General features: G+C 32.1%; 3 protein-coding genes across 10 annotated transcripts; 2 read left to right on the top strand and 1 right to left on the bottom strand.

The window, feature by feature from the left end:
• Positions 1 to 32,594: 32,594 nt before the first annotated feature.
• Positions 32,595 to 108,938, top strand: LOC134707080 (uncharacterized). 2 transcript variants are annotated; one of them, XM_063566577.1, is made up of 35 exons: positions 32,595 to 33,063; positions 48,544 to 48,609; positions 49,780 to 50,007; positions 50,336 to 50,450; positions 51,012 to 51,159; positions 51,798 to 51,903; positions 55,407 to 55,527; positions 56,476 to 56,547; positions 60,230 to 60,365; positions 60,789 to 61,014; positions 61,449 to 61,613; positions 63,614 to 63,756; positions 67,035 to 67,160; positions 69,129 to 69,201; positions 70,210 to 70,265; positions 70,999 to 71,148; positions 73,911 to 74,034; positions 74,485 to 74,715; positions 75,255 to 75,667; positions 75,945 to 76,179; positions 80,293 to 80,439; positions 81,641 to 82,599; positions 82,966 to 83,082; positions 84,754 to 84,891; positions 85,116 to 85,228; positions 86,036 to 86,138; positions 87,489 to 87,642; positions 88,816 to 88,995; positions 92,618 to 92,753; positions 93,724 to 93,924; positions 94,097 to 94,324; positions 95,076 to 96,021; positions 99,756 to 99,927; positions 104,943 to 105,922; positions 107,558 to 108,938. In XM_063566577.1, exons 1-34 carry the CDS (start codon positions 32,956 to 32,958, stop codon positions 105,894 to 105,896), a joined length of 7,590 nt encoding a protein of 2,529 aa, XP_063422647.1. In that variant the 5' UTR covers positions 32,595 to 32,955; the 3' UTR covers positions 105,897 to 105,922; positions 107,558 to 108,938. The 2 variants fall into 2 exon arrangements, with proteins under 2 accessions (XP_063422647.1, XP_063422648.1); XM_063566578.1 differs by lacking the exon at positions 32,595 to 33,063 and adding an exon at positions 41,807 to 42,029.
• Positions 108,939 to 110,343: 1,405 nt separating this feature from the next.
• Positions 110,344 to 179,999, bottom strand: LOC134707079 (unconventional myosin-Ia-like). 7 transcript variants are annotated; one of them, XM_063566570.1, is made up of 31 exons: positions 179,878 to 179,999; positions 163,294 to 163,449; positions 160,528 to 160,643; positions 160,024 to 160,118; positions 158,447 to 158,551; positions 158,129 to 158,175; positions 157,028 to 157,091; positions 155,828 to 155,841; positions 155,128 to 155,212; positions 154,585 to 154,691; positions 143,164 to 143,311; positions 142,195 to 142,313; positions 141,147 to 141,233; positions 139,739 to 139,804; positions 138,744 to 138,848; positions 137,967 to 138,029; positions 137,555 to 137,581; positions 133,282 to 133,476; positions 132,816 to 132,986; positions 131,803 to 131,868; positions 131,335 to 131,402; positions 129,565 to 129,781; positions 127,049 to 127,198; positions 125,300 to 125,368; positions 124,415 to 124,576; positions 122,317 to 122,448; positions 120,694 to 120,800; positions 119,137 to 119,272; positions 117,142 to 117,294; positions 116,056 to 116,192; positions 110,344 to 115,473 (listed from the first exon to the last, which is right to left on the bottom strand). In XM_063566570.1, exons 2-31 carry the CDS (start codon positions 163,426 to 163,428, stop codon positions 115,350 to 115,352), a joined length of 3,270 nt encoding a protein of 1,089 aa, XP_063422640.1. In that variant the 5' UTR covers positions 163,429 to 163,449; positions 179,878 to 179,999; the 3' UTR covers positions 110,344 to 115,349. The 7 variants fall into 7 exon arrangements, with proteins under 7 accessions (XP_063422640.1, XP_063422639.1, XP_063422645.1 ...); XM_063566569.1 differs by lacking the exon at positions 179,878 to 179,999 and adding an exon at positions 169,347 to 169,534; XM_063566575.1 differs by lacking the exons at positions 137,555 to 137,581; positions 179,878 to 179,999 and adding exons at positions 137,167 to 137,187; positions 169,347 to 169,534.
• An 11,400-nt stretch (positions 180,000 to 191,399) lies between these two features.
• On the top strand, positions 191,400 to 205,939 carry LOC134707077 (uncharacterized). Its single transcript, XM_063566568.1, has 10 exons — positions 191,400 to 191,501; positions 192,305 to 192,511; positions 193,371 to 193,513; positions 196,475 to 196,607; positions 198,100 to 198,240; positions 198,629 to 198,844; positions 199,541 to 199,684; positions 200,441 to 200,641; positions 201,453 to 201,531; positions 205,253 to 205,939. Exons 1-10 carry the CDS (start codon positions 191,468 to 191,470, stop codon positions 205,875 to 205,877), a joined length of 1,923 nt encoding a protein of 640 aa, XP_063422638.1. The 5' UTR covers positions 191,400 to 191,467; the 3' UTR covers positions 205,878 to 205,939.
• The last annotated feature ends 51,660 nt before the right edge of the window (positions 205,940 to 257,599 follow it).

Raw genomic sequence — 257,599 nt, 5'->3', positions numbered from 1 at the left:
AGTTGCATCCATTTGTAACTTTGCATACAAAGTCATTATGATTGGGAATTTCTAAAAACTACTACAAATTTAGGTTTTGGTCCACATTTCAGGGTTCATTGAACATGAAAATGAGATTGTGTGAAACAGCTCTTTCTCAGGTTAAAGTTTTTGGTCGGGGTATTTTTTCATGAAGTTATAGTTGCATCCATTTGTAACTTTGCATATATAGTCATTATGATTGGGAATTTCTAAAAACTACTACAAATTTAGGTTTTGGTCCACATTTCATGGTTCATTGAACATGAAAATGAGATTGTGTTAAACATTAGTGGGTCAATTTTTGACCATTTTTACACAAACAATGTAATAGTGAAGCATATGAAAGTTATTAAGACATATTACAGTGGTCACAGCAGTATTTGTGTTTCTATACGGCATCAGCAGTGAAGATGTCTTGAAGCTCTTTCCAATACTTTGGTAAATTATCATAGAATAAAGTATTATAAGTATTATTCAATTATGATTATCAGAGTTTTTAATGACAGTAGTTCAGTTTGAGCTGTAGTCATCAACTTGAAACTTAATACACAGGTTACATTTATTATCTCCAACTAAAATGCATTACAAATAAGAATGTTGCCCTCAATTTCATTTGACAAAGCGGGGCATGGTGTCTTTTGGACACATACTCTTGTTAATTATCAGTTGATCGAATTTTGACTAATAAAATGAAAGAACTTATTAAAGATAATATATGAAATAAAATATGATACTGAATAGAACAGAATAGGTGTATGTTTTTTTTTTAATTTAGGCTGGTGTGTAAAGGTTCTTTACATTAAGGTGAAATAGAATCCGGTGGACGCCGGTGTACATGTATAGCTTTAGTGTTCTCAACTCTAAATGATATCCCAAAGTCAGTTCAGGAAGTCGATAATATACTCCATTAAGGAACCACAACATACCAAAGTCTTGCTCGCGATGATAATGTATACTTTATCATAACAGAATTTCAAGACAAAGTCAGTATTGAAAATGAAATTTTCGATCTTTCAGTTGGAAATCCAATTAGAGGTATGATATTGCAAGAAATTGACCATTTAGATTCATTGACATTCAAACTTGATTCTGCTTTAGAACAATGCTTTGGTATCGCACCTACATGTTTCCTAACCACAGGAAATAATACGGGATATTCGATAGGGATAAAAAAAATATATTGATTAACACTACTATGTTATGGATTCTCATAGTAGGGATGATAAGGGACTATCTTCACCGTTGGGTAAAGCTGTAGTGTAACAATTTAACTCTGTTGAACAATTGGTGAAATATACAAAAGACATGTGTCATTCTTTATTAAATATCGACATGCAATATGAATTTGACTCCATAAATTATCAGGAAGACTAGTGTATTCACATCCTCGACCCTCCGATAATACAAACGAAATCAATCAAAATAATCCAAGTCCTCAATGTTTCGAACCCATGGATACTGAACATGTCGCAAACGGTATTCCATTGCAAGATTCTGATATATCGGTAGATGGAGGTCGAACGGACTTCAACGTACAGAAAACTTTGATGTTATAGATGTTGAAAATTCAGACCTACTTCAATTAACAGATGATCAAAAACACATGCTTATATGTAATAGGATGCCAGAATCTACCTTCAAATTTCCATCAAAGTTGTACAAGGATAGTCGGTGTAAATCCGGTAGTTTCAAAAGATCTTGTTGTCGAGAATGAATTACGAAGTTTGAATTTATTTCTTACTCAAAGGATAAAGATGGTATGCATGTATATTGTATGTAAGTTCTTCCAGACACCTCTGGTCGCAAACCACGAAAGCTAGTTTCGGAGCCATATCAAAACTAGAAAGACGTTATAACTGATTTAAAGCGACATGCATCATCCGAAACACATTTAAACTCTATAATAAGACTATCTGGGTTCCAAGAAACGTATATGAGACCAGAGTCTAGAATTTATATTGACACAAATGCAAGAAGTGACAGATTAATTGCGAAAAATCGACAGATTTTGAAATCACTCATCAAATGTCTCGAGTTTTGTGGAAGGCGCGGATTGTCTCTTCCAAGATAAAACACAAATTTATAATCTAGGCAACTATTAGAAACTAGTAAAGTTTCGCACAGAGGCAGGTGACTAGTCTTGGATTACCATTTGAAACAATGTGCTAAAAATGCATCATATACTTCAAAAACTTCTCAAAATGAACTGTTGGCATGCATCAAGAGGTTTATCCAACAGACAATCGTTGATGAAGTAAAGGATCAACCGTTTGGTCCACATTTCGGATATCAATGCGATGAGGTGTCGGATGCTAGTAACTGGGAACAACTCGGGATTTTTATACGATATCTTAGGGACAGTTGTCCAGTAGAAAAAATGCTTGAATTTGTCCAAGCAGAAGAGACAACAGGCTCGGCACTTTGTGGTTTGATAGGAAATTTGGAGGAAATCAGCTCTAACGTTGGACGCATCTGGGACAAGAAAGATGTCATTGACGCTAAATGGCTACTTACAAAAATAACTGATTCTACTTTTATAGTTAGTTTTCAAACCGTCCACAACTTTGGGGTTGCCAATATTGGTGTTTCAAGGCTCTAAGACGATGTGGGCGCCAGACCCAGCGCAGTAATGTCCCTGCCGACAATGATCAAGTTTATTACCGACGTGCAGTTTTTCTTCCATTTTTAGACTCTATGATTCAACAGTTCGACATTCGGTTTGGTGAACGTGCTGTTTCGATACAATACGCATCTACAACATGTGCAGACGAAGTTAGCAAAATGCTGAATATTTGCTAAAAACTTCTTAGTTGCTGCATCACACGATGCTGAATATGATTTTCTTAATGTAATTTTTCTATTACGATCTTTCTTTTTATCTGTTGATTTTGTAACATCATCTTTCTTCTGTCTCCAAGTTGACAGAGTTTGTCTAAATTTTGTTTTAAAGTTCTGTTGATCTTAAACAGTCAGAGTGGATTTCTGGTCTTGTTTGCGTTTTCTATCTTTTAACTTATCTTTTGCTTTTGTAACATGATCTTTCTTCTGTTTCAAAGTTGACATAGTTTGTCTATTTTTTGCTGTAAAGTTTTGATGTTCTTCAACAATCAGAGTGGATTTCTGGTCTTGTTTGGGTTTTCTATCTTTTAACTTATCTTTTAATTTTGGAACATGATCTTTCTTTTGGCGAAGTGATGACATGATGTCTGTATTCTTTTTCCTGATCACTAGCAATTCTTGTAGACCAAGTCTTTCCTTCTTTTCTAGCTGACTTTTTTTTTGTCTTTTGATCTTTCAGCTAATTTCAATATATCATCTTTATTTTCTCTGACTGAATACTGACATTGAGTAATTTTATGAACTAACTGCAGTTTCTCATTTGGAGAACGTTTGTTAATCATAATGGTTTTTCTGAGTCTGTCTTTCTCCTTTTGAAGTGCTTTTCGATAACTCCAACCCTATCGATATGTGGTCCATGTGTTGATACCTTTTGATTTCATTGGAAGAAGAAGAACTAGAATATGAAGGTTCACGATTCATAACATTTTGTTCTGCAGTTATTTTCAAACATTTTTGCTGTACTTGTAAGAAAAAATCCACCTGCCTTCTTTTCAGAAACTGTCTTCGCTGACACACTTGTGTATCTAATGGTTTTGAAAATACATCAGAAGCCTGAATTGCTGAAGATACAGTGTCTATTTTATCTTGTTTTGTATCATTTGTCTGTGTTATTGAGCGTTCACCTGGCAATAATTTTGAAACTGTACTCGGTTCTTTCTTTAAGAATTGTCCATAAATATTCACTTGATTTACTTGCTGCTGAAAGCTATTTTAACCATTTTATCTTTCAGTTACAGTAACCTAGATATTCAGTCTAAATTTTGACTTACCATGCAATAGTGTTGAAGCAATTCTATTCCATAAAGCTTCCTTTTTCAGTTTTGTTTAAAAAAAATTATTTTAAAATCAAAAAATTATTACAATTTACAAGGTACAGAAGACATAACATACATAATAAGGAACATATAATCAATCACCATGAAAAATGTTTATGTTATAATTAATCAGTAATGTTCAGTCACTCCTTTCGTGTCTATACGATACACAAATGTAAATCTTAAAAAAAAGTTATTCTTAAGGTTTGTGTCTATTGATAATATTCACATCTAATCCCTAGATCTTCCAGGAGTATTATCAGATGTTTCAGGAGTATTATCAGATGTTCCAGTAGTATTATCAGATGTTCCAGGAGTATTATCAGATGTTTCAGGAGTATTATCAGATGTTTCAGGAGTATTATCAGATGTTCCAGTAGTATTATCAGATGTTCCAGGAGTATTATCAGATGTTCCAGTAGTATTATCAGATGTTCCAGTAGTATTATCAGATGTTCCAGGAGTATTATCAGATGTTCCAGGAGTATAATCAGATGTTCCAGGAGTATTATCAATTGTTCTAGGAGTATTATCAGATGTTCCAGGAGTATTATCAGATGTTCCAGTAGTATTATCAGATGTTTCAGGAGTATTATCAGATGTTCCAGGAGTTTTATCAGATGTTCCAGGAGTATTATCACTTGTTCCAGGAGTATTATCAGATGTTCCAGGAGTAATATCAGATGTTCCAGGAGTATTATCAATTGTTCTAGGAGTATTATCAGATGTTCCAGGAGTATTATCAGATGTTCCAGGAGTATTATCACTTGTTCCAGGAGTATTATCAGATGTTCCAGGAGTAATATCAGATGTTCCAGGAGTATTATCAATTGTTCCAGGAGTATTATCAGATGTTCCAGGAGTATTATCAATTGTAAGAATCTCTTGCTCAACTTTCGGAATTTCGTCATGGAAACAGCCTCTTGTGAAAAAATACAAAAGAGTCATCAGTAAAATGTGCCTCTGATTCATATGCATCTAGTCTTCTTTTTTAATGTGATTTTTTTCTCACGTATGCCATCTGTTTGTGGGTTTCTATGATTTTAATTTTTGTATTTTTCAATTTAAACTAAATTTCTCCTGTTTTGCTGTCAGTTTTTGTGATCTCTTGCAAACACTGCTGCAATAAAATCTTCATCTGTAAAGTTGTTCCGATTACCTCAACCACAGTTTTGTTAACAAGTACAGCTTGTGCTGTGGCCATTTTTGTGTCAAAGTGGACAGTGCACCTTTTAATTGACATGATTTTGCCATCAGCTCTTCTCTCATTGAATCCAATTTAGTCAGGTGTTGTTGCATTTTTACCTGCAAATAAAATCTGCATTAAAAATATCCCACACCACAAAGATAACCATAGTTGCCCACTGTGTACTATGCTGTATCAATGCTTCGAATGAAGGCCACATTTCAAAAGAAAAAATCAAGTTTGATATCAATACTTTTAGTGAAATGTTAGAAAAGTAACTTTTAACTGAACATTTGAAACAAGTGTTGATTGCTCTAAAAAATTTACCAATTATGTAATGTATCAATTACATGTATGTTACTATGTTCTTCTTCTTATGTGGCATAAATACAACCTGAACAGTTAAATGTTTTTCTAACAGAGGTGCTATATATTTAGTTTTGTAAAAGGATCAATTCAAATATTGGTAACTTTTACTAAATGTGAATGTAGACAGAATTCAAACTGACAGCTATAATATATCAGCGGGTAGCTAAAATCCCTTCTTTTTGTTTTAACGCCAGTTTTAAGCACCATATTTCGGCTATTTCGTGGCGGTCAGTTTTTATTGGTGGAGGAAGCCAGAGTGCCTGGAGAAAACCACTGACCTTCAGGAAAAAAAGTAGCTATAATATATCATCTGCTTTGATGAAAAACCTTTTAATCAATCAATCCATCTCTTATATGACATACATTGTGTAGTAATAATTGTCTTTAAGTAAGTGTGACAGAGTAAAAAAATAAGTTGAAGGAATGAATGTTATGAACCATTACAGATTTCACCAAATAGGTTTACCAGTACATAACTTTTTAAGCAAACTTACTACGTTACTGACATGAACACAAAGACAACAAATAAGTGCATGGTAATTAAACCATCTTCTCACATGCTGCAAGCTCTAATGGCAGAAAGAAGGAAGGCAGCATAATGCTTTACAGAGTCAATATATATATCCTTGTTTAATTGGATTATAACAATCACTTTTTTAAAATCTTTTTTACATTTTGTAATATCACAAAAAAATGAAAAAAGAATGTGTAAATTCTGAGTTTTAACTGCTAAAATTACTAAATGTTAAGATCTGTCAAATGAATAAATACCATAGGCGGATCCAAGGAGGGGGTGGATTGGGGGTCCGTCCCCTTTTTCGTGGGAAAAGTTTGTTTGATATAGGGAATCAATAAAGCACGACTGGAACGGGCCCCCTCTTAAGGAACGTTTTGACTTGCCACTGTACATTTATACGTGTAATGTTAGAAAAAGATTAATAAATGACTATATAAAGAATAAATCACAAAATATGCATAAATTCAAGATTTCACTTTTTGCCTAAAATTATGTTCGGCAATAGGATGAATAAGCATCATCAGATTTCAGGAAATAAGCTTAATGCCTAGGATTTGATAGTAGACACTGCGAGTAAATGTTACTGCCACCACCACTATGGAGGATCTCCTTATGGAGTGAACATATTTCTTTATAAAAAGACATAACCATGCAATGTGACACTTGGCAATAATGAAACAAAGTAGAGGTGAATGAATATTAGCTCTAAAGAATTAACATTTTGGTCTTCATTTTGCTACATAAAAAACAATTAAATTATCTAATTTTCTATCATTTAGACTTGGGCTTTTTGATTTACCAAGTATAACATGAAGAAAAATTTGAAGCTACTTTAGACAGGGACAAAATGGATGTTTTGCTTATTACATCAATTTATTATTACTGAATACTGAATTCCAAGTTACACATATCCTCAAACTTTACTTGGTGGCATATACATTGAAAACATACGTCACATAAACATGACATGCGTAACACAAGCACATATACATGCGTCACACAAACAGAAAGTGCATACAAAATAATTAACGTATGTAACTGCTTATGTGGCAAATAATAAGCCAACAGCAGAGTAGGGGAAAATGTGATTGGATCTTCACTCATCATGGAGAACTCACATACCTTAAACCAGTCCAATATCAGAAGCAGCTTTGAAAAAAAAGTGCGTATAATGGTTTGTTGCGGAATTTTTCAGTCTTAAGCCTGTAATAGTGGCAAAAATCAGCGGAGCTGAACGAAACGTAAACTTGACCTGTAACTCATCATGGATAACTTAAATTCCATCAGGCCAATATCTGAAGCGGTTAAGAAAAAAAAACTGCGTATAATGGTTTGTTGCGGAATGACGGAATTACGGAATTTCGAACAAGGGTAAAACTATGTCTCCGACCTCCTAGTGGAATAAGACTTGTAAACAGTGCAGGTAAACAAAATAAAAATTAGAAACAGACAGTAGAAAAGCCTACTGGACATATTTAGATGGATTACACAACACAAAAAGTCGAAATACTAAATAAACAACATCACTCTATTTAAACAGGTTATTCCTGATTGTCCCACTTTTTTTTTTTTTTTATAAATTTTCCAGTTCTGATTGTCCCACATTATTTTATGATGTGAAATGTTCTTAAATAAGCAATTATAGATTTGGTGTTTGTTTTGTTAAAATAACAAGAATTAATTATTGCCTGTTCAAAGTATTATTTTAGAATTTATAATTTATATCAATTTTATTTATGTATAAAATATGATATTTTTTTAACATCCTGACAATAATGCACTTTTTAATGGATAAAAATATAACATTTCTGAGCAATAAAATTATCAGATTACTGTACTTTTCATTAAATAATATAAAATTTCTTATTTTTAAAATGTATCTAAAATGTTACTATAAATATTTATAAAACAAATATAAATACCATCATATTTGATATAATTTTTTTTTAAATTCTTATAAAATATTTAAAAAAATACATACATTTAAAAAAAAATTAAATAAATTGATAATCTATTTAAAGTTAGTAATTATTTTTTTGTATGAGCAGAGGATGCTCTGAGAACATTATTAATGTGGCACTGTCCAACTAGATAAATGTGATAACTATAGGATGCTGAATATGCACTTCTCATCAGTGCTTTATAATGTGGGAATGTTGAGCTTTCTGCGCATCTATTTTTAAACGCAAAAATCAGATTTTATACGATATTCATTAAATTTTGACATCTCTAAAAAAAAAAAGGTGGCTCAGAAATTATAGTTGAAGTGATTCCGAGTCATGTCTGAATAAATGGTAACGGAACTGCAGATTTACAAGCCCAAAAAGCACAAATTTAGATAACTGCATAGATTTTATACCTCTCTTTAAAGAAACTGTCTGTAAAAAAGTCTGAAAAATTCATGACAAAAACTGGAAATCGAACAAGGATCGAGCATTATCTAAAATTATTGGTAAAGTTAATTTTCATATTAATATTCCAAAATTAACAAGGGAGAAAGAACTATTACTCTTCAATCTATGAACAACAGAATATAACGGACTTAATAACCACCTAAAAATAAAAATTGGAGTAGTGACCTCAAATCTCTGTATAAACTGCAATTAGATTGAAAATATAGAGCATTAATATGTTAAATTGTAAATTATTCAATTTAGAAAGGGACATTTTATTTGAAAAACTAAGAAAGTTTTAAATGTTACTGATTTTAACACTTAAAAAAATAAAGGATATAATTTTGTTCCTATTGATGAATATGTATTTAGTACTAAAAGGCTACATGTACATTATGCCTACAATACGTAACGATACTGTAAAAAAAACCCAACTAAGTACTGTTCAATCTTTACATTTTATTATTTATTTCTTAAAAGAACTAAATGATAACTGCTGTATTTATTTTATTTTACCTTTTATATATACTAGAAAACACCCGCGAAATCGCGGGCATATGCAGCTTGTGAACTGTTGTAGGATGATTTTTTGTCAAATATATTATGTATTGAAAATTACAAAAAAGGTATCTCCCTTTTTCCAAAGTCCGATATTTGTTTCCTTTCTGTTAAATTCAATTATATTCGTGTTTCTGGTTTACGACCACAATTATTCTTCTCCTTTGCTACATGATTCTTTTGGTAAAAGTCAAATCATATAAAAAAAATTGCACCGTTTCCCGTTTCAAACATGAAATAAATGTAACTGCTTATATATAGACCATTATTAGTCTAAAAAATATGCTTCTATGACAATCCATCAGTGCTTTTTTTAGAGCCTTATTAATATGCCAATGGTAGGATTTGAATCATGTATAAATGATTCATACCGACTAAGGCTAATTTGAGGGTTGTCGATTGGAGGGGTCCTGATCCCGAAATCCCGGGCTTAAAACCATGAAATCCCGAGATGCAGAATTTAGAGGAATTCATATCCAGAAATCGAAAAATATAATCCCGAGCTTAAAACACCAGATCCTGACGCCCCGAAAAAGGTCCTGCCTCCTCTATTAATCTCTACCTTACTTTAATTTTTGCCAAATCACTATTTCCCCTTTTAACAATAATTTATATGTAGAAATATATAGAGTCTCTATATATTAAAGTAGTATAATCGTGAACGCGAAAATATTTGTCCTCTCTAAAGAATATAATAGTTGTGATTTTTGCGATCTAAACACCGTGACATGGAGAACGCTCTACGATTGGTTGTACTTGTGTCACATGTTTTACTTATTCTAATATAAATGCAACTGGTATGACCCCTGAATAGTAAACATTTAAAAAAAAATAGTAGACAGAATACAGAGATTCTTTATATATATATTAAAGAAGTATAATCGTAGTTTACATGTAGATAAACGCGAACAATAATTGTCCTCTCTAAGGAGGTATAATAGTTGTGGTTCTCGCAATACATGTATAAACACCATTAAATGGAGAACGCTCTGATTGGCTTATCTATTTTTCTGTTTTGTTATCTATCATACGATTAGTTGTATTTGTGCATGTTTCAAACAGGAAGTCTTATCTATGACTAAAAGTCAGTCTGATGACGGAATCATTTCCGGACTTCTTTTTTGTCGTTTTTCTCCCAAAATAACTCAATCTGAATAATCAGAAGAATGGATGACAAATGGGACTATGCATGTTACCTATAGGACACAGAGGCCTGACGATTGATTTATTGTGGAAGGAAGAGAAGCGACACCAAAAATGAGGTCTTCTCGTTTAATAGTATAGATATAAATGTTATATTTGTTAATGATTACTTTTAATTGTTAAAGACTTAATCAGGCTATATCATTCTACAAAAAACGGCACAGAACGTTTGCGCTTTTTTACCTGTAAAACGATAGGACATTTGCGCTTTTAATTTTGATAAACCTGTATTAAATTGACCGGACATTTGCGCTTTTTACCTATAGTCGACTACCTGTAATCTTAATGACTTATATTTGTCATTAGTTAGTTCACATTTACACAGTCTTGAACCCATATGGATTTTAAAGTTGTAGAGACTAGAAAAGAAAAAAATGTATATGTCTTGATGGATTTTTATATCGTTTCGACCAAACCCTAAAAATTGGAGACCTTTCATGGAGATGTACCGTTAAAAATTGTTATGCAAGAATTAAAAAACGGACAATGGGACTTCTAATATTTTGAGTCAGAAAAGTAATCATAATCATCAACAATGCGACTAAAGAAAAATTGAGCGCCATCAGCTAAGGGTGTATGCAAAACGAAAGGCTGCTGACGACCGCACACAGAGACCATCAAAAATCATTCGTGCTGGATTGAAAGATGCTGGGTGAGGATTCTTTACATCCTAAGGGTCTGAAGTCTGTTTCAAAAGCAATGTATAGAGAGAAGAAAATCCCAACCGAATTTGCCTAAGAAATTTTTATGGACGGAACATTTAGATTTTGCGCTAATTTTTTAAGCAGCTCTATACCATTTATGGATTTAAAATGGAAACTATATTCCCCTTGTATTTATTCTGTTAACTGGGAAGTCTGAAGAAATAAATCATCATTGTTTTACCAAGCTAGTTGAAGTTTGTGATGATAGAAATTTTACTTTGAAACCCAAGACGGTCCCAAGCCCGGATAAAAGAGTAGGGAAGTCATAAATTTAAAAAAAAAGAAAGCGCAAACGTCCTATGTAAAAAGCGCAAATGTCCTATGTTTCGAAGCGCAAGTGTCCACAAAAAAAAAGCGCAAACGTCCCGTGCCTATTAAAACACCAGGGTAGCTACCATCACAACATAGTTTAAAGCGTTAAGGTTAACAGACGCAATGATAGTATAGTGGAGATGTGCCACTAGAACCTGCCGTTCAACTATTCGTACATTAAACAACACACCCATTAGATTCAACTATCAAACGCAGCTTAACTACAGATGACAAAAGTATTGCAACACATAATGAAAATATTTAGAGCAGAGACTACACCGGTACCATCAATTTATTAATAGGAAATAGATAAGCTTTGTACACTAGAATGGAAAGACGATATTCGACGGATGTTGAACAGCTCCCAACTTTGAAGTCCAGTCTTTGTCGTCAGCGAGAGGACCTAATACCACATCTACCAACATATTTACTGAACAGTGACCTCCAGGATGAGTGAACTCAAACTAAAGCTGATGAAAGATTACTGCTAATCAATGATGGTACCTTCAGACATTCAGACAGTGGGGATGTCAATCGTCCCCAACATTCAAGTATTGGGATATGTTTTTACGCGCTGTTGAAATCATGATTCAGAATGTTAGGGCGGAACGAGAAGGTTCGTGGGATATGCATTTGACCTCCATACGATAAGATACTTGACTTGAATTCGCTATTGACAGCAGCCTACAACACCTGACAAACAATACAATCTATGATGATGGTACCTTCTACACATATCGATCAATCTTTAAACAGCTGTACACTCTACAAGTAGTGATTGATGGAGGGATGTTCCCACTGGATTTTGCACTTTCACCTGGGAAGTCAGAGGACATCTTTACCAGATTCTTCTCACTACTGAATACTGATTGCACCTAACGCCAAAATAAACTGAACCCGCCAACTATCTTCACAGATTAACAAGTTGTACATAATTCTGCCAGGTAATCTTTTCCATGAATTGCTATCAAAGGTCATTTTTTATACTTTACACAGTGTACCGATATTTGACGTAAATTGCAATCAACAGGGCTCGTCACCAACTACATAAAAAAACGGTACTAGAAGAGTTGGAAAAATCAGACTCAACTGCAAATACTACCAAATTTACTGACTACGTCATAACATACTAGGTTGAATAAAACAGACAGCGATGGAATCATTACCAAACCGAAGGATCAAGGACAACAAACCACTGAGAAAGATGATCCAAGTGCAACACCCAAACATCTATAAGCTTCTGAACTACCTCAAAGAAGAAAAAGCCGCAAACGAATTAACTATTTTCTAGTAACATGCCGGGAGAGTTTGACCAACAATTAGAAGGAAATATACCCAACTCAACCAAACCACCGGGTAGAAGGCCACATGCAGGGTGTCGGCCTTGTTTGACACGGGGTGGCACTTTAGAAGCGAAGAACAATTATCAAAGTAGGTTCAAGTATCAAAATTTCTTTTTTAAAATCGTAGTACCACATAATGTATTGCCCGGAAGAAACTACAATACAATATATTTCCTGCAAGCAGAAGCAGTCGATTTCAGTGTTCTGTTTTCTCAAACACCTCTCCCTAGTTTTCCGAGTTGCAGATTTTGAGGCTTCATATGCAAATTGGCGGGGTGTCGGCTATGTTTGACAAGGGGTGTTAATTTAGTAGCAAAGAAAAACTATCCAAGTAAATTCAAGTATCAAACATTTTTGTTTTAGAATTCTTAGTACCAAATAATGTATTGCACGGAATTCGAAGGAACTACAACATAATATATAGCAGAAGCAGACGATTTCAGTGTTCTGTTTTCTCAAACACCTCTCCCTAGTGTTCCATGTTACAGATTTTGAGGCTTCATATGCAAATTTCTGCATTAAAAACTACTTTTGACGAACCCCCCCCCCCCCATTTCATTTATATTGAATTTAATTCATATCATGAAATTTAACCAAATACCAGCTTTTTACTTAAAATCAATCGGTTTAAAAACTAGTTTTTCATCAAAATATAAAATGTCGCTTGGGGTGTCAGATTTTGCATCTCAAGGGGTAGAGGCTTTTGATAATTAGATTAGATTTGCATATGAATCGGTCTTCATCTGAAACACATCAACTGTATTATGAAATAACATTAAAAACTGAAGGTACTTCTCTTTGCCTGTTTTTAAGTCTAATAAGACATGTGCTTTTGATTTCAAAAGTAGTCAGAAATGACTCAAAATATTTTGTTCTTAAAGCGGGAAAAGAATTTCTTTTCCATATAATGATCAGATCCAAAGTCACGAATGTGGCTCAATGCACCGAAATATGGCGACAAATCATAGAGTAGACAGACCTCTATATAAAAAAATGAAAAAAACACTTTTATAATGTTTTGCGTTCGAAGCGCTTTTTTGGATTTACCTTCATCAGGGACGCTCAAAGACAAGCATTTGAAATCCGACGATTTATAAGTACCGAAACCATTGAAGAGCTTTACGTCAAAACCACCTAAAATAAATAGCCAAATTCATTTAAAGCCAACTTTGCCTGAGGGAGTTGAAACCTTAGTTTCTTTATAATTTCAAAATTTTAAAACGGACAGTTTTAGTAAAATTTGTTATATCATGTCTTACCGAAATACTGACTACTGAGCTGATGATACCCTCGGGGACTGATAGTGCACCAGCAGAGGTATCGACTCAGTGATGTAAAAAATTAAAAACAACACTTTTATAAGATTTGTCCGAAGCCACCAAATGTCAAACTCCAGCATTGGCATCAAAGATATTCACCAGGTTCCCCTCAAAAGCACTTGTGCACGCCGCGAAAGCACTCACTCCATTACTCTCTGCAATGAAACACTCACCGGCATCTTTATCATCAAATGACAATACAGTTTTAAGGGGACGTGAAGACGACGACACTACTATTCTTAAAAATTTAAAGACAGCGAAAAAAGTTATGAATCTGCCTACTGATTTTCTATCTTTTATCCAAATGGTAAACAAAGAAATCCTTTAGACAATATTTCTAATCTTCTTTTCCTAGAGACGGTAAGATGTTTGTCAAGGAGAATAAGATAGGAAATGTGGTATCGTGTACAACAAAGATGTTTTGGAAAACTGGCTACATACTTTTCCAAGGTAGTTTTTTTCATATTTATGGGTGGACCAAAATGTATTGGACACATTACAGAAAACATGTGTGAACGCGAAATGGCCGATCCCTAAGATGCAGAAATTAATTTTGCAGTTCCAAGCCAAAAGATACTATCAGAATTCATCCTCATGGACCTTGATATCACAAAGTCAATTCTTCAGGCATTCTTTATCCTGTATTGAATATGTTACGTAAACAACAAAATTATGAGTTTATGTTATGTGCTGACGGGAAAAAGCAGGGGTAGATGGCAATGAAGGAGATTTAGATATGTTCGGTTTTGAAGATGGATAACATTTAAGGAAAAAAAAACACTACTAGAAGACCAAATAAGTATTTAGAATGAAATTACTAAATTTTTACTAGGCCATTATTTATTGGGTACGGACAAGTTTTTTTAAAACTTTTTCTTTGTAAAAGCGTACATGAGGAGCTTAAATTGATATGACGATTGAAAGACCGTAAAGAGCTCTCCATACGCCAGAAATTGCGTGTATAAAAGTTAGAAGGAATGGCAGGTGACAATTGGCGTTAATCGAGATTTGTGTTTGTGATCAGTGGATTACAGGCGTCATTGCTTCAGCTAAAAGAATTTGTGGGAAATGGCATTTTTTGTACCAACTCGGTTCTTTCTAGTGAAAGTGACGTATTTGGAACACAATCACATTATGTTAATGAAAACACATTAGACATCTCGTATACAGGAAACCATGTCAGCATCATGGAACATGATGAAATGTTTCAACGTTAGAACCAAGATATCTAAAGTAGAGTTTAAAACTTTGGGATATCAAGGTCCATGGGGATGAAGTCTTATATCATTTTTTTTAGTTGGAACTTCAAAATTAATTCCTGAGTCTTAGGGATAGAGCATTCCGCGCACACACAAGTTTTCGGTAATATGTCTAATACTTTTTGGTCCACCAATAAATTATAAAAATTTATCGAGAAAAAGTCTGTACCCAGTTTTTCTAAACCTCTTTGTTGATTCCCGATACCACATTTCCGATTTTATTCTATTGTCTAGAGGAAATTTATTGTCTTAACTCATAAATCGAAAATGAACTTACAACGCCATGGCTAAAAATTAAAAAGACGAACAGACTAGTAATAGTACACAGAAACAACATATACAGAAAACTGAAGACTGAGCAACACGAACCCGACCAAAATCTAATGGTGATCTCAGGTGCTCTGGAAGTGTAGGCAGATCCTGCTCCACAAGTGGCACCCGTCGTGTTGCTCATGTTATTACAAACTCGGTAAATAGTCTAATTCGGTTGGTCACATTCATAAATAGGGAAGGGGATTGTAGTTATGACGTGAGAAACATATCTGATATCATCTGTGAAACGGTTATACCATAACGGCCAACCAACTCCGAACAAAGTAGCATATATGTTGTCAATCAAGCATCTTGCTAATGTCAGTTTCAGAGAATATTTTAAAGCCGTAGTGTCATTTGATAATAAAGATGCCGGTGAGTGTTTCATTAGAGAGAGTAATCAAATACGTGTGAAGAGAGTGCTTTTGAGAGGATTCCTGGTGATGCCAATGATGGAATTTGAAAGTTGTTGGCTTCGGCCAAGTCTTTTATAGTGGTCTGCTCTATGGTATACCTCGATGATTCGGTGCATTGAGCTACAGCCGCGACTTTTTTCTGACCATGATAGTGACAGAAGCGAAAAGGAATCCTTTTCGAGCTTTTGAAACAATGAAATCAAAAGCACATGTCTTATAAAACTAAAAAAAAAAAACAGGCAAAAAGAAATAGTTTAAGTTTGTAATGTGTAAACATAATATAGAAGTTGGGTGTGAGTTAAAAAGAATCAGATGAAGACCAATTTATATGAGTTCGTATAAAGTTTTTTTTCTATCCAGACTGAATTTGCATATGAAGAATCTGAAATCTGATATCGACTGCTTGAGCCTTCTACTTGTATAAAATAGATTGTGTTGCAGTTCCTTCCATGCAATACATTATATGGCACTAAGAATTCTAAAAAAAAAAGAAATTTTGATACTTGAACTTACTTCAAAATTGCCACCCCGTGTCAAACATAGCCGAGACCAAAATGACATAGCCATTAACAACTAAAGGTCACTGTACGGCCTTCAACAATGAGCAAAGCCCATACCATACAATAGTCAGCTATGAATGGCCCCGATAAGACAATGTAAACCAATTACGCGACATATGTTGTCCTAGATTGGAAGGTATCAAGTTAAACGTCTGTGGTCAGTGGGTTGCCTCAGGGCTCAGTCTTTAGTCCTCTTGTTTTCCTAATTTTCAAAAATTATCTTCCTGCAACAGTTACATCAAAAACCCGCTTATATGCAGATTACTATTTTTTATACAGAATATAAGAAAATCAGGAACATTGTAACATCATACAAAATGGCATAGACTGCCTATAGCTAAACGGCAATTTGAAAATTGCAGATTTACCAGAAAAATGTAACTCCTATCTTGCAACAAAGCCACCACACAAACCTCACTTTAGGTATATATAATATGTATCTCTTCTAACAGTTCTTATGAATGTTAATAATCATTAGTATGTATATGTGCCCTATATTGGACACCGTCAAGTAATTAAAACAGAGCCTGCGTGTTTACACATTCCAAATAAATGGCATTTTGATAACGGTTAAAAAAAATAATAATTATAACTTTTACTAAGGTTAATTAATTGAACGTGAATGCGTACTTATACATCCCTCTCAAACGAATAGATGCCTGTAATTTAAACTGGTATCATTTAAATATGTTTTAGAGTTGACAAAGGTAATTAAATAGCAACAGGAAATGTGCAGTAACATGTAATCTGCCTTATTTATACCTTTACGCTGGTAAAATTTTACCATATGGAATTTGGGTTGAGAAAAAAAATCATTAAAACTGTAAGAGTCCAGTATGGAAGCCCAAATTACCGGAAACAAGTAGGCTAAATGATCTATTACAGTACAAACAGAATGGGCTTTAACTTTTCACGTTCGATCCGTGCCAATTGACAAATTATTGCCAAGCATCCGAATTTATTCAAAATCTTTCCAAAACCTCCTGTCATAGTTTTTAGCCGAGACCAACAAGTCGGAAAGACTTATTTGAGCGAGCTGACGTCTCTACTAATAAAAGCTATTCAACTGCGTGGTGGTGCAAGTCGTGTGGTAACAAACGATGTCTGACTTGCCACAATTTTATTTAGAACTTCCGATTGCTGTGCATAAGGTCGACTATCAATAGAGCTTCTCGTAGCTCTCGTAAAGAACGAGAAGCTTTATTGATAGTCGACCTTATTATTTAAAGAATTTATTGATAGGACTTCCGATTCATGTGCAAATACTGAATATTCTCTGTGTTCGGTTTTAATTATTTAATTGTATAAATTTCAAGATTTCATCACAATAGATTGATATCATGCATTTTACGTCATAATAATACAGACAATATTTAACATTGTTTTTATTTATTTGTTTGGTGATGATGTACCCTTGTAGATTATACCGAAATTCAAAAAACATACTTGAATACAAAGAAAAGACGACCCAGACAAAAAAGAACCCGTTTGTTGTTAGCTTTCAACCTGACAAATCTTTCATCCATTGTCCACAAACACTGGCGTCTTATTTAAAATTATCATTCCTTAAAAGAGATTTTTCCATCACCTACCGTTATGGCTTACCGCAGACCTCAAAGATATTCTAGTAACATCCAAAGCATCTAAAAGAGGAGATATTAACAATCGGAGGTTATAAACCATGCGGAAGGGGCAATTGTAAGTGCTGCAAAGTCGCCAACATCGAAACCCAATTCTTCAGCAGTCACAAAGAAAAAAAAAACCAACATATTTATAACATCAAAACGCAACATTTCATTTACGTATGTGTTCTAACGTGTTGAACTTGCAAATAACAATATGTTGGTGAAACAGAAACACCATTTTACATCCAACTAAATAACCATCGGTCACTTTATACAAAAGAAAGAAACTGATCCACGCTTAAATAGATTGAATGTTGATTCTATTTTTAGACATTATATATATCACACTAAATTATAAATGTTCTTGGGTGTTTTTTTTTAAATCCTCATCTCTTGTCGTTTTACTTAAATCGTCGTCTGTATGAAAAATTCCAATATGTGTAGCTTTCTTAGAAGTTGGTAGAACTGTGTTGCCTATTGCCTAGTTAGTCCAAAACTTTTCATAACTTTCTCGTGGTGTCGAGATTAACACTGAACAACACTTCTTGCTGGTTGAAGTAACTAATGAGGTCAAATGTCATATTTATTTATAAAATCTGCTGCATACGAGCAGTTGCTGCATATGACGAAGTCGTGTGGGCAAGTTAGAGTAAAACAGGAAGTTGATCCATTTTTCCTTCCATTCATATTTTGAATCCGTGAAAATGTCTATATGCATTTTAGTTTTCTATGTTGTGTCATGTGTACTATTGTTTTTCTGTTTGTCTTTTCATTTTTAGCCATGGCGTTGTCAGTTTGTTTTAGATTTACGAGTTTGACTGTCCCTTTGGTATCTTTCGTCCCTCTTTTAAATAGATTTTTTCACAAGAGGCAAACCTTGTCTTACGCCTTTTTCTATTGTTGCACATTGAACAGCATTTTGTTTTATAAGTTATCCAGTTGATACATTCTTCTGTTTCGCCATGGATGTTTTACTGCATCAAATGCAGACTTTGCGTCAATCCTAGTAATTATTGTTTGATAAAATTCACTCAACAACACTCTTTATAAATTATGAACATTTTCTATTAATGAGTTTTTAATATTGCAATTGATTTTGGCCTCAAATTTCAGGTTCATCTGACAACAGATTTTGACTGATTTAGTCAACTAAAACGATCCAATTCAAGATCAAGTATGAAAAATCAACCAAATATGCCGAAAAACGTCACTTTTCGGATGGTTTTTGTCAAAAATGATAGTGGCCGCATCCGTGTTCATCCTCAATCTTTATATATGTTATGTATTATCACAAAATACAACTTTCATTTCAATATTAAGGATGACCACGAATGCGGCCACTTTCGTTTAACACGAAAACAGTCTAAAATTTAACTAAAATGCTAGAATTTTGAAGAATTAAGTAATTTAGCATGACTTTAAGGTGCCAGTACCCGATATATAATCATTGTATAGGCAAAAATAGCCCATATTTACGCAGCAGAAGCACTCTACTATTCAATAAATAACTAGAAGTTTACATTTTATCAATTTCGTAAAACTGCTATATTTTGAGGCCAAAAAGGGATCTTACTGAACCTTCAGATAACCTATACAATTATAAAATTCTATTGTTTTAGATAGAGAACTTTGACCAATGCTTTTCTATTTCGTACTAAATTTAGCCTCTTTATCATTTTTAGCTCGCCTGGCCTAAAAGGCCAAGTGAGCTTTTCTTATCACTTGGCGTCCGTCGTCGTTATCTTTTACAAAAATCTTCTCTTAAACTACTGGGCCAAATTGAACCATACTTGGCCACAATCATCATTGGGGTATCTAGTTTAAAAATGTGTGGCGTGATCCGACCAACCAACCAAGATGGCCGCAATGGCTAACTAGAGGCTCTAGAGAGCCTGTGTCGCTCACCTTGGTATATGTGAATTAAACAAAGGAAGCAGACAGTTCATTGTGTTTAGGTGATTGAGATGTGTTTGTACATCTTACTTTACTGAACATTCTTGCTGCTTACAATTATCTCTATCTATAATGAACTTGTCCGTGAAGTTTCAGTGGAAAATATTAGTAAAAATTTACAAATTTTATGAAAATTGTTAAAAATTTATTATATAGGACAATAACTTCTTAGGCGGTCAATTGACCATTTAGGTCATTTTGACTTATTTTTGAGTCTTAAATTGCTGTACATTATTGCTGTGTACAGTTTGTCTCTATCTATAATAATATTCAAGATAGTAACCCAAAACAGCAAAATTTCCTTAAAATTACCAATTTAGGGGCAGCAACCTAACAACAAGTTGTCCGATTCATCTAAAAATTTCAGAGCAGATAGATCTTAACCAGATGAAAAATTTAACCCCCTTGTCAGATTTGCTCTAAATGCTTTGGTTTTTGAGTTATAAGCCAAAAACTGCATTTTACCCCTATGTTCTATTTTTAGCCGTAGCGGCCATCTTGGTTGGTTTGCCAGGTCACAGAGGTAGTTTCAGAGGAGAAGATTTTTGTAAAAGTTAACTAAGATTTTTGAAAAATGGTTAAAAATTGACTATAAAGGGCAATAACTCCTAAAGGGGTCAACTGACCATTTTGATCATGTTGACTTTTTTTTTTTTTTTTTTTTTTTTTTATATATGTTGTGATGTTATGCTATTGTTTCGGAAAAAGGGAGAAGGTTTGGGCCCATTAAAACGTTTAATCCCGCTGCAAATGTTTGCACCTGTCCTAAGTCAGGAATCTGATGTACAGTAGTTGTCGTTTGTTTATGTAATATATACGTGTTTCTCGTTTCTCGTTTTGTTTATATAGATTAGACCGTTGGTTTTCCCGTTTGAATGGTTTTACACTAGTAATTTTGGGGCCCTTTATAGCTTGTTGTTCGGTGTGAGCCAAGGCTCCGTGTTGAAGGCCGTACTTTAACCTATAATGGTTTAATTTTTAAATTGTTATTTGGATGGAGAGTTGTCTCATTGGCACTCACACCACATCTTCCTACATCTATTATTTGTAAATCTTACTTTGCTGAACATTATTGCTGTTTACAGTTTATCTCCATCTATAATAATATTCAAGATAATAACCAAAAACAGAAAAAAATCCTTAAAATTACAGGGCAGATAGATCTTGACCTGATAAACAATTTTACACCCTTGTCAGATTTGCTGTAAATGCTTTAGTTTTGAATTGCATTTTATCCCTATGTTCTATTTTTAGCCATGGCGGCCATCTTGGTTGGTTGGCCGGGTAAAAAAACACAAATTTTAAACAAGATACATCAATGATGATTGTGGCCAAGTTTGGTTTAATTTTGCCCAGTAGTTTCAGAGGAGAAGATTTTTGTAAAAGTTAACGCCGGACGACGGACGACGGACGACGGACACCAAGTGATGAGAAAAGCTCACTTGGCCCTTCGGGCTGAACTTAAAATAGAACATACGGGTAAAATGCAGTTTTTGGCCCATAACTCAAAAACCATAGCATTTAGAGCAAATCTGATATATGTTTAATTGTTTATAAGGTCAAGATCTATCTGCCCTGAAATTTTCAGATGAATCGGACAACCCGTTGTTGGGTTGCTGCCCCTGAATTGGTAATTTTAGGGAAATTTTGCTGTTTTTTGTTATTATCTTGAATATTAGTATAGAAAGAGATAAACTGTAGACAGCAATAATGTTCAGCAAAGTAAGACCTAAAAATAAGTCAAAATGACCTAAATTGTCAATTGACCACCTAAGGAGTTATTGTCCTTTATAATCAATTTTGAACAATTTTCATAAATTTGTAAATTTTTACTAATATTTTCCACTGAAACAACTTGGCCAAGTTCATTATAGATAGAAATAATTGTAAGCAGCAAGAATGTTCAGTAAAGTAAGATGAACAAACACATCACCATCACCAAAACACAATTTTGTCATGAATCCATCTGCATCCTTTGTTTAATATTCACATAGACCAAGGTGAGCGACACAGACTCTTTGGAGCCTCTAGTTTGATTTGAGCGTCACTGATGAATTTTTTGAAGACGGATAGCGCGTCTGGCGTAAATATTTAATTTCAATCCTGGTATATATGATGAGTTTATTTACGTTTACGTGGTAAATAAACTGAAACAAACAGTTCCCAAAACGTCAACACCTCAAATTATGTTGTTTCTTATATCAAATAGATTTAAGATTGTGTACATATTTCTCTTTAATATTCCTGTTCCTCCATAACCACGAGGTAAAATGGTGGGACAAATTGGGTGCTTATCATCAACAGCTTTTTTTAATTCAACAAATATTTTGATGCAGTTGAATAAGTACAACTGTGTACAGTAAATGTAGTTGGAAATTAAACAACTATTAAATGGTCTTGGATAAAAAGTAAGTAACTTTAAAATCAAAAGGTTCGTCAAAAGACCACACGTTTGTACATTTTTACACTGAAAAGTTAATATATTAACTTAATTTTTTCATCATTCCCTCTACTTTCGTTATATATATTCAATTCTTTGAGTTGGTTGCTTTACACTGAGGCTTACTGTCAATAAAAACTATTTTCATTTTCAGTCACTAATTAGAAATGTTGCTTAATGTACATCTATCGGATTTGAATTACTAACGTTTGGAATATTGTCCTGAGTATAATTTGTTTAATCTTTTGTTTTATCATTTAATTCACCGAGATTGTACGCTACTTTATCTTGTTCAATTTCGATCTAGCCTACGATAAATTTTGTAAATTACTAGTACTGCATCACTATTATCACTAAGATGGTCGTTGTTAAATTATTGTTCGTTTCTGTGTGTGTTGCATTTTAATGTTGTGTCGTTTGTTTTCTCTTTATTTTTGAGATATTAAGATAAGACGTGTCACGGTACTTGTTTATCCCAAATTCATGTATTTGGTTTAAATGTTATATTTGTTATTCTCGTGGGATTTTGTCTGATGCTTGGTCCATTTCTGTGTGTGTTGCGTTTCGGTGCTGTGTCGTTGTTCTCTTATATTAATTGCGTTTCCCTCGGTTTTAGATTTTGTTTTTTGGTTTTTTGTCCATGGATTTATGAGTATTAAAAAGCGGTATACTACTGTTGCCTTTATTTGATATAACAGGTTTCGAGTTTATCTAATATAATATTGTTTCTTTTCATTGTGGGTTCTTACTCCGTACTTCTTTCTTGTGTTTCAAGTTGATGAAGATATTCAATAATAGTTGTGTTCTCTCTTAACTTTTAATTTACAGACAACTCTCCTAGTTTCGACTTTTTTCTCCGTTTCGAAAGTGTTAGTTCTAGTTGACGTATTTTTTTTGGTTTTAACATATTATATCAATTCTTTTTATGTTTATTAGGAATGTTTTTGTTAAAACAAGCTTGGAAGTAATGTTACTTTTCATCGCTTAAGTTTGATTGTTTAAATTATCAGTTATTTGAATGTGGTTTGCTTTGTAGCCTTAACACATGTTATTGTTTTTTTTCTCATATATAGTTGATTGGATTGATAACAAGTTTCACATATTTGTTCATTTCTACTTACAGAGTCCTAAACATCTAGTGCAGGTCCTTAGAGATTTGTCCTTTAAGATAGATTGCACCAAGGTTGTTTCTTGTTCAATAGTACACGCTGGAGGTATCATTTAAACTATGCCGCAGTTTTTATCATGTTTGAGTAAATGATTTATAATTTGTTTAACTGATGTTTCTGTTTCTTTTTCATGTCCTTTGACAAAAGTTTCATTCATTATTAATTTCAATTATTTGATTGATGTTTCAGCCTTTTGTTTATTGACTACAGGCGAACAGTCACTTATAAATGCATAATTATGCAAATCTGACATAAAGTAATATTGTTTATCAGGTCATGGTCTATCTGCCCTGATGTTTTCTGATGTATCGGACAACCCGTTGTTAGGTTGCTGCCCCTTAATTGGTAATTTTAAGGACATTTTGCTGTTTTGGGTGATTATCTTAAATATTTTTATAGATTGAGATAAACTGTAAACAGCAATAATGTTCAGCAAAGTAAGATTTACAACTAAGTCATGGTCAGTTGACCTTCTTAAAAGTTATTGCCCTTTATAGTGAATGTTTAACCATTTTTCGTAAATCTTAGTCGTCTTCTACAAAAAATCTTCTCCTCTGAAACTACTGGGTCAAATTGAACCAAACTTATCTACAATCATCATTGGGGTATCTAGTTTATGAGATGTGTCCGGTGACCCAGCAAACCAACCAAGATGTCTGCCATGTCTAAAAATAGAACATAGGAGTAAAATGCAGTTTTTGGCTTATCTAAAAAAACAAAAAACATATAGAGCAAACCCGACAAGAATTAATATTGTTTATCAGGTCAAGATCTATCTGCCCTGAAATTTTCAGATGAATCGGACAACCCGTTGTTAGGTTGCTGACTCTGAATTGGTAATTTTATGGAAATTTTGCCATTTTGGGTTATTATCTTGAATATTATTATAGATAGGGATAAACTGTAAACAGCAATAAGGTACAGCAAAGTAAGACTTAAAAATAAGTTAACATGACCAAAATGGTAAATTGACCCCCAAGGAGTTTTTGCTAATTATAGACAATTTTTTACAATTTTCATAAAAATTGTAAATTTTTACAAACTTTTTCCACTGTAACTACTTGGCCAAGTTTATTATTGATAGAGAACATTGTAAGCAGCAAAGTATGATCTACAAACACAAAAACACAATTTTGTCATGAATCCATCTGTGTCCTTTGTTTATTATTAAAATAGACCAAGGTGAGCGACACAGGCTCTTTAGAGCCTCTACTTGTGTTTTGCCAATTATCTTCAATACTTGAAAAATAACAAGATTAGATTTTGCAGGTAAAGGCAACAGCAATTATTAACAGATATGATATACAACAATGTATATACTAATACATGAAATGCAATATGTGATCATGAAAAAAATCCAATGATAAGAATGCATACGTGTCTTTGGAAATTTTATATGATGATCACCGAATATGTTTGAGGTGGCAGACCATATCTGAAAAGGGAAAGATCAAGATAAGCTATTTACCCATATGTTACGTAAGCGCAGCAAAATCTACCATAAGTCAAGCGACTAACCCTAGATATCAGAAGTTAGCGCTACCAACGATAAATACAAAACTGCAACAAATTATACATGTTTGTATACTCTCGAATCCATTATTATATCACTTCCAAGTTATCCATTCAATTTCTATTTATGTCCACTCCTTGTCCAGGTTTCATCTATTTTTCCTTGAATCATGAAAGACAGTCTTGGCATTTGAACTTTTGTACAGATTGCATAGAAATTGAATTCTAAACGTATGTGGGTTTGTTATTGCCCGTGTCACACTGTCCCGATTTTAATATACGATGGACACCCGAATGCAAAAAATGTAAGTTCGTACGAAGTTGGTCCCGATCTCGTTAAAATACCAAAAAGTGACCGAAGCAAGTACGATGAATAACGAAGTCTATACGATGGTGCCGAAATCATATACGATAGCAAAAGATGGACATACGAAGGTTAACTGAAGACGGTTATTTAACACGATGGATCACGAAGGCTACACGATGGATTACGAAGGCTACACGATTGATTACGATGATGGCGCGATGGCCATACGATGTATAAAAGACGTCGTGTACAGCTTACGATAAGTATACAAACGATCTAAAAATGTGTTCTACCTGTTTTGAACTTTTTTATGATACGAACAGAATTTCGACAACATATCGTTTCTGTACAAGTCTGCCATGCATGGCGGGAAATCGATCTTTTTGTCTTATTCTTGTAAAACTTAGTTTAACATACCCTCGCCTACTACATGTAAGTTGCGTAAAGATATAATTGTTATCGACACTCTAGAACCAAAATTTTTAAAACTTGGTATGGTATTACTCGTTAAAGTTGAAAGGTCAAGGTCACAGTGGCAGTCGTAATACAAGGCAATACCACCCTTGTTGACACTCTCAAACCAATATGCTTCAAAAGATTTTAACCACATTTGGTATATAGTTCCTCCTTGTAATGATCTGACATTTTTTACGTTCAAGGCCAAAGGTCAAGGTCATGCAGATGGACTTGTTTTTTTTTCTCCTTGAAATAGCATAATACACAGGAAATTGGTTGCTCAATTTTTTACCTGCTTATTCTAAAGACAATATTAAAGGTATTTCCAGTTACTGAATCTTTTGTTTGATTTTCAAAAGAATAGTTTATATATCAAAGATGCATATTCAATTTACCATTTTCTGTATGTGTCATATGCAAATATAGTGTTCATATTTGTCCCCAATATGTTACATACGAGGGGATACCACCGCTCGGCATTGCCTTGTTTGAACTGTTAAATGAGTGCACTAGTCTGAATAATCACCCATAATTATGCCCATGTTTACTGATCTATCTTAAATGTAAGGTAATGGGTTCGTTGATCCCTTTTATTCAAAAAGAGTTCTTTCCAGGAGAATATCATAACAATATATACAAAAGGAAGGATGTGGGGAAAGCATCAAATGAGGCAAAATATGACATATAGAAAACAAAATGGTTATGGAGTAAACGTTCGTGTGTCAACAACTCAGACGATACATAAAAAATCAGAATAATGAAGAAAAATAAAATTGAGAAAGGAAATGGTGTCTTGCTCGGACACACACTCCATAATCTTGTTGGTTTCCCTATATACGTGAATATGCAGTGTTGGTGTATGAGGCGCGTTTATGATTTTCATTATGTTACTTGATATGAAAAATTGACAAAAAATAATATTTTGATTGTAAAAGTAAATCCTGAGCCTAAAATAGCTGCTCTTCTTGTTCTATTTGAATTAATAGAAACAACGCTGTCGCTTTTCTTGTTCTGATAGAATCATATATACACCTGGATAAAAGTATTGCAACACCAAATTCAAATTCCAATTAAAAAAACACTTTTTATTTTTTTGTGATATAATTTGGTAAAATAGAATAAGTTAAACATTAGTTAAGTATCACCTGAGTTTAATAAAAAAATATCGACTCGATAAGTTTTTATCTGCACATGCAGCTACTGTGCCCGTTAACAGCAAAACAGGTGTTTTAATCCTCATTGTTTTCAACACTTTAAATAAGCCAGTTTTTAAAATTATGTTATTGACACCTTGTAATGGGTCCTCGACAACTCTTAACTGCAGCAAGATGGCATATTATCAGTATGAGCGAAGCAGGGATGTCGCTGAAACAACTGCATGTATTGTTGGTCATCACCATTCCACTATAAGTCGTTTTGAGAATAAAAATCAGGCAATAAACGTTGTTAAAGACCTTCCGAGATAAAGAAGACCCCCTATACCATTTGCTAGGGAAAATTAGGCATAATGAAGGTTGGTCAGAAAGAAACCCATTGCATACAATACAATCCTAAATAGAGAGTGGTGTGTATACAGGAGCCTTTTAACAAGAACTGTTCGAGATCGACTCATCGCTACTGGTTATCGTGCGATAAGACCATTTCGGATACCTTTGCTTACGAGCAGACACACAGTTTTCCGTATCCAATGTAGTGCAGAGCTCGCCAAAGTTGAAAATTAGCATCGTGGAGGAAGATTCATTGTTCCTATAGAATTCGGTTCATCTTCCTTGGTCCGATCGTAGCCCGGATTTGAACCATATCGAGCATATATGGGACACTATTGGGCGTAAAGTGCGCGAAAGGACACCACAGTTCAAACACATCATGAATTAAACAATCCCTTTCATCAAAATGGTTGCTCCTACCTTAGAAACAAATTAGTCGATTTATGGCAGGAATCAGAAGACGTTTTGATGCGGTTATCTGTTTGAATGGAGGCTGCGCACAAAGTACTAATTCTTTGGCGTATAACGATCACTTATGATGTGAACAGTCATCGGAAGATTAATTTTAAAATGTCTGACATTGTAATGTACGACTACAGTAATAGTTGTAAAATGCATTTTTTTTTGTACGAAAAACACTTCATTTTGTTATCAAAATTGTGGTTATAAAATATTTTTTTTTTTAAACATTTTTTGTTCGTTTAAATGCCAATGTTATCATAAACTATGTTTCAATAATATTATACAAATATTTTACTATATTTACTCCAAAAAAAGAGGTTGATTTTTCAAGTTTTAAAAAATCAAGGTGTTGCAATACTTTTTTCCATGTGTATATATGATATGAGCTCCTTGTTTTGTGAACGTCTTTCTTAACTGTCGTATTAGACTGACCAGTGCATATCGCGAATGGCACTTTAAATTATTTTAGCGCGAAAATTAACTTACATTTAGCTGAATTTATTGCCGTCGTAGTTCCATCTTGTCGCCTTCGTACTTTAATCGATGGCAACACGACGGGATTACGAGGTCTACACGAAGTCGTGTTTCCATCGTAAGACCTTCTGGTAGCTTTGTGATTCATTCGTGTAGACATCGTAATGTCAAAATGCCCGATGGAAACGATGGAAACACGAATGCAATACGATGTTCAAAGATGCATTCCCGGTGACATTACGATGGTGAGGATGGTGATACGAACTCAATACGAACCCTCAACATCGGACGCACCACATGTTAAAAAATTTAGAACCCTTCCCGAAGTTGTACCCGAAGTCTAGAAAAAGTTGCCAATGGTTCTACGATGATTAAAGATTGCATTACGAATAGCCCGATCTGGATACGATCAGTCCCGATTTTGAAAATTTCCCTAATTGTGATGACATCGGCGTAAAAATCGGGACAGTGTGACGCGGGCATTAAGATATTGTCTATGGCTTAAAAATCATTTTCCAAATGTCGACGTCAAAAGGTAGATTTTGGGTAAATCAATCGCATTTCGAAGATCCATAATCCAAATAAAAACTAAATATTTTAATTGAAGTACCTGCAACGGTGGTATGATCACAGCCGATAATTGATTTAAAATAATCCTATCATGTTGAAAGCTATAAAGAATAGAAATTAAACATGTAAATATCGAAAAGTTCATTGCCCTTGAACGAAAAATGTGTGGATTGTTTTTTTGTTTTTTTTAAAACAATAAAATGTGAAGATGATAAGTAAATAAGAAAAAATAGCATTATTACTACAGCAAACGAAATTTATACCAACAGATTATTTTCTTATCCCAGGCATAGATTACCTTAGCCGTATTTGGCCAAACTTTTTGGAATTTTGGATCCTCATTGCTCTTCAACTTTGTACGTGTTTGGCTTTATAAATATTTTGATATATGTAGATTATGTAGATTAGGGATCTCAGTTGTGAGCTTCTAGTTTAATTTATCAATCAGCCCAAATATATCCGTAATAACAATATAAAATTGTACAAGCTAGAAGCCGCATCAATAAATTGTATTTACAGACTAAACTAAGAGTACTCAATAAAATTAAGTCTCCAACAATACTATATACATGTAATTACAGCTCCAACAGAAATACACGTTTAGGAGAGCTCAAATCTCTTCATCTTTTAAATAAAAATATTTTCTTCTTTCACTATAATTTACGTTCTTATATATCTTGTATTATATGTAATCTCGTCAATTATCTTGCGAGTGTTTAACGGTTTGTATCAAATTACTTTTTCGTTGCGTGACTTTGCAAAAAATAAAACAAAACTAAATGCATCAAACCTTAAGGATTGGTTCCTATTCTTAGCCCGTTGTATCCAAACCCTAAGGATTGGTTTCTATTCTTAGTCCGTTCTTTCCAAAATGATTCGTCACGCAAATAAAATTAATGTTGTGAAACGTAGAAAAATTTATGGATTAAAACCGATATACAAATATTACCATTTGGCTCTTCGATGGATATTTAAAAATGAAAAAAAATCATAAAAACTTGTAATATGTAACGGTTTTCAAGCATGAACGCAAAAGAATCTATAGCTTATAATACATTCTAAAATAAATATACAAGATCGGCAGGTGAGCTGAAATTTAATGAATCGACAGTCTAATTTGTGGAATTCAATAAAAACAAAAAAACAACAACAAAAAAAACAAACACCAAATATGATTTTGAATTATACATAAGTGGAGGGTGTGGAATTTTGATTAATAAGTGTTTCAATAAGTTGGGAGACCTTACTTCTGAAACAGACTTCTTCCTGGTTTTAAACGTGATATATATTTACATACATCGATCATAATTATGAATACTTAAAGAATTAAATTCAATGATTTTTAATGATTTATAAAATACTTCAGACATTTAAAAGGTTCTGTGCACTTCCCTGTTCTGGGTCAGTAGTCCCTTTGTAAATTCACCACACAGTCTATAATAGATCTATATAATAAGGAATGTTATTTCTAAATACTCGCATACAATAATGACTGGGGTTTTTCTCCTACGAAAAAGGATTATATAGGGAAAGTTATACGATTACGTTAGACAGAAATCTGAAAACAAAACGTAGAAAGGTCTATGACTTGCATTTGCAATCCCCCCAGAAAGACACCCATTAGGATTTTAAAAAAGGGGCAATGCAAAAATGCCTTTAGGTTTACAAAATACTGTGAATTTATCATTTTTTTAATCCTGTCAATATTTCTAGAAGTTGTAATTAGAAGAAGCCTGTCTCCATTTTTACCAATATAGATAAACACTGCAAAGATGCAACCAGTAAATCAATCAATTAAAAAAAAAATTAAAACAGCACTTTATAAAAATGCATGCGATGGCTTTTAAGCGCTTGTCTGAGTTTACCTTCATCAGGAAAGTTAAAAGCCAAATATTTGATCGCCATTTATAAATGTATAATAACCACAGGCGACTCAACGAAACACAAAGTACATAAAAGCTACGTGGCTTCCAGTATCTGATATAAAAATAACAAAAGGAAATGCAACCAAACTACGCACCACACCACAGAAAAGATAACCAAGCCGAATCAAAACCAAGACAGTATCTGATACTCACTGTACAGTGGCAAATATTTCAAACAAGTTTAGAACGAAGCTTATAATACAGTAGTAGTGGTGGCAGATAATAACACACCCTTTTATGCTCTAGGTTTATGTTGCTAATGATGCTCATTTTTCTGGGGTAAATTTACTAGGGTGATCAAACTACTTTTATTATAATAACTAAGATAAAAAGAATCATTTCGATAGTATTACTTATTCAATTGGAAAACTAACATAAACTGCAGTAATTTAGATACAAGTATTTGAATATTGTATTTACGGTAATAACATTGAGTTTGTTCTTATAACATTTGTGATTACTATACAGATATGAACACTTAAAGACCTAAATCCTGTCAATACTTACATTTTGTCATCGCCAAGGTCATGCTATTTTGTAAGACTGTTGAAGACGTTTGATCACATGAATGTTATATAACCTCCTTGACTGATTTGTATCTTAGTCTTTGAAAACATGTTTTATCAGTTGCTATTGGCATAAAACTAGTTTTCAGTAACTGCGAGTATTCTTATACTGGTAATTTCTTTTGACTATTTGGTTGTGCTGTTATCCGAATTTGCCATAAAAAGGAGGGCTGAGTGTGTTTTTATGTGTCCGTCCTAAGTTAGCCTAAAGTTTTTTATTGTTTTTTTTTAATAAATTTCTAATTTGAATTGTTCACATTGTGTCATGTAGAAGCTTTTTTTTTTAGCAAACTAATTTATCTTAAAAAAAAAAATCTGTATGCATTTTGAAGTGTTTTCACCTTTTCACTACTTATATATAATTGCTTGACTCCATAAATTTTGATTTGAATCTTATTTTTTAAACCTATATAAAAAAGAACATGCTGCAAAACATTTGTTTTTTAAATAATGCATAGAAAAAAAACATTAATAGCGCGGGCTTAGAGATTAATAAATAGACTCCCTTTCCATGATTATCCTCGCTCATCCCCGATACTTTAAGCGTTACTGCAAATCTATTACAGCAAAGAAAGAATGGAAGACTATGAACTTCGAGTTCAATATAACCATAATTTTATAAAAAGTGATATTGTTTTGCTGACCTTGTTCTTGAATGTACACAAGGACAAAGACGACATGAACGACACACTTATACAATTCATAATGCGATCGTTTACATACATAACAATGTATAAGTTAAATTCAAAAAGAAAATTCTTTCATTACTATATCATTTTGAGTCAGGTTACTTCCCCTCAATTTGAACTTTGGTGGGTAATTGTCTCATTGGCATTCACACCGCATCTTTTTAATGTGTATTAAACTTCTGGTACCATTTTTTTTTTCAATTAGAGTTCTGCTTTATCATCGATTGTGTATCGGATGTGTTATTCTAACATTGATTTGAGATGTGTGTTGGTGAAAAGGGGGACCACTTTTCAGTAAGTAAATATAAGTAACAGACAAGTTTGGAAGTGCTTAACCATAATTCTGTTTATTCTAGGGCCAATATTAGCTCTGTATATTTAAAATCTGCCAAAGACTATACGGTTTGAGGTATTAAGAGATCATGTAAACATGGCTTCCTTGTATAACTTGTTTAACAATATATCTCATGCATTCAATAAGCAAACAATTATTAAATGTCGGGTATTATTATGCAAATGATCACACGGTACACTGACAATATAATAGTTGGCATATCGGATTTCTGAAACTATCTATGTACCGATACTGAACACTATCAACATTTTTAGGTGTAAATTTGACTTTTGTGAGAAATTATTTTTAATGAACATCGTGCTGATTTGAATGATATTAACCAAAAGGTTACTATTTTTTAATATTATTAATCCTTTCTACGAAGGTGTCAAATTTAGTGTTCATTGAAAATCTGAATGCGGAAGTTCTATAACGACTAATAGAATGGAATAGATTTCAACAAAGACATAAAACATTTAAATGGTTGTTCTCATACGTGTAGTTCAGACTTCATTGACGTTATAGCATGGGCTGATGAGACCGGGAGTAAATACAAATTAGTGTGTTCAACCGGGTAACATGGCTACAATTTCAAAAGGAGTTGAAGATTTGTCACAACTTGAGAGACTTGATGAAGACAGCATTCAAAATGTTCTAAGAGACAGATATGCTAAAGATGACATATATGTAAGTAAAATATTAAGTAACTTGAGCACACGAATTGTATTGTATTGCCGATCTTTACTGATTTTACTAGTCGCCATCGTTAGTACATCGTTATGTATGTCGAATGGTTTTTTTTCTCCAAAATATAGAAAAAAACAGGGGTACTAGTAATTATAAACGAGGGACAGTCAAACTCATAAATCGAATATAAACTGACCGATTGTAAAAGGGTGACGAGATAGAACCTACAACATATACTTCGAATGATCATACTACATGCATACTACAATTTGCCCTTCTGGAGATACTGTGGAATTTGAAAAACAAGGGTTGTTCACGTTGGTCACTATTTAAAAAATGTAAATAGGTAATGATTGATCTCGATATATTTAATAAATTAATTTGTTGGCAAACCATTGAAATAGTTTTACTCTAGCATAATGACCGACTACAATTGGCATCAATAACGTCACAGTACCCTAAGGCCACCGATTCACCAAAAATAGCGTATGGAATCTTACACGTTTTCTTTTAGACTAAACAATTTGTATTTTCATGATTTAACGTTATACACGTCCATCTTTCAAAATAGGTAAATTTATTTAAAAATATACACCATACGTTCACAGTTTATATCCACAGATGAAGCATTCACTGGAAAATGTAAATCATTTTTAAAAGATGACTTTATAAGAACGCATAACGACGTTTCAAAATATTTACTTGTGGCAAATTGTTCTAAATATTGGACATGCTTTCAAGATGCTAAAAGTGTCAACTTGTGAACGATGTCTGCATTCAATTTTAAGAAGGAAGAAACAAAACTACGATAAAGAGACCGGTCTGTTTTAGTTTGGTCCGTCTACATTTATATCAAGACATTAGAATACCTTCTTAGAATATCCTTTCAGATGGAATCGAAAACACCAAAAAAAATCAAATGTTGAATTCAAGAGAAAACTGATATTGATTCATTATATACATATAACGATATGTATCTGTCACCCATGTTATATTTTATTTTTGTGATCGGGATTAGGAATCTGTTTAAAAAAAAACAGTGGTGTCGGCCTTCACATTAAATGTTTTTTTTTTTTTGTGTTGGATTCATGGTTGTTTGAGCAAGTTATATACACCTCAATGTTGTAAAAAATGCTGTGCCTATAATTATATACACAGTATACAAACACTAAGTTAGGGTCTTTTAAACTGACGAAATTGCTTATATATGTGCAAAATGTTATTAATTATGTGTCACACGTAACTTTTGTGAATGTTTAAACCTCCTTACAAATATACCAATGGTTTTGTACTCAAGTCTATGGATCGATCATTCTTGCAATTCACTGACATTAAATTTGGTTTTTTAAATTGCATAATCTTTGTATATTTTTCTTGATAGGCCTAATTGTACAAGTGTATTTCAATATTTAGGAAGCCATCTTACTTGTTTTATTCAGTTTTGAGAGTTGCTACGAATATGACATATTTCGAAAGGCTTATTTATGTAGCAGTTTAGCTCAATATGATCGGAATAGAAAAGACATCCAAATCCCACATCAAAATTCCAATGCATTCAAAGATCTATCTATTGCCTTCCTGATAGAAATTAATTTATAAATTTAGTTTTGGGATTTTCAATACTCCTTTAGAAATAGCATTCTGCTGTCAATGTTTTGTAAATGGTCAGCTATAGGTCAAAATAAACAATATAAGCCTAGATTTAAAAATACACTTCTTAGTAATATTTCTTTATTTCCACGAAACATGGTGCAATTAATTGGTTTATAAGTCCATATTAAACATGTTAAAACGCTGGCGTAGTCCTTTTAAAGTTAAAATTAATTTTATAGGCATACAAATTTCGGCGTTTTGCATTTGCGCCGATCTGCACTTCATTTGCGCCGATTTTTTCTTTCATTTGCGCCGATTTTTATTTTCATTTGCGCCGATTTTTTTACAGGTAAATACAGGTAAAATACAGGTAAACTACAGAAAATATATAAGAATATGTCAATGAGACAACTCTTTTTTTTTTATTTTTCATTAAAGACCTCTTCCGTTAGCCAGTTGTACACATTTTATGTATTGTCAATCATAACATGTATACAACTGTTGTCCCCTGCTTACCACGGGGAGGTGGAAATAGGATTTCGAGCAGGATAAGTCAATAAAATAGCACTATATTCACATACTTTAAAATGAAGAAGTAAAATTACTCTGTTATCTTAAAATCACGAATTAAAATCCATAAAAACGGAAAACATTAAAATTATAAGTCTGTTCTTGCAGAGTATTTGTAGGCAACACATCATTTCTGTATTTGGCATACTTGTCGATAACAAAGTCCATCTTTTCTTTGTCTGGCTTGCGTACAGATGCTGGCATGTCTAGAGTTCGCATTTTTACATATGTTACGGCCTGGACATCAGAATCCGTGGTGACTCTGGCTTTACATGATTTGATGGTACATCGGTAAGATATGTTGCCGTTTTTCAGGATACTGACCTTCCGATATGTATGGCTATCAATAATTAACGAATTTACTCCTCGGCTCGTTTCGGTGTGCAATATGTCCATCGTGTTACAACGATGTCCCAGAACAATATGAAATAAAACTAACTTAAAACAAGAAGTGAACAACGTTTATAACCAGATTTTACCAATATACCTTCAAGTAAAAGTAGATGTAAAAGTATAAACTTACCTGTAAATTACCTGTAAATCCAATTAGTAGAAAATATAAAATCGGCGCAAATGTCAAAATGAAATCGGCGCAAATGAAAGAATGCAAATTTTCAAAATCGGCGCAAATGTCATACGCCCACAAATTTTGACCGTATAAACACCGAGTTTATTGACCAATAACAACAACAAGCATGTCACGGAGACTCAGATCTCAAGTAAAATTCGTAACAATTAAGGTTACACCCATAACACTTATGAAACTACGTGATATATAGGATATAGTACTTTTAGAAATATCTCTATTTGATTACATTTTTTCTGCATTTTGATTTATTCAGTTAATACATATTTTTTAAACTCTTTCATACTTTATATAGTTGAGCTATATTCTTGTTATTAATTGTTCTATCATCCGCTATAAACAGTGTTACCCTGCAGGAAGAACTTGGGAAGAGTTATTTTGATACACTTCCACAACTGACTATCATGTCCGACCATCTTCTGTTTTACTTACTCGAACAATACATTTCAATGAGAGCAGTAATATACATGTAAGTCTCAGTGAAAGTAAAAAGACAATTAAGTGTTATACTGTTAAGCTTGTCTGCTTGTAGGACCATGTGAGGTGAAAAGGGGCCGGATGTTTGTGGTTGTTGTGCTTGTCTGACTTTAGGACCATTTGATATAAACTATACTGAGCATGCAAACAAGCACACTGTAGTATAAGCTTTGAACGACCCAGCGATATCAAAATATAGAAACTCCCTGATTTTATTTCTTATATTAGAAGAAAACTTCTAACAAAAGAAGTATCGGTTTAAATTGAACGTTTGGTTCTATCACGTTTGGTGTCCATTGAAATTAGTATTGCATCTTGAATCCGGTTCATGTCTTATTTTAGAACATTCCTGACACGGAAATGAAATCAAAACATTTGTAAATTCCTTTATACAATAATGCGAGTTTTCAAACCCTTTTATAATTAATGCGTATTTTGAATAGTCTCCTTTCAAATCGGGGTTTGAATTTCACTTTTGGCAACCGAAAATCACTTATCAGATTTTGCACAATCCAATTAAAATTGAATCTCCGCACTTGCTCATTTTTTATGCTTGGTCGCTGCGGAGATTTAATTTAAATTAAATTGAATTTTGTAAAACTCCTTTAATTTGTGATTTGTTTTGTTTGAATGCTATAAAATTTCGCACATTTTATTACTCGTTATGATTTAAAAGAAGTCTTATATTTTTGAATATTAATCTATAATGTTTTATTTCACATTGCAATAACTTTACAATTTGTTTGTTGTTAAATCTATCAGTTTATCATTTTTATAGTGCCAATTCGTTCTTAATTTGTTAATCAGTCACGACTAACATTAGGTACAAACAGTGCAAGCTACAACACATTTATATCCAGACTACTTTTAAAAAGAAATCGGTTAAAAAAACCAACTGTGCTCAGTGCATTTAAGTTATTTTTTATTTTTATTGACTTGATACAAAAATATACCCCTTTCATTACTTCATTCAAAGACTTTTAATACAATATGTTTGTCTTTGCCTGATTGGAGTCGTGTTAGCTTTCTGGTAGGGCAATTCAGTTACATTAAAAGGTTACACTTATATGAACGTAACTAGTTATTGTAGAATACAATGCTGGTTACGGTCTTAAAATACAATGCAATTGATTGTTTGGTTTTTTTTCCCACTTTTAATCATTTACATTTCTTGGTAATATTGAAAACGGATTTTCCCCGCAAAAATGAATGTAAGGATGTTGAACTTTAAAAGTGTAAAAGAAAGGGTTGACCTGGTTTACGGACATGTCTGGATTTGTCAGTTTTGCACTACTTTTGTGATTTGTCATGTTAGCAATTGTTCAATTTGTTTTCCAAGTTGTTTTGATCTGAGCACCACGGACGAGTTTTATAAAGACGAAACAAACGTCTTGTTAAGGCCTGGTATCTTTGATTAGTTTTTTTCAACTATATTGAGAAATCGAAACAATAATGTTCAAATGAATATAAACAATCGTAGTATTCCATGTGAAGTGTCTTGGTCGTAACTTGAAATATCTGACTCTCGGGAGTTAATCTAAAAAAAAACGATTTACCATATTACGCTTAAGCTTGTTAGATTGATTGTTAAACTTGGTTTCTTGTTATCCAGTAGCAAATATTCTATTCTAGGTGACGAGAACAAATAAACAATAATCTTATAAAAAGGGTCGAGCCCAAGCTCATATTTTAACAGCGACTGGAAAAGCAAACTGCAAGTAAACTTTGTGAAACGTCCCCATAGAAAGTTTGCCTGAAAACAGGCCCCTCGTCACCCTCCCTAACGGCATGACTAGTTTGTTGCAAGGCCAGTTCTATAAAGTGTAGAGGGGTTTGTCACTGCATCTACACGAGACATCACCAACGCCCTCAGTCCATCTGGGCGTGGCAGCGTATTTGTACATCCCACACAACCATGACTTAAGTAACTGCGCGAATGGATAACCGTATTTCTTTGGAACTGATACTTACATGTATATTTGGAACCATATTCACTCTATTCTCCCGTTTTTTACTGTTTTTTTCTAGTTTATCCCGACTTTTTTAAAAAGATAAATCAGTTGTCATCCTGCCTTTTTTTCTAAGTTGCTCATTCTGCTTTTTTTTTTATCAAAACTCCTGTCCTGCCTTTTTTCAAATTTCACTGATCCTAGCTTGTGAAAGAGGACCGAAAGATACCAAAGGGACAGTCAAACTCGTATAAATCGAAACCAAATGACAACGCCATGGCTAAATGTAAATAAATAGACAAACAGAAAAATAATACTAGTACACAAAACACGACATAGAAAACTAAAGAGTAAGCAACACGAACTCGAGAACACGAAACCCACCAAAAAGCGGGGGGGGGGGGGGGGGGGGGGGGAATCTAAGGTGCCCCATAACGGTTAGAAGATCCTGCTCCACATGTGGCACCCGTTCAATGATTGATTTCAAACTCGGTAAATAGTCTTAATTCGCCGTAGATCACAATCGTGAAAAGGGAACGGGATTTTACATTGGGACATTACGGACACATATCCGATACAATCTGTGAAACGGATATATCCGAAATGATAGCTGTAAGTTCGTATTGGTGTGAACTGAGACTACAGTCTGAGGTGTGAATTATAGTCCAGCCCTGGCCTCAGGGACTCATTTTTGTTTATGTTGTCACTAATTCAGCACATTCACAGGAAGTTTTTGGGAATTATAATTGTTAGTAAATGTTAAATAGAAAGTTTTTTGTAATGTTGGGGGACGTCGAAGTTTAATTTATACCTGAGTCAATGATGGGCCAAAGCACAGTGGGCCAAAGAACCTAGTTCGAGTGATTTCCTAGATAGGAGGGGTCCTGATCCTTAAATCCCGGACTTAAACTTGAAAAACGAAATCCCGAGGTCCCGAAATCCAAAAAAAGGATTCCCGGATCCCGAAATGTCAATCCCGAAAACCCGAGCTTAAAAACACTCGATCCTAGAGTCCCGATAGAGACCCTAATAATTCCCCCTCATAGATGATCATAGATTTGTAGATGTGATCAGATCACGTGGATAACTTAGATGAAGTCTAAGTAGGGTTACACTAAAGACCTGAAAGTGGACCTGAAAAGACCTGAAAAGACCTGAAAATATACGACTGAAATTATTCAAATTGCAATAACTTTTTTATTGTTGGATGGAATCTCTTCAAGTTGGAATTTTATTAATTGCAAATATAAATATTTCATTAAAATTTAAATATTTTAAATCAAAAACAAGTTTTTGAAGCAAAAAATTGGACCTGAACGGAGAAATGAAAAGACCTGAAGGGACCTGAAAATCTATGTCGGACTAATTCTAACTTCAATAGATATAGGAAGATGTGGTGTGAGTGCCAATGAGACAACTCTCCATCCAAACAACAATTTAAAAAGTAAACCATTATAGGTTAAAGTACAGCCTTCAACACGGAGCTTTGGCTCACACCGAACAACAAGCTATAAAGGGCCCCAAAATTACTAGTGTAAAACCATTCAAACGGGAAAACCAACGGGCTAATCTATATAAACAAAACGAGAAACGAGAAAAACGTATATATTACATAAACAAACGACAACTACTGTACATCAGATTCCTGACTTAGGACAGGTGCAAACATTTGCAGCGGGATTAAACGTTTTAATGGATCCAAACCTTCTCCCTTTTTCTGAAACAATAGCATAACATCACAACATAGAACAACATACGATAAAATATCAATTGGCAGACTTAAATCAATCAAAAAACGTATGATTACACAATGAACGAATAAATTTGATCTGCGATATCTGAATACAAATACACAGTTAATTAAATATAAGAGACAAACATTCATGACCAAAAAGCTAACAAACAAATTCAAACACACTGAGAAATATTTAACCAATCAATGTTCACTTTAGAAAAAAAACGTTTTTTTTTATAATCTTGACATTCATGTAAAAATACACCAGAGAAAGATTGAATGTGTTTGCTTATGTGGGAAGCCCGATCTATACGAAAATATGATAGGGTGCGAAGCTAAAAGAGGAAGAGTTACATGTAGCAAGTGGAGTCACCAAACTTGTGCAGGGATGAGCAGTGATTGGTTTTGTGATGTACATTGACAGTGTATTTAACTTCACGAATATTAGAGTAAGATTCAAGTAATTTGTGATTAAAATAGACTGTGAATAATATTGCATTTTAATGTTTTATAGTTTTGTATACTTTTACAGTATGTAAACACATTTTTCTGACGGCAGATTTTTTTATTCAATATTTTAATTAAGTATTTTTTAATACGCAATTATCTTAAAATATTAACACTTTTACAGTATGTCACTAAGTTTTCTTTTTAATGAACAAAATATATTTTTTTTAGTATTTTTACGAGGAATATTAATCTTGTTGAAATTAAAGGATTAAACTTTTTTTAGATTTGTATGATCATTTTGTTTTTATAAGCGTAATTGCATAACAATTGATAAACTTGTTCTATAATATTTGTTTCAATTAGTGTTTTCATTGTTATTTATAATGTGATTTAATTGTGTATAATCATGTAATTATGTATAACTGATAAAACTCATTTTAAGCTAATCGTTATTATTAAATATTTTTTATCAGAAGTTGCTGTTGACTCTTCTTGAATGAAAATGCAAATGTAAAAGCTATGTTGGATTAACAATATATATCCAGGTTCATTCATGACTTCATTTTTCATTCAGCAGGTCCGACGTTTGTAACAAAGTGCCGGTTCCTGACTTAGGACACCATACACATTTTGACGGGGTTATCGTGGTTTAAAAACACCAAACTTTTTTTTTTTAATTATTTATTTCTATGGAATATTATGTCTCTTTGACTTGTACGTTTTGACATCTGAGTTTTGGTTATTCTTTGGTTTCTTCTGTCTTTTTTTACTTGTTTTGCGTATCATAATACCGTCCGTCAATAAAAACTAGAAAGATATCTACAAGAGACCAAATGACATCAAAAAATAAAAGTTATCAACCACATCTTTCGTCTATGTTTATTATTTTCGTTTTAAAAAAAAATGTGAAATTTTAGGCTTATTCAGATTTTTAATTTTCCGTTCAGGTCCGAGTTTTGACAACCCAACAATATTTTTCACATATTTTTTTTTTTATATTATCATTATAACTAGCTTTTGGTTTCACAAAATCAAAATTTGAAAGATATCCATTGTATATAAAAAAAGTTATTGAAGTTAGAATTAGTCCGACATAGATTTTCAGGTCCCTTCAGGTCTTTTCTTTCTCCGTTCAGGTCCAATTTTTTGCTTCAAAAACTTGTTTTTGATTTAAAATATCTAAATTTTAATGAAATATTAATATTTGCAATTAATAAAATTCCAACTTGAAGAGATTCCATCCAACAATAAAAAAGTTACTGCAATTTGAATAATTTCAGTCGTATATTTTCAGGTCTTTTCAGGTCTTTTCAGGTCCACTTTCAGGTCTTTAGTGTAACCCGTCTAAGTAAGTCTCGTTGCTTTCCCCTCTTCACAATGTCCCCAAATACTATTTTAAGTTTGTCAACGTTTTGGACAATAGACTAAGTACAAATCCAACAAACGGAGAAACATACATCACATTCGTGAAGGAATCACGCTTTAAAACACATGACCTCCATTTCATACAGGGAATTACTGAAGCATGACTGTATCCCCCCTTTTTATAAAATGCTCTGGATCTGCCACTGAATCAGAATGAAATAGATATGTCTGGACCTTAAAGGTATTTGCATTGTATCATGCAAGAGGGTGTGGACAGAGGGTATTCAATTCCTGCTTCCCTCAAAAAGGGGTGGGGGGGGGGGGGGGGGGGGGGGGGGGGTGACTGATATTTTTTTGGTAGGGGTGTGCCATTTTTGCTGCAAAAACGTACCCATTTTAATATTATATCACTGAAGTTCAGTACCTATAGTTAAATAAAAGAATGACCTATATTTATATATTTACGGGGTTCATTTGGGAACTTATTTGTAAGGTGAACTTTCAAATGAATTTATTTAATTTAATATAATAATTGACCATAGATAATGTAAGATTCGCAACAGTATATTTATACATGATATGTAGATCATACCCCAAATCAATATACAGTTATCAAACGTAAATGCATTTTTATTTAGGATGTCATTAAAAAGGAGGGTCATTTTTACCTAAAATCTCACAAAATTATGACCCATGATATTCTGACATTTTTGGCACATCTCCATATACCCAATAATATGAAGTTACCTCCAGGCTCATCATGAAGTTCTATTAAGCAACCTACTTAATTTTATGTCAGATATGTCAGAGGTGTTGCGATCACAAGGTGCATCCTCGATAGGTCAACCTTTTAGGTTCAAATGTCCATAACTACACATCTTATTTATACTGAGATTTGCATGTCATGCCCTCATGGCCTGGTCAGCAGAAAAATATAAAGCAAGAGCCATTATTAACCACAATAAACAAGGTAACATCCCCTCTTTACCTTAATAACTTTCTTGTTCATTTGACATATTTTTTAAGCAATAAGATCAAACACTGGTACAAATCTTAATATGATAAGACTTAGAGTATACATGCATATGGAGCATATATTAAAGTATTAAAGTCTATAAGGCATATACATGTAGGTATTTTTCTTTAAAATTCCAACATCCTTAATAGAACATACAGCTTGTTCTCTGAACTTTAATCTGCATAAGGTATACTTACTGAAATCCTTTTATCTTTGAGATATTGTTTCGGAATCTAGATGAATCTTTTTTCTTACCTTGGATAGAGATAATTTTTCTAGGCATTTAACCTGTTGACTCTTGTTTTTAACTGAAACCACAGGCACTTTATGTGTTTTGTCCTCATGATAAGATTAGCTTCTTATTTCTTCTATTTTATGCATACATGTGATACATGTGCTCTTGTCCCTATTCATACGATCTTACAATATCTGTAGTCTATAATAAATGTGCTGCCCCTCTTTTTTAATCTTATGTGGACTAATAGGGACTAAAACTCAAACAATTGCCATACAGCATGAGTTTTGCTCACTATTGATAGCTGTTTGGCTCTCCCTTGACACTACTTGGGAGTATGGTATTGAGAAACAATGATTGTCTGTGGTAAGGGGTTGATAAATGGCTGACCTGAGTGTCAGAGAGAGCACCCTTGTAGATTTTGAAAAAGAGTAGTGTAATGCCGCTTCAAGGCAAGGGAGCACTCGCATCCACAAAGTGGAGAGTCAGAGAGGGACTGATATAAGCTGTAATAACTTGTTTTCCAATCCACTATAAACAAATAATTGTGTTTAAACTAAACTAACCTATAGTTGCTATTATTCTATTTAATATGGACTTCTGGAAGACAGTTGTCTCATTGGCAATTTTTGCGTCTGTCCCAAGTCAGGAGCCTCTGGCCTTTGGTAGTCTTGTATGATTTTTGATTTTAGTTTCTTCTGTATAACTCAAGTTTAGTATGACGTCCATTTTCACTGTACATATACATGTTTGTTTAGGGGTCAGCTGATGGACACCTCCAGGTGCTGGAGTTTCTTGCTCCCTTCGGCTCAGGCTGATGTCTGCTCTAAGGTTGGGTTGTTGTCTCTTTGACACATTCACCATTTCCATTTTCAATTTAAGCATACCATCTTCTTATTTTTACATTCAATAATAAAATAAACATAATTTAAAATATTTAAGATATTTTGATTTACAGTACACACTTAAAATAGATTTTAGCATTAAAAGAAAAAAATAAAGGATTCAATGTCCAAATTGTCACTTGACCTCTTGTTAAACAGTTCATTTAGAAATTATCTTGATGTCATTTTCAAATTGTGTTTTGCAATAAAAAGTTTATAATGACCACAAAAAAAAATGTGTTTTTATATGATTTCAACTTGTGAGTAAAGTCACTTTATTTTTAGAATGCTATGTCATGTATCAAAACACAAGGTTATTTACTGGTAGTTAAAAGCTGAGATTCTTTCTTGTATATGAAATCATATAAAGTGTTGCAATCAAATCCTGTATCTAGAAAGTAAGAGGCTTGACAAGATCATAAATTTCTGATTAAAGATATCTATTGTGAAACACCGCTTTGACTATAAAAACAATCTGGAAAATGAGAAAGCTAATATTATGATACAACACATAAAATCTTTTCCCAAATGTAAGAAATGCAGTGTATTGACCACATAATATATTTCGTGCTTAAAGATCCTCCATCTCAATTGTAAAACAGGATGCATTTGGCCTTTTTGTATGTTTGAGGATTTAAATAACGGAAATATGATATGCTATGTTTAGAAAAAGTGTGAATGTGAGAAACTTTATCCAAAGCTCCCAGTTTTGATCATGCTGTCAGTGAAATTTTTATGAGCAAAACATATTTTTCAGATGAGAATTCTTGATTACAATAACTTTATTATATCATCAGTTGAATGAGTACCCAGGTTTCGAAGAACTTAATCACTATTGAATTAGAAGGTTTTGTTGAGAAATTTAAATTGCTTCTTTATGGAAACAGAAAAAACCCACAAATAGTGTTTTGTCTTGCAAGTCAAAGGGTCAGTTAAATTATATCATTACATAATTCTAAATATATTTTAAATCACCTTAGTAATTTTATTAGAATTAGTTTTCATTTGTCATTTTGGGGCCTTTTAAAAGATACTTAGTATGCAGTATGGGTTTTACTCGTTGTGTTGTTGAAGACCGTACAGTGACCTACAGATGTTAGTTCTTCTGTTGTTTGGTCACTTGCGCAGAGAAGTCTCATTGGCAATCGTACAGGAATTTGACTTGACACATGCACACAATTTAGGGATTTTTTCCTAAATAGGGTTTTAAAGTCTTCAGATTTAAAACTAAGTGTTGGTACATTGGTGTATAAAGATCATGATTATTTACAAATTGATTTTTTGTTTCAATTCAGTTTCCCACACAAATTGAGCCCTAGAAAATTTTATGATTTTTTTTTCAAATTAGATTTTGCAACATTAGATGAAAATTGTACAAATTAATCAGATATTCAATGATCTCTGATTTTTTTTCTCACTTGACAGAATTGCAACTAAAAATAAGGTCTTAATTTATTTTTATTTTTCAATTTTACAAAATGGGAAAAATTATTTGATCATATTCAGACTTAGAAAAAAGAAAAAAAACCACAACATAATTTAATTCTCGGTTTCTTGTATATATATTGTAAAGCCACATTATGATAATAAACTTGTGTTGCCAATGCATACCCCTGGTATACCTCAACTTTCATGTAAATTTAAAGATTGTTAAAACATTTTAAAACAATTACTGTTGCACTCCTGTAGTGCTGACATATTTAGTTAATCTTCCTTATTTTGCAATTATATGCACATAATGACATATATAATTTATTGTTATAACTTTTAACAGAATAATAGAAGTCATACATGCATACATGTAGGAACTAGTATTGATTGTGCACAATAGATTACTGATACAATCATTACATTGAGGGGATTGTTGTTAAAAAGAACGACAAAATCCCTTTCTGTAGAGCTTGCAATGTTTTGTCCTGGAAGCAAGATATAACAATTCTACATTTTGTGTTGTTGGAGGACACTGTCTACACACAAATCTGTGGTTTAAGTTAATATCGACATTTTGAATATTTATGAATTGTTTTAAGAAAAAAAGACAGTTTTGGCAATAAACATTTAGACAGTTTGAAGATTTTAAGACTTCTAGGGGCATTATGTCTTTCGAACTGTTCCTCTGTCCCATTCAGATTTCAGTTTTTGGTCAAGGTAGTTTTTAAAGAAGTTAAAGTTAAATCAACTTAAAACTTAGTTCACATGTTTTTCTAGAATATGATCTGTATAATTTAAATGCCAAATTAGTTTTTACCCCAATTTCAAAGTCCACTGAACATAGATGAATGTGCCTGTTTTAGGTTAAATTTTTGTCAAGATAGTTTTTGATGAAGTTCAAGTCCAATCAACTTGAAACTTAGTACACATGTTCCCTATGCTCTCATACTTCTTATTTAAATGCCAAATTTGAGTTTTTAATTCCAATTTTTTACATTCCACTGAACATAGAAAATAAAAGTTCTTCAAAAATAGACCTAAAGAATAATTCTTCGATGATTAATGCACCTTTTTTTACAGTCAAATATTCACTTTTACACTGTCAGCAAGTGTTAGCAATTGTTGGAAAGGCAAATGATTTTGTGGAAACCCTTGGACCATTTTATTATTTGAGAGTTAATTTTTCAATATTTTCAAAATAAGGATTCACATCTACTTTAATATGGACATTATAAAGCTACAAATAATTTCTGATTGTTCAATTTCATCTCAAATTTTACATTTATGTCGAGTCTGCAACTTTTGTCGCAAAAGCAAGACATAGATCTTACATTCCATCATTGGTGTTGTCTTGGCAGTGGCCTCCACTAATATTCACTCTGTGGTAAAAGATGTTTTGAAATTTTAATAACTTTCTTAAAATATTTTGGAATTCTACCAAGTTTTGGACATAAGCTAGTTTATGATCATGTGAGAGTATCCAGAAGTAAATTTTGTAAAAAAAAAAATCCTGTTTATCTGTATTTTACATACTTAGTGTTTTCTGCAAATTAACATTACATTCACTCAGTGGTTAAAGTTTTGAAAACTTAATAACTTTCTTAAACTAGCCTGGATTTCTATCAAACTTGGACAGAAGCTTGTAACTTGTTTATGATCATCATGATTATGTGATATGATCATGTGATAGAATCCCCGGAAGACAATTTTGTAAAAAAAAGCTGTTTTATCCATATTTTATTTATAAACAGACTTTGTTTTACTGCCAGTTAACATTTTATTCACTCTGTGGTAAAAGTTAAACTATTTTTTATAACTTTCTTAAACTATCCTGGATTTGTACTAAACTTGGACAAAAGTTTGTTTATGATCAAAAGCTAGTATCAGTAGAAGGAAATTTTGTAAAAAATTATTTCCTGTTTTTCTATATCTTACTTATAAATGAACTTAGTTTTTCTTCCAGTTAACAAATATATAATAACATACAGTCTGCTGTAAAAGCTTTTAAAACCTTTATTATATTCATAAACCATTTCATTAACCTACTATGTTCACACAATGATTCCCCTATTCACACTGAAAACACAGCCAACAGAAAAAGTAGGCAAAACACTTGGATTCCTTATAATATTTTACATTTTGTATAGGTACCACACCACCTTTCTTCATCAAAATCGAAGGATATTGTTTACTTTTAAGTTGAAAGATATTGAGCAATAGACTTCTTTTATTCCTTTAAGATATCTTAAAATTTGAGTACTCACTGTACACCACAGTTGCTGGTTTAATTTTTGTACAAGATATGTATTAGAGAAGTGAGACTTGCATACCATTGGATTAAATGTCTGACAGAACATGGTTTTATTGTTCAAATAATGGGATGTTTTTATCAGTGCAAAAATATTACAGGATGGATATCATAATTAGCATATTGAAATGTTATATTATCTTGCAATATAATGTGCAGGAATCCCATTTCTGAATAATTAGTCTTTGTATTGCTGTCTGGCATCAGAGTCTAACAAATATGCAATTGATAGTAGCATTTATGGTAATAGCTGTAACAAAGAATTAATAAAAGATAAAAAAAAAAAAAATATCACATTACAAATAAAACCCCCCAAAATACCTCATCTTTTACACATAAACACAAATAATTATGTCATTTACTGATGAAAGTCAGAGATAAACAGTTTTTATTTGCTTACATTTTGTCTAAAATAATTGAAAAAAGAGGCACCTATAGCAAAACCCTACTAAACACCCCGGTCTTTATGTCTTAATGTCTCTTTTTCTTTCTTCATAGGAACATACTGTAACAAAAGGATGTCTCATCTATCAGTCAATTATAAAAACCTACATAAAGGAAATTGTATTATTAGGTTAAATAGATATTTTTTGTGCCACCCCTGTAGGTGAGGTGCATTAAATTTTACCCTTGTCAGTCTAAATGTCCGTCCGTATATCCCAAAATTGGTTAAACACTTTAGTTTAACAAGAATCATATGACACTTATTCCCAATGCTTATTACCACAAAACACAGTTCAGGTACAAATTTGGATAGTCTTGCTTTTACCTTTCTTGAGTAATGTCCCTTTATAATGTTATTGCTAACGGGGGCATTGTCTGTGCCCCAAGGGGACACATTTCCCATTTATTTCTTCAGATTTTTCTTTATGTTTTCAGACAAACTGTGGAGAAATATTGATAGCTGTCAATCCATACAAGAAATTAGCAATATTTGATGAAAACGTAAGTATATACATGTATTTTTATAAATATTAAGTTTGATTGATGATACTGTGCATTATAGTTTTGTAAACTAATTATTATAATTAAATCAATGACAGAGAAACAGTTTTACTGGCCACAGTTTGTTATCAATTCTGGAAGTTTTATGAGATTTTTCATTGTGATAAGAATAAATAAGATGATATGATAGACTGACTTTCGGTTTTCCCCCAAATAGTCTATTATTTACAAGTGTGCATCTTAAAAGGTTCATTTATTGTGTATAACAATAATATGACAGATTACAAAAAAGTAAACTGAGAAAGATTTAAAGTGAAGTTGTGTTTTTGGCGACCTTTATTTCATTGTAGGATCCTGGGCCTGAGTCAAGGTAGCAATGTGAGTTGACTGAGAAGATAAAGAAATCAAATGGGAAAAAATAGAATTTTTAAACCTTATTCATTGTGTTTTAATTTTTTTGAAATATGCATTACCAGTAATTATATGCTAATAGATAAATAATCTATATCCAAGGCATTTGCCATTACAATTCTTTTTTATGAATTAAAATACAAAATTAATGTTCTATTAAGCATGACCTGGATGCATGCTATTTCAGAAAACGATAACTAATGAAGGAGATAACATCTTGTCATCTACAAATCTCAAATTTCTACAACAAGGGGAATTTGATATGTTTGTTTTTTAAAATATGGGTTTATTCTGATGACATATTTAATTTGGGCATACATTTTAAAAAAGAATGATCCACATAAGTTAGTAGTCAGTACTTGTCTCCCTTTGGTATCAGTAATCCATGTAGGAAGAATATTGATTATTGTGTATTCCTTTAAAAATGTACCCTCCAAATGAGTAATTTCCAGGTTACCTCTGTCTTTCTTATAATAAGACATTTCTACCAAATTTTTCACTTCAACTTTAAGCTTTTTATATATAGGATCAAGCTTTATCAGGGTTTATTGAATTAAGAGCCCTGTTTATACCATACCAAAAGGGGAGATAATTTACTGATGTTGCTTAATAATTTTGATATATGTTTTCTTTCAGTACAAATTACTAGTTTATGAAAGAGAAAAAAAGATTCACTATTTGAAACATATGAAACAGATTAAAACAAATTATCAGCTATGAAATAACATTTACTCATTGGAATAGCAATATTACTTTTAGAAACATGATCAGTATGATTGGAAAAAGTTTGAAGCTAGTGCACCACCTCACATATTCAATGTGGCTGCCAGGGCCTACCAAAGGATGCGTGAAACAGAGACTAATCAGGTCATATTGGTTAGTGGTGAGTCAGGAGCTGGTAAAACAGAAAGTACCAAACTTATGGTCAAACATTTTGTTCATATGTGTCCACATGGAAATGAAGATCTACATGACAAAGTTGTTAAGGTAACAAATTATGATTTAGATATATGATAATTTATTTCTGCAAATTGTTGTTTCAACTTTGTTCAACATATTACCTGTTGTCATCTTTTATAATTGCCTTGCTCCGTAGATTCACCCCAAAGGGCTAGTAATTGAATTCAAATGATACAAAACTTTGATAATTTTAAGTACGAAAGTGTGTAAAACTTTTCAAATTTTGAAGAAAAAAATTGGATAAATGTTGGAACTTTTTAATCAATTATTTTGAGATTTTGCTGTGTAAGTCTGCTGCATAGCAGTTATAACAAGTACAATGAATTGGTAGTTATTACAATCATGAATATTTCAGGTAAATCCCCTGCTTGAAGCTTTTGGAAATGCACAGACAATTATGAATGAAAATTCCAGTAGATTTGCGAAGTTCTTAGAGCTAAGTTTTGAGGAAAATGGACAAGTGCTTGGAGGTAAAATATTAAATTTAACATAATAGCAATTAATTTGTTGGCTTTAGATTATTGAAGATCTCTCTGATTTATGATTTTTCAAATAGATATACTATTAGGAAGATGTGGTGTGAGTGCCAATGAGACAACTCTCACATATAATAAGCACCACTGGCTGTAAGCGTATATATCATGGAAATCTTTGGACTATAATCTCATGAATGTGAAAATTTCTTATTAAAAAAAAAAATAATTACAAGTCACTCTTTATTCTCTTGGGGAACAATTAAATTCAAAACAGATTATTATAGATAAATTACTTTTAGACATTCAAGTGGATAAAATTACAACCTGAAAAAAAAAGCACATGTTAACCTGTAAGAAATGAAAACAAAACTTTCTAAAAATTTCATGTGTCTAAAGTGCAAAATTTCTTTATTTTCTTAAGCAGGAATGCCCAAAGCCAAATATTTGAAGATAAGGATGTATAAGATCAATAAAAATCGAAGAGTTGAAATATTTTTTGTACAAATATATATTCCTTATATTACTTTAATGCAAACTGCACATATCTTTTTTCAGCTGTTGTTCGTGACTACATGTTAGAGAAATCAAGAGTTGTAAATTATAGTTTTGATGAAGGAAACTTCCATATTTTCTATTCCTTGTTTGCTGGTGCCGGTCAACCGAAATTGGATGAACTAAGTCTGAAAGAAGCCAAAGATTACAAGTAAGTATCTATCTCCCACAGAAAGAAAGATAGTGTTTGCATCTGTTTTATTTTTAAGTATTTGCTTGCTTTCTTTGAACTCATTCAAATTCATTGTATAAAAAGTTTTCATAGATTTGATTGGTACAGGGAAACCATTAATTTAAGTGTTTGGCTTGTTACAAATTTTCCATAGGATTGTATTCAGACTTGAGCAAAATCAAACAATGACAATTACGCAAGTTTTCTTCAATCCATAAACTCAGTACCCTTGAATTATAGGAAATAACCATATATTGTACCTTTGGTATCTAGTTGAGAATGCTTTTAATGGTGTAGATCTCCAAATATTGCAGTAATTGTGAAACATCATTTCCTTTTATTATCAGGTTTTCTCTTGGTTATTTCCTTTGATAGTTTGGAGGGACTAGCTGCTCATTACTGTTTCCATGCAATAACTTGAGTGCTTTTCAAATATCATTCTGTTGTTTCCCTAACATGATATAATGGTCAAGTTGAATATTAAATGGGGACTAGTTCATTTCTGATGCAGTTTCTTGATAGAGGGTTTTGAACATGACTTTCTCGGATAAACTAAAATAACATTATGGTGATAGAATGTCTTGAAACTACAATTAATTTTGACATATATATTATAGAATATTGAAGAATGGAAGTCAGGACTTATTGAACAAAACAGCAGAGTACAGTCAGATGTACACAGACCAGATGAATGTATTACAACAAATTGGCTTTGATGGGGAAGTACGAAGGATGATTATTCTATTGTTGACATAACACCCTTTTCTGATATCACACACAAAAACACTAACATACATATATGCATAAAATTAAAATTGAGAATGGAAATGGGGAATGTGTCAAAGAGACAACAACCCGACCAAATAAAAAAAAAACAGCAGAAGGTCACCAACAGGTCTTCAATGTAGCGAGAAATTCCCGCACCCAGAGGCGTCCTTCAGCTGGCCCCTAAACAAATATATACTAGTTCAGTGATAATGAACGCCATACTAATTTCAAAATTGTACACAAGAAACTAAAATTAAAATAATACAAGACTAACAAAGGCCAGAGGCTCCTGACTTGGGACAGGCGCAAAAATGCGGCGGGGTTAAACATGTTTGTGAGATCTCAACCCTCCCCCTATACCTCTAACCAATGTAGAAAAGTAAACGCATAGCAATACGCACATTAAAATTCAGTTCAAGAGAAGTCCGAGTCTGATGTCAGAAGATGTAACCAAAAAAAAAATAAACAAAATGACAATAATACATAAATAACAACAGACTACTAGCAGTTAACTGACATGCCAGCTCCAGACTTCATACATATATGCATACATACATGATAGAGCAAATAGAAAGCGGAATATGCAACATTTACTGAATAAATGCTGAATGATAAGTAATGCACTTCAGTCAGATAAGGGTATTCAAAACTTTCAGATTTTTACTAAGAAGCAGTAGAAATGTTTTAAGAAAGTAATGTTAACACTATAAATGATGACTGTAAAATGTTAAGGTCAAGGAACAGTAAAATTACTATGTCACAGATTTTGGTAAAATTTGGCATACAATTTTTCATTAAAAAAAATAAGAAGATGTGGTATGATTGCCAATGAGGCAAATATCCACTAAAATTCAAATAAAGTAGATGGCAACAATTACAGCCAACTTTTCAGCCTTCAACTGAAAATCATTCATTTATCTCTTTTATTAAAATATGTGAACATTTTTATAAATAGCACTTACAATTGGTGTAAAACCTGTGATATGATCTGTTAAATTCTCCCTCGCCCTGCTCGTCCGAATTTAAAGAATTTAATCTCTAATTCAATAGGCTATAAACAAGACAAACACAGATATAGGATTAGTTGCTCGCAGTAACATCTTATTTTCTCTTGCGATACAATATTTTATTTTTCTGAATTGTACATATTTCTTCAATCAAAACATTAAATAAACACATGACATATAACATTGTTCCTCTTTCACATCGTTTCTTTTCCCCCGGTGTCATATGGTTTTTTGAACCCCCTAAAAATTGAACCCGGGGTCAAAATACCATGCCGTAAAATGACCCCGGGGTCATTATACCGCATGGTATTTTGACCCCGGGGTCATTTTTCTCATATGGTATTTTGAACCCCGCTGCAGTATATTGAACCCCCCCTGTTTTTGAGAAATAGTATTGCAGATAAACTTATTTACAATTTATTGGCTATTATTTTTTTTTAATTAGAGGTTATGAGTAGGGGGTTCAATATACCGCAGGGGGGTCAAAATACCATGGCTATATAAAATTTTGCAAAGTATCTTTTCCAGTATGCTGAATACATACCAACTACTTATTGGAGTATTATAACTTTGTTAAGGAATAAGAATAGCTTGGATTTTTGAAATTCAAGGTCTATAGAAGGGGGTTCAATATACCGCAGGGGGGTCAAATTACCATGGCTAAGTAAAATTTTCAAAATATCTTTTCCAGTATGTTAAATACATGTAAACAAACTACTTGTAGGAGTATTATAACTATGTTAAGGAGTTTGAATAGATAGAATTTTTGAAATTTAAGGTCTATAGTAGGGGTTCAATATACCGCAGAGGGGTCAAAATACCATGGAAATTATTTGTTTTCAAAATATTTTTTCCAGGATGTTAAATGCATACAAACTACTTATTGAAGTATTATTACTAAGTTAAGGAGTTAGAATAGCTAGAATTTTTTAAATTAAAGGTCTATGGTAGGGGGTTCAATATACCGCAGGAAGGGTAAAAATACCATGGAAATTATATTTTTTTTACATCTTTTCCAGCATTTTAAATACATACTAACTACTTATTGGAGTATTATTACTATGTTAAGGAGTAAGAATTGCAAGAATTTTTGAAATTTAAGGTCTATGGTAGGGGGTTCAATATACCGCAGGGGGTCAAAATACCATGGCTACATAAAATTTTCAAAATATCTTTGCCAGTTTGTTAAATACATACAAACTATTTATTGAAGTATTATAACTATGTTAAGGAGTTAGAATAGCTTGAATTTTTGAAAATCAAGGTCTATAGAAGGGGGTTCAATATACCATGGTAGGGGGGGGTCAAAATACCATGAAAATATTTTTTCTTCAAAATATCTTTTCCAGCATATTCCATTGTATTTTGATCCCCTCCCCCTACCATGGTATATTGAACCCCCTCCTATAGACCTTGAATTTTAAAAATCCAAGTTTTTCTAACTCCTTAACATAGTTTTAATACTCCAATTAGTAGTTTGTTTGTATTTAACATGCTGGAAAAGATATTTTGAAAATTTTACTTAGCCATGTTATTGTACCATGGTATATTGACCCCCCTACTATACATCTAAAGACCTTTCATGTTAAAATATCTTGCTACTGTAACTCCTTAACATATTTATTATACTCCAATTAGTAGTTTGTTTTTATTTTATTAGTTTGAAAAGATGTTTTGAAAATTTTACTTTTTAAAATCAAGTGAGCCATGGTAATTTGACCCCCTCCCCCTTTTTTACCATGGAAAATTAAAACTTAAAAGTCTACCATTCTATATAAATATTTTAATTATAGTGTCCAAGCTACATGGTCTAGTTTTAATGCTTTAAGAAGTTTTTTGAATGAAATTTTGTTGGTTAAGACTTCAAAGCACTTATACCAAGCAAATATTTTTTTTTTAACCAATAATTGAAAATTGACCTCCCCTTGTTGTATAAATGATTTTTAATATTTGATTAGCTTTTACATAATGTTAAATATTTTATTAATCATCTAGAATGAAAAAAACATGGGGGTTCAATTTACCATGGGGGGGGTTTCAATTTACCATAGCGGTATTTTGACCCCGGGGTCATTTTACCATGGGGTTCAAAATACCATATGACACCGGCTAATGCCTCCAACGCCTGTACGTACAATAAACATAGCAGCAACTGCACATATACCTATGTGACCAACTTCAATCCGACGTAACTGCGAGCACCTTCGATACTAATACATTTAAATCCCAAACTTTATATAGTACCTTTAAACCCCACCCATAAAAACCGCCAAAACTTTCCTCGTGCCTCCTGCACCTAACATCAAACTTATAAATAGTACATACTGTTACAAAACCAGTATCCTAACTAGTTATACTAGTTCCCATCTGTAAATATTAACTACAAATAGCAAACGGGAAAAAACCCTATTTCAAACGAAATAAAATACATTACTTCTTTACTTTTTTTAGGACATGAGTATTCTACATTGCATGCTGGGTGCTATTATTCATATTACTGAGGTGAAGTTTAGAGAGGCAGAGAGACAGAACGAAGCTTTAGAAATTGTTAACCTTGAACATGTCAATACAGGTAATACTATTGGTTTTATCAAATTTAAATTTCATTTAAACAGAATCTGTTATTAACATTCATCATAATTGATGACAAATAAAACGTGCAGAAATTTTTGAAAAAATTCAAACTTCAATTTCAGTAACGCATCCATTGAAACAGGATTGTTTTTTTTAATCTGCATTGCTGATGTCCAAGGAAGGACTCAGGTAACCTCTTGAAATTGTCCAACTGTCTGTCCGTCATTCAAAAACGCCTTGGGTTAAAAACTCTAATCAAAGTTTTCTTGGCTTCTATTCAAGAAAAACATGCAAACTGGAACAATTATATGCATCAACCTAGATCCAGACCCAAGTTTTTGTCTTGTTTTTTTTAATTATATCACCGATGTGGGATAGTTTGCAGAGTTAAAAAGGAAAGTTGAAAAGAAAGAAAATTGATGTTGATGAAATGTTTATGGATAGAATTAAACAATAGCAAAATAAAACTATATTCTAATTTTTAGATGATGAAATAAATGTACAAAAAAATTAGCTTTGATAACATTAATTAATTTGTCAAAGGTTAAAAAATTGTTTAATTAGTCTAGATTATTGCTTTGGTATTTCATGGCTTGCTGTTTCAATGAGTTAAAAAAGTTTAATCAGCGTATCAAACTATTATCAAGTATTTTATATGAAGTGACAATGGCTGTAAGATGTCATTAACCTCTGAGATTTATCACTGATATATAATAATGGTTAACAAACTCCTATTGATGATCAAAACAAATTACTTAACTAGTTAACCTTATTCTTTAATTAAATCTTTACCAATATGGGATTCACATGTCTGGATGTATGATTTGTAAGGTTTTATATAGGTTTCAATGTTACTGTTCTTGTCAAAACCAATGCCTTTCATTTAATTTTCTCACAAGTGAGATCAAAAGAATCTTAAGAGCCTCTAGTTTTGTTTATTTTTCAGCTGCCAAGTTGTTGAATGTGAATCCATTGGACCTTGGTGTAGCTCTAATAAAGACAAAGACTGATTATGGAGGTAACATCTAGGACTATTTTCTACCATTGTCTGGCTCATTTATATATTACTCAGATTCAAATTAATTTAGAATGTATATAGGTTAAATTGCCACAGTCATTCTCCATCCTGGGTTTACAAAAGAGGTTCGATTATTCTACATTTTCAATATATGGATTTTATATTACAAAAATGTATCAATTTTTGAGATTTCTGTGTGCTTTTAATATCTTAATGATATCTAGAGTGGAGAGATATTGCAGCCTACTTGCAACAGAAGGAGAATCCACATGTTCAAGTGGTAGCCTTTGGTTGTCCAGTGTTATAAAATCAAGTAGCCTAGTTCAAATTTTAGGGGCAATGGGGTATAGGGCATCTTTTATTTTACATCCCTGTGTTTAAAGGTTCAAATGAACACATGTTGCTGCCTATAAGGTTTATTATAAGGGAATATTTTTGTAGTAGTGAGATTTTCTGTACTCTTATGTATTCTATATTTATTAATTTGTACTCTTTTATATGCTGTTCTTGTATTCAAATGCAGACTACAAAGATTGTTTGCTTCTTAATTATATCTTCTATATGTATATCAGGGCTTCCAAAATTTTTCTGAGCCAGCCGGACATTTTATATCTGATCCGAATTTTAATCCCCAAGACTAAGTCACAAAAGGCAATTATGGTAATCAGATGGCCATCCCAATGAATGACATAAATTTAGATTAAAAACGATATTGAAATTTACTTTGATATGAATTTGATGTTCTGACATAAACTGTTAAAATTGGCATTGCATCATTCAAAGTGTGCACATCAGTGGGTTCATATCTGCATTAGACTCTTTATTTGTGCCAATTGACGTTGTCTAGAACTTTATTTTCGTTTTTAAAGTCACATTTTTCAAAACCGGATGTTGACTTGACAATGGTAAAACATGGACCATAAACGGATACGTAAAATCCGTGTACGTTTATTACATAGCACGACTGAGCGAAGAAGCTCTTTCCACGTTATTTCTTCAACAAAATACTTAAAATGAACGTTAGGTACAGGTATCAATGATAGTTTTTGAATTTTGAATAAATGTAGGATGCATAATTGAATTTCCCACCTGTGCACATGCGCACACGTGTTCTTGTTCATACAACGTAGTTCTGACGATTTTTTCATGTAAAACCTTTTTAAATGTTTCATTAAATCAAGTTTATAAATGTATTCATTATAAATTTGATCTGTTGGACTAAATCAATTAGATACAAACCGCTGAAATGTACGAAAGTAATTGTGAATGGACCGATTAATTTATATACGATGTCCGGTACTGAAATTGGTTTACCTGTCACCTGAACAGGTATAGTTTTCAGCTGTCCAATAACTAATTAGCCTTGATTAAAATTAGAAAGTATTGAAGTAAGGGTTGTTTTGATAGTAATTAATCAACATGTCACTTTTATGACCGGAAATGTATGGCTGTTAAAGGCAAAATGTTGGGTCAAAAAGATCGTGAATTATATTAAAATGACCGAAAAAGCCTTGCAAACTAAAAAGTATATGACCGTTTCATGCTTTTCCCAGCCGGTCATTTACCGGACATTATACAAATGACCGGAATATATGACCGTTTTGGAAGCCCTGATGTATATAGGCATGTTTTTGTGTGTGAAGTATTCATTCAAAAATCATGTTAAACTAATGTAGTATATAGATTGAAAATAATGAAATAATTTATAAAGTATATGGTAAAAAAAGAATTTTAGAAGGTTGGATGTTGAAGAATGCTAGAACTATACTTGCATTTTTTCCTCAGGTTATGGAGGTAAGAACATATGTAGAATTTCTAGAAGTGTTTTTTTCTTCTTCATTAGATTGATTTATTTCACTGTGCATGTGTATTCAGTTCATTCACAATCAGATCATCTTCTTTTCTATTGATTACCCTTCATGCAACATTTAGTTTAGACCAACTCAAATATTTAGTTTGAATCTAAATAGTGTGCTAATAAATAAGTTGACATTGAGATTTTAGCTATTTAAGATATTATTGCAGTGATTATATCTTTTTTATTTTAATATCGATCAATAAACATGCAAACTGACATTTAAACTGCTGATTATTTGTTCATAATTATATAATAACACAGAAATTCAGAGGTGACAATTTAGTACAAGGTTTTAAAATTTACTCATAATATTCTGTTTTAATCTTTTACTTATATGTTTTTTTTATGGAATAAGATTTATCATAGTCAGAATCAGCTTTTACTGATATTCACTGTATTGATTAACAATAGTCATCATATCAGACACAGTAAGTTGGGAGAGCACCAAGCCCACCTAAACAAAAGTAATTAACTGGTTGAATGACAGCTGATTTTTTATTAAAATACTTTCCTTTAAGTCCAAATTCCTAGGAGCACCCCTAATATCATATCATGAATCCTAGCCTGTATATTAAATGGGATTGACACTTATATGTGACACACCTTAAAAAAATGAAAGAAGTTGATTTTGATGTTTGATATTTAGTTTTTTTTTTATAGCATCTTTCAAGTGTTCTTTTGATTTAATGTATTAATTGCTTAACAATTTGGATTTGGTATTTGATAGTAACAAGTTAATTAAAAACTATTTTTCCTTTTTCTCTACATTTTTCTTTAGTATATTTAACAAAGATGTAGGTAGTCTAAAGTAGAGCAAAAAATTCAAAATAACTGAAGGATTAAAAGTGCTATGAAAAAAGATTACAAATCTTAGTCATAAAGCTTTAAAAACTATCATTCTTAATCATAAAGCTTAAAAAATTGTCATTTTTAAATATTTAAATGATTATCAACTTTGCTATGGATATATAGTAGCTGAAAATAGTTGTTTTATTTAACAGGTTTTCCCATTGATTATTTCTTTATGTAGTTTGGAAGACTAACTGCTCATTATCTATGCAATAAATTGAGAATACTTTTCAAATTTCATTCTGTTGTTCCTCTGACATGTCAAACTGGTCAAATTCAATATTTTCACGTTTGCCATTCAGGAGTTTTAGTCCTTTATTATTTTAGAAAATGCTATTTTATGTCATTTCAATGCAAAAGCTTTACCCCTAGCTGCTAAACTAATCTTTTTAGAATTAGATATTTTATTTCGTGTGTAGAAATGGACGTCAATTTTTTGTATTGCTGATTTTCATTTTTGTCAATCAGGAGTTATAGTCCTTAAATTATTTGACACACTTGAGTGATTCTTGCTTTATTTTGACATATTCAAGCAAAAAAGACATGTTTCAGTGAAGCAGACACATTTTGAGTTGGGGGATAGACACATATAAAATCGTTATAAAAAACTGTTTGATGTCATTGTTACAGCTTTTCATTGTTTATGGTCAGGTTAAGAGATGGTATGGGAACAACAAGGGCTATAGGATATAAGCCAATGAGACAGCAACTAAACAAGATTACAATGCACCAAAGTCATTTACCTTCCCACATATGGTAATTAGCAAAAGACCAATGACTAAAACATATGGCAATCTTTTGAAATGCAGTTATACACATTATGAATGACTGTAATAAATAACTCAAGTATGATATATTTTTTGAATTTCAGTATTTTACCAACTAAATTGGTTTTGTGCACTTGATTAAAGTATTTTTTTAAGTCTATAATTGATTAGACTTGAAGGGTATAAAATACCAACATTAATGTTTAAGGTGAAGAAATCCATGTTTTAAAAAGTTTGAGCCAGGCAAATGATGGACGGGATGCACTTGCAAAAGCTATTTATGAAAGGCTGTTTGGCTGGGTCATCAGAACAATCAATGAAGACCTCAATCCTTCCAAGCAAAGGTTAGAAATTTAATTTACAAAAAAAAAAATAAAAAAATACACCATTGCCACTCACTTGAACAGCAAAGTCTACAGAATTTCATGCTCATGATTTTCCATTTATCCTAAATTGTGAATGTTGGCAAGACTATTTTGTAATTTGACTATGTTGATCATAATGTTAAGACTTCACAACAATGCATGATATACATTTAAATTACTGTATAACTGGTTATTTTCTTGGGAGTTCACATTTTTGCTTATTTTCACGGATAGAACAAAATTGCCCGAATAAATTCTGCCAATTTAAAAGTGTACATGCAATGGCATAGTATGATAGTTTTGAATCCACCCAAACTATTTTGTTTACCTTGTTAATTGAAAATTGTGAAATTTTGAACTACTTAATGGTATTTAATTGTTTCTTTCTCTATATTTTAACAGTACTAAAGTTGCTGCAAGTATTGGAGTTTTGGACATAGCAGGTTTTGAAAATCTGCATAACAATAGTTTTGAACAATTGTGTATCAACTTTGTTAACGAAAGATTGCAGAACTTTATGAATGAGAGTGTATTTAAGACTGAGAAGGCTATTTATGATGAAGATGGAATTCCATGCCAAGATGTAGATTTCAAGAATAACATTGACATTATTGAAGTTTTTACAAAGGTAAAGTAATAATGATTGCTTAGCAGCACAACATTTGTGGATGTACATATCAAAGTCAGAAGATTTGATGTGATTACCAAGGAGAAAACTTTCCAACAGAGACCAAATGATGTAAAAGTTTAGCAAATTTAAGTCCCTCTATGGCCTGCAACAACCAACAAATCTCACACTGCATAGGAAGCAATAAAAGGCCCTAAAATGACAAAATGAATCCATAGAAGTTCTGTCATTGTATTATAATTGAATAATATCAATATAGGGAGATTCAAATCACATTATCTATGCACCAATTAAATTCATTTGAGAAGCTTCTAATTGCTAGATTTACTTACTGGAAAACTATTGATAATATTCATATAGTAAAATACTGATAGAAAAAAAATAGTTAGAACTAACAAAATCCAAACAGGTGTAATTAAATGTATTTATTTTAGAAATCAGTAGGCATCCTGTCACTTTTGGACGAAGAAACCAAACTACAGCAAGGTACAGATGAAAAGTTTGTACAAAAAGTTACCAGTAATCACTCTGATTCAGGTATCATTATGAAGAGCACTACCAGTGATCCTGTGTTTGGTATTCATCATTTTGCTGGACAGGTTAGTGTGAAAATTGAGGCTTTCCAAATACATTGTTGGAGGAATCAGGGTTTGGAGGGTCATCTTGAATTGGTTGTAATTGTTGGAGATTTGTTTTAAGATAAAAGTTTACAGAAAGCTTTTTTTTCAAAAGCATGTGTTTTTGATGGAAATTCACATGTATGTTCTTCTTTGTAAAGATATTTTATCATTATTCAGAAATGGTTGCTTTCATTTAAAGGCAAAACAAGTATGTTATATTTATAACTATGTTTACTTTTCAATTAAGAGGGGGGTGCTCATTTTCGCCATATCTTTCCATGTTTTCTTCAGTTTAGGTTCAGGTCTTTATGTTTTTGAAGTATACTGATATTTCTATATTAAGATAACTTCAAATGCAAAATATTCTTAGCTTGAAAACGTGTTTGTTTTGAGTAAAATTATCTGAAAAGTTGGATTAAAGGGTGTTTGAAATTTCCTTATTTTTTGTCAATGGGAGACACATTTTCGCCGTTTTTACATATCTATTTAAAACCAAATAACTGCAGCTTTAAACAATATTTATCAAATAAATTTCATTATAGACGAATAGTAGACATTTGAAAGGTGTAAAAAAATGAAATTTAGGGCAATCAGTCAAAGAATTATTAAGGAATGCTTCTTTGAAATCGTTTTTGTCATTCAGAAAATTGACTGAAAATTGTTATCCATTATCAAATTTTAACCAGATTTTTGTGACAAAAATGTCGGTTATTGATTTGGGGATGCTCGGCGGGCGGGCGGTCGGGCTGGCGGCAATCAAATGTTGTCCGTGCATTAACTCATGAACCTTCCAACCAAAGCTTTTAAAATTTTAATATGTTGTTACTGACAACTAAATGAAGGTCAAGTTCAATAATGGCGATTTTGACTTTTACAGTTCAGGAGTTATGGTTCTTGAAAGATTGAAAAATGGCGTTTCCAGTCAGGTCCGTGCATTTACGCATGAACTGTTCTACCAAAGCTTCCCAAATTTTAGTATGTTGTTACTGATGACTAAATGGAGGTCAAGTTAAATAATGACGATTTTAACTTTTACCGTTAAGTAGTTATGGTTCTTGAAAGATTGTAAAATGGTGTTTCCAGTGGTTTCCGTGCATTTACGCATGAACTGTTCTACCAAAGCTTGCCAAGTTTTAATATGTTGTTACTGATGACTAAATGGAGGTCAAGTTAAATAATGACGATTTTAACTTTTACCGTTAAGTAGTTATGGTTCTTGAAAGATTGTAAAATGGTGTTTCCAGTGGTTTCCGTGCATTTACGCATGAACTGTTCTACCAAAGCTTGCCAAGTTTTAATATGTTGTTACTGATGACTAAATGGAGGTCAAGTTAAATAATGACGATTTTAACTTTTACCGTTAAGTAGTTATGGTTCTTGAAAGATCGTAAAATGGTGTTTCCAGTGGTTTCCGTGCATTTACGCATGAACTGTTCTACCAAAGCTTCCCAAGTTTTAATATGTTGTTACTGATGACTAAATGGAGGTCAAGTTCAATAATGACAATTTTGACTTTTACCGTTCAGGAGTTATGGTTCTTGAAAGATTGAAAAATGGTGTTTCCAGTGACGTTGTTGCATTTACTCACGAACCATTCAATCTAAGCTTTTCAAATTTTAATATGTTGATACTGATGACAAATAAGAGGTCAAATTTGATATTGACGATTTTCACTTTCACCAATCATCAGTAATGGTTCTTGTGATATTGCCAGGACACAAATAAATGCTAATGAATCCGGTTTGCTGTCGTTGTGACAGCCTCTTGTCTATACCATCCTTTGAAGTTTTTACACCTCAAAATCATAAACAGCGAAATTGTGTCCAAAGCGAATATGAGTGCCCCACTCTAAATATTTCTGGAAAAAAAGACAACAAAATGAAGTTGTGCAGAGAGGTTCACACCAGTTTATAAATATTTACTGTTGTTTTGTACAATTTTGTCTTATTCTTATTTCATCACTTTTATTTTGTCCTAAGGTTTTATACAGATGTGATGGTTTCTTAGAGAAAAACAAAGATACACTGAATGATGATTTATTTGATTGTATGAAGGGAAGTGAAAATCCATTTATAAATGACTTGTTTACAGTTGCAAAAGGACCAACAGGAACTATTTCTGAGTAAGTAAATCTAATGCTCCATTCCAATTTACTAGCTTGAAAAGTTATAGATAAACATTTTATTTAAGATGGAGTCAATCACTGTAGTTCTAAATGTAGCATTCCTGCACTTTGTCTTATAAATTTCAAAACTAGTCTTTTATGGTGTAATTTAGGCCTTCCTGTATTATGTAAGATGCAGAACAGGATTTTACAACTAAAATTTTGAAAATATGAAAAAAAGTTCAAGTTATTTTGAAGGCAATATGAAGAAAAATGTCTTGAGCTCAAACCTTGAGTATCTCAACTGAGGATCCTTCAATTAGGGGAAAAATTGTTAATGAAAGGGAAAAAAGAAATAACTTAAAAGATGTTAAAAATAACACTGGTTATATAACATCCCTAATGCGCCTCGAAATGAGGAACTCAAAAGTCACGGGTAAAGAAAAAATCTCTGTGTAGTGATAATGGACATGTTTCTACTTTTTACAAATGACTGAGTCTAACCATTTGTGGTGATTAGGAAAGTAGAGGAACATAGAATAAATGTGTAAAAACTATGGAGCTATTAAATGTGTTCAAAGTATTAAATTTTTAAAGAACTTATTGTGTTGAAAAGAGGATATTTTACCACAAGGAGCAGCATCACGCAGGATCTTCAGGGTATGCTAATTTACGGAAAAATTTATCTCACTTCATACCTTGAAAATTTAACCACATATGTGAAAATGTCACAGCTTCGAAACGACCTATCATACATATCCAAGTTTACGATATGGACTGAGCTACAGGAAAAAATAATACATTATCGCCTATGTAAAAACAATTAAAGATATTGACCCATATAGCAGTTTGACAAGCACCAATTTTGATCATTAAGAAGCTTGATTTTCCTTTTACAACACAACGTAATTAAAATGTTTAGCAGCTGACTTCACAGAGTCTCCCTGTAGTGTTTAGTACCACCTTAAATGAAAAAGAAAATAACTTTAACCACTTATCTGTTGAATGAAATTTTGTCATTGTGTTTGATAAAAGGTTATATATTGCTGGTTAATGTGACAGTCCTACGACCTTGGTTTATTGTTTGTAATAGAATCCATAGATTCTTAATATTTTCAAGGTTAAATCAGAATAAATATGGTAAATGTTGTTCAATTTTTTGTATTAATAAATTATTCAAATTTCAAAATATACTTGGCCACTAAAGTAAAGCAACATGTTTTTAAAATAAATTGTATAGTAAATTTTGTGCTGGAAAATTGCACCTTATGATTTATTTTCTTTGTAACAATAATGTAATTTATAATGTTTATATTTAGAAGTATAATTTATTTTTGAAATATGATTTAAATATTGTTGTTGCTTAACTTTTTTACTCAGTAAAGTTGATGTATTCTTCTCTCCTCTCTTTTCTTGTGTCTACTTTTCTCATGCCCCTGTCCTTGTGGAGCGGGCCCGTCTGTATGTACTTCCCACAGTTGGTTTCTGTTCTCTAACTTTAAGTTGCCTCAACCAAATCATATGAAACTTATACATAATGCTTATTACCACATAATACTGATCAAATTAGAAATTTAATGGCTTTACTTATACTGTTCCTGAGTTATATAAAAAAGAAGATGTGGTATGATTGCCAATTAGACAACTATCCACAAAAGACCAAAATGACACAGACATTAGCAAGTAAAGGTCTATGCCCCTTTCTAAACATGAAAATTGGTATTTTTTTGGTTTCCTTTCACTAACTCTAGTTTGCCTTAAAGGGGCACTAGCTATGAGATATATTTAAAATCTAATATACTATTTGTTGTTGCTCAATCATTAATGAAATGCAAACAGGGAAATAATCATTAGCGTTTAGCAGCTAGTGTGGTTTAATTTTCTCAAAATAAGCTAAAAAATATTGATTATGATTTATTCACTTGCAAGTGAATAATTCGACCTCATTGAATCTGTGTGCATGTGAACTACAATTTAACCCCTTTGCTTGAGATGGATAACATGTGAATTGTATGTGTAAAGTTATTTAAAGGAAAATAATGTCAATATTGAAAGTGAATGAAGGTAAATCATTTGATTGACTGATTTGATCCACTACAAATCATTCTTTCTACAGGTAAAAGCAATGATAAACATTTTTTTCTATGCCCCACCTACAATAGTAGAGGGGCATTATGTTTTCTGGTCTGTCTAGAGTCCGTCCGTCCGTCCATTTGTCCATCCATCTGTGCGTCTGTCTGTTCGTCAAATTTTTGGTCAAGGTAGTTTTTGATGAAGTAGAAGTCTAATCAACTTCAAACTTAGTATACATGTTCTCTATGATATGATCTTTCTTATTTAAATGCCAAACAAGATTTTTGACCCCAATTTCATGTTCCACTGAACATAGAAAATGAAAGTGCAAGTTTCAGGTTAAAGTTTTTGGTCAAGGTATTTTTTAAGGAAGTTGAAGTCTAATCAACTTGAAACTTATTACACATGTTTCTTATGATATGATCTTTCTAATTTTAATGCCAAATTAGATTTTTATCCCACTTTCACGGTCCACTCAACATAGAAAATGATAGCGCGAGTGGAGCATCCTTGTACTGTGGACACATTCTTGTTCATATATAATATGAAATTAAATAGACCTAGAAAAATCCAACAGCATGAGTTTGCATAATCTATTTATGTTTACATCGCTTATATGGTCATCGGATGACTTTAGAGGTCAACTTGATTGTTAATTAAATGACATCTAGAATCAAATACACATGAAAAGAAGCTACATATTTTTATGCATGTGCCCTGTTTATTGCTTATTTTAGACTTTTAATAGTTTGGATGAATGTTTTAAATAATGTTTTAAATCAAATTGGAGAATTAAAATCAGTGAACATGAATTTGACAGCTAGTGCTCCTTTAACCAAACATTATGAAACTTATACACAATGTTTAAGTTATTACCACAGATATAGTTTGAAATTTGGTGGTATCACTTTTACCATTCTAGAGTTATGCCCCTTTACAAATGGCAAAATTGCTGATATTTTCGTGGTGTTCTCTAACTTAAGTTTGTCTCAAATAAATATTATGATACTTATACACAATACTCATTGTACCACAAAACTCAGATCAAGTTTGAATTTGGGTAGTGTCATTTTTAAATGTCTAGAATTATGTCCCTTTATAGCGTTATATGCAAGCAGGGGCATCATCTGTGTCCCATGGACACATTTCCCATTTATTTTTTATATTAGTCAGTTTTAATAATTAGATATTCCTGAATAATGTTATACTTTATATATTTCCAGAACCCAGTTCCATTTAAGACAGTCTAGAAGAACAACTATGGCTTCCCATAAATCAAAAAAAGCTGCTACACCTCGATCTGATGATGTTAAAAAACTGAGTAGAGAACTTGGAAGATCTATGAAGAGGTAATGTTTTAACATAGATATGGGGATCTTGTAGTATTAGTATGATCACTAATTCATCAATATTGAAGTTAGCTCACTTGGTTCAGGGCTATGGCTAGTTATTGTTATTAACTGACATCAAATTCTCTAAAATGATTTGACAAATTTTAAGCAAGCTTTGCCACCATGTTATAATACAAAACTGATGGCAATAACTGTACAAGCTTTGCCACAATGTTATAATACACAACTGATGGCATATAACTGTACAAGCTTTGCCACAATGTAATAATACACAACTGATGGCAATAAATGTACAAGCTTAATGCCACAATGTTATAATACACAACTGATGGCATATAACTGTACAAGCTTTGCCACAATGTTATAATACGCAACTGATGGCAATAACTGTACAAGCTTAATGCCACAATGTTATAATACACAACTGATGGCATATAACTGTACAAGCTTTGCCACAATGTTATAATACACAACTGATGGCATATAACTGTACAAGCTTTGCCACAATGTTATAATACACAACTGATGGCAATAACTGTACAAGCTTTGCCACAATGTTATAATACACAACTGATGGCAATAACTGTACAAGCTTTGCCACAATGTTATAATACACAACTGATGGCAATAACTGTACAAGCTTTGCCACAATGTTATAATACACAACTGATGGCAATAACTGTACAAGCTTTGCCACAATGTTGTGCATCCCCAGTTGATGCCATTAACTCTACAAACAATGTAATACATCTCCAACTGATGGTAATAAATCTACAATCCTGGCCACAATGTTTTACACCCCAACTGATGGCAATAACTGTACAAATACAGTACTTTCACACTTTTTTTTTTACAAAAGAAATAATTCTTTTCTGAAAAAAGAGTACACAATCATATTTTAGAACTGGTAATTTCCAAACCAGGAAGAGCCTTCAATAAGATACTAGTTAATTGATTTCTATTTCTTGAAACTGATTTTACCAAACAAGGTAGATAATATATATATAGCAATAAATAAGAGTTGTTTATTCATAATTAGAATTGAAATATTATGATTTAGTTTTATAGATGTAATGTAATGTAATAATGATAACCAGAGAGTAACTCTGGATTTCTTTTAAAAAAAATTAAAGGGACCCTTCACTAGAATACTGGACTAGTGAAGATTATTGTTAACAGCATGCAATATTTTGTTGAATAAAAAAATAAAATCATAAGTTGTAGAATTGTGCCCACATGTATTCAATATGCAAATTTTAATATGTTGTTACTGATAACAAAATGAAGGTCAAATTTGATATTGACAATTTTTCGCTTTTACCGTTCAGGAGTTATGGTTCTTGAAAGATTGAAAAATGATGTTTTCAGTCATGTCCTTGCTTTATCTCATGAACCGTTCAACTAAAGCTTTTCAAATTTTAATATGTTGTTACTGTAGCTGATAACAAAATGGAGGTCAAGTTTGATATTGACAATTTTCACTTTCACTGTTCAGGACTTGTGGTTCTTGTGTTATTGAAAAATGCCAGGACACAAATAAATGTTAATTAACCGGGTTTGGTGTCGCTCTGAAAGCCACTTGTTCAAATCTTGATATGTGTGTTTACATGGAGTTTGCAATATCTATCCATGTGAGTGTGGTATTTTAAAGTTGTTATCAGTATAGTTTAATATAATCATGGTAGTTATTTAAATCCAAAAACAGCTGTACTTATTATTTTCAATAAGAATAGCTAGCTGAGCTGTATAAGACACTAAGGTCTTGATTGTCTGTCTGTTATATTTTGGGCCCAACGCTAAATCTGCGTTCCGACATGAAATAATCAAACTTTCTCAAATATACTGATTAAAGTGCTGGTGTATCTTATTATGAGTATAAGTTAGAACATAGAACAAAACTAATAAACAGATGATTAAAAATTTATTTCATCAATATTTTTATTAATTATTTATTGATTTGAGCAGATATGGTCAAACAAGAGGAGCGATGCCAAGTTATAGTAACAAGAAACACACCACTGTTATATCATATTTTAGGGTAAGATAAGTGTTGGATAATATAATGTATTTTTAGGGTATTTTAATGCTGATAATCTTGAAATGAACAAAATACTACATTATAACATTGCTTGCAAGGATATACTGTAATTTCCCAGTGAAATGAATAATTTCACTTGCGCCAACTTTTATCCAATCCTCTTGACATCATACAACAAAATGAGTTGTTGAGATGTTTTTGTCAAATCTCAAAAAGGTTATTTTTCCTCAGTCCTACAGACCTGAAGGAAAATAACCTTTCCTAAATGTAAATAATTTTGGATATTCACTTTTCATGAAGGCAATAATTGAAAATAATTAACTAATGTGCTCCATGCCCTCGTGAATCAATGTGCTGTTTGGCTACTTGGCGAAATTTCTCAATTTGAACTTTTCTATTAGTTGTTCTGTAAATAACAGTGTAAGAACAACATTTTCATTGTAAGAAAGGGGATTCAGTTGTACATGTACAATAGATATACTGTAAATTCAGAAATTATTGCAAGGTTTTTATTATTGCAAAAATTGCGACAGAGTTCTTAACGCAATAATTTAAACTCGCATTTTGAAATATTTTAAATGAACTAAACAGGATTTTTCTCAACATCGTAAAAATTAAAATCACATTCAAGCCTAAAATGACAAAATCGCAATAATAAATGCACGAAATAATTTCTGAATTTACAGTAATATTTTTTTTATCTTTATTCAAAATAAATGCTAATAAATTGGAATATAATAGATTAATTAAAGTGATTTAATCATTTTCTTTTCAATAAAGAGGCTTTTTGATTCCAAGGAAATATGATAAGCACAAAGCTTTTTTATCAATTTAAAAATCACTCAATGAAGATTACCTTAAAGACCCTTATCCTTATTTCCATGATTCCGTGAGGTTTTGAAAATTTGACTTATTACAAATTAAAAAATTCCATGAAGTATTCTTATTTAAATTGAGGAAATCGATAAGACTTAATATTTAATCAAATGATGACTTCTACTCTTATAGGCTTCTATGGACAAACTATTAGAAAAAATGAAACAAGCAGAAGCCCATTTTGTTAGGTTTGTATATATACTTTTAGGTAAAATCAGAAATGCTAAAATTTGAATGAATAATTTGAAATTTATTTTGCTCCATTTGAAGTATGATTGCCAATGAGACAACTCTCCACCAGAGACAAAATGATGTCAAAGTTTATAAGATGTATAAGTAGTTGTATAGCCTTCAATAATAAACAAAACCCATATCACATAGCTATAAAAGGCTTTTGATATGGCAAATGCAAAACAATTCAAACAAGAAAACTAACATCCTGATATATATACAAAACAATAAACGAAAAACAAGATGATAAAACAACATCAAATGATAACAGCAGAATTAGAGGAATTAGACTTTGAAAAGCACATACAGAATATGGCGTGTTTTAACATGTTTGCAGAAACACAAACCCTTTAATAATCTAGGATATGGATGTAATTTGTTCTGTAAGTCTCAATTGTAAAAATGAGTTAAAAAAGACTTATCATAGGATGATATATAGTCAAGAAAATACTGTAAAATGTCTATCAGAATAATAATTACAGATCAATATAGTGAACATAAGGATTTAAAAAGTTTGTGTAAGTTGTTGTACTGCTGCTGTGCCGAAAAGGGTTGAAATTATTCAAAGACAATGTAAAAAGTGTCAAAATACCTTCATCTATTTTCTTTATTATTTGTACTTAAATTCTTCAAATAAATGTATTGGTTAATTATTTAAAGAGAGTATACTAAATCTTTATATTTGAACAGATGTATAAAGCCAAACAACAAGAAAATGAAAGAGAATTTTGATGCCTCTCGAGTTAAGGAACAGCTGTTGTATAATGGGATAACTGAGGTAGCTAAGATCAGGAAGCAAGGTTATCCAGTCAGGAAGTCGCACAGTGATTTCTACAAGCGGTACTTATTGTTTTTAAACCAACTACTTTCATTTTAATTATAGCCTCATTTGTATTGAAGCATGAAAAAACATGTATTAACCCTTTGGCTGATGGGTCCTGGTTTACAGCGATTCTTGCTTTAGACAGCTGACGATGAATCCCGTTTTACCGGGATCGGAATACCTCTATTGTATTCCCGCTCAAAACAGTGCAAACATGAGTTATCTTTCTTTGATGAATACCCGGATGAAAGTGTAAACAGGGCGCTTCCGTTTGTTGAAAACCGTGTCAAAATCAGAAGAAATTTACGAGATTTGAAAGCCAAAGTAGTATACTTTTTTGACATAAAATGTCGTTTTATGTACAAAATTGGATGGGACATCTTTCAGTGTGAGAAATTTGTACAGCCTCATAAAAATTTTCAAAATTTTGCCGTTTTGGGTTAAAAAAATTACGATTTGGAGTCAAAGAGCAGAATTTTGAGAATTTCATCTATATAATGCTAAAAATTTAAAAATTTGAATATCTTATGAAGAAAAATTATCAAAACATGAACAAAAATGTAAACATGGTGTTAGTAAATGAAATAAATACACAAATGAATACAAACAAGTTTTTATTAACATTTATTATGAAGATCTCCCACTTGAGTAATAGTAGCCAAGGAAGCCATCGTCTCAGAGTAGTTTCTGTCTGGGCAGCAATCGGTGAAGGGTTAAGGTGGTATGGGAGTCTAAAATAAAAATGATAGAATTTGTTCATACTTTGCCAAAACCTAGTAACTATTGATATATGTTAAAAAATATAATAAAAATGATAGGTCACCATGCATTTTCTCAAGCTACAGGACATGAAAACATTTTGTATGGATTATACAGGAAAAAAACCATTTTGTGGTTAGAAACTAAACAAAATAATAGAATTGTTAAATAATTAAGGAAAAGATAGATTTCAGACAATGCTTTGAGAATATCAAAAGAAAAGATAGGGTCACCGTATGTTTTTTTTTGGCAAATTTACAAATTAGGAAAATTCCATGTAGAATCCTTCCAAAAATGCACTGTTTTAGAGTTACCTCCCCTTAAAATGCCAATTTAAAAATATCTTAAAACAACCAAAAATAATCAACACTTGTAGAAATATTAATATTTATAAGTTATATTCTTACAAATTGGTTCTTTTAAATGAATATTCGTATTAAACATCTGCATTCCTGCATCAAATTTTACTAACTTGATAAAATCTGGACCTTGGGTTCTCTGTTTTTTACAATCCAAGATGGCGGTAGACACCCATACCACCTTAAAAAGATTTTCAGTGGTATATTTAAATGTTCTCCTTAGATAGATGAGGAAAGAACATGCTGTTTTCAAGTGTGTTTTTATGTCTTTGAGACCACCTGTCAGATCCAAATAAGGTTATGAAGGTGATCTATGTGAACAATTTGATACATGTGCCAAATATTGGTTTTGACCTAGATTTTCTAATTCACTGACACTTGATAATGAGAGTGGGGCATAGTGTCTTTTTATAATAAAGGGAATAATTTCTGAGTGTGATGGGAGGCATTGATTCATATACTTCTCTCCTTTATTTTTGTGAAATTATTAATAACAACATATCATTTCATTCATAAAACTCTGAACTTTTTAAAGTCTGACGTATAAAGGGTAAATGCATGTATTCACATCTATATATATATTATACTGTAGTATGACCAGAGAAAAACAATTGTACTCCGAAAAATTTGCAGTTTGAATTTGAAAATTTTATATTATATGTGCACATGGCTAAGGGGGTTTAGTTAGTTCATACTGAAATGATATTGAAAGTATAATTAACCTTAGTCATGTGGGCATGGCTAACCCTATTTAGGTGGGTTAGTTTTCATCATACATTTTTAATAAATTTTTCAGAATTCAAAATTATTCCAGATTCAAATAATTCCTTGTTTATATATAATATCTATTATTAAGAGTGAAGATATTATTGCAACTACGATTTGGTTTCTCTTATTGTATATAATATCTTCACCAATACCAGTATCTACATTCTTTTTAAAAAGGCCTGTTTGTCATCACATTGTGCATTAGACATGCTTGGTATTTTTTTTTAATGCTGTAATGGTGTCAAAAAAATGAAATGCCATTATTGAACTTAAACCAGTGAACCCTAACAAAGCAAAGCAAACTTAAGTAACTTTTTATTATATCGCATATATGGCAGGTTTTAATAAAATAGAGAATGGAAATGGGGAATATGTCAAAGAGGCAAGAACATGACCAAAGAGCAGACAACAGCAGAAAGCCACCAATGGGTCTTCAAAGCTAAGGGAAAATCCCTACCCAATGTGAGTCCTCAGTTGGCCCCTTAATAAAATCATGTTCATGTTCAGTGAATAAGGACATCACAATAAACTCAAAAACATATAAACGAACTAAAATTTTTAAAATTTTATACTTTGAATAGTGTTGGTCTCTTGTGGAGAGTTGTCTCATTGGCAATCATACCATATCTTCTTTTTTATATTTACTGTACTGGTTTATCACAAATGTGTATGAAGTCAATACAAATTTAAATAACACAGTTGAAGAATCTTGAAGTATAGACAGTTGATTTTAATTTTTTCCTTTCTAAAGTTCTGCTCTTTGATGGTATTTTGAATTGTTCCATAATTTTTTTTAACTGGATTTATGATTTTTGTCCTCCTTATATCTTATATGGATGATACATATCTGACAAAACATGATTAAATATGTATATGTATTTCTCTTTTTACAGGTATTGTGCTCTTGACCGAGATATTCCCAGGAAGACCGCAGACTATGGTCAAGGTTCAAAGTCTCTGATGGAAAAGATTTTACCTGATAGATTCAAAACAGAATACAGAATCGGAAAACGTAGGGTATGTCATAATATACCATTTCACAAATAGATTTAAGAAAATGTGGTATAAGTGCCAATGAGGAGAACTCTCCATCCAAGTCACAGTTTATAAAAGTAAACCCATTATAGGTCAAAGTACAGTGTTCAACACAGAGCCTTGGCTCACAAGAAACAGCAAGCTTTAAAGGGCCCCAAAAATGACAAGTGAGAACCATTCAAACAGGAAATCTAACAGTCTAATCTATATAAAAAAACAAGAAATTAAAACTGGTTTATAAAAAAAATATTGTAAATTCTTAAATAATCACCATTCTGCTTAAATAATTTAGATAGTAACGCTTTAAATTATGTGGAAGATGAAATGCTGTGTATATGTTAATCAGTGTAAAATTTTGTAAATTATGTAGTCACTGTTTTAGAATACAGGGAAATAAAAACATGAAAGTTTAATGCCAATACTGTATTACAGGTATTTATGAAAGAACCACCCTATATGTTTTTGGAGAAATTTCTCTACATCAGGGAACAATCAGCCAGGAGATCCATGTCAACTGGTATCTATAAATTGTGGTTAAAGAAGAAAGCTGCTGAGGAATTAAAGGTCCAACAGCGTCATGAAAAATTAGCACAACTACAAAGTGATATGGAAAAAGAAGCCGCAGAAAAGGAAATACAAGACAGACGGCAAGCTGAAACAAAAGTTTGTTTAGTAATTGTATATATAGGGTGAACTTTATGACACACATTCAATTTACTGGTTGACGAGATAATGTGTATGAGATTGAAATTAAGACAAATCAATTGACTTTTTACTACAACACCACCTATCACCTTTAAAATGGAAAGCTCCAGAAACAAAAAATGGAAATGTTATATTTTGAAAATAAGTTATTGTTTCTATTTTATGGGTATGAATTTCTCATTCATATTCTTCCAGAATAAATGAAAACATCATTTGGATTTTGTGTGTATATACTATAAATTAATAAAACTGTAAGTTGACATCTTCATCAGTATTTACAGTATACTTTATGGATCAAAGGCCCACACCCCATTCTTCCGGAAAAGCTTCATACACATACCTGTATCAGATAACAGAATAAAAGTTTTATTATTGCGATAGCCATACTTTAAGTAGTAACCTTAATGAAAACCTTGCAATAATTTCTGAATTTACAGTACCAGTACTTGAAAAGAGAATAACAGAAACTTGTCTTATATGAATACTGATTATTTCAGAGGAACATTTCTGCTTCAATTGGTTCAACAACAAGTACTAGACTTGGAGAATCAATGAGTTCTACACAAAATTCTTCGAGCTCAGATTCTTCATCATCCGGACATGTTGCATTTGCTAGTTTGTCTCGTACGAGAAAACCTGGTGGAGGAACAAAGACAATTCCAAGTCCATCAGATTATAGTGACTCCCATCCGACTGAATTTGATATCAATGATCAAACTGATACCAAAGAACCTTGGGTTAATACATCTCAGTATGAAAATGGTAGACCAGGACAGTCTGAAAAGAGAAATCAAGGACAGTCTGAAAAGAGCAGACCAGGATCATCAACTAAAGGAAAGGCCCCACCTCTACCAACAAGGAGTCCACCGAAACATCCCCCAGAAACAGAAAAGAAAAAGGAGTCAAAAGCGTAAATTATCTATTTCACTATTTATTGTAATTCAGTTGTAAGCACAAAAGTGATGAGTTAGATAGATTTTCCCGTAATTTTACTATTGATCTAAACAATTCATTAATCATGCATAAATATATATTATTCAGTCGTTACATAAAATTATTTTTAAGAAATTTGGTCTACCACGAAAAACTTTTTTTACAAAAACATCCCAAAGAAAATCTCAATCTGATTGTATTTATGAATATATCCATCCATTGGTTAATATCTGAACCTGTCATTTCTTTTATAGGTTTTGGGATATATTTGCTAACATTCCCAGAGAGAAGAAGTCAAAAGATGTCCATGAGAGAGGGAGTTTACGTTTCATCAAAGTGATCACATATGGTTTACTGTTTCTTGTGATGTTTGCATCCCTTGTATTTCAGAAAATTAGTCTTATGTTACTTGTTAAAAACCAGAATAGGGAATTGGTTGTAAATGTAGGAGAGGAAATCAGTCTTGTTGAGGAAAGAAAATCAAAGTTTGTAAGTAGTTTCTTAAAGTCTAATATTTAAGCTACTGATTTTTTATATGGGATGTATTATGGTATACCACTGTCCCTCTGTCTATCTGTCTGTCTATCGTCTATCATCTATCGTCAACATGATCGACATTAATTCAATAAAGGTTTAACCAGTTTGCATATGAAACTTTGGTGAATTGTTTGTTATATCTATTGATGTGAGCTCCCTTTTTATTTATTTAGAAATTACATTTCCAAGTTATGGGTTTTTATTCATTAAAAAAGGGGGATTTTCCAGTTTTCAGACTTTAACTCAAAAATGCTTTCAGCAGTTTTCATGGATCTTTGATGAATTGTTTATATCTATTGATGTGAGCTACCTTTGGCATTTTTAAAATTTTCAATTTTAAGTTTCCAAGTTTATTCATAAAAAAGTGGTGATTTTCCAGTTTTTGGACAATATCTTTAAAGTGCTTTGTACAGTTTTTATCAAACTTTGTGGTGACTGGTGTATATCTTTTCAGAGAACCTCCCATTAGATTTTCACAAATTTCTGATATAACATTGAAAAGTTATGGAACATAATTCATGACAGGTGTATTATGTGCTCATGGTGCAGCTGTATATTGTTATCTTCTAGTAAAATTTTCTTCTTGAGATACTTTCAGCAATAAATATAAAAGTTTATGACCTACATGTTATACCCTTCATTCAACCTATGCCAACATTTTGAAATTTAGGTATAAAATTGTATGAAAAAATGTTGGCATAGGTTGAATAATTTGTTACAGATTAAGTGTTATAAAAACAAAAATTAATTAGGGGCTAATCAATTTACAACCAGTATGAAGGGCGTATGACATTTGTGCCAATTTTGAAAATATTCATTCTTTCATTTTTGCTGATTTCATTTTTTTATTTGCGCCAATTTTATATTTGCTCCTAATTAGATTTACAGGTAAGTTAATACTGATACATGTACTGTACTATATCATTGGTAAAATCTGGTTATACATGTTGTTCATTTATGTTAATTTTGATTCATATTGTTCTGGAACTTCGTTGTAACATGATGGACATATGTACACTTAAACGTGCCGAGTAGTCAATTCTTTAATAAAAAAATTAAAGAAAAAATCGGTATATATATTCTATTCCTTAGTGGGTTTCACAATGTGTTCCTAAATTTGGACTTTTTAAAAAAGTTGGTTACAAAGTAAGGACTACACAAGAGGTTTCTTATGATGGTATAAGGATAGTCACAAGTTGTTTATATAAATTACACTTATTTTTATATTAATTTTGCAAATTTCCTTATTATTATCTAATTATCTATTCGGATATAATGGAGTTCCAAGTGAGAGACCCAAAATGTAACCATAAATCTGTAAACAAGAGACCAAAATGACACAGACATTAACAACTATAGGTCACTGTACGGCCTTCAACAATGAGCAAAGCCCATACCGCATAGTCAGCTATAAAAGACCCCGATAAGGCAATGTAAAACAATTCAAACGAGAAAACTAATGGCCTTATTTATATAAAAGAATGAACGAAAAACAAATATGTCACACAAACGACAACCACTGGATTACAGGCTCCTGACTTGGGACAGGCACATACATAAATAATGTGGTGGGGTTAAACATGTTAGCAGGATCCCAACCCTCCCCCTAACCTGGGACAGTGGTATAACAATACAACATAAGAACTAACTATAAAAATCAGTTGAAAAAGGCTTAACTCATCAGATGGACAAAATACAAGTGGACGTGGTCGGGTACTTATACATCCCAACAACAAAAAGACACTAGGAACATATCTGAGAGTACTCGCAGATATCTGACAGCTAGTTCAAAGCCACTAACAACTAATAAAAAAATCATGCATTTAAGACTTAACAATCAATCCGTACACATCCAACATCCAATGGATATAGTGTAAAGACATCATAAACAGTCAAAGAAAAACATGACCTTGTACAATGCCAAGTTACAGGTATCAACAGATTGTAGATCCATGAATGTGTATATGTATATAACAAACTAGTAATATTTAGTTAACTTTTAATTTACTGATAACAAAATCAATAATTATACCAATAAAAACAATATTCAAATATCTTATTACAGTGTTGAATTGCTAACCCTTTAGAATAAGTTTATTTAAAGGAGCGATAAGTTTACAAGGATCATTTCTAAATTTCCGGGCACGGTTAACAACATTTCCGTAAAAATGAGGGTGTGCTATCCTGTTAGAAATAAGTTTTCTACAGGTACTACCAAACTTCAAAACCAAATCTTTATATCTATGGAAAAATTTAGTAAAGGTTTTAAGTAATGGTATCAATAAGCTACAATGAACAAAGTGTCAATATGAAGCACCTGAAGCCCAATGTGGGTAATAATAAAAGTAATTAGAAAAAAATACCAATAAGAAGAAAAAAATAAAAATTACATCCACTACATATAAATGAAAGGTTTTGTCCTTATCCTCGCGATTGTCGTTATCATTTGAAAGAAGAAGTAGAATCAGAACCATCCGAAGAGGACAAAGATTGATTAATCAGCTGCCGAGTAAGCTCTTTAGCCTGTTTTCCAACTTTGTCTTTATCCCATAACTCATTCAGCGTTGGAAGCTGTAATGTTTTAACTCTTTTACCATTGTCCTTCGTTTTGGTTCTTGAAGATTCACCACCGGATGTTTTCTTGTCTACAAGGAGCTCCTGTTGTTTCGCCAACAAATCACGTTCCAAAATTTTGTTTTGTATTGTCAATTCTTGAATTGTTTTGTCAAGTTTACTCACAATGTTCGTAGATGAAGGTAATTTTGGACGTGTGAACCACGTTTTCAGAATTAATTATATCTCCAGCTTCTGTAACTGAATCAAAATCCTTCTGCATTTCAAAAGACGAAAGAATAAAGTCCTTTAAATACGCTGGAAGTTTTCTTGTTTTATTGTTTTCCATTCAAAAGAGAAAAAAAAATTACATCCGCTACATATAATGAAAGGTGGTTGGAACATGCTCTCTTCCTTAAAACCACATGAGAGTTGCCTACCATTGTACGCATTTAAGTGTTTTAATTTTAGAAATTTAATCTATTTTTTTTTAGTATCAATTTAATATTTATTAAAACACAATTTTGCTAGTATCAAGGGTTCTATTTTACAGTTCTTGTCTTTTTAGATTTTTTTTAATAATTCTATTTTTACTACAAAACAGTTTTCATGGTTTGGCAAATACTTTATTTTTGTTTCTGAATTTTAAAAGAGTAATAATTAATGCTTAAATATACTGACTGTATTTTACCTTTTATTAATTAATAATTGTTACAACAACACCTATTGTATTTTGTTTGTAGGCATAGGTTGAATATATTTTTATCAAATGTTGGCATAGGTTGAAGATAACTGCCAAGTTTTCAAAATGCCCATGGAGGTTTTGCGTGCAAGATGGCTGCCATACTCCTAAAAAACCTTCAAGGGGGCCTTCAAATACAGTGTAATGTTGTTTTATGGCTTCTTCGTACTTTTATAAGCCTCAATTCATTGTAAAATTAATTGTTTTGTTAAAATTGTGGACTAATTGCTCTTTAAAAAATTCAATTTGGGAGCCTCCATTGGGGAAATGCCCCGCAAATAATGACAGTTGGCAGGTATGGTAATAGTATTTGATTGTGTGCATGGTTGTCATGCTATTTGAAAACACCTATAAGATGATAGAAATTTTCTATATTACTTTTCACTATCAACCTATCTTTTGCATTGAGTGAATCTTTTAATTGTTGATAAGTTGGAAGAAATCAAACATTGACTTAAAAAATAGTTTTATTTTGATTGGTTTAATGAAAGGACAAAACCTCTTATATTTATATAAACACATAGATAAAATGTACAAAATTTTGAAATCTAAATATTTCAGAAATATGAAGTATTAAATTAATGTTGTGCTTGTAAACCACACTGACTAACAAGCCAATGTTACCCTGTGGAATTTTCAGTCCACCAAAAGTTGTTGAAGTTGTAGAAAAACAAAATTATAAAATAACAAAGGAGTATAGGGCCATGATCATTCACCATGATGGACAGAAGACAGAGAAGTTTAATATTTACAGTAAATTTTCTTTGCAGAAAGAAAGTGAAGATGTATATAACAATGCCAGATATTTGTTGCTGCTGTTAGCTATATGTATACCATATGTACTGACATTGGTATTCAGTGTCTTGAAGACATTGTTTGGAAATCTTGCTGTCCCAAGCAAGGGTACTATCATTATGGTAAGCTGTTAATGCTTTAAGGGACATTTGTCTTAAAAGTATTGCCTAACTTCTATTAATGCAGTTCTAATTATACTTATAAGAAAGATATTTGGCTATCTCAGTTTTAGAGAAATTTATTGTCTGTGGGTATTCTCTCAAAATTATAAAAAACTTAGATAAAATCTGCAAATATCAAATTGGATTATTTATTCATGATCTAAAACTATCCAATATGACAGGAAACACCAGTTAACTCTGTATAGGGGTTATTATACCATCAGTTATGAAGTTAGCTATATTTCAATCATTTTGTCTCTTCGTTTAAGTCAAATAAACATTTCTGTCACACAACAGAATAAAATTACTTCTTATTTGGTCAGCAACTTGTTGGTAATGTGTTGTAACATGACAGCACTTTACAGATCTTTTTGACACTCACTTCCTGTTTTTTTTCTGTTTTGAAAGTTTCAATATAATAATATAAAAAAAAACATTTTCAGCTCATTTTCTTTAGATCTAGTGAAGCAGCTGGACAGTTATAAGTTAACATATTTGTGTGCATGGAAACCTACTTCTTGTTTGCTCATACTTTGCTGAAGGACGCCTACGGATGCGGGAGTTTCTCGCTACATTGAAGACCCCTTGGTGGCCTTCGGCTGTTGTCTTCTCTATGGTCGGGTTGTTGTCGCTTTGACACATTCCCCATTTCCTTTCTCAATTTTATTTGAATACTGTAAATTCATAAATTATTGCGATGTTTTTATTTTTGCGGAAAATGCAACAGGGTTATCATTGCAATAATTAAAACTCGCATTTTGAAATTTTTACTTTGAATCAAACAGTTTTTTTTGAATATCACAAACATTAGAATAGTCTTAAATGACAAAATTTTAATAATAAATGCACGCAATTATTTCTGAATTTACAGTAACTATATGGGTTATGCCTACTGATCAACATATGCAACTTATTTTTGCCCTCTAATGACAGTCATTAATAAATTTCAGAGTTTTTATCAGTCATCTTGAAAAATTATAGAACAGTAACTACAAACAGGAAGCAATATTAGAAATACAAAATCTACAAATATACCAAAATGTTAAAATTTGCATATAGCTTTACATGAAAGAATTATCTATATGTATATATATATATATATATTTACATCTTTGAGATATTGATGTAGTTTTGTTGTTCATGTCTGAAGTTGATATTTTAGGTAACATTCATGGAATGTGCTCACTCTGTGGGATTGAGTTACCTGGTCTTTAAATATTTAGGAGAAATGCATTCAGCACGTGGGATCATGGTTATGAGTGCAACATGCATTTTGCCAAGCATTCTAAAACCATTTTTTGCCAAAGATGATTCTACCAAAAGAGGAGGTTGTAGTGCAAATTTCAAGAGAATCCTTGGATTTGCAGCAGATTTGATGGCAATTATAGCCCAGATATCTGTTATACCTGTCATCATCAACAATGGATTTCTCTTAGAAATAGATGAACCATCCAAAGATTGGGAGACTGTACTTCAAGTTGTTTTTTGTTTGATTCTTTGTTCATTTTCATGGTGGGAAAATTTTATGGATGATCGAGCATTTGGTTCCAGTCGTAGTCTCCTACAGCAATTTGTGCTGAAGATAAAATTTGATTTACAAGAAAGTCGACCAATTGTTACAGCTGTAACATCATTATTCAAAATAGGTGTTACCATGGCAATGGCTTATGTTTTACGTGATGGAAGAAGTATGGATGTATCTGCAGCAATGTCCACCCTCACTGATGACAGATATGAGAATGTTTTACCTGAAAAAATGTATGGTCATTACAACTACATTAAAGATTACACATCTATAATATGTTTAACAATTGGATCATATCTGGCATACTACATTTCTTACACAATATGTAGACTTAAGATGCAAGTTGTGTCATTTTCAATAGCAGCCTTATTGTCCACTCCAGTTGCTGTAGGACTCGTAGTTCTTGACTGTGAATATCAAATCTTAGATCCCTTCACAAAGGAACAGTTATATTGTCAGCCTCTAAATGCTACACAGTCATATGGGGAACAACACTGGTACCATTTCCTGCTAGGGTTGCTTTGGTTGATGTCAGCCTACTGGATAGCAAAATATATCTGGTTCCCTAAACAAGAAAGATTGGCAAAGATTGATAGGTATGCTTATTTTTTATTGATATTTTTGTGTGTTATCTGTAAATATATTGAGCGATGAATTGTATCCATAGGATAAATGTTTAAATCGTTCTGACAAAATGTTCCTTGAATTAAGGTAAAATGTATTTTAAAAATGTGTTTTACTCTCTTTTAAAAACTTTAATACTATTAGATTTTTTCAATAGTGTGCTGAAAAATAATTAAGTATTATTAGCATATCAATAATTGTAAAAAGACATTCAATATATATGATATGTTTATAAAAGAGACTTTTTCAACAGATTATAAGTAGATTTTCATGATACTGTTATTCAAATTATTTTTAACAAATAACACACTTGTGTAATTATTTATAATATTTTACAGATTATTTGTAAACCCATTGTACTGCAGTATCTTGTTAGAACAACATCTAATTATGAACAGAAGAAGACACAACAAAAGAATTAGAAGAGAGTTTGAAGGTGAAAAGGAATCTTACAGGTAAATACATTAACTTTCTTTAAAACTGTAGAAAATTTTCTATTGAGCGCATTTGTGACTTTAAATCATAAAATTTAATCATTATTAAAAAGAAGATGTGGTTTGATTGCCAATGAGACAACTCTCCACAAGAGACCAAATGGCACAAAAATGTACAACTATAGGTCACTGTAAAAGTTCTATTTTTTCAATTACAGGGGTAAAATAATGGCTCTGATCATGAATTTTGATTCTTTATTTATGTTTTTTTGTGTGTCTCCCAATGGTATAAGCTGTTTTATTTATTAGGGCCCCGACTTTAGTCGGGTCGCCCTATAGTGATCAGTCTGTCCGTCCGTCCGTCCGTCCGTAACACTTTAACTTTGTGTCTGCTCCATATCTAGAAAACCATTATGATTTCATACTTAATACTTTACATGTTTATTAACCACCACCAAAGGGCTTGTCATGATGTATGTACAACTTTCTAGGTCAAAGGTCAAGGTAAAAAAAACTTTGGTTTCAGTTGACAACCCTGTGTCCTGTGGTGATGATCGTGTCCGCTCTATATCTTGAGAACCCTTATGATTTCAAAGTTTATACTTGACATCCATTTAAACCAACACCAGATGGTGTGTCATGATGTATGTACAACTTCCTAGGTCAAAGGTCAAGGTCAAAAACTTTGGTTTCAGTTGACAACCCAGTGTCCTGTGATGAAGATCGTGTCCGCTACATATCTAGATAACCGTTATGATTTTATACTTAATACTTAACAAGTTTAGTAACCAACACCAGAGGGTGTGTCATGATGTATGTACAACTGTCTAGGTCAAAGGTCAAGGTAAAAAAAACTTTGGTTTCAGTTGACAACCCTGTGTCCTGTGGTGATGATCGTGTCCGCTCTATATCTTGAGAACCCTTATGATTTCAAAGTTTATACTTGACATCCATTTAAACCAACACCAGATGGTGTGTCATGATGTATGTACAACTTCCTAGGTCAAAGGTCAAGGTCAAAAACTTTGGTTTCAGTTGACAACCCAGTGTCCTGTGATGAAGATCGTGTCCGCTACATATCTAGATAACCGTTATGATTTTATACTTAATACTTAACAAGTTTAGTAACCAACACCAGAGGGTGTGTCATGATGCATGTACAACTGTCTAGGTCAAAGGTCAAGGTCAAAAACTTTGGTTTCAGTTGACAACCCTGTGTCCTGTGGTGAAAATCATGTCCGCTCCATATCTGGATAACCTTTATGATTTCAAAGTTTATACTTGACATCCATTTTAACCACCATCAGAGGGCATGTCATGATGTATGTACAACTTCCTAGGTCAAAGGTCAAGGTAAAAAAAACTTTGGTTTTAGTTGATAACCCTGTGTCCTGAGTTGAAGATTATGTCCGCTCTATATCTTGGGAACCGTTATGATTTCAAATATTATACTTGACATCCATTTTAACCAACACCAGAGGGTGTGTCATGATGTATGTACAACTTCCTAGGTCAAAGGTCTGTCTGTCTGTTGGTCTGTCCATCGCTTACAATTTTGATTCACACTATATTTATTTACCCAAAGTTATTGACAGCGGAGCCCACAGAGATGGCTTCCATCTCAATGATATCTAGTTAATAGGTCAAACAATGATGTTTCTTAATGGTTTATGCTGTTTTGTTTATTAATAGGTTAAGCAACGATGATTCAAAACATACAGGCACTGATAGATCAAAAATGAAGAAGATACCTCCAATGATATATGCTTGTGCCACAATGTGGCATGAAAACAGATTAGAAATGGTGCAGATATTAAAGTCTCTATATAGGTATGTTATTAAGAAATATATGATACTGCCTTGGTTGTATTAAATAATATCATATATAAGATATTTTACAGTCTTAAAATTATTTTTCTAATCAAAATAAAGGCACACTAATGTAGTTTGTCATGTATGTTGATTTCCTTAAATGAGTGAGTGAAAAAATTATAGAAAAAAATAATTGTTTATATGTTATACATTATATATTCTATGTTATATTGTATGTTCAGAGTTGATATGGACCAGTTTATAAGAAAACAGGCTGTTGATTTGTTCAGAGAACAACACCCAGAAGAAGCAGATGATCTAGATCCAGAGGACTTTGAATATTATGAATTTCAAGGTTTGATTTTTAAACATCATATAATTAAATTTGAATTTCCAAGTTTACATTAAATTTCTTCACAGATGTTTAATGTGGGATCTTATATTTGATATTTCATTGTAAAAATTATGAAAAATTTGTTTTTTACTTTACCGGTACTAAGAAAATTGTTTTTGTGATAATATCCAAACATGAGGATTGTCGCCAAGTATGAAACATTAAGAAAAATAGATAAAAAAGACACAAACATCAATATTACATGTGGCCAATTTACCTTTAAAACTTACATATATACAATTATAAGAAGATATACAAAATGTTATATGATAGCCAATAATAAAACTATCTACCAGAGACCCTATGATGTAAATGGTTAGCAACTTAATGTCACTGTACAACCTTAAACAATGAGCATAAGCCATACTGTATACTATCAAACTTAAAATGCCCCAAAATTACAAATGTAGATCATTTAAAATGAGAAGATTTATAATACAAAACAATAAAAGGAAAACAAACATGATTTACAGCAATAACATATACCCACTGAATAACAGGTTCCTCACTTGGGACAGGCACATACAATGTCGTAACAGCACAACATATTAAAGAACAAACTACAAAAAATAAGTCTACATTAAATTGTTTTTCTCCTTTCTTGCTTTTGTCTGAATTTCGTGATATATTTATTGGGGTTAGCTTTAAATAATTTAGTTGCGAATATTATATCTATTATGTTTTTAAATGTATTTTTTAATGGAATGGACTTGAGCACACTCACATTTTTGATTCAAATTAATTTCCTATCTCAATCCTCACTTTCAGCACATATTCTATTTGATGATGCGTTTGAATTTGATGACGAGGAAGATAGAGTGCCTAATGCCTTTGTGAAACTGTTTATGGAGGTGATGCAAGAAGCTGCAAAGTAAGTTCACAGTTTGACTTGAAAAATGAATCAAATTTCTACCTTGAATTTTGTCGAGCGTGCAACTTTTGTTGCAGAAAGCTAGACATAGGGATAGTGATCCAGCGGCGGTGGTGTTAGCTATCTTCTTAAAAGCTTTATATTTTAGAAGGTGGAAAACCTGGATGCTTCATACTTTGTATATAGATGCCTCATGTTACGAACTTTCCGTCAGTCACATGTCCTTGACCTCATTTTCAGGGTTCAGTGACTACTTGAAAAAAAAGGTAAGATTTTTTGTAATGTTAAATTCTCTCTTATTATAAGTACTGTATTTGGTATGTTCATACCTTGCAAGGTCCTCATGCCTGTCAGACAGTTTTCACTTGACCTCGACCTCATTTCATGGATCAGTGAACAAGATTAAGTTTTGGTGCTCAAGTCCATATCTCAGATACTATAAGCAATAGGTCTAGTATATTTGGTGTATGGAAGGTGTACATGTCCAACTGGCAGGTGTCATCTGACCTTGACCTCATTTTCATGGTTCTGTGGTTATATTTAAGTTTTTGTGTTTTGGTCTGTTTTTCTTATACTATATGCAATAGGTCTACTATATTTGGTGTATGGATTGATTGTAAGGTGTACATGTTTAGCTGACGGGTGTCATCTGACCTTGACCTCATTTTCATGGTTCAGTGGTCAAAGTAAAATTTTGAGTTTTGGTCTATTTTTTCTAATACTATATGCAATAGGTCAACTATATTTGGTGTAAAGAAATATTTTATGATCTATATGTCACTCACAGGTTTTATTTGAAGTTGACCTCATTTTCACGGTTCATTGTTAAGTGTTTTAAAAGTATTTGTGTTTTGGTTTGTTTTTCTTAATTTATAAGCTATAGATCAACTATATTTGTTGTATGGAATAATTGTTAGCTGTACATGTCTGCCTCACATGGTTCATCTGACCTTGACCTCATTTTCATGGTTCATTGATCAATGTTTAGTTTTCTTGGTTAATGTTGAGTTTATGTGACAGTTGTAATAGAAGCTTTATATTTAGGACTATCAACATATCAATGATAAGTAAAGAAGGCGAGACATTTCAGCGTGTGCACTCTTGTGTTTAATTGTTTTACTTTATAAAATAAATGCATTTCAGATACCATATGTATCAGCAAAGCCTAAACAATTGTTATTTAGGAGTAAAAAGTGTTAAAACAACTGCATTTCTAAATTTTGAAGGGATGACAAGGTGGTGCGTATTATACATGGCTAAATACAATAAAATTATTGGAAGACAGTTGCTTTTCTTTTCAAACTTAATTATTTTATTAATTTTTAAGTATCATTTTATCAAATTTTATAGTGCTATCCATCATAAGCAGATCAAACTGGCTACTCCTATGAAGATCCCCTCCCCATATGGTGCACAACTTGTTTTTGATCTTCCTGGGGAAAACATGATGTATGTCCATCTCAAAGATAAGAACAAAATAAGACACAGGAAAAGATGGTCACAGGTATGTAAAATAAAGATATTTACAGATTATATTTATGTTTTTATGCCTCGCAACTGAAAGTTGGGGGCATATTGTTTTACCCCTGTCCGTCCACCCTTCCATCCGTCCGTCCCATTATGTGTATATAGTTATTCGCCATATCTTTTCTGACAGTTTGAATCCTAGGAAGTTTTCTTTTTGCTTTCTGTTTGCACATATATTGGAGAAGTTCATGTGGTCAGGGATTTGATTTTTGATAATTGTTGCTCTTTTGGGAGATAGTTGAACTTTGTCCTTTTTTCACCCTTTACTTTTATAAGAGGTCTGCTCCCATGCTCAACTTTGTGTATTTTAAAATAAAACCTTGCATCTGCGGGGGCATTATTTGTGTCTCCCAGACAGAATAATATCTGGAAGAAAGTCTTAACATTGACTTTGTTATAATACAGTAACTTCTGAGTGGAGTTTTGGGGCATCACTTCAAATTGTCTAGTTGGTAAATAAAATTAAGCACATAAGATGCTACTCCATCCTTTTAAGGTAGATGGGATGTCTAAATTATAATCCGTAGATTTTTTGATAATTTGCCAAATGTAGTTTATATCCTGCTTGTTTAAAAACATTAATAAAAAAAATGGGTCACAGGACTTATTTTCACACTACAGGTTGTGCAAAATTGTCATTAAACAAGAACTACACCATAAAACATGAGAACATAGCTCCAATATTATGCTTTCAGATAAGAAAAAGAAAAACGCGGTAACCGGACTCGTTTTCTTGCTACATTATAAATTGGGTAAATTCCTAACACATTCTATTGAAAAAGTAGCACCATCTGAATTATCTGCCCTTGTATTTGAGTTGCCTCCCCTTATTTGGGAAAGTTGGAAAAAGTTGAATCAAATAAAAAGAAATCATGTTTTTGTAAAATACAACTATAAAAATGATAAAACAGACATTTTCTATATTATAATGAAAATTCTTACACATGAATTACCTACTACTCTCAAAAATTGCTCATTTTATCAAAGGTCTAGACCTTGGTTTCTGGTATTTCAAAATCCAAGATGGAGGAAGACACCCTATCTACCTTAATAAGCTTTGTATTTTCAAATATTTTGGCCTCCAGCATCACTGAAGAGACTGATATATTGTATTATTAAAGATAAGATATAAAGTTTCTTGTTATTGTAGGTGATGTATATGTACTATTTGCTGGGATATCGTATTATTAAAGAGTGTCAAGAAAGGGTACTTGGTGCCTTAGCAGATAATAAAATCAGTGAATTAGCCACATGGGATTACAATAATGCACCTGGCAGAGTTGGCAAGAGTCAGATCTTCAATATACTAGACGATGAAGTGTTGTATAGGGTAAGGATATAATTGTTTTAACCATACAGTCGACTCTCGTTATCTCGAAGTCAGCCGGACCGGAGAAATATTTCGAGATACACATAGTTCGACTCAAACGAAAACCGGAAGTTTGACTGAACAAGGGACACAACTCTTGCCTAGCATGGTAAAGCTAAAATAAATCAGGGTGAATATGGGAAGGGGATCGATATTCTGTCATCAGATCGATGTATTTGTATGTCATGGTCTTTCGTTATTATAAAAACATTGTTTTACTTATTCAATTGTTTCAGTTACAATTGTTTCCTATGGCTTTTATCCGAGAGAGTAATTTCCAATCGATAGTTTCGTTATTCAGGTCGTTTAAAGTTGACAAAATTGTTTATTCTCGGATACAAAAGACTTTAAAAAATTTAAATTCCTCTTCATTTTGTTTTATCTCACTCTTTCTTTTAATAAAAGAAAATACAACAAGATTAAAGACGCCGATTGAGTAATTTTTAGGTGATCATCAACGGAAGTCATAATCCTTACTTTATACACACCCAAGCTCATTAGTGTTAATCACAATTAATTGTTTTGTAAACATTTTAAATACTTTTTCATGAACATAAACAATATATCACTCATTATTTTTAAAAATTCTATATAAGATAATTTTGGGTAAACACTCGTGGAAACAGCATGTCATAAATCAATACAGTGGTCAGTGACTGGAAATTTAATTACACGTGTATTGTCAGATTAACTCTTCAATCCATTTAAATGCCGGAGGTCATGTTTTGACATATGTGTATTAGTTCGAGATAAATAATGAATTTTGAATGGTTTTGTTAACCTTGGGATCGTAAATTTAGTTCGACTCAACCGAAATTTCGACACATCCAATTTCGACTCATCAGGAGTCGAATTACATACATTTATATGGAACAAAGTTCGGGACCACGTGAAAACTTCGACTCATCCGAAATTTCGAGTCAACCGAGTTCGAGACAACGAGAGTTAACTGTATTTAAAATGACTGAAAAATTTGATAAATATTATCTATTCCAGTTAATTATATGAGTACAAGCTTATGTCCTTAAAAAGTTATATAGTAATATTCCATGAATATAAATCTGAAATTGAATTTGGGAGGTCCTGAATTGAAGGCAATTCTATTTTTTAGCTCACCTGGCCTAAAAGGCCATGTGAGCTTTTCTCATCACTTGGCGTCCGTCGTCGTCGTCGTTGTCGTCGTCTGTCGTCGTTAACAATTTTTCAAACATCTTCTACTCTGAAACTACTGAATGGATTTGAATGAAACTTAACATGATTGTTCCTTAGTATATCCTGCACAAAATGTGCGCTTCGATTTTTGATCCGTCAAAAAACATGGCCGCCGTTACTTAAAATAGAACATAGGGGTCAAATGCAGTTTTTGGCTTATATCTCAAAAACGAAAGCATTTAGAGCAAATCTGACATGGAGTAAAAATGTTCATTAGGTCATGATCTATCAGCCCTGAAATTTTCAGATGAATCAAACAAACCATTGTTGGGTTGCTGCCACTTAATTGGTAATTTTAAGGAAATTTTGCAGTTTTTGGTCATTATCTTGAATATTATTATAGATAAAGATAAACTGTAAACAGCAAAAAAGATCAGCAAAGTAAGATCTACAAATAAGTTAATATGACCAAAATTGTCAATTGACCCCTTAAGGGGTTATTGTCCTTTAATGACAATTTTTCACAATTTGTTCATCATATTTGCTAACTTTAAAAAATCTTCTCCTCTGAAACTACAGAATGGATTTGGTTAAAACTTAGCATGATTGTTCCTTAGAGTATCCTGCACAAAGTGTGTGCTTTGATTTTTGATCCGTCAAAAAACATGGCCGCCGTTACTTAAAATAGAACATAGGGGTCAAATGCAGTTTTTGGCTTATATCTCAAAAACGAAAGCATTTAGAGCAAATCTGACATGAGTAAAAATGTTCATTATGTCAAGATCTATCAGCCCTGACATTTTCAGATGAATCAAACAAACCATTGGTGGGTTGCTGCCACTTAATTGGTAATTTTAAGGAAATTTTGCAGTTTTTGGTCATTATCTTGAATATTATTATAGATAAAGATAAACTGTAAACAGCAAAAAAGATCAGCAAAGTAAGATCTACAAATAAGTTAATATGACCAAAATTGTCAATTGACCCCTTAAGGGGTTATTGTCCTTTAATGACAATTTTTCACAATTTGTTCATCATATTTGCTAACTTGAAAAAAATCTTCTCCTCTGAAACTACTGAATGGATTTGGTTAAAACTTAGCATGGTTGTTCCTTAGATTATCCTGCACAAAGTGTGTGCTTTGATTTTTGATATGTCAAAAAACATGGCCGCCGTTACTTAAAATAGAACATAGGGGTCAAATGCAGTTTTTGGCTTATATCTCAAAAACGAAAGCATTAAGAGCAAATCTGACAAGGAGTAAAAATGTTCATTAGGTCAATATCTATGAGCCCTGAAATTTTCAGATGAATCAAACATCCAATTGTTGGGTTGCTGCCACTTAATTGGTAATTTTAAGGAAATTTTGCAGTTTTTGGTCATTATCTTGAATATTATTATAGATAAAGATAAACTGTAAACAGCAAAAATGATCAGCAAAGTAAGATCTACTAATAAGTCAATTTGACCAAAATTGTCAATTGACCTCTTAAGGAGTTATTGCCCTTTAAAGACTTTTTTCACAATTTGTTCATCATGTTGACTTACTTTAAAAAATCTTCTCTTTTGAAACTGCTGTATCAATTTCAGCCAAACTTAGGCTAAATGAGTTTCAGAGTTTCAGAGTATCTAGTATAAATTTTATATTTCATTTCCTTGTATGTCAAGAAACATAGCTCCTATGGCTAAAATAGAACATAGGAGAACATGTTTTTTTTTTGCTTTTGAAGAAAATAGGACGATTCAAAGAACATTTAAATAAATTGAAAAGCCAAAATAATCATTGATGAGAGATTAAACCAAAAAAATTCAGGTGAGCGATTCAGGCTCTTGAGAGCCTCTTGTTTCTTTCTAGAGGTCCTTAAAGATTTTTGGAGGATCTTTATTATACTCTACCTAAAAGAAAGCAGAGGGAGTGTTTATAAAGTGATGCATTTGTCTGCCCATAAGTCAATCTGTCACAACTTTGGTTTTCAGATGGCAATGAAAGTATCACTTAATGACCAAATTAAATCTTTTGAAATTTAAAAAAAAATGTAATGGTCCATGAAACATAATGTTATAACATCTTAATGATTGTGAAGGTAAAAGGTCTACCATGTAGTAAAGATGGAAAATAAAGAAACTGAAGAAGGCCATTGACAGAAACGTCTTAAAGAATGATTCAGTACTATTTGAAACAAGAATTTATTGGATTTTGACATTAGCAGAATGTGACTTGTTGAAAATTCGTTTTTTATTAGGTGCTGACTCATCAGTATAGTTGTATGGGATTTAGTGTAATGTTTAGACCAATGGGAAGCTCAGAAGTAATGTTATATTGAATGCGATACAAGTTTTACTATGAGTCATCAGTTTTATCCTGTCAAATTGTTATATTAATCAAATTGATGATGAAAGTTTGTGTAATAAATATGAACCTTCCATTCAGGCAGAGAATACCTTTATCCTTGCCCTAGATGGAGATGTGGATTTTACACCTAAAGCTGTCAGACTACTGGTGGATAGAATGCAGAAAAATGAAGAACTGGGTGCTGCATGTGGACGTATTCATCCTATAGGAAAAGGTTACTAGTCAACAATAATTTAACTTTGTGTGGTGACTGCTGTATTAAGATTTTCACCATATTGGATACCTCCATATTATTTACTCAGGTTTATAAATTTAAGTGACATAGATAATTTTCTGGACTACTTACATCAGTCTTTTGGATGAAAAGCACATAACCAATATAAATCATGAGAATCAATAACAACATCATATAGATGTGTGACTCATTTCATACAAAATCTAACAAGAAAAAATTGTTATTACAGTAGTCATGAAAAATTCATTGTAACATATGTTGAATTATATTCTTTCTAAGATTTTTTCTGTGAAAATGGCCCCTGCTTGTTATTTTAGCAAAACCTGATGCCAAATATTGTGAACTAGTTCACATTTGTGTTTAGGGCTAGCAGATCCTGCCTCTGGGTTTGGGATTTTTCAGTGTGTTGATGACCCATTGGTCCATTTTCACCCTTTGATTGGGTTTTGTTGTTGACACATTCCCTATTCTCAATTTTGATTAATAAACAACCATACAATCTGGCAACTAATACAAGGTTATTGCTGCATGCCCTTGAAAGTATGTAGTATGTTTCCTTATGAAAATATGAGAGTTATAGTACAACAGACCTGCATTCGTTTTTATGCTCAAGATGCGGCAGAGGGAGCATTAAGTGTTACCCTTGTCTACCTCTTTAAATCTGTACATATGTATGTCCAAAAATTAGTTTCCTTTCTCTTCCAGTCTCATTGGCTTTAGTTTGCCTCAACCAAATGTCATAAAACTTATATATATATAATGCTTAATACCATTACACATAAATCAAGTTGGTGTTTAGGTGGTGTCACTTGTACAGTTCTATAGTTATGTCCCTTTATAACTCTATATGCAAGCAGGTGCGTCACATGGACACATTCTCCATTTATTTAGAATTTAGGCTGTTGGGTAAAGTACCATTATTTTATTATTGAATACATTTTTTCTTCAGGCCCCATGGTATGGTACCAAAAGTTTGAGTATGCTGTTGCTCATTGGTTACAGAAATCAACAGAGCATGTCCTAGGCTGTGTGCTGTGTAGTCCTGGATGCTTTAGTTTGTTCAGAGGTTCTGCACTTATGGATGACAATATCATGAGAAAGTATACCATCAAACCAACAGAGGCTTCACATCATCTTATGTATGATCAAGGTATGGAACTTCATATCTGTTAAAACACACATCAGCCTGGATAATCTCTTTACCATTACAACTGAAAAGAGCTGAGTAATCTATCTATGAAAATATGTTGGTTTACGGTATTCGATTTCTTAATTTGTAAATTGTTTATGAAAACTTACTTTTTTTTATCTTTTTAATTAAGGTGAAGACAGATGGCTTTGTACTTTACTGTTACAACAGGGATATAGAGTGGATTATGCTGCTGCTTCAGATGCCTTTACTTATGCACCCGAAGGATTTGGTGAATTCTTTAACCAACGTAGACGGTGGATGCCTTCAACCATTGCTAATATTATGGACTTGCTGGCTGATGCAAGTAATACAGTGTCTATAAACAACAACATCAGTTGGCTATACATGTTTTATCAAGGTTTGTATGTTTAATAAAGGCAACAGTAGTATACTCCTGTTCAATAGTCATAAATGGATTAAGTAAAAAACAAATCTGGGTTACAAACCAAAACTGAGGGAAACACATTAACTATAAGAGGAAAACAATGAAACAACATAAAACACTGAACTGCTATTATGCCAACATACATAGAAACAGACTTAGATAACACCTGCCATATTCCTGACTTGGTACAGGACATTTAAAAAAAAATGGTGTGTTGAACCTGATTTTATGGCTAGCTTAAACTACCACTTATATGGCATTGTTAAAAATACATAAAACAAGATACTGTCAATTGACAATTTTTTTCTTATATATATAAGTATTTGATTTTTTCAATAATTTCACAATTAAGTTAGAAGTTAAAAAGAAAACTAAAGGATAGAATTAAACCAGTAAGATTATATATGAGACAAGGCATGTAATGTATAAACACATGTTCATTATCATATGAACTTTTTAAGATTATACCTTAAACTATGATTTTGACTGAGTTAGTCAACTTAGTGTGAAACCAGTACAATTTCTACAGTAATAGATTTTAGTCAATGTAATTAAATTAAGGTATCATTAGCTTATCCACATGGTTCCTCAAATTGACAAAAAATATCATAAGGAATAAAAGAGCTACAGTTCCAACACTTTGTTCTACAAGTACATTTATTTGTTCAAGGTGTTTAGGAGGTGTATAATAATGACAGTAATTGTATAATGTATTATCTTTCAGCTGCATTAATGGTGTCAACTTTAATTGGACCTTCCACTGTTATAATGATGATTGCTGGGTCCTATTTAACTGTGTTTAAATTGGACCTTCTGACATCCTATGCCATAGCCCTTACACCAGCATTTGTTTACACCATACTTTGCTTCACAGTGAAAACCAAATACCAGATCATGGTAGCAGAAATCTTAAGTGCCGTATATTCCTTTATAATGATGGTGGTATTTGTTGGTTGTATAATTACAGCTGTCAGGGAAAGTCCGTTTCATCCTAGTGTCATCTTTTTATGCGCAATGGTTTTCATTTTCTTGTTTGCTGCTGTCTTACATCCCTGGGAATTCAGCTGTATCATATACGGAGCTCTCTACTTCCTGTGTGTGCCCAGTGGGTTTTTACTTCTTGTCATTTACTCTCTGGTTAACATGAACATAGTTTCTTGGGGAACCAGAGAAGTTCCCAAAAAGAAAACAAAGGCTGAGAAAGAGGAAGAAGAGAAAAAAAGGATAGAAAAAGAAGAAAAGAAGAAACAGGGTTGGTTTAGTAGATTCATGCCAAAGTTTCAGTTACAAGATCTAAAAGGATTGATGGACATGACCAGAAAGGAAGACAAAAGTGTTGTTCTTTTAGAACAGATGAACAAAAATATGGAAATGTTTATGAAGTTACAAGGTAAAAGTGGAGCTGTACTAGAAGAAGTTAAAGTGGATGAAATAAAGCCTCCAAAACAAAGAAAATCAGTCACATTTGCCGGAGGTAGGTCAGATTCCGACTCAGATGAAGAAGAGAAAGAAAAACGAACAAAAGAAGATGAATATATTTATCAAAAAGAGAAGAAATTGAGAAATGATCTCAAAAATCCCAAATGGTTAGAGCTTAAAGAATTTCAAGTTGGAGACACAATGCAGATGAATAAAGAGGAATTAGATTTCTGGCATAGTTTTATCGAAAAGTAAGTTTTTTGGGGGGTAGTGTTTTTTTACTGAGTCACATTTTTTTTCTCACTGGCCCAGGTTAGGGGAGAGTTGGGATACCACTAACATGTTGAACCCCACCGCATTCTGTATACATGTGTCTATCCCAAGTCAGGAGCCTGTAATTCAGTGTTTGTCATTTGTTTATGTGTTACATATTTGTTTATCATAATTAACTCATAACTACTCAATCAGTGTTAATTTGATTGGGTATTTTCTCTTGTACAGGCTGAAGAAAAACATCGAAATAAATGAAAATTAAAAAGAAATTTATATTTTCTAAAATCTCTTGTTTTCAAGAATGATCAACTTTATCAACCTAAAATCCCAATAAGAATTAAGATCGATTGGAAATTTTTCTCAGCTAAAAACTAAATGAAAATAGAAATGACTCTTTCTGCTAAAAACTCGGCTCGAAACAGGTTTATATAGCTCGCTAAAAGCTCACATACACCTTGTTTTATAGCCTTGTAGAAATACAGCTGATATTTAAAGACACTAAAACAGTATTGTTAATGAATATTATACTGAACGACTTTAGAAACGCAACACTCATTTTTTTTTTTTTTACCAAATCTTTTTTGATTCTCTTACAACTACTTTTCATGCTTATCATGCTTCTTTCTCTTTACAAAAAATCAAAATCTGACTTACCTGTGGTTATTGAACATACCAAAATTTTGGAGTCTCAAGAATTTCTTAAAGCGAAATTTTGGTCCCATGAAAGATTGTTTCAGTTTTTTGCTTTGTGAAACAGTTCTTTCAATCCTTTGCCTTACTTATTTTTTTTAAATGTTGCATCCACAGACACTTGGTCTCAAAAAAAAATTTCCTATATACCTTGTTATATTAAGGTATTAAGGTATATAGGGAAAAAAAAATTTGAGACAAGTGCCTGTGGTTGCATCTCCATTTTGCCAAGTCTGAGAAATAAAAAAAACAAAGAACTGAATTAGCCCTTAAGAATACTGCAAACATAAAAACATAAATGTGCTGCAACCATACCGTATGACTTCAGAAACTTGTTCTACTGTCCTTCCGACAACGATACAAGTAGTCAAGATTTGTTGCTAGCCATTAATGAACAGATCAACGTGTAGTGACAATGAAACATCAACAGAATTTGATTATGCAACGTCATTTGCCAATCATGTTTACGGCCACAACATCAACTGCTAACCAAATTGCAGAGTGCCATTGAGTACAGATTCATGCCATAAATGTTTCCCATGAACTGCATTGCCAAATAATTGACTGAAGGAAAACCTGTAAAGCCCTCAAGTTCCAACCGCATAATTGCCAAAACCAATTAATGGGTTGAACAAATGCAAAATCAGAAGGTGTAAAACAGAACCCCAAAAATGTCAGACAGAATTTGTTGACCTTTCTGTCAATCATTTTGGCATTAGTAACAGGCAGTCATCGCTTTTGACGTTGACACATTCGCTCAAAATAACACAAAAATAATCTAGTGTTGTGTTTCTAAAATCGTTCAGTATATTGTAGATACAGATAAACTGTAAACAGCAAAAATGTTTAGCAAAGTAAGATCTACAAATAAGTTCATGATTAAAATTGTCAATTGAACCCTTAAGGAGTAATGGCATATTAAAGACATTTTTTCACAAATTGTGCATCTAGTTTGTTTACTTTAAAAGATATTCTCATTTGAAACTGTAAAATCAATTCCAGGCAAACTTGGGCTGAATTATCTGAGTTAACAGAGTATCTAGTAAACATTTTGTATTTCATTTCCTTGAATATATCAAGAAACATGGCCACTATGACTAAAATGGGAAATGCATTTTTTTATATGACCGCTTTCAATTTTTCGTCGTATATTGCTATCACGTTGGCCTTGTTGTCGTCGTCAGCGGCAGCCAAATACTTTTAGTTTTCGCACTCTAACTTTAGTAAAAGTGAATAGAAATCTATGAAATTTTAACACAAGGTTTATGACCACAAAAGAAAGGTTGGGATTGATTTTGGTAGTTTTGATCCCAACATTTTAGGAATTAGGGGCCAAAAAGGGCCCAAATTAGCATTTTCTTGGTTTTCGCACAACAACTTTAGTTTAAGTAAATAGAACTCTATGAAATTTTGACACAAGGTTTATGACCACAACAGGAAGGTTGGGATTGATTTTGGGAGTTTTGGTTCTTTCAGTTTAAGAATTAGGGGCCAAAAAAAAGGCCCAAATAAGCATTATTCTTGGTTATTGCACAATAACTTTAGTAAAAGTGAATAGAAATCTATGAAATTTTAACACAAGGTTTATGACCACAAAAGTTGGTTGGTATAGATTTTGGGAGATGAGGTCCCAACAGTTTAGGAATTAGGGGCCAAAAAGTGGCCCAAATTAGTATTTTTCTTGGTTTTTGCACCATAACTTTAGTATAAGTAAATAGAAATCTATGAAATTTAAACACAAGGTTTATGACTTTAAAAGAAGGTTGGTATTGGTTTTAGGAGTTTTGGTCCCAACAGTTTAGGAATAAGGGGCCCAAAGGGTCCAAATTTAAACTTTGTTGGATTTCATAAAAAATTGAATAATTGGGGTTCTATGATTTGCCGAATCTAACTCTTAATTTTTGGTCCCGTTTTCAAATTGGTCTACATTAAGGTCCAAAGGGTCTAAAATCAAACTTAGTTTGATTTTGACAAAAATTGAATCCTTGGGGTTCTTTGATATGCCGAATCTAAAAATGTATTTTGATTTTTTATTATGGGGCCAGTTTTCAAGTTGGTCCAAATCAGGATCCAAAATTATTATATTAAGTATTGTGCAATTGCAAGAAATTTTCAATTGCACAGTACTCAGCAATAACAAGAAATCTTCAATTGCAAAGTATTGTGCAATAGCAAGAAATTTTCAATTGCACAGTATTGCGCAATAGCAAGAAATCTTCCATTGCACAGTATTGTGCAATAGCAAGTATTTTCAATTGCACAGTATTGCACAATAGCAAGAAATATCTAGCAAGAAATTTCAATTGGAGTTATCTTTCTTTGTCCAGAATAGAAGTTGAATCAACTTAAATCCTTGTTTTATACAATATGTATACAATGTATATTTACTTTTACTACCAAATGATAAATTAAAACAATCTTTACCATTCAGTGATAACAAGCACTTTTTTTACATTTTAATATTTTATGATGTATTTAAATGAGTAATTTTTGTTGCAAACTCCATTAGAATTTTGAATTGAGATTGGTTTTGGAATAAAGGAAAGGGGGATGTGAAAAAAAAATTTGGGGTTCAATTTTTCTCATTTGAAATTTCATAAATACAAAGAAAATTTCTTCAAACATTTTTTTGAGAGGATTAATATTCAACAGCATAGTGAATTGCTCAAAGGCAAAACAAAAAAATTAAAGTCATAAGACCACATTCATTCTGTGTCTGAAACCTATGCTGTGTCAACTATTTAATCAAAATCCAAATTTAGAGCTGAATCCAGCTTGAATGTTGTGTCCATACTTGCCCCAACCGTTCGGGGTTCAACCTCTGCGGTCATATGAAGCTGCGCCCTGCAGAGCATCTGGTTTGCTTTTAAAGTCAATATGAAGGATATAAAGAACAGTTAAATGCCATTTTTAACCCACTCATTAATATATATTGAAAAGCAAAAATAATAATTGATGAAAGATTTAAGCAAAAAAATAAAGGTGAGCGATTCAGAGCCTCTTGTTTTTTTTTTACTTTTAGATATCTGGAGCCATTGGAAGCTGACAAAGATGAACAGAAGAAAGTTGCCAAGGAACTTGCTGAACTACGGAACAATGTTGCAGCAGGGTTTGCCTTTATTAACCTAATCTGGGTAGCAATCAACTTCATGTTCCAGTTGAGGAAGCCAGCAGTTATAACATTTCCTTCTGCTGTATGTATAGTTGCCATTGTTAATCAGACATTTAATCTTTGAAAATACAATGGGTCTGTTAAAGTTCAAAGGTATAAGTTTTCAAAAGTTTGTTTTTACCTTATCCATGCTCTTTAAATTGAAAGACAAACTTCTATTCTAAAGTTTGAAACCATAATTTTCATTGGACGTTGACAAATATTTTGAGGGGTTAGATTCCACGTTCTACCAGTCTGTAACTAAGACAGCCACCATTTTGAAATCTGATTTTTTTATACGATCGGAAAAATTAAAAATTTTTGGTCGTATATTGATATTACGTTGGTGGCATCGTCGTCTGCGTCGTCGTCCTCCGAATACTTTTGGTTTTCACACTATAACTTTAGTTTGAGTGAATAGAAATCTATGAAATTTAAACACAAGGTTTATGACCAAAAAAGGAAGGTTGGGTTTGATTTTGGGAGTTCTGGTTCTAACTGTTTATGAATTAGGGGCCAAAAAAGGGCCCAAATAAGCATTATTCTTTGCACAATAACTTTAGTATAAGTGATTAGAAATCAATGAAATTTAAACACAAGGTTTATGAAAATAAAAGGAAGGTTGGGATTGATTTTGGGAGTTGAGATCCCAACAGTTTAGGAATAAGGGGCCAAAAAGGGCCCAAATAAGCATTTTCTTGGTTTTCGCATTATAACTTTAGTTTAAGTAAATAGAAATCTATGAAATTTTGACACAAGGTTTATGACCACAAAAGGCAGGTTGGGTTTGATTTTGGGAGTTTTGGTTCTAACTGTTTAGGAATTAGGGGCCAAAACAGGCTAATATTTGAACTTGGAATTATTTTTAATTATGGAATTTGCTTGATTACTTGTGTTTAAAATTTATAATAAATTTCATGTTTATGGGAGTTGAGATACCAACAGTTTAGGAATTAGGGGCCAAAAAGGGCCCAAATAAGCATTTTTCTTGGTTTTCGCACCATAACTTTAGTATAAGTAAATAGAAATCTATGAAATTTAAACACAAGGTTTATGACCATAAAAGGAAGGTTGGGATTGATTTTAGGAGTTTTGGTCCCAACAGTTTGGGAATAAGGGGCACAAAGGGTCCAAAACTAAACTTTTTTTTTGTTTGATTTCATCAAAAATTGAATAATTGGGGTTCTTTGATATGCCGAATCTAAAAATGTACTTAGATTTTTTATTATTGACCCAGTTTTCAAGTTGGTCCAAATCAGGGTCCAAAATTAAACTTTGTTTTTGATTTCATCAAAAATTGAATAATTGAGGTTCTTTGATATGCCAAATCTAACTGTGTATGTAGATTCTTAATTTTTTGTCCTGTTTTCAAATTGGTCTACATTAAGGTCCAAAGGGTCCAAAATTAAACTAAGTTTGATTTTAACAAAAATTAAATTCTTGGGCTTCCTTGATATGCTGAATGTTAACACATTTATTCTAAAAACAGTTGTTGGCATGACACAGGTTATGTTCTTCTCATATATGTTATGACGGTATGATACTAAACCCCTAACGGGAAGGATTGTGCCTGATGTTCAAATGATGAAATCATAATCTTTCAGTCAGTTTAATTGATGTCTGGAGCTAGCATGTCAGTTAACTGCTAGTAGTCTGTTGTTATTTATGTATTATTGTCATTTTGTTTATTTTCTTTGGTTACATCTTCTGACATCAGACTCGGACTTCTCTTGAACTGAATTTTAATGTGCGTATTGTTATGCATTTACTTTTCTACATTGGCTAGAGGTATAGGGGGAGGGTTGATATCTCACAAACATGTTTAACCCCGCCGTATTTTTGCGCCTGTCCCAAGTCAGGAGCCTCTGGCCTTTGTTAGTCTTGTATTATTTTAATTTTAGTTTCTTGTGTACAATTCGGAAATTAGTATGGCGTTTATTATCACTGAACTAGTATATATTTGTTCAGGGGCCAGCTGAAGGATTCCTCCAGGTACGGGAATTTTTCGCTACATTGAAGACCTGTTGGTGACCTTCTGCTGTTGTTTTTTTATTTGGTCTGGTTGTTGTCTCTTTGACACATTCCCTATTTCCATTCTCAATTTTACTTAGATTTTTTATTATTGGCCCAGTTTTCAAGTTGGTCCAAATCAGGATTCACAATTATTATATTAAGTATTGTGCAATAGCAAGAAATTTTCAATTGCACAGTATTCAGCAATAGCAAGCAATCTTCAATTGTACAGTATTGTGTAATAGCAAGAAATTTTCAATTGCACAGTATTGTTCAATAGCAAGAAATCTTCAATTGCACAGTATTGTGCAATAGCAAGAAATTTTCAATTGGAGTTATCTTTCTTTGTCCAGAATAGTAGTTGAATCAACTTAAATCATTGTTTTATACAATATACAATGTATTTTCACTTTTACTACCAACTGATAAATTAAAACAATCTTTACCATCCAGTGATAACAAGCACTTTTTTTACATTTTAATATTTTATGATGTATTTAAATGAGCAGTTATTGCTGCAAACTCCATTAGAAATTTGAATTGAGATCAGGTTTGGTATAAGGGAAAGGGGGGTGTGAAAAAAAATGGGGGGGGGGGTCAATTTTTCTCATTTCAGATTTCATAGATAAAAAGAAAATTTCTTCAAACATTTTTTTGAGAGGGTTAATATTCAACAGTATAGTGGATTGCTCAAAGGCAAACAAATTTTTTTAAGTTCATTAGACCACATTCATTCTGTGTCAGAAACCTATGCTGTGTCAACTATTTAATCACAATCCAAATTTAGAGCTGAATCCAGCTTGAATGTTGTGTCCATACTTGCCCCAACCGTTCAGGGTTCAACCTCTGCAGTCGTATAAAGCTGCGCCCTGTGGAGCATCTGGTTGGGTTATGTAATTTCTCAAAAAAAAACCAAGATAGTGACATTTTGAGCCTCAAAATGTTCTTTTTGTCTATATTGAAACCATTCTGAACATACGAAAAGTAAAACTACGAGTTGCTCACTTTTTCATTGATGCCATTTTAAGCCAAAATATTTATCAAACAAATGACATTTATTTTAATATGTGGCATAAGCATTGTATTTTTAGCTTGGACTCCATAAATCTTGATTTTACTGCGGCAAATATCCCTTTACCTATCTCCACTCTGTGTCGCTAGGTAAACTCAATTTGCGACAGTAAAATCTATGTTTCACGAAGGACAAGCTTAAAATACAATACAGTTATCTCTTAAATTTGATTTCATTATTATTCAATTCATAAAATATATATAAATTCTAAGAGCTGTTGTTTGTCTGGTTTTTTTTCTTCTTTTGACTTACGCTAACAGTTCTTCATTTCAACCTTAGTATTGATCCCTCTTTTTTGTCACCAAATATCATAATATTGATTAATTGACATACTAATTTATCTTAACAGACTATTCTATATAACTGCAAAAAAACTTTAAATCAGCTTTGGTTTAGGTACCATAGATATAGGAAGATGTGGTGTGAGTGCCAATGAGACAACTCTCCATCCAAACAACAATTCAAAAATTAAACCATTATAGGTTAAAGTATGGCCTTCAACACGGAGCCTTGGCTCACACCGAACAACAAGCTATAAAGGGCCCCAAAATAACTAGTGTAAAACCATTCAAACGGGAAAACCAACGGTCTAATCTATATAAACAAAATGTCCATTTCAGCCATTTTGTTTATCGCTCTTCTGCTTGGATGCAAAAAAACAACATTTCTAGTGTGTACCAAATTTATAAGAAAAATGTATAGAATGTTATATTGGTTAGAAAGCAGACACTTTAATTAACAATGATTCACTCTTAAGATATATCTATATAAAAGGTAATAAAATCCATTTTTAGACAGTTGAGTGCTAATTTAGCCTTCAAAGATGGTTTATAAGAACATCAAGACTATTTTTTACATGTTTTACGGGCTATTTTCTGTTTGACTCTACATATATTCATAGTTAGACTGGCCATCGGTCCAGAAATTAGTGTAATGTTTACAAACACTTATTTTCTACATGAAGTTTTTGACACAATTTTATCAAAAAATGAGATGAATGACGACTTACTAAAAGACATATGCAAACAGTTTTAGAAAAGGTTTTACTGTAAGCAATTGAAATAATTCTTCTTTAAGCCAAATTTTTGGGAAATATGTGACATCTTTTCTCCCCTTTTTGCAATATTTTATATGGAGTAGGATCTGCAGACCCTTCCGGAGCACCTGAGATCACCCCAAGTTTTAGGTGGGGTTCCTGTTGCTTAGTCTTTAGTTTTTTATGTTGTGTCTACTGTACTATAATTTGTCTGTTTGTCTTTTTATTTTTAGCCATGGTGTTGTTAGTTTATTTTCTATCTAAGAGTTTGACTCTCCCTTCGAGTATTTTTCGTCCCTCTTTTATAGCAAAAAGATGTAGATTGGTGCCATGGAAATAACACCCAAAAGGAATTATATTTTACCATTTTATATATACTGGATATTATTTTATATACTGGATATTAAATCTATGGAAGATTCTTATTACATACATATGCACATGTATGACCCAAAACAGTAGCTAATAATTGCAAGAAAGCAATTCAAAGGGGATGGAAAAATTGATGGGGGCAAATTTTAGTATTTTTCCTAACAGGTTGTAATGCCCTTTAACGTAAGGCAACAGTTGTTAGTGTCAAATTGGTTAAGACTTTACCGTGATTCGTCAAAATATCCTTATCTTGATTCGTCAGAGTTCTCAAATAATTATCATTACCCCCATTTTTGGAAAAAAAAATACTGTGATTTGTCAAAATCAGTCGATGTTTTTATTGTCTAAAAATAAAGTGAACATGTTATCATCATACACCAAAAATTACGTTAACGTTATTTGGCTAGAATTTTTACCGTTATTCATCATAAAGGTACCCCCATTACGACCCTCTTTATTGCTACCTTAGAACTGAAAATGGAATCAAGCTGGAATCAAACTATTTTTATTTGAACTGTTGTATCATTGACACTATATGTATACCTGTATATTGTTTTTATTACAGACAGGTGCAACCGATGTTGATGAAGACAACATAAAGATTGACGCTCTTGGATTAATGTTTGTTGTATTCTTTGTTGTAATACTTGTGATCCAGTTTATTGGAATGATAGTGCATAGATGGGGCACATTCATGCATCTTATTGCCATTACAGAAATTCCAAATCCATTTAAGAAAGATATGAGTGAACAGGTTCATGACAGTAAAAATAAACAAAGAAATGCAAGAGATATGATTCGTCTTTGTGAAGAAATCGTTGGTGAGCCAATGCCTGACTATCCGAGTGATGAGGAAGATGAAAATTCTCGTGACAAAGAAAGAGCAGATGTGTTGAGAATGAAAATAGAAAATAATGCAACACAAGGTGTTTCAGAGAATCTTAGAGAAAGTATTAGAAATCCTGGTATTGGAAAGTCTTTGAGAAACACTAGAGTAGGAAATATAGGTAGCACCAGAACACGTCTCGGAGAAACTGTTAGGGATGGTAACTTCAAAAGAGTGGCTAAGACAATATTAGCTCGCACACAAAGAGAAGTTCTTAATAGTGAAGAATCTGGTGTTAAACTTAATAATTTACGCCAAAGGGGCAGAGGTAATCAAGATCACAACAGGATAAATAGTGAACCTGTAAGGAAATTTGGTCACAATACACCAGTATTTTCAGACTTCATGGAAAAAATAAATGATCGTAATCTTAACTCCCATGTTGAGGGGGCTGAACGGAGTGCTGGAAATATAGGATTACGTGGCACATACAATCCAAGAAATGCTGCAGATGATGAAGAGTCAATATATGATGAAATTCCAGGAGCTGGTACACTAGGTCGTGCTTTCAACAAGAAAATACAAAAAATGGCAAAAACTGGTGTAAGACCTTCTGATAGAAATGGTCCTTTGCAGTATTCTAATAACATAGAAATGCATCATAGAGACATAGAAAGAGGAAATAGGTTATAATGAGACAACAAACTAATTGAAAAAAGGTTGGTGTTTATGTAGTTTTGATGATTTTAAAGTTCATATGACTTTTGGCTTAGGTTTACTGGAAGTCACACATCTGTTAGTCAGCATATTTTTTTTTAATTCATCTTTGGAATCCCTCAGCCATTGCCCAACCAAATTTAGCCATCAATATCTTTTGGGTGTGAATGTGTTTCAATTTTTTTTAAAGATTACCCTTTGGTATATTCCTAAAGTTTTTTATGCCCCACCTACAATAGTAGAGGGGCATTATGTTTTCTGGTCTGTGCCTCGGTTTGTTCGTTCGTTCGTCCGTCTGTGCGTCCGTTCGCTTCAGGTTAAAGTTTTTGGTCAAGGTAGTTTTTGAAGAAGTTGAAGTCCAATCAAATTGAAACTTAGTACACATGTTCCCCATGATATGATCTTTCTAATTTTACTGCCAAATTATAGTTTTGACCCCAATTTCATGGTCCACTGAACATAGAAAATGATAGTGCGAAGTTCAGGTTAAAGTTTTTGGTCAAGGTAGTTTTTGATGAAGTTAAAGTTACATCAACTTGAAACTTAGTACACATGTTCCCTATGATATGATCTTTCTAATTTTAATTCCAAATTAAAGATTTGACCCCAATTTCACGGTCCAATGAACATAGAAAATAATTGTGTGAGTGGGGCATTCATGTACTATGGACACATTCTTGTTTGCATATGTTTTGCTTTCGTTATATTTTTTTTATGTACATTGCACTGTAAGACAAAAACACGAACTTGGCATTAATTAAAGATCTAGATATGTGAGTTGTTGGCCCTAAAGATTCTATTTTATCCTTGAGCCTGTTTATCCTACAATATCCAATGGTTTTTAACTAAGTTATATTACATGATATGTTCTTTCACATTTTTGAGACTGTTAAGTCTTTTTAGAATTATTTGACTTTAATATTAAAAAATTTGAAAACAATTTTTGTTTTGCTCTAGTTTTCCTAAAGTATGTTTTTGGAATAAAATGAATGTTTCCCCCTGTTATTTGGAGGTATGGAAATCCTTAAATGCCACTGTCTAGGACTCCTCCTCTATTTAGTCTAGTTAGTTTATCTAATTGTCTGTCCTGTATCAGGTTGTGGTCTTCATTTCAGGTAGTTAACAATGACATTGGGGTCACATTAACTTGAAACTTAGTAAAAATGTTCATTATGATATGAACTTAAAAATTGTATGCTAAATTATGGTTAAATTCCAGGAATAGAACTAAATATAACGCATAAATATCACTCTTAATGACACCTACTCCTCAGAGTCTCTTACTACTGTAGATTTATTTATTTTTGTGGGTATCAATTTTCCTAGACTGTATTTTCATGTATATTAAATTTCGGGGTTTTGCCAAAATATGCATTTAAGTTAAAAGCAAATTTGTACTTTATTGAAAATTTGAATTCGTGTTTCCCCATAAACCACAAAATCCATGAAAATTGGTATCCCACGAATAATAATGAATCCACAGCTAGCTATTGCAAATCAAACTTCTATTTCAGTTTATTGCAATTCATACAGTTATTGAATTAGATAATAAAATCTTTTCAGACAAAACATTATTTGAATAAAATTTTATAAATTGAATATGTGTGTTAATTGTTTTATTATTTTTTCTATTTTAGGTAATATGAACATTTAAAGACGGCATTCAGGGGAAAAGGACATCAATGTCTGTGATATCTATCTATTTATACATATTATATTGCAATTATATATCTATTTGATTTATTACCGGTACAAATTGTTCTTGTGATTGAGAATGTTGATTGACTAGTTTTGTTTCTAATGGATTTTTTTTTAATGTAAAATGCATGTGATTCTAAACAATATTTGTTTTTTTTATAGATTTTTTTTTATATATATTTAATATAATAGTTACTTTACCATAAAAAGTGTTTTAGAAAATGTTTCATTTTTAAAAAGATTTTTACAACTGCTAATGAAAAAATAACTGAAAAACTAAGATTATGTACCAGTAGGCGAAATTCAAATTTGATGTGGACAGCTTACAGTTTTCCATAACTACTAAGTCTAACTGTTATACTAACATTAATGACAAAATTGACCATTTGCAAATAAAATCATGTTAAATTAAGTAATCTTTGCAGTGATGATTAGATGATGGGCAGAATTTTGCTCTTAAAAAAGTATTAATGATGTAATATTGTATGATAACTGTTTGTACATTAAAGTATTACTGATTTGTTTTAAATTGTCCATGGAGCACAAAAATCATTGGTTTAATCTCAGAAAACTAATTATTCATATTCATTATAGATTACTAACAAAGAAAATACAAATTTTGTAAATATTTAGAGTTGAATAGAAGAAAACTATATATACTGAAATTTATTCAAAGGCAAGTCAAGTAATGTGTGTTTGTTTTCAGTCTGTTTCAGATTGAATAAAGTAAAGATTATTTTTATGTCATTCCTTCTTTTTTTTTTCTTGAATTAAAAGACTATTTTAATATTGCAGACATATCACCCCAGATGATATAACTTTTTGACAGGTTTCCAAGTCTATGGAAGTACATCCTGGTACTCTGTAAATTAAGTGCGACCAAAGAAATTAATTCAAACAGAGTCAGTGAAATATGAAGGAAAAGTTTATTTTTACAGAAGATTTTTTTATGTATAGAAAACATAAAACAGTTAATCTCTCCATCAAAAAGTTGTACCAATAGTTAACTTGATTTTACTGTTTATGTTACTCTTTCTTGACAAATAACTGGATGCAGTCCTACCACAGAGTAGGTATCCTACTTGGATCTGCTTGTTTGTAAACACACATTTAATAACTTTTACACTATTTAGAAACATAGGTGATGTGTAAATGCTTATATAAAGCTACACTTAGTTATTTGGGAAAGGTTGAATACAACATTATATTTGTAAAATATGTTGATATTTTGATATATAATCAATTTTACATATCTTTTATATTCACACAAGGAAAAGGTTTTGTTAATGTTTGTCTTCAATAAAATATGTTCAGTTTTCATATCTTATCTTTTTTTCTTTAAAAAACCTTTTCATGATGATAGACAGCCATTCTTTAAAGATGTTCCTTATTACTGACAGATTTGTTCTAACTTTTTGGTTAAAAGAAATTATATCTTTTATATGTATATATATTATCATGAAAAGTTTTTGTGTTGCCAATATTTTAGTGTATTTTACTTTTCATACATTTAACATAGTCTTGTGTAAAGAAGTACATGTATCATGCACAAACCTGTAAACAAAATGTCATGCACAAACAATTAACCTTAATGGACATTGCAATTGTCCATGCGAGTGGTATAAAGGAGGGTTGAGATCTCACAACACATGTTTAACACGGCTTGTCTGAAGTAAGGAGTCTCTGACCTTTGTTGGCTTTGTATAATTTTTAATGTTAGTTCATTTATATGTTTTGGAGTTTTGTTTGACATATATTTTCATTGAACTAGTACACATTTTTGTTTAAGGGCTAGCTGAAGTCCACCTCTTGGTGAGTTATTTTCTCATATTGTTTAAGACTCATTTGTACTTGTGTGCTTGTGTTATTGTTTTATTGTATTTTCATCATGGATGACCAACTCATGGACTAGACAGATCACTTATGTTGTAATTGTTGTTATGTCAGTGATAGCCAAATATTGACCTCTAATCTGATCACTCGAGTTGGTAGTAATTGATGTGATTGATATGTCATTGGTGGTCAAGTACAACATTCTAGACTGACCTCTTGTTTTTTTATGGATGTGTTGTTGATATTATTGACCTCTAGACTGATACCTTATGTTGTTATGGGAGTTGTGTCATTGGTGGCCAAATATTGACCTCTAGACTGATAACATGTGAAATTTAGACTAGTGACCTATCAAAAGGAGCAAGTCTTCAATACTGTTAGCATTAAGAAACTACTTCCATTGATCCTACAATAACAGATACCAGCAATAACAACTTGTTAGGTTTAAATGTGTTTTATGAATTTATTTCAATGGTAATCATCACTTTCTTCGTCTGTTGAAACCTTTACGATTTTTTTCTCAGTACCCTTTTGTTATAAATAGACGTAACACCACTACTAACCATATATGAAATAAGCTCCGCCTCCATTCTACCTTATAAGGAATATAAAGGGACATAACACCACTACTAACCGTGTATGAGATAAGCCCTATCTTCCTAATAACCTAATATCAAATATACATGGTCTCCACGAGGGTGCTTTTAACCAATCACCATACCTACCAACTACCCTTTCAGAGTACATCATATCAATTACCACATTCTGTTTATGTGTTTTGCTAATTGAGTGTTTGACAACCATGTACATCTGTCTGTACCTTCTTATTTGCCTTTTGACTCCTTATTCATCTGTCACTTCAATATTCATGTGATTTAATTATAAAGACAAATTTCTTGTTTTGTATCAAACTTTAATATCCATGTATAATAACCTATTTAAAAAGCGTTCCATATATCACAACAAATACAATAAATGATATAACAAGCACTTTATACATAACATTAATGTGTCCTTAATTAAAGAAAAGACCATCAGCTCACTGACCAGTCTAGAAATATCTCGTAATTTACTGAAGAAAGTCATAAGTTCCTTAAAGAATTATTGCAGTTTTAAGTACAATTTCATATGTGATTTTATTGCCAAATTAAAACTTTTAATTCATAGTTCAGAACTGGAAAATTCCAAATGATAAAATGTATACTTTTTAACAAACAAAAACTTGTGTTATAGAGTTTTAATGTGTAAAAATTAAATGTGTTAAGTTGCATTTTGAGTTAAACAGACTTCCTCAGACCATGCTTATAAAATGTAATGTCACTGATAATGATACACAGAGCTACAATGGTCCCAACTAAAACTAAGGTTTGATAATGTTTACAGATTCAGATTGAGACAAAGTTCATTAAATAATAGTAATATATATAAACAATTAAACACATATTTCATTGTAAATATCTGTATCATTTAAGTAAGGCAAAAACAACCTGTAGATGAAAAATAATGTAACTTATAATTAGTATCGCATTTGTCATCACAGATTGTCCAATTCATAGAAAGTATAATTTGTATCAAGAACAGAAATGGTAAAAAAACTGAGCATCCTGATTGAAGTTCAACTTTGATTGCAATAACATAAAGGTTTCTGGAACTGTATTTTTGGAAGTATAACAATATTAAAATACAAAATTCTTATAACAACAACAGCAACAACATGTTATAGATAATAACAACATTTAAAAGCTTTTTAAAGAAATATACAACAACCTATAAATACTAATATGGTTAAATCTAGCCAGATGCACAACAACGTAAATAAAGCAAAAGCTTGGTTCAGTATGGTTACAACAGTTACATTTGGCTTATGTGATGCAAATTAAGGCGTCAAAGTGCTTACCTGGCAAAAATATAGCATTTTGTTGAAGAAAAAAAATATTTACAGTTTTTCTCTTTTCATTCTTCCTTTTAATATAATATCCAAAATCTTCAAAGGTTTAACAAATGATTATAAATGACAATAACTCTTCTATGGAGTTAATTAATGGTTTTAGTCATATTGGCATTTAGGTTTTAATAGATTTTAATATCTACAAGGTACCTGTAAATTATTAATAGACATACCTGCAATTGTTTAATTTTAGAGGTTAAGGTCACATACATGTAATTCTTAGATGACAAATCTGATGTCTTTATTGATAAATTTTGTTTGAAAATTTTTGCCAATTTAATTCATTGGAAATCAGTACATGCATATTATAACATCCAACTTCAAAGGCCATAGTTGACATATATACCCTAAAAATAAGAATTTTGATTTCAGCATAATCTACTTCAATGTGGCAGCCAGTTTTTATTTGTGGAGGAAGCTGCATGAGAGATAAAACATTCATTTTATAAAGACAAAGTTTACTGCAAAGTTTTGTGATTAATTTCTTTCAAAGAAACAGAGTGTTGAAAGTCTATTTCAGTAATAATATGCTTTTAGTAAAAACACAAGTGTCATATTTATAAATATTGTGTCATAAGAGTAAATTCTATAAAAAACAGAACAAATAAAATATAAATGGATTTCTAAAAAAAAATGAACATGACACTTTAAAAGTCTTTACCATTCTGAAATTGTTTTGCTCCCCCAAAATTAGCAATCTAGTGCAAAGCAATGTCAATTTTGATAATTTTTAAACTAATTCCAGACCAGCAAGACCTTGTGATACTGATAGGTATCATATTTAGTAGTACATTTGTAATTCTCCCAAGTTAAAATTGTTTGTGTAAGTTTCGAATCTCTGTACTGATTGGGCCTAAAGTAAAGTCCACCACTCCTAAACTATATTTTGGATAGAGCCTTAGAGGCCGTAATATTAAGGCATCCACATGGTTAAGAGTTCAAACATTATCTACATTAACCAAACAAGCCCCATTCTGATTATCACATTAAAGATGTCTAATGTACAAAAGTATACTTTGTATTGAGAAACTCGAGATATAAAATGTGTAAAAAAATTAATATAAATTCTTTTTGATTTGAAATTGCCTGAATTGTCTTGAAAAAGCATGTTAGCCTCCAGTGAAGAGTTGGCAAGTTCAATCCATAACTCAATGACTAAAAACAAGTTGTTAACTGCTTTTTAAGTATATGAAAATTAAGGAGATAGTGCAGATATTTATCACATCTTTAATTCATTCAAATATGATCATTCTTAACTTTCAGTGATTTCTTTATACTCACTTTTATTTTCATCTAAATTCTCTAAAAAGTCAGTAATAAAGATCTCACGCAGTTATTACATTGTGAGGATGACTAATTTGTATAAGAATGAGGATTATTTTCTGATTATGGAATATTAAGGCACTCAAGTCAGCTAGATCACTATTTATTATGTCTATAACTCAATCTTGTAAGTATTTATCCTAAAAACATTTAAGTTTGGTTTGGAGTTCCTATTATGTACATCTTTTGTACATCAAACACTCTGATTACGAGTACACATACATGACTAGCTTAAGACTAGAGACAAAACTAACTACACTACATTCTAAATTTCAAGTCAGACACTTATTTCACACAACTGTCTATATTAAAACTGTACTTTTGATATAAAACTTGTTTTACTGAATAAAACAAATAAGACATAGAAAAATAAACAAATGTTCTTCCTGTTACTATTTTAACACAAGTATATAAAATGGTCAGTTATCTAAGAATAAAATAAGTCAAACTAAATAATTGGTTACGAATGAATAAGATCACCAATTTTGATTAAAATAATATCACGAAGCATACACAAAATGCTTCTATATATAAAAATATAAATATACAAATAATCATGGAAACTTCTGATTTAATGTGAAATGTCCGTCAATAACCGAGACGATTAAAATACAAAGGTATAATGTCTCAACTTAATTTAAAATAACCACTTCAAAAAATTAGTTATTAATCAAATATCTATTTTCTACGTACTGTATGATGGATAAGTAATAATATGATAAGATTTAGTTTTTGACGTGCAAGTGGTTCATCAAATAAAAACAATGCCATAAAATTATTGACATTAATTAATTTTTATGTGACAACAGTTCCCATAGGCATTGCAATATAGTTTTAAAAAAACATCACTGTATATTTATATGAAAGACAAGATAAATTCTAAACACATACAATATAACATTTAACACAACATTAACAGCTATAACATACATGTATATGATTTTAAAGCAAAATATAAAATATTACAAATCTTACAACTACATTGATAACATGAGGATATAAAATCTTTGGTGAACACTTGATCTTAACAACATATAATAAAACAAATATAAATATCTTTAATAGAAGAAGGTTGTCAGGAATTGTTAATCATATGAAAAAATAGTAAAGCAAAATCAGGAACATTTCATATATCTCAGAAATTTTTGATATTCATTTTTTTTTAACAAAAGACTGGATGACCTAGTTAGAATGAAAATACATCGCATTCTGAGGTGAAAGTTTGTTTGATGCAAAAACTCCATAAATTTCTCTTCAACAACACTAGATTCAACAAATATAGTACATGACATTGAAATGGTTACTTTCTAAAAAATGGTGTCACTATATAACCAGCTTATGATTTAATTTTTGAAATCTGTGTGGAAAAAAATGCATAAAACATTTTATCGTACCGTTTACAGATAGATTGCATGTATTACTGTATTATTTGTGGTTACTTTCCTATCTAAAATAGTAAAACTCAGGCTCTTGTCTGTGCAGTGTTTGCATAATAAATAACCCTGAAAAAATGTAAGGCAAATATGCAAAAAGAAAGACAACAAATTGGTTCAGAATTTCCCACAATTCACCATGAGCAACTATCTTCAAAAAGTAATGTATATAAAGGGGAGATAAATCATTACTCAATTAATCTTGAAATTAAAAGTGATTGTTAAAATATTTGGTGAACAAACTTTATCACACAGATTTAACATAAATAATATTAAATTTGAAATCTCTCTAGAATAAAATATCTATAATAAGTACATAAATATGGAGATGTGTTATGATTGCCAATGAAATGACTACCTACTAGAGAACAAAAGACATGAATTCAGGAAATTACAGGGTACCGTAAGGCCTTTAACAATGAGCAAAACTCAAGATTTATTACTTTTTTCATTCCACTAAAAATAAAAATAATCTAGGTATGAGGTATTTCCCTGAAAGGCTTTTTCTGATGCTGCCCAATAAAGGATTGTCTATTAATATAAAATAAGATTAGGTATAATATGTGTATCTAAATAAGATTAGGTATAATATGTGTATCTAACTATAAGGTGTAAGTCTTTTTATATACTCGATTGATTGGGGGAAATCTCTTCAAAGGATCTCTTAGGGACTGACTGTTATTCATTAAAGATGTATGTTAACAGTTATAAGAGGGGAAATTCTCATTTCAGGGTAATACTTATTTACTGTAAAAATTAATGCAAAATAAATAAATTTTGAAAATTGAAAAGTACAAAAATAAAACTTCTTTTAAAACATTAGATAAAATAGCAGTTGAATTAGAATAAAAAAAAGTGAGCTATATCTATAATATTATTGTTTTTCAAACAATATTATATAATGAAAAATGTTAGTATAATTATTAAACAATATTGCCTTGCACAGTTTGTCTGTTCTGTCCTTTTTAAATTCTGCTGTACTTTCCATAGAAATATTTGCAGCTGTCCATAAATTATACCTCGTCTTACTGATAAAGTATGATAAGATGTGTGGGTTAGGGTACTTCAATTAAGACTGCACACTTAGGTTTCCATGATAATGATTCGTCCCATGTGTACCTATTTGTGATAACATGACAATGATTTGTCCTATGTGTATCTATAACTATTTGTTATAACTAGGTATAACAATGATCACTGCACCATTATAGTAAGATTATGTTTTTTCCTGGCTGCTTTGACTGTCCCAGATGGCAGATCTTTCATTCCTTCTGTAAATGTGATCTCTACTTCTGATCCACCAAACAATGCAGGGATTCTGTAAATAAAAAAACAGTATAATTTTCAACACTTTTTACACCTGTTACTACTTTTATAAAATGAAAGAAAATAGTTGAAATTTTTCTTTTTCTAGCTCTCACTAAACCTGTTTAAAATCAAGATTTTTTTATTAGGAAAAATATTTATATTTCTACCACTATAATGGTTGTGTGCCTTCTCAAGAGTAAGTAATGTTTCTATCCTTTCCTGTCATATAACAAATAGTCTTTATATTGATGTGTTTGGTTGTCTCTGCTGTTTTACAAATGATCATACCTCTACACTATTAATCACATGGTATAAGCAGACTGATTTAGTATGAAAGGCCTGACACACCCTGCCCAGGTGCCCTTCAGATGATTATAGTATGTGTACTTTTTATTGTCAGGTTGCACTGATACATAACCCTGTTTTGAAAAAGCTGCATGGTACAAAACAGGGATAAAAGTATGAATTATTTTTTGAACAAAATAGATATAATTTGTTAGCTAATTCTGACAGATTTTTACTGGACCAAAACACATTTTACCAATACAAATCAGGAATCCGACCACTTATTGAGTATAACCTTCATACTTACGAATTTTGTATCTGAACTTCTGGTGGTTTTGATGATGAATTTTCAATGGCTAAATATGACTTTGCTACAAGTTCTATCAAATGATCACACAAAAATACATAGTCTCCTTTCTTACTCCACAAGTCTCCATTCTGTTGCTGGAAACAAAAAGCACATTTACTATATGTGATAGGCATAAATAGGAATGTAAATTATGCATAGTACATAAAACAAGAATGTGTCCACAGTACACTGATGCCCCACTCGCACTATCATTTTCTATGTTAACTGGACCGTGAAATTGGAATAAATTCTCTAATCTTGCATTTAAATTATAATGATCTTATCGAAGGGAACATGTATACTAAGTTTCAAGTTGGTTGGACTACAACTTCATCAAAAACTACCTTGACCAAAAAATCTAACCTGAAGTGTAACAGATGGACGAATGAACAGACGGACGGATGGACGGACGAACGAACAGACCAATGAACGGACGCACAGACCAGAAAACATAATGCCCCTCTACTATCGTAGGTGGGGCGTAAAAATAAAATAGATGAAAATATGTATCATTCTGAGAGAAAAAAAACTTTATCAAAAATGAAAAGCCATTTGACTTAAATAGATGTTTCTGAACCTTTTTTCCAAAATATTTTTTAATCTATCTTATTTAAGTGTAAAAGTTGATAGCAGTTTGGATCTGACATTCAAAATTACTTAAAAGCAGTATCATAAAAACCATTATTTCCCCAAAAGGCTTTCAATAAGTAGAGTTTTTGAAGTTTTCTTATATCAAATTTTCTTTTTCTTTGTAACAGTGGCTGCCATCTTTGTTGATCATTTTATCACCAACTAAGATTATAAATGTATGCATCTTTGTCTACACCTCTTTTTTCACACAGGAGCAGATTCTTTAAGTGGTCTGCTGTATTGTTCAATATTTTATGTAGTTCTTTTTATCCTTTTAGTGTATTATTGATGATTATACATTTTTATTTCAAAAATAAATTGATGAATAAATGAAAATAAAAACACAGAACATGGATTTTGTAAACACTGTCCTTGAAAAAAGCTTCATCTCATTAAACTTGTGATAGACTTTACCTTCTGTATATGAATAGCTATGACACAATCCTTGAAGGGACTGACTGAGATTCTTTGTACTTCTGAGAGAGGTATCATGTATTTTATCATCATCGTTCTGTGGTCAAGGAAATGCATGAATCTTGTTGTCATTACTAGTAATTGGTCTACAAGCTGTAAACAAAGATAAGATCTTCCAGTTTATTACAATATATTCAAAATTTATTGGTTTTGTAATGATTCTTTATGGATTGTGTGAATCTTTATCTTATAAACATTTTGTTTTCATTCAACAAACTATTTATCCTCTTTACATGAAAGAATGTCTCCTACACTTTCAGAGAAAAATCTCAATCTTAATTTTCAAGTGGTTGTATGTGTTAATTATATAAAATTTGAATCCCTATTGCTGAGTCCCCTAACACAACACAGTTGGCCATTTCAGAATCTAAAGAATTATTAGTGGTTTCAATTCCTACCCCAAAATGAATATAATGTTGAAACATCATTGGTTGAATTTTCATGAAGATGTTTTGAACCAATCACAACATTTTGGTGTACATAATTAGTGTAAGTGAAAATATTATTATCCAGAAGGCATTATATTCTGAAAATGCAAATAACATATATAAGTACATACACCAATGCAGAACTATGCTACTAACTTAAAAAAAAAAATTGTAACTCTTTTAAAATAATTTTTTATACATCTTTTAAAATCTTTTTTTTTTTTACATCTTTTTAAATTTTTCTTACTATATGGTGCAAAAACTATTGATTTGCAGTATATCAAGCTGCATTTACTAACTCTAACATATCTATTTCCAACCTTCAATTAGCAATATCAGCAACCAAAATGCATTGTGTATCAACATTCTCATACAAAGGCAACAAGAGCGCACACGCTGAAATGTCTCGCCTTCTTTACAAATCATTGATATTATGTTGATAGTCCTAAGTATAAAGCTTTATTAAAAACTGTCACATAAACTTAACATTAACCAAGATAACTAAACAAAGACCAATGAACCATGAAAATGAGGTCAAGGTCAGATGAACTATGCCAGTCAGACATGAACAGCTAACAATGCTTCCATACAACAAATATAGATGACCTATTACTTATAGTTTAAGAAAAATAGACCAAAACACAAAAACTTAACAATGAGAAATGAACCGTGAAAATGAGGTCGAGGTCAAATAAAACCTGCGCAACTGACATATAGATCATAAAATATTTCCATACATCAAATATAGTTGACCTATGGCATATAGTATTAGATAAAAAGACCAAAACTCAAAAACTTAACTTTGGCCACTCAACCAAAAATGAGGTCAAGGTCAGATGACATCTGCCCGCTAGACATGTACATCTTACAATCATTCCATACAACAAATATAGTAGATCTATTGCATAAAGTATGAGACAAACAGACCAAAACACAAAAACTTTACTATAACCACTGAACCATGAAAATGAGGTCAAGGTCAGATGACACCTGCCAGTTGGACATGTACACCTTACAGTCCTTCTATACACCGAATATACTAGCCCTATTGCTTATAGTATCTGAGATATGGACTTGATCACCAAAACTTAACCTTGTTCACTGATCCATGAAATGAGGTCGAGGTCAAGTGAAAACTGTCTGACAGGCATGAGGACCTTGCAAGGTACGCACATACCAAATATAATTATCCTATTACTTATAATAAGAGAGAATTCAACATTACAAAAAATCTGAACTTTTTTTTCAAGTGGTCACTGAACCATGAAATAGAGTCAAGGACATTTAACATGTGACTGACGGAAACTTCGTAACATGAGGCATCTATATACAAAGTATGAAGCATCCAGATCTTCTTCCTTCTAAAATACAAAGCTTTTAAAAAGTAGCCGCCGGATCACTATCCCTATGTCGAGCTTTCTGCAACAAAAGTCACAGGCTCGACAAAAACCCATGCGATAAATAACCCAACAAAACTGTGAAATGCTTTAGTAAATATTTTACAAACCTTTCCATTAGCCCTGTGGATTTTCTTCACTAAGTGAGAGAATATAATATGATGATCTTGAATTTTATCTGCCATTTTCTGCCATTGTGGATTTTGTCGAATATTTTGATAGTCTCCCTTGTAAGGCACTGGTACACTGTTAACATAAAATAAAAAATATATATAATTCCTTGTGTTGGACTGGAATTAAAAAGATTATTTGATATTCAACATGTAACTGAAATGTTTATGTCATAATATAATAATTTATGTTTTGATATTATATATAACTTATTTGTCATTTTGAAAGTAAAATTCATCATGCATGCATGTTATTTTAATTATACTTTACTTTTTTTCAACTGATCTCTTGTTTAATATGTACAGGCCTCTACATTATCATTTTTTCTCACTTGTCCCTTCGGACAAGTTGCAAGAAAATCAACTTGTCCGAACTCATAACTCACTTGTCCGAATTTATAATTGAAAATTCTCCATATTGATTATACATGTTTAAAATATGCAATATTATAATAACACTTGCCCTTTGATTGTACCTAATAAAGATCAATAAGGGAGCATTTTGTTATGTTATATGAATACTACATCAAAATTCATTTTATTATTTCAGACTGAAGGCTTATTTGCAAGACTGAGCTCTCTAACACATTGTCACTATCATGTGTCGTTCATTAAATCATATCTCTTCCCATACACTAGGTTCTCCTATTCATGGACCTATATTCATTCTGAAGTGGTGGTATGGTTTAAATATACCTGGCACCTTGTTTGCAAATAAACCTTTTTAATTTATTGATGGTGCCAAACAAGATATATGATCATGAAGTACATGTACATAAAACATTTTAGTAAAAAATCTGCCTTTTTAGATTTTATCTAATTTTTCCATCTTAACTTATTATTTTAACATATAGATCTTATTAAATAATACCTTTTTTAATTTAATGTTATGCATAAAAGCAAAATCAAATGATACATTCTTTAATTTAAAATGTTAAAGTTAAGGTAAAACTCCATATCATGCATATGGAGGTGCTCCTAATTCAAGAGGCTTATACTAAGAAGAAACATTTACATTTTGTTTCCTTCCCCTTACTTATTTTCCCCTGGTCAATGGCTGCCAGCATGTTCAAATACGTTCAATCAAAGACATAATATACAAGTTTATGTGTCTCTGATTCAATCAATGAATATTTATTTCATTTTGTATGATCAATAAAACAATCATTCATATTTTTAGGAATGTATAAGTCTTGAATTTGATCTATTAACATCTGACATCGATTTTTTCACTTGTCCCATCGGACAAGTAGTATGATGAATCTACTTGCCCGACACCTATTTCCATTTGTCCCGGACAATCGGACAAACGGTAATGTCGAGCCCTGATGTAAGATATAAAACTGCGGAGATTTTTTCTCTTTACACATTATTAATTGTTTAGAATCAGTTTCTGTATATTATGTATATTTACAACACAATGACGAGAAGTAACAGGTTTAATGAACTAGAGCAACATCATTAGTAAACAGAAAACCTGACAATGTTAATGCTTACGTTTGACTATAAGTAGGTTTCCTATCTTTAAACAGTTTGCTGGCAGTAAGTTTTTCCCTCATCTTGTACCTCTCAGCCTCATCAAATCTCTGTCTATACTTCATACACTAAAATTTAAATTACAAATATTCAGAGTTACATCAACTGCAGCTTGTATATTTATACTTGAGCAAAAGGATATGTAAAATAATAATCTTTTTATTTGATCAAGTACTGACTAATTTTAATATATCACAAGATGTCTCAATTAATCTCTTAAATGACTGAATGTTTTTGAGTTAGGCTACAATTACTGTAGATATTTATTGCATTTGTGTCTAGTTTTTTTTTCAACAATAGCTATAATAATTGCAAACAAATATTTAGGAATTTACATTTATATCAACTAATAGGCGTACATTTCAGACCTGCCAACTATCCCGATTTTTCGCGGTATCATCCCGATATTTACCCCTCAACCCGAATCCCGATATCGGGATCGTAAAATTAATCAAAATCCCGATTTTCAACAAATGTACCCGAAAAAAATATTGTTTACCGATTTTGAAGTTTTTCTGATCAATTTTAAAAAATCAATCATTTTACCTGGGGACATATTATGACAAGTTAATGACCCTACGCTAATCAACAGTCACAACAGGTGTCATAATTAGTGGTTGTATGTAATCAGATTACCTAATGGGTCGTAACAGTCCTCAAAATTAATTTGTATACACAAATTTGGTCAAACAGCCTTTCAATTTTATTTTTAATCAATTCATCATACAAGCACAATTTGCAACATTTGCCGTAGTTCCACAGCAAAATCATAATTAATTGAAAGATGAGAACTGTAATGAATTCTCAAGAAAACATCGTTTTACTTTATCTTGAAATCTGTTTAATTTTGAAAACCAGACATCGTATGTCTGTTGATTTAAAATCGACGCCATTTTGTATACACTTCTTCTGTGCTACTGTATAAGCCTCCGCCGGTAAGAGCACCTCTGAATACAAAGAAAGATAACTCAAATTTCATCCATTTTCTCATTGATACTGATAAAACCATGAGTAAGACTAAATCAAACTCTGTCTTCATCCTTCTTACTATAGGACATATAGTTTTAGATGTTTTGAGTCAAGGTTCATTGATAAGAAGGTCTTTGGAGGGGAAAAGAGGGGGGGAGGGGTCTTGACTTTGAATCCTTTCTTTTTAATGCCATTTTCTCTATTCTTCAGTTATTTTGTCAATTTTATTATTTAATACATAGTACAAGAATCATGCAAATAAAAAAAAACAAGGATTATAAGCTCATCATTAGTATACCAAAAGAATAAAGAAGAGAAATTAGACTATTTTAGGTGTAAAAAACAATGATCACAGAAAAGTCGCTAAAATTGTAACCCTTAAAAATCTTGTCGCGCGCTAAATCCCCCATGGAGATTTTCAAAAGTTGGCAGGTCTGACATTTTATACATTTAAAAACAGATATCTCTGAGTACTCAGCTTAAGATCTTCAAACTCACACAACATCCATTTCACAAGGGAAAATCAAATCAGTTGCTCAATAGGCTTGAAGTGAGTTAGATTTTTGTTCAACACAGTAAGTCTAGAAAAAGGTACAGAAGCTACATAATAGTTACCCTCCATTTATGGTGAATATCTCGTAACTGATCAGATGTTGTTGAGAATAAAGGTGAACACTTTGGCCAAGTTTTCTCCAACGGTGACATTGACGGCAGGCCAGACTTAACACGTAACAGGAACCGTTTCTTCTGCAAAAAGCATTAATCAGTGTTGCATACATATATATATAAATTTAAAACTATATAAGGTTAAACCTGTCAAGTATAGAAAAACACACAGTATACCCTTCACATTACAAATAAACTGAAAAATCCTTTTTACTTCAAATTTATCACCATGTTTAATGCTTTAATATAACTCCAACATGTATAAGTTATAGACTAAGCAAGTTGTAAGTGTAAGGATTTCCAAATTACTGGTACGGTTGTTTTGAGTCAAAAACAGTTGCCAAGTATATAATGATACTGGTTTAATATGTAAAGAGTTGTTGAACTTTAGAATGAATTTTTAAAAGTAACTTCATTCTAAAGTTCAACATATCTATAGGCAGGCAGCTGTTCCTTGAAGAGATTTTTAAAAGTAACTTCATTTTAAAGTTCAACATATCTATAGGCAGGCAGCTGTTCCTTGAAGAGATTTTTAAAAGTAACTTCATTTTAAAGTTCAACATATCTATAGGCAGGCAGCTGTTCCTTGAAGAGATTTTTAAAAGTAACTTCATTTTAAAGTTCAACAACTCTTTACACATTGAATACCACAGTGAAAAGGGGAATGCATGTATTGAAGCTACAATACTAAATCTACTCCAAAGAATAGGCTCCAACCTATTTTAAAATGTAGTAAGGCATGATTTTAACAATGTTATGAATAAAAAAAACAGTAGCCTGCCTGTATCAAAGTGGTTGAGGGGCAATATTTTATAGACATTACTGTCTGAAATCAACTCAAAAGAATAATATCTTGCTTATATTATAGTGAAGTGTGGCCTGTCTTTAATGATGTTACATATTATCTACTCCTAAAAGAACAGCAGCTTGTTGAGTTGCATGATTTTGTATCAGCAGGCAAGTTATTTTGAGCTTGCTTTCAGTAACTGTGTCCATTCATAAATATATAGTACAAATGTACGGTTAACAATACTTTTCGTTTTTCTTTTTATACCCAAATTTAGAGTTAAATGCTTTTTCTGTATTATCTTTTATTGCACTTTTTTGTAAGTTTTTTTAAAGAGTTAGGATCCAGATCTAAAACAAAACCAGTTTGACCCACCCTCCTACTTATCTATTTATGGATATGATTTTTTGTGTACGGATCCAGATCTAAAACAAACCCAGTTTGACCCACCCTCCTACATATCTATTTATGGATATGATTTTTAGTGGACGGATCCAGATCTAAAACAAACCCAGTTTGACCCACCCTCCTACATATCTATTTATGGATATGATCCTTTGTAGAAGGATCCAGATCTAAAACAAACCCAGTTTGACCCACCCTCCTACATATCTATTTATGGATATGATTTTTAGTGGACGGATCCAGATCTAAAACAAAACCAGTTTGACCCACCCTCCTACATATCTATTTATGGAACAATAAAATCTACAAATGTATTTGTATTATCAGTTAATAAAGAAACGTGATTAGAAACAATAACATGTTTTCCTGAAACCAGAAATAAAAATTAAAGTTATGACGGAGGTAATTAACACCTCATCAATAAATAACAAGTGGAGGTCGTTAACAACTTTCATATGGTGTAAACATTCATATGACCTTGAAAAAGAAGTCTAGTATATGTGAGTTTGTCAAAATGTGATATAACATTAATCAGAATATGATATAACATGTATCAGTATTGCTAATATTGCCAAATATGGAGGTGTAAATCATTTATAGAATAAATGTGTTCATTTTACTGTAAAAAATATGTCTTAGGAATATAGATAGATATTTCTGTGTCATTTGGTCTCCTGTAAAGAGTTGACTCATTTGCAATAATTACCACATCTTCTTATTTAAGGGCTAGTATTTCTGGCTAATTTTTGTAAATTTCAGATGCAGTTAAAAATATTTTGAAGATAAGATCAAGAACATTCTGATTTTGGTCTAGATATTGATCTCAATCAAAACTTCTATCATATAGAAACTTACCAATGCTACCCTCAAGAATTTAACAATCTTTGGTCCAGCTATAGATTTAAATTTACGTCTGTATTCTTTCCTAACTTTCCATCCATTGTGATATTTATGAATGACACCAACCGCCCACAATTCCAGCTTCTCTCTCTTTAGCTTTCTCAGTAACACGCGTGCCTATAAATATCAAATTAAATAATTCAACTCATTTTAAGCAAAAGCATGAGTTTTCATATGACGTCTGTCATTAAATTATCTGAAAATAGCTTACCCCTTACATCTTTTTATACAAGCTCCTAATCACATAGAAAATTATTAACTATGAAACAAGCCATAAAAAAACACAGATTTTTGTTGTTGAGGGGATACAGTAATAGTCAAGCTAAATGCAAACTGGTACTCATTTGTATTGAAATATGACATATCAGTATAGATTTAGAGTTATAAAAGCAGTATTGGATCATGCCAAGCACAAGACAAACAAGACCCACAGGAACAAACAACAATCAATGAAACAGAAATGTGGAACAAAACAAACTACTCTTTAATAGTAATACTAAATGCTTGTCAAGGGTATTGTTTTTCAAATCACAGTTGTTGCTAAATCATCAGTTTGCAAAGAATTCTGCTAAAACCATTTTCAGGGGATGTCTTACACTTGTGAAGTGAATTTTTTACTCCATGTTGAAGGCCTCGGTGATGAAGAACAGCAATACAATTACTGTTACTTTGTTCTAAGTGTTTTATTTTCCGCTGGGCATGTACTGATTCAGTGTCATGGATTGATACCGCATATCCTTTCTTTTCTATTATAAGTCTACTCTAGTGGAGGCACCAAAAAGAAATAAAGCAGCCAACTGACTAATACTTGATCTAAATTAATCTGAATAATTTACCAACCTTCCATCCTCTAATATAGCATTGTAGCACCAGACTTGCTGCTTTTGTTCTTTGATACTGTTTCTTAGCCTGTAAAAAATGGTAAAGTTCATTATATGAAAATAGTTTTATATGCTTGATGTTAAAGAATTGACACAATGCACAATAAAGAAAACTGAACTAAGCATAAACAAAGAGGAATATATTATACATAGAAATTAAAACAAATTTACATCAATCATGTGTCCATAGTACACCAATGCCCCACTCACACTATCATTCTCTATGTTCAGTGGACCGTGAAATTGGGGTAAAATCTCTGAATCAGCATTAAAATTAGAAAGATGTTATCATAGGGAACATGTGTACTTAGTTTCAAGTTGATTAGATCTCATCTACATCAAAAACTACCTTGATCAAAAACTTTAACCTAAATCAGTACAGACAGACGACGAACGAATGAACAAAAGAAAGAAAGAAAGAAAGAAAGAAAGCACAGACCAGAAAACATAATGCCTATTACTGGAGCATGAAAATTAGTATAAGAACAAAAATAAAAATATTCTAAAGCACTTTGCTTGATATAGTTAGGATCATGCATATTTTTTTGTTTTTTAACAGAAAAATACAAGTGAAACTGCGAGCTACTGCTCACTGATGATACCCCCGCCGCAAGTGGATAATATAAATAGTGTAAAAATATGCAAGTGTTCGGTAAACAGGAAGTTGTCGAGTGATGAATCTGAAAACGCATCACACAGTATAGCTGACTTATATAAATCCTAAAACCAAATTTCAGAAATCCTTGTATTGTAGTTCCTGAGAAAAGTGTGACGAAAATTTTCAACTTGGCTATCATGTGTAAAATCATACAAGTGTTCGGTAAACAGGAAGTTGTCAAGTGATCAATCTGAAAACGCATCACAGGGTATAGCTGACTTATATAAACCCTCAAACCAAATTTCAGAAATTCTTGTATTGTAGTTCCTGAGAAAAATGCGACGAAAAAATAAATAGTGTAAAAATATGCAAGTATTCGGTAAACAGGAAGTTGTCGAGTGTTGAATCTGAAAACGCATGTGTAAAATCATACAAGTGTTCGGTAAACAGGAAGATGTCAAGTGATCAATCTGAAAACACATCACACGGTATAGCTGACTTATATAAACCCTGAAACCAAATTTCAGAAATTCTTGTATTGTAGTTCATGAGAAAAATGTGACGAAAAAATAAAAAGTGTAAAAATATGCAAGTGTTCGGTAAACAGGAAGTTGTCAAGTGATGAATCTGAAAACACATCACACAGTATAGCTGACTTATATAAATCCTAAAACCAAATTTCAGAAATCCTTGTATTGTAGTTCCTGAGAAAAGTGTGACGAAAATTTTCAACTTGGCTATCTTGTGTAAAATCATACAAGTGTTCGGTAAACAGGAAGTTGTAAAGTGATCAATCTGAAAATGCATTACACAGTATAGCTGACTTATATAAACCCTGAAACCAAATTTCAGAAATCCTTGTATTGTAGTTCCTGAGAAAAATGCGACGAAAAATATTCATGGGACGGACTGACTGACTGACGGATGGACGGACTGATGGACGGACTGACGGACGGACTGATGGACAGACAGAGGTAAAACAGTATACCCCCCCTTTTTTAAAGCAGGGGTATAATTAAGAAAGTAAAATGTGTAGAACTAGTAGGATGTAACCCTTTTTCTTTAGCTTTTTTTTTCTTCTTGATGTAAATAATTTCTCAATAAACATACCCAGAATCCTCTGAATCGACAGGAAATTATAACTTGACTTTTCTTCATAAGCCGATAGTAAGTTCTCTGCTTCCAGCCTTTATATATTTTTTGTACCATTGTAGCCAAATCATGCATTTTCTGACGTCTCCTTTCTTCAATGTCAAATAGCTAAACAAACAAATAAAATCAACTTAGAGTTATATAAACTTGAGAATGTAAATGGGGAATGTGTCAAAGCAACAACAACCCGACCATAGAGCAGACAACAGCTGAAGGCCAACAATGGGTCTTCAATGTAGTAAGAAACTCCTGCATCCCAAGGCGTCCTTCAGCTGGCCCCAAAACAAATATGAATACTAGTTTTGTTTTAAATTCTCATATATAAATTGGTGGAATATATTTGAAAATAAGGTATAACTTCTAATCTAGTTTAAATTTACAAGCCTTTCAAATAACTTGTTTTCTTACATTGGTTGCAATGAATTACATTGATTTCCCAGTTAAATAAAAACAAATAATTTCACATGTGAAATAAACGTGATTATTTCACCCTCTGACCTCATACAACAATAGGCGTTGTCAAGAAGTCGATAAAGGCGGATCAAAACAAATTGTGAATGCATAGAAAAACGATATAGTGCCTTTGATGTTTTACATTAATTTCTTTAAAAAAAAAGCCATTTGCCAATGTACCGTATAAAGGGGTGTATAGTCCGCGGTTTTTTACCCTGGGAATGAAATTGATGGAAGGGGTGCGGACTATGCAGTACTATAGGATTTCATGACCTTTTTTTTCCAGAGTTCGGATACGATGTTGAACGAGGTTTGGCCAAGAAACAGAAACATCATGTGTTGTCAATGTTATAATGTATTCTTGACAACTCTTTGTATTATTTAGAAATAAAATAAACAATCCAACTGTATTCTTTACTACTCTTTGTATTTTTTAAAATAAAATAAACAATTTAACCGTGTTGACTTAGTAATTTGCATAAAATTCAGCCTTTGATCGAATGTCCGCTTTGTTTCGGATTTGGTCAAATTTGTGTCATTACATCTCAACAGTGTACCTGAATCCTGAATATCAATGAAAGATGAACCCTTCAATGGTAAAACCGTAATAGTCAAGTTGAAACCTAGTGAAATCTTCTCAAGATCGATTGTGTTTAATATTATTCGCGTGTGTAACAGGTAAACAACGAATCGCCATTTTGAAGATGTGTGATTAAAGTATCAAATATTTTCGTATTCCGACTTTTTGTGTTCAACTCTTAACTTATCGACGTAAATGAATCAAGACCTGACATTTTTTAATTGTAAATCGTAACCATTAATACTGAAAGTGTAAACCCGAAAGAAGTGGAATTTTGTATACGAAACTTTATTTCCAGGTGAAAGGTCATATTGTGCAGGTGTATCGTCTTACATGAATGAGTTTACGGGTGTGTGTTGAAAGCTATTAATTAACCATGTCAACTTTTGACAAGTGATGAATGTAATTCAATAACCTGAGGCAGTTCTTCAAATCAATAAAAGAAATGATAAGATTAAAGAGTTATAACAATTTAATATACCAAAAGGGATAAGCTTGGGTTTTACAGTCTGAGTTGAATTCATTTTCCATCTTAACTGTTTGATCTTTAATTTCTTTTGTTTGATAGCATACCAAATATTTATTTTTAGAATTTTAAACAGTTTATTGGCTTGGGCAAGCTACCACTTACAATGATATCAAAAGTGATAAGCCGATAGTTAAATGTACATGATTGAATTAACTAACATTTATTACATGAATACAGTTCTTACTTTCATTGTTTGGGACTTTAAATTAATTAGTAAAGAATGATAGTCTGTAAGAAGATTTAATTAAGCAATTAAATAGAATCTTTTGAAGACTTTTAAAATAGATTAAATACATATCTTTTAAGTCCTCTTTTACAAACTGATCATAATTTTATATTCATCATCGATCTTTTAACCACAATGATTAGTGTGTTGCAATCTTTAACAAAGATTAAAAATATATCTTTAAAGATCCCATTCAGAAACTTATCATAAGTTTTAACTGACTATCCATCTCTTTAACAACAATACTTACTATATTGCCGATCTCGGCAAAAAAAAAAAAAAAAAAAGTACCGCAAATTCGGCATTTTCCGTCATTGTTCGCGGACCCGATCTTGTCAAAAGTTGCCGCGGACTATACAAGCGAACTAGCCTTTTTCCTCGATATTTGGGAATGAAGAAGGGGTGCGGACTATACACAAATGCGGACAATACACGGCCGAATACGGTAATAAAAAAAAATAACTAATTAAAGAATTCATATATAAAAAAATATTCACCTCGTGACCAAACAACACTGATAATTAACTCATGCGCTACACACATTCATGAATTAATGTTTTGTTCAGTCACTCATGGAATATTTATCTCTATTTGAATTCTTCGACTAGTTATTCTATACATACAGTATACTAGATGAAAGTTATTGAAAATAAAATAATAAAAGTTTATAAATTAAAGTAGCATACCAGTTTTGGATTCTGTATGAATATTTTTGTTTTACCAAAGGCATATTCATCAACAGGAACATCTTGAGCTACCAATATTAATCTGACTCCTTCTTTTGGAGCACCATGCCATGAAGGCCAAGTCTCAGGAGCCAACATTTTGTAGCGAAATAAAAATTGTTCATAAATTTGACGGAATGCATAACCTGCTCTTCTTACTCGTACATTTTCCATTAACCTATAAAATAACACAAAAGTTTTTCAAAATCAGATTCCTATCTTTCGGTTTATCATGGTAAGATAAACTGCTGACTCATTTACTTAAATGTTCCCCTTTCAAACTTTTGTTGGGTAGAGTTGAATTTGAGTAAACAAGAATGTGTCCAAAGTACAAGGATGCCCCACTGGCACTATCATTTTCTATGTTCCATGGACCATGAAATTGAGTCAAAAGTCTAATTTGGCTTTAAATTAGAAAGATCATATCATAAGCAGCAAGTGTACTAAGTTTCAAGTTGATTGGACTTCAGCTTCATCAAAAAACTACCTTGACCAAAAACTTTAACCTGAAACTCCCATTTTCATTTTCTATGTTCTGTTGACCGTGCAATTGAGGACAAAAGTCTAATTTGGCTTTAAAATTAGAAAGATCATATCATAAGCAGCAAGTGTACTAAGTTTCAAGTTGATTGGACTTCAGCTTCATCAAAAACTACCTTGACCAAAAACTTTAACCTGAAACTCCCATTTCCATTTTCTATGTTCAGTTGACTGTGAAATTGGGGTAAAAAGTCTAATTTGGCTTTAAAATTAGAAAGATCATATCATAAGCAACAAGTGTACTAAGTTTTAAGTTGATTGGACTTCAGCTTCATCAAAAACTACCTTGACCAAAAACTTTGACCTGCGGACGGACTGACGACGAACGAACAAACGAACGAACGGAGCCACAGACCAGAAAACATAATGCCCCTCTACTAGGTGGGGCATAAAAATCATAAGAGAAACTAATGTTACTGGTGTATTATGATATTTCTCCTCTCAAAATTTTAATTTTTATTAACAATGGGGCATAAAAACCGGGTGATACATTTATTATATTTTAAGCATCATGATAAAAAAAAAATACAATAAGTAAAGGATTTAAAGGAATTTTTAAGGTCCTGGAAACGCAACTAAAATGTTTAAGCCTAAGACGTATATTCAATTTCTACATGTCTAGGTCAATAACTCATATTAAGTTGAAGACAAAATATCATTCAGGTGAGCATTTAAATAAACTCTGCAGGATATGTTTTATCTCACAGATTCAATAGTATATTGGATACAACTAGTACATTAAAAGGCTCAAAGTTCAATTCAAATATCAACATTAGATGTGATAAAAATTTCAATTTTAGATTGAACGTCAAAACATAAGTATGTTTTAATTAAAAACAGTTTGGGTTTAACAGCTTGAGGATAATATTGAAGAAAGAAACAACAAAAGCAACACATTTTTTCACTTTAATATCTTCTTTTAAAAAAATTTCAAAGAAGATAGATACTGTATAGCGGGTTATTTTCATGGGTTGTAAATTTTTGCTTATTTTCGCGGATAGAACAAAATTGCCAAAATAAATTCCGCAATTTTAAAGTGCATATGCATAGCTATAGGTATTGATAAAAGTTATTATCCGCCAAAATATTTTGTATACCTTATTCAATGAAAATCGTTGGAATTTTACATCCAGGAAAATAACCCACTATACGGTATTTGAGAATCTAGTTAATAAGCAATAAAACTCCTACCCTAAATATCTGACTTGATGTTCCACAAGCTTCAAATCAAGCTGCCCGCTTTTCTTAAAATCATTTGGCTGTAAAATGTCAACATGTATACTATTAGGCAACAACATACTGCTAAATGATACTTCAGATGTATCGGAAAATATTACAAAGTACCATGAAAATTAAAATGTTCAAAAGTTTTTAATCTAATTGAAACTGGTTATGAATTTCTTCAATGTATTTCACAGGTTTGAAAATTTCGTTGTTTTTTTTATAAAGTTATCCAAAGGTAACTATGTTTTATTTCTTAACTATATCTTCAATCCACATTTTTTAAACATTCTAAATGAGTTTGGAGGCAAATATTTTGATGCTCTAATACTTTTTAGTAACTCCACTTAATGACTTAGATTTAAAAAGTTATTAAGTCATTAAAATCCAATTCAGCTTTAAAATGACATCGACTAATTCTAAAAAAACTAAACTAACCTTGATGCATCTAATATAGTTGGGACTCTTTGTTAGTAAATTGTCCATTAATTCTGTCACTGAAGCCTATAAGAACAAAATATTTTTTACATTGTTTCAAACATTTATTTTGCCATAAATGCAGGAGTATCTTGCATGCAGACAATGTCATGAAAAAGTAGTAACTGTTGTAACATTCAAAACATTCTTTAATATTATTTCACTAGAATTTCTGTATCAGACTCATTTGGTGTAATGTTCTATTTTCTTATAAATTTTATTTAAGAATTGAATGCTTCTTTTTGTAAATTTATTGGGGTGTAAAAGCAATTGACCGAATTACATTTTGTATGAAACACGGAAGTGTTTCATTCTAAAAAAGTATGCACAGTCAACGCTTTTACAACCCTATAAAGTTACAAAAAGAAGCATTCAAAACTTATAACTACATTTTTAGCTAGGATCATGAAAACACGATTTTTATCCAGTTTTATCTAATTCAGCTGTGCACTTTATTGTGGGACCTCGTGTCATCATGCATGATAAATTTTATTGTCTAATGCAATTATTTACGGAATAACATGTGATGTCTTGTGCGGATGTTTTATGCAATAATCATAAATAGTTTCTGAGAAAGTTTTTTTAGCAATAACCATTTATTGTTTTTGAGACATGGCGGAACAAGTGTAAAATTTTGACGGGCGTATAAAAATCATCACTGTCCAGAACCTGTGCAAATATGAAGTTAATATATTCAGTAGTTACTGAAAATAAAGTGTGACCAAAGTATTTTTTTAACTCAGGCAGTAGGTACATGTTTTCACTAAAGCCATTAGTGGTATAAAAATAGTTGGACATTACATGTTTTTACTCTAGTAACTTCACTGAAACTGATTGACTTCCCTTAAGAGAATTAAAGCAAAGCATCTTGCCTGTCAATTTCATGTTGTGGCTTTTTGTCTTTTATATAATTATAAGTCATTTTTACTTGGGACAAATCAGTTTTTTCAGACTTGACCTGGAGATAATATTACCTTGAACTGTGACCCTGCTGTTGGAGGTCTTTTTCTGGATTTGAGCTTTGGGTCTCCCTCAGGGAAAAAGCTTGGCAGTAATTTATGTTTACACTTGAACATGGCTTGAGACAAATCTCTAAACAGGAGATCATTGTTTTTGTCAATAAAACCATTCACTTTGTAAACAACCTAAAAGACAAAAAAAATGTTCATGTACTTGCAATCAGAATAGATGATTTTAATGCTTAATTGATGCGTGTATTAACAGTTTCCAATTTGTTTTATAAAAGAATAAAAATATTCAATCTATTTCATAAAAGATTAAAAATGTTCAATTTATTCCATACAAGATTAATCTTCTGTAAAAAAATATCCTAATGTAAAAGACACTGATGTTTTGCTTATGATGAAAAGTTTTTGATGAATTTTCGACATGAGTGAACTTATATTCATATCAAAGGACATAAAATAAATTAATTCTTACACTTCCAGCAAAATGTTTTAATCTGAACACATCAATATCTAAAGTTTTGTCCGACTGATTTTTTCGACATCCTCTGCTCTCATAATGAGGGTGTGTAGCACAGCTGACATTCATTTTCTCCAGGAATGTCATATCTGTAACGTTCCCAGGTCTCATACACTCTTCATCTAACATGGCTAATATACCAGTGTTAGGCTATAAAACAAAACATTCAAATATCAGCATATCTAACATGGCTTATATACCAGTGTTAGGCTATAAAACAAAACATTCAAATATCAGCATATCTAACATGGCTTATATACCAGTGTTAGGCTATAAAACACAAACATTCAAATATCAGCGTAACGAACAATTAGAAATATAAGACTGGAAGAATACTACCTAATGCAGTTAATGGACCAGTACTGAGCTAAACACAGAAACATCTAAATAAAGTAGCATTACATAAAATGGCTACACACATAGCATACTTAAATACATGTACCAGCGTTTTGCTGAAATTCACAAACATTAAAAAGTCAAAATATTACCTAACATTGCTTAATCTAGAAGAGACCTAAAGAAAACCATTTGTGTACCACTACCCTCATAGTATGACCTAACATGACTAATATACCAGTATTGGGCTACAACTGAATCATTATAAATTCTGAAAATCAGTTGTAAATCAAATCATTTTGCAGCTCAGATGCTTTTCCAAAAATAGATTTTTATAAAAACAGAGAAATATTATGTATATATAAACTTTGGACTATTTTCAAAAGCTGTCATACAATATGGGGAGACCTTCAACTTGACAAATATTCACCAAAGACTAACGGAAGAGAGGGAAAAAGTTACATGGTAAACATCATAAAGCTTTAATATAAACATGATAAACCAGCCCAACAGTAGGTCAAAAAACCTTTCCTTTTGGTAAAATTTCCACAATAATTATAAATTTTGATAGTCATTATATAATTAAATTCAAATCCCAAATAATCTTTAATAAACTATCCTAGTTATATAATATATCCCAGGCTAGATATTCTTTTTATATTCCTTTTAGCACAACCACATAACAAATATCATGAATATTGTTGACAAATCATGCATAGGTTCTAAAGTATAGACTTTACCCTGCAAAAGAAACCCTAAAACTTAACCCGAAAGCTGGAGTATGACAATAAGGTCAAGGTCATGTAAAATTGACTGTATGACAAGAAGTCACCATAAATAAACTCCAAACAAATTATTGATGGCCTATACTATTGATAGTTAGAGTTTAATTAGATATTACAGATATCCCTATTAGTCTGAAAAGTGAAATGCAAGTCTCACAATCAATACATAATTTACATAGCAGGCAAGATAATCAAAAGTTCACCTGGACAATTTTGATCCCAATGACAATTTTTTTTTCTTCAAATATATCTTGAACAATGCATTTATTAAATTTGACTGACCAGTTCAAAAATATTTGTATGACAATAAATGGTCAAAAATTGTATGAATCAAAAACCCAAAGTGGAATTATTTTTTGAGGATACCATTTACATTTTAAGTTTGTTGACATCAATTCTAATTATATATGTAGCATGATGAAAATCATCATCAAATGTCCCTTTTATCATGCAAACTTCTGTGGTTATACATACATGTACAATCTGTGTAATATTTACATGTTGAAATTTGACAGGAGAGTGAATATGAATAACATAATAAAACCTGTATAACGCCAGTATTAGTAAACAAATAATAAATACAAATCAGGATAGTCATGCAGAGTTATCTATCTATATTTATCCATGATCCAAGAAAATTTCATATTTTGTTTATGAAAGCATTCCTTGAATCTATTAATTTCCAATATGTAACTAACAGTTTTCCATATTAATAGATACAAAAGGGTAATAATGAACTTGGTTAACCCAAATTAGTCTTGTAAATGATTATTTTAAACTTGTATCTTGAGAGTTCAGATAGTAAAGTCATCAGATACTGTGAAAGTATCTAAATTTGCAATACTGTGTATGCTTATAAGGGGAATATAATCAGCATTAGTATGAGGACTTTTAACTTTTTATTTTCAAACAGTACCAGAGATATCAAAGGAAGCAGTGTCTTTAAACTTAATAAACACAAAATCTGATAAAACCACTACCTCACAAATAGGTTAGATCTATATTTACATTACAATAATCTTTTTTTTAGCTTCACTATAACAATTTTTCTAAAGTTTATGGATGCCCCCATTTTTTTTAAAATACATTATTGAAATTAAATCTGAACAGGTGATACATGCAGAGTAACTTGTGGGGTTTACATCAGTACCTGACAGGCTTTTCTTCCTACAATAATAATGTATGTTTTCTCAGTTATAAATATATCTGTTAGTTATGGGAAGATTTTACCATTTTAAAAGAAACCTTTCCCTAAATATACAAAATAAAAATAAAAGGTATATGACTACATTAACTGTTAGTATTCTAGATTAGTTCTGTATTACTAAGGTTTCTACCAAAATGACAGGCTGATGCAGAGAGCTGTAAATTAAAAGCATCTATATTAAAAATATCCTAATTATGATCTGTAATTAACATACACCATTGTTAAACTTATTCCTCTAAAAATTATAAAATTAAAAAGAATTAAAAAAAAAAAACCAACAACTAACTAAGTTCAATAATATTTTTTAAGCTTATTAGTTTAACCATAAAAACAAATATTGAAACTCTCCTGGTAAATCAGACATACCATTTCACAATCAATTCATTTCTAAAACAAATTTTATTGGTGAAGGAGATAATAAAATAGTAAAATTTCCTTCTCTTAAACGTGATTTGAATAAATATTTCTTGAAATATTTCTTGAATATATGTACCATTATTTCCCTTCTTTATCCTTCTACAATACAAAGCCTAAACAGATACCATAAGACAATACACAGACAGAGAGAACATTTAACCACACCAGAATGGACACCAAGACATATACCTCACAAACAATAAGGAGAAACATGGTAGGTAGTCAGAATGATCTGTTTATAAATGATTTGTAGATCTACTCTGACAAAAAAAAAGTGTTTGTTGCTAAAACTGACAAATAAATTTGCATTAAAGAAACTTTTAATGTCAGAATGAGAAACATATTTGGACCATTTTGAGTTCTAATTAGTCCATGGATTTGCAATTTTAGGATAGATGTGCTACATAGTTTACTTATTTAAAGTTTTCAGGAAACAAGAGTGCTATTTTAGTAGGAGAATGTTATCTGTCACTACAAGAATCTAAACATTTGTTGAAAAAAGGCATGTAGAAAGATGGTGCATGTACATTTTTGCTTACAAATGATTTTTATGAAGTATTTAAACTCAAGGTAAAATATGTAGGCAGCTGTTTAAAAATAGAAAAAATATGGTTGAATATACGTGTGTTTTTTAAATTAATTTGGTTTTAGCATGTTTAGAATTCAGGTGATTTTTTTTGTTTGTTAAGGAAGGGCTTCTTTATTTAATGTTTTTTATGAACAGTTAAAATTTTCAATTAAGTTCTATGATGTTAAAACTGACAAAACATGAAATATATATAATATCCTTCTAAAATTCAACAAAAATTGATATGTAATTCGACCTAATTTGAAATGAGTTTAAAATAAATTTCGTGTCAGTTGTGAATATGTTACAAACTTCAGGATTAGAACCAGTTAACATTAATTCAAACCTTAGCACTTAATAAGTTAGGATTAATCACTTCCTTTCTGGAACAAACTTTGTAATCATACAGCGTTCTAACCTGCCTAGTTAGTAACTGTTATGTGGAACAAATAAAAATTCTATGCATATAGGATATTTTGCTACAGTTCAGCTGGGTACATAAAATAATACTATGGCAGCAGACTTACTTTATCTTTTCTGCCAGGTCTCTGTAATCAAATCAACATTGCATTCATAACATGCAGCAATTAAAGGGAAATAACTATGTAACATGCTGCAGTCAAGGGGAGTAACTATGTTACATGCTGCAGTCAAGGGGAGTAACTATGTAACATGCTGCATTCAATTATGTCCCATGCTTATAAATATTTTTTGCTTGCAGTCAAGGAATATATATTTATTGGGAAAACGCAAGTATTTCAAGCTTTAGAGTATTATGTTTACATTGTAAAGCTCCTAAAAAGTGAACACACTTACATCACTGTCATGCAAGAATTATTAACATTTGTAATGCAACTAAAACAAGAAGGACAAATTGTAAAATGCTATTAAGAAATAAAAGTTTGGTAGATTTACATCTTGATCTTGGCTTTTCATCTGGTTCTAAAACATATTTCAAATCTCTAATATTGTCAATATAATGTGAACCTGTATGGACACCCCTAGAGAGAATATAAGGATTACTTAACCATTTACACATCAACATTGGTTACCAAGAAATTATCCTTAACACAAACAATACTGGCCAATCAAGTCACAGACCCTTAAATGTTGTTTTAACTCTGTTGTACAATTCAAGATGAGAACTCTGGTAAAATATCTCTTATATACCATCTTGGTTTTGTAAGGAACAGCATTAAATGTAAAATTTTGAGAAACAAATCTCTGTATCCTTAACAAAATGGCTGATCCATTGATAGGAATGTTTCTTTTCAGTACTTTCTTTGTTTTAGATGACTACTGATTTAACAGTTTATAGTATTTTTACCTTTTCTATCAGATCACAGATGACAGCATTATTAAAATACTCTACATGTATCCACTCTATTCCCTACAAAATATTTTATCAAAATTAATATATATCTGCTTATTTGGGGTAATTCAAAGTAATTTTTTATCACAATAGTAGAAAGCAATATACTTATACTGCATTTGAAGACATTGTATAAAAATTTGGTACAGTGACTTATAGCTATCAATGTCTGTGTCATTTGGTCTCATTGGCAATCATATCACATGTACTTTTTTTTTAATTTAATGAAAACCAATTTATCTTCAGTTCAATAGCCTCAAGAATTTGTAGAGCAGGCTAGCTGTTATTAACTGGATTACTGGTTGAGTCAACAACAAGGTGCAAATTGTTATTAGTTGTTTTTCCACATTTGGAACAATATTACAGTAAAAAAACAATATTTCTCTTGTTTTTAAGCTTTTTTCACATTTCTCCTTACTAGTGAAAAAGCTGTTCTCTGCTAATGATTGGTTGAAATTTAATTGCGACGTTGAATTTTCTTGTTTTCTCCTGAATTTTCTTTGAAAAGGAAAGATAAAAATCATAAGAGAAACTAATGTAACTGGTGTATTACGATATTTCTCCTCTCAACATTTAAATTTTTATTATTTCAAAAGCTTGTCAAGCCTCACACTTTAAATATTAAAGTTTAACTGTCTCGAGTGGAGAAATATTGTAATACACTTGTTGCAGTTGTAAAATCTATATGTTTATTTTAAAGATGCCATTACGAGATAGACGTAGAATTCTCACCTCCTTCACGTACTCCTCTTGTTCTTCTTTTAATGTTCTCTCTATAAATATTTGTTGTAACTTCTCATTGCAGTAATTAATTATAAACTGTTCATATCCATTTGTCTGAAACATAAATGGTTTTATCTTATTTGTTTTACTTGTCCACATAAAAATACAAAACTATCAATACATAACTTTTATTACAATTTAATTGTTTGATAACTATTTTAATATGCATAACATGCCTTTCTTGACTCATCTGAATAAGCACAAAGCTAGAATGAGAAGAGATGTATACATCATTAAGACTGCAAACACCATAAAACAAGAAGAAAATGTCTGGAGGTCACTTCTATAAACAGATACTACCAAGGTCTTCCTTCATTAAAACTCTTTTTTTTTTTTAGGTAAAAATACTTTGATATAAGCAGAGAAAACCTCTTATTTTTAACTACAGTTTGTAACAAAATCTCTGTTACTACAATTATTGACAAGCTAAATTTTATATCTACTGGACTGATATTGCACGATTCATATTTAAGGTGGTACCCAACACCTTCACTAAAATTAATTTGGCTTGTTTAATTTTCATAAAATATTACAAAGTATTTTAAAACTTTGACTCTTTAACAAAAATATAAAAAAAATCATAAAATTTGAACCAACCGTTTTATCAGAAAAATAACACTGGTTGTATAGCAGTTTGACAATAACTAATTTTGATCATTGAGAAGCTAAATATTCCCTTAAAAACACAATGTGATTAAAACGTTTAGCTGATTTTACAGAGTTTTTTCCCTGTAGTGTTGGGTGCCACATTAAATCATCATGCGCAAGTGTAGAAAATTTACTGACAGGTTCCTATAAATCAGGACAATTATATTTTTATGGCATCTAACTTTAGACAAGTAAACAAAACGGAGCAACTGTAGCTGCAAAATATAAATGTCAAACTTCTGCAAACAGTTTTGCTGTGACTGTAAATTCTGATACACAGCTGGAAACAAACTCACCTTAAATACTTCAAAACCATAAATATCTAACACTCCCATTGCTTTGGTTTTCTGTTTGGACTTCACCTATAATGAAAATTTATATATATTGTCTAAATACAGAAATATTTACAAGAACTTGATCCTCAGTACAATATTTCAGATGTCAACTTTATTTTTTTGACTATACAAAGGAAATGGCAAGTTTATCTTTGACACAAGGGCAAACTAAAATGAATTAAAACATTGTGCATAATTAACTACAGGCAGAAGCCATCTAAACAAGTGAAACTGCGAGCTACTGCTCACTGATGATACCCCCGCCGCAAGTGGATAATATAAATAGTGTAAAAATATGCAAGTGTTCGGTAAACAGGAAGTTGTCAAGTGATCAATCTGAAAACGCATCACACGGTATAGCTGACTTATATAAATCCTGAAACCAAATTTCAGAAATCCTTGTATTGTAGTTCCTGAGAAAAGTGTGACGAAAATTGTCAACTTGGCTATCATGTGTAAAATCATACAAGTGTTCGGTAAACAGGAAGTTGAAAAGTGATCAATCTGAAAACGCAATACACAGTATAGCTGACTTAGATAAACCCTGAAACCAAATTTCAGAAATCCTTGTATTGTAGTTCCTGAGAAAAATGCGACGAAAAAATAAATAGTGTAAAAATATGCAAGTGTTCGGTAAACAGGAAGTTGTCGAGTGATGAATCTGAAAACGCATCACACGGTATAGCTGACTTATATAAATCCTGAAACCAAATCTCAGAAATCCTTGTATTGTAGTTACTGAGAAAAATGCGACGAAAAAATAAATAGTGTAAATATATGCAAGTGTTTGGTAAACAGGAAGTTGTCAAGTGATCAATCTGAAAACGCATCACACGGTATAGCTGACTTATATAAATCCTGAAACCAAATTTCAGAAATCCTTGTATTGTAGTTCCTGAGAAAAGTGTGACGAAAATTGTCAACTTGGCTATCATGTGTAAAATCATACAAGTGTTCGGTAAACAAGAAGTTGAAAAGTGATCAATCTGAAAACGCATCACACGGTATAGCTGACTTAGATAAACCCTGAAACCAAATTTCAGAAATCCTTGTATTGTAGTTTCTGAGAAAAATGCGACGAAAAATATTCATGGGACGGACTGACTGACGGACGGACGGACAGACAGACAGAGGTAAAACAGTATACCCCCCCCCCCCCCCTTTTTTAAAGCGGGGTATTTAAAGCGGGGGTATAATAACAGATCCACAGAGTTTAAGAGATGTTCTTTTGAAATTAAAAAGGATGAGTTTAATATTAAAGACATATTCTGTCCATTAGTGACATGGACTCAAGACTTTTCCTGCATTTTAAGAATTGTCTTTAAATTTAGAAGCAGCATGTAAGAGAACATACATTAATTTTACTTACTTTTATACTGTCATTTATCCTGGATACTAGCCATGAGAATAATCGGCTATAAATAGCTTTACATAAAGCATCTCTTGCATATATTGCCTATGGAGGAAAAATAAAAATGTTTCAACAGGGAATGACATGATGTTTTATTCTACATGATGAATGGTATAACCTATATATACATAAAATGTACATAGACTCTGTAATTTGTTTTTCTTACTTTAAAAATGTTCTAGATGAATTTTTTACATATCTGCCAACTGTCACTATTTGTGGGGGGTTTCCCCATGGAGGTTCCCAATTGGAAATTCTGTCCACAATTTAAAACAAAACAATCAATTTTACCATATGCATAAGAGTAGCATTTAAAAAGCATGAAGAGCAAATAAACAACATTAAAATAAATTTAAAGGCCTCTTTAAAGGTTTTGTAGAACTATGACAGATGTCTTGCACTTAAAACCCTTCGTGGACATTTTGAAATGTTGGCATTTTAACCTATACAGAAAATATAAGAGCAATTTTTTTCACACTTTGAAAATGTTGAAGAGGAATTTTTTATAACTTAAAACTAAAAGTATAAATTGACTCTCACACTTGAAAATGTGTATTGCAAAAAATGCATAGAATCAGATCCTCTGAACATTTCAAGGTTAAAGAACTGTAATTATACTTATGGAATCAATTTAGAGTAATACCTTTGCAGTTGGTTTATGTAAAGAAAAAGGAAAGTCAATTATTTGCTAATGGACACCCTATGAAAAACTTTAACAAAAACTATAGGTGCAAAACAGCCTTATATGGAGATCTAAAAGAGGGTTGAACATATATAATGATACTGTAGTACATTTAAAAGGAGACTTATTTGGTAAGAAAGAAATCATACAAGAACTGGTACATTAAATGACATAACTTAATAATATTCACTATAATTATGTGATCTCAAAATGCAATATACTTTTGTTTTCAGATAACAATGGTTGATTAAAATCAATTGGGAATTTGCAATTACATTTGTGATTTTTGAAGATTGAAACTATTTTTCTATAAATAAAACACACCTCAGCAACCTCTAAATCTCTCTTGACCTTATCACCTTTAGCCTCTACAGTACGTGTGGTCAAAGCTTCACACATCAGTTCTGTTGAACATCCTAACATCTCACAGACATCACTGATTTCTGTAAAACAAAACAAAAAGATATGAAGAGTTTAAATTAGGAGACCTGTTGTTTAGTTTTTGTTGTTTGTTATTGTGGTTCATAAGTGGTTCTGACCACAGGTTTTCCTGTTTGAATGGTTTTACACTAGTAATTTTTGGGGCCCTTTTTAGCATGGTGATTGGAGTGATCTGAGGCTCCGTGTTGAAGGCCATACTCTGACCTATAAAGGTTTAGTTTTACAAATTGTGAAGTGGATTGAGAGTTGTCTCATTGGCACTCATACCACATCTTCTTACATCTAGGTAGATCATAGCATATATCCCCTGGCATACTAGGTAAATCATAGCAAATATTTTCAGCCATAGTAAGAAGTTCACAACATATATTACCTGACATATGAGGTAGATAACAACATATATTACCTGACATATGAGGAAGATAACAACATATATTACCTGACATATGAGGTAGATAACAATATATTACCTGACATATGAGGTAGATAACAACATTTATTACCTGACATATGAGGTAGATAACAACATTTATTACCTGACATATGAGGTAGATAACAACATATATTACCTGACATATGAGGTAGATAACAACATATATTACCTGACATATGAGGAAGATAACAACATATATTACCTGACATATGAGGTAGATAACAACATTTATTACCTGACATATGAGGTAGATAACAACATTTATTACCTGACATATGAGGTAGATAACAACATTTATTACCTGACATATGAGGTAGATAACAACATATATTACCTGACATATGAGGAAGATAACGACATATGAGGTAGATAAGAACATATATTACCTGACATATGAGGTAGATAACAACATATATTACCTGACATATTAGGTAGTTCACAGCCATCAGTTCCATCCTTGTTACTTTTAGCTTGAAATATAACATTTCCCAGTTTCAGTATACTGGCAACTAATTGGAATGTCATTGTTACTTCTTCTGGTTTAAAACCAATCACATTCATACCATTCTAAAATAAATTAATTACAAAACTTCTTTACTGTTTGCAATTTTGAAAACTCAACAAATTTAGATTACTTTGACCTATAATGCTCAATCTGATATTTATCATTCCTGATATTCCGACAAAAAAAATTAATATTTTCAAGTTGATGCGACCATGTTCACCTTGAACCAAAATTGTAACTTAGATTAAACAATAAACTGTTGACATGAGAATATACCTCACCTGCATGTTTATTTTTTAATTGGTAAATACTTATGGTAAGACTTATTAGATAGCAAGACTTTCAGATGTAAATTATGCAAAAGTCATTAGAAAATACCTAAAGGTACAAGGCTAAACAATTTCCATGGACATAAGACAATGTAAGATAAGCCAATATACAACTGCATACCAAATATCAATAACTTATTACAATTTAATATGTAAACTATGCAAACCTTTAAATGTCAATAAAATATTACTGAGGGGACTGGGCTAAGTAGTCTCTATATAAATGTAAAACTGTTTTAATTAACTAGTGCATACCAAATATCACTGACTTATCAAAAGTGGTTGCCCTAAAAGCAAACAATTAACAAACTTTAATAAATTTAAACAAATTGTTAACACTGCCATAAATAGTATATGTAAGTCTCCCTTTTTTTCTTATTTGAGGCAAGACAAGAACTCAAACCTGATACATGATGGTCAGATGGACATAGGCACAAACTGAAAAACTTAGATCATAAAGCTGTCTAAAATTGTAGGTGATGCCGAAAAATAAGGAACTTAGCATAAAAGCTCAACAAAATTTGGGAAATAAGATGATATAAATCAATTGTACAATCTCTATATTTAGATTAATAAATCACAGACATTTCCACAGTTATAAGAAGTGTTTGAGAAACTGCAAATATTTAAATCTATGTTAGCGTCATAAAATAAAACTGCAAGAGGTAAATATAATTTTTATCACATACAGAAATACACTAACAATTGTGTCATATAATGTCTGGCTGATAGTTGTCTCATTGGCAATTTTGCACATGAGTTTTTTTTAAATATCAACAAACAGGATAGACTTAAAACAAAGGGCAAACATCAATGAATTTAACCTTAAAGAGATTTTACAGTTTACCAATTTCTATAGAACAAATTGCGTAAACACAAGAAGCTGTTAAGTTTGGAAAAATAAATAGATTTTCTTTTACACTAAATTTATTAGAATCAAAAATCATTAAAAACAGCACGCAGATGTTCTCATCATAAGGATCATATGAACATTTTGTCCTGTTTCAAGTTCACATGAACAAAATTTCATGGGTAATAAATCTTAAACCAAAACTTTCACTTGATACATAGATGGATGCACAGACCCCCAAAACAGATGCCCACTATATATAGCTACTAATGTAGAAAACAGTATTCATAATGACTTTGTGATGCAAGGTTAGACTAAAGGGATCTCAACTTTTATTAATTCAAATGTCCTGTTTTTAGAAGAATGGTGGTTACAACTGGTTTTTTTTCCTTCTAAATGATAATGCCACTCCTAAAGAAATCTAAAAAAAAATATTAGTAGCTACAGAAAAAATAATTAAAAACAACGTTAAAAGCATTAGCGCTAACCATGACTACATTCTACCTAAGTCTTGAAATAAACAGTTTTCATTGCTCAATTGACATTTGACAAATTTTACGCAAGCAACAAGTCACTCCTTCCAGGTATATATAAAATATAGTTTTAACACCTTGAGTTCTCCTCTGTAAATCACAGGCTGTGATCATCATTAAAACCAGCTAATAAAAACAGTAAGTTCATCAAAACTTGTTATCTTGATAGTTTAAGAATATTTGGAATTTGAAAAATGCTTTACATTGTTATCAAGACAGAATTCTTTTCTTTTAAAATGTACAACAAAAAGTGTGAAAATTGCTGAATGTAAAAAAGTTAGTTTGGTATTTTTTTTATCTCTAATTTTTTTAATCTATTTTATCTATTATTTATTATTAATGTTATTCTCATAACTCTTTTTTATTGAAATTTGTTTATTGGATTATTTGACTTCTCTTTTTAAATAGGTAAAATATATTTTTTGTTATGTACTTTTTACAGCTTGAAATCCACTTCAACTGAAATTGAGGATAGTGAAAAGACTGGGAAGATTAAATAGACATAATCTGTAACAGAACATCCAGAATGTTGGTTAACTTGAAAGTTGATATACTGACAAATCAGACAAAGTTTTTATGCAATAATACAAACGTCACTTGTGAAACAACGACACACGACCAGAATCTAGCCACAGCTTTAATAGCAGTAATAATTCTCTCTGTTGCCATGTTTCTTGGTATTATTTCAATCTTTGCTGCATTACATAAAATTTGGAGTGGGAACTGGAAGACACAATTTACCTTGGTTCAGTTGTTGATTGCTGGATTAGTTGTTTGTGGTGTTCTCGCACCAATACAAATTGTGCGGATCAGTCTTATGCTTAAAAAGTATGAATTTGTGGACCTGTGTCATTTCCACCAGTTTTTACATCTGAACGCAGAGGGATGTATCTACCTTACAACTATAATATTGGCATGTGACAAACTAAAGAGAAAGTTCTGTGACTTTAACAACAGACTGACAATAAAAAGAATATTCATAACGATCTCATGGATACTTGTTCTTCCCTTTGTCACATGTATCATTCAAGCATCAGAAAAAAATCCAACATCAATATCTGTATTTTCCTATGACTGTACTGTACATGGAAGGACTAAAAAGCATAGCCATTTAGTAGAATCTGTTGGTTGTTATGTGTTCACTGCAATATTTCTCACTACAGTCATAATATATATGGTGTATATTTATAAACTGTGGAAACAGAGGATGATGGAGAGAAGACGAATTACACAAGATCCTAATTTTAATTTCAATCATGTGGATCCTTTTGTCACTGAAACCAGTTTGAATGGAGCCTGTGCCAATATTCCTGTTGCTCCTCGCAGTCCAACTGGCACTAGTCTGCCAATCTCAGCCTATGAAATTTTAGAGCCACCACATCCAATTTTAAAACCAAAAATCATACCAGATACTCCAAGACTTCAAGTTACTTCAATCATGGAAAATGCAAATGGTCAAATGATCATGGAAAATACACATACAGCTATAGACAATTTCAAAATGGATGACGATGTCATCTTAGAGCCATGCAAACAGAAATTAAGTCAACAAATCAATGTAAAAGAAGCCTATACAAGAAACAGTATAAACGATGTTTTGGAACATCTCGGACCCAGAGACTCATTCAAGTCCTCTACAACAGGGACCACTTATACCACTGGAACAACTACTACAAAGGACTCTATCAGGTCCAGTATAAGTGAAAAAATTAAAAAGGAATCAATGGCTTCTGCAATAACAGCCAGTTCTAACAGGGATTCAATGTTCTTAGGGGCATCAGGAAGTAGCATGAAAGAATCAATATCTGGGCAAGAATCAATCTATGATTCAGTTATATCGGAAATAAATGCACCTTCAACTATTAGTCAAATGGAAATCACACCTTCCAACAATATTCATATAGAAAAGACAAAAAAACAAGTACCAAGTTTAACCTTAGACCTTAAAGATATAACAAATTTTAAAAATGATATGAAGACTTCAAAACAGAATGAGACTTCATCAGAAGATAAGTGTGGAAATCAGAGTTCACATTCATTGAATTCTGATCATGATGATAATTCGTTAAAACTAAATCCACTCCGTCATACAAGAGTTTGTGCTGGAAATGTATGGCATCCTGAGTTAGCTAAACTAAACAATGACATCTTGACAGCAAACAAATCATCACCATACAGAATATCAATTAAAAGGAAGAAAAAAAATAATAAGAGAAAGAAAATATTAAAAAAGCAGAATTCTATGGACAGTATTGGGAATTTTTCTTTTACTTCTGTTCAGTCTGATATAGGTCCCGTAGGAGATCACATGCTTGATACTGTATCCTCTCAATCTTATAAATACAATGCTAGAAGTATAGATAGTTTCCTTGATGATGGTCTGGCTAATATCTTAGAACAGCCTGAACAGGAAGATAATTGGAAAGGAACTAGTTCCAAACAAGGGAATAGTATAGTGGTGGATAGCCTAGATATTCCTGAGATGAGAATGCGTAGCAATACGGGAAACATGCAGGACCGTAATCATCTGATGGTAGATGAGCACGATGAATTCAGACAGAGAGCTCAGAGCGATCTGACTGAAGACAAACAGAAAAGGTTACTGGAAACAAAAAAATTCCAAAGCCTTAGAAATCGTAGGCTGTCAAATGCAGGTAATTTACTATCATCTCAGTACAGCATCTTCAGTTTGTCTACTGACAGTAGTTTTTCTGATGTTTATCCTGAACAAGATCAAGCAATGAAGACAAAAATCAAATTAATTACTCATAATAACTTAGATAGCTCTATAGACAGTACCGATATAGATTCAGCTGACTTTGACAAATGTCCAGTGGATCTTCAAGATTATGTCAAAATATCAAGACATCACAGTAAGGAATCAAAATCGAAACACAGACGCAAAAAACTGGTAGATTCTATGACACAAACTGATGAAGACATATTCAATCAGGACAATATTGAAACAGATAAAATGGAGTATCCACTCATTCGTGTGATTCGTCCAAGTGATCCAGGTACAACCATGCAACCTTTGAGGTATGCTTCAAGTTTTAAAGCAATAAATGAGGACAATGACGATACTAAAACAGGAGAGGGTTTCATAAGAACTTTGAAACAATCTAGTGATCAACAAGCACGACAAAATTCAGAATTAGAATCCAAATGTTTGCTTGACATAGTAAAGTGCAGTCTGATGATAATGATGTCATTCCTACTGTTTTATTTGCCAACATATGTAACAATCTCCTTACTTGACAGATTTCCAACTGACATGGGATTAAATCTGTTAATGGTTGCACGTAGCATTGAATATTTATATTTTTGTTTTGCGCCAAAAATATATCTGTATGCAGACGAGATACTGTGAGGAAATTCATTTAATTGTTTATATCTTTTTATAGTGCTAATATTTGTAATTTTTATAAACCACTTTCCACAATAGCTAGTAGACAATAGAATCTTTTAAGGACTCAGGACAAAATTATTCAGAGTTATTTTTTATCTTATATACAACCATTAGTTTTAATTATTTTGTGTTAATATAGAATGTGATTTTAAAAATATCAAATAATCAATTTATAAAGCTGTCTTTCCAAATGTGTTTTTGTCAATCTTAATAATGAATTCATTCATTATGACTAACAGATATACACCAAAGAAAAACTGATTATATTATATTGTGTCATTAAATTGTATCTGGAAGTGTAATTGCTCATGCTGACCTTTAAAATTGTAGCAATCAACAGGACATCTAAACGGCCAAAACAATAACAGGAAAAATGTAATAATGTTTGTCTAATTCAAAATATATAACAAAATAAGATATATAACAGAAATTTATGTAGAGATGAAATCACATGTTGTAAACAAATTTTCACAGTTTGTCTCGTACATGTTAATTAACACTATTTTCAATAAGAAAATATGTGTTAAACTTGTTGATTACATAGAGATTCCACAACTGAAACAAGTGTATTAAGATATTTCTCCACTCAAGACAGTTAAATTTTAAATAATTAAAATTTAACTGTTGAGAGTGGAGAAATATCGTAATACATGAGCTACAGTGGTGGAATCTGTTTCTCTTATGATTTTTATCTTTCCTTTTCAAAGATTTGAGGAAAGTTGTGTACTTTTGATGTGATATGGTTGCCTTTTTTCACAATAAGAAAATTCAGAAGAAAACAAGAAAAATTGACTTCACAATTAAATTTCAACCAATCATTTGCTGAGAACAATTTATTCACTAGAGATTAGAAATATCTAGGGAATGTGAAAATAGCATGAAAATATGAGAATATTTCTTTCATATTTAACTTAGTACTAAAATCTGACTAGCCTTATCATCATTATCACAGGGATAAGTATAAATGAAACATAAGAAAAAAGTTTAAAATCGCTTGATACTTTTCAGTGCATTATCTGAAAGTTTCTATTTTTGGATGATATTTGTCATGGCAATAAATGATGGCCTGGGTGACTCTTTATGAAAATAACTTCACAGTTTGATAGCAATGTATATACTGGTACATAAAATTAGTATCGTATTTTTTAAACGTGGAAAAGAATTACTTAATTTCTGATTTTGAAAAAAATTTGAAACTTCACCAAAATATTCACAATAGTGACAGCGTCAATATGTGTACAATTTCTGTGTGTGAATTTTCAGATTTATAAAAGACTGTAAAAGTTGATAGTGCAGGTATCCCCTTTTCCCTGCCTTAAAACATCATCATGCATACTATAAGCTGGTATTGGGATTAATCCAACCTGGTTAATAAGCTCAATCATAGAGAAGTACATCTCTGAAACTTTTATTCTATTTAGCTACATAGTATACATAAATTTCTTAACTGATATTTATTTTTTTAGTTATACATAATTAAATTTTGGGACACAAAACTTCACATAAAGCAATCTCTCTCCCTCTCTCTGGAAAAGGGCAGTTCTAGTCAGTGAAATTCTTTATGTGGACAAAATAGATGTCAATTACATTATCAAAAGCAGTAAAAAAATGCAGTATATTGTTTGCATCCTGTTCCTTTGGTCTCTGATTGATACTGTAAACCAACTTATTTTCGGGGATATTTTATTTCATGTTTTACCCTTTCTTGACCACTTTGGGGCTATTTAATTTCATGATTATCTGATTTACTTGATGAAGTTTATTAGGGAAAGATTAAAGATTGACATATTCACATTATTTTTCTACTTGCGAAAGTCGCATAAATAAATTGCTTGGGAAAATAAGTTGGTTTACAGTAGTTGTCTCATTGGCAATTATACCACACCTGTGTACAAACCAAAACAACTGGCGTAGAAATCTGCTACTTTAAACAACAGTACAAAATGACTGTAGTACATCTTTGTTTGGACCAACAGTTATAAAAACTGTATATAAAAATTCTTAAACTGTGGATTTCATTGTTACAGGTAAATCACAAATTTAATGCTATTCAGCAATTTTTTTTTATTTTGGATAGGCATAAAATGTAAATTCAGATAATATTGCGAAAATGTGACAGGGTTATAAAAGTCCATGAACTGGTTGGCTTTTGCTAACTGATTGGGAATTGTAGATCTATTTCCAAATGGATTGTTGTGTGCTAAAAATGAGCTAGTCAGAATAATAAAATTGCAGAAAAGGGCTGCAAGAATTATTTTAGATGCTGATCCACTTTCATCATCAGCTCCACTGTTTAAACAGCTTGGATGGATGACAGTAGAGAACAGAATCTCATACCACAAATCTGTTTTGATGCAGAAATACCTTAAGAATGAAGCCCCAGTATATCTTACTGAAAAATTTAAAGAAATGCCAGAACAAAAACAATATTGTTTGAGAAATGCCTCTTGCAAAAATTTACAAGTTCCAAAAGCCAAAACAGATCTGTATAAGAAATCTTTTATATATTCAGGATCTATTTTATGGAATAACTTACCAATATCCCTGAAAAAATCAACCTCAAGTACAAGCTCATTCAAAAAAGATTTAAAAAATTACTTGTTGGAACATTAAGAAGCTGTGCGATTTTATATCAATAATAATTTTCTCACACTTACTCAAACTTATGATATTGTTGATGGCAATACTATATATGTCATATATGAATTTGTAACTTTTACCTGTTTTGAAAATTGTATATTTCATAACAATTTTTTATTGCATTATTCATGTATGTGTGTTTGTTTGATATTTTGTAATTGTTTGTTATATGTCATTGTATTTCATGAGGGTCTCAGGGAAGATAAGCTTTACAGCTAACTGTGAAACCCTCTTTAAATAAAGAATTATTATTATTATTATTATTATTAAAAGAATTATTATAGTATTTATCACATCTGCATATCAACCAAGGCAAAGAGTGAAGTGGTTCTTGTTAAGGTGGAGGGTCTATGCATTAATATACATAGCTCTATGAGGAGGCCGTTAATATATAGAGCTATACTACATACTTAATAACTTTATTATATATATGAAACAAATACATTAAAAAGAACTCATCCGTAAATACAAATTTTATTTTAAAAAATGCATCATCAGCAAAAGTGACATTCAAATTATAAAATATTGATAAATGCTATGTCTTGAGGGCATTTTCTACCAATTCTTACCTTTGGACCTAAGCAACCCAACCAGCATCATCTTCATTTATTCGTTCTTTATAATATCATTTCATATAATTTTTCATATATACAATTACACTTTTATTGAATTGTGTTGTAAAAATATATGTCGATTTTCAGATATATATTTTTTCCTAAACACTTCTCAATAATTTGTACCACTCTGACAGTAAATATGAACTCACCCTAATCACACTAAAGCTATGGTCAGTAAATATGAACCCACCTTAATCACACTAAAACTATGGTCAGTAAATATGAACCCACCTTAATCCCACTAAAGCTATGGTCAGTAAATATGAACCCACCTTAATCACTAAAGCTATGGTCAGTAAATATGAACCCACCTTAATCACACTTAAGCTATGGTCAGTAAATATGAACCCACCTTATTCACACTAAAGCTATGGTCAGTCAATATTAACCCACCTTAATCACTAAAGCTATGGTCAGTAAATATGAACCCACCTTAATCACACTAAAGCTATGGTCAGTCAATATTAACCCACCTTATTCACGCTAAAGCTATGGTCAGTAAATATGAACCCACCTTATTCACACTAAAGCTATGGTCAGTAAATATGAACCCACCTTATTCACACTAAAGCGATGGTCAGTCAATATTAACCCACCTTATTCACACTAAAGCTATGGTCAGTAAATATTAACCCACCGTAATCACACTAAAGCTATGGTCAGTAAATATGAACCCACCTTATTCACACTAAAGCTATGGTCAGTCAATATTAACCCACCTTATTCACACTAAAGCTATGGTCAGTAAATATGAACCCACCTTATGCACACTAAAGCTAGGGTCAGTAAATATAAACCCACCTTAATCACACTTAAGCTATGGTCAGTCAATATGAACCCACCTTAAAAACAGTAAAGCTATGGTCAGTAAATATGAACCCACCTTATGCACACTAAAGCTATGGTCAGTAAATATAAACCCACCTTAATCACACTAACGCTATGGTCAGTCAATATGAACCCACCTTAAAAACACTAAAGCTATGGTCAGTAAATATGAAGCCACCTTATGCACACTATAGCTATGGTCAGTACATAAAAACCCACCTTAATCACACTAAAGCTATGGTCAGTCAATATGAACCCACCTTAGTCAGTAAATATGAACCCACCTTAATCACACTAAAGCTATGGTCAGTCAATATTAACCCACCTTAATCACACTAAAGCTATGGTCAGTAAATATGAACCAACCTTAATCACACTAGACCTAGGGTCAGTCAATATTAACCCACCTTAATCACACTAAAGCTAGGGTCAGTAAATATTAACCCACCTTAATCACACTAAAGCTAGGGTCAGTAAATATGAACCCACCTTAATCACACTAAAGCTAGGGTCAGTAAATATTAACCCACCTTAATCACACTAAAGCTAGGGTCAGTAAATATTAACCCACCTTAATCACACTAAAGCTAGGGTCAGTCAATATTAACCCACCTTAATCACACTAAACCTAGGGTCAGTCAATATTAACCCCCCTTAATCACACTAAAGCTAGGGTCTGTCAATATTAACCCACCTTTATCACACTAAAGCTAGGGTCAGTCAATATTAACCCACCTTAATCACACTAAAGCTAGGGTCAGTAAATATGAACCCACCTTAATCACACTAAAGCTAGGGTCAGTCAATATTAACCCACCTTAATCACACTAAAGCTATGGTCAGTAAATATGAACCCACCTTAATCATACTAAAGCTAGGGTCAGTCAATATTAACCCACCTTAATCACACTAAAGCTAGGGTCAGTAAATATGAACCCACCTTAATCACACTAAAGCTAGGGTCAGTAAATATTAACCCACCTTAATCACACTAAAGCTAGGGTCAGTAAATATTAACCCACCTTAATCACACTAAAGCTAGGGTCAGTCAATATTAACCCACCTTAATCACACTAAACCTAGGGTCAGTCAATATTAACCCCCCTTAATCACACTAAAGCTAGGGTCTGTCAATATTAACCCACCTTTATCACACTAAAGCTAGGGTCAGTCAATATTAACCCACCTTAATCACACTAAAGCTAGGGTCAGTAAATATGAACCCACCTTAATCACACTAAAGCTAGGGTCAGTCAATATTAACCCACCTTAATCACACTAAAGCTATGGTCAGTAAATATGAACCCACCTTAATCATACTAAAGCTAGGGTCAGTCAATATTAACCCACCTTAATCACACTAAAGCTATGGTCAGTAAATATGAACCCACCTTAATCACACTAAAGCTAGGGTCAGTCAATATTAACCCACCTTATTCACACTAAAGCTATGGTCAGTAAATATGAACCCACCTTATTCACACTAAAGCTATGGTCAGTAAATATGAACCCACCTTATTCACACTAAAGCTATGGTCAGTCAATATTAACCCACTGTAATCACACTAAAGCTATGGTCAGTAAATATGAACCCACCTTAATCACACTAAAGCTAGGGTCAGTCAATATTAACCCATCTTAATCACACTAAAGCTATGGTCAGTCAATATGAACCCACCTTAATCACACTAAAGCTATGGTCAGTAAATATGAACCCACCTTAATCACACTAAAGCTATGGTCAGTAAATATTAACCCACCGTAATCACACTAAAGCTAGGGTCAGTCAATATGAACCCACCTTAATCACACTAAAGCTATGGTCAGTAAATATGAACCCACCTTAATCACACTAAAGCTATGGTCAGTAAATATGAACCCACCTTAATCACACTAAAGCTAGGGTCAGTCAATATTAACCCACCTTAATCACACTAAAGCTAGGGTCAGTAAATATGAACCCACCTTAATCACACTAAAGCTAGGGTCAGTTAATATTAACCCACCTTAATCACACTAAAGCTAGGGTCAGTAAATATGAACCCACCTTAATCACACTAAAGCTATGGTCAGTCAATATGAACCCTTCTTTATCACACTAAAGCTATGGTCAGTCAATATTAACCCACCTTAATCACACTAAAGCTATGGTCATCATCTACCGTGTCAACATCTACACAGCCACTCTGTTTTAAAAACACATACGATTCAGGATCTGACGATAGTTTTAATGCATCTATCAAAATAATAGAAGTAGATTAAAATTCAGGATAGAAAATAAATAATATTAGTCAATGGTTATACAAATGCATACATCATCTTTTAAAATGACTGTATCTCAAATTATTTGACAATAGTTGATCATACAAACACAGCAAGAAATAGAATACAAATTTGTTGAGGGAAGATGATAAATTGACACATACCACCAACAGTGGTAAAAGTTTTGCAGAACGGACATAAATTTCAGTTATTGTTAACATCTTCATCCTCTAGCCTTTATGGATAGTTGTCTCATTGACTGTAAAACCATGTCTCTTCATTTTAACATTTATTGATATTTTATATTAAGGGAACAAAACATTTCACATTCTTCATCTATTATTTTTTCATAAACCAATTATTCAAAGTCAGAATATAAATAGCTTTAAAAAATCATTGTTTAATCATACCGAGTAACTCTTTGTCAGCACCTCGTAACAGCTGATAGAACACATGGAAATTTCTTTCTCCTTTCATTTGGAAGGCTACCCGTGACTGAAAAATAAAGCTATGTTTCAAAACAATATCAAACAAGCAATGAACTAAATCGTCTATTGTGTTTTTCCTTAAATGTATCAATGCTGTTTCCATGTAAACAAACTCCTTGTCTTGTCTAAATTATGTGTTTCATAAGGTGTACATAATGCTGCTATAAATCATATTTGTATTTTTTTTTTAAAGTAAATTTTTTATTTAACCCATCATGTAAATCAGGGACGTATATAGAAGTCCTTGTGTAAATATAACGGAATTTGATGGGACTGTTATTAAAGAGAGAGGGTTAACGCTATAGAACCAGGTTTAATCCACCATTTTCTACATTTGAAAATGCCTGTACCAAGTCAGGAATATGACAGTTCTTGTCTATTCGTTTTTGATGCATTTTGTTATTTGATTTTGCCATGTGATTATGGACTTTCCGAATTGATTTTCCTCTGAGTTCAGTATTTTTGTGATTTTACTTTTTTGTATATCCTTTCATTAATTTAAATCACAACTTGAAATATGATTAGAAATCATATATCATGGCTTGTAGCTATTTATAGACATTTACAAAATGAATGTTAGAAACTGATGATTCTTAAGATAGTCTATAGATTATACTCTCACCTTTTCCAGTAAATCTGTAACAAAGAAAAAAACAATGCTTTATAACTTGTATAAAAATGTGAAGCTGTCCACTTATTAGGACCAATAGCCTTACTTGTGGAAACCACAAAACATAATACCTTCATACAAATAAGTATCAATCTTTATGACTTAATGACTTCTTGTAGTCCTAGATGGATTGCAATTGATGTTAAAATCATCTTTTTAGTATCTTTTGGGGGTGAAAATAAGTAAATTGTAGTATACCTTTAAAGCAGTAGAAGTAAATAATATATTTTATTCATATTTTTTTTAAATATGCTTATTCAAGTCTTTTCCCGACGTGTAAGAAAGGAATTCTGTGGTATTTAAAATTCATGTCACCACAGATAAAGTCAGTTTATTTTCGTCTCATGAGTTTGAATGTGCATTTGGCATCTTTCACCTCACTCTTAAACAAGTGTAAACACTTTATTTTCAAAGGATATAAATCTTCTAAAAGCTACAACTTTATTTCCTAAACTTAACTACACAGATGTACAAATTATAAGTATAAATTACTTCCTTGTATATGTGTACAATTTGGAAAATAGTATGACGTTCATTATCACTGAACTAGTATATATTTGTTTAGGGGCCAGCTGAAGGACGCCTCCAGGTGCGGGAATTTCTCGCTACATTGAAGACCTGTTGGTGACCTTCTGCTGTTGTTTTTTATTTGGTCAGGTTGTTGTCTCTTTGACACATTCCCCATTTCCATTCTCAATTTAATTGTATATGGGAACATATCTTAAGCTATGTTTTCTTGAATTTTCAATTACTTATGTAGTTATACAGTCTTAGAATAAAATTAAAAAAAAAGCATTTTAAGAAAAGCTTTCCAAGTTATCATAATTCCTTTAAATGCAGAAACAAAACTTGTCTCTTTCCACACAATATAATGGCCATGGTTACAGCAGAATCTCACGTTTTATGTAAGTCAAAATAGCAAAAAAATTCCCTTCAGGTTTAATATAAACAAAAAATCTAAGTGTTAGATTTTTTGTTTATGATTTGTCCCAAGGATTAGCCAATTAAAAATTCATGAAACCCTGGGTTTTTTTTATAATGATTTTCTAAATACTTTTCATAATCTGTATTTTGATACATCAAGATTTTCAACAGGGAATAGAGTATGACAGATAATTTTTACTTTTACTCCTTATGTTATGATGGACTTACAGTTAGTAATGACTCCACCTAGTGGATCTCCTTTATAATCAAACTCAATGTCCATATACTTCCCCTAAAATAAAAGTTTATAACATAGTCATTATTTTTATAGTTCGTTCTTATGTTGTACTGTTACATCACTGTCCCATGTTAGGGGGAGGGCTGGGATCCCACTAACATGCATATGTTTAACCCCACCACATTCTGTATGTATGTGTCTGTCCCAAGTCAGAAGCCTGTAATTCGTTGGTTGTTGTTTGTTGATGTGTAAACAATTTGTTTTTTGTTCCCTTTTTTGCACATTAATAACGTCTTTATTTTTCTCGTTTGAATTGTTTTACATTTGTCATTTCAGGGCCTATAATAGCTGACTATGGGGTATGGGCTTTTCTCATTGTTGAAGGCTGTACAGTGACCTATAGTTGTTAATTTTAGTGTCTTTTGGTCTCTTGTGGAGAGTTGTCTCATTGGCAATCATACCACATCTTCTTGTTTAAATATTCTATGGGATTTCAATAAATTTTGAAGTAAAACTGAGAAGACACACAGCAGTCAATTAATTATGTGGCTAAGAAAAAAAGACATAAACTACTGTGAGGCGCATTATTGTTTGTTGTGTGTCAATTATTAAGAATTTTGTTATTCCTTCTAACCATAAAAGTTTGTACCCATCATGCCACATATTTTCCAAGTATTTATCATAACACCAAAATTTTAAGATTCAATTTTAAAATATTTTTTTTACAAACCAGGAAAGCAGATACACACAAAGAAAAAAACTTCTTCAACATAGAAATAGTCAAGACAAAAATTATTTCACCTTGCACAAAGATTTGATTATTTCATATTTCTACAATTGTCAACTTACATTTCATGCTGAATGTTTTAACCCTGCAGAAATTCAGTTTAATTGTAAATTTTAACCTTTTTAAAAAGAGTATTTCTTTAAATGATTTAGTTCATTTAAAAAAAAAAAAACTTTAAATAGTTTTTCTTCAAAGGACAGTACAATGAATATGCTGATTTTTATAAACATCATGTTGATCATTTATATAATTAACTTACTCAAAGTCCTAATTTACATTGATTCTATACTTTCACTAAACTTACAAATCTTGAAGAGTTGTCGTTTCTGTTTGTCTTTGCATTCCCAAAAGCTGAAGAAGAAAAAGAGTGTACATTTTTACTAACTCTAAAACTATCATGTTTTCTATATTGCAAATATATATATATATAATGAAATGACAAATAGTCTATGTTACAACTGGGTTAACTGGCTTAGGAAAGTGAGTTGTTTTAAACTTTATATCAACAACAAATACTTCCAAACTTAATAATTCATGGCGACCTCAAACTTTGTTCTATTTCTCATCAATACTTTAACAGAACAGTATACATACTTAAGTGAAAATGTGACTAGTTATATACCTTCCAAGACTGGATTTGATTGTAACAGTTGCTCTTTGACCCTGTCTATATCTTGTCCTTTTCCAGACACCTCAGCAACATATTGCATTATAACCTTGCTGGCCTCTGAAAAGATTAACTCTCACATTAAATACAATCTCAGGAACAAATTATCATATAAAAAATCATGTTATAGCCTAGCTGATAAGATTGAATGCATATTTAGAATGTTCACATTTATGTTAAATGTGAATATGAACCCTGCTGTGAAGCTGACTGACACAATGAGCCAGTCTGCAGGAAGGCCTGTCAACCTAATCAGACATATTATTTTAACTAGTTTAACAAATCTTTGCTCTTTAAAATACTACTTGCTCTTACTTTATTGTGTGCCTAGTGAAATAGAAGATAATTTTCAAGGTTTGGATTTTGACACAGCTTCAAATCAAGCCCATCCTCTTAGATTGATTATAAAAACTATTTCCAAAAAAAGACAGTGCTTGTAGGAATATGAGATTTCATGGGAACTGCCATTTGTGTTCACATGTTTTAACCTCCTCTAAAGGGAAAATGTGGATTTTCAGTTGACATTTCATTATATATTTACAGATCTAAAATCAGTAGCAAACATTTTTGTATATTTTAGCCTTAAACGGAACATGTCATTCTTTTAATTTGAACAGTGTACACATCAAGATTACAATTATTTGTTTATCTAATGATAGTATAAGATTGGCAATTCCTTAAAAAGGTTTGAATTAGAAGTAATATATTGAGAATTTTTTGGACTAAAATACAGGTCCTACATTTGTACTTCATAAGTATGAGGATTTAATTCTAAAATAAGTCTATTCTCTTTTCTAGAACGGCCAAAGTCTATCTTTTGCTATGAGAAGCCCTAAAATTATTTGGAAAACAAGAATGTGTCCAAAGTACAAGGATGTCCCACTTGCATTATCATTTTACATGTTCAATGGACTGTGAAATTGGGTAAAAAATCAAATTATGCCTTAAAAGTAAAAATATCACCCAAAAGGGAACATGTGTACTAAGTTTCAAGTTGATTGGACTTTAACTTCATCAAAAACTACCTTGACCAAAAACTTTAACCTGAAACTCACACTTTTAATTTCTATGTTCAATGGACCATGAAAATGGGGTAAAAAGTCAAATCTTAAATTAAGAAAGATCATATCATAAGGAACATGTGTACTAAGTTTCAAGTTGATTGGACTTCAGCTTCATCAAAAACTTCCATGACCAAAAACTTTAACCTGAAGTGGGACAAATGGACGAACGGACGAACGAAAAGACGAACAGACAGACAGACGGAAGGACACACAGACCAGAAAACTTAATGCCCCTCTACTATTGTAGGTGGGGCATAAAAATAGAAAATACCATCAGGCACTGAAGATGGTCTTAAAAAATTTCACTGAAATTCAATCACAGTAATAAAAGGCATATGTATGGACAAACAAAAACTAAAGTACAAATGTACATGCTAATGGGTAGTTGACAAAATAATCCTTAATCATATGATGCTGATTCACTGAGAGTATAATAATAAAGTTATCTCTAGTCTCCAGTAGACATACCTGTCTTGCCAGCTCCACTTTCCCCACTGATTATGATGCATTGGTCGGAGTTTCTGTCTCTCATAGATCTGTAAGCTCCATCTGTGATGGCATAGCTGTTCAAATAAATGGCCAAAATGGTTTAAATGGGACATGCTGTTAATCAATTAAAATTTTGCTACATGAAATATCATCAAATATAAAAATATTTTCATAATCAAATGTTTTTATTGTTTCAACATCAAGGATACACCATCTCTTTCTTACAATAAAATGTATCTGTAGATGCTGTAGTTAGTACTTTAAAATTTATTTGTAACCAAACTTTTCAAAAGAGACAACTATTTCCTCACACTTGCATATCTTTTAATAATTATGATTTAAATCCAAACTGCATACTGCTTTTGTGTCTAATATTTCATACATGTTCAGAGTAAAAGCAAGTTTAGCTGCTGAAGTCTTTTACTGCAATGATGAGACTATCAACTATTATTTTGTTTTATGTAATTCTGAACCTCTACTTACATGTGAGGAGGCAACTCATACATGTTCCTATTGCGATATTCATCAATGATGTCATGTGTGTACAGCTCCACTGGTTTGTAGGGGTTGACCGACACCACCACATTTCCAATGTAGGTCTACAATGAAATTAATCAAATGAATTAAGTAACTTTGTACATATATAATCAACTATATGATCAACTACAACTGAAACTAAAACAATCCAGTCTTTAAAAAGAAATTCTTTGTTTTTAAAATTATCAAATGACTTCTGTTTAAAAAAAGTCTATAAAATATATAAAAAGCAAGAATGTGTCCCCTAGTACATGGATGTCCCGTCCACACTATCACTTTCTATGTACACTGGACCATGAAAATGGGGTAAAATCTCTAATTTGGCATTAAAATAAGAAAGATCATATCATAGGGAACATGTGTACTAAGTTTCAAGTTGATTGGACTTCAACTTCATCAAAAACTACCTCGACCAAAAACTTTAACCTGGAGAGGGACGAACAGACGGATGGACGGAGACACAGACCAGAAAACATAATGCCCACAAACAGGGCATAAAATGGGGCATTACAAGAATGCGTCCAAAGTACACAGATGCCCCTCTCACACTGTAATTTCTTATGTTCAGTTGACTGTAAAATTGGGGTAAAAAATATAATTTGGCATTAAAATAAGAAAGATCATACCATAGGGAACATGTGTTCTAAGTTTCAAGTTGATTGGACTTCAACTTCATCAAAACAAACTTGACCAAAAACTTTAACCTGAAGCTGGGCAGACTGATAGACAGAATAACGAAAGGACAGACAGACAAATGTCATTGTGGATGAACAGACCCACAGACCAGAAAACATAATAATAATAATAATAAAAATTTATAGAGCGCCCTATATAATAAAATAAAAAATAATCTAAGGGGCTGTACATTCAGCAAGGTAATTAAAACAAATCAAAGACATAAAAGTACTATTGAAGGTGGGGCATAAAAATGTAATGTTGAACAAGCATGTTTGTGACTGGTGGATAATGCCCTGATTTAGATATTTTGCAGTCTCAGACATTTATTGGTGTATGCGCAACAGAACTAGAGTCTTTTCTTGAATAACAAATCCAATTAAAGAAGACCTTTTTGTTCAATAAACTGAATGTGAATTTTTCCCTTTGTAATACTGGTTATTCCAAGCATTTCTTTCAAGTTTTGTTATAATCAGTTCAATAGTTTGAGAAAAATCTAGTATAATGAGAGACGACATCTACAGCGATTCGAGCAAAATTTCTTCGACAAATCCAAACCAAGCCGCATCAAGTTAGAATAGAGTGTGGACCAATAAAATGATAAAATATCTATCTTATCTGCCTACAAACAGTTGAAAATGATACACAAGATGATTTTAGGACGATAAAATACCACTAATAAACCTCTTTGTCTTCTTTATAAGGTCTCTTTGGGTCAATTTATACCTCACATTTCCTAAAAATTTCAACTTTTCAGGCCAATAAATAAAAATATTGGGGTAACTTTCACTCATTTATGGTAGAAATGTTATAAGAAATGAGTAATTGAAGTATTTTAGCAGAATGAACAATCCATATAAAAGTTTACTGTCTCCAAGGAGGTTTCAATAAGCCCTTACGTAAAAATTTAATTTACGCCGCGTTCCTAAGAGCGACAAAAAAGGCTCCTCTTTTAGTGAATAACTTGTCGTTACAACATTAAAAATAATTTCATCTACTTATAACTATATATTTATTTAAGTATTACCTAGGAAAATGTTATATAATAGCAAAATATAAAAAATAAGGAGAAAAAGCACACCCTCCTCCAAAAAAATAAATATATGCACTTAGTATGGCTTTTTCTGTCGACTGAATATTCATGGTACAGTCCTATTTCAAGACAAATTTCTCATAAAATGTGTTTTGGAGACTCAATCCACTCATAATATTTCATTTTTTTGTATTATTTTACTTAAATAGCAAGAAATTTTAACACATGAGATTACTCACAAGGCCATAGATGCACATGTACAGCCTCCCATATTAGGTGTAATACCACCATTGATTTTCTCCTATTAGTCTTTGTTAAATTTGCACTTTTCAAAAAATTGTGCAGAATTTATCTTTTTTTCAAATAAAGAAATACTTGACATGAGTAAAGTTTTATCCTGTCCAGTTCTATAGAAAAAGTTTCACATAACATTTCATTGTATATAAGAAAATAACCAACATTGGAAGTTAACCAATCAAATTTCTCCCCTTATTCTATCTGTGTACAAGGTTTAGTCACCATGTAACCTCAAGATTACAAAATTTTCTTTAGATATCACAAATAAAAAATAATGGTGTTTTGAAATACCCAAGACATATGTTTATGACACAGAAATAGTTTTACTGCAATAGAATGTAGGATTAATTACCTACAACTGTCAAATTCAAGGGAATATTTTTTTAGACCTACTGTGAGTACTTTCGTATGCAACCAGATGTGACGTACCATGATTTGGTGGTATCACACCGGTAAGATGTGGTATGCTTGCCAATGAGACAATTATCCACCAGAGAATAAATGATATAGAAGTCACCAAATAAAGGTAAATGTACAGCCTTTAACATTGAATGAACTAAACTCATACTGCACAGCAAACTATAATAGCCTGGCCCCAGATATGACAAATGTTAAAGCATTTCAAATGAGAAAACTAAGCATACTTCTCTTTATCAGCCTATTATATATATATGTCTTTATTCTAAGTAATATTTAAAATAACTTACATAAATCTGGTCATGGTTAAATCTGTCTGTGAGATTTTGGATGAAGTTTTCCTCTGTCAATGGATGAAGTAGAACAGCATCACTAACGCCTACATTATTTTCAAATATGGCAAGAGTTCCTTGGTGAAGGGCCATTCTGTCACATGACCACTAACACTGAAAAAGAAAAAATACAGGCATCAACTACATGTATTATTAACCCCACTATCTCAATGGTTAATTTACATATGGTCATATGTATGAAAGGATTGAAGGAAGGTACAGATGTTTTGTACTGATACTACCAGTAACTACCCTACTGGATGGAAGTCAGTACAAACAAGGACATATTTCGATTAGTAAACAATTTGAACAATAAAGGTCCTTCAGGAGAGTTGCTTCCGGAGTTGTTAATGTGAAGGAACTTGAAATCTGATGTATCATGCTGCAAGTTAGGTCCAGGAGTTCATTGGTCTACAGAACTTTAGCTGTATATATCTATACTAATGGTAATTTGAAGGGCTTTTGGTGTGGAATGCAATTTATAAGCATAAGGCACATAATCAATCTATTAATCCTAAGTAAGGAATGCTCAACCTGATCACATATTACTTGCACTGCATTTTTCGAGGCATAAAAAAAGGAATGTTTAATTGCCTTGAATATTACAAACTTCATATGTAGCATTTCTTTTTAGATTTCATATAATCTACTTCATGTACTGGTTTTTGGTGCAAAGAGGAGTATAAATAAACAATGGAATACTACACCTGTTATATGACTTCTTATATATATATGGTAAAAGTTCACGAATCAAATTATTTTCAGTCTGAACCTTTACCGACTACTGTGAAACTAAATGTAGCTACCTACTTTTAATTATAGATAACCAAAATTTTGTTCAAATATTTCCATATATATCTTCTTTTCAATTCAAAAGTTAGCAAACATCATATTAATTCTTTTTAATTTAATCTTTCATACCTAACGCCAATTTGGTCGGTTTAAATTAGTCCATATAAACATCAACAAAAATATAGTAGCTTGAAACCGAAAGGTAAACAAATTCACTTTTTAAAATTTAAATGCCTTTTATGTACACACATACTTCAATATTACATGGTAAAACCTATCATAAACACCTCTTTGAAGTGTTTACAACATGTCTTTTTCTACACATTTAATGATTTAATGTATTTCGTACATAGTTATTTGACCTTTTTGACAATTTTATTATGGACTTAAATGTATATTATGCTGATTTTTTACCATCTTGATTCCATTATTCAAATTATGATTTATGACACTATAAAAAGACTTTGTGAACTTTTACACAATATGATTTCATAGGTATCTCAATGATAACTTATTGAACTTTTAAATGATTTAAAATTCAATAAATCTAAGGAATGATTTTACAGATCAGAGATATGCACTAAGAAATGAAGTATATAAAAGAAATTTACTGACATCACATCTATATATGGACACCTTTAGCCATTACATGTTATACTGACTCTTACACAAAGTATAAATAAAGTGCATATTATAAATGTATATGCAGCTCAGAATGATATTTTTTTTTATAATTTGTGTGAGTATATCATAAACATGTTTATTTTCTTTAACTAAGATGCAGACCCTTAAGTGAAACATATACAGGGGAAATTGTCCTACTCATTTTCAAATAGATAAATGAAAATTAACATGATGTTGGATGTCAACATTTTTGTGAGTAAACTTTTTTGAAAACTTGAGTAGTTATACTTAAAATACATCCTTGTTCTTTTTTCTACCTGGATAGTTAGTTGTCTTATTAGCAATCATACATCTCATTATTTTTATAATGTAAGTTAGCTTTCATGCAATCCAGACAACTTAAACTACTGTACAGATAAAACACACATGTAGTATATAATGAGAGATAATAATAAATAATGGATAATTCCATGAACTTTTGTAAATTATATTAATAAATGGAATATGATTATAAATAAAAGGAAGTGTGATATGATTACTAATGAAATTAATTGCTTTGCTGAGCACAGCTGGATACGACCCCAGATCGTCCAACCATGAAAAGTTGATGCCAAAACGGACACAATATTCATCCTTCATACAGGTCTGAATTTGGATTGTAATTAAATTTTTGACACATAATAGGTTTCTGGCACAGAATAACTGTAACTGTAGTCAAAGAAGTTCAAATTGGTTATTTTATTTATGATTTGAGTTTATATTCAATTCTTTGCTTTTGTGCAATACAAGATGCTGTTCGAATTAGGCCCCTAATTCCTAAACAGTTGGGACCATAACCCCAAAAATCAATCCCAGCCTTCCTTTAGAAGTTACAAACCTTGTGTTAAAATTTTAATGATTTCTTTTTACTTATACTAAAGTTATCATCCCGAAACCATCTTTCTTTAGAAGACGACGAAAAAGTGATACCAATAAAAGGCTGCTTTTGAAAGGTCCATTTAAAGAAATGTTAAACAATTCACATATATCATGTATATGTTAAAAAAGAAAACAAATAGCCTGATTTATTCTTTAATAAAGAACATAAATCAAGACCACTACTGAGTCTGGACCAGAGTTGCTAAATGCAATTGATTAAGTTTCATTGAAGCCAAGAAAACTTATATAAGAAATACAGTTATTCTCTTTCATACTTTATTAGAAGTGGCTGCACAGCTGATGTAAAAATTGCAACTACAACTCAACATTTTCAATCTGCAGAACAAATAGTTATTCCCTTTCTTTTAAGCACCAAAAAATTAAATTTAGACAAATTTTCAAACCAAGGTCTTTTGGACACATTAAGGGATGAGCAGAATGAAAAGTAAGTGGAATGGTTACTGGCCTTGTCTGTTGGCAAAGCGTAACAGATAATAACAAACAGCAGTTTTCTTCTTATTTTTGAAGATATATTTTGATGGCTTAGATAAAATGAGCATTTATTTTTCTGCTTAGAATAATAAAAGTCTCATGAACATTAATATTAACATTTACAAACTTGCAATAGATCTTGTATGCATATAATAATCAGTTTCAAGATAATGGTTCCTGAGAGAGCAGGGCATAATAACTCACACATATTTTAAAATATCTATTATTTAAAACTTTTATGATGTTGGCATGTTAGGCTATTAAGTTATTTTAGATGTGATTTAAGTCAACAGCAACATTTTTTGCTACATTTCTCATTGTTTCAAATACATCTGATGTGCACCAGAACGGTAATACATCATGTGCATTGTCTTGAAATACCAGTACATGTATCTGTTGTCAGTCACGTAAGAATATAACATTTCTTTCTTAATTTATCTCAGTTTCAAACCCACTTTTCCTACACCATGTACACAATTTCTGCAGCCTTACCTTCACCTCAAATAGATATCTAATCTCTAAGCTTCCACAAAATGATTTACCCTGAATTTTGTAAACTATTTCTCAATGACTTGTAACAAAGGTTCAAGTACATCCTATATTTCTATTTAAATAAATCATATAATGACAAATAAAACACAGAGTCTGTGTAATAATTAGTCAACTGTTACTTTAATTATCTGTAGCAAGCATCATATAAAAGATTTAATGATTCAACATTATATGTCACTTTATAATTATGAATAATGCACTCAGTATGAAATTATGTAATATCCATTTATAAAATACTTAATATTAATGATGAAACTGCAGAAATTTAGATGTTCTGCATTCACCTTCATAAATCATCAACTAAAAGAATGTTATCCCAAAACTTTTAACATTTCTATCATTTATATTGCTGTTTATTTTGGGATTAATGTTAAAGGCTATAGACTCTTCCTAAAGTTCAAAGGTTATATCAGTATATAGTGTTTCAAATATTCATGTAAACATGTCTTTGTTGCAACAATAAAACATTATTTTCTTACCCAGCTTCCAGACAGCACAGAAAGTTCCAATCTAAACTCTCAAATTACCAATAAGATAAAAAATTATCTCCTATGTACCTTCTCCTTTGTGTATTCAGCAATACAATACTTTGTCTGATTTATAAATAATCCTGATCTCTGCAGAAGCTATATTTGTTAGATATGTCTCCTGATAAAACTCAAATTATATGAAATTGAAGAACAGTTAACAGATGAGCATAGTTCCAACAGAAATAGAAACCTAAAGAGCTGATAACATCAGTAATGTACATTTGTTTAATCTACTGTTTACCAACACAAATTATTCTCATATCAAGAACTTAACAAGTAATCAACACTCCATTCTGACCAAGTTCAAATGAAAAACCCAGAGGATTCGAAAATATTAGTCCATGTATTAAAGGACAGCATGTAATTGATTTATAAATTGTGATACTGCCCTTTACCATGTATATATCTTGAGTTTAATGAACATCAAATAGAATTGCCTCAGTCAATGCATTATTTGTTTTACCTACAGGACACTTTCTAACTGTAATCTGTTGAAGAACCCAATAAACAAAAACTTGGATCTTAGAAGATATTAAAAACTCCGAAGAAATTCAAGAACATTTGTCTAGGCTAACACATTGAACCTGAACATTTTTTTTTTTTTATTAAAATTGAAAACATGGGATATAAATTTTCAAAAATAAGTTTGGCTATCTGCTTTATTTATTAATAATATATGTCTTTGTACTAGTTGTTTTGTTGTTTAAGCATAAATAAAGCTTAAAGATTAAAAAAAAAGACTCAGTACTAAATAAATGCACTCCATGTTTATAAATTGTATATTACAAAAGATCACACAAGTATACATGCATGCCCAAACTTAAGGATCTTATTTCAACACAGACTTAGGACTATATTTTCAGTGCACTGTACTTCCTCTTTGGCTTTTTAAGAATGTCATTTAAAGGACCATTAATCCATACTTAAAAATATATAAATGGCACGTGTGTCTTCAAAGGAACCTTACTGACTTACCAGCTTAAATATATGCAGACATTTTATTAAACATATACATGTGGAGTAGGAAGTTTAAAGAAATTAAAAATTTAATTTATTTTATTTACTTGCAAGAACATTCAAATATTACAAACATTTAACTAACCTTGACTTTATGTGTTAAAATTCTCTGCATATTACTTCAAGGTTGAAGGATCTTAATCATCAGAAAACTAAAAATAAATTTACCCACTTCTAAACTTTACACAGATATAACATGCAATTTTTTACTTGTAAATGATACTTAATTTTATTGCTCATTTTGAATACAGCTACACTTTTTTAGTAATAACAATGTTGAAGAACATCTTCACATCTTAAGGTATATTATGACGTCCCCTGCTCTTTCTGTTTAGAATAAAACTCCTGTGTAAAATTTCTACAGAAAAAAAAACTTTCTTTCAGGGAAATACTATTATATTGCATCAAAAATTGTAAAGAACTAAAGACTTAACAACAAAATCCTCATAAAAAAACTGGGAAAGAAATCAATCTTGCTGCCCTCTAGATGTCTTTTCTACTTTGATTACATGTACCGGTACATCTCTTTATATCAAATTAGTCAGACGTATTATTATTCAAATAGAAACTTTAAAATAATAATAATTTCAAATAATATGTATTCAACATAGATAATTTGCCCTTTTGTTTCTTAGCAATTTTATAAGAATTTTATTTGAAGGGAATAGTTGGAAGGAAAATGGTTCTAAGGGAGAAGTTTTTTCCAAAACTAAAGGATGGTGATGAAAATCATGAATTTCAGATGTGGCATGCAAAATATTGGCAATAGCAAGGAGGTTATATTAGTCTAATATAACCTCCTTGGCAATAGCAACTCATCTGTTTTAGGCATAATGAGCAAGAAATGGAAGAAATTGTCAACTGTTTTAGGCAAAATGAGCAAGAAATGGAATAACTTGTCAACTGTGAAGGTATACTAACCTTTAAAAAATAATCAGTACACAAACATTTATCAAATTACACTACTGAAATATGAATAGCCATTTATAAAATGTTTAACTGTATCAATCAATTAATTACATGTGTATAATACATTGTAACTCACTAATAAAAGTTTTATAATAAACGATTTAAATTATGTCATACCCTTCTAACGTGTGGCTAAAGTTATCCAATGTTTAAAATCCAGATTAAACGTGTCCTGTAAGACATGTTTTGTACATATTGACTTTGGAAGGCTTTCAATAGAGTGATAATTCTTCCCCGAATATCAACAAAAGAAACTATACTACTATGACATTTACACATAAGGGTTGATATAAAATACAGCATAGCTTCCCTGAAGGTAAACAAAGTATAGTTACCGTAAGATCGTTGTTTAAAAAAAATGCCAGTGGAAAATAACATCCTGTTTTCAAAATTAAAATACTATATTTAGATATTCAATTTAAGACTGCACACAAATTGTTTAAGTTATTCGTTTATTGTGTGAATGCAATGTCTTTAAAAAGTACAGAATGTTTTACTGGTACTTAAGATACATGCATATTTTGTGTTTCATCATTCTGAAAATGCATGAAAAACTCTGGAAATATCTGGTTTTGGTCAGATCCATTTTTCGTTCTGCATTTACAGAAACAGTTAGGTACAGCAGTTAGTAAAGTCAATCTGTCTAATATTTCAACTTAACTTATGTGTCGACACAGTTGTAATTCTAACAATAGTCCATAATGGATGATTATAATCCCCACATGTGTTCAACATGGCAAATTTAACTGTTCATTCATTATTTCCAAAATAAAAAATCAGTTCATTCATTTATCTACTCCCAAAATCATTTCCCCCCAAAAAAATTATCATGTCTATGCATTCTTTAATTGTAAATACAGTTTATGAATAACTAATTGGTTTTAAGGCTAATAATATCATATAGTATTATGCACAGAAACAGACAATTTTTACTGTACCTGACTGACAAACTGTAAAAGAGAGGCAAAAGATACAAAAAGATCATTTGAACTCATAAGTCAAAAATAAACTGACTATGCAATGACATAAACAAGAAAAAGACCAACTAACAAAAAAACAACACATTTCTGAGTAGTACACAAAACACAACACAACTAAAGACTAAGCAACATGGACCCCACCAAAAACTTGGGGTGATCTCAGGTACTCCAAAAGGGTTAGCAGATCTAGTAATAAATTTGAAAGTGCTAGCTATTTAGTCTGGCTGTAGGTCACATTGTGAACAATCAGAAGAGTTTTTACTATTACTATTGATTATTCTTTTGTGTGCAGAGAAGATGCTGCTTTCTAGAAATGTGCTAAGAATGAAACCACAATTAGAAGAGTTTCTGAAATAGCTTGTTTTTCACTAAAGAGTTTAGAATAGTTCAATGTATACCCTTTTATATGTTTTAACCGACTTGGACAGTTCTTCCCTAGATCCTGCTTTTACTTTTTTCTTGTAACATCCTGATAATTCTCTTCTAGAACCACTTTTCAGACACCAATAGAAAAGCTCTATGACAGATTATTCTGACAGTTCCAAAAGAGAGGATTAAATATGTTGAACAGAGTGAACCCAACCAAGCACAAATTTTTAAACTGAAAAATTGAAAATAAGAATGAAGCTGATAACTTTTGTATAACTTGTGTAGAAATCCTGTGTAAAAGTTTTAACCAGATGCTCCGCAGGGCGTAGCTTTATACGACCGCAGAGGTTGAACCCTGAACGGTTGGGGCAAGTATGGACACAACATTCAAGCTGGATTCCGCTCTAAACTTGGATTGTGATTAAATAGTTGACACAGCATAGGTTTCTGACACAGAATGAATGTATTCAAATGAACTCAAAATTTGTTTGTGTTTTCTCTTTGAGATATTCACTATGCTGTTGAATATTAATCCTCTCAAAAAAATGTTTGAAGAAATTTTCTTTTTATTTATGAAATTTCAAATGAGAAAAATTGAACCCAATTTTTTAATCAAATCCCCCTTTCCCTTATTCCAAAACTAATCTCAATTAAAATATTCTAATGGAGTTTGCAACAATTACTACTCATTTAAATACATCATAAAATATTAAGATGTAAAAAACTGCTTGTTATCACTGAATGGTAAAGATTATTTAAATTTATCAGTTGGTAGTAAAAAGTGAATATACATTGTATATTGTATATAACAAAGATTTAAGTTGATTCTGGACAAAGAAAGATAACTCCAATTAAAAAAAATTCTTGCAGATATTTCTTGCTTACTATACTGGACAAAGAAAGATAACTCTTAATTAAAAAAAAATTTGCTATTTCACAATATTGTGAAATTAGATATTTCTTGCCATTGCACAATACTGTGCAATTGAAAAGACTTGCTATTGCACAATACTTAATATAATAATTTTAGATCCTGATTTAGACCAACTTGAAAACTGGGCCCATAATCAAAAATCTAAGTACATGTTTAGATTCAGCATATCAAAGAGGCCCAAGAATTTATTTTTTGTTAAAATCAAACTTAGTTTAATTTTGGACCCTTTGCACTTTAATTTAGACCAATTTTAAAACTGGACCAAAAATTAAGAATCTACATACACAGTTAGATTTGGCATATCAAAGAACCCCAATTATTCAATTTTTGATGAAATCAAACAATGTTTAATTTTGGACCTCGATTTGGGCCAACTTGAAAACTGGGCCAATAATCAAAAATCTAAGTACATTTTTAGATTCAGCATATCAAAGAACCCCAAGGTTTCAATTTTAGTTAAAATCAAACTAAGTTTAATTTTGGACCCTTTGGACCTTAATGTAGACCAATTTGAAAACGGGACCAAAAATTAAGAATCTACTTACACAGTTAGATTCGGCATATTAAAGAACCCCAATTATTCAATTTTGATGAAATCAAACAAAGTTTAATTTTGGACCCTTTGGGCCCCTTTTTCCTTAACTGTTGGGACCAAAACTCCCAAAATCAATACCAACCTTCCTTTCATAGTCATAAACCTTGTGTTTAAATTTCATAGATTTCTATTTACTTATACTAACGCTATGGTGCTAAAACCAAGAAAAATGCTTATTTGGGTCCCTTTTTGGCCCCTAATTCCTAAACTGTTAGGACCGAAACTCCCAAAATCAATACCAACCTTCCTTTTGTGGTCATAAACATTGTGTTCAAATTTCATTGATTTCTATTTACTTTAACTAAAGTTATTGTGCGAAAACCAAGAATAATGCTTATTTGGGCCCTTTTTTGGCCCCTTATTCCTAAACTGTTGAAACCAAAACTCCCAAAATCAATCCCAACCTTTCTTTTGTGGTCATAAACTTTGTGTCAAAATTTCATAGATTTCTATTAACTTAAACTAAAGTTATAGTGCGAAAACCAAGAAAATGCTTATTTGGGCCCTTTTTGGCCCCTAATTCCTAAAATGTTGGGACCAAAACTCCCAAAATCAATACCAGCCTTCCTTTTATGGTCATAAACCTTGTGTTAAAATTTCATAGATTTCTATTCACTTTTACTAAAGTTAGAGTGCGAAAACTAAAAGTATTCGGACGACGACGACGACGACGACGACGACGACGACGACGCCAACGTGATAGCTATATACGACGAAATTTTTTTCAAAATTTGCGGTCGTATAAAAATGAGGCACATTCCACACAATTGATATAAAGTAAATATAAATACACCATTAGAATAACCAAGCATTTCAATTTCTATACATATCAGCTTGAACTGTTACAGACAATTGGACTTCTCACCCATGTAGAGAGATATAGTCATACCATAAGTGTCAAGTTTTCACATACTCTCAGTATATCTCTTTGACTTAAATCTAAACTTAGCATGATTCCACTGTACAATTTGACAAAATGCATAAATATACAAAGTAGCATATATCTTTAAACCTGTCAATAGGTAGACATTATATAAGACGTTTTTATCAGTTAACAGGGGTCACCAAAGACTTACTGAAGTATTAAATCGTACCATTTAAATCATTCATAAATTTTCTACAGTGAAAAACTTGGGGTGTGATCTACTTGTAAAGTTTTTGATTATTTAATCATATGTATACAGGATCAAATTATCAACTTTTCTACCATTTCCCTTCCTAAGTTTTCAGATCATTAGCGATACAGTTTAATAGTCTACAATTATTCTCCAAAATTAATAAGGTGTTACATGAACTGTATATTAGAGAGAAGGAAGTTGTAAGACTTCAATTAATAAGTTAAAGTACACAGTTCATAAATACATAAAGTATAGCAACAGGTGTGCGATAGAAAACTTAAAATACAATACAACATAACAATAGGAAAGTAGGAATAGTAAACTAACAAACTTTTAAAGTTGTACAACATGTGAATACTAGTTCCTGTTTTCTCTAAAGGTCAGAATCTTTGAAGATAGGTAACCCCAAACTAGATTATGGTTGATTTCAATAGATAGTACACATGTTCTTGCATTTTGAAGAAACTTAAACTTTAAAAATGAAGAACACACAATTCATTCCTAGTAAAGTTTCAGGTCATGGTACAAATTTAAAATAATGAGATCTTCTGCAATGGTTTGTTTTGCTTTTCATCCACCCCCCCCCCCCCCCCCCCAAAAAAAAAAGAAGGCATATATATACAGACTAGAAATTAGTAAAATGTAATAGATGTATGTAAAATTGAAAATGGAAATGGGGAATGTGTGAAAGAGACAACAACCCAACCAAATAGAAAACATCAGCTGAAGGCCACCAATGGGTTTCAATGCAGCAAGAAACTCCCGCACCAGGAGGTGTGCTGTTTTACTGCTTCAAAATGCATGAAACAATTTATGTGCATGCAATTCTGCAAGTCATTATAGACAGCAGTAGTTGTATTATTTCAAATTTTCATAAAATATACAATTATTACACTATTTCACTATTAAATATTTTCATTTGGACTCAATTGGATATTTGTCTCATTAAAGCAATCATACTGCATCTCCTTATTTTTTAAGTACTAGTGTTACCCTTTTTTAGTAGCAAAACTTCTAACCCTACATGTCCACTTTGATTTTAATTTCTTGAAACAAAGACGTGAATGACAATTACAGATTTTAGAAATAAATACTTTGTACATGTACAGGTAAAACAACTGATTTGATATATAAACGATGATATAGACATATAAAGTAAATTCAATATAGATCATTATCCATTTATTGGCACAACTGCAACATAATTTCCCTGAATAATAGAATTCTGATGCCATTTGCTTTTTTTCAGACAATCTTACCTTCATTAGATGCAACGTGTAATTCCCAACTTCAAAAGAATGTCAGAAAAGGATCTCCGGTAAACAACGAACACACAAACAATAAGACTAGATAAAAGGCAAAGTTAGATCCATCACCTTGTTGCTACTTGGCAACTGAAATATTACCTGTATATTTTATCATTAGTACAAATCACCTGATGATGCTTAACGAGTTGTTGATTTCAGACGGATTCTACCTCCATCTATATGAAATGCTCCTCTGGAGATTGTGACAGAATAACTGATATGTTTCATTTACAAATTATACCACTGTTGATTTCAAAGTAATTTAAACTATTTTTATCAGGTTTATATAAATCTGTGTAAACTTCACTATCCTGAGCTACAGACATGAAGTTAGGAATGTAAGTGGTCTTCAAAATATACATACTTACAAATCTTCTAAGTTGTAAAAACATTTGATCCATACTTTTGATAATACCTTTTGACTGCTTTTTGTTACAGGGGTAGGGGAAGGCAGCAACCAAACAAAACAAATAAACCAAAAAAGACACCTAGAGATATCATATATACTGTTTTCAATGATGCAATGATTTACATTTAAAATGATTCAATAACTTAAATGTATTCAACACTATGTGATTTGAGCAGAATAAAATTGAGAATTGAAATGGGGAACGTGTCAAAAAGACAACAACCCAACCAAAGGGCAGAAAACAGCCGATGGCCACCAATGGGTTGTTTATATATTAAAGAGATCAACTGTCTAGAAATCTGTATGACATTCACAAGAGGTTTGCTAGTATTGCAAATACTGGTAAGACAATCAAGAAAATATCCTGTTGGGAAGAATAAATAAAAGTAAAGAGTATAATGTCACCATGCATTGCACATATTTTATCTTCAATGAATTCACTTATATAAGTTGGATACCAATATCCATGGATTTTGTACGTATAAGGGGAACCACCAATTTAAATGTTCAATGAAATATAAATTTTCTAAGGAAAGTAAACTTTGCCAGAATCAGGAAATTAATTATCCACGAACTTATAAGTTTTCCTCAATCCAAGAAAATTGGTCCTGACAAAAATCAATGAATCCACAGTATCCAAGGTACAGGGGTCATAAATAAAAATTGCTAATGATGCAATTTTCTCTATTATACTGTATGTAGCCAAGGGGCATAACTCATTTAAAAATAATTGAACAGCACTGATTTTCCAACTGGTTCAAGACATTGCTTAAGTTAACCTATGATAAAAGTTTCATAAAAGTCAGCCAATAATTGTACATGTGAGAGCACTAACAAGACTAAATGGACAACAGGACTGCTTGGTATAAATATTAATCTCCCCAGCAACATGTTGAAAGAGGGGAAAAAACAAACCTTAAACCATTTATAAGCCACTAAACAGTATGTAACACATATAACACTTTAAAGGTAAACTTGTATTGAAAGAAAATCTTCATCTTTTATCTCATGTGGTAATCTATATATTGTACCTAAAATTTTAGCGTTGAAAGCCTCATTTTTACTCCATATCTACCTATATATGTAAAACTTTTTTCTGAAATCTGATTGTATATATGACTTAACAGAGAATACATAAAATCAATAATACAACAACAGACAATAATAACCAAAAGATAATAAAAAAAAGATCCTCAGCATTACAAGAGATCCATACTTCCTGCAATGAAACCCTGATTCATCAAATTCTAGTGAAGCAAACAAACCTTTGAATGTTCTAATGAAACCCTTATATAGAATGATGATAATCACTAAATTTATACAAGTATTACACATTATGTGTTACACTTCAGTAAATCATCGAAACTTAATACTAGGCTGAATGTAACTTAGTATGCTGTATCAGGTTAAACAAATACATGTATATATATCTAATATATAACAATGTGCATGATGTAAATCTGACCATGCACATGAGTTTTTGTTGCAGCTTTCTTGTTGACAAAATACAGAAAATTTCAATATATTTTATCAAAAGAAATCTAAAGATAATTATCCCTTCAAACTTCAGATGAAATCAAAATTCTACTTGAAATTGTTTAGTGCATCTTGCTGCACATTTCCAATTACCTCTTATAATCTATGCACATGTTAAAGCTACCACAAAAATCTTACTGACAAATCCCTGCAGAGATTTACATTTAGTGTAGAATCATTGATATGATTAGAATCTAAAGTTCCTGTTAAGCAGAAGTTTGTGAAAAAACTTTTAAAAAGCTACATATATATACCAATACATGTATAAATGTATATGAATGGGTGTATATAGAATTATTTTATGTTGTAGTTGTAGCAAAAGCCATGAAATTTATCTACTTCAAAGATTTTGACACCATAGACTTAGCAAACAATGCTTTCAAATATCAAAAGCAACAAGAGACTCTAGAGAGCCTGTGTTTCTCACATACAACATCATTGAACATGTACAAATGTAGTTATTTGCACATAAAAAATTTAAAACTATCAACACTCCCATAAATTGTCAAGATTGTGGACTAGAAGAGAATTTGTGACATAAATGTCTTTTTTTTTTGGTATTGTATTGCTGATCATTTTTCTTTTTGCAGTTTCTCTCGATATTTTTTAGTTTTTACCCAAAACTATATTTAAGTTGAAATGTATTACATAGTACAAAATGTAGTCAGCTAGATAATAACAATGACAAGTATTTCAGCATTTATTAGTTAGAACACAAATCTAGGGTGCTCGCATAATGCAGCTTAACTGCATAATAACATTGTCAAAAAGAGGACAAATGGGGTAATCACTCGAGAGTCTAATGATGATTCCAGCAAAATTTGTCATTCTACTTGGATTTCTTGATAATGAACCGAAAATGAAAAAAATTAAGAAATAATTCATGGGGGCTTGAATATATCGTGATTTTACCACAGGTTGGCCCTTTATGACAAATATTTTACCCTGAGCGATAGCGAGGGGTAAAATATCGGCATAAAGGGACAACCCGTGGTAAAATTTAGATATATTCAAGCCCCCATGAATTATTTCGATTCTAATAAGACAAATACGGCAATTCTTTTGAATCGAAGCGTTCTAGGTGGAGGCAAATATTTGACGTTCCCATAAATTAACGCACTTTTAGATTGGCGGTAAAGAACGGAGGAAACAGAATAAGTGACATGCTCAAACTATTTACAATAACATATTTAGATAAATTTGGATGAATTTTAATGATAATTTACCTATATATCTTCTATGTATATAAAAAAAAGTGCTTATACCACATTTTAGCATCGTTTGTTTACGTTTTTTTGTTGTGATGATTTTCGGTATCAGAAGCGTGTATTTTCCTGTAAAATGCTTAAATTATCACGTCATTATTCTATGACGTCGTGTACTTCATTCATAAACAATCATGTGACGTGGGAGTACAATCGGAACAGCCCAACCAATATATTCATATTTTACCACGGGTGTGTACTCAAATCGTTTGAAGGACGTCATGTTAGAATAATACATATATCTTTTATCCATCCATAATCTGAAATATAACTGGTTGGATATTTTTTCAAAAATAGGTGCGCATTTGTATACATGTAGATATGCACATAAAATCAGTGAAAAATAATCTTTAATTTATCTTCAAATCATTAAATCTCTTATTTCTTCTAGACAGATTTGTCCTGGAAAACTACATGCTGTTGATACAGAAATTTCCTTTGTGATGAAAAGTAATATAACTTCAATTGATGTTCTTCATATCAAAGTCAGCCAGTGAGGCCTTCAACATGGAGCAAAAAAATAATCAAATACCTCACACATTTGCATCTCAAACTTATGGTAAAAATGTAACCATGTTGTATACAATTGGCTTGAATTGCAAATTTACTTATTAAAACTTATTACTTTTAGAGCTATTTTCAAGGAAGTAATAAAACTGTAGGGATTGCAACAACACTTGTTGGCCAAAAATATAGGGACACTGACTGCTTAAGAGGGGACCTGCTCTAGTATTGCTTCAGTGATTTCCATTGCAGCTATGTAATCAACCAAATTTTCATACAAAAGGGAGCAATCTGCTTCTGCCGTCTGGACATGCAATTGTGGATATATTTAACTGGCATACATGTAGACCTAATTGGAAACAGTCCAAGATGACATTCATGAATCAGTCCTCAGCAGTTTAACATTAACTAGTCTTTGGATCAAATCTCACAGAAGATCCCAGAAATGCATTTTCTCTTGTCTGATATGGCTATAATACAGATCCACAATGGGTGTATGCACATATGATTATGGGATTCCAGGTTTTTACCACTCTTGGTGAAGTAGGAAAGTTATGTGTCATTTCAATTTGGCGACATATGGATAAAAAAGATTTGAACAATAAAACATGATTAAATACGCAGAGAGACAGTTTAATACAAAACAACATGTGTCAGTGTAGTATGTATTGCAGATAAATAGTGGTTTGCTATGGTATAATTAACGGTTGGTACGAGTAAAAAGAACGGTTTGATTCGGAATAGTATGAATCGCCCCATTGTCTCCACTGTTAACAATTTCTTGTTATTAATACTTTCTTTACCATGTTTATGACATCAAGTGAATCGATTATTTTTTTTGTTTTGTTTGGTTAAATAATTCATTGGTCTGACCATCAGGCCAATACCTGGTTGTGTTACATTTGTATTAGTAATTGTCAGACGAAGGTCATGTACATGTAGCAGTTCTTGAATCGAATTTGGATCTATTCTTATAATAAAGTTTTTGAAAGAAGCTGGATTTTCTGCACAAGGGTCAGCCATGAGGGCCTTAAACTGGCCATGAATAAGTCTTCAGAGAACCCAGTTTGTAGTCCATATAAGCTCTGCCGCCAGTCACTTCTTTATACAGTTGTACATGTACATTGTATGTCATCAAGTAGCATGTTGTGCCATATCAGTATCCAATTGACAATTCCCATCAAGCATCAACTGTTCATTTTGGATAATGTAATGTATACCTCTATGCCAAGACACAGAAGGTGGGGTCCATAAGTAAGCTATACATATTAATACAGAAGCTTCCATAGGCAGTAATATTCCGTATTTTGTCTTGTATTGTATTAATTACAAAAGACTTTACCAACCCTTTTGATTCCTAGGTATCTGTACTGCAACGTAATGAAATTGTGCTGTTCTGTGACAAATTCATAATTGATCATGATGATGATGATCATAGTGTATCTTTAACAGAAGGGGCAGGACCTTTTTCAGGATCTAAAGCTTTATCTATTGACTTTTTGTGTTATTATAATGCATCTGAGTCATTAGACGAACTACTTCGCCGGTTATGAAAATAATCGTTTTACCCAATATACAATGTTCTGCACCTAGTCAAATTAATAGGCAGATTGGACTACATTCTGACTTACCAAGAGCAAAATTTCTGTAGCTTCTTCTCTTCAAAAAGCAATTTTTCTTTAAATATTAGTTGCTGGAAAATCTTGGATACCAGTTTTGTGAGAACCGGAAACAGATTTTGACAGAAGTTTTGCGCAAACTCAAACTTCCAAAAAGATTGCGATTCAATCGTCATTTTCAAACAGACTACAGCCTAGTCGAGCATGCCGATGAAAGCGGACGTGGACATTTTTGCAGAGAGAATGATCCTTCAACATCATTGAATAGTTTTGTCAAATTCGTTTAATGGATAAATAATAATATCCGTACATCGTATATGTGCTATTCAAATCCATGGTTTGAGATCTTCTTCTTTAAGTTTTCCAGTTTTCCATCTGAATAAAGATGATTAATAACTGGTGCATACGTGGCCTATTTCACAGGCACTTGTTTCTATCCATTGGAAGAACCACTATCAATGTATATTTACGAGCTTCTCCTAAAAATACGTTGATAGTGGTTCTTCCAATGGATAGAAACACGTGCCTGTGGCCTATTTATTAAAATTAAGTTAATATTTTATTTATTTACCGTGAACGGTGCAAAGAACAGATGTAGTGATTAAAACTATGTACAGAAGATGACGTTTTTAAATAATAGTGGATTTTTTTGTGTATGGGAAAAATGAAAATCTGTACGAGTCTTTTGATGTATAAATGTGTCTGAAGGTGTGAGAATGGTGTTTTCTGGTTCTGGAGTCTGATGGAATGAGAATTGGGCTAGATGGTATAGCAACAAGATGATGTGTGATCTTGTACATCATAACCAGTCGTGCACGCAGTCTGCGTTGTATTAAAATAGGCCAGTTTAGTGTGTTCAGCATGTTTGATACACTACTAGTATTATGATACCTGTTGCAGGCATACCGAGCAGCTCGCCTTTAGACCATCTCTATCTTGAAATAGATTCTGAAGTGTGGGGGTCCCAAACTGAGCAAGTGTATTCGAGTTTGGGACGAACAAGTGCTTGGTTTGCCTGGCTCTTAATGTTTTGATTAGATGTTTTCAGGTTTCTTCGAAGGAAGCCAAGAGTTTTGTTGGCTTTTGAGATATTGTCATCTATGTGTTTGTCCCATTTAAGGTTTGATTGTAATATGATGCCCAAGTACTTAGCAGATGTAACAGTTTCTAGAATATGATTATGAAGAGTGTAATTATGTTGTAAAGGTTGACGTTTAGTTGTTACAGAGAGAACATTACACTTGTCTGGGTGGAAGGCCATCAGCCAGTCATCTTCCCATTTTGCAGCTGCGTCAAGATCAGCTTGCAGTTTTAGGCAGTCACTCTGGGATTTAACTGGCATGTATATGCTACTGTCATCAGCAAATAGTCTTAGTTTGCTATGTGTAAGGTAGTCTGGAAGGTCGTTGATATACGCCAAGAATAAGACTGGACCGAAGACAGTACCTTGAGGAACCCCAGAGGTGACTGGGACTGTGCTTGATGATCTTCCATCCAGAACAACTGTCTGGGTTCGATCGGAGAGAAATGCAGAAATCCAATTTAAAGTGTTTCCATTTATACCAAAATAGTGTAATTTGTATAGAAAGTGACGATGAGGAACTTTATCAAAGGCTTTCGCAAAGTCCATTATTACAAGGTCTGTTTGTGTATTTGAATTGTTTGTGGATTGAAGTTCTTGGATGAAGGAGAGAAGTTGTGTCTCACAAGATCGAGAGTGCCGAAAGCCATGTTGAAGGTCGTACAAGATGTTATTTGAATCGAGATGTTTCATAATATGTGATGTTACTATGTGTTCCATTAACTTGCAGCAAATACAAGTGAATGAGATAGGTCTATAATTGACCGGTTTATACTTATCCCCTTTTTTATATGCTGGTGCGACTCTAGCGTGTTTCCAGTCGTTAGGTGTAATACCAGTGTTGTAAGATTTGTTAAAAATTAAGGATTTAAAAAAATGTTTTTCTTGTTAATTTGACGTCTTAATTTATCAGATATCCACGGTAGTCGATGTTTGTTTTGTAGGATCTTAGATGGATTATGTTTTTCGACAGAGCTGATGAGTTTGGTTTTAAATAATTCCCATAGCTCATTAGTGTTAAGAGAATCATAGTTGTCAATGATTGTTTTGTAGATGTTACCTATGTCAAGTTTAATTTCGTCCCAGTTGGCTTTGTTATACTTTTATACTTTTTGTGGAGTTTCTCTTATTCTCTTAAGCCAGATGTCTGCTTCGGCATAGACAATATCATAGTCGCTTGAACCTATTGGTGGTAGTGTGGTTACTTTGTTGATATATGTTGGGTTACTAATCATTATTAGATCTAGTATACGGTAATTTCTTGTTGGTGTATTGACAATTTGATGTAGGTTTGTGTCATTCATTATATCTAAGAGATTTTGGTGAAGTTGTATGTAAGGTTTGCCTGGTATTGTGCTTGATGTTGACCAATCAATATGTCCCAAGTTAAAATAGATATGTGGTCAGATGTGAGCTATTTGTAGTTTCCATGTAGTTAACTACCAGACCAATATATTTGATGTCTATATAATAACTACATAATGCTTCTTATTTTGTTCCTCCTATGGTCTTCTTCTTCTTCTTCTTCTTTGATATAATAGTTGAACTCAATACTTGATCCCTACGTGAGTTGCTCAGGTAATGTCTATTTATAATAAAAGATCAAAGATAAAAAAAAAAAGAAGGAAAATACGGTGCATGCTGTACAGTTGGTGTAGGAAAGCTTATATCGTTGATATGTCAAGTCAATACACTATTATTGCCTATAAAATATTAGCTGTATTTGTAGTAACAACATTCCATCATCTAAGTAACAAGTGTCTTGAAAGCTTCAGTAGTGGGAACTTTCACTATCGATTCCGGTAATTTATTCCAGGCTACTACTGTTCTTGGAAAGAATGATCATTTGAAGTACTCGTGTCTTGGGCTGAAGATTGTGTTTGCCATGGCATTGTAGTGTCTAGATGTTCTGTTTGGGATGAAAATTTCAGGAACTCTCAAAGATCAAGCCATCCTTCAAAAAGGAAACGATGATAATCCGTCGGAAGGGGACGATAAATGGCTGACCCGTGTTAAGAGAGAGCCATATCTCCTGCACGTTAAAGACACCCTTGTAGATTTCGAAAAAGAGTAGGCTAATGCCGCTACAAGGCAGCACTCGCACCCGCAAAGTGGAAAGGGATTAATATAAGTTCCAAAATTTGTTTCCCAATCCACTCTAAATAAATATGTTTTAACTAGATGCTCTGTTTAATGAAATCAAGTAACTGTTGGAATTGCTACTAAAAAAAGGCATAATCTGATGTTCACTCTTCTTTGGTATAGAGTATCCAGTTAAACTTGCTTATCATGCTTGTGACACTTGATTTGTTACTGTAGTACTGGTAGTTGAAAATATACAGCGAGCTGCTCTTCTTTTTACTCGCTCTATTTTGTCTATGTTTCTTGCGTATAGGGGTCCAATATGGCTGCCCTGTATTATACCTTTGGTCTTACTAGTGAGTTGACAGCATTGGTTTTTGTTTGCTGTGGTGCTATTTTTGTGTGTCTGCTGGTCATCCCTTGTGCTTGATTTACACTGGCTACAATGTTGTTTATGTGTAAGTTCCTGCTTAGATCATCTTTGATGGCAAGTCCCAAGTATTTTAAGTCTGTGACTGCTTCTCGTTTTTTTCCCGTGCATGTGATATTTTTTTTTACTAGCGTTTTAGATCGTGTTAGAAGCATCACGTTACATTTTGCTGACATTAAATTCCGTTTTCCATTTCTATTGTCAGATCTTTTTGTAGGATGGCTTGATCTTTGATAGTTCTTATCTGCCGGTAGACGGTGCAATCATCAGCAAACAGGTGGATTGTTGACTATATGTAAGTTATTAGTGATATCATTGATAAAAATTTAGACAAGGGCAGGTCCAAGTGAACTTCCTCTGTTGTACTCTAGATGTGACGCCCGCTTTGTCCGAATACTTATTTCCCAGTACAACTGCCTGTGTTCTGTTGTCTAAAAATGCTGTGATCTATTAGCGATGTCTCCCTCTTATCACATAGTGTCTGAGCTTGTGTAGCAGGCGTAGATGGCTAATATAAAAAAGAAGGATGTGGTATGATTGCCAATGAGACAACTATCCACAAAAAACCAAAATGACACAAACATTAACAACTATAGGTCACCGTAAGGCCTTCAACAATGAGCAAAGCCCATACCGCATAGTCAGCCATAAAAGGCCCCGATAAGACAATGTAAAACAATTCAAACAAGAAAACTAACGGCCTTATTTATGTAAAAAAAAAAGAACGAAAAACAAATATGTAACACATAAACAAACGACAACCACTGAATTACAGGCTCCTAACTTGGGGCAGGCACATACATCAATAATTTGGCGGGGTTAAACATGTTAGCGGGATCCAAACCCTCCCCCTAACCTGGGACAGTGGTATAACAGTACAACATTAAAAATGAACCATAACAATTAGTTGAAAAAGGCTTAACGCATCAGATAAATAAAAGTTGACGTTGCCGGGTACTTATAAATCCGGGTACTTTATCAAATACCTTTGCAAAGTCCGGGACTATTATATCTGTTTGTGTTTTGCACAATTTTATTACTCTCTATAACTAGCATCTAACTCCGGAAATATTATTTCTTTAAAATAAAAAATAAAAAGCATTCCGAGGGTATTGCATACATGTAAATAAACATGTTTCAGGCAATTGAATTGGGTCTCGCACGATCTCTTACTTCTATGGTAATGGTTCAATGGTGGAACTCCAGCAGTTTCTTTCCTATTGTATTTTAAAAACGAGTAAAAAAATCTTTGGATTTGGGTTATCATACGGTGCTACTATGTTTGATACATAGTTCCCGTTGCATTTGCGTGTTTCTACTGTACTAGATGTTTCAGGTTTTTGTTGTTATCATTTTTTCCCGTTAACTTCTGTTTTTTTTTGTGTTTTTTTTTTTTGTATAGTCGGTCCCTTTTCCTCATCATCCTACACAGTTCTATGGTTATCAAAGGGTATCCATGTTGATGTTTAATTGTTCTCTGTAGTATATGCTCTTTAGTTAGTTTATGTATATTATCTTTAAATTCATTCCACATTTTGTTTATATCTGCCCTATATTGATTGTTTATGATAAATTCGTTTCCAAAATTGTGCTTTCATATATTGGTATACTTTTCTTGGTGTCTTATTTTCTTTGATTGGCTGATGTTTATTTGCTACATTTCAGATTTTTGTGCTGTTGATTAAAAAAAAAGTCCTGTATAAAGTCAGGAAGATGGTCATTGTAATATTATAGTTCGTTTCTGTGTGTGTTACATTTTAACGTTGTGTTTCTTTTGTTTCCTGTTATATTTGAGTGTGAATTCACATTATTATAAAACGTGTCACGGTACTTTTCTTTCCCAAATTCATGTATATTGTTTTGATGTTATATTTGTTATTCTCATCAGATTTTGTCTAATGCTTAGTTCGTTTCTGTATGTGTTACATTTTAATGTTGTGTCGTCATTCTCTTATATTTAATGCATTTCTCTCGGTTTTGGTTTGTGACCTGGATTTGTTTTTTTTTCTATCGATTTATGAGTTTTGAACATCGGTATGCTACTGTTGCCATTATTTAATGATTTAAGTTTACCAATATGTGATAATTTTAAAGGTTAAGGTGTGGCAAACGGTGAGTGAAACTGATTGTTTAGTGCTTCAGCCTGATCTGGATGGTTTGTTTTTGTTATACCATTTACCTTTTATGGTGATACACCCATGTTTTCACTTTTCTTGGATTTTTTTTATAAATGACAAAGATTTCTTGCTAGGTTTACTATCTTTCAGTTTACTGTCTTCATTTATAAAATTTTCTATATAGTTCCAGTATGATGTTCTTAGCTTGTGTTGCACTTGGTGTTTTGAGGATTTGTGCTTTTTGATAATATCTACTAGTAATTAATTCTCTGTTTTTGTTGACTTTATCTTCTGACATATCCTGTCTCTTTTTCTTAGTAATCTTTATTTCTAGTGTTAGCCAAGAATTTTTTTTGTTTCATTATTTTAGATGGAACTTTGCAATTTATACCGTAGAAATCGATTTTATTAATGTGGTGATGGTGTTAATGCTTTTGCAAACTCCATTTTAATGATGTTTGTTTGAAAGATCTTATTATTATAATTTGCTAGACCTGGTCTAAATGATGAAAGCTGAGTTAAACAGGCACGGAATGACGGAAAACTAAGTTGTAAGTCATATAAGATTTATTTTTTTCTAGATGTTTCTAGATTATTGTTGATCTTCTCAACGAGATTGATTTTCTCGCTTGAGCCGTAACAGCGAAAGCGAGAAAAGCAATCCAGTTGATATGACACGTCTCAAGCGAGAAAATCAATCGAGTTGAGATGACACGGCTCAAGCGAGAAAATCAATCTCGTTGAGATGACCAATTAATGATAATCTGTGTATCGCTATTTTATCTATGACGACATTGTCAATTTCATTAGTAACACCACGTGCCTCCTTAGTTTCTAGCGATAATGGTCCATCCCAAACGGATAGCATGATTTGAAAAAAATATCACAAAAAAGTTCAAAGGAAAAATGCACAAAATACCGATAATACATTATATTACTATTTACAACATGTTCTCATAGTTTTCAGCAGATGCATGTTAATGATATTGGGCGATAGTTTATAGGATCGCGGTTGTCGGCGTTTATGAATGGTGGATATACACTTGGATCTTTGCAGAGTTCAGAGATGTTTGGAAGATGATTGATGTCTTACTTTCTTTTTAAAATGTTTCCATGGATGAGATTAGACCAAACTGCTTTGTTGATATTGATGTTGATTAGAAGCTTTTCTTTGCCCTGTTTTCGTATTCTAATATAAGGCAGGGGCGGATGCAGGAATTTTCGAAAGGGGGGGGGTGCTAACCCAGGGCAAAGGGGGGGTGCAAAACATATGTCCCGATACAAATGCATTGATCGGCAAAAATAAAGGGGGGGGGGGGCTGCACCCCCCCGGAACCTCCCTCTGGATCCGCCACTGTTAGGCATCTGTGGATGTACCCTTTATAGCTTGTTGTTCGGTGTGAGCCAAGGCTCCGTGTTGAAGGCCGTACTTTAACCTATAATGGTTTAATTTTTAAATTGTTATTTGGATGGAGAGTTGTCTCATTGGCACTCACACCACATCTTCCTATATCTATGTAAACTGACGCCCTTATCTGGTATTCTGTCATCTGTTACAGGTGTGAATGTTTTTTTTTTTTTTTTAACTTTTCATATAATATAGTATTAGCTTTTGCTTTTGAATCAGACATAAGTGAGTCCTCTTTCTAAAGGGTGGTATGGTAGCGGTTTATTTAACATTGTCATAAAGCGCGAGATTTGGCTAATTACAAAACCAGGTTCAACCCACCATTTTTTTCTTAAAATTTCCTATACAATGTCAGGAATATGACAGTTGTTTTTAATAATACGTATTATATATGTTGCATTGCCGTTTGATTTTCGTTGCACTTAAGTGTTCTGTTGTTTCGTTATTTTCCTCTTATAGTTTATGTGTTTCTTCTGTTTTAGTTTGTTACCCGGATTGTTTTTTCTTTCAATTGATTTATGACTTTAGTGTTTTGGTGTAACTGAACAGATTTTTATTAAAGGAAATTTTCATTGTTGCTTTTGTATTTCGTGTTTGAATTTTTTGAGTTGATCTTGTTTCCCTTTGCCTTTCAATTTTTTCTTTTGATATTTCTCTGTGCTTTTTCATTTCTCTTCTAAGACTGTTTACAGGTTTAATGTAGCTGCAAATTTTCGGCTTGACAATAAATGCATATTTCGGCAATAACGTTTATCGAAAGTCTGTATGTTTTTCGACGGCAATGGCGCCCCTTGAATAGCACACTTGTTCTATATTGCTTTGAATACTAGTTTAAGGTCAAACTCAGTAAAGACCCAATTACGGAATTCCGTTCCATCGATAAATTCAATAACACTTCTCGTTAACTTAATTTTCGTTAAATAATCAAGAATTCTTTAAACAGAACTTATTTGAATAAATTTGATTTTTTTTCAGTTGGTCTTGTTTCCCTTTGCCTTTCAATTTATACTTTTGATATTTTGCTTGTACTTTTTCATTTGTCTTCTGAGATTGTCTGTTATCCAAGGTACATTTTTGCTGAATCTCATTATTTTCTGTGAAGTGTTCTCAGAGATAATGTTTTATAAAGATTTTTTACTAGTAAACCAAATTGTATTTGTATCTTCAATATCCTTACCTTAGCCGTATTTGGCACATTTTTTGGGGAATTTTGGATCCTCAATGCTCTTCAACTTTGTACTTGTTTGGCTTTATAACTATTTTGATCTGAGTGCCGAAACGCGCGTCTGGCGTACTAACTTATAATCCAGGTACCTTTGATAACTATTTACACCAATGGGTCGATGCCACTGCTGATGTACGTGTCGTCCGCGAGGGTATAACCAGCCGAGTAGTCAGCACTTCGGTGTTGAAATGAATATCAATTATATGTTCATTTTTATAAATTTCCGGTTACACAGCTTTGAATTTTTCGAAAAACTAAGGATTTTCGTATCACATGAATAGTTTACCATAGCCATATTTCGCACAACTTTTTGGAATTCGGGGTCCTCAATGCTTTTCAACTTTGTACTTGTTTGGCTTTATAACTATTTTGATCAGAGCGTCACTAATGCGTCTGGCGTACTAAATTAGAATCCTGGAACCTTTGATAACTAATTATGCATAATCTTTTAATACGTTCATCTATACCCTCTTTTACCTCTACTACCAGTTTGCGTTTTAATACACATATATATATATATTTAACGTGGCTTGCTTTGACATCTTTTTAATGATAATAAAGATTCTTCATATATTCAATCATGGTCTGCCTCTCGTAATGATGGCATGGGTTCAGTTTTTTTCAATAATTGCTGAATAATTTGTTAACACAAGATTAAATATTTTATCATTTCGAGTTGGTAATGAATGGTCATTTATTATGTCTAAAAAATGCTGATGTTGTTTTTGGTTTGTTTTTCTATGGATGAAAATTGATGTTTCCCAATTGATGTTAACACAGCTCACCCAGTTCGAAGCATGTTTTGGGATGAATTCATAAAAAAACATGATGAAATTTCAAAGTGTTAGGTCTATTCCTATAATGCAATATAGTACATTGCATTTCTACAAATATTGAAATTTAAAAGCCAAATAATTATCTAATGGTATTCATAACTAGTAACATGTAAATTGCACAATATTCACTTTCTGTTTTCCCTTTTTTAAGTTTTGTCATCTGCCAGCTTCAATTGAAAACCTTTCTTGGTTTTTTTTTCAAAAATAAATGCTAGAATTTGGTTAACCGGGGGTCAAAGAACGTCTTGTCCTTTTTCTAAAAAAGTTCATCGGAAGATACCAATAACTTGGTGATAAATATTCCGTATAAACTACCAAAAAAAACACGATGATCTTGAAGTATTGATTCTATGTACTGACGTTGTTTATCATCTTAAAATACTCCTATGGTCTGGAAAATATATAATATAGATGAAAATTGAAATATCACCGATCTTTGATGTATCACGTTTCAAATAAGATATACAATCCGTAAGTGAAAACCGTAATAAATGATATCATCATGGTATTTATTTATATATGGATTGGAATTTGAAAAGAACAGCATATTCACCCGAAGGAAAGTGATATTCGCCGTTTGTTTAAGTTTCTCTAGCCTTGGTAAATAAGACTAATATAATCTTAGGATAAAGAAGTCCTCGTTTAGACTGACATCCTTTTATTTACCTGTCTCAGTAACGTTTCGGTAATAAAGTTTAACGACAGGTTGTATGAGTTAAACACAATAATGTTTTTTTTCGCACACCACTGTTAAATGCTAGGTAATGATTGAGGTCTCAAAAACCCGCCTCATAGTTTACATGCTTTGTGTGTCTGTAAAAAGTCGGGAAACAGTAATGCAGTAGTAGTCGTTGTTTGCTGAATGCCTTTTTTCATTTTGATTGTTGTTTTTATTATTCAATTGTTTCACATTTTGTCATTACGAGACCGTTCACAATTTTCTAAATAGTATGGGATTTACTCATGCTTGATACGATGAACTGTAATGGTTATCATCTTTGTCCATTAGTCTTTTTGGATAGGCGTCTTAATTTCGTCTATCTGAGAAAAATAAAAAAAATATAGGAAACTACAAAAATTTAAAAAGAAGGACAAAAAAAATTGAAACCAAGGGTCAGTAAAACAAATATAAGTCAAATTAAAAAATAATTGTCCAGAGAACAATTGAAGGTCTTTCCACCACTAACAATATATTTTCATATGAAAACGTTGAAATTCACTTTAAATGTCAGTTCATATGGCTTTATGAGGTATAAATATGAATTTAAAGCAAAGGTCATAATCTAGAACGTCACATTGGCATATGACCTTGACCTTAATTTCAAGGTCCTAAACCAAGGACCTCAAATCGAAAGACCCTAGGTCTTTTATATGTATGGTTAATGCGTCATATCATTTTAGACATTATTTTAAATATAAAAAGGGAGAAAACTCCCATTTAAGGTCAATTCACCCTCACAATCAACATTTCAATGTTACGACATGTTGCAACTATAAACAATTTAGTAAAAATATGTTGTCGATATATTTTAGTTTTTGAAAATAAGACGAAATCAAAATTCATAATATGACCTTGACCTTTGACCTTGACCTAGTTTAGCTTCGGTCGAAATTAAAATCCTAATCCTGAAGTTGCAACGAGCAATTTGGTAAAATAAATTTTTCGAAATCTTTTACGGTTGCGAAGGAGTAGTGGTCACAAGAAAAACAGTGTTTGGGGAGATAACTCTTACAACGTAAAGTATTTGGTTATGCAGTTGTCAGTTTTTAAAGCGTTTAAACTATACGATATCAATTTCCAAAAATCTAAACAACATCTTATGAAACAATTCTCCACAAGAAAAAAATTAGGCGGCAGAAAAAAAAATAATCAGAACAAAATCAATAGGTCTTTCCACAGAAAGTTGGCAAGACCTAAATATTTCTCATTTCATAACATCACAGATAGAATAAAACACATTTTTTTTAAAGACCGGTTAAAAACTTGAACTTGTCGAAGGTTGTATTCTGTCAAAAATATTGAGATTAATGGTATCTCATGCTTTTTTTCTCTTCCACAATTTCTATAGATAGATTCAACGCGATTTGCGCTTGAAAGGTTGCATAGACTTTTTGTCAATTGATATCTTTCGCCCTCTTTGATAAAGATTTTTATGCCAATAATTTTTGGTTCCAAAGATTCTATCTCGTTAGCGTTCAGTCGTTTCTCCATATTTAAGCATATATCTAAAAATCGAGAATTACACACGCTGGAATAGTAAGGTGCAGTAATATTTGATCTTTTTGTTGAACAATGCCACTTTAATATAAGTACAACATCCTCCAATTAGTTAATATTTTTGATGTTATATTTCCGTTCTCCTTTCAATGTGAAATTCATTTATTTGATATATAATTTATTTCACTTACGTTCTTACTTAAGAATGTTTGCTTGGATTTTATTCTTTATAACTTTTCGTGAGTATTTGCTTATTTTCTTTGAATATACATGTATCTCACTTTAAGTGGCACTTTCATATGTTTTCTATACTGTTATTTTTTTCTAATTGAACATAAAAATGACAATGAATAATTCATACTACACATGTATTGATGAAAATTTGCATTTTAACATGATATAAAAGAGGGACGAAAAATACCAGAGGGACAGTCAAACTCATAAATCGAAAAAAAACTGACAACACCATGGCGAAAAATAAAAAAGACAAACTGACGAACAATTATAGTACACATGACACAATATAGAAAACTAAAGAATAAGTAACACGAACCCCACCAAAAACTTGGTGTGATCTCAGGTGCTCCGGAAGGGTAAGCAGATCCTGTTCCACATGTGTCACTCGTCGTGTTAAAGACTTTCTAAACAGATCTAAACGTTATGAGGTCATAAAGTTATAGTGATGCTTTAGAGTAGTATTGCTCTTCTATGAGGCTTGTGTGGCTTTAGGATATTTACAATTGCTTAGTTATCTGTAGGCACTTGTCCGACAAACCCTTCTATTTATTACATTTTAGTAAGTTCAATTCGAATACCTTTCTGACAAATTTTAAACATGCATTTCCCCTCCAAAATATATATTTTTCGAATGCAAGTATTGCAAAATAAAGTGAATGGACCTAATGTCTCGTAATTTAGAGGCAATAAACATTATTTATGCAATTTACTTCAGTTATGAAAATCTAACATCGGTGATCCTTAAAAGACACGAAAGATGTGGGTGTGTGTATGTTCATATAATGCTCTGTTTCCCTTTTTTAAGATTATACAACTAGTATTTACCAAGTTGTGAAGGAAGGTAAATCCTGGGAGGATAGCCAAAGGTATTGTTACCTGAACAATGGTCATCTTGCTCATGTATATAGCATGAATCTTATACCTTCCAGTTGGAAAAGTAGCAATGGACTATGGGTAGGAGGCTTGCTGAATGACAAAGGATTTAATTGGATTACCAAAACTAAAGGAAAAGGTATGAACTAGATGCATTTGAGTATTCATAACATTAAGTCGAAATATCCAATGGTGCACATGTGCATGCTGAATTAATATGTTTCAGTTTTCATGACCAAAGAATATCTTGGGATAAATTGCACTGTGTCAAAAAAAAAATCACTCTAATCCAAACTATTTTTTTTCTAAAACTAAATTTCTAAATCGACAACATATAGTTGTTACGTGTTTTTCAAAAAACAATCAGCATTTTGGGAACTAAATGTGCTCCTCTTCTTGTCGACTTGTTCATTTATTCATGAGAGGCTTACTCCATATAGAAGTGTCTATGGAAGAAAATTGTTGTTACATTCCATCAGCACCTGCAAATACAATATATATCTCCAAATTGACACCATATTATCAGTTCGTTTCCTACTTATGAGTATGACTATCCCTTTGGTATCTTTCGTCTCTGTGTGTGTGTTACATTGTAATGTTGTGTCGTTGTTCTCCTCTTATATTTAATGCGTTTCCCTCGGTTTTAGTTTGTTATCCCACTTTTGTTTTTTGTCCATAGATTTACGAGTTTTGAACAGCGGTATACTACTGTTGCCTTTATTTAACAATATTTATCCACATTGCATCCGTCCAAACATAAACATACAAATGGATGCATAGGTATACGTGAATGAGACAGAAAATCAACATTACGATATATCACAACATATCATTATATCATGGACAATAAATAAAAAATCTGAATCTATCGGGCATACCCCAACCGATTAAATGTTTGATACACACTTAGCGTTGAGTATTTTTTAGATGATGCTCAAAAATATATCCAAACTAAGAGATAATTATGTTTATGTTATTTTACAAATATCTTTATATAGACGCAGAAATCCCTTTAGCACCGCTGATATTTCATAGGAGATGTTACAGACCATCGTTTATACTGGGAGGTCATGCTATTCAGAATTTGTCAGCAGAAAAGTGTTTCAAGCAATGCAAGTGGAAGGGTGTAATTGGACTTAAAGTGAGTTTTACTTAAGTCAACTTTAAAAGTGGACGAATATGAAATTTTCTATTCACATCCTTTACTGTGTAATTACTTAGCCAAATATTTCATTTTGAACGTTTGTTCCACCCAAAGCTTATCACATATATTAAGTACCATAACACAAACATCAGAGATGGCTTCTTATTTATAAATTGAACACCTCTCTCTCTATCAATAATTTTCTATTATAGCTTACTATTATTTTCAAAAGAGGAAACGATTTGTACATATTAATAACGCCTATGTCTTTCTTATTGCTGTGTTTATTTGTTGTGAGTATCAGTAACGACTAGATATTTCTCTGTTATGTTTGCTTAAAGCAACTCCAAGAACCGCTAGGTGGAGAAACTTATGAAGGAGCAGTTTCGTTAGGTTTTTATAGATCAAATATGTTCTCTCTTTCTCACTTCCGATATAATTTCATTTGAACTAACTTTATGCTTCAGTGCAGTGTCGGACAATATTTTCTGAGGTATCTATCATTCAATTTGTCTCTTAGTCAAACTGGTCAAGGAATTTCAGACACAGAATAAAAAAATGAAAAATGAAATATAGACGAGATTGTCTTTTATATACGCAGTTTATTATCGATTACAAATGAAAACTAATATTTTAAGCTTTCCTCGAAATCCTAAAAATTCGGGATAAAAACCTAGTTAGTATGTTTTAAAGTAAATTTTATCAAGAACAAAAATGCGATTCATTTGATTATTGTGAACATATACAGGCAGACCACGTGAAACTGCAACAGCGTATCAAAAAGATACCTACTAACCAACAGCGATATAGTGAACAATATAACAATAATATCCATCACCATCTCATCTGCATATTCTACAAAGAAATTGTCTTTAAGATTGACCAAAATTCAGTCATAAGCGATTATATAAGTTCAAGAATCTATGACAAAGGATATACAATTATCAATCCCCCCCCCAAAAAAAAAACAACAACCATAGCAGCAATACACCAACTTCACCATATTGGATATACATATCCAACTCATTCGATATTAAAGAGCTTGCAGCTGCTACCTGACTATATACAATGTCACCAGAGTCTGAACAGAAAGTTGACGAACCAGGGTTATGCCAATGAAGTATCTTCCTTTTTCTTTAAACCAAAGTTAATAAAAAAATACTAAGTCATAGTGATAAATATTTCACATCAAGAGTCTGAATAGAAAGTTGACGAACCAGGGCTATGTCAATGAAGTATTTTCCTTCATAAAAAAATACTAAGTCATAGTGATAAATATTCCATATCAACCTCAAAAATATTACATGATGGCCTTGAAGTAGATATTTTTATGACCTGATGTTATCATTTGAATGGCGTGTTATAGTGTCCTTTTTATATAACTTGGAATATTTTAAACCTTTACTGGTTAATCTATTTTTGGTAATATCCTTTTGGCGTGGCACAGAATCTATATATCCTGCCAATGTGTTATTGGGCTATGGTAATTTTTGTATAACTGTCTTTCATTTTGATTATGTGATCGCCTACAGAATGTCTACATGTTGCTGAGGCTTTAGTTTTAAATGTAATGTTTTGTACAGTGTTGTTATATTTTTGTTGTTTTTCTTTTCTGCCAGGATATCGTCGGTTGTTTTCATCTATGACTTTGGATATTTTCCTTTGGATCGTTTTAAACTTTTTGCTTTGCGAACAAATTTGGATATTTTTTCAGATTTATTTTGCATAGTGGTGAAACCATGCCATTTTGTAGTATCATTCTGCAAAGACGATTCCTTTTTTTATAATCGGTCCGTTTTCAGAAAATATCTTGGAAAGGATAGGGTTCTCAGTTTTGTAATAATCAGCAGATATCACCAGTCAGTACTAACATTCAAATGCTTCTTAAAGCAGATTAAATAACGAAGTATATTGCCATTAAAGGGACCTGTTCAAGTTGCAAATCATTAGTATCGCCACCTGTTAATACGAGACTTTTGATATTAAGTTGCAGTTTTAAATTAGTGTTCATCATGTTAATATAAGGACATATTAGTGTGTCCGTGGGTTCATCAGATCAGCTTGCAATCTTGATGTTTTAATCTACATCCGCTCATAAACAGCTAAACAAAAATACAGGTCAAATCACTAAGTGTCACTTTTTTATGAAGTGTATTTTTTTCATCAACTTCCTTAGTTGAGATCTATCAAAATGTTCAAGGTCCCCTGCAGAGTACAACATCAAAAATTTATATAAAACTAAATCAGAAAAGCATTACACACATGACATAATATACAGTAAAAAGAATAGACCACTTTCGAGTTCATCCGTCACCGGCAGAAACTCGTCAATTATACACGCCTTTATGACGTCATTTACCAGATAGAGGGGCTCGCCTGTATCCCTGCACTATTTACGTTCATCAAGCGTGTTAGTGATCGTCTTTGTGCAGGATAAACTAGAAATAATGGTTGCTCTGTAGGTACTTACTGACATTTACCTAATGACAGCAGTGTTGATTGTCAATTTTGAGAATTCAATTTGCCGAATAATTCGTACAATATAGAATTATAGTTTTCCAACCACTCGCTCAACATTGGAAGGAAGTGACGACGCCCCTAAACGCACAAATGACGATGATAAAGGCGCGTATAATTGACGAGTTTTTTCCGGTGACGGATGAACTCGAAAGTGGTCTATTACTTTACCATCAACGATATTCACAAAAGGAAAAAATAGAGTGGTTGTCATATTCCGAACTACGTTCTTCGATGTTTACTATTATTCCCTTTAAACGCAATATCTTTACCATCGAATACTTGTTTCGGCTGTTTTGATATCATTTATGGCTAATAATGTTAAAATTCTATGTTTGGTCTGTAATAAAATTATATTCTATTAGTATATATCTATATATAGGTTAGTTTAACTATGTTTTTTGTTTAATAGTTGATAAGCATTTCAATTGTTTCCGACAGAGTTTTTATTGTTTATGTGAAGAAAACTTGCGAAATTTTAGTCGTACCATAGACGACCATTGTGATGTAATGTGTGATGGGAATCCATCCGAACTCTGTGGAGGACCGAAAGGAGTATCCATGTACAATCTCAGTATGTATTTTAGTCAAGATGCCAATACCATAAAGATTTAAAACTAATTCGAAGCTAGTTTTTTTTAAGATGTGAGTTCTATCTATTACCTAACGTTCTGTATCACGTTGGTAGGTTTCTTTGCGTTTGAACGATAGAGCTTGCAATTTTATCTCATTTTCTGCATATGCTAAGTAATGTTCAAGTCTAATCCTTTAAGTTAAAACAAATTCAATGTATAAAAATTTATAATATTTAAAAGTGCAATGCTACTAATGCTCTAACATTTGAACATCAAAGACAATTACAATGTAATCTTCATAGCGTTTCGAGAATCGTTCGTCTTTCTTGTTCACGTTAAAGGGGGCACCTAACACTACAGGGAGATAACTCTGTAAAATCTGCTGAACGTCTTAATTACGTTGTGTTGTTCAGGGATAATTAAGCCTCTCAATGATCAAAATCAGTGTTTGTCAATCTGCTATATAACCAGTGCAATTTTTCTGATAAAAAGGCTGGTTCAAATTTTTAAAAATTCTTATATTTTTGTCAAAGGGTCAAAGTAAATACTTTGTCAAAATTTTATGAATATTAAACGAGCCAAATTTATTTTAGTGAAGGTGTTAGGTACCCCCTTAAGAGATGCTAATTAAATTTGCCATCATGTAGATATTTTTCCTTTTTTTAAAGGAGCACTATCTACGTGATATATAAAAAATTTAATATATATATTGTTTTGCTCAATCATTAATGAAAAAATGGAAATAGTGAAATAAAAATTCACTTTTAGCATCAAGTACGGTTTATATGTCAAAATAAGCTAAACATTATTGATTATGAATTATCCACTTTCAAGTGAATAATTCGACCTCATTGAATTCGTATTCATGTGAAATTTAATTTAACCCCATACCTTGAGATGTATAACACTCGGATTGTATTTGTAAAGTTATTTAAAGGAAAAGAATGTCAACTGTAGGGGATCGATTCAGTCAATCAAATAATTTACTCTTTCTTATACAGGTAAACATGGTGATAATCATTTATTTTTCAATTTTTTTTATGTTATGAAATTAAAAAAGAAATAGAAAAATCCAACAGCACGAGTTTGTTTACTCTATTTATATCTATATTTATGTTACATAGCTTATATGGTAATCGATTGACGTTGGAGGTCAACTCGATAGTTAATTAGATGGCATCTAGACTAAAATACACACGAAATGAAGCTTCGTATTTTTATGCCTGTGTCCTGTTAATTGTTTATGTTAGACTTTTTGGAGTTTAGATAAATGTTTCACATTGAAATAAATCAAATATGAGAATTTGATTTAAATTGGTGAACATGAATTCAACAGCTAGTGCCCCTTTAAATATTAAATCTTTATTCCAGTTTTAAAAAAAATATCATTCTGTAACCCAAGAGTGAAGAAATTAGACAAATGATTTGGTGAGATCTTATCATACTATCCTTATTTGTTTTGATAGAATATGGTTTCTTTTGATTTTACAGACAACAAGGCTGTGTTATGGGGGGCCAATGAGCCTAATGACAAATTCGAATGTGTTTACATTAGGAAACAACACGGTCAGAATGATTTACTATGGCTGACTTCCTCCTGCAACATGAGAATGAGATATATCTGCCATTTTGGTAGGTATATTCATTTAGGTGTTTCCGTGACGACAAACATTTTCTATGAATGGATCAAATATATACTGTTTATAAAAGAGTTTGAGAAATACCGTAACGAGCTGTTACCAACAACGAATATTTTCACCATAGATTTAAGTTAAGTGTGAGAAGTATTGAAATCGTGATTTTTATATCTTTAAATATTTATGTTTTTCAAAGGTATTCAACTTCGTGCATTGGGTTTGACACTTTTTTTTAATTCCAATGTCACTGTTAAAAGAGTCTTTTGTAGAGGCATACACAATTTCCTTATGTTACCTTTGATGAGGTTATTTACAATCAACTACGTTACACAACGTTGAGATGATGTTAGACAAGTAGTCACTAATGTTAAATATTTTAACAGAGGACCACGAAGCATGTGGTGTAAAGAAACACTGTCTAAGATCGTCCATTCAACCTGATACATGGCAAGCGTCAATGGAAGGTTGTCGTCTACTTAATGGTACAACTGCTATAGTTGACGTAACTATGATGTATGATAACAAGGATATAAGTCTGCTTCCACCAGGAGAATATTGGATTGGATTAAAACGTTCTCGTAGATGGGAATGGATCAATGGTAATATTAATAAATTTGAAGTTACGATATTTAAATAATCTTCAGCTGTTATGTATAATAATTTTGCATAATCAAATTATCAACTGTACAAATCTTGAAGAACAGATAAATAAGTCAGATCTCTTGTCACATGTTCCCTTAAACGGAATAACTTTGGAATAGTCTTTACATACTATCAATTAGACACATGTAATGACATTATAATTAAATTATATAAGTAAACATAAATGTGCAGAAGAAAATTTTCCGGTAATATCATGATTGAGATGACATGTGCTTAACATATTTGTCACACATGGTCTTGTTTATCTTTCCATGTAAAAGTAAGGAGATGTGCAATAATGGTAAACGAGACAACTATCCACCATAGTCCAATTTACACGGACACAATGAGTTTCCAGTTCCTTTGGTCATTGTCGTTTTCGAAATTCGTATTAGGTATCTTCATTAATTCTTTAAATTCCACCATAACTAATACAATATTCAAAATACCATACAGTCAATACATTTTAAATTTATAAAATACTTGCACGCTTACTTATAGTAAGTGCAATACTAGCCCATTACTAATCAAGTATTCACAAGATATCCCTAGCTCAAATACCAGGCAGAAAGGTGGTACATCGCTTTTTGAGAAATGAAAAAAAATGCAAGTAACCTGCAAAAAGTTAAAATATCTAATAATCTTTTTTCTAGGATTACCAATATCTTCCAGTTTATTCCGTCATCGTAAAACATTTGCTGACAATGATAAGTGTGTCGCTTTGTCTAATGTGGATAGTTCACTTGGTCTTGTGCCTTCTTCTTGCTCACAGAAAAGACCTTTTATATGTCAGTATGGTAAGCAAATTATCGTTATTTATTTGTAGAAATATATTTTGTTATATTTTGCATGCGAACACCATATATAAATTGCACTATCAACCCCACATTTCCGAAAGCAAATGTAAAAACAAAACAAATTTTACAATCATTTATATCATTGAACTTGGCCTAAGCAGAACAGTGCACATAGCGCCAAATTTTGATAAAAATATATTCTTTGATTCATGCTAATACTGAACCAAAGGCTACTAACAATAGTTGGACGGTACATTTGTACCTTTGGAAACTCAAAATTCCATCACCAGATGTTCTGTTCACGTGGTTGTACTGAACATATGCTTTAGTTTATTTTCTTTACGAACTTTTCCTACTAGACTCTAGATAATACAGCCTGATAAAACAATAGTCTATTACAACAGTTCCCGTTTAAAAAGTAAACCAAAGATTATCCCGTCATCAGTAAATGACAGAACCTCAATCAAACTAAATAAAACCATAACATAACTATAGTTCACAAGTAGAATAACATTGGAGAGTCATTTTTCGCATAGACTTCTCTGTTAGCTTCATAAAATATTTTCGAAAAGAATTCTTGATCCGAAATTGGGGTTAGATAAAAAAAAATTAAACTAAAAAAACACATGAATAGTTCCATCGCTACAAGCGTTTCGTCACTATACATATAGAGGGTTGCATGTTCTAAATATTTTGATATCAATGCAAACAAGTTGTCATATTTAAACAACAATTTTACATATTATCAATTTTCAGACATTAGGGATAGTGAAGCACACAAATTCCAACATTCGGACTCAATACAAAGTTACGAAGATACAACAAGGAGGTCACAAAATATGACACCATATATGGACTCGGAAATACTGATTAGAAAAAGCCGAAACGCCTCAAACTCGAGTGATCAAAATACTTTAGAGAACACGGAGGATTATCAGACATTCTTGTATAAGTCAGGTACATATGATCTTTGACTTTTTGTGTATCATGAGATATATAATACAAAATAACGTAATATTCGACATACACAAGTTGATAATGAATAACGTGTTTATGTTTGCTATGTTTTATATCCCAAACTCTTTAGACGAAAAAACATGCGATGCGTTATCATATCGAGGGAAAATCGCTCAATTTCAGAGTACATGCAATTATTTTTTTGTTTTCACTGTTGTTGAAGAAAATGCAATTCCCTTTATTTTCACTCCGGCTTGAGTACACATCATTCCATTTGTATCATAGTAAATGCAACCAATTTTAATTTAAAGCCTTTTGAGTGAATATGTTACTTTAAAGATGAAAATTCAGTTCCTTTTGACTGCCCGTTTTTCTGTTTCTACCTGAGCTTATAATATAACTACTTTTATAATACTTCACTAATGTTGGAATTTTAGATCATCAATGCTCTTCAACTTTGTACTTGTTTGGCTTGATAAATATTTTGATATGAGCGTCACAGATGAGTCTTAAGTAGACTAAACGCGCGTCTGGTATACTAAATTATAATCCTGGTATCTTTGATAACAATGTTCTATGTGAGTAGAATTTACGTTTGACAACTATCAACTGGACACAGAATCACAACAATGAAAGTTCGAAAAACATCCAGAGATCTAGAAGATTTAAACAAAAATCCGCGCTACATCGTTCAGAGTCAAGGCTTTATTAAAAAATAATTGCAATTGCCGCATAGAACAATCTTGATACCAGTACATAAATTGTAGAATTGAAAAACTATCTTAAAATGCTTTTTCTTTTATATTTACAGTAATGTATCTTGCAATAGGGGTAGCAGCAGGCATGGGATTTGTATTTTCACTTTGTATAATAATATACGTTGGCAAAAGGTACGTCTTATAATGTTATATCTATTTGGCTTTCTTAACATTTTTATGTTCGACCGTCACTGATGAGTCTTTTGTAGACCAAACGTGCATCTGGCGGAATACAAAATGTTAATCCTGGTATCTATGATGAGTTGTTATACTAATATGTGTAAGGCATTACCATTATAGATTGATATTCAAAAGATGTATTCCCGATTCTTTAACATGGTCAAAATCAGTAAACTGTTTGAACCGACTACAATTAACCAAATAAAAATTTACCTATATTCACGGATAATTTATATCTTTTAAATACCTTTTTAAGACATTGCAATACAAATTGTAGATTGTTCATATTTCAACATTTTGCATCGTTGAACATAATCAACATTATGAATTGATTAGCATTTGAAAGATAGTGAACACCATTATTTTTTTAAGTGAATTATTTTTTTGAATCGTAACGAAATGTTGCTGAACCTAAGTTTTAAACTTCATTACGCATAAATGACCCTCAACGGTGTAGGTTGTCTTTTTAACGCCTATTGGCTTGGATTTCCAAACTCACAGATCGTACCTGGTAATGGTTATTTCAGAAGCAAGTTCTGCTCTCAAGGAATTCATATCATCAGTTTTTTCTTTTTTTACTTTCAACACATTTTTAGTTTCAGATAGGAATGTCCTATTTTAATAAGCTCACCCGAACAAACAAAGAAAAATAAGATAATGATACTTTGAATCTACCAATATCCAGAAAAATGTAATTTAAAGACATCTTTATGCCTTAGTTGCGTTGGTCACACAATTAGAAATACACTAAAACATTGTTTGAACCGATCAAGTACACAGCTTTTTGATAGGCCTTTTAAAAGTAGATTGTAAAGATTTGGTAAGCATTTTACATTTTTACAAAGTTGTTTGCCCATCAGAAATACAGAACTATACACATTAAAACTATTAATCTTTTTTGTTTCTGGAAATAAAATAAAGAACCATGTATGGTAAGATCCATTTTGAAATTATTATATCACAGTTCTCACTACTATTTTTGCAATTTTCTGACGTCAACGTGTTTGATTGCTCATTTGATTTCCATAAGTTCGGATCATGATAATGAAAAAAAATGCAAACACATCTCACACAGTCGTCAAATAAGCAGATGTTTATATATCCGACAAACGATTGTGCTAAATATTTTTTTCTTCTACAGATAGAAAGTTGTATTATTAGTTTTTTATAACGAAACCTTGCAACGGCATTTAGAATAATAAATTGTGAAATGTCAGAATATTGACCATTAATATGAAAACAGTTTGGTAAGTTAATTGTATACATCAAATTCATGCAGTTTAAAAAAAAGTACGATAATCCGTATCAATTGATGAATGTTTTCAATAAAAACTGAGCTGATCAGTAATTGATTATGCTTTAAATGAAAAAATCAGGAAAGGAACAGACCTTTCCATTTCTAGACCTTCGTTTTTTTCTCATCTTTCAATAAATTTCAAGATCTATACAAGCTAAAACTGTTTAAGAGGCATTTTTGATTAAACATCTTTTTATGTATGTGCACTTCTTTTTACATTTGTTTATCTTATCTACCTCTCCTTGCCGACCGACCTCTTCTCCTTTTTATATGAGTCTTAGTTTCTGCAGACTCTAGTCAAAAACAAGAAGACCAAGGAAGCCAGATCATTCAATTTAGCAATCAAATATACATTGACGATGTTTCTTTTCTTATTTGGTCCCGTTCAGCCACCTTAGCAGCAGTTATAACATACCAATTTTTTTGTCCATGGATTTATGAGTTTTGAACAGCGGTATACTACTGTTGCCTTTATTTACCTTCATATTGGAGATACATTTCGTAACGCATTTGGTTGTTCCGACTCAGGCTTTATTAAACATAACCATTGGCTGAGCAGATAGTTGTTGCGCCAGGTTAATGTCAAAGAACCTCACGTTCTTTTTCTAAAAAAAAAAAAAAGCAAACGGAAGATACCAAAACATTGTTGATAAATATTCCATATCAACGTCACAAAAATATATGACAGTATTGAAATAGATTCTAGGTTCTTACATTGTTAGTTGTCTTAATTACGTGCTATATATCTTTGTTCATTTTAACCTTTACTCTTTAGTACAATTTTGGTAGTATACTTAGCGTGGCTCGGTGTTTATACATCCCGTTATGTGTTATTATGCCATTGTCATTTTTGTATGTTTGTCTTTCATGTACGTTAATTTGTCTATAAATTGTGTAAAAGCCATTTTTTTTATCTTTGTTGACGTCTTAGCTGTTTGTTTTATAGTGATGAAGAATATTAACCTTGACTACTATTCCCAATTTTTTGACATAATTAACTATTGTGTCTGTTTGTTTTGCTCACGTATTATTGACAATATAATAGAACTTAATGCGATAATAATAAAAGAGTATAATAGATGTTTCTGTACCTTCTAAACCAAGTTTAAACAAGTCACTATTTCTTCAACTTTCCACTTGTTTGTCTTTATAACTTATTTGATATGAGCGTCTTATGTAAACGAAACGCGTATTTAATTATAATCCTGGTACCTTTGATAACTACTATACCATTCAAGAATATGACAGAGATTCGTTTGATCTTTTGATTTTCATACTTGATAAATGACTTTCCGTTTTGAATTTTTCTTGGGTTTAGTATTTTATTTTACATACTTTTTTCACAAGCGAATATAGCGAACAACGGTGGCGCCGTTGAAACAACTTATTATAAGCGCTTGTTGTTTGTTTCTGAATCATATTTAATACAACACGAATGATTATATTACTAGTATAAGACCATAACAAACTGCATACACTAAGTAATTGAAGATGCAAAAAATACACGAAAATCCAAGAAAATATACAACTTTTTAAAATATTGCAATGAAAAATGGATTATACGAAGGTTACCTTGATAATTCAGATATCGCAAAATTCACGCATAACATGGTTCTGTCTTTGTGTGTAAATAGTGTGTGCCACATAAACCTGTCCATGGCTAATGTTTTATTGATTTAAAATGATTCGCATAGTTGAATTGTTAAAGTATTGTCATTCAAATTTCTTTTATACTTTCAAAATTAAATAAAGACGAGACATATTTCTGTGTCAACAATTTTTTGTTTTCATCACTGCAATTTGAAGCCTCTTTATCTAATTTTATATCAATACGATTTCGAATAAAGTCATTTTTCTCGTCTTGTCTCTGATTTTGTTTTTGGTGAAATTGCAAATTGCAATTCATAGATAATGCAGTTTCAGAATAAACCGAAATTGCATTATGTTACAACGTTCGAAGACTGAAAAAAATTGCGATACCCCCAAAAATATATAAAAGGAAATCAAAAATAATCTTGACAAATAAAAAGTTTTTAAAGAAAGTCAGCGAAAAGATTTTTTATTTAGCAGCATCCTGAAACCGAAGATTAGCTAAGCTTATTCAGAATGATAAGCATTCCATTGTCTACTGCGCTGTATCACTTTCATACAACCCAAACTTTTATGTTTAAGGTCAGATACATGTATGACCAGCAATTCAAATTACATAAAAGTCATGTATAAGTCTAGTGACAGGAATGATGTATCATTGCTCAGTCTTACATATACAATAATTTGATAAACTATCATTAATTACTTCATAGAATAGTTTTAGACTACTTCATAGTTTTACATTTTCGCTTAAAATAAAAAGAGTTTTTTTTTATTCTTCCGCAGATGCAGGTCGAGAACAACCGAATTCAAGACGGTGCGATATCCAAAAGGAATGGAAAATCCTATTTTGCGATATGCAAATGACACAAATGGTAATCACGCACCACCCTCAGAACCAGAGGTCCTTTATGAAATCCCATGTGATGCTCAAGAATCACCATTTCGAACAACACAAAGAATTTTACAACAGAACTATGTAATAAGTAGGGATGGCTTTCCTACTAATTCCTGGAGACGAAAGAACAATGGAAGCCAACAGCGTCAACGACAACCGGAAGTGAGGAATATTCATCCGTATTCCGAAAGATCATATGGAGATACAAGTTATATTATTCATAATGTTCGTGCACAATGCCACCCGTCTGCAAAACCCCAAGGTCAACCAATTGACATAACTTATACTGGAAGTCTAGATACAAGGCTACGAAAGCCATCGCACAATCAGCAAAATAGTGATGTCAGACTTTCGGACACATATAGTTTGCCTGACCAAGGTCGAAAACTCAGTGAACCCATTTTGCATGTTGATACAAGTGACTTATACGCATGCGTTGAGAAAGCACTGCAAGACTCAGAAGATGACTACTATGATAACACTGATCAAAACATTCGAGTTACTGTATGTTAATATGTGTTATGAATTCAACTTGTAACATATTGTAAAAAAATTATAAAAATATGTAAACCAAATTACTCTAAGGCTGCGTATTATATACAAATGTTGTATGCCTCATTCTCTTTTTGTATCAAACACGTGCACAGTAAATATATTCATTGGAAGCCGTTGAAATAACAGTAAAGGACGGATCGGATACATCATTAAAAAGAGAGAAAATGTAAAGGGGTAAAATTATTCCAATAAACAACACCATGTCAAAAATAAAGCCAACAATGTGATTTCGAATTGGACATCATCGAAAAAACATTATCAGTAATTGTTTACTTACCATGATCAACACGACAGATGCCACTTGCGGAGTTTGGACTATTTGTTCTTTCAAAGTACCTGATATCACCGCTGGATTTATGAATGGGTTTTAGTTACTCAGATTAGAGAGTTTTATGTTGTGTTTTGTAGAGTGTTGTTTATACATATATATATGTAGGACTCTAAAGTGCGACGGGGACGCTAAAGTACGAAGGTCACGCTAAAGTGCGATGCTTCCATACTCTAAAGTCCGATGGTCAGCAAAATATATAGACGTTAGAAACGTAGTTTGATAATGACGTTAACAGTCGTTTATACAAACCAAAAATTAACATGCCGGAAGATAGATTAGGAATATTTGATTAAAGATTTTACACCAAATGTTCATGACTTACCAGTAATTGATTTCAATTCAACCGTTCTTTGTCGGCTGAAGCGCAATGTTTAATTTATTCGAGTGCTGTAAGAAGGACTTGTATCCTACCCTCGACCATTTTACTAGTATATAAACATGATAAATACAAAACAGTAAACGCATACCTATCCGGCTTCTACTTGAAGCGAACGGATACATTTGAATCATTGTTAATTGGCAGTTTTCTTTTCAATCCTCGTTAAAATGGTGTCGATTTTCATGAAAAGTAATGTCGGTAAAAAAGAATTTCCATTCTAAATTTTATACATGTTTTCATGCGTGAATTATAAATTTTCTGCTAAATCATTAGTTTGTACTGTACAATGTAGGAAAATAAAACATGTATTTGTTCTCGCTACAAAAAGGAGAAAGCTCGGCGAACATTGCCTGTCTCCAGCATTTAAATTAATGCTTATACTTATAAATATTGCATAATTCGACAATGAACAAATTTTGTATTAATTTTGTAATTTTCAATATCGACTGTAAAGGAGGTTGTCATATTAGTGAGAAAGGCTATTTACACCAAATATCTAAAGATTCAATACTCTCCGAATTGTTAAAAAATCATTTTACATGAAATATAATATTTTGCGACACATAAATTACCTTTTTAGCAATTATAACGTGGTCGGTCTTCTAAATTTAGAAACAATCACTTAAGACTACCGGTAAATTATAAAGCCTATCAATATGTTATACCTTTGCAAACTAGCTTTCGCAAAACATTATTAACCTCGATGTTTTAATCCCTCAAATCTTACCCTTTTGGTCCATCGCACTTTAGCGTGATATACCATCGTACTTTAACGAACAAACAACCATCGCACTTTAGCGTAAGACACCATCGAACTTCAGAGTAGACCATCGCACTTTAGCGTAAGACACAATCGAACTTCAGCATAGACCATCGCACTTTAGCGTAAGACACCATCGAACTTCAGCGTAAGACACCATCGAACTTCAGCGTAGACTATCGCACTTTAGTGTCCTATATATATATATATCGTTTTTCGTTTCTTGCCTGGGTTTTGACTGGTTCTCTTCAATTATGGATTTGAAATAGCCCCATTGGTACTATATACCTTCCTATGCATGTGACAGTTATATTTATAAAACAAACACAATTGTTTTAATTTTGAAACTTTATATCTGAATGTTTCCATACACGATTTATCGAAAAATCCACATTATATAAACTCATCATGATATATCAGGATAACATTTTGTTCGGCAAACGTGCATAACGTCTTCAAAAGACTCATCATTAACGCTCGAATCAAAAATTTGTGTAAAAGGACAAAATAAAGTACGAAGTTGAAGAGCATTGACGATCAAAATTTCTGAATGGTTTTGCTAAAAACAGCTTAGGTGATCTATTCCTGGATAAATACATAAGGAATTTCAGTTTCTTGAATTAAAAATTATGTAAGTGACTGAAACAATGCTGCAATGAATGTATTTCAATTTAAATAGAAGTATTCGAATTAAGTACACCAGATATGTGTTTGGTTCTAAAAAGACTTATCCGTCAAAAAAAATTAAACAGGCTAAATAAATATAGTATGAAGTTGATCAGCATTGCTAACCAAAGCATATTTTAAAAACAGATGAGATAATCCATTCCTGTTGGAAAACATTATTTTTTTCCAAAAAATCAAAGTTTTATAATGATAACAATACCGTGAAAGTTCATTTTAGCACCAACTTGCTGACTACCGGGTTTGTGGTATCATTATGGAGAGAACCTCCACCAGCCGTTGCATCGTGTAGAGTGTTGTTTATACATATATATATGTAGGACTCTAAAGTGCGACGGGGACGCTAAAGTACGAAGGTCACGCTAAAGTGCGATGCTTCCATACTCTAAAGTCCGATGGTCAGCAAAAAATATAGACGTTAGAAACGTAGTTTGATAATGACGTTAACAGTCGTTTATACAAACCAAAAATTAACATGCCGGAAGATAGATTAGGAATATTTGATTAAAGATTTTACACCAAATGTCCATGACTTACCAGTAATTGATTTCAATTCAACCGTTCTTTGTCGGCTGAAGCGCAATGTTTAATTTATTCGAGTGCTGTAAGAAGGACTTGTATCCTACCCTCCACCATTTTACTAGTATATAAACATGATAAATACAAAACAGTAAACGCATACCTATCCGGCTTCTACTTGAAGCGAACGGATACATTTGAATCATTGTTAATTGGCAGTTTTCTTTTCAATCCTCGTTAAAATGGTGTCGATTTTCATGAAAAGTAATGTCGGTAAAAAAGAATTTCCATTCTAAATTATATACATGTCTTCATGCGTGAATTATAAATTTTCTGCTAAATCATTAGTTTGTACTGTACAATGTAGGAAAATAAAACATGTATTTGTTCTCGCTACAAAAAGGAGAAAGCTCGGCGAACGTTGCCTGTCTCCAGCATTTAAATTAATGCTTATACTTATAAATATTGCATAATTCGACAATGAACAAATTTTGTATTAATTTTGTAATTTTCAATATCGACTGTAAAGGAGGTTGTCATATTAGTGAGAAAGGCTATTTACACCAAATATCTAAAGATTCAATACTCTCCGAATTGTTAAAAAATCATTTTACATGAAATATAATATTTTGCGACACATAAATTACCTTTTTAGCAATTATAACGTGGTCGGTCTTCTAAATTTAGAAACAATCACTTACGACTACCGGTAAATTATAAAGCCTATCAATATGTTATACCTTTGCAAACTAGCTTTCGCAAAACATTATTAACCTCGATGTTTTAATCCCTCAAATCTTACCCTTTTGGTCCATCGCACTTTAGCGTGATATACCATCGTACTTTAACGAACAAACAACCATCGCACTTTAGCGTAAGACACCATCGAACTTCAGAGTAGACCATCGCACTTTAGCGTAAGACACAATCGAACTTCAGCATAGACCATCGCACTTTAGCGTAAGACACCATCGAACTTCAGCATAAGACACCATCGAACTTCAGCGTAGACTATCGCACTTTAGTGTCCTATATATATATATATCGTTTTTCGTTTCTTGCCTGGGTTTTGACTGGTTCTCTTCAATTATGGATTTGAAATAGCCCCATTGGTACTATTTACCTTCCTATGTATGTGACAGTTATATTTATAAAACAAACACAATTGTTTTAATTTTGAAACTTTATATCTGAATGTTTCCATACACGATTTATCGAAAAATCCACATTATATAAACTCATCATGATATATCAGGATAACATTTTGTTCGGCAAACGTGCATAACGTCTTCAAAAGACTCATCATTAACGCTCGAATCAAAAATTTGTGTAAAAGGACATAATAAAGTACGAAGTTGAAGAGCATTGACGATCCAAATTTCTGAATGGTTTTGCTAAAAACAGCTTAGGTGATCTATTCCTGGATAAATACATAAGGAATTTCAGTTTCTTGAATTAAAAATTATGTAAGTGACTGAAACAATGCTGCAATGAATGTATTTCAATTTAAATAGAAGTATTCGAATTAAGTACACCAGATATGTGTTTGGTTCTAAAAAGACTTATCCGTCAAAAAAAATTAAACAGGCTAAATAAATATAGTATGAAGTTGATCAGCATTGCTAACCAAAACATATTTTAAAAACAGATGAGATAATCCATTCCTGTTGGAAAACATTAATTTTTTCCAAAAAATCAAAGTTTTATAATGATAACAATACCGTGAAAGTTCATTTTAGCACCAACTTGCTGACTACCGGGTTTGTGGTATCATTATGGAGAGAACCTCCACCAGCCGTTGCATCGTTCAAGCGGTTTTACATAAAGAAACCATTTGTACCAGTAGTAACGTCAGACGTGCGTTAATAGACACTTATTTTAAAGACTCATAAGTGACACTCCAGTCAATACATTAAAAAGGGGCAAATAAAGTTAAAGTAGAAGAGCATTATGGATTTATTAAGAACTTTGGTGGGGTTCGTGTTGTTTATTCTTTAGTTTTCTATGTTGTGTCATGTGTACTATTGTTTTTCTGTTTGGTCTTTTTCATTTTTAGCCATGACGTTGTCAGTTTGTTTTAGATTTATGAGATTGACTGTCCCTTTGGTATCTTTCGTCCCTCTTTTAAGCTTTGAGCTCACCAATAACTTATTATTTTTTTGCCAAATTGTTGGTCTTGAAGACAAATGATGAAGGTTATTAATTACCAAGTCCTTCTCGCAAATATATCGTGACATTCTACAGAATAATAAACTTTGTATCTTTAATAAATCTATAACAAAATATCTAGATCGCAGGGGAAATATGCATAAGATATATTGATATATAAAGTATATATATATATAGTAATTCATGCCATATCGATTAGTTGAAATTAAGCTTTCAGTGACTGTAAGTTATGTTTAAATTTATATCGTATGACATGTTCGCTCTGTCATTAATTATATCATGTGAAATCAGTAGTTCACTGAGGTTTTTTTAAGTTATCAAACCATGAAGATATTGTTTCACTGTTTTAACTTTTTGATTTTTATTTAAAACAATAGAGTTAAGGCATTATGTTATACAAATGACTGAAAGCATGACACGTAATACAATTCTTTATTATTTTTAAAACGAAGCGATCGATTTTTTAAGTGAGTATCGTATATAGTTATTCTGTTAATATTCTTAATATTCAATTTATTTTGTGTTTGATTTATGATATTTTAATTTTTAAAGCACGTATTTGGTTTATTCGTATATAAAATAAAGTTTTCTATTTGACAAAAGTACATTAATTGCACTATCTATAAAAGTTGGAATGTTGTACTAGTATGTTGTGAACCTCTTAAAATAATTGGAATATTAATTTTTGCACCATGTCTCTAATGTTATGTTCAACTGTCAAATTTATAATGCGAATTTATTGTAAGAACATTATAAGACATTTGAGACTAGAATTCTGTAAAATATCTATAGGTATAATCCATCATTATTTTATGTTTATTATAAAAAGGGAGACGAAAAATACCAGAAAGACATTCAAACACATAAATAGAAACTTACAACACCATTGCTAAAAGAGACAAATAATAGTACACAAAACACAACATAGAAAACAAAATTTTATATTATTTGATATAAAATATGATATATTATAATATATATTATATTTAATGGTGATGTTGTACCCTTTTTGAATTGTTATATATTATATTTTGTAGTGTACAGAATCCTATTACATGTTCCATCGCCCTGTAAGATAAATCGTTGACTTTTTATTCAGTCATTAAATATATATGTTCCAGACTGTATGAGTATTTGGACCGTACGCGTACGGTCTGGACCGTATGCGTACTTTTTCAAAATACTCATACGGTCGGACCGTACGCGTACGGTCTGACTAATATTTAAAAGTTGGTCAAGTTTATTAGATACAAATGCATATAGTAGATAAACATAACTTAACTATCAAATTAATATAAAAAAGTTCAATTGTAATTGAAACAAAAATTTTATATTTTAACTTTTTTTTAAAACTTCACGCTAATTAAATCTGTCAATCTCTTGTATTAAGCATGTGGATGAGTAGTACATTAATTGAACTATGATCACTGAAATTGAAGATATCGGAACTAAACATAATGTGGGAGGACATTTGTTTTAGAATATTTAGCTTTACCAAAACATGCAAATGCAAAGGAACATGCATAACTGCATACATGAAAATGTGAAAAATATTACGTTACTTGAATTGTGTCACCTTGGGCGAGAGTACCAAAATAGGATTCAGATATACAATAAAACAAATACTGAATTTCAATTGTTCGTTTGTTCATTTTATCTATCTATTTGTAATAAATTATAAAAAACAATTTGTAAAACTAAAAAAAAAATTGTGATAAACGCTTGTTTTAAATTAACAAATACTGAACCGTACGCGTATACTCATACCGTCCGACCGTACGCGTAGGGTCGGACCGTACGAGAATGTAATTTGAACACACTATTTAGTATGTAAATATAAGAATGTTTAAAATATTTAAAAAATGATGAAAATCATGTTCTGCTATTTATAGGCACTTATATAAATATATATATATATATATAAAGTAGCCTTATAGTACAAGAGACATTGATTAATGTAAGGGTCTAGTAAATGCATTTGTAATTAAGACATCATAGATGGTCTATCCCTTTTTTTTATGTGTTTGAGCATTTGCTGTTTGCGATTTGTTAAGGGATTGTCCGTTTGGAATTTATTTGTAATTCGTAATTGGTTTTTAATTTACTTTTTATCATTGGAGATCATATGAATATCACATAGTTTAAAATTTTAATGTACAATAGATTTTCCAAAATGCGTAATTTTTCGTTTTTATATGATATCAATTGTCTTCGCGTTTTCTGTATAATATCGACATAAATATACTAACTATCAATTTCAAGTTTAGTATTCACAGTAGTCACGGATAGATTATGAAGTGATATATAATTTCACATTTAGACATTACAAATTGTTCTAAATAACAGTTATGCACTATATCTATACAGTAGCTAAACGAGATCATCATTGTACAAACGAATTATTAAACATGAATATATATGACAGCAAACATATCAAAATATTGTATTAATTGAGCAAAAATTTAACATATATGTCTTAATTGAAAACCTGATAAACAGTACCCGAAAGGTAATAATCACTGCTTAATTTTTTGTTCAAAGCTAAATTGCATGATGGCAACTGTATTGATAATGAATGCAAGCGGAAAACACTCAGCCAAGGTTAACAGAGATTTGGACATCATCGGAACAAGAAAACAGGCCAGACGAGAAATTATATTGGATACTAAAGCTAGCATTGTCCTTATTCAAGAATCAGACATCAACATTGATAGCTTTCTTCCAAGGACAGGGCGATATCCAAAATTTGGGTGCCTCGGCAGTAAGCAGGCTGCAATTCTGTTCCGAACTCAACTTTTTGAAACAAGTGGTTGTGCTACATTAAGAAGAGAAGTCAATGTTCTTTGTGAAGAATTGGAGAAAACTGGTGTTTTAAGCACCGAAAATGAAGTAATGCCGAGATTATGTGTAGCACAACTTCAGATGTTGAGCAACGATTTTAGATTTCTTTTCATATCATGGAGTGGTCCAGCTTATGCAGATATGGAAAAAAGAAAAAGGATTCTTAAAGATATGCTTACCCTTGTGGATATGTTTATGGTAGGAAAACCAGTTTACATTTTAATAGGTGGTGAATTTAACTTGAAGTATGATACTTTGAAAGAAGTCCTTAGTGAATATCAGCATTTTTACTTATGTGAATGTTCAAAAGAGGATAAATATCCGAATAAAACTGGATTTTTTATTATTTCACAGCCAATGGCAACGATGGTGGGCGATGTCCATGTGTTCGAAAGTAAACCACTACTCCGATATACTTATCGTGTTCAAGCCCCAGATTTAAAACATGTTCTGTGTAACGATCCTTTGTTCCTGAATTTACACATTTGAAAAGAATGACAGAAAACAGATTTAGTATATATTAACTCAATCAGCACGTGCTGATTTCTTTTGTGAAACTAAGAAGGTTGATATGCTAACTTTTGACTATATCAATTTATGTCATCTTTTTATACCAGCTGTTTATGAGAAATACCAAATTTTGATAAAAAAAAAGAATTGACATCTTGGTTTACTGTACAATTAAATTTAGTATTGAAATAGACATTATTGTTTACTGAGTTTCACTTGCGTATTGCTATGTGTTCCTTTATTCTATATTTGCTTTAGGTAAATCGCGAGGGTTGAAATATCACAAAACATGTTTAACACCGCCGCATCTTTGCTCCTGTCCCAAGTCAATAGCAACAAGCATTTGTTAGTCTTGTAATGTTTTATTTTAAATTTTGGTTCATTTGTGTGTTTTGGAGATTAGTTACCAGGATTATAATTTAGTACGCCAGACGCGTCTACAGTGACAGATTACAGTTAAGAGTGACGTCCATTTTTTCTGAACTAGTACACACATTTATTTAGGAGCCGTTCAGGACCACCTCCGTGTGCGGGACTTTCTCGTTGTGTTGAAGACTCATTGGTGGACTTCGGCTGTTGTCTATCTTTGGTCAGGTAGGTGTCTCTTTGACATGTTTCCCATTTCCCTTCTTAATTTTGTTATCATATTTACTTTATGTTCCCGTCACATTAGTCCATGGCTGATATGAATCCCAATCCTGGATCATTCGCTCAAGTTTAAAGTAAAAAGTGACCGACAATCGTAAATTGAACGCTAAAATGGTTAATACACGAAACAAGAAAGATAACTAAAACAAAACTGTATTAAAAATGATTAACATCACAATTGAAGAATAAATAATTCAAATCCTATATTATATATTTTTTTCCAAATTAAAGATATGTGTTAACAACATTTTTGTTATAATACGTATTTTTTGTATGGTAAATATGATTCTTAGTAGTATGTGATTAAATGTAGTAAAGAATGAAATTTACACAATGTTCACATTCATGGATCAAATAAAGTGCCATCTTCAAAAAAGATATCCGAAGTATTCAGACGGGAATATTATTAATAAGTTTATTCTAATATTTTACGGCGCGAAATTTGAATTCGAAAGTCTGACAGTCCTGAAAATTTATATCACGAAAATACATAAATATACCTTAACTTTACTTTTCACAGACAAGTTAATCACAAAAATACCGAACTCAAAGGAAATTTTAAAACGGATAGTCCCTAGGCAAATGGCAAAATCAAAAGATCAAACACATTAAACGAATGGATGACAAATACTCCTGACTTGGTACAGGCGTTTTCTTATGTAACAAATGGTGGATATAACCTGGGTTTATAGCTAGCTAAACATCTCACTCGTTTGTCAGTCGCATAAAATTCCATATTTTTGACAATAATGTGTGAACAAAAAAAATAGACATAATAAGTAAAATGTTCGAAATAGAGCTACAGCAGTCAACATTCTTTTTTGACCCTAATTACTATGAAATTGAAGAAAAAAAATATTCAGGGAAAATATTTAATATAAAAAAATGAAAAAAACAGATTTAGAACCGAGAAGAAATGACTTTGATAACCATATCTGAATAATATACAAAAGAGATGTAACCGTTGGTTATAGAGATGTAATAGAATAGGGAATGTGCCAAAAACATGTTCATTTCAAGTTGTTTTTGTTAATATTTCTTTTGATTGAGTTAAGCCATTTTAATTGATATTTTATTGTATGTCTTTCTGTGTTGTGATGTAATTGATTCAGGTAGGGGTTAAGGTTGGATTCTATATTTAGATATTAAAACCTGCTGCATTTGTTTTGCATCTGTCATGAGTCAAGAACATGATGTTTAGCGGAAGTCGTTTGTTAATGTGGTCCAAAAGTATTGTTCGTGTCTATTTATTCACATCAATTGGACCTTGATTTTCCTGTTAGCATGTTTTCACACTAGTCATTTTCGGCATGCCACAAAACCATGTTCAACCAACCATTTTTATTCTTAAAATGCCCTGTACCAAGTCAGGAAAATGGCAATTGTTATATCATAGTTCGTTTCTGTGTGTGTTACATTTTGATGTGTCTCTGTTGTGTCGTAGTTCTCTTATATTTGATTCGTTTCCCTCAGTTTTAGTTTGTAGCCCGGATTTGTTTTTTCTCAATCGATTTATGAATTTCGAACAGCGGTATACTACTGTTGCTTTTATTTATAGCTTGATGTGCGGTGTGAGCCAAGTCTCCGTGTTGAAGACCGTACTTTATATCTCATCTTCCTTCATCTATATATATAGGATGTGGCGGGGTTAATAAGTACAATGTTAGATTAAAATTAGGAATTTCAATGTCTTGTCTATTTATCATGTCTATTTGTCTTGTCTTGTGTTTAAATATTATTTTATCGGAGATTGATTGGTCGTCCGCTATGTTCATAAACATCAGCTATTAAACAAATATACATTATTATTGCCTTTAAAAATACTAATAATTGACATATTCAAATAGCTAAAAGCTTTTCTTTTCATTTTTATTGTATGTAACAAATTGAGTAAAGTTTGTTAGATTGGTTTTAGATATCTTTTTATATTTAGGAAAATTCGAGTCTGACGATTGGTTGTTAAGACGACAGGAGATGTTGAATAGGAGGATGTTTTCAATTTGAAGTAAATTAGAAATCATATTTTCATATATTTTCTAAATACCTGAAATGAAGACCAACCCTCATTGTCAACTTCTACATCAAATTATGAATGAGTTTCAACTGTGTCTGACTGAGGTGTCCATTTACTTAGATCAAATTAATTAAATATAAATATCGGATTGATTTTTTTAAAATTTTATTAACGGTAAATGGTAAGTCAACGTATATAATAAAAGTGAATAATCTGGCCTTATATAAACGGGGGAAAACAATCTTATCCAAGACAGGATAATAATGAACATACTACAACACTAACTGTGGTTATTTACAGAGATACATTTTTGGGTGGCTTTACCTGACAAAATTCTCGAGCCCAAAGTATATTAAAGGGTCGTCCCCAGTTGAGATGAACAGTATTTTTGATTCCGTGATATATTTAAATATGTTTTACAGGGACTTCGTCCTCTTACATGGGTAACACCTGTCTCAAATTTACTGAATGTAGTCATCATGTTGACACAGTAATAAGAAAATGATAGAATAAATAGTATATCATTAAATCAAAAATTGTTTACATTTTGGTTCAACAGCTGTACTTTGTTAATATCAAGGACGAGAGAAACAGTGAATCCACTAAATAGGTACTGTGAACTGAATCTACAGGGATTGAAGGTCTGTGATTTCCACTAAAATAACAAAACATATCCGTCATCTTCGGGCTTTAACGAGTTTACAAAATGTCAGGAGAAGATGGTGGGCATTCCAAACGTTATATGCATTTGTTAGACAATGAAAATAGTAAAGTGACCATTAAATTTCTTGTTATTTGTGTGCCGTTATGTTGCTGACAGGTCAATGTTCACCCTTAATTTGCGTTTTGTTGTTGATCAAGATCATTGATATCTAACATCTAAATTTCATAATGAAGATATTTTTGGTTGTGTAATAGATATAAGAAGATGTGGTATTAGTGCAAAAGAAATAACTGTCCATCCAAGTCATAATTTGTAAAAAATAAACCATTATATGTCAAAGTGCGTGTGCAACACGGAGCATGGGTTACACTGACATTCAACAGCAAGCTATAAAAGGCCCAACGAATGACAAGACTATGTGTAAAACTATCCATCAGGAAAACAAACGGTCTAATCTATACGGAAAACCAAAAACGAGAAACACTTATGAAATGCATCAACAAACGTCAACCGCTGAACATCAGCTTCTCAAGTCTGTTTTAAAAAAACTTTCTCAACCAATCTCTGCATGTATAATACATGTTTGAATAAACAAAACACTCCTAAGTCATGTACTACGCTTTATGGAACTTTTAAGTAAAACTACAAATGTTTTCATCGTACGTCCGGGGACACATAATAATGTGTATTGTTCACCGGAGCTATTCATCAAATATGAATTTAATTCTATAAGTGTTCTACAGATTTATCGATCAAATGAAATAGCCTAATTCAAAAGTTTGTATATTGGAACAATTCAAACAAAGTTAAATTATTTTGATTATGATTTATCCACCTATTAATTGTTGTCAAATGCTAGGTATGATCATCTATCCCGCTATTGATCAAAAGTTACCTACAAACAGCTAGATGATGTATGTACAAATTAATGTAACAACATTAAAGCAAATAAAATCTCACTGCTAAATTGCGATTTTGTTAGTACATGATTATTAAAACAATATGCCTGGTCTCTAACCATTGACATATATTGCTTTTATATGACAATGGATAGATTGATGCCGATTTTACTTCATTTAAACTAAGCAGTGTAATGGATGTTAAAATCACTTGCATCTTTCACTTTGTGTTTTCACTGCAATTCGGTAAGTCATCTTTTCAGTATTTCATGTTATTGAGCTTCAAATTGCAATATAGATAAAAGCAACAGTAGTATACCGCCGTTCAAAACTCGTAAATCTATGGACAAAAAACAAAATTGGAGCAACAAATCAAAACTGAGGGAAACACATTGAATACAAGAGGGGAACAACGACACAACATTAAAATGTAACACACACAGAAACGGACTAAGCATTAGACATAATCCGATGAGAAAAACAAATATAATATCAAAACCAAATACCTGAATTTGGGATAGAAAAGTAAGGTGGGTCTCATTGGGGTCTAAGCGTGACGCGGGATTGCCGATTTTTCGTAAGCGTGAAACGTGAAAGTCAAATTATTGTGTCGTGAAAACGGGAAATGAGGTCTTGCGGGACCCGGGAAATGACAAAAAAATGAGGTTACGTACGTACATAGTGTAAGCGGGATACGGGAATCTGACAAAACAGTAAGCGGGATCCGGGATCGGAACCCCCCAATGAGACCCCCAGTAAGGTGACACGTGTTATAGTAATGTGAATTCACACTCAAATATAAGAGAAAACAAACGACACAGCGGAAACACAACGTTTAAATGTAACACACACAGAAACGAACTATGATATAACAATGGCCATTTCCTGACTTGGTACAGGGCATTTTTAAAGATAAAAATGGTTGGTTGAACCTGGTTTTGTGGCATGTCAAACCTCGCACTTTAATGGCAATGTTAAATATAACATTGAAATGACAACATAATATTACAGGACTACAATACAAATAAATAGGAGAACGTATTAGACAAAGAAACTCACGATTAAAAGATAACAAAAGGCATCAGGTTTAAAATTCAATACGTCAAAAACGCGCCTCGTCCACAGACGACTCACCAGTGACGCCCAGATATAAAATATCGACAGTGGAAAAAGTAGAAAGTTGTACAACACTGAAGATCAAAAGTTGAAAAAGGTTGTGTCAAATACGGCTATGTTTTATGCTTTGGATAAGAACATCCATACAATTTAAATTAGAACAATTTATGCTATTGCAAACAGTAAATTTTATCAAATGAATATAAAAGATATACATAATGAAACTAAAGTATTCACTAATTACAGAAAACAAAACCCGAATACATAATGTAAAGACCAACATAGAAAAATAGAAACACTCGACTTAGTCAAGGCCTCAACGCAAAATATCATAAAAATGACGTCACATACGAAGTGGCGAAAAGACACCAAAATTACGTCACATCTGAATTACTGAAAAAGCACAAAAATGACGTCACATTTGAAAAACTATATCTCAAAAGTAAGACAGAATTAGGATTGATTTAAGATCATAATAGAACTAAATACTTATTAATAGCAATTAACTATAATATTTATATGTCCAGTTTGTTTTGAATCCAACTTCAAACGTAAATTATCGTTCAGATTACGTTGAACAAAATCAAATCTAATAAATGAAGGCGGTAATTAATTTTCTTTACCATAACACATGAATATAACAGTTATCAAAGGTACCAGGATTATAATTAAGTACGCCAGACGCGCGTTTCGTCTACATAAGACTCATCAGTGACGTTCTAATCAAAATATTTATGACACCAAACAAGTACAAAGTTGAAGAGCATTGAGGATCCAAAATTTCTAAAAGCTGTGCCAAATACGGCTAAGGTAATAGAAAAGACGTCAACAAATTTGACAAAAATCCGACGAGAACCACAAATACAACTTATTACAACAAATTAAAAGATTAGACGACGTAATGACAAACCACAATCTACCATGTGGTAAAAATGTCCTTAGCTAGTTTGGTCAAAGTCACATCGTATGGATCAACTATAATCGTGATGGTATCCATAAAATTTACGGAGTGTCAATTTTAATCTGTCCTCCTCATAACTTTGTTGAAGCAGTTTCTGTGTAAGGAGCACACTCCTGATATGAAGTTTTGTATAGTGTGAACAAGCACGAGGATAACGTATCAATTGTGATATGTTAACACCATACGAAGAATCGATAAATCCTAAAGATTGAGAATGGAATCGAAATTCAGGGTATCAATCTGGTGCTTCAGAAGGGTCATAAGTCCCTTCAATCCCTTCTCTACTAGTAACACCCTTCGTATACCTTATTCGAAGTAAAATACGTCGCTTAATCGAATTTGTTAAAGTAAAATATATGATATTGGTAGCTGCAGATTGGCTAACTTTAGCACAACTAGTCTACAAACGAAACTAAACCAACAACCACGAATGAAAAGTGAATGATATTTTTATTTCCTTTTTTTAACATATTTTCGTGTATACAGCGACACAATGTACCAAATCCAATATAGGTAATGTTCCATAAAATTATATTTGCACAATACCACTACCAACATTGGGTCACAATGTTAACAAAAAAGCAACAGATGTTCCAAAAAATCGGAATGCGGGATTACAATGTTTTACCTTAGTTACTTGTTAATTACCAGCGAAAATATCCCTATCAGTATCAGAAGTCAATAAATGACTTACATTGTTATCCTTGTAAACGTAATTTTATCAGAATCGGTTGATGATATAAGTTTTCATCTCAAATTTATTAACAGATTGAGGATCGTACAATCACAAAAGAAGCCAGCAACACAGCGTTGAAATGTATCTTTATCGGTTTGCCTGATAATTTGTAATGTTGATTTTAAGGTTTGAGTAAAAGCGATTACACCTATCACCTGTTCAAAGTCTCCGATAAATATAAAGAGGGAAGTAATAGATGTGCTAACCGTGGGGAGACGCCAGCAATTATCAAAACTAAAAATGATATGGATAACGTTAAACAATATCTTAACAGCATAGGAGGGTAAGTAAAGTATTTTAATCGACTGATCCCTATAAATGGGACCGGTTTTGGGTAATTTCGCGTTTTCGCCTATCATATTCTATATCGGCGAAAACGCGAAGTTGAAAACGCATAATCGGAAAATAAAACCTATATTTGAGTTTTCGACTTTACGTTTTTTGCGTCTTTGAATTCTCCTATAGAATATGAAGGGCAAAAACGCGAAATGGCATTTACCGGCCACAAACTATAAAACTGTTACAATTACCGAGAATGATAAGTGCCTGACCAAGGTAGGGATTTTCGTTTGGTGAGTCGATTAGACATGCATAACAATTCAATTTAAAAGGCGTTACACAAAAGCGAAGGGCCACCAATTCAATTAAATGATTTATACTACAACTAGTTGTGTTTATTTCCTAAATATAGTAACACAGCTATATTTTGTGCAATGTCAATTTCACCATGCAACACTTTTTCCAGTCAGGGGTTTATCAAGGGATGAAAATCAGTTTGAAAATTGTGTTCCAATTCAAATAGCTTTCAATGTATTAATTTAAGTTGCAGTATAAAAACAATAATAGGTCAATGTCATAAGAAATATAAACGCTTGTTGTACTCGGCTCAAAACTAGAGTCCGGCTCGGTAGAACCTCGCCTTGGTTCAGACAAAAAAGATAATATTTTTTCTGACATTGACCTAATATTATTTTGCAAACATGAAAGTTTAACCATGGAATTATTATATAAACAATATAATATATCCATGGTTAAACTTATCAAAAGATACCGTTATAGCTCTTATCCTAATGCTAGCAAGTTGAAAGTTTGGTTGGCTTTCTGGTTTTGTTTCTATTTATGTTTGCCCAAGCATTTTAATTACTATTGGCATCTACAAACAATATAAATAGGCGAAGTTAAATCTGTATATACATGTAGGTTAATTTGATTATTTGTTAATGTGTGATTTTTAAATATAATGTTATAATGTATACAAGTTTAACTCCACTTTTTTTTTAATTTTTTTTTTATTGTTTTCAGAAGTCTTAATTACAATGGTTGAGCAATCTTTGATACAAATATCATCCTTTTATTGTTTGTAATTGCGACACAAGTATTCTCTTATTCCCATGTATAGTTTTAATAGTGAATTGGCTTTTTAGCAGTGTTTTAGGTGACAAGACTATGTAGAAAGATATTTGGTGTTCTTCATTTGGCTTCAATCACCAATTTGTTGATACGACCACATCATAAAGCTCACTTGTGTACCAGTGACGCGATCTTTGCTACAAAGATTTTATAGGCATAATTATTATGTCAGTAGGGGGAAGGTGAGGTGAGGTAATTAGCATGTTGCATGCGAATATCAAGTACCTGTTCTGAGGAGTCGGGTGTTGGCTGGCTATCGGTCTGATCTGCTGCGATGTTCTGTCGTGTTTTTGTGGTGTTTCCTTTGTTATCCATTTATAAATCATGTGACGCGTTTTGTTTTAGCAATAGCTCTTATTTAAATAAAATCGGCATGAATACAAATGATAAATCAAATTAAAATTGAACTTCAAAATATTAATTTTTGGTTTTTGTTTTATTTTACCAATCAATTGAATTAGGTTACCAAATGTGTTTTTGTGTATATTTTTCTTGGTTAGTGTCGGAGGTTTATAGCTTATATTAAATTGAAATATATCTTTTTTGCAGTGCTCCGAACACCGACATGTTCATTGGTTTGTTGTATGATAAAAATGATAAAAAGTTCAGATGGTTGGATAATGAAATCCTGACATGGGTAAGCTGGGATTCTGGCGAACCTAATTGTATGCAGAATACAAACATTGCAAGTTTTTGTCAAAGTAATAAAGAAAACTGTGTACGCCTGACAAAGGATTATAAACTCAGAACAGTTGATTGTAAAAAATTCAACTACTACATGCTTTGTAGTAAAGGTATGTTTGTCAAGAAATTAAATGTTATGTCCAAGAATTGTATCTTAAATTTAAATATCGCGAATAAGAAAAATCAACACGAGACCGCTACGTTTTGGCACACAATGTAAAGGATCGTTGAATCAGCTGTTCGCATAAACCTTCGTTTATCTATCGAAATTAATAAATCTCGATTAACTAAAACACAATACATTAACTTATTTTTTTATTTCAACCATATGTGTTATGTTACAGATCTAGAGAATGCGATACATAAAACACTAAAAATTTGATATTAAGGATATGTGTTAATGAGAAACACGTCTAATAAAATATTCAAGAAACTGCAAAGGTTGGTTTTGGAATAAGAAATACATTCACTATGACTTCTGTCGTCTACCAGTAAAACCAATGTTGATATACTGTCCGTTTGAAAGTTCGGGTGTATTAACATGATCATTAACATACAGCCAAGTCCTCCTAAATTGAAACATTATATTATATGCAACATTTTAGGGGATAACATTATTAAAAAAATAACGATCCACAAGGTAAATTAAAAAGGAGAAAGTCAATAAATCCTGACAAATCAATCAACTGTCATATTCCTGACTTGGTACAGGCATTTGTATGACAGTTGTGATTTTTGTATGTTTAAGAATTTGCATTAATCTATAAGATGTCAGTAGTAAGTCAGGTAGGTAAAATTTACACCTCTATCAAACGTACTCTCATGTCCAAGGGGCAGTCAAAATTATCTGTTCTTCGTCCATGTCGGTGTATTTAGAAAAGCTACAATTGGATTTCTTACATTTGTTCTCGTCCTGAAAATGCATGAAATATTTACAGTTCAAAGTGAAGCAAACAACAATCAACATGTATATTCAACATCCAGTTCTTTTTTTCTTTCTTTTATCTTAGAATGAGTTGGGAGAAGCTTATTTAATTAAATGTATCATTATACTAGACCATACATTCAGGACTCCACGTGTTTTTTGTGAACCTGTGTTTTTGTAAATTTTCTATTGAAAATTACCTCATATCTGCTTTAGTTATTATCATTTTTCATTCTCTTCTCTCCATTTAGCTATTTCTACAACTACAACATCAACAACTCGGTTAACAACACTCGCAACAACGACAACAGCAAAAACAACCACTCCGATAGAAACAACTACGCATGTTGAAACAACGACGTTTTCAGAAACACCTACGCCAGTAAAAATAGAAACAACAACGTTTTCAGAAACAACTACGCCTGTAAAAACAGAAGCTCAAGAAACAGCAACGTTTCCAGAAACAGCTTCGTCTTCTAAAACAGCCACGCTTTTAGAAATTACGACATCTGCAGAAACAGCAACTACGGAATACGGTTTTCTGTCCTTACGAACAGAAATAGCTAGTTCACCTACTAAATTGTTGACAACATCGACTGCGACCGACACGTCATTATCGCATGTAAAAACATCACCAACTACTACTTCGAATCAACTTCAATGCTGGTGTCTCATAACTACGAAGTCAAATAAATGGTTGTTCCTTCAAGACATGAATCTTACAGTATCAGAATTAAGAACGATCGTTGAAGAGGACTTCGAAAAGAATATAAAAAAAGAAATATCTGTAAATACAAATACTTTATCTAAAACGATAAGAGAAAGAACTTCTGCTCCAGACAAAAGGAAGTCCTCTTCCCGATTGGGCTGGGTCTCAATCTCAATAATCACACTTCCAGTACTATTAATGGTAATGATGGATATTATCAACATTTTTCAAAGGGGTGAAGATTAAATAAAATCTTATTGTTCTTGTTTATAAAAAAACCGGAGGAAATTAGATGCATTCTATAGGTTTAGGTAGGATGTGTTGCCATAGTACGCATCTCCAGTAACGCATGCATTACCCACTATGTGAATCGGGATTCGTTCAATATTTTATGATGGGGAATAAGATTAAATCTTTAAATATATAAATCAAACGAATTTTACGGTATCTTATTATCTAAAACAGCGAAATCCTGGTCTTTCCGAGTTAACACACAAGACAAATCGTAACGACCAAACATATTCGTGCTTGAATGTGTAGTTTCGATTTCAATTAAACTCGTCAGCATACAGCATGTACCGTGAAACAACAGTTTCTATAACTCTTTAATTGCAAAAACCTACACCAGTTGTGTATAAACTGAACAGAGACTATCAAATATGTGCAATATCAATTTCTTAAATTAATAAAAATCAAAACTTGGAACATGCGCATTTAGACTGATTGCAACGTTCTACACGAATAATACATGATTAACAATCTTAAAACGCATTAATACATCACATATTTCGAATTATAAAACGAAAAAAATCGGACTGCTTTCGGTTGCTAACTTTAAATTCTAAAAAACTAAATCTTTTGGTTTCATACAGGTATTTTCATAGTCAGTTAAAACAAATATATAATAACCGAAATAAAGATAATTTCCTGACAAATTACCTATCTTTCTGTTTTAACATGATCCTCTTCAACAAAAATAATTACGTTATATTCTTCGTCTCGAATCTAGCTCTACAAAATTGGATTTGTTTTGGGAGCAATTTACTGTCCTTCCTTTTGTGGAATTTGAGCATATTCTGTGACATCAACACACCTTAGAGAGTACTGTATCCAGAGACCAAATTCACAAGCAATTAAACAAAACTACATTAAGAAATGTTTTTTTGTAAATCGAGCGATTCATGCATTCTCATGTAATCCTCATAACTATGTGTTATCTCTAAGACTGACATTATCCCTCGGATAACCAGGGATTATGTAGGGCTAACAAAATAGATAACACATACCTTGTCAAAAATTACGATATGAAGTTTTTGTTCTTCGGTCCGGAAGATTTGAAACTATTCTTTTGTGATATACTCAAGGGGTACAATCAAAATCACGTGGTCCGAGTACACAGTTATTTCGTAGTGCATTTCTTTTAGACAATAAATGAAAATTAAAAAAATCCCACCTGCGCTTTCTCAATAATATTTTTACAGTGTGTTGTACTACTTTTGGGACAAATTATATCAAAGTTATAGAAAACGTCATCAGCTCTAACTCAAAATATGGACAATTTTATGTTAAGGGGGTCTTGAAATCTTTTGACAGCTTCCGAAGTGCTAATTTTTTACCTTTTTCAGCTGGACCTTATCACTACTTAACATTAATATTTATGACCCAAATTGTTTTACAGTGTCATTTCATCCCTCAACTTGCTATATGAGGCATAAAACATGGAGAAATAAATTTGGAAGGGTTATAACAAAAATTGACAAGTAACACACTGTCCACACTAAGGACTATATTCGTGGACAACGAAAATCAAAGGACGATAACTGTGTACTCGGACCACGTGGTGGATATACACGCACCGGCAGTTACAGTCGAACTCGCCGCTTGAAAGGTTAGTAATTGCATTTTCTTGTTTATATCAATTACATTTTGATTAATAAGTTAGCACACCGAATGTCGGATAGTATGTAGTTTTAAAATACACACTTGTTTTTGCTAGAAAGCGTGCAGTTATTGCAAACACTTCGACACAGTTCCAAATTTTTGACGAATTTTTGTGTCGAAGTGTTAGCATTAACTGCACGCTTTCCAGCAAGGATAATTGTGTATTTCAAAACTAGATAGTATCCGACATTCGGTGCACTCCCTTATTTATTAAATTTTATTGATATAAACAAGTAAATACGACTACTTACCTTTCAGGCGGTCTGTTCGACTGTTACTTCCGGTGTGTGTATATCCGTCACGTGATTTTGATTGTACCCCTTGATACTGGAAGTTCCATATGAACTGTGTCCAATTACCAAGATCACTCTTTCAACTTAACTATGTACACTATTATAAAAGTGTTTTTAATCGAATGATGTATGTCCTGAATGGATTTAAAAATCAAACCTAGATAAAAATGACTAGGAAATACATTACTCAGTTGACAAACGAACGCTATATATTAAAAGTCTATTTGGCCTAGATAAACTTTTTATGGAAGCCCTTTCGTTAAGACTATATAATAAAGAATTTGCTGTAGTTTTCGAAAAATGACGGACTTCAAATAACGGTTTATCATTTTCAGAAAATATGAGGATATATTCCTTATAATTATAGGAAGGCGATACTAAGGGGGAATACAAAGCCATGAGATAAACAGCGAATGATATATTTTCTGAGTGTCGAAGAAGAAGCATACTATTTGAATGTTTAGCGTATGAGATAAAATACTTGTCAATCAGAGTTATCAGACTTTCATTATTGGCATTTCAAAACAAAATCATCTCTATTACAGTTCTTTACTACACATATATTGAAATCAGAATACAGAGTCATCTATTAATCCGTTTTTTCATTAGTCTGCACTTTGTTTTTGAAATTGTTACCTTAAACTAAGACAGGATTTCAACGATATTATCAGAAAACTTTTGGAACATAATATAAATGTCTGAAGACTACAAATTGATAGATTTAAGCTAACATAAACTTATAAAGAGTTCTACAAATTCAGTTCTGTCTGTTTCATAACTTGACAAACATTTAAAACTAACACAGTGTATCGGTTGAAGATTAACACAAAAGTGATGACTTTATTTTTTTCAGATGTGACCTTCTAATTTGTTAAGACTTAGTAGTAATTTTTAAGCCGCACATGCACATGGTGTATACATCTGTCAGTTTATTCGAAAAAATTAAAATAACAAAAATACTGAACTCCGTGGAAAATTCAAAACGGAAAGTCCCTCATCAAATGGCATTCGACACGGCTTGTGTCTCCCACCAGGAATTTTTATAACAGTTTGCTGATCACAAGGAAGCTACTGTTTAAAGCGTTCCTCTTGGAAAAGATGCAGTTTTATCTTCGAAAATTTGTGTATCTGTCATGTCTGTGTTAACCTCATTGAATAGCTATGTCACAGACGATAAGTGGTGAATATGAAAATAAGGAGATGTGATGTTATTTCTAATAATTAACCACCAGAGACCAAATGAAGATGATTTAAAAAATTATTGGTAATCGAAAGACCTTCGACAATGACGGAAACCCATACAATATGCTATCATATTAAATGATATATGTTTTGGAGTTTAGTAGTACGTCAATTTTCACTGAACTAGTACACATTTTTATTTAGGGGCCAGCTGAGGACCATCTCCGGTTGCGGGATTTTCTCACTGCGTTAAAGAACCGCCGGTGGACTTCAGCTGTTATCTGCTCTTTGGTCGGGTTGATGTATCTTTGACCTATTCCCCATTTCCATTATAAATTTTTAACCGGATTTTTGTGACAAAAATGTCGGTTATTGATTTGGGGATGTACGGCGGGCGGGCTGCAATCAAATGTTGTCCGTGCATTAACTCATGAACCGTTCAACCAAAGTTGTTTTTTAAATTTTAATATGTTGTTACTGACTGAAGGTCAAGTTCAATAATGGCGATTTTGACTTTTACGGTTCAGGAGTTATGGTTCTTGAAAAGAGGAAAAATGGAGTTTCCAGTCGTGTATGTGCATTTAGGCATGAACTGCTCTACCAAAGCTTCCCAAATTTTAATATATTGTTACTGATGACAAAATGGAGATCAAGTTCAATAAATTAAATGACAATTTTGATTATCCGTTCAGGAGTTATGGTTCTTGAAAGATTGAAAAATGGAGTTTCCAGTCATGTCCTTGCATTTACGCATGAACTGTTCTATCAAAGCTTCCCAAATTTTAATATATTGTTACTGATGACAAAATGGAGATCAAGTTCAATAATGACGATTTTGACTTTTACCGTTTAGGAGTTATGGTTCTTGAAAGATTGAAAAATGGTGTTTCCAGTCGTGTCAGTGCAGTTTCTCATGAACCATTCAACCAAAGCCTTTGAAATTTTTATATGTTGTTACTGATGACAAAATAGAGGTCAAGTTCAATAATGACGATTTTGACTTTTACCGTTCAGGAGTTATGGTTCTTGAAAGATCGTAAAATGGTGTTTCCATTCACGTGATTGCATTTACTCATGAACCATTCAATCTAAGCTTTTCAGACTACAAAATGGAGGTCAAATTTGATATTGACGATTTTCACTTTCACCATTCATCAGTAATGGTTCTTGCGATATTGCCAGGACACAAATAAATGTTAATAAATCCGGTTTGCTGTCGTTGTGACAGCCTCTTGTATTCAGTTCACTTGTATGAGGTTGTGTTTGTTATCACGTCTTGTTTTTGTTTCCTTTGCTGTTACCAAGTCGATTTATAATTTTACATTGCTACCTTTTAAATTTTAAAAATCCTATGAATAAATTACGTGATCTCGTTTATTCCGTTAGAAAATACAGTTGTTACCCGTCAATCATATAAAATAAAATGACAATTAAAAACTATTCATTTTTTATACCTGCATGAAAGACGGAATATAACGGTAATTCTGAAATACAGTTACTGTTAGTCACAATATCGAATAAAGGAACTAAATAATTGTACTGAACGCTTTTAACTGCTATATTTGTACACTCAATATTATTTATAATTTAGAATAAACATATTTCACCGACAAACGCATTAAACATAGTGATATTTATAGAAGGTCAATTGATCGAGCTAAATGTATTTTATATTCAATTTTTAGTTCAGACAACCTATTTAGCTTTCCCTCGTCTTTGCATTACAGCTGTCTTGTTTTGTTGTAAAACAGCTTCTAAGGTATACCCATAGCTTGGAAAGTAGTGTCAAAAGTTCCTGCTCATGCAAGAATCTAAGATTGTAACATCTATCGAATGAAATACTATGACTCAAGTAAATATATATATCATGTCATGTTATGTTGCATACCAAACTTCATTTCAGCGGTAACGTAGCCTCGAGTCGCTAACATTTTCGGAGTTTGGTTATTTACTTATAGATCATCGTTGATCGTCTCAACGATATGACCATTGATAATCTGTTTATCGCTTCCGATGAAGACGTTGTTAATTTCATTGACAACGGGCACGTGCGCCCTTAGTTTCTAGCTATGATGTTTCATATCCCTCTACTGTGCAAAAAAAAGGAAATTATCAGTCAGTAAGATCAAAGGAAAATTTTGTAAAATAGCGATAGTTATCTTAATATAGTATGGCATTACACATTTGTCAATGACAATGTTGCAATCTGGCATAAATAATTAAACTAAATTTCAAGTTAATAATGTTCTATTCTTCAAAAACACATCCACATGGTATCGTAACAATAATAATAAAGTGTCAATAAATCAAGAGAACAACATAAACTAAAAACAAATACGGAATGCAATCCGAATATGAATACACCAAAGAATGGTTAAGGAGAGATAACTCTTATAAAAGTATGTTAACTTTACCAAACGACTTGCAATACCAAACTGACAAATAACAGTTACGCATAGTGCTTGTAAGGTTAGAGCATGGAAACACTAATACCTGCAATGTTAAAATGAGGTTAGAACACATCTACCTTTTCGAAGCATACGATATAGACCTCAAAGTCCAATCTCTTGTCTTAATAGTAATTTCAAATGAAGCATTATAGTACAATCATTGCTACATAAGCCTAAATATAGGATCCACTGGATATGATAAAAAGAGGCATAATTTGCAGCAATGGGCTTCAATTTTTTTATTTTTTTTTTTGGTTTTACTTATAGGTTTGTTGTTGCTTCCTTATCTTGTCATAGCTTAATTTGATGTATCACTAAACAGAATCTGAATTTTGTAGAAAGGAGTCTTACCACTAGAATATTTTTATCGAACGCAAATATATTCTAATAACATGCGAAACAATTGCTTTATTGATGACCAGGAATGATTAGACATTTAAGAGTTATATACAATAAAATAATTTAAGCAAATAAAATATTCACCTGCACCAATTAAAAAAGAAACTTATATCAACAAAATCAGCTGTTGTGTAATTCTTGTAATACAAGATGTCAATATTCGTTATTAATTTTAATAACTAATAGTTTTAAAGACTATTATATTTAAAGATTCTGTCGGTAGAAAATGTTTTCATGCTTAAAAAAAATTCTATAGCTTCATTCTGGTCTAATTTCTTTAGAGTGACAATTTTGTATAATTTTACAATGTAAACACCGAGCTACTTCTGCTAAAATACATACAAAACATAACTATAATTGAAAGTTATTCACATCAGGTTCAATAGGATTGGGAATTCTAAACACAGATCCGTGTAAGTGAAAATGTATAAAACAATAATATTTAGTTTTCTTTTAATTTACCGATATCAAAATCAATATAATTAGTAATATATCAATAAAGCAATATTCAAATATCTAATGACAGTGTTTAATGGGTCACCTTTTAGAATTAGTTTATTTAAAGAATCGATAAATTTACCAGGATCGTTTATAAATTTCGGGACACGGTAAACAACATCTCCCTAAAAATAAGGATACCAATTATTCTTATATTCATCTGAAATAGTGCATGATTAATATGTAAAAATCATATTGAATGGGTAATTTCATTGTGAAAGCAAAAATTCCAATAAATGCCTTTTGACTGTTGTTTAGTCTTGTCTTCGTCCTCGTCGTCATCCCTTGCGTATTCGGTTGATGTCGAAACTTTTTCAAAGATTTTCTCCTCTGACACTTCTGAACTAATGTCCTAAAATTAATATTATAATATTTTGTATGAAATTTACAGTTTTTGCGCAAAAATGTTCAGCAATGTAAAATCCACCGATTTGTTTAAGAACGGAATTCGTCAATTGATTCGTTATAGGAGTTATTTCCCTGTACACAATGTATTGAAACTTTTTGTGGGTTTTCAAGATACCCTCTAGATAGTTAGATAGACAGAGACATTAAACAAAAAGTAAAATCTACAGATATTAAGTCAAATGACCAAAAAAACATCAATTTATCCATAAATGTTATTGTCCTGAAAATATGTTGTTTTTTTTTACTTTTTTTTTTATGATTTTAGACACTATGATAGATGTCTTTAGTTATCTTAGCATAACTGTCAGCAAAGAAAGACCTACAAATAATCAAACCGAACTTATCAATTAATCATTCTATTATTGTTACCCTTGAAAGATGATTTTAACCTTTCTTTTAATATTTTTCTACATAAACTATCATTGTTACAGAGAATTTTTGAAATGCAAAAATGTTCAGTAACTAAGGCAAGACGTACAAATAAATGAAATAATCAAAATTGTCAACAAAAAACCCCTCTTATATCAAAGAGTTATGGCCTTTTAAGCATGCTTTTGTTTTTCTTTCGAATATACCTGTTTCAAGTCAGGAATAGAAGAGCTGTCTCCCGTTCGTTACTAGTGTTTCATTTTGTCAATTTTATGAATATCATTTCCTTTAAAATTCACACTGGAGACTCATAATGCCAGGGTATCAGCCAAAGACTCTCATATCAATCCAGAGGGCATAGCCAATAGATTCATTAGCGGTCAAGGGCTGGTACATGTACCAGGGCCAATATGAAAAATGCCATATAAGTGCTCTTTGATTTATCATATATGTTATTTAGTGTGTTCTCGGAAGCTAATCAATAAATTATTGGGATGCATATGGGTATTTGAGGGAAAATATTGGCCTAGAGGAGAAATATCCGACTGCGACATATCCGGCTTTTATTGAACATGCAAAACGTACATATTGATGAACCAGGGGAATGTCAAAGAACGTCTAGTCCTTTTTCTAAAAAAGTTCATCGGAAGGTACCAAGACATTGTTGATAAATATTCTGTATCAACTTCTCAAATAATACACGATGGTCTTGATGTATAGATTCTGCGTACTGATGTTGATTATCATCTTAACAAGTTTTATTGTTCTTTCCTTTGTCGTTGTTCTATTATTGACGTGGCTCGGTACTTATACATCCCGTCAATGTGTTTGTATTGGCTTTCATTTTTTTCGTGGTTTGTTTTATATATGCGACTTTTTGTATTACTTTTGTTCTTATAACGTGACTCTGTGCTTTAAAAGATCCCTTCAGTATGATATTGGTCTATAATATGTTTTTATGATATATTTCTATTATGAATTACTATATATACGTTGAACCACAAACGTCAAAATCATTCAATCGGGTAGTGGAAATTAACTATTTTTGGATTCTTATAAATTCTATCTATAACTTTTGGACTAGTTTAAATCACGGTCTATTTCTGAAATTTATTCTTACATACTTTTGATTTTTTAACCCTGTATGCTTGAAAATTGCCTATGTAAATTTTAAATTTGTTTGTATGTACATTGAACGACAGATTTATGTGACGTTTAAAAAATTTCTGACGTCAGACACTCAAATCAATCAATGTGTTCGTAGATAGTAGACGTTTTTGTGTTTCTGTTAAATTGTTCCTTTTGAAATTGTTTAAATGCAATGATGACTAATGTACCCATATTTTGACTATTTTATTTATTGTGTCTGTTTGTTTAATGCATCAATGTAAATATAACGGAATTTGATAAGACGTTCATTAAAGTGAGAGGGTTAATTTTCCTCTGAGTTCAGTATTTTTGTGATTTTACTTTTTATTAACACAAATATATAAACATGTAAATTTACAATTTAAAAAGCTACGAATATTTTATTTTCATTTCATACACAAACACCTGTATTCTATTCAGAAAACGAACATTAGACTGTATGTTACAACCTAAGACTACTATGTGCCACATGTGAGCAGGATCTGCTTACCCTTCCGGAGCACCTGATTTCACCCCCAGTTTCTAGTGGGGTTCGTGTTACATAGTCGTTATATTTTTATGTTGTGTTTTTTGTACTATTTTTGTCTTTTTTTTTCAGCCATGTTGTTGTCAGTTTATCCTTTATCTATGAGTTTGAATGTCCCTCTGGTATCTTTAATACCTTTTTTAGAACACATATTTGAAAGAAAAAATAAAATGAGCTGTTACGTTATTAGCAATATTTGAAATCCATTTATCATTAAACAATTTGTACCAATCAATGATAAGGATAAAAACCTTTGATTATTTTTTAGATTTAATTACTAACTCAGCAGCCAGTATTTACTTTTTACGTTCAAATTCTTTATATTTTTTCTCAACTACTAATTGTTCATTGATATTACTACCAGAAAATTGGATACCTCTTTCATGTTTTATTGTGTAACCTTTTCAAGATATTTATTTGTTAAACAGTGTCAGATTCCAACTTTCTATAAAAACATAATTGCTAAAGATTTAGGAGGGCGTATGAAATTCTCGTGTGATATTTTAGTTTTATGGTAAGTATGTGACGATATTTTTGCCAGATAATGATGCATTAAGCTGTATCTAGAAAAAAACCCAACATAAACACTGTTATTTTCTTTAAAACTGAATAAGTTAAGTTAAGTTGATGTCACAGACTGAATACAACGCCATCAACAATCGAGCACCACTGGTCTTCGGTGAGTACATACTACTGTAGTACACTCTGTAACAAACACTTTCACATGCACGTAAGTATAATATATAAAAGAAGATGTGGTATGATTGCCAATGAGACAACTATCCACAAAAGACTAAAATAACACAGACATTAACAACTGTAGGTCACCGTACGGTATAAGACAATTACTTTGAAAAGCTAATGTAAGAAGAAACTTAAAACTCTGATTTTTTATTTGTTAGGACATATTTCTAGATTGTGCTTCATCAGGTATACTCTAATCAAAATAAATGTTTAAACAAAAAAACACAAAAGTAGTTTAAATCTAATGAAAGACAGCGGAGCTGGTAAATGAAACATATGACCATGATTTAAATCAAACTACATGTAGTATTGAAATCGAAGTAAATTGTTTTTGAGTGTATTTTATTCATATCATAAGTTCACAGAATCTTTAAAAAAGTAGTTAAATAATGTAATCTGAATGCTTACTTTCTGATATACATCGTCGTTATGTATGTCTCTCCACTTGTATTAGTTAAATTTCTTGGATCTGCATTACTGTATCATGGGCTATATCAGTTAGCCGAATCGCTGTTAAAATAATCCGGGACTTTGAGAAACAAATGATAAAACAAATAAAACTAATATTTCGGTTTATCACAGATAAATAGAAAAAAAACATATAATAATTTGTGGAGAACTGTTATTATTTTGATGAAACAAAAAGCATTCAATTTGGTTTTCAGACAATAGCACGTTAAGAATTATTGCATTACCTTGCATATGTATATTGCATCATACTGATGTGCACGGTTTTGTTTGTGTGTCTTTTTATATCTTTATATTGTCATTTTAAAGATCAGAAATATGGATATAGAGCTGTTCATTATATTAATCTTTTGGGCATTAAATTCAGGTAAGACCTTATATATAATTACTTGTAATTTGATAGAATGGCAACTTTTTATTCTTTTAAAACCCCATATATATATAAATAAAGGCAACAGTAGTATACCGCTGTTAAAAACTCATAAATACATGGACAAAAAACAAAATCGGGGTAACAAACTAAAACCGAGGGAAACGCATTAAATATAAGAGGAGAACAACGACACAACACCGAAACGCAACACACACAGAAACGGACCAAGCAACAGACTAAACACCACGAGAATAACAAATATAATAAGTGCATGAACTATAATACATGTTGGACTCCATCGATGTCCGGTATCTTATCGAAATTCGATGTTCGTTTCTCTAATCGACGTCAAATCTGGTATCAAAATAAAGTAATAAACTGACGGCACTCTAACCGAAGCCAAAAACGTAATAAAGATAATAGAATGAAATGTACTATGTTGTCTGTGTTGTCTTTTAACCATGTTCTTTATTATATTTTTTTTTACTTGAATCTTTGGAACGGGATGCTGACTCTAGTACCAAGTCTAGAACCATGTCGTCAGAAGTATGGCAGTTGTTATCAAGTATACTGTTTCTATGTATGTTGGCGTTTGTGTTTGTTGCACTTCAGTGTTCCTGGTGTTTCTTTGTTTTCATGTTATAATTGATGTGTTTCCATCGGGTTTGGTCTATAATCCTGATTCAGTCGATTTATGACTTTTGAAAACCGGTACATTACTGTTGTATGTCTAGCTTAAGTAAAATTATTCATTGAGATTTGTTAATATATAGATTGTCTTCCAACGCTTCTTTAGACAGCTTTATACGAAAACAAAACGATAATGAAAAAAAATAGTTAAAGATCAAACTGTGAATAATTGATTAAATCATTGAAATATCCAGAAGTTCTTTATAAAGTTTAAGAATTCACATATGATTAAGACATGTACGCGAGTAAAATAAATACAATGGTGTTCCATCGAAATAGTATTAGACATTGATATCATATTGGACTTCGATTAGAGACAGAGTCTAACATATTATGATATTTATGCTAACATGAATCTATGTATAGTTATGTTATGTATATGTTCCGGACCATACGTTTATGGTCATGCCCATATGGGTAGATACTAATATGGCCCTACCATACGCATACGGTCCAGGACCATACGCGTATGGTCGGGGTAATTAACACTCTGTTACAGTTTACTTTTAATACTTCTAAACTCGGTATGACCGTTCATTAAAAAGACGATATTGTATAGGTAGTTTTATTATTTAATATTATATAATAATAAAAAGATAAGCTAAATAAAAATTAGAAGTTTCACATAGTTGTTTTTACTTACTTGTGAAAACTATAATAATAGTTATCAAAGGTACCAGGATTGTAATTGTGTACGCCAGACGCGCGTTTCGTCTACATAAGACTCATCAGTGACGCTCATATCAAAACATTTGTAAAGCCAAACGAGTACAAATTTGAAGAGCATTGAGGATTCAAAATTCCAAAAAGTTGTGCCAAATACGGCCAAGGTTAATCTATGTCTGGGATAAGAAAATCCTTAGATTTTCGAAAAATTCAAAGTTTTGTAAACAGGAAATTTATAAAAACGACCACATTATTGATATTTATATCAACACAGAAGTATTGACTTCTAGGCTGGTGATACCCTCGGGGACGAAACGTCAACCAGGAGTGGCATCGACCTAGTCCAAATAATTATGACGTCTGGCAAGGCTAACTTATTTTTTTTCTGGGACGCCTTCCTGTGGTAGGCCCAGAAAAACAAATAACCTTGCCAGACGTCATAATTATTTGGACTAGCATCGACCTAGTGGTGTAAATAGTTATCAAAGGTACCAGGATTGTTTGTACGCCAGACGCGCGTTTCGTCTACATAAGACTCATCAGTGACGCTCATATCAAAATATTTGTAATTCCAAACGAGTACAAATTTGAAGAGCATGGAGGATCCAAAATTCCCAAAAGTTGTGCCGAATACGGTCAAGGTAATCTATGTCTGGGATAAGAAAATCCTTAGTTTATCGAAAAATTCAAAGTTTTGTAAACAGGAAATTTTTTAAAAACGACCACATTATTGATATTCATGTCAACACAGAAGTATTGACTACTGGGCTGGTGATACCCTCGGGGACGACACGTCCACCAGCAGTTGCATCGACCCAGTGGTGTAAATAGTTATCAAAGGTACCAGGATTGTAATTTTGTACGCCAGACGCGCGTTTCGTCTACGTAAATGAAAAGGATCGTGCACAACAAAGACTTGCAAATGTAAAAAATATATGATACCATGTGGAAATAGATGCAACCCCAAGCCTATATGCAAGAATGTAATTATCGATGAAAACTATTTATGGCATCAAAATTTAATTTTTATGTAGTATTTGAATAATAAAAATAATACATTGTCATGAAACCATCATTGTTTTTTTTAGATACAGTTTTTGTATTATTGAAACTTTTATAATGTAATTTAAAAAAACGTATACCTATATTGTCCAAATACTCATATATAATGACCAAATAACCAAACAAGTATTATACTCATATGGTCCAACCATACGCGTACGGTCGGACCATATGAGTATACGTATATGGTCATGACCATACGCGTATGTTCCAAATACTCATATGGTCCGGAACATATATACTGTGTACAAAAAAAATTAAAGTGTGTGGTGTCACTGTTTTTGCTATACAAAATGTATTAATAGAATTATCATTGTAAATATAAAATACATAAGTATTGAAAATAAAAAAAATAAAAAATTACCATTAAAAAAGACGAGTTCAACTTTGACAGACATTGTATATTCAGTGTTATCTTTATTCACTTAGTACTTGTCAAAAACACCAAAGCTTCTATTTGAAATGTGTTTTACGACGCATTTAAGACTCATTGATGGAGCTCGATTCAAAATAATGGAAGACAGTATTAAATACAAAGTTAAAGTGTATTGAGAACTAATTATTCAACAGAAACTGTGTAAAATAATGGACAGACCATACTGTCATATCAGTAGAAAAAACTTAATGTTACTTATCCGTATCAATGACATTCCTTCATAACACACGTGTTATGGTGTGGGTTAGTGAAGTTCCGGGGGGGGGGGGGGGGTATTGGACGCTAATATCACTGCTATGGTCATAATTATAAATTAACTGTTTACAAAACTTTCAATTTTTAAAATACTACGACTCTCCTACCTCAGGAATAGATAACCATTGCTGTATATTTACGAATTTTGGTCCACAATGCTCTTCAACTTCGTACTTTATTTGGTCTTTTTAACTTTTTTCATTTGAGTATCACTGATGAGTCTTTTGTATAAACACGCGTCTGGAACAAATACAATTGCAATCCTGGTATCTGTGATGAATTTTGATGACGTAGTAGTCAGAGACATCTTCTATTAAAATTAACCCTTTAGTGAATATGTTGAGGGATTTGTGTGTCTTTGTGTTGCTTCTCTGTTAACATATGATACAAAATGACCTTAATAGTAAACAATCAAAATCTTACAAATATTGCAGGTATACCAAACTTTCATAAATCAACATCTTAAACATGTACAGTCAGATATTTCTCATTCAAGCTGTTATGGTATTATTATATACAAAGCACAAGCATATAGCCAGTCACCTCAAATAGTAACAAAACTTTTGAACAGACTTATTCATATGGGATATAGTTACGATACTGTTGTCAGGTCATTTAAATATGTCATATTTTGGTATTGATACTGATTCACTTATAGAGTCTTTGTATCTGAAATAAACACATTTATTCTATAACCAGTTATTGGCATGATAAGGGTTACGTTCTTCTCATGTATTTTATGATGATATGCTACTAAATTCCTAACAGGAGGGATTTATCATTGTGCTTGGTTTCATCTTTCAATCAGTTTAATAGATGCCTGGAGTTGGCCTGCCAGTTACTGATAGTAGTCCTTTATTAACTCATGTATCATTGTCATTTTGCTTAACTTATTATAACCCACGCAACGGGTTGCGGAGGGTATAATGTTTTTGACCCGTCCGTCCGTCCGTCAGTCCTGTTTCTTGTCATCGCAACGCCTCTCAAACCACACAACAGAATTTCACGAAACCTTTTCAGATAATAAGGACATACTATGTAGTTGTGCATATCGACGGGAAATTGCGATTCAATTTTTCTTCTAGGAGTTACGCCCCTTTGAACGTATTTACTTTAATGTACTACTGCAACAGTTTGTCATCGCAACTCCTCTCAAACCACACAACATAATTTCACGAAACCTTTTCAGATAATAAGGACATACTATGTAGTTGTGCATATCGACGGGAAATTGCGATTCAATTTTTTTTCTAGAAGTTACGCCCATTTGAACGTATTAACTTTAATGTACTACTGCAACAGTTTGTCATCGCAACTCCTCTTAAACCACACAACAGAATTTCACAAAATCTTTTCAGATAATAAGGACATACTATGTCGTTGTGCGTATCGACGGGAAATTGCGATTCATTTTTTTTTCTAGGAGTTACGCCCCTTTGAACTTATTTACTTTAATGTTCTACTGCAACAGTTTGTCATCGCAACTCCTCTCAAATCACACAACAGAATTTCACCAAACCTTTTCAGATAATAAGGACATACTATGTAGATGTTGTTATGATATTGTAATTATTATGTTTATTTATGTTGGCCTAATTTGTGTTGTATGGCCTGATAGTTGTTTACCAAATAATCTTATAACTGTGCAGTTAGAAATCACTGGAACAATCACAGAATGATTGGAACTTTCTAGAATGATCCTTATAAAAGATGCGTAATTTAAACTTCTACGTTATTCCAGAAACTTCCGTTGTAACTTTCCAGGATTTTCCACAATGTTCCATTATAGAGTGTTCTAGAATTTTCCATGACAACACTATATATACAGACACTAAAGTTAAACTCTCATAATTAAACTTGGACATAGACATTGATAGACATTAGTATTCACAGCATTTGGATTGACACTTTTATTCTACAAACAACATCATACTGGATTGTGACCTTAGTAGTGAACATAATATTCAGATTGGATTCCGAAAGATTTCCGGATACAGATACAGATAAAAGAGTGGACTCATATTTTGACAGTTAAGTTAACAGTAATATTTGTGTAATACCTTTTGTAAACTTTTGTATATTAAATATTGTTAAATTTTACTATTGATTTGTGTCTTTTGTTGGCTACAATTTAAAGGCGATTTCTGGCCGTAACAGAAATTGGGGGCTCGTCCGGGATACTGAACATATTTTATTCAAAATTTGTTTAATATTTTTATTATAACTAGCCAACAAAATTCTACAAAATGGCATTTGATGCTGGTAAATTTTTGAAAACGCCAGACCTGGAGAGTTTTGATAATTTAAAGAAAGAGGAATTAGTGTTGCTTGCTAAACAACTGAAATTAGCTTTTAAAGTATCTATGAGAAAACAAATTATAAAAAATTTGGTTATAGACAAACTAGTTGACGCAGAAATTTTAGGTGAAGAGGCTCTTGAACTTAAGGTCGAAAATGTTGACGCCTTTAAATTAAAACAGCTTGAATTAGAACATGAACTTAGATTAAAAGAACTGGAAATGAAGGAAAGATTGGAAATGGATAAACAAGAAAAAGAAAAAGAAGATGAATTCAAATTAAAACAAGATGAACTTAAATTAAAACAGGCAGAACTTGAAATGAGGGAAAGGCTAGAGATGGAAAAACTGAAAATTGAAATGGTCAAAGAAGAAAGCAACACTAAAGTCCAGCCAAAATCAGATTATTTTGATGCAGCAAAAAATATACGTTTGGTACCAAAATTTTGTGAAAAAACAGTCGACAAATATTTTCCACAGTTTGAGAAAATTGCTAATAATTTGAAATGGCCAATGCCGTATTGGACTACGATGCTGCAAAGTGTTTTTGAGGGTAAGGCAGCTGAAATATACTCCGCACTTCCATCAGAAAAAAGTTCTGATTATGACACTGTGAAACAGGAAGTTTTGAAAGCCTATGAGCTAGTACCAGAAGCATATAGACAGAAATTTAGATCTTATAAAAAGTTTGATTCGCAAACCTATGTGGAATTTGCTCGGGAAAAAGAAGATCTATTTGATAAATGGCTTACTTCAAAGAAAACAAATAACAATTTTGATCACCTAAGACAATTGATGTTATTAGAAGAGTTCAAACAATGTGTTTATTCAGAATTAAAAACACATTTAGACGACAAAACTGTTGAGTCAATACATGATGCAGCTGTTATATCAGATAATTATACTCTTTCACATAAAAGAAGTTTCAAGGGTCAAAATTATAATACTTCCAGTGGAAATTACAAAAATCAAAGCACTGAGCATACTGATAGTAAGCCTGTTCCACAGAATAAGAGTCAGTCCAGTTATAATATGTCTAGTTCAAAATTTGATACTTTTGAGAAGAAGTCACTGACTTGTGCTTATTGTAAGAAGATTGGTCACCTGATGGCTGATTGTTTTAGACTCCAGAAGAAGAATGAACGAGATATTAAGCCAAAGACCAGTGCTTGTACGACACCTTATATTACCAGTACATTGGAATGTCCTGCGCGTCAGGCTTTTAAGTCCAGTTTTTGTGATTACATGGAGGAATATAAACCCTTTATGTCTGATGGGTTTGTTTCTATTGTTGATGATACCACTCTTCAGCCTATTAAGATTTTACGGGACACTGGAGCTTCTCTATCTTTATTGTTAGAAGGTGTGTTGCCTTTGTCTGAGAAGACTTCTGTTGGTGCCTCCGTTTTGTTACAAGGTGTAGAGTTGGGTTGTATAGATGTTCCTCTTCATCGTATTTATCTGAAGTCAGATTTGATAACTGGACCAGTTGTTGTAGGTGTTCGTCCTAATCTCCCTGTTGAGGGTGTTACATTATTGCTAGGAAATGATCTAGCTAGGAACAAAGTGGTTGCTGAACCAATTGTTACCAGTGAACCGGTGGTGGATGTTAAATCACCTGAAGATGATGCTGAATTGTATCCAGCTTGTGTTGTTACTAGGGCGATGGCTAGAAAACAACAAAATGAGAATTTGCAAGAAGACAAATTTGATTACATGGACCTTTCTGACACTTTTATAGCTGACATTGAAGGTCCTGGTAGCTCAGAAAAGGCCATTACAAAACCACCTAGTGTTAACAAGAATGTTATTATGCCATGGCCAGACGTTAACAGCCATTCATTAGACCGAGAAAATTTATCTGAAGAACAACATAAAGACCCTGAGGTTCTTCAGCTCGGCCAGAGAGCTCAACCACAGGAGGAAGCAGACAAAGTGGCCGAATGCTATTACCATCAGGACGGCATTTTAATGAGAAAGTGGAGGCCTCCTGATGCTACCCCAGAGGAGGAATGGAGAGTTGTGTACCAAGTGGTGGTGCCTAAAGTTTATAGGCAAGAAATTATTGGTCTTGCCCATGACACCCCCTTGGCTGGACACTTAGGTATAAGGAAGACTTGCCTAAAAATATTGCAACATTTTTACTGGCCCAGACTTAGAAATGATGTTGCAGAATACTGCAAATCATGCCATATATGCCAGGTTGTTGGTAAACCTAACCAGAAAATACCACCAGCACCACTTCTGCCTATTCCAGCCTTTGACGAACCTTTCAGCAGAGTTCTAATTGACTGCGTTGGACCTTTACCAAAGACCAAGACTGGAAATGCGTATTTATTGACAATCATGTGTACATCTACTCGCTTTCCTGAAGCTATTCCGCTCAGAAATATCAAGACACCGACTATCGTCAAAGCTTTGATCAAATTTTTCACATTAGTAGGACTTCCTAAGTCTATACAGTCCGACCAGGGATCAAATTTCATGTCAGGTTTATTTCAGCAAGTCGTGTACCAGTTAGGGATTGCTCAGTACAGATCAAGTGCTTATCATCCAGAATCTCAAGGTGCCTTAGAACGTTTTCATCAAACATTGAAGAACATGATTAGAACTTTTTGTCTTCAATTTGACAGAGACTGGGATGATGGAGTTCACTTTCTACTTTTTGCGGTCCGAGAGGCTGTTCAAGAATCCCTTGGATTTAGTCCCTTTGAGTTGGTATTTGGTCATACTGTAAGGGGACCGTTAAAATTGATTAAGGAAAAGTGGCTTACTGAACATACTGACTTGAATCTTTTAGACTATGTATCTAGATTTAAAGAAAAATTGTTTACTGCTTGTCAAATTGCTCAGAAAAACTTAAAAAATGTACAGAACAAGATGAAAATATGGTATGATAAAGATGCCAGGGACAGAGTTTTTGAGCCTGGTGATAAGGTACTTGTATTTCTGCCTGTCCCTGGACATCCTTTACAGGCTAAATATTGTGGTCCTTATACAATAGAGAGTAAAATTAATGATTTGAATTATATTGTAAAAACTCCAGGTCGGCGCAAACAAAATAGAGTGTGTCATATTAATATGTTAAAACCATATTTTGAGCGTACTAATGTATGTGATAGTAAACCAGTTGCCACTTTAGGCATGGTTCAATTTGAGAACAATCATGACAAACCAGATGTAATTGAACCAACTTTTAGTTGTAAATCTATGGAAGAGACGGTTAGATTGAAAAATTCAGAAATTTTGTCAAATTTAGATTCAAAACTTGCACATCTGTCTTTTGATCGTAGAGAAGAAATAAAAACTTTGGTATTTTCTTTCAAAAATCTTTTTCCAGATGTGCCTAACAAAACAACTGCTGTTTGTCATGATGTTGATGTAGGAGATGCTTCTCCAATTAAGCAACATCCTTACCGGCTCAATCCACTCAAACTTGAAGTTATGAGAAAAGAAATTAAATATATGCTTGACAATGATATTATTGAGCCGAGTAACAGTGAATGGAGCTCTCCTTGTCTCCTTGTGCCAAAACCAGATAAAACTTTTCGTTTTGTGACTGATTTCAGAAAAGTAAATTCAGTCTCAAAATCTGATTCCTATCCGATTCCAAGGATAGACAATTGTATTGACAATATTGGTCAAGCAAAATTTGTGAGCAAATTTGATTTATTGAAAGGTTATTGGCAAGTTCCATTGACACAGAGAGCTCGTGAAATATCAGCTTTTGTTACACCAGATGGCTTATTTCAATATACTGTAATGCCGTTTGGCATGAAAAGTGCTCCAGCTACATTTCAAAGAATGATCAATAATGTTATAAAAGATTTAGACTGTTGTTATGCTTATATTGATGATCTAATTGTATGTAGTGATAGCTGGGAACAGCATTTAACACATTTGTATGATACTTTTGATAGATTGTCAAAATCAAATTTGACTGTTAATCTTGGTAAAAGTGAATTTTGTCAGGCCACTGTTGATTATTTAGGGCATACAGTTGGCCAAGGTCAAGTAAAACCTATAATGGCTAAAGTGGAAGCTATTTCCAAATTTCCTCCTCCTACAAATAGAAAACAACTTATGAGATATTTAGGCATGATTGGATTTTACAGGAAATTTTGTTCAAATTTTGCTACTGTTGTTCAACCATTGACTCATCTTTTACGAAAAGACTCTAAATTTATCTGGAGTGAAAATTGTCAAAACGCTTTTGAAAATAGCAAATCACTTTTAATTAATAGTCCAGTTCTGATTACTCCAGACTTTGAAAAACAATTTAAACTTGCCGTTGATGCAAGCGATGTAGGAATAGGAGCTGTTTTATATCAAGAGACAGATGATAATGTTGAAAAACCTATATCATATTTTTCTAAGAAATTAGATAAACATCAGAAAAATTATTCAACTATTGAAAAAGAGTGTTTTGCAATGTTGTCAGCACTTCAACATTTTGATGTATATTTGAATCCCACTGTATATCCTATTCTTGTTTATACTGATCATAATCCTCTCACCTTCATGCATAAAATGAGAAACAAGAATCAGAGGTTGACTAGGTGGAGTTTATTGTTACAGGAATATGATGTAATTGTAAAACATATTAAGGGTAAAGATAATGTAATAGCTGATGCTTTATCTAGAGCTTATTAAATCACTTTGTATATATTATGTATTTTTGTTCATATTATTCATGATAAGTTTTTGTTACACTAAAACTTTTTTTAAGGGGGGAGGTGTTATGATATTGTAATTATTATGTTTATTTATGTTGGCCTAATTTGTGTTGTATGGCCTGATAGTTGTTTACCAAATAATCTTATAACTGTGCAGTTAGAAATCACTGGAACAATCACAGAATGATTGGAACTTTCTAGAATGATCCTTATAAAAGATGCGTAATTTAAACTTCTACGTTATTCCAGAAACTTCCGTTGTAACTTTCCAGGATTTTCCACAATGTTCCATTATAGAGTGTTCTAGAATTTTCCATGACAACACTATATATACAGACACTAAAGTTAAACTCTCATAATTAAACTTGGACATAGACATTGATAGACATTAGTATTCACAGCATTTGGATTGACACTTTTATTCTACAAACAACATCATACTGGATTGTGACCTTAGTAGTGAACATAATATTCAGATTGGATTCCGAAAGATTTCCGGATACAGATACAGATAAAAGAGTGGACTCATATTTTGACAGTTAAGTTAACAGTAATATTTGTGTAATACCTTTTGTAAACTTTTGTATATTAAATATTGTTAAATTTTACTATTGATTTGTGTCTTTTGTTGGCTACAATTTAAAGGCGATTTCTGGCCGTAACAATGTGCATATTGACAGGAAATTATGATGCAATTTTTTTTTCTAGGAGTTACATCCCTTTGAACTTCATGAACTTATTTGCTTGAATGTACTACTGCAACAGTTTGTCATCTCAACTCCTCTGAAACCACACACCATAATTTTATGAAACTTTGTAGATAATAAGGACATACTATGCAACTGTGCATATTGACAGGAAATTATGATGCAATTTTTTTTCTTACACATATTTTATTTCTCCAATGACAATGTGGGGACGTGGGGTATGTGAGCCTGCTCACTAAGGTTCTTTAATTTTGATATCTTTTCTGTCATCGGATTCAGACTTCTTTTGAACTGAGTTGTGAGTATTGTTATGTGTGTTGTATTCTATTTTAGTATAGGGGAAGGGATGTGATCTCACAAAAAAATGTTTAACCCAACCACATTTGTTTGCGCCTGTCACAACTCGGGAGCCTCTGGCAATTGTTAGTCTTGTATGTTTTTTTTTTTAATTTTAGTTCATTTATACATTTCTGAGTTAAGTTAAATTAATGATTACTGAACAAGTACACATTTTTGTTTATCAACCATTCGAAGCTCGCCACCGGGTGTGGGATTTTCTCCCCTTGTTGAAGACCAAATAGTGGTCTTTGACTGTTTTCTGCTCTTTGGGCGGACTGTTCTTGGACACATTTCCCTTTCTTGTCTCAATTTTTAGCTCACCTGGCCCAAAGGGCCAAGTGAGTTTTTCCCATCACTTTGGGTCCGTCGTCGTCCGTCGTCGTTGTTAACTTTTACAAAAATCTTCTCCTCTGAAAATACTGGGCCAAATTAAATCAAACTTGGCCACAATCATCATTGGGGTATCTAGTTTAGAAAATGTGTCCGGTAACCCGGCCAACCAACCAAGATGGCCGCCATGGCTAAAAATAGAACATAGGGGTAAAATGCAGTTTTTGGCTTATAACTAAAAAACCAAAGCATTTAGAGCATATCTGACATGGGGTAAAACTGGTTATCAGGTCAAGATCTATCTGCCCTGAAACTATCAGATGAATCGGACATTCTGTTGTTGGGTTTCTGCCCCTGAATTGGTAATTTTTAGAAAATTTAGCTTTTTTTGGTTATTATCTTGAATATTATTATAGATAGAGATAAACTGTAAACAGCAATAATGTTCAGCAAAGTAAGATTTACAAATAAATTAAGATGACCGAAATGGTCAATTGACCCCCTAAGGAGTTATTGTCCTTTAGAGTCAATTTTTAACAATTTTCATAAATTTGTAAATTTTTATTGATATTTCCCCTGAAACTACAGGGCCAAGTTCATTATAGATAGAGATTATTGTAAGCAGCAAGACTGTTTAGTAAAGTAAGATGTACAAACACATCACCATCACCAAAACACAATTTTGTCATGAATCCATCTGCTTCCTTTGTTTAATATTCACATAGACCAAGGTGAGCGACACAGGCTCTTTAGAACCTCTAGTTTATCCCCCTAAAACTAAAAATTTGTTCGAAAACGCGTAAATCACGAAATTAAAAAAAAATCGTTCGATTCTACTGCTTATATTTTAGTACGTGAATATTTAAAATTGTTAAAATAACATTGACTATGCGAAATGTGTTTGCTCATTGTTTAAGGTCGCTCGGTTGCAGAAGATTGATTAAGTCCACTGCATGTGAACTCTGACTGGTGGGTGGTTGTCGCATCGACAATTATAACACACATGCTTATTTTTATTTTGAAGTTAGAACTTTGCAGTCAATAGATTTTTGAACTCTGTTAATGAGAAAGTTAAATAAATTTAAAGTTAATTGTTTAGATATATTTTATGCAGGACTGGTCACAGGCAAATATACCTATCAAATTTATTCTGAAAGTAAAATGAACTTTACCACAGCAAAAAAGCTTTGTGTAACTAATGGAGAACTGATGGCCTTCATAAAAAGTGATAGTGACATGAACGATTTGAAGCAGTATTTCAACAGTACCGGCGGGTATGGTTTAACTTTTACGTCATATTGTCTGTTGTGCAGAGTTGTCGCATTGGCAATTATACCGCATCTCATTTTTGTGTTTATTGAAAATAAGCATTTTTATAGGACATTAAAGAATAACCTTTGTGCAAGTGAAAAAGAGTTCCAAATCATCATGTAAATTATTGTAATATGTTTAACGTCCAGTTGAAAATATTTAATTTTTATTCAGGATAACAAAATTTGATATAAATAAACTAGAAAGGTTATGGTAAGTATAAAGACAGGTATGAAGGGCAGATAAGCTAGACAGTGACTTAGAAAAGGGGGACATTTGGGAAGGACAGAATGTTCGCCAGCAAACGCAATTCCTATGGACACCTGAAAGTCCTTACAAGAGTTCGTGAATACATAAATATGGTGGCACTCTGACGAGTAACATACCCGGCAAACAAATATGGGGGATTTATCTGTCAATCTGTCTGTCCGTCCGTCCATTCATCTGTCTGTCTTGTAGACGAAACGCGCGTCTGGAGTAATAAAATTTTAATCCTGGTATCTATGATGAGTTTATTTGTACTTTGTCAGACGGTTATGTTTTTATATTGATAAAAAAAATTACACGGTTGAGGAAACTACATTGGGATGCATATTTTGAAAGTAATATGATCACAGTCTAATATGTGAAAGGGGCGATACTCGAATTAAATTATTCCATGTAACTACAGCATTGTGGGACGAGTGTACCCTTGTGTTAGATCAATCACAGTCCTTGTTGGAAGTAATGTTATAATTTCGAACAGACGTGGCTGCGTATTATCACATCGCGCACATTAATAAACTTGAAGGTTGGATATTACAAATCCATGTCCTTAATATTTGTATACCTAAATCGACCTCAATGAGTTAGACGTAAACATGGCATATTTGGGTGAGTAGTATTCCAGTTTTAAGGAGCATTGACATGAGCAGATCATCTTATTGAAGAAAATAGCGAGTAGTTTAGAAGTTTCCAGACATTTATAATTCTTCTATATTTCTAGTTACTTTATAATAAAAAAAAATCATTTATCGTTTCAGTGTCCCTGATGACGACATGTTTATTGGTATCAGATATAATGCATTCAGTAAAGTATTCGAATGGCTAGACAAACAAAACGTAACATGGGCACCCTGGGAAGTGAACGAACCCGACTGTATGGGAAGTGATCCGTGTGCATTTACATCAAATCAAAATTGTGTAAGATTGACGACAGCGTATAAATTTAGAACGTTTAACTGCAATTCTCAGTGTTATGTTTTATGTGGAAAGGGTACGTATGTGAACTCTTTATCAATTATAGAAGAATCTTTATATTGATAGAGGTTTAAAGTAAAAGGAAGTTTGAGTGGATGTTTTAAATTAGCTTGTTTTACACTACCACAATTGGTGTCTGTAATGAAGACAGACCACATAGACCATATTCAGTTTAAAGTAAAATCACAAAAATACTGAACTCCCAGGATTTAACATGTATATAATTATTATTAATATTTGAAAAACTAGGATTTTCTTATCTCAGGCATAGATTACCTTAGACATATTTGGCACATTTTTTTTGGAATTTTGGGTCCTCATTACTCTTCAACTTTGTACTTATTTGGCTTTATAATTATTTTGATCTGAGCGTCACTCATGAGTCTTAATATGTAGATGAAACGCGCGTCTGACGTATTAGGTTATAATCCAGGTACCTTTGATAACAATTTCTCTTAGGTGTTTCTTATCTCTGTCAATCAATTGATGTATATTAAGATGTTGTACAAAATTTATCTGAAAATATTACACGATTGTGTTTGTAAAATTTGAATTCGTTTAGTTTCTATTCTCTCACTTGATTGCCATGGTTTGTTTCTTTAACTGGATATCATTATACCAAAAGCTTGTGTCTTGAGGACTAAAATTGAATTTAAGATAGATATGTAAAATTGAGAATGGAAAGGGGGAATGTATCAAAGAGACAACAACCCGACCATAGAAAAAAACAACAGCAGAAGGTCACCAATAGGTCTTCAATGTAACGAGAAATTCTTGCACCCACAGGCGTCCTTGAGCTGGCCCCTAAATAAATATATACTAGTTCAGTGAAAATGAACGCCATGCTAATTTCCAAATTGTACACAAGAAACTAAAATTAAAATAATACAAGGTAGTCTTTTTCTCAGCATCTCACCAGGACATATTGCAAAACGGCTTTTTTTTTGGTTTAAAATATACTGAAAGTATAATTCAATATACCAAAAGAAATATTGAAAAAAAATTAAGATTAAAGAAAAGAATAGTGGCGTTAATTTTATAACAAATTTTCCAAATGTAAAACAGAAATATCGAACTCCAAGAAAATTTCAAAACAAAACGTCCCTTAAAATATGACAAAATAAAAAGCTCATACACATCAAACGAATGGTAAACAAATGTCATATTCCAGACTTTGTACTGACATACTGTAGAAAATGGCGAATTAACCCTGGTTTTATAGCTAGTAATATAAATTTCACTTGCATATTTTCAAACCAAGTTAAATAATTATGTTGGCATTTGATATTTTGGAAGTTTTTATGAAATATTATTCATTCATTAAGTTTTAACTAGTGCCAACGTTTAATGTTTCCTTGATAAGAACAAATGAAGTTTCTCATATATTTAACTTATAAAATATCATTGCCATTTCGATAATTTTAATTTATTTTTACCCCAAAAAAAGTTTTAAGGATGTTCGCTTGTCATGTTTTGCCCATTTACCAATGTTTCTTTACTTATCAATGATAAATATATGAAAAATCAAGAGAGAACATTTTTCACAAAACGGCCTTCAATAATAAGTAAAGCCAATACCTCATTGGCAGGTTTCTGTTGTGTCGTAGTTCTCCTCTTATATTTGATGTATTTCCCTTAGTTTTAGTTTGTTACCCGGATTTGTTTTTTTTCAATCGATTTATGAATTTCGAACAACGGTATACTTACTACTGTTGCATTTGTTAAAGGCACCGATATGAAAACTGTACAACGTTTCAAACTAAAAAAAAACCTAACGAACGAAATTATGAACGAAACAAATATGTTACACAGCAACAAACTACAACCACTAAATTACAGACTCCTGACAGGCACATACAGAATGTGGCGGAGTTAAAAACTTATTTGAAGGCGCCTCTCAATAAACATATACAGTGTTGTAACAGTACAACATTAGACAAATATAAAAAGCAGTTACAAAAGGCATATCTCATCAGATGGGTGAAAAAAGAAATACAGAGCGCCTGTTTGGAGAATTGTTTCACATAATTTTTATATCTAAACACAATCAATACCAGCAGATGTGTATACATTCTTCGTTGCAAGTTTACACTTGTTATATAAGTACTTTATATTGCGAAGACACAGCAATACCACTATGGGGTGACGAGTAAAGGTAGGCCTGCACATTAGGTCTCGTAACAAGTCACTAACAAAGTACTGTTAAAGAATGTGATATTTGCTATAGAGCCAAATGCAAAGATATTTACCTATAAGGATAGTTTGATTTAAGAAATTTTATCTTTATAAATTAAAAAAAAGTAACCGTAAATTCATTTAATTCTGCTGACAGAACACGAAGAATTAGCTGAGTCTATTTATCATAATTTATTTCTTCATTCTCATCCCTAGCTAAAACAACGGATGAAACAGCTAAATTAATAGACAGTGCGACTCCCATTGTAGAGAAAACAACAATGGATGAAGAAATAACAACAGCTATAACACGAACGATGCCAAAAGAACATTTATCAGAAACTACAGCCATACCAGAAATGACGCCAGCAGAACTTACAACAGATACCAGTCCCATTACACACATAGCGTCAGCAGAACACCAAACAAAGACTACATCTATAGCACTTATAAAGCCGATAGAACATAAAACAGAGACTACAGACATATTTCAAATGACGGCGGCAGATTATTGGAAAAACACCTCAGCCATAACACAAATGACGTCTGCAGAACTTGTAACAGAGACTACAGTCAAATCACATATGACACAAGCAGCACATGTGACAGAGGCTACAGTCAAATCACAAATGGCACAAACAGAACATGTGACAGAGGCTACAGCCAAATCACAAATGGCACAAACAGAACATGTGACAGAGGCTACAGCCAAATCACAAATGGCACAAACAGAACATGTGACAGAGAATACAGCCAAATCACAAATGGCACAAACAGAACATGTGACAGAGAATACAGCCAAATCACAAATGGCACAAACAGAACATGTGACAGAGAATACAGCCAAATCACAAATGGCACAAACAGAACATGTGACAGAGACTACAGCCAAATCACAAATGGCACAAACAGAACATGCGAAAGAGACTACATCCGTAGCTAAAATGACCTCTGCCGAATATGAATCAAAGACCATCATCGTAGCACAGATGATATCTTCAACAGCTCATAATGCTTTGAACTGTTTATGTCCTAAAAATATGCTAGGCAGTAAATGGTTAACTATGAATGAAATGAACTTGACATTGCCAGAACTGAGAAACATTGTTGAGGAAGACTTTAAAATGAAAATCAAAGACAAAATATATGTTGACAAGGATACTTTGTCGAAGTACGTACGAAGTAAAACATCAGCTCCTGATGACAGAAAGTCGTCTGTTTCTTTTTGATGGGTGTCTGTCACACTAATTGGTATTCCGATTGTATTTATTGTATCAAATGATCTTTTAAACGTATTTATCATTGATTCGAAAAAGGGGAAACGATTAAGATCTATGAAAAGATCGCATTGATTATAAATACACCAATACTGTAAATGTTTAAGATTGTATGTTGACCTCTATGCATGTCTTTTGTTTTTGTATTCTTTGTTTGCTGTCTCATTGTCATATGTCATCCACTATTCTAGAATATTTTCAAAAAATCAAAATATTTTAAAGCAGGTCCCGTAAATTAAGTAATAAATATTTTGTACATACTGTGGATTTATTATTGTACCTTGGATAACAATTTTCGTGGGTTTCGTGGTTAGGGGTGATCGACGAATTCAAATCTTTAACGAACAACATATCTGCAATAGGCTTCGAATACAGAGACTGGCAAAACCACGAAACCAAATATCCATAAAAATGCCAGTTTTCAGCATTCCACGAAAATTGACCCCCACGAAAATAAATGAATCCAAATTATAGTATTTTAATAATTGGGGTGAAATGCATAAATATTTAACGTAGATGTAATCCTTATTTGTACAGGAAATAAAGCTTTTAAATCTATATTTCGTTAAAAGGGAGCGAACTACAACATATTCTAAACGAAATATTTGTATTTGATTACGGAGGTTAATTGTTTGCATCAAACAGGGGTGTAAGGCAGGGTACACACCTGCCGACTCTCTCTTTTTTTCTGTCACTTAACATGACTCTGCTGCTTAATAGCATACCGTTTTGAATGCAATTCATTTATCCTGTGGAAAATGTACATTTGAAGTAAATACAGGCTTAACTAATGGTGTTATATTTATCAATGACAGACAGACTGAAAATGCACAGGTTATCTGTCATTGTTGCATTTCAATATTTTGGTATATTCTCTAGAAATGATACCTTTTATAGCAATTAGTTTACAAGTCTTGCACAACAAGCCAGTACAGTAATGTTGTATGTATTTCGCAAAACAAACATGTGCTTACCAATAGATATGTCTTTCAATTGTTGTCAAATTTGGAGTTGTCAACGTATATTTGTTCCGCCTAACAGAAGTTCCAATGGAAACTTTTGTATAAACATTGTCCTAATATCTATTCCTGATGGAACAAATATAAAAAAAAAAAAATTCACCAAAAGGTCCAACTTATTTCTTGGACTTTCATAAAACGTTATTGATACGGACACGGAACATAATCATCAACACTAACGTCATCATCTTAGAAGACTATGACTTTTCAAACTTTCTTTTTTTTTCTCTCTCTTTTCTTGTTAACATAAGATAGCTTGTTTTTTAGTTTTTAACTGTGTGCTTTACATGCATGCTCCTTATACTATTTGGTTTTGTAAATACTGTAAAATGGTGGAAAATTCATAAGTATGATTTACTTGTGTCTAATCCATTTTGCTTTAAGTTTGCGAATAACTCATGTTTAAACTAAAAGTAACTGGTTGGCGTTTGTTACTCATTGTAATGGGTAAACGGAGAACATTTCTGATATGCTGTATGCACTGCTGTATTTACGCTTGATGGCAGTGATGCTTGTAATTATAGATGGTAAACTGGATCTCAACATTAACGCTACACGTCTTTACTATCTCCTGATTACACCTATGCTAGATCATAAGAATAAAATCTGGCATATCACGTTATCACAGGCGATTTGAACACTTTCCCTCAAAAAACGGCATTCAAAGGCCCGCCCGGAAAATTTCAAGCCTAAATCCATCAATAGAAAATTAAAAATACTGATGGATATTGTCGAGGATTATGCCTGAAGACGACTGAACTAGAAAAAGAAGACGAAGATACTCTTTCCGATTGGAATAAGCTGTGAGGTCGTGAAAACAAACTAGAATTTAAAACGCTAAATGAGTCTAATAATACCAACGCTACACCCAAGTTAAAAGACATCAAATAGTTTTCAAAGGTACCAGGATAATAAAAAGTTATAAAAGATACCAGGATTATAATTTAGTACGCCAGACGCGCGTTTCGTCTACACTTCAGCAGTGACGCTCATATCAAAATATTTATTAAACCAAGCAAGTACAAAGTTGAAGCGCATTGATGATTCAAATCTCCAAAAAGTTATGCCAAATACGGCTAAGATTATAATCACCTGTCCTACCTCCCTGGGACATTTGTTGTTGTTCCTGTAGATAAAGCCCCAATCTACATCGTTTATATGTGTTAATACCATTGTATAAACTGCATGATAAATGAATTGGGTATTAACAATTCACTTGGAAACTCAACATATAACTCCGAGGCACTTACCAATGAGGAACTTATGAATAATCATAGGTTTGTTCTATGTAATTCAGTGGAATGTCAACCAAAGATGAAGAACAGCACCATCTTTCGTTGTATTGGACACCTACATGTAACTTAAACATGTGTTCTTATACGGAACTTGTTATTGAAACCTCTTTCAAAGTTATCAACATCAATTTTATCAGCAAGCAAAACCGGGCTTCAAAATTATTGTGAAAATAACTACCTATTTTTAGAGAAGGCGAGAATCAGATATGGATACTTTAAAATTCGAAAGATCTGTCAGATGTCATACAATTTAACTGTATCTCCACTTGCAATACTATTAAAGCGTTTAACTTTTTTCCACTTTACACAGGATTCCCCATTTTAAGTAAAAAGACAATTTGGAAGAATTGGTATTGCTTTGCTGCATTAAAAAAGGCAAAAATAGATACTTTAACTTGATAGAGAGGAAAAAATCATACTATGTAAAAATCATTAAGATGTATGATTTATTCACAAAAATTTGTTACGTTTAAATGATGCGTTTTCCAACAAACAATCGACATTCACATGTGAACTATGGAAATCAATTGTGATGCATAAGTTTTGAGAAGCTAGTGATATCGAAAATCCTAGGCCTAGTGAAATTATATGTTACTAATACAATTATTTCGTGTATTGTTTTGTAATATTAAGTAAAATCTCAAAAATACTGAACTTAGAGGAAAATCAATTCGGAAAGTTCATGGCAAAATCAAATAAAAAAACGCATCAAAAACGAATGGACAAGAACTGTCATATTCATGACTTGGTACAGGCATTTTCAAATGTAGAAAATGGTAGATTAAACCCTGGTTTTATACGCTAACCCTCTCACTTTGATGACAGTCTCATCAAATTCCGTTATATTTACATTGATGCGTTGACTAAAAAGACACAATAAATAAAATAGTCAAAATATGGGAACATCAGTCATCATCGTACAACAATTTTAAAACTATAACATCCTAAATTCCAAATGGCATACAGCGACCATCAAAAACAAAGATTAAGATTCAAATCTGCAAAACTTGTGCCTGCTCTCTTTAGATTTTTTTTGGGGTTACGTGATCTTTAATGTTTTATGGTATTTTGCTTCTCAAAATAGTTGGTCACCTGCATAAATGTGCACATGTACTTTTTATCAAATATATACATATATAAAACTTAACAATTAGAGTAAAAAAAAAAGTACACAATTCATGTTAGTTTGACCAAAAATTTGTATTTTGTTAATTAATTATTCATATCGCCTTCTGTGCATCACTAGCGCATTACTAAACATATCTCCGTAAATGTTTGTGTCCATATAATATACCATTAACTAAAGAACAGAGTCAGATTTTCATCTTACCAATAATAAACTAAATAAAAAGTATGAAACGTATGCTTAAATATAGAAAATAAACTCACCATAGATACCTAGAAAAGGTATTACAAAGAAAAACTCTATTAGTCAGATTAAAACAGATTTCAACAGATCGGAAATGCTTTAAAAACGACGACAAATATAATTGTCTGTAAATTGTTTTGTCAGGCATAAAAGAGGGACGAAAGATACCAGAGGGACAGTCATACTCATAGAAGATAAACTGACAATGACATGGCATTTTTTAATCCTCGATTAAATCCATATTTTATATTTGTGTGAGCTGTTTCCAATTGATGGATTTAGGCTCGCGAATTGTTGGTCCTTTGAAAAACGCATCTTGCAATAAAATGCAGTGATATTGCCTAGGAAAATGACATATATATTTAAGATCATTACTGACTAATTCTATTTCTGGCAATGTCAGAATCAATCTGACATACAATTTAAAAGATGTTGTCGATAATGTGCACGAGGATAATGATAATAGAACCAAAGTATATACCATCAAGGCAAATTAGGATTTAATGAATTCCAAAGCAATTTCTTTAATAGTAAAATAAAATTAAAAAAATCACCGTAATACACGGTGTTACACTTACAATTTACTGTACCGGAAACCTCTTTTCTATCAATCCCGCTTCAGGGTACACTGATTAACATTCATCCGTATTTCCACCTGTCCGTCCGTACATTGCATAAAATTTTTATTTGTTTTCTTAGGAACTAGTCGGAGCACATGCTTAAAATTTGGTATCAAATAAACTTATTACAGATACTAGCACTAAATTTTGTATATACG

The sequence above is a fragment of the Mytilus trossulus genome, chromosome 2, assembly GCF_036588685.1.
Source record: "Mytilus trossulus isolate FHL-02 chromosome 2, PNRI_Mtr1.1.1.hap1, whole genome shotgun sequence".
NCBI classification, from domain to species: domain Eukaryota; kingdom Metazoa; phylum Mollusca; class Bivalvia; order Mytilida; family Mytilidae; genus Mytilus; species Mytilus trossulus.
The sequence above is the reverse complement of the archived record's forward strand: the minus strand, read 5'-3'. Positions and strand labels throughout refer to the sequence as shown.

Coding starts and splice junctions, on each gene's coding strand:
- LOC134707080 (XM_063566577.1), top strand. CDS start 32,956: ATGGCTACAATTTCAAAAGGAGTTGAAGATTTGTCACAACTTGAGAGA. Junction 96,022..99,755: donor TGGCATAGTTTTATCGAAAA/GTAAGTTTTTTG, acceptor TTTTACTTTTAG/ATATCTGGAGCCATTGGAAG. Junction 99,928..104,942: donor TTATAACATTTCCTTCTGCT/GTATGTATAGTT, acceptor TTTTTATTACAG/ACAGGTGCAACCGATGTTGA.
- LOC134707079 (XM_063566570.1), bottom strand. CDS start 163,428: ATGGCCCTTCACCAAGGAACTCTTGCCATATTTGAAAATAATGTAGGC. Junction 157,092..158,128: donor ACGACAACTCTTCAAGATTT/GTAAGTTTAGTG, acceptor CTTTTATTTTAG/GGGAAGTATATGGACATTGA. Junction 125,369..127,048: donor GTCGATTCAGAGGATTCTGG/GTATGTTTATTG, acceptor CATTTTTTACAG/GCTAAGAAACAGTATCAAAG.
- LOC134707077 (XM_063566568.1), top strand. CDS start 191,468: ATGTTTGCTTGGATTTTATTCTTTATAACTTTTC. Junction 191,502..192,304: donor TTTATTCTTTATAACTTTTC/GTGAGTATTTGC, acceptor CCCTTTTTTAAG/ATTATACAACTAGTATTTAC. Junction 201,532..205,252: donor ATAATATACGTTGGCAAAAG/GTACGTCTTATA, acceptor ATTCTTCCGCAG/ATGCAGGTCGAGAACAACCG.